This window comes from Pleurodeles waltl, chromosome 11, assembly GCF_031143425.1.
Source record: "Pleurodeles waltl isolate 20211129_DDA chromosome 11, aPleWal1.hap1.20221129, whole genome shotgun sequence".
NCBI classification, from domain to species: domain Eukaryota; kingdom Metazoa; phylum Chordata; class Amphibia; order Caudata; family Salamandridae; genus Pleurodeles; species Pleurodeles waltl.
Genome location: NC_090450.1, coordinates 93,625,496 through 93,884,859, shown reverse-complemented (window position 1 = coordinate 93,884,859; position 259,364 = coordinate 93,625,496). Strand labels below are relative to the sequence as shown.

At 44.4% G+C, this 259,364-nt stretch overlaps 1 protein-coding gene across 1 annotated transcript; it reads left to right on the top strand.

Annotated features, from left to right (window-relative positions):
* Positions 1-26,950: 26,950 nt before the first annotated feature.
* SEC62 (SEC62 homolog, preprotein translocation factor) lies at positions 26,951-248,677 on the top strand. Its single transcript, XM_069213191.1, has 8 exons — positions 26,951-27,139; positions 55,678-55,786; positions 76,344-76,449; positions 84,881-85,103; positions 92,601-92,693; positions 174,195-174,255; positions 182,821-182,940; positions 245,303-248,677. The coding sequence occupies exons 1-8, from the start codon at positions 27,104-27,106 to the stop codon at positions 245,785-245,787; spliced, it is 1,233 nt and encodes a 410-aa protein (XP_069069292.1). The 5' UTR covers positions 26,951-27,103; the 3' UTR covers positions 245,788-248,677.
* The last annotated feature ends 10,687 nt before the right edge of the window (positions 248,678-259,364 follow it).

Here is a 259,364-nt window from a genome sequence, read left to right as displayed (position 1 = left end):
CAGAATCAGGGACAGCAAATAGGACGATCTTTAAGAGCCCTGTGTACTTTTTACATTTTCTTCTCCTTGCCATAATCTGGACCATCAGCAGCAAACAGGAGGCTGTTGAAAGGCAAAGGGTGGGCAAAAGATCACACTTCTTATGTCAAAGGGAGTTAAATTGTGGGTGATGTCATTTCCACTACTCCTGACAATTTGATAAATTAACATCCATGAGCACGAGTCAGACATTTAGCCTGAGCCAGTCTTGGGCCTACATTGGCTTACCTGGAGCACTATTTTAAAACACCACTTAAACAGAAAAGATAAGTACTTTTCTAATGGAAGAGTTAGTAAAGAAGGTTTTCAACTTTGTGTGTTAAATAAACATTAAAGGTTTTGGAAAATGAGAAGGGTCTATTGGATTTTGCACTGGATAGGTTTCTTAAAAACAATGACAGAACTACACTGCAAATGGTGATTGCCATGAAATACCATGGGGTGATCCAAGAAGTTAGTCCATCTCTAACAACCCAATCATCACTGCATGAAAGTTCTGTAGTGTTCAAAATCTAATAAAGGCAAACCAACTTTGAAACATCTTTTCAACTTGAAAAACCCTAAATAGATAGCGGCTTCATCAGGTCACGCTCAAAATTCATATTCCTAATCCTTCTTAAAAAAAACTGTGAGTCATAAAACAACATTTCAAACAATGGTTAGACCAGTTTGAGCCTAATCTCCTCTACCATCCAAAGAGTTCCTCAATCACATATAGGTTGTGCCCCCCCCCACCCAAATGCTGGTTGCCCACAACCATATAATTTAAAACAACACAAACCAGGGAGGCACAACAAAAGTGATTTCAGGTAATTTCATCTGTGATTGCCAAATATGTAATTCAAGAAAGATACTCCTTCCCAAATAGATTTTTATCTATACCAACCTAATTTGCTTGTTCAATACAAAATATTCAACAGGACATTACCGCCAACACATTTTGTTCTTCAACTGAGAACTTACAATCTAAATTAAAGACACAAAATATGTGTAATAATTTTATTATAAAATGGTGTGACTAGCCAGTGTGATTACACTGAATGAAAGAATACCACAAATGATAGTACATTAAGTAAGCTTCTCTAATTATCAACATATGACTCCAAATGTAAAAAGACACATCACCTAGCTATCACAAGTAAGAAAAGAGGAAATAAGTGGCAAGAATCAAAAATAGAGAACATAAAAAACCATTGGACATTGGACAAAAAAATCCATTAATCATGTGCACTTTGTAACATGTATAGTCTATTATTTAAATTATAGCAGCAAAACCTCCTAAATCACTTAATTCAAATTTTCTCGTACATAATTTTAATGGCACTGTATCAAATGATATCAGTATAGCAACATACTTGACCAATTATATGGGGATAGCTGGTTAGTTATCTAGGGCGCAGGAGACAGGTGATATTTAATCAATTCATATGGAGTATGCTAATAAAAAACTCAGCGATAACAATTGTAAAACATGATATTCATATCCATTATCAGTAAGTACTGATATATTAATATCCAAGAGTCCCATATTCAGAGTATGCAGCATCTAGGCTTTGTCAATGTTGTTACTTGTTGCACAGTGGCTTAAAGAAAAAAAAAAGTACTGTAACCAGAATTGACGGTGTCATAGTGCTTTTTTTTCAGACACATCTGCATTAGGTAGCCTTTTCCTTGCTGATGGCCTTTGATCTTTCTGTCAGGCCGGTTCTCGGGGGATCATGGACCAGGATACAACTGGGCAGTCCTAATAGCAGCTACAAAGGAACCACTATGCATATCTCTTACGTTAACCTGCGACTTTCAAGGTGGAGCAAAGTTGTGATTTTCTCTTGAAGGATGATGGGGGATAGAACATCAGATAAACGCAGCAGACATACTCCCCAATGACTATTGTTAATTAAGTGTTTAAATATAAAAGAGGCAAGCCTTACTCCTGCTTGGTTTGATTTGCGCAAATAACGTTCAATCTAGTCGTACAGCTGTAATGTTACATTTCATTTCAGAGAAAGGTAAAGAAACAGAGAATACTCCATGAGCATCATATGAGATGGAGCTTCACCTAGGTTTTATAGCTTAAGCACGACCAGGTCTTAGTGTTCAGTCTGTGTTTGACACGGCCTGTTCTCGGCCATGGCTAACTGATGTAGTCCCTAACAGAACATGTGCATGCAGGCCTACACTTCTGTGCTTAAATGCGGAAGTTCTCAGCATGCCAGCTGGTCTGCCTCCTACTCTTTCAGGTCTCAGCAACAGCGGGTATGTTCCGGATTCCTGAATTATGGGCCTGATTACAACTTTGGAGGAGGTGTTAATCCGTCCCAAAAGTGACGGTAAAGTGACGGATATACCATCAGCCGTATTACGAGTTCCATAGGATATAATGGACTCGTAATACGGCTGGTGGTATATCCGTCACTTTACCGTCACTTTTGGGACAGATTAACACCTCCTCCAAAGTTGTAATAACCCCCTATGTTTCTTACACTGTGCTGGTACCTCAAAGTAAAAAGGTGACATTTCAACCCGGACACATGATCAAGGGTTTCTGCAGAAATAATGGCAGTTGTGGACTGACCAGCTAACCCCTCCCATTCAAAGTTGTACTGAAACATTCAGGGCATCCAACCAGCACCTTTCCTTTTACACTCCAAAGCAAGGAGGGGAACCAAGTCATGATTTACTACATCGGTTTTATCTGGTAGAACCAGTAGGCTTTCTCTGAGATATTGGCCAGGGTGGGGGTGGGAATAAAATTACCTTTTTCCAAACTATACATCAGCTGCTACCACCTGCTGGTCTATCATGAGCTCTTGATTTAGGTGGTAGTTCCACATGTGCAAAAGGATTACCACTGCGGGTACACCTTTAATGTCACAGAGAATCAAAACATTTACTGGTGGAGCAACCACAAAATACATATAGAGCACCTACCGTGGACTAATGTCGCAGGTCACGTCTGCATAAATACCTAGCACAGGAGCATGGGGTATGGAGCGGACAGTGCGGGCCTCCATGAGCCACCGTGACGAGTTCTCTGAGTACTCCAACGCCTGCAAGCCGCCTCCCTCCTGCTCCCCCGAGCACCCATGACGACTGTGGACTGTGGAACAGAGCAGTTGAGGAGGGGCAATGAGGAGGCCGTTGAGGCTATTGAGGCCACTGAGAACTGTGAATTCTCCAGAGAGGCGTCGGCTGCCTCTCTGATAATCAGGGTTGTGGCTAGTTGCTCTTTCAATCAGCCCACCTGCTGCCTCTCGCCTGCTCCAGTGACCCTGGTGACTATGGTGGTTCTGCTCCACTCCTTGGTTCATTTTATTATCGGGCAGCACAGTGCAGTTAGGTGCAGCTGAGACTTAGGGCCATATGTACGAACACTTTTTCCCATAGACACAGAATGGGTAAAAACCATTGCTACATCTGGCCCTTAGTGCGCAGTCCCTGCCTTTGCTTCTGCTTCTATTTCTTTTACCTGTTGCCCTCAGTGAGCCTCAAACTGCGCAATCGAGTGCAGAGGCGGTAGCTGACCTCTGCTGAGAGCGTGCCCGGGCCTCCAGCGGAAGCAGCCCGGTCAGTCTGGGTGCGGCTTGCAAGAGGCCTGTAGTGTCCCGTTCGCTACTCATTTTCAGCTTAACTATCATTCAGGTGCCACCTGCAATGTTTTATGAGACATGCTTGTGCCCCACATCTCAGGTGAAAGGTGGGGAGAGGCGGCCCCCGTAACAACATCCGTGGCACACTGCCCCCCCCACCAAAGGCCCAGTTGGAACGTGGTGGCGCTTCCATCTGACTACTTGCGATAGTATTACTCTGTCACCCAGCAAACCGGAGTGGCTGGAGGATCAAGATCAAGTTACTTCAATCATCTAACGCTTATAGTCTATCTGCTAATTCTCTGAGCGGTCAGAGAGTAAAGTTGCATCACTTTCCCAGTCATCCATCAGTATAATAACAAGGCCTTGAGTGCCAGACTAAATTATTCTGCTGTTGCCCTTTTTTTTTTACTGCCTGCTATTCTGCTCAATGAGGTCTGGCAAGGTGCACAGTGCATCGAAAATTGCTAAGAACGAGGGCCAAAGGTAAAGGTTACTCCCACACTCACTAATGGCCCTAGCAAGTGTACATCAGTCACTTCAAGACCAATCTTTAAAAGACTGAGGAAGGAAAAGATTACTGACTTCCCTAAAGCTTCTACAGCAACCCCTGCTCCTGCACCCAGCAGTTTGTCAGTCAGCACTTTGGCATCAGAAATGGTACCTTCAAATTAAAATAGGCCAAAGCAACTGGAAATCTTAGCTGATGTGCATGTATCTGACAAAGACCTTTGCTCAATGGGGTCACCCTCTAGCGTCATCAAGGAAAATAATATCATCCTCCAGCATGTCTCCCCACAGAGATCCCTTATCCTCCTGTGTGAACCATGTCAAGCGAACTCCTCTACAAGAAAATCTCTGGACTCTTCTGACTTATGGCAAGAGCTCCTATTGAGCCCATTCCAGGGCAGCCAAGAAGGCCCCATTGAACAGCAGGATGCAACCACAGCTTCAGGCCCCAAACACAATTACAATGTCCTGCTCTGTCCAATAAAGATTCAACCGCCAAATTAACCTGCCCAATCGGATTTCTGTTTGCCAGGGAGGGTATATCTTAGGGACAGCCTAGATGTTATCACAGACTCATCTCCCTACAAGGGCCACAGCAATGAGGCAACTCTCTTTGAACTTAGCAGTAAGCTGGGGACCACTCACAAATGTTATCACTGCAGCAGGCCTCGGTCAAGCGTGCTGGTCTGAAGCCTAATGAACAGGGGGCCTCACACGACATGGGGCACAACGCATTGGTGCCGCCGCTTTTATGGGCCCCTTTGTTAAATTCAGTGGAGGTGATCTCCTCTGCCCTTTCATTTTACTCATAAAAACTTCACCTACAAGTCGATATTCTCAACTCCCTGGCCACTCATGTCGTAGGCATTGACCAAATGTTGCAAGATCTTAACAACCTTATTAGACGAGTGCAGAAAGATCCCGACACAGTTTATCACTCTTGCTAATGCTCCTTTTTTTTAGATCACCTAAAAACAATACCGTCCATCCTGGCAGAAATATTGGCAGCCATTAAGCTTTCAAAATCTTCATTTGCACCTAAGCCTGCTTCAAAATCTGATAGTGAGAATCTTCAGCAGGTAAATCATGAAGTAAGCCAGTTTATGAGGGTGCGGGACATCTTCGATCAGAAACCAAGTTTTGAGCCCTGCCATGGTGATGTGGTGGATGCAGAAAAAGACGCTGATGGGTCCTCTAAGCAAAGAAACAGTGAGATTCCATTAGTCTCTGAACTATAGTCTTTCACAGAGTTGTGCCACGAGGTCTCGGGACTGAGCCCTCAAAAAAGCAAAAACACCTATGACTAAGAGAGAGCATAAACGCCTCAGGAAGGCCAGGAATAACAAGCACAACAAAGAAACAGTTCCTACATCAATGCCCCCAGGTTGTTCACAACCTTCAAAGGAGGACAATTGTCTACCGAAATCATGGCCATTTAACCCACTCTTCCAACAAAAAGAACCACACAACCTCTTGCAATCTAAAGAGCTAATATTTCCAGAGCCTATTCAATAAGAAAGGACAGACATGGTTCAAGCACCCGCAGACAGCATAGACCGGCCATTAGACATAGTTCCACCGATACCCAATGATTTAAATTTAGAGGACCAAAGTAAGGTACCTCCTCACAACATCCCAAAGGACCTCCAGGCTAACCAACAAATTGGCCTCAACCCAAGGCAGGACTCCTTTGCTTAGGGTCAATCAATAGACCAGCACTCCGGCCCGGCTATTTAGCAGCCCTGTAATCTCAGTCAAGTCCAGCATCAGTCTAATGCCCCACGACATATAGCTTTGGTAGGCCACTCAACCCAGGTAGTCACTCCTGAATACACACGAGACTGGCTAGTGAACAACGGCACGGAACAGCTATCTCAACACTCACGTCAGTTTCCATAGAACTTCCCGTAGGCTCAAGATAAAGCTCTGTCCTCCGCTTTGGCCAATGATCAGCTTTTTAACCAGAGTCAGCCATACAGTTTTGGCAGGCCGCTTAATCCAGGCAGCCATTTCTGAATACCCTCACAACTTTCTAGAGAACAACCGCTCGGAACAGCTATCTCACCGCCTATGTCACCCCCTATGGAATCCTGCATACAACCACCAGGAGGATTATCAACGGTATGGAGGCAGTTTGGAAGCAGAATCAGTAAGGACCAAGATGATTCCTCATTATAAGTCTAGAGGAAGGCACAATATTTTAAATAGGGCGGCCATTTTAAAGCTAGTCTGGGCCAACAACAACCTTAAAAATCTTCAATCAGACCACATTGAGCTTATTCAATTCAAGGCTAATCCAGCTTCACCAAGAAGTGAAACAACAGTGGTTACCTGGTCTGACAGCAGGACTGCCGCACTAGTATGGCAAAACAGCTTCATTAGATGGAGCATTGAACTGCCAAGGACTGCATTAGAGCTCTAGCCTAGCCCCCTTCGTCCAAAACAGAGCCTATTATTGAGGAGTAACATTCGGAGCACTGGGATGCAAAGGGGTTCAATTGGCCCTCCTGAACCGCCTCTTCATACTCCTTTGAATTTTAAGATTCAACAAACAGCGGCTCCTGGTGCAACCAGTTGTATGAGACAAGAATCTCTTGCTAACGAATCATGTGCCTCGCGAGGGGACAAGATGGCAGCATGAATCTCAAGCAGCCATAGCTCCAGCATATTAGCCCTGTGCTCTTGGAATGTAAACGGTCGAAGCAGCAAGGCTGGAGAGGAAGATTTCATCAACCATCTGTCAAAATACAACATTGTGCTGTTGCAGGAAACATGGTCGGAGAAGCCGACTTCAATCACAGGGTTTAATCACAGGCCACCTAACTGCCAAGAAATCAACAAAGGCAGGCAGAGCAGCAGGTGGAATGTCAACATATGTTGGATCACATTTATTGTGGCAACATGCTCCGATTGACTTGGCCCTCTCATGAGCCCAATGTGTTAAATTTTCAGTTCCAACTGCTTCACATTCAGTCCATGTGCCCTGCCTCTTAGTGTGCAAAGTCTATATACATCCGAACAAAAAACGCAAAGCGGGGAAACTTGAAGTTTTGTATGAACTAGTTAAATCCTTACAATACACTTTCCCCCACGCAAGGCTGGTTCTAACGGGGGATTTTAACATGAACCTATTAGGAAGCAACATTAATTACAATCAATTTCTATTGCTAAGTGCGGATAACAACATCCCCCCGGTAATAACATCATTCCATAAAAATAACAGACTTGGGATAGAATGTGTTATGGCTTTGCAATGCAGGGGTGTGTAGACACTCAACGGCCGTCTACCTCAGGATCAACCAGCAGCTTTTACCAGAGTCATGAACAAGTCCTCTACCACCCTGGATTATAAGTTTGTCGACTTGGAGTTACTCCCAATAGTCACGCACTACAGTATCCTTGACAGAGTAGACAGCGACCACTTTGTCCAACACTGTAGGAAGTTGGCTCTGTATGTGCTATTTCAAAGTAAGGAATAGCATGCACAGAGTCCAAGGGTTCCCCTTAGAGGTAAAATAGTGGTAAAAAGAGATAATACTAATGCTCTATTTTGTGGTAGTGTGGTCGAGCAGTAGGCTTATCCAAGGAGTAGTGTTAAGCATTTGTTGTACATACACATAGACAATAAATGAGGTACACACACTCAGAGACAAATCCAGCCAATAGGTTTTGTTATAGAAAAATATCTTTTCTTAGTTTATTTTAAGAACCACAGGTTCAAATTTAACATGTAATATCTTGTTTGAAAGGTATTGCAGGTAAGTACATTAGGAACTTTGAATCATTTCAATTGCATGTATACTTTTCAAGTTATTCACAAATAGCTACTTTAAAAGTGGACACTGCAATTTTCACAGTTCCTGGGGGAGGTAAGTTTTTGTTAGTTTTACCAGGTAAGTAAGACACTTACAGGGTTCAGTTCTTGGTCCAAGGTAGCCCACCGTTGGGGGTTCAGAGCAACCCCAAAGTTACCACACCAGCAGCTCAGGGCCGGTCAGGTGCAGAGTTCAAAGTGGTGCCCAAAACGCATAGGCTTCAATGGAGAGAAGGGGGTGCCCCGGTTCCAGTCTGCCAGCAGGTAAGTACCCGCGTCTTCGGAGGGCAGGCCAGGGGGGTTTTGTAGGGCACCGGGGGGGACACAAGCCCACAGAGAAATTTCACCCTCAGCGGCGCGGGGGCGGCCGGGTGCAGTGTTAGAACAAGCGTCGGGTTCGCAATGGAAGTCAATGAGAGATCAAGGGATCTCTTCAGCGCTGCAGGCAGGCAAGGGGGGGCTTCCTCGGGGAAACCTCCACTTGGGCAAGGGAGAGGGACTCCTGGGGGTCACTTCTGCAGTGAAAGTCCGGTCCTTCAGGTCCTGGGGGCTGCGGGTGCAGGGTCTTTTCCAGGCGTCGGGACTTAGGTTTCAGAGAGTCGCGGTCAGGGGAAGCCTCGGGATTCCCTCTGCAGGCGGCGCTGTGGGGGCTCAGGGGGGACAGGTTTTGGTACTCACAGTCGTAGAGTAGTCCGGGGGTCCTCCCTGAGGTGTTGGTTCTCCACCAGCCGAGTCGGGGTCGCCGGGTGCAGTGTTGCAAGTCTCACGCTTCTTGCGGGGAGATTGCAGGGGTCTTTAAAGCTGCTCCTTTGGATAAAGTTGCAGTCTTTTTGGAGCAGGTCCGCTGTCCTCAGGAGTTTCTTGTCGTCGTCGAAGCAGGGCAGTCCTCAGAGGATGCAGAGGTCGCTGGTCCCTTTGGAAGGCGTCGCTGGAGCAGAGTTCTTTGGAAGGCAGGAGACAGGCCGGTGAGTTTCTGGAGCCAAGGCAGTTGTTGTCTTCTGGTCTTCCTCTGCAGGGGTTTTCAGCTAGGCAGTCCTTCTTCTTGTTGTTGCAGGAATCTAATTTTCTAGGGTTCAAGGTAGCCCTTAAATACTAAATTTAAGGGCGTGTTTAGGTCTGGGGGGTTAGTAGCCAATGGCTACTAGCCCTGAGGGTGGGTACACCCTCTTTGTGCCTCCTCCCAAGGGGAGGGGGTCACAATCCTAACCCTATTGGGGGAATCCTCCATCTGCAAGATGGAGGATTTCTAAAAGTTAGAGTCACCTCAGCTCAGGACACCTTAGGGGCTGTCCTGACTGGCCAGTGACTCCTCCTTGTTATTCTCATTATTTCCTCCGGCCTTGCCGCCAAAAGTGGGGGCCGGGGCCGGAGGGGGTGGGCAACTCCACTAGCTGGAGTGTCCTGCGGTGCTGTGACAAAGGGGTGAGCCTTTGAGGCTCACCGCCAGGTGTTACAGCTCCTGCCTGGGGGAGGTGTTAGCATCTCCACCCAGTGCAGGCTTTGTTACTGGCCTCAGAGTGACAAAGGCACTCTCCCCATGGGGCCAGCAACATGTCTCTAGTGTGGCAGGCTGCTGGAACTAGTCAGCCTACACAGACAGTCGGTTAAGTTTCAGGGGGCACCTCTAAGGTGCCCTCTGGGGTGTATTTTGCAATAAAATGTACACTGGCATCAGTGTGCATTTATTGTGCTGAGAAGTTTGATACCAAACTTCTCAGTTTTCAGTGTAGTCATTATGGTGCTGTGGAGTTCGTGCAAAACAGACTCCCAGACCATATACTCTTATGGCTACCCTGCACTTACAATGTCTAAGGTTTTGCTTAGACACTGTAGGGGCACAGTGCTCATGCACTGGTACCCTCACCTATGGTATAGTGCACCCTGCCTTAGGGCTGTAAGGCCTGCTAGAGGGGTGTCTTACCTATACTGCATAGGCAGTGAGAGGCTGGCATGGCACCCTGAGGGGAGTGCCATGTCGACTTACTCATTTTGTTCTCACCAGCACACACAAGCTGGTAAGCAGTGTGTCTGTGCTGGGTGAGGGGTCTCTAGGGTGGCATAATACATGCTGCAGCCCTTAGAGACCTTCCCTGGCATCAGGGCCCTTGGTACCAGAGGTACCAGTTACAAGGGACTTATCTGGGTGCCAGGGTGTGCCAATTGTGGAATCAAAAGTACAGGTTAGGGAAAGAACACTGGTGCTGGGGCCTGGTTAGCAGGCCTCAGCACACTTTCAATTCAAAACATAGCATCAGCAAAGGCAAAAAGTCAGGGGGTAACCATGCCAAGGAGGCATTTCCTTACAAACACCTTGAATTGCTGTTAAACCCTCCAAGAGTGCCTCATGCAAACAATCTGTTGATCAGTCCAAGAGCTTACATTCTAAGTCGTTTGACATGGAAAGGAGCAGAACCCGAGCCCTTAATTTGTTTTATATTTAACTTTGCACGACAGTATTACCCTGTATATTAGAAATGGCCTCTCTGTAGGGTCACCCCCAAACTTTTTGCCTTCCTTCTCTTCTTTTTCTGACCTCATTTTTGCTGGCTTTAGGACTCTGGGCACTTTAACACTGCTAACCAGTGCTAAAGTGCATATGCTCGCTCCCTAAAACAAAGTAATATTGGCTCATATCCAATTGGCATATCTGATTTACTTGTGAGTCCCTAGTAAAGTGCACTACATGTGCCCAGGGCGTGTAAACTGAATGCTACTAGTGGAACAGCAGCACTTTTTGTGCCACCCACATAAGTATCCCCCTAACCATGTCTCAGGCCTGCATTTGCAAGGCCTGTGTGTGCAGTTTCACTGCCACTTCGACTTGGCATTTAAAAGTACGTGCCAACTCCCCTTTTCCTACATATAAGTCATCCCAAAGGTAGGCCCTAGGTAACCGGTAGGGCAGGGTGCTATGCAGGTAAAAGGCAGGACATATACATGTGTGTTTTACATGTTCTGGTAGTGGAAAATTCCTTAATTCATTTTCCACTACATTGAGGCCTGCTCCTTTCATAGGAGAGCATTAGGGCTACCCTCATATACTGTTTGAGTAGTAGATTCTGATCAGAAAGGAGTAACAAGGTCATATTTAGTATGCCCAGAATGGTAATAAAAAAGCCTGTTTATTGGTGAGGTTGGATTTTATATTACTATTTTAGAAATGCCACTTTTAGAAAGTGGTCTAAGATAATGAGGCAATACCCTCTAACCCTTTTGACCAGGGTAATGAACAAAAGTAAATAATGTATGGTCAATGCAAGGGGGAAGTACTCCTAGACTTCCACAGTAAGATAATGATTAGACAATTACGTATATCTAATCTATGTTACGTTAATTATGCTTTATTACTTTAAACTTCTTTATAGCGATTTAGCAGCATGTATTGTACATTTTTAAGACAAGAGAAGATTATACTTGTGGTGATTGGTGCTCCTAATTGTAAAAACACAGTGAAAGTGAATATTGTGAAAGAAAGTGATGGTGTTAAATACAGTATATATACATATCATCTTCACGATGATTAATCTAACACTATACATTGAAAAACAGGTTACAATTATATATATTATGTCCCCACTAGGAAGACGTCTCTGATCAGAAGCCCATAATCCTTCACTGAAATCCCTAGGTGAGTGCTTATCTCTAGCCCCACCGCCAAAATTATTTGGACTGATTAATTACGCCCTTTACTAATATAGATATTTACATTATCCTTAGGTGCTACCGAACAGAAAATATCCCCAGTCCTTATGATGACCCACTATTGATTTATGTCTACATATAGGGTCAAAACGTCAACATGATATTGAATGTGGATTAAAATTGTAAAGAAATTCTATGTGACATCAAGGCTTCCTGGATTGACGGAGCCTTTAGAAGTCCATATTGTTCTTAAACCACCTTCTGTATATATTGTATATAACACCATCACTTTCTTTCACAATATTCACTTCCACTGAGTTTTTACAACTAGGAGCACCTATCACCACAAGTATAATATTCTCTTCTCTTAAAAAATGTACAATACATGCTGGAAAATCGCTCAAAAGAAGTCTAAAGTAATAAAGCATAATTAATGTAACATAGATTAGATATACGTAATTGCCTAATCATTAGCCTACCGTGGAAGTCTAGGAGTACTTCCCCCTTGCATTGACAGTACATTATTTACTTTTAGAAAGTGAGCATTTCTCTGCACTTAAAATCCATCTGTGCCTTACAGCCTGTCTCCCATCAGCGTCGGGGCTGGGCTAGTTGACAGCTTCCTTATGCATTTCACCCAGACAAACACAGGATACTCAGTCACGCCTGCACTCATCTGCATACTGAATGGGTCTTCCTGGGCTGGAAGGGTGGAGGGTCTGACACTTTTATTTCAAAGGCTAGTGGCCTGCCCTCACACAATAGACTGCCAAGCCCCCTACTGGGACCCTGGCAGACAAACCTGTACTGAAAGGGGACCTTGTGCATTTTAAAACCACGCTTTGAAGTCGCTCCCACTTCAAATGCATTTTTGGGTACATAAACTGACCCCACCAAATCAGACATTTCTGGACCTGAACCTGCAACCGGTCAAGAGGAACTGCCTGGCTGCCCAAAGGACTCATCTGACTGCTTTGCTGAGAAGGACTGATGCCCTGCTGTTGCCCTGCAGCCTTGCTGCTCTCTGACGTTGCTGAGAAGTGCTCTCCAAGGGCTTGGATTGAGCTTGCCTCCTGTTTTCTGAAGACTCAGGGCCAAAAAGACTTCATCTCTTGAGGAACTCCTTGTGCTCCAAATATCTATGCTCAGCCTGCTGGGAAATGACGCACAGCCTGCCTTGAGATGAGAAAATCGCAGCACAGCCATACCCGGAACGATGCAGCCTGACTTCCAGAGTGAAGATTCGATGCAGCGCCTGCCTTGAGGCCAGAAATCAGATGCACAGCCTACCAGATCGATGCACAGCTGAACCAGAAGGACGCAGCCCGACTTCCCGAGTGAAGAATTGATGCAGCGGCTGCCGTGCGACAGAAAATTTGACGCATCGCCTACCGGTTCGACGCAAACCCTGTGACTTCTTCCTGCATGCCCAGGATTTACCCTGCATCATCCCTGGGTGTCAAAAGATCCCCACATCCCAGTGAGAAACCAAGACTGCGCGCCTGAAATCGACGCAAAACCCCTTGCAGTGTGGAAAGAAACAACGCATTGTTTGTGCTGCACCAGAAATTCCAAAGTACACCGTACATGGTATTCATCTGACACACTTCTGGGAGACCTTGACCACGATGCTCCAGGGTCACTTTGTAGCAACCGTCGCAAAAAAAATTATAACCACAATGGGAGGAGCCACATGGTTTGCCAATGCCCTTCGGGTGGAAAACAGAAAACTAAATAAGTTCGTTGGAAAGCTTTGGTTGTATGTCCCAACTGCCGGCCTTGATACAAGACAACAAATCGTAGCCTTAAGACAATATAAGAATAACATTTGGTCCACTAAGCGGTCTTACCAGACTCAAGTTTGGTTGAAGCTTCTACACGCATGCAAAATGAAAAATAGCCACCGCTTTTGGGCTGAAATTAATTCCCTTGCAAATGGGAGAACCAGCCACCATAATGCAGGAATTTCAGAAGCAGAATGGTCAACCTTCATTATGGCAGCATTTTCCAGGGGCCAGGAAGCGAGGAACACGCTGCCCACTCTGCCGAGAGTGGAACATTCTTCTTCAACTTTTCAAATCAAGTTCCCTGCAGAAACACACTGGTTGTCCAATGCACAACTGTGGGTAACCCTTAAGAAGCTGAGATCCAACGGGGCTCTCGGTCCAACCTTTCTGGGCATTGATCCTTACTCCATTGTTCAATCATGCTTTTACCGCCAATGTTATACCACCGTCATTGAGAGGCAGCATCTTTCACCCCATACATAACGCTGGTTCGAGATCAGACCCAACAAACTATTGTTTAGATCTTTGTCTCTAATCCACTATTGGACTTGGAAGCGTGGATTTCCGCTTCCAACAGAATCCACAGGAGCTGCGATTGATTCAGAAAGAGCCTACATCGATATTATTACCACAAATGCAGAAGATGGGAATAATGCAGTATCAGAATATAGACCCCAGAAGGCCAGATGAGTTTTCAGAACCAATTACATTTGGTCCACCTATGCCTTTATATGTTCAGAACAACAGAGGTGTAGGGAATCAAGGAGTTCAAAATCAGAATGGAAACATTGGGTTAATGTCACCTGTAAGACAGACTCTGAATAATCTTTACAATATTTGACTCCTATTAGAAGTTCGGAAATAACTGGATCATGCAGTGGCCAGGAGATGAGAATGTTAACTCCTCAATTTGTGAGCACAATGCAGCATCTGTTGCAGAGTGTTCAGCCTGATAATATTTTATTAAAGAGTCTGACTGCACAGGAAATTATGAAATGGATAGAAAATTTGAGTGTTTCAAAAGTCCCAGAGAATCAAAGTAAGGGAAACAAACTTATAAACAAAACGAGATTGTCAATGGAAGCAGGTGAGCTTCTTGAAGGGACAATGGAAGTAAATAGACTTGAATCATATACTGAAGCTCAGTTGAGATATTTATGTTGATTAATTACAGACGGAGCAGCTGAGGTGCATCAGCAATTACAAGAATTAGCAGATAAATACAAAATAGCTCTTACAAAAACAAAGAACCTGAAGAGAAGTTATAGATTTAATTTTGAGACTGAAGATTTTGAACACATGAGATCTGCAGGGATGAAAACACATCTTAGAGTTACTTGAAAGAGTACAAATCTGGAGAGCACTAGAAAAATGGGAAGGCAGATGGGTCAAGAAGAGAGAAAGGCCGAGGAAAGGTTCAGATACTTCACCTGTAGATGTAAAGCAAACAAAAGAACTAGTAAAAATGTTGGCAATGAGGGAGGGAATTTTGTACATGTACCTTTGTACCTTGGAGCAGAAGGGACATTTTGTCATTTACAAAAGATTACTCCAGGTTAAGGGAGAAACCAGTGTAATGGTATCAGCAGACAGATAGGTTTGTAAAGCTTGTGAAATGCCTGTGGGAGGACTTGAATACTCTTTTTGAGATTGTTGTTCCAGCAGATTTGTGGGTTGAGTGTAGACTGCCCTACGAGTAAACCGCAAAGAGATCAGAAAACAGGTGCACCATCTCCTGAAGTAATGAAATAGTACTATAAGGTCATTAAGTTCCTGAAGACAAGGATTTTGCAGAAAAACTTTGATTGGCAATGCAAAGATAGAACAGCTCAAGAAGGGAAAGAATCAATTCATGCGTACTATGAAATGAGGTTAAAAGCATTTAAACATTATAGTGGTACAGAAACAATCGAGCCGAAAGACATTATTAATTTTGTGTTCAGGTTTGTCGAAGGATTGAGTCCAGAGATTAGCCAGATGATTAAGAGTCATTTGATTTGTTGGCAAGCAAAACTGATTGATGAAGTGTTGCAGTATGAAAAATACTGTAGTGATGAGATTGAATTGAAACAAAGAAAGTTGAAAGAGAAAGCAATGGTGATGCAGATTAAAGCTGCACAGACAGGGATTCAAGGACATTTTCTGCAGCAGCTGCGGGGAAATGGTATGTTTCATAATCAAGGCAAAGGTAGAGGACATGGTGGAATGACACTTCTGGTTGTTAATCAAAGTGTGGATTTGAATTCTGTGATGATGCAAGGAGAGCAGCAGGGAAAAACAATATTACATTGTCATGTTTGTGGGGCAATTGGACATTGGAAACGGCAGTGCCCAATGCTAAATCAGGGAGGTATTGTTCAACTGACATCATTTGTCAATACTTTTCAGTGCATGAAAGTACCAAAAATGAGAGGTTAAATTCAAAATTTTCAGAATGATGTAAATCTGATGCAAGGTTTCCAACTCTTACAACCAATGCAGCATGTGCAAAATGTACAACTGCAGGTACAACAAGTGCAAATGCCCCAAGTGCAGATGGTGCCTGCACAACAAATTCAAATGTCTAGACAATTGCAAATACCACAGAGCCCTATGGATCAGCAGCAGGTGATGCTTTCTCAGTTGGTCACAAATCAGAGATTAAACCAGTGACAATGCAGTACATCAATTTCCTTTACATAGTGAGAATTAAATAAACGATGTATGGCTGTCGGATAGTTCAGATGAGGAGGAGTGTGTGATGGCTGCACCATTTGAATTGGATTAGAAAGGTCCTTATGTTGAAGGAAAGGTGCATGGTCATAAAGTTTCTTTTCTGGTCGATACTGCAGCTACACGCCCAACAGTGAGATCTGCAGAAGTTCCAGATTTACCCTTGTCAGGGAAGACAGTTCAGATTGTGGGAGTTGCAAACAAACATTTGATGAATCCTATTACAGAACCAGTTATATTTAAGATTAATAATTTTAAGGGTTTGCACAAGTTTGTGGTTTGTGACTCAAGTCCAGTGTCACTCCTGGGTAGAGATCGACTGTGCAAAACAAGATGTTCAATTACTTGCACAGATGAGGGAATTGAGATTCAGACAAACAGTGATGATGACGATCCGACACTGTCAACAATGAGTCGGTGTCTGAGGAATTTCCTTTGATTAGTTACTTTCCAGTTTTTAAATAAAAGATCTTCCGGTTGACTTGCAGAAGACTAATAAGTCTAAAATTTGGGATCTTTCAGGAAAGGATATTGGGTTGATCAAAGGAGTAGAACCAGTCAGAGTTGCAGTGAAGTCTAATGTGGTTTTCCCTCAGACTCCACAATATCCAATGACAATCGAAGCAATCGAGGGTGTAAGACCTTTGATAGAGCAGTTTGTGGAGAAAGGAATTTTGAAGAAGGTGTTGAGTAGCCCATGTAATTCACCAATTATGGGTTTGAGAAAACCATGAGGGCAAAATCATCGTGTACAGGATCTGAGAAAATAAATGACATTGTGATTCAGGATTGTCCGGCTGTGCCAAATTCAGCTGTGATTATGTTTCAGATCCCATGTGATGCTGAATGGTTTACTGTGTTAGACCTGTGTCAAGCATTTTTCTCTGTACCTCTTCATGAGGATAGATGATATCTCTTTTGTTTTAAATTCTTGATCAAAGTCTACTGTTGGTGTAGAATTCCACAGGAGTTTTCAGAGTCGACATCTATTTTCAATCACATCTTGAAAAAGAATCTAGGGTCTTTGGTAATGCCTTACCAATCGACATTGGTGCAATACATTGATGATGTGCTGATCGCATTAAAGACAAAGGAAGGGTTTAAACATGATACAATTGCTTTATTGAATTTCCTGGGAGACAATAGTCATAAAGTGTCCCCTGCTAAACTGCAGTATTGTCAGAGAGAGGTGAAACATTTGGGTCATCTAATTGAGAAAAGAACTAGGAGAATTTCGAGAGAGAAAGTTGCAACAATTCTGCAGATGAAAGTATCAAGTACACAAAAGGATGTGAGGATGTTTTGGGGAATGGCTGGTTATTGTTGCCAGTGGATTCCCAATTGTTCAGTTCTTTTAAAGCCCTTACAGAGACTGACTCATAAAGCTGTTTCCGGTCCTATAATCATGGATGCAACTTATATGAAAGCGTTCACTGATCTGAAAGACAGTTTGTGTCAAGCTCCAGCTTTAGGTATGCCTGTTTACACAAAGAGTTTTCTGTTGTTTTGCCATGAACGTGATGCATGTTCTTTTTCTGCTTTGACTCAGACACATGGTGGTGTCAATCGTCCATTAGCATATTTGTCAGCTACTTTGAATCCGGTCGCAGCAGCTTCACCAGAATGCTTGCAGTCCGTTGCAGCAGTAGAGCAGAGCATTGCTCAAAGTAAAAGCATTGTGATGGGTTACCATCTTTCTGTGATGGTTTCCCATTCAATAGAAATATTGCTCACTCATTCAAAAACTCAGTATCTGACCAGTTCTAGACTGACCAGATATGAGACTGTAATCTTGGGGTCTCCAAACGTGACAATAAAGAGATGTACAGTGCTTAACCAAGCAACTTTACTTTCAGTTGAAAATGTTTTTCTTAGATAAATTGGATGATACTGAACATGGCATGTTTGGAAATTACAGAGGTATGCACAAAACCCAGAGCAGATATTAGCGACACCTGCCTGGAAGACAATGATCAAATTATTTTTGTTGATGGTTCCTGCTTGAGAGATAATTTGGGCATTTTGAAAGCAGGAAATGCAGTATGTACAATCACTGGCATACTGGAAGCTTCATGGCTTCGGGGAGTGTTTTCTGCGCAAGCAGCAGAATTGATAGCTCTTACTAGAGCATGTCATATTTCGAGCCAGATGAAAGTGACGTTCTACACAGATAGTCAATATGGATTCTGCATTGTGCATGACTGTGGCCAAATATGGTCACAGAGAGGTTTTTTAACTTCTTCTGGTTTACCAGTAAGAAATGGTGAGAAAATGCATGAGTTGTTACATGCTGTTCAAAAGCCTGAAAAAAATGCAGTGCACATCAGAGATCACAAGATTACGTGTCATTGGGAAATGCATATGCAGATCAAGTCGCAACGGTTTGTGCCTTGAATGGCATATCTTTCAAAGGAAACTGGGAATTGTTACCTGAAAATGATGAAGTGTATAGGAATTTTACTATACAAAGTAGTGGCTCTACAAAATAAAGTTTCAAAAGAAGAACACAGGAATTGGATCAATATTAAATCTGTCCAGAGGGATGACGATGTCTGGGTGACAGGTGAAGGGAAGGCAGTTCTGCCAAGTAGTCTACTGACTCAAATGGCCAGATAGGGAGAGATGCGATGGTTCGATGTTTTAACCAACACTGGTTCAATCCAAAGTTTAGACAGGTTGCCGCAGCAGTATGCCAGAGATGCATAATTTGTCAACAAATGAATGTTGGCAAAGGAACAGTGGTATATATGGAACATACTGGCATGGCAGGAGGACCATTTAGCAGAATGCAAATGGATTTCAGTGAATGCCTGCATGTGCTGGTTTGAAGTATGCGTTGGTGATTGTGTGCATTTTCAGCCACTGGATTGAGGCTTCCCCTACAAGGAGAAAGGATAGTCTCACAGTAGCAAAATTACTACTTAGAGAGTTAATTCCACATTTCAGTTTCCCGGTCTCTTTGGAATCAGATAGAGGAAGCCACTTCAACAATGAAGTGATAAAGTTGATATGTTCAGCCTTAAACATTGAGCAGAAACTCTATTGTAGTTACCGCCCAGAAACTTCGAAACTCGTAGAGCAGATGAATGGAACTCTAAAGTCCAGACTGGCAAAGATGTGTGCATCTACAAACCTGAAATGGCCAGATGCTTTGCAGTTGGTCCTAATGTCAATGAGAAATACCCCTGACAAGAAAACATGATTGTCACCCCATGAAATCCTCATGGGTAGAGCTATGAGACTACCAGCAGTACCTGCAAACGCTCTTATAAATATAACAGATGACCTGGTGTTAGACTACTGCAAAGGTCTAGTTGATGTGGTTTGATCTTTTTCTCATCAGGTAGAAGCAACCACACTTCAACAATCTCAAGGCCAAGGACATAATCTGAAGGCTGGTGATTGGGTCATCATTCGTAAGCACGTGTGGAAGTTGTTCTTAGAGCCAAGGCGGAAAGGACCCTACCAGGTGATATTAATCACAAGTACAACTGTAAAGTGTGCAGGACTTGCGAACTGGCTACATGCAAACCACACTCTGAAAGTGAACAATCCAACAGAGCAGGAAGAAGAGCTTTTGAGATTACCTGCAGCTAAACATATTCCAGGCCAATAGAGAGAAAAAGAAGAACTGGAGACCATACCTGGAAACGTTTCAATTGATTTACCCACTCCTGTATCAGACGAAGTGGAGAGTATCCTGGAAGAGGCAGGTGAATTATCATCGAATGAAGTAGTAAAAGAACCGGTCGAGAGAAACACTGCTCAGAAGAGGGCGTTCTCGGAAGCAGATGGTCTGACAAACCAGACTGAACAAGTGACTGACCCCAATGGAAAGGGATTTGCGACAGATCCAAGCCAAGAGGGTTTGGCTCCTCCTGAACCAGTTGCGGGAACCTCAAAGGAGAAGAGTTTGAGTTCAATTCTGGAAAGTGAATTAACAAGAAGACCTTTGAAAGGTGACAACTGGCCAGTGAAAAGCTCAGAAGCAGGGAAGATAAACGTGGTTCCCCCAATTCAGGATGAAAACGAGTTAAACGAAGGAGAAGATTTCAGTGAGGAAGCTGGTAGCAGTCAAAAAGTGAAAAGAAAGAGAGTTGCTAATCGAAGATACTCTAGTCCTGAATGAGCATACGTAACTACAAATGAACGGCAAGAATTTTTGATTTTTTGTTTTGATAGACACATTCTGAGTTTCGAATTTGGTACGTGAAAAGAAAAAGACTGATGAATATTTTTTTTTTAAATAAATGAGAAGACTTTGATTAAGTCGTACCTAAAGAGACTTTCATAAACTGATTTTGAAAAGCTGCTAAACTGATTTGACAATTTGTACCGAATGTTTGTCCGAAAATTCTGATAGTGTGAATGAACTTTTGAAAAAAATAACACAAAATAAGAAGGGATTGAAGATTGAAAGTCAAAGATTGAAAGTTGATGATTTTTTTTTATTTTTTGTCTTTTGTTTTGTTTTTGATTTTGCTGTGTAGCCATAATTTTGTTTTACTTCTACTTTTTGATTCTTTACAGACCGTGGGAAACTTTAGTAATCAACAATCTAAGAATAGTTGTTGTAAATGTATAGCTATTGGTTTGGGCATTGTTTGTGCAATAGTATGTTTGGTATTAATTGTGAGTATGATTGTCTTTTAGATGAATGGAGACAACCATACTGTAGAAATAATCACAACTGTTAGTCCTTTAGACTCAACTACTACTCTTTTAGCAATAGACAGGTTTAAAATAGATGATAAATACTTGCATGAAGAGATAGAACTTTCTTCTAATGTCTTCTATCACTTATTGCATGAGTATATTAATGTAATGGATGTGAAAGATTTTTATGTCTGTACGCAGATTCCAGCCTCTGTTGAGGAGGGAATTGCTTGTCATAGTTTACTGCTTACTTATGCTAAGTTGTAGTCTTTTACTAACACGATTCTATAACCAGGAATATATTCAATATTTATTTTCAAACTATGCTGTAGAATTTTCTTCGGTACTTATAATTAGATATTTAAGTAGAATATCCAAGGATAATGACACAGTTTTAGTAACAGGTTTCTTTGAACCTACATTAACTTTTGGAGCTGCGTTCGCACACCACAGTGATCTTACCTGTTTACTTACACCTGTAGAAAAGAAGTTTATAGATAACACAGAAGGCAGGAGAAAAGCAATTAAAGCTAAGATAGATAAGGGAGTACTTACGTAGACCTGGGATTGATCATGCTTACACTGACATCACTAAACAAGGGAAGTTAGCATTAGCTGCACAACATGTAGGAAATCTTTGTATATATAGACAACAGAGTTACTTTGATAGAATATATGTAGGAATGCGTGAATGTAGACAAGTGTTTTTGTTTCAGAGTAAATGGAATTTCATGTTAGGTAGTCAGGATCCTCCAGTGCCTGGAGTATATTATATTTGCGGAAGAATGCTTATTACCGTCTTAATAGAGGATGGTATGGCACATGTTATTTGGGAATAGTCTTTCCGAAAATGTACCAGTTGAAGACTTAAGTAAGTTTCCTAAATTTACTGAAATTCAAACAAGACAAAAGTGAGAATCAGTTTCAAGCATTGTGGGAGACATATTTGGAGCAATAATTCTTTCAGTGGGAGTTGTTCTGAATTCAATAAACTTACAAACATTGTCTACAGTTGTGGATAACGAATTATTCGGGAGCTATTCTTCTCTTAGATACTGAAATGGCTCTTCAGAACTGCCTTGCGTTAGACATTCTTTCAGCGAAAGAGGGTAGAGTTTGCAAATTACTTGGTTTGTGTCACTGTTGTTAATACATACCGGACAGTTGTAAATTAGTTAGAGGTTTGATTAACAATTTATGGAAGGATAAAACAGAACTAAAAGATTAACTGAAACTACTATTTGGGAAAAAGCTAGCAAGGGAATTGCTTCAGTGGGAAATTGGATTGACAACCTGGGAGATGGTATTATATTAGAATTAGTCAAATTAATTTTGATTATTTTGTTTTGTCTAATTGGAATTGGAGGAATATATAAAATATTTCAAATAATTAAAAGAAGAGGATTTGAAAAGAAACATAGGACAGGAGATGTTCAAATGGAAAGATTTTATGAGAAAAATTCAAAGAGAATTTTTTTTATAAAAAGGTGAATGAATCAAGATTCTGAATTATGAAGTGAGATAAATAAATGTATTTGGGGTTTTGTGTAATGACATATATAGTCATTAGAGGAGGGATTGTGAGAGTTGAGATTTTCTTGATAAATGATTAATCTTTACGTAATTATATTTACAGATTAATGTGTGAATTAATCTAATTATAAGATGGTGTTTACGACAATCGTGTCTGACTAAATGGCCACTATCATATGTAATTAATTTGAAAAAATGGGGCAACCCAGTACCCTGGGACCTGGGTAAGTGAATAATATATCAAAAAATGTTTTGGTCCCTCTGGGGGAAGGATATGAATTAAGTTCCATGACAGTGGATGTACGATAAAGAACTTTCTGTACCGATGAGGTTTGTGAGTAATATATCACATTTATTGGAAACTTAAATTCAACAATTTAAAGTAAAGTACTTGAGGTGCTCCTGTATAACGGCGCAGTGTGAGTGAATTATGTGTTAGTATAAGTGTTGCAGTGCTATTTACATGAAAACTAAAACCAAACTGTGGTTAAAAGTGTCAGGTCTCAAATAAGCACCTATAACCATAGGTACTGTGAGCCTGCTGAATTTTTCAAAGTCAATCCACAATTTCTAATACAATGTCGACGTTTCGACCCCAATCAAAGAAATTAAATCAGGTGGGTCATCATCAGGACAGAATATTGAAATAGGATGCACCTACTGGCTTCAGAAAGGTCGTAGATTGTTCCATGAAAATGAGCCAAGTGTTTAAAGTCCTTTTTGAATCCATTGGATTCACTGTGCCGCTGAACTATTACCCAAAGCATTTAACCCGAATAAATCAGTGCTGCAGACCCTTAACTTTAACATAGGACCATGCCAACAAGTTTTAAAACGCACTTTAAACCTCATTGGTACAGAAAGTTCTTTATGGTACAACCACTCGTTGTGGAGGTTAAATGATATCCTTCCCCCAGACAGACCAACACATTTTTTTATATATAATTCACCTATATTTTGTTTTCCATGCTAACTTAAGCTGATTAAAAAATTATTTTGTCTTTACAAAAGAGTGTGTTTCTTAACTAAAATAAATGTCAGAATTAAACATGTATTTGGTGGCCTCTGCTGACTGAAGTAGAGGCAGATGCAAGGTCACTGTACAATGCAAGCTGTATAAAATGTTTCTAGTGTGTTCTGTTTCCTGATTACGTTTTGCACAGTCTGACTGACTTCATTGTTTGTAGTTATCTTTCTAACTTGTATGTCTTTCCTCGAGGGAAAAGAAATGGTGCGGTAATGTATTTTGTAATCGTTTTCTTGTGACTTTGTATTCCGGTGAAGTGAAACAAAGGATCCACAGATGAAGCTGGAGAAGAGGAAACAAAGGATATACCGTTTTGATATCTGTTAATGTTCTGATTGGTCATAACTTTCTCATCTCATGCTTTAACCAATCATTTTCATTTAACAAGTTTAATTTAATGTTCAGTCACCATTGATTGTTGCTCATTTTTCTTCTTTGGGATTTCCATGTATCCGGAGTTCTAGAGATTCTATTCTGTTTGGTGTATCTTATAGTCCAAATTCTAAAACATCACCCCTACTCTTATTCCTGATCCTACCTGTTCTGATGTTAGTGCCTGAAGTTGCTGTCCCCCTGCCGAAGTAGACTTTGTTGCTGATTACCGTAGTGATTTGGTAATTGTATGAGCTGTGAATTGTTATTTGTCTTTTGTGTTTCAGGTACCAACTGCAAATGTTTATTTACTGGGGATTATTTTTGATAGCACCATAGTTATATGTTTTCTAAATTTATGTTACTAAAACTTTTACATGAAGTCCAACATGCTGATGCTCATTAGTGGTTAGTGAGGCGATACTTTAATGCCCATGAATAGTCATTGATATTTTTGTCTTATCATTGTCAGATGTATTCAATTTCTCTTGCTCAGATTCTGTTGCTTTGGTTTTATGTGACAACCATTGCGATAATTTGTCTTTTTGCGTTGATTAAACTTAGATATATCCGCCGTCCGAATCAGCCTTTATTGTTTCTCTACATGTATCATTTGTGTTTGAGAATTATTATTATTGTGATGTTTATGACATATTTCAGATGACACTTCAAAGCAGATTTGGTTTGGTTCATTGACCTGGTATGTGAATTCCACAATCTAGCTAGTCTTTGGTGACTATGATATAGCTAGGGTTTCTCCGTGTCAACACTAATTTACAACAAATGGGATCAACTGTCACCTATATAGCACTGGCGGTGTCATAATGTATATAGTATTAAGACTGGCAACAAAAGAATAGGTAATTTAGCTAACAACGCAGGTGATACCCTCTAAGTTAGGGCCAAATGACCTTCACGACGCTACTCTCCTTTTATCTTAACTGTTTAATTATCAAATGCCTCTGTCTCCGAGTTGACCCTACAAAGTAACATTACAATTCGATCCATTTTAAATCTTAGCGGATCCTGATGGCAACCACGTAAGATACTCTGGGCTAGGGAGTCATTCATCCAGTAGAATTAGATGGGCTCGCACTGGAAGTTCCTGCCGCGGCCCTCTAAAAGCCCTTGGTGTGGGTAAGATCCGGTGCTTCACTAGGGTGACCACCCGTCCGTAAATTTCACGGACTGCCCGTAATTTAGCCCTGCTGTCCGTTGTCCGTGATGAAAGCCTTAACAGACGGCATTTGACCATTATTTTCGCCTTTCACCAAAAGGACACCGAAGGTAGGGCGAAATAACGGGTAGATTAGTTTCCCCAGCTGGATTGAAAGGCAGGGAGTTTCCTGTGCTCGGAGGGAGGGGCAGACAGATAAGAAAAGGCCTTCTTGCCAGGGTGTCTCCCCTAAAGAAATGCAAATGTGCAAACTAGTAAATCTGCAAATGTAAAGGGCCTTGACAACCTGCACTGACTTTAAACAAAGGAGTCATTTAAAGCTTTCAGATGGCAAAGATTTTTTCTTTTAGAGAGGTACCTTAAGGGTGTTCCAAAGTGAGCTGTGGAGTGTGTGTTTTTAATGGAGTGTTATAAAAAAAAAGTTAGTACTAGGTATAAACTGTATATTATTCAAATCTGTATTTGAGAAGCACTTTTTAATATTTAACCGAAATGTATTTGCGCATTTGGTAGCAGCCTATATTATGATGTAATTGTATTTATATAGCGCTTACTATCCCCGACGAAGCATTGAATACATGTTTAAAATAAGGACTTACACATTCACAGTTCTTCCAGGGGCCTCAGTACCTCATAGTACTAACAAACGCTGGCAAAGCCAATAGGTCTCTTTTGCGCAAGAGTTATTGGCTTTGGCAATGTATTTTAGCCATATTATACATCAGAGTGGCTGCTGTTCATGGCTAAAAGTTAATGGCATAGTGGTATGGAGTGGAGTAGAGCGGCATAGGAGCAGTGGCGCAGAGCCCATTGTTGCAGGGTACAGTGCAGTTTTTTAGAGTGCATTGGCGTAGAGTGTATTGGTTTATAGTGCAGTGGCATGGAGTGGCGTGGGACAGAGTAGAGTGGCATAGAGTTCAGTGGATTACAGTGGCATACAATAGAGTGGCAGAGAGTGCAGTAGTGTAGAGTGGTGCAGTGGCATAGAGTGCAGAGTAGACTCATGTGGCAAAGAGTGCAATGGCGTAATGTAGAGTGGTGCAGTGCAGAGTAGAGTATAGTGCTGTAGAGTGCAGTCACGTAGAGTGGAGTGAAGCAGAGAAGAGTAGCATAGAGTGCAGTGGCATTGAGTGCAGTAGTACAGAGTAGAATTGGTGTACAGTACAGTGGTGGAGAGTGCAATGTTGCAGAGTAGAATCAGTGCAGTGATGTAGAGTGGAGTAGAGTGGCACAGAGAGCAATGGCGTAGAGTACAGTGGTGCAGAGTAGAGGGCAGTGGCGTACAGTGCAGTTGTTTAGAGTGTATTGGCACAGAGTGCAGTGGCATAGAGTGGCATGGGGTAGTGTAGCATAGAGTGCAGTGGAATGGCATACAATAGAGGGGCAGAGAGTGTAGTAATGCAGAGTGGTGCAGTGTCAGAGTGCAGAGTAGACTTATGAGATAAATGTAGAGTTCCAGGCATATGCTCTAGTGCTGTGAGACTACAGACAAGTTGTGGCTTCCTCACATCCTGACATTAGGTGTGAGACTGTCTGCCACACCATCTGTCCTGCCTCTTTATATACTTTTTTAAATTGAAAGTCCAAGGGTGGTTGGGGTAAGCCAGATGTTTTTGTTCAATGTGTTTAAACTTACATAAGGTTAATTACCTTAATGTTTCCCAAACTGTTTGCCAGGGGTTTTAAAACGTTCAGAAACATTATAAAAAAATTAGCTGTTACTTTCTCCTCAAGAAAGATTGGGTAGATTTGGGTAGGGGTGATGGCCTTGCCGCAGTACTGAAGGGCATTAATATACTACTGAACAAGGACATAATGTGACACCTGAATGTAGCATACCAGGAGGCAATCACAAAAAGACCACAGTGAATAAATAGTGCTATGTTAAAAAGTAAATAAATTCACTGACAAGATAGGCGTGGCCTCCCTTGCGTGTGTCTGTAAAACTGACATTTGTTCTTGAATTTGTGTCCTGAATTTTGACCCTTTGTCCTGAATTTTTAACAGTCCTGTCCAGAATTTGCATCAATGCCAGGTGGTCACCCTATGCTTCACTGGGGCGACGGGAAGATCCTGGAAAGCACCGCCGTGGTTATCACCATCGTCCTGGATGACGTCACACACCCACTTTTCCGAAGCCTTTTCGGCTACCCACGATTGTTGCGGCAGAAGTCTCGCGAGACTTGTGGCAGCCCTGCCCTGCGTGTCGGCTCCACGTCACGCTCCAGACAAACGTTGAGAAAGATGGCGGAGCGGCGAAGGCAGAAGAAACGGAGCCAGGTAAACAGAGGCCACTCCTCCCCTCCTGTATGTTCACTGGCGGAGGGATGAAAGAGAGGGCCCTCTTAGCGCGAGGGAGAGTGAATCTTTGAATATTAGCGACAACTGCTTTACGAGTGATGACCACCTACCCATATCCCATATGGGGTCTTCCCTCTGGAATTCCCCTCCAAGCTGCCCGCCGCAGTGTGACTCCGGGGGATGGAGGGTTCCGTGCAGACCCACACATCCCACCAGTTTACCGCAGCAGCCCCCCTCCTCTTTGGTTTGTTTAACCTCCCTCCTGACTCTTATGCCTCCAGCTCAGCCCAGGCTGCAGTAATAGTTGCATTGCTTGGATGGGCGATGGAGATGACGCCGTTATCCTCTCATATGGACATCCAGTGTGCAATGCTGCCTTTCGAGAACACTGTTTTTAGTTCATATCACCGGCATTTCATGTTACCAGCATTTCTGCCACATCACCAGTTTTTGAAGTGCAGACAGATGCCGACTGGAGTCCAAACGTTGCCCAGTATTTATGTGACACATACTCTGGCTTCTTTAAACCACTTTGGAGTTATTTACCAAACGAGACACTTAAAAAGGGGCGTGGTGACACAAGTTTAAATGGAAAGAACTTGTCAGTTCTGCAGTTGAGGCTTAGCACTGAATACGTGTCACTGTACTGTCCCTTTTCGTGACTAGAAGCTCAGCTGAAAAGTGCCGTTACTGTTAGATGCTATCTCTTTTGAAAAGTACGGAGATCTGCTATAATATGACTCGCACCTCTCCGACAACGCTGTAATCAAGCGCAGGCACTTTCATTACGGTATCCACGCCGATCAGTCAACTTGTCTCCTCACGTGCAATAGGTGTGTAATAAAATCCACGACGATATGTTAGCAAGTAGGTGTCCTGTTGGATGATGTCAGTAGTTGTGTTTTTGACCCCCAGTAAGGACGCAATTAGTTTCTGTCACGCAATTGAACGTCATTTTTCATTTTGTGTAGTTTCGGCTTTTGTAGTTGAGTCAACTCCACGAGGTGGTTTTGAAGCAAAGGTGCTATGGTGGTAGATATTTTTAAAAATAAACCTTAGGTCTATTTGAAATCTTCCATTGCATTTCATGCGTCTAGCTATATTATATTTACTTATTTGTCCGTGGTGCCGTGAAGATATTCTCGCCTTGCTTTTTCATCTCCTTATCAAAGGATGCCATTTGTCTGCTATGCATATCTAATAAAATTGTCATATACTTTTCCTTTTAGTTATTTGTCTTCTCTTATAATCATGTATGAACATTTCTTCGAAGTACAATTTTAATCTTTGTCGGACCCTGTTCCGTTATGCAGTTATTTTGTCTTTTTTTTATTTATTTTTTTATTAAAGGCTACTCTGTGCATTTTGACTAGAGTAGTGATGGCCGTCCGCTTTAGAAGGGGTTGCACGTCTCCTCTTGTGAGGACGACTGGCAACTGTCCTCTTTTTTTTTTTTTGGGGGGGGGGGGCGGTATTTAGACTCTCATCTTTACGGATTGCCTCCTCTTTTCAGCTTGCCCTTTATGTGAACGTGATAAAAACGTCCTTTGACAGAGTCTTTGCTCGCCCGAGTGGTGCTTGGTACATGACGGCCTTGCCGTCCAGTAAGGTGTACCCCTTCAACATGCCTAGGATCGCTTTACTTTATATAATCATTCTCACCATGGTGGAATCTGGGATTTCTTTGCCCTATTGCCTCTTGTATGCAGATTGCTATCGCAGGGCCGTGGGAGGACTCATCACATCCAGGCTGTCACTTTGTCACCAACGGATTGTTTGGATCAGCAAACTGTACGGACCCCCATGTGAGCCATTGTATAATGATGACATACAGTTTGTGGCCGTAAAGTTTTTTTTTTTTTTTTTTTTAATGTGTTTACCTCTGCTTGCAGAGTTAGTGAGTTGCAGACAGTTTGGTTCATGGTGTTAAGCCGTTTTTAATAACCAGGCCTAGCATTTGTTCCTTTCTAAGTTCCTCTTGGATGTAAGTGTCTCTGAAAGATAGTGCTTCCTTGTTATGTCTTGAATTACGTTTCTGAGTATGAGTGGATTCATAACATTCCCTATGTTAGTTGTTGCTTTTAATTTACCCCAAGAGGTCTAAAAGCTTCAGGGTCTAACACTGCTGTATACATCTTGGAACCAGGTAGGTGATGTGGTATCCTCATTTCTAGGCCATGCATTTTTCTCTCTAGTTATATGTCCCCTGCAGCTCAGTCAGTGTGGCTGTGAGGTAATAGAATGTTATTCTGTGCATGATTTGAGTGTCAGTTGGTATGTGTTGGCTGAGCAGCAAGGATGCTGCTTCCGGTGGGGCCCTCTCTGCTACATTTTTTTACATCTTCTACCTGTAACCTGAGACTCCTACCTTGTGAATAAATCTTATCTTGTTTCACCTATACTACTGTTTACCATGCATCATCATTTACCACAGGTGGCCTTCTTTGTAGGAATCTTCAAAATGAAAGATATGTTGATAATTTATTGAGAATTACCACACTTTTAGATGAGAAAGAGAGGCTTTTTCAGTAAAGGGGGCACTCAAGATTGACCAGTGGTGTGTCCTGTAGATCCTGGACAGCACTCCAGGATAATATAGCGTTAATAAAGTCACAACAATGGTGGTCTGGGTCTCAGTGCTTCTTTTTACTCTTGTACTAGATCTGTGATATTTGGCTATTGGTAGATTTTGGACCTGGCTCTTTTTGCAGGGTCATCCCCAAACCTTTTACCTCCTTCCTCCTACTTTTTCTGAGCTGTTTTTGTTGGCTTTAGGACTCTGGGCACTTTACACTGCTGACCAGTGCTAAAATGCAAGTGCTCCCCATCTAAATTGTATTGGTGATTGGCTTGTCCTTGATTGGCATATTCGATTTACTAGTAAGTCCCTAGTAAAGTGCACCAGTGGTGCCCAGGGCCTGTAGATCAAATGCTACTAGTAGACATGCAGCACTGGTTGTGCCATCACATGAGTAGCCCTGTAAACATGTCTCAGACCTACCACCTCAGTGTCTGTGTGCATTTTCAAACTGCCAGTTCGACCTAGAAAGTGTACCCACTTGCCAGAGCCAAACTTTCCCTTTTTTTCTACATGTAAGCCACCGTAAGGTAGGCCCAAGACAGCCTCTTGGGGAGGGTGCAGTGTATGTCAAAGGTAGGATGTGTACTGCTGTGTTTTACATGTCCTAATAGTGAAATACTGCTAAATTCGGTTTCACTATTGCAAGGCCTATGCTTGAAATATTGTTTAAATGCAGTTTCCTATTGGGAGCAGATAGAGATATGGAGTTTGGGGTCACTGAGCTCACAATTTAAAAATACGTCTTTTGTCAAAGTTGGTGTTTAGGTTGTAAGTTTGAAAATGCCACTTTTAGAATGTTGGCATTTTCTTGCTCAGCCATTCTGTTCCTCTGCCTGTCCGCTGGAATACATGTCTGGGTCAGTATGACAGTTAGGCTGTTTGTGAATTCAGTTTTCAGGTTGTCAACTTTAATCGGCCAATACAAAATAGCCATAAAAGCACATAAATATAAATACATAATCCACCTGATCCTATCCTAATTCATAATACGGATACTAGCTAACCATAAAAATAACACATAAATATATGTCAAATGCCATTAATATTGACCCCCAAATTTACAATAAGTTATTGTAGAAATAAAAAGAACTAGTTTGCACTTATCGTGTTTCACCAGGAATAGAAACAAGACATTTCCTGATTTGTATGGCGTTTAGAATATATAATGCCACCCTATAACATACATATGTATTGTTAAGTGTTAACAAATATTCCAGTGCCACCAGATGTGTTCTTATGCTGTTTTTTTTAAAAGTGGTTTAAGATAAATAATTCTAAGATGTTCATAAAACCTGCAAAATAACAAAGTGCAGAGTGCTTTGTTTACTTATCCCATCACAGGTGCAACTAAATGCCTCAAGGGGAGAAGGCACTATCCTGGGCAATGCTACCAAGTGATGCACTATACCCAGTCTTAGTCTTGTCAGAATGAATTGATGCTGCATATTAGTAACACCAAGTTGGTATCCTTCTCTACTTTTCTCCAATGAGAGGGACATATATATGGCAGCAGTGGATTTCACGGATTCCTTTATTTTCCTACTGTCAGCCCTATGTTGTAAAGGGTATCCTTTATATGTTTATTTGATAATGTCAACACTTTCTCTGGGTCTAGTTTTATATTTATCTTGAATACAGATTTGAAAGAAGAATTAATAAAGGTGAGCCATGGAATACGCGTAGCATTATCCAATTTTAAACATTCGAGTATATTTTTCTAGGTAAAAAGTTTCCTCCTTAGATCAAATACTACGCCATAGGAGCAGAGGGGCTCACCTGCAGCATGTCCTCCAAGAATTGGTGGCCCACCTCCTGATGTACAATCCAATTAGATGCTGATGTAGGTACACATAACAAACGTTTTAGAAAACAATTTTCCTCTGGTTGTAAAGGGGTGCTGTTTGTGTACCCCCATACACTACCTCCATGTACTACCACGGATAGTGCTCTAGGCCTATAGATCTTTGTCATAATAGGGATGGGGCGACTCTTTACTGGCAAATCTAAAAATGGCACTGGAATTCCTTCTTAAGTTATCCTTTCCCAAGTGAATATGTTGTTCCCATTGCCCATTACTCGAGAACAATACACCCAGGAAACTAAAAGACTTTACAGAGGTAATCTTCGTGTTATGAATATAAAAACTCTTACATTTCTTTATCCTTTGGCCACAGGCCATAGTAAAGTTTTTAGATTTATTAATCACCATACCCCTCGTGGTCATGAACTTTTCTAGACCATCCATTCGTTTTTGGAGCCCCACTGTGGTCCTAGAAATCAGGACAACATCATCAGTATAGAGTAATACGGGTACTCGGCACCCAGCCACATCAGGGGGGTGGGTCCACCTAGATTTCCTGCATTAACTTATCCACCCCATCAATATATAATGAAAACAAACACAGGGCCAATATAGCTCCTTGGCGAATGCCTCTACCAATAATTAAAAAGGGGAGTGCATTCTCCTAGTTCCCTGTAGCGGACTTAGCATGTTAAATCTGCATAAAGGTGGGCAATAAAATCAATAATGTATCTTGGGGCACCCATATCCAGTAATGTGGCCCAAAGAAGGGCACGCTCAACTAAATCAAAGGCACTACTAAGATCTGCAAAAGACTAAGATGGCCTTTGTGTACTTCCCTATGATCAGTTCTAAATTAAGATATTGTTCTATAGTGCCTAGACCTGTCCTAAATCCAAACTGGGCAGAAGAAAGAATATTATTATCCACTGTCCAGTCATTAAGTCTTGCCAAGATTACCCTAATAAAATCTTCATAGATGAATCCAGCAATGATATTGGGCAATAGTTTTTGGGATCAGCCTTGTCACCTTTCTTGTATATAACAATAATGATGGACGTGGTCCAGGACCTTGCGATTACTCCGTTCATGGCTATATTAAACATCCTTGTCAGAATAGGTACCCAAAAGTCACTTTGATATTTAAAAACGTCCACAAGTACCCTTTCTGGGCCTGGGGCTTTATTCCCAACACTGACTGATAAAACCTGATCTATGGTGATATGTCAATAGTTTGGGTGCTCCAACCCCATTTGCCTCGGTATATGTACTGTCCCACCCATTTTCTTAAATCCTCTGAGAAATGCTCCACCAAAGCTGCGCAGGATACACTAGTACCCAATTCAGGAGGCACCCATTTGGCCAGAAAAGGGGCATTTACTGTTTCCTAGACCAATTTAGTATTATTTGTATCTGTCACCAGTGCCAAATTTGTCCATGCCTCTTCCCTCAACTCTTTCTTTCTTCGCTCCAGGTCTTCCCTGTATTTTACCTGTAGTGAAATGAGTACTACTGAGTCTCTGGGAGATTTATGAAAGGCTAATTCAAGTTCCCCCTAGCTTTAGTGCATGCATGGTCAAACCACCCTTTATTCTTCTTAGACTGTCTATATTCGGGGTAGTATGGCAGAAGGCCCGTAGTATGTGACATGATTTTACTAAAACTACTGAGCAACTGTGAGGATACTATTTCCTCTTGTAAACAATAATTAATTTCAGATGAACATCCCTGTACAATATTCTGTAATAAATGTGCTGAGTCCTCTACCTGGTTTACAATAGTATGGAACTCTTCCTTTTGGTCCCAAAATACTGTAGGTAGAATGATTGGGTCATGATTGCTCAGTAATGACTGGGCGATATATCGGGTATCACATACATTATTGGCAAATGAAGACATTAAAATATGATCACTTAGAGATTAAGGTTTAGTGCCTCTAAATTATGGTATAACCTCCCTGTTAACACCTCGTTTACATTCTTCTAACATCAGGTCATATTTTGATCGGATCATGTTGAGCACCTCTCCATAATCATGATAAAAATGATTGTACTCTCCCCCCTCTGACTGGTTAACCCACATGGTCGGGATATTGGTAGGGAACATGGTTGGATGTTAAAATCACCAACCCACAAAATAAAAGTTTGACCGACTAGAACGTAGAAATTTGTGCAGGTTCTGATATAGTGCATAAACTACTCTGCAACGGGTAGAATCAAAAACATTATTATAATAGTTAGTTAATACCACATCGATCATACTCATGCTTCAGCCATAACAATTGAAAATTTGGGGTCTCCCAGGAAGTCTTTTTAACCACTAAAGGGAGTTTATTTGAAATAATTCATTCTAGAGCAGTGGTTCCCAATGTGTGTTCTGGAAAGCCTCCTCAGGGGATCCACAACTGCAGTGAAAATTAAATATTAGCAGATTAGGTCCCCAGCTTTCGGAAATGACTCAGTGGGGGGGGGGGTCCCCGGTTTTCCAACAATGATTCACTGGGGGGGGTCGCCGGTCTCCAGTAATGATAAAGTGGGGTCCACAGAATTCAAAAGGTTGTGAACTACTGCTCTAGACAATCACACAAAGGTTGCTGAGATGAGTCCTGCATTTCCTTATGGGTCTTACTGGTCTAGAGTGGAGGGAGGAGCTGACACTTGCACCTGATAAAGCAGTCTCCAACCCCCTGGAGTGTGTCTGGGGCCAGGACAGGAAGAGACAGGGTCTTGTGCGCTACAAAGACTTACCTTTAAAGTTTGTCTGCTTCAAAAGCAGAAATGAGCATAAGTATTGTACCGCTGACCCTACAAATTCAGAACACTTCTGGACTGAGGACATTCTGCATGGGAGAAGAGCTGGATTCTTGAGGAGGACCTGCCACTCTGTCTGTTGCTTGGCTGTCCCTGGCTGCTGCTTCTGATTCCCCCCTGGGAGTGAAAGGGCTGGACTTTGCTTTCTACATCCTGCTTTCCAAGGTTCTCCAAGGGCTTGAACTGAGCTTGCATCCTGTTAGAAGTCTCAGGGACATCAAAGACTTCATCTGCGAGCACCTGGACTTTCTTGCTGAGATTCCTGACTTACCAAGTGGTGCCAGATCCAGTACCTAGGCCCTTGGAAGTGAATTCTGGTTAAAAACAAGAAGAATCAGGCACATTGACTCCAGACGACTCCAGAACTGTTGCCCCTGCTTGACCCCGTGTTGCTACCTGCATCCGAAGTTGCAGTGCCCGCTCGAGTGCAACCACTGCGACTGATGCCGCATCCCTGGCCCGCTGGCCCAAAGCCACAGCAGCACCTCTGAAGTCCTGCGACAATGTGAGTCCGGAGTGCTGTGTCATAGACCATGACATCTGACTCTGCCGCGGCGCCTGTGGTATGACCGCAACCCCAAGAGGTAACACTGTCGTGTCTTGAAATGCCAATTCATCGACACTTCTGGATTAAAAGGTACCAGTGCTTCCCCACCAACGTTCCATCACCTCCCCTGCAATGGTAGGGAACTGATGCCTCACCTTCCGTGCCTCGCAGTAAGGAACTGACGCTGCACCTCCCTGGTAGCAGTAAGGAACCAACGCCGCACCAGCTACACCTCACCTCCCTGACTCCATGCAACATCTTTTTTCATCTTTTTCAAAGGCACTGGACCTGGGGGTCCGTGCGACTCCGTGAGCGGCGCAGCACTCCATTGTGAGTGGCATTGGGTCGTTGGGAACGACTCTATCAACGTCGTTGTGATAGCCCCAGTTAGAGCTATTTTGTTTCTAAGCACTTTATTGGGATTTAATCTTCAAAAATTGGTATCTTTGCTTGTGTCTGTCGGATTTTTGTTGTTTTGGTCTTGTTTTACTTAGGTAAATATTGACTATTTTTCTAACGTGTGTGAGAGCAAATACTTAATACATTGCCTCTGAGATAAGCCTGACTGTTTGTGCCAGGCTTCCATGGGAGTGAGCAGGGGTTATATTAGGTGTGTGGCTCCCTTACCCTGACTAGAGTGAGGTTCCCAAATTGGACAGGGTGTAAACTGACTGCTAACTGAAGACCCCATTTCTAACAGTAGAGTTCATGAAGATCAAGGGGTTTTAGTCAGTTCTTTACAGCTCGAATAACTCTTGGTGGCTATAATTTCTCTTGAATTCTAAAACTACTGCTTGCTTAGAAGCACATATATTGAACAGTTAAATTACCTGTATGGAAATGTTTTCTTTAAATGTAACTGTTTTAGTGCAGGTTTATTATCAGCCACTTTAGCCTTTTCTTTCTCTTTTTATTTTTGTGACATGTATTTACAGTAAAAAATAAAAATATGGAACAATAGCACCAGCTTGGAAATTCTATGGGTAATGGCTTTGCCAATGATTTATCTTGGGCTCGTTCTGATATTGGACTCTAGAGAAAACGATAGATACGATTTGTTTATGTTTACATCCTGTGCTTTACATCACTGGAGACTGAGATTCTCCTGTACCCGAAAATATATTTTCGCTCTTAGCTGGCTGAACTGTTAATACGAACTCCCCCCCCCCCCCCCCCCTCCCCTGAGTACCATAGAAATATGAAAAAGTATAGGTGTTCTTCAAGACTCTGCCAACTAGTCTTAATATGTGCTACAGCTGACCTACTAGGTTATTGAGACCACGTTCTGGGTATGTTAGGTGTTTTCTTAATGAAGCAAACTGCATTTATAACATTCTGTCTAAAGCCCATAACCCAAAGACGTGCCTAATTTTCTAATACTAGTTGAAGTTACAGTGCAAAGAATATTATCCTTCATTTTCCAGTCTTTATTCCTGTGGTAGTGTGAAAAGAGCTCATTAATATTGGCCAACATGTCCACAGCTAGTAGGTCACAAAGTTGGTAATTGCTACAAGGGCTCCTTAGAGCAGACCCAATTTTCTTTTCTTGAGTACTAGTCATAATTTTTTATGGGCGAGCACAAAGTGCTCCGTCCATTCTGTAATCTCTCTTTGGTCTTTAAACCACGCCCATGCCACGTCAGTCACTTAAATACGTTTGTGGGCTTGCCTTTTAAAATCCGCTTGCTTTCATTTGTGAAAGGCATGCTTACGTCATGACTTTTCCGGTGTTTAACCCACCTACACAGCACCGGTAAAGTAGCAAAAACATACGAGGGTCGATGTTTTCAGCCTGGAGTCCGGACTACTTTATCTGTTTGTTTTACACACAGCGCGATCGCGCTGCATTTTACATAACGCGATCGCGCTGCGTTATTTTTTTTTGCTTTACAACGCTAATAGCTCGAACTTGAACAACTGCGAGACCCGTTGCATTGAAAATGCTTGTTTTAACATTCTTTGGATTGGCCATGCTGGATAAGGGTTCAATATCATTTTGTTTCCAATTCTGGCATTCATTGGGAAAAGATCGGGGCATCTGTTTGCCTACAAGAGCTATAAATTGATCTAAATTATTCTTGCCACCCTTATCAACTCAAGTTTTGGGAATGAGCGGCAAGTCCAAAACTTGGAAATTTCTTCCTGATCTCTTTACAAACGGAGATAACAGAACCTAAATAAACAAGCAGAGGAATGAAAATGGTCCATGTTTATGTATAAAATGGGTTTTCACCATCAAACAAGTCAGTGAAGTATTTCTGCTGCTGATGATCTTATGTTTTTCACTGCTACCTTATTTTGCACAAACCTTCATAGTTTAAACAAGACCATCAACTGGATTAAAACATTGGTACAGTGGGGGTAATCAGTTTACGCTAGTTGAAAACAAATTCACAAGAGATGTTTGAGAAGAAAAAAAATAATAATAATAAATTTTAAGGCGCAAGACACAAAGCCAAGACATCACCCTTTTCGTTAAGTGAGAGAATTTTCAGAGTTATTGAAATTACATTCTGAATTGTTGGAGGCAGTATTTAAATTGTAAAAGCTTAAGCTTGCAGGTTAAACGTATGGTATTGTAATACTGTTACAAGCTTCTGTGAACCAAGGTCCTTATTCTGCAGCAGGCCTTCGAGGTTGATGTGTGAAGTGGTGGTAAGCATGTTCAGTTGGCAGCCCTCTAACCTGTCTAGGCTAGTGTGTCGAAGTCCAGTCACTGGTCCTATGTAGTAGAACTTGGCTGGCTACACTAAAGCTAAGTTAACCTGATTGTACTGGGTATTTGAACAAGAATGTCTCTTGCATGTTATACAGGAGTGTTTCCCTGCCCAGAGTGCCCGACTGTATGTGTATATGGTATCTAGTGTCGCATTAGTCTAGCACGTGCGTATACACCTGCCACTGTCTGTGCGAGGTCCAGCACCTGTCCCGTGACCTGGTGGGGCACATCCAACACATCCTGATAGTGAACAGTGGACTACTGTCCCTGGCTTTGGTAACACACTGACTGATGGTGGCAACATAGTGATTTAAGATTAATAGCATAACTGGAACTTTTTCATTTGAATTAGTGAGAGAGTGGCCCACTTGTGTAAAGTTCTACTTTTATGTGAATATGCAGATCCTTGTGCTGACATCCTGTATCCATGTTGAATACATGTAGCATGTGTGCATTAGTAGGATTTTGTGTGCGTATGAGTCTGAGTTCCGAAACCAGTCATATCCATTTTGGATGCCCCTAATTTAGCACGGCACGCAATCAGGGCAGTTACTTCTGACAGTGGAAGAGTATGGTCTACATTTCTGTTACTGGAGGGTGGAGATCCAGACACCAAAGTGATGTGAAGAACACTTGACTACATTTAGAAATTCCGCAAATACTTTGTTAGCAAGGGGTGCTGATTATTCTTCCTGAACCCAGCCATACGGTGGTTGAATTTTGAGACTACAGCTTTTGCTATTCAGGGTTAAGAGGTTTCTGGGTCATGTCGGGCCTTTTGTCTACCCCTCATTATTGCTTCAGAGAGGCTGTTGACAGTCAGGTGTAGAAACGTCACACTTCATTGTGCCCACAGTTTGGAGACAACCCCAGTGGTACTAACTCTGAGAAGCTTCACTCTACACAAAAGCTGTGTCTGTTGAGCCCCCTGATAAAGTCATTTGAAAGTGAACTACCTCAAACCGGTTCTGCAGTTTGAGACTGTTGATTCTCATCCCGTCTAGAAAAACGGTGTAAAATGGCATCCAGATACTCCACTTTGTTTCAGTTCAAAGTTCTCCATGACCAAGGAAGGAAGTGTTCTGCAGAGTACTCGAAAGACTGCTGTGTTACCATGGCTGGTGTCTGTGTGACAGTCATTCTCCCAAGGTCAGAGGACCTCACGTGAAGTGTTGATTTTCTGCATACTTCCACATATTGGCCCAGTCTTGGCTACAACTGCTATGGTGATCGCGTTTGCCCAATCAGTACTGCAGCTACAGTGATGTTTACCTTGACCCAGTTGGGGCTGTAACTGCTGTGGTGTGCATATCAGCCTGGTCAGTGGCTGCACTTACCTCTACAGTTTCTCTGGCTAGGACGGGGCCACAGCTTCTTGAATCAATGGTTGTACGCTGGTGCTAGGATTCCCGACTGTCACCAGCCTACTCTGGGCAGTTGTGAACAGACAGATGTGAGCTGTGCCCAGCCTCTTGGCAGCTGCTAAGTGACTGCACCCAAATGTTAGTTATTTATTTTCCTTTTGGAATGCAGCCTCATACTTTTATTTTTATACTTTTGTTTGTTTTTATTGCCATTAACAGATGCAGTCAGGAAGCATATATCCGAATGCACACACCTTCTTAAATATCGAAACAGAACTGCAAGAGCATAAGGAAACAAGAACTCAACCAGTTACAACTTGTGAAGGTCAAATTAGACAATATTGGTCCCATATGTTACAATTTCAATTTCTCAAGTTTCTACAGCATTTCCACATGGCACACCAGTCCTGACCTTTCTGTCTGCTACAGCCAGGGAATACGCTCAACAGCTCCTGTGCCCCTTGGTACCCATCCACCAGTCCCCATTCAAGGAAGCTTTTGGTGCAAAAAAAATTGTTTACTTGCTAGTATGCTCCCAGGTTTTAGCTCAGACTTCACAGTGCTTCTCCCGTTCAGGGATGTCTAGTATCAGACAGGTCCGTCAGGGCCTGTATCAAGTCTGCCCACTCAGTTATATCAGCTGCTAATCCCGCATCGCTTCAGACTTTTCACTTGGGTACTTCTTCTGCTGCTGCCCACTCCAGGAAATCCCTACCCGGGCTTCGTTTTAAGGCACCAGTGGCTAGTACGATGGATTGCAGTGTGTCACTTCGCTAATATTGCACCCACCTGAAGAATTTCGGTTTCATTTGTTTGTCTCCCTGCCATCGGTATTTAAGGGTAGGTGTCACCACCCTCCCCCAGCAGTATGTGCCAGTTCACCTCGTCCTAGAAAGCACGTATAATGGGGCAGTGCCAAACCATGTGTGGAAAGTCAGCCTTCTAGGATCTGCCCTTGCCACAGTTTGTGGAGACAGTGGGGTAAATTCTGTGCAGAACAACCGGGTGCAATAGGATCTTTGACTATAGTTTTTTATTTTATTTTTAATCTTTTTTTTCAATTGTTTCAACTAGTAAGAAAATACAATTGTATTCCAAAATATACATAATTACACAGTTATTTTTTTATGCTCCGATTCTAATTACTCTTGCATGTCTTTTGCATTCTTGGCTGTGTAATTGCCATTTATACATTCAACCAAAATTATTTAGAAACATTGTAAACATGAAAGAGATGTGATAGAAAGAAGGATAGAGATAGAAAGAGAGAGGAGGGGACGCGACTGAAGGAGTCGCTTGGGGGGGGCACCTGCGTCTCTCACCGCAAGAACCCCGCGCCAGGGGTGGGTGTAGCGCACTGCGCGCTCACACAGTAAATTCGGGCGCGAAGCGCACGTGGGTGGCATGCCGGCCACGAAGGAGAAGGGAGGACGGGGGGAGGAGGAGGAGAAAAAGGAAGCATGGGCTGGTCCCTGGTGTACTGTACGGATTGTTCCCCACCTTAGGTTTTGATTTAATTTGATCTAGTTTATCTGCATCTTGTTGTTCACTGCATCCCGCTGCCTTTATATCACTGCTGCGTTCATTAATTGCAGCGTATCCCGTAATATATTATCAGTGCCAACTTTTACGTGTGTGTTCCTATAAGCTGTCTGTTATTGCTTGTCGGACCTATGTGCTCAAGGAGGTCGCTTGTCGTCTTTACTTTCCAAGGTGGTCACAAAAGACTTCCAGGTTTCTACGCCCTTGACTTGGACCCCTCTGTCCTGGAGTGACTACAGTGTGTGTGCGTGCTTCTGCTTTTGCCCAGCGTAGCAGCTCTGCTTGCCACTGATGGATGCTCGGCGCACTAGGTTCCTTCCAATGCATTGCTATCTGACGCCTATATAGCACAAGCGCTAGGTCTATGCATCTGTGTGTCTGCTTCCGCCCTTTGGGTCTATCCCTGATTCCCAATAGGCATAGCTCCGTTTTAGGGGACAAGGGAGTATCCATCCACTCAGCTAACAAAGATATTATATCATTCCATGCATTCATGATTGGGGGGCATTCCCATGTTATGTGGATAAAGGTGGCTTCAGCGACTCCGCATCTGGGACACTTCTGCGGCGTCTGGGGAAACATGCGTGCGAGTCGGTGTGGTGATAAATATGTTTGATGTAGATAATTGAACTGTGTGTATCGAAGCCGGGGATTGCGTGACACTGCATAAGTCAATGTCATAGCTTGGCTCCATGCATGCTGTGATATTGGTATAGCAAGGACCTGGTCCCATCTGTTTTTTGCTTGTTCTTGCCCGTGTTCGGTGCGTGCAGTCAGGATTCTATATAGTCCCAATACATTTATTGGGGTGTCTGAGTTATCTAGTAAATCATGTAGGATAGGGGCCGCTTTCGGTTCATCGTTTCCACTTTTCCATGCGGATTGTACTAATTGTCGCAATGCGGCAAACGCTATAAAGCCCCCCTGTCCCAGGTTATGGGCGCTGGCCAATGCCTCATTTGTAAGGAGGTGACCGTCGCTGTATATGTCACCCACTGTTTGTATGCCTTTCTCAGGCCATGTTGTCAGGCCTAGCTTTGCTGCTATCTTTTCAATTTTTGGAATGGGCAACAGTGGGATCTTGGGGGAGTATTGTTGGTTCTTATTCTCAGTTAATGCAAATCGGTTCCAAACCCAGCAGGCAGTACTTAATAGAATGTTTTGTGTGTGTGGTGGGCCATCACAGGCCAGCAGACAGCGTAGTATGTTGGTATGACCTAAGTCAGTGTGCACCGTCTGTGCCTCTTCACTCGTAGGGTTACAAAGCCATTTAATCACCCATTGCAATTGAGCGGATGCGTAATACAGTTCAAATCGTGGTGAGTGAGTGGTTGGTGTATTTTCGCTAGAGCGACACGTCGGCGACCGTTGCCCCATACCAAATCTATCAGTATACTGGTCAGGATCTTGAAAAAGGAGGTAGGGAGTTCCAATGGAAGCGCCATGAAGAAGTACAATAGACGCAGTAATACAATCATCTTTGATATAGCCACTCTTCCCATGGGAGAGAGTGGAAGTGAACACCAGAAAGGCAGTGAGCCCCTAAAAGATCTGGTCGCCTGTCCGAGGTTGCCCTCTTTGAGGTCTTGAGGATCGTGATACACGTTTATCCCTAAATATTTGAAAGTGGTGTAACACCATTTCAGGTCCCCCGGCGTGGGGGTTAAACTGTGTATCTCTGGCACCGCTCACATTGGGAATAGGCAGGATTGTGACCAATTCACTTTTAACCCGGACACTGTCCCAGACTGATCCAGCAGCCCGAGCAGGTCAGGGAGGGAATCTGTGTGATTTCATAGGAATATTAGTGCATCATCCGTGTACAATGACACAGTGCGATGTGCGCGCCCATCCAAAATGCCCCATTCTGGAGAAAGTGCACGTGGCCGGGCAGCTAGTGGTTCAATAGCAAGAGCGAACAGTGATGGGGATAATGGGCTGCCCTGTCTGGTGCCTCTTTTTTTTAATACTGAACTTCTCAGATATGGTGTCGCCTGTCTTGACCCTCGCTGTCGGCTTCGAGTACAAGACCCTGACTCAGCTAATATATGTCTTGCCGAATCCCATTCGGTTAAGTGTTTCCATCAGAAAGTGCCATCCTAACATATCGAACGCTTTTTCGATATCCAGTGACACTGCCACGTGTTTGTATTCGCCCTCTGAGGTGTTTGCCATCAGGCGCAGGAGGTTACGTATGTTGATAAAAGTATTGTGGCCAGGTATAAATCCGGACTTGTCCTGGTGCACTAGGTCTGGCAGCAAAGGAAGCAGGCAATTTGCTAATATTTTGCAGAGCAATTTGCAATCTGAGTTCAGCAAAGATAACGGTCTATATGAGCGAACATCCAGTGGATCTCGGCATGGCTTAGGTAGAACTGCTATCATCGCCTCACATTGGGATCCTGGCAATTGACCTTGCTCTAGGGCCTCAGCCAACATTTCTAAGTATGGCGCTAGTGTTTGTGTCGAGAAAGTGCTGTAGTACTCTATAGGAATGCCATCACTACCCGGTGCTTTGCCATGCGCCAATTGCTGCAAGGCCTGTTGTATCTCTGCGAGGTCTATCGGGTTCTCCAGATCTCCTATCTGTGTGGCAGTGAGGTGATTTAATTGTGTCTCCCTGAAGAACTCTCTTAACTGTTCTGATGAGGGGGGGGGCTGAGCCTTGTAAACCGTGCTATAATATTCTCTAAAAGCATCGTTTATTTCCACTTGGGTGTTGATTATTATCCCTGTGTCGAGGCGGATGGCCCCTATAGGGGTATTCTGTCGTTCATTCTTTAGTAGCCATGCCACAAGTCTCCCTGGTCTATCCCCCTCTGCATGTGTGTGAGCCAGGTGATGACGGTAATCGTATTGCCTAATTGGATGATCTGCCTCGTTCCACTGTGTTCGCAGTCTAGCGAGTTCTGCGTCTGCTATTGTGCCTTCTGCTAGTATACACTCCGCATTGCGTATGTCTTGTTCATACTTGCGGAGCTCTTGAGTCAGTGTTTGTCGTACACCCCCTGCCACTGATATACATGTGCCTCTTATTACCACCTTGTGTGCATCCCATTAATTTGCCCTAGAACTCGTTGTCCTTATTTCACACTAAAAAACAGAAGTAATATGGGTGGCGAGTTCTTTTCTGAATGGGGGATCGTGCAGTAAGCTTGGTTGGAGGTGCCATGTTGGGATGCAAGCGTGTGGTCTGCCCCCTTTAATGTGCACTATGAGTGGACAGTGATCTGAGATTACCCTTGCGGTGTATACAGCGCCTGTGAACCTGTGCATCAAGTTTTGCGAGCTGAGTATTAAATCTATACAGGTGTGTAGAAGATGCACGGGGGAGTGGTAAGAGTACTCCCTATCTAGTGGATGTAGGTGCCTCCACACGTCTATAACACGGCGTTCTGTTATCCAGGATTGCAATATTTGTGAGTTTTTCCTTACTGGGGCAACTACTAACAGGGGTGTGACCTATCCATATCTACCTGTGGAACACAGTTCATGTCCCCTCCCCAGATACTAGGTATAGTTAGGACGTTTGATAGGCGTGGGATAACATTCTGTAGGAATTCGCCCTGTTTAACATTTGGGGCATACAGCCCATTAATCGCCAGCGGTTCCCCGTCGAGCGAGCCTTCCAGTTGAATAAACCTGCCTTCTTTGTCCGTTATGGTGCGCGTCACTGTGTAGGGGACCCCCGGGGCTATCCAGATCAAGACTCCCCTTGCAAAAGTCGATGTCCCAGAGCCGTACACCAATCCCGCCCATTTCTTTTCTATTGTTTTGATATCTTCTGGAGTGATATGCGTTTCTTGCAGTATAGCTATGTGTATGTGATGGCGTTTTAAATATGCGTATATCCTATTTCGCTTAGTCATAACCGCCATGCCCTTCACATTCCAAGTTAGTATGTTATATGTGGGCACCTTGTGTGATATATTTTGTTACAACATCTCTTCCCCTCCGGTCCTGCACGGGGGACCGGAGTTTTGTTCTCCCCCCACCACCCAGCCCCCCACCCCCCAATCGCGCGCCCTCACACGCCCCGTCATCTCACCTCGATCGTTTGTGTAGGATGATAGTGACCAAAGAAAAGCGAAGTGAGCTCCTCCGGTGGAAAGAAGAAGAAAGAAGATCATCTTAAGATAATAAAAGGGACGTACTTTAAACACTGTGGCACAACTGGTGCCTAAACTAGTGTCTGTACAGGTCTGTTCCATTCGGGTACCGTTCAGGTGGCAGAGGGGCGTAGGTTAGTGGAGGTCGGGCACGTTCGTGTGACCCACCTCCATGATGCTTTTGCCTTGCACAGCCATAAATGAAGTTGCGCTGAGCCGGTCCACGCTGGGCGGTGTTCATATTTGTCACCGCGACCGGTGGGGGTTGCTCCCGGCCGTTTTGGGGCGGGCGATCTCTCAATCATGTTCTTTTTAGGCACTTGAGTTTTTTTTATTTTTGAATCCTTAACAAGTGTCTCGATCTCGGGGTGTCATGAGGGGGGCCTCATATGTCGTCTGCCATACGTGGGGTAAGGTCAGGGCCACCCACCAATGGAGATAGGGAGGAGCTGGATCCGCTGCGTAGTGAGCTGTTGTCGTTGAGGTCTGCTTTGCATCTAGTGTCCGATTGCGAGCGTACGAATGTGGTGGCTTCTTTTAAGGCTTGCGCCTGGTCGACCGCCATCTGTGATTTTGTTGGACGTGCTGATGAGCTTTTCTTTTTCTTTCTGCGGGAGCTGGGTGACCCCGGCGCTCACCTCGTCCCGAATGCGTGGATTCTGGCCGGCGAGGGACAGGGCCGCCCAGGCTTAGGAGGCCGGCCGCGCCGTACTGCCGGAGCCGTGCTCGCCTCGATCTCGGGCTGCCCTTTTTTCCTACTTGTCAGGCCGCAGGTGCCCCCCTGACATAAGAGGGGGCTCCGCTCGCCATCGTCTTGTCAGCAGGGCCGTGCAGGGGACAGGATATTTGCCGATTATGGTGGGCTGTGAGCAGAGCTCTTTGCTCAAGCGTCCGCTCCGGCTGCCATCTTGGTCACACCCCCACTTCATTCTCTTTGACTATAGTTATACTGCACCAACTTAAACCGTTCATTACTCAGCTCTATCTTCACCCCTTCACAGGCACTTGTCCAGTGTCTTTCAGTGATCTCTCCCCCTAGATGTGTACGCCACCTATCCTGCACTGCCAGTGTTTGTGTTTATCTACTAGCAGTGAGCGAACTATATGGGAGATCAGGCGGCAACATCCGACTAAGGGCAGTTGCATTGTTAATGTCTTTGAGTATATGAGCGCCTCTGCAAAGGAAGGACACTCTTTTCACCATGTGTGCTAACTTGCTGTACTGGAGGAACTGCCCCAGATTCACCCCAAATTCTCCCGGCTTCTTCAAATGTCAGGAACCTATTCTTGGGGTACAGCCGTGTTAACCACTAACAACCCCCTTTCTTCAAGTGGTCCATCAACATAACTGCAGAAATTATCTTGAAGTGCAGAAAAAGCCACAGGCATCTCCGTCACTGCTGACGCTCACTTAAGATTGGACCCAGTCACTCTACCCCACACCAGGCACACATGACAATTCATGAAAGGCTGATGCTCTATGAGGCCTTTGTTCCGCATCAACAAGGCTGTGAATCACTGTGACTAGTCTGGAGGAGATACTTCTCCTAATTATCCCTCTCATCCAGCCAGTGGACTCTACTGCAGCTGAGCTGCCATATAGTATATTTCACAATCTTGTACCTCCAGCACCCCCTCACCCCCCAAGCTATTTCATGTTCTTTTTAGTGGGTCCAATTTGACCCTGCTCTTCCTGTCCACCCATATTGGTTCCCATACGAGTCTCTCCAAGGTCACGAACATCAGTCATGGGATAACAAAAGTTGCCCCCTGCAACACATATAAGCGTCTGGGCAGTTCCAGAACTCTATGGATGGCTGGAGCCCTTACTCTATCCTACCCGTATCAGGAATCTGACTTTTCCCAGGGAATCCCCAGCCTAAGTAGCGAGTCGTATGTCAAGCACCTGACGCATCCCACCGTAAATTGATGTGCTTTGATTGATTTGAAGGCCTCACACTTAGCCATATTTTCTCAGTGCCATTAGTAGGATCAGACTGAATAGTTCGGGTGTTTCAGATATATTAATACATCATCCACATACATGGGCACCACATGCATATTATCCCCAACCTTTACACCCCACTGGCGGAGCACCTCCCTAAGCCTGCACACTAAGGATTCCATTGTGAGTGCAAAGAGTAGAGGCAATAGTGGGCAGTCCTATCTCATTCCATGCTCCATCCTGAACTGCTTGGAAACCGTTTTACCAGTCCAAACCTTGGTCACTGGCTGGGTATACAGCAGCATGTTCTATTTAACGCACTACCCCTCCTGAGAAGCCTGTGACTGCAAGCCATTGCAACCCTGAGAGTCAAGTGCACAAAGGTTTGTACTTGGCCTAATTTGCAGAGCTGTGGTAAACTGGAGCCAAGAACTCGAATGGCAGACAACCACAACTGCCATGGTTGGGCCCAGAAGCCCTTGTTTTTCCTATTGCCCATTAAACGGGACCTGACAGTGGGTAATTGATGTCTGTTAGGAGGCTTGGACTGTAGCTGGAGTATTGGAATATCTCCTTCCTTCATTTTCCATTTTACCTTCTGGGTGATGACCTCTACTTAAGCGCAGTTCACACTGACCAGTAGCACTAGCAAGAGTGATGATGCCTTGTATCCACTTTTATTACAGTAGTTTATTTATTATTTAGTTTCTTCTGAACCAAAATATTAACGATTACCGGGCTAACATTCTGGGAATATTTTATGATTGGTTTCCAGATTTACAACTTAAAATGCATGAATTTCGGTTGATGGGTGCATTTACTCCCATATTACTATAAATTATGAACCTATTTGTCTTCTGCACAGTGGTTTCTTTAGAATGTGCTCTTACTTATGGTGACATGTATTGACTTTGCTATAAATGCTTGTGCCTTTTTCATACTGACTCCAAACCGAGAATAGTATTGCAAACTCTAAAATTAAACTAATTATCCTGTATGATTGCTTATCAGTGTAACACGTAACTGTCATGTTCTCTTACTAACTCTGTTAACCAGTTGTTCCCGTCTCCGTGTCGAGATATGAGATGCCCCATCAGTTGAGGTGAGGTTTTTAGGCTTTGTTTGTTCAGCTAAACAACACAGTGGGTTGATTGAAGCTCTTCTCAGGAGCTGCTAAAATGATAACTTGTACCACATTAAGTACACCTGCTAAATATGACATACAGTCTCCCGTCCTATAATGGAGCATCAAATAGACTGAAGCAACATACTGGGTTCTCGCTTCACCAAAGGGCAACATGTCACGGATATAAACAGCTTCTGTAATGTATTCTTTAGCATTCAGCAGTTGACGTTTATTAGCAAGATGTGAATGGCAAACAATTTACACAAACTTAACAGAGGCTAAACATATATCAGACCTTGAACAAGCTAAAAGTCTGTCATTTCTCTGTATGTGTGCCACTTTGTATTTTCAAAAGATCTCACCCCTTAACTTTAGTATGAAGGTGTTTGAGGATAGTTATATAGTGGAGGCAGAGTATCAAAAGTTATTACATTTATTGTAATGCTACATGTGTGTTGTAGCTGGGTTATTTGAAGCGTGGTGCCGAAGCATGTCATGGACCTTCCTCCTCTTGGCTTTTGGAAGTACAAGTTTTGCCATCTTTGAAGAAGCCCATCTTTTTACTCAAGAATAGTCAGAATTGACATTTACTGTAGTTAAATTGAAACACTTTCTTGAAATTAGGTGGCTTTTTAATACTGTATCTCATAAAACATAGCTGGATATGTAGACAATGTCCTGAAATAGAATGGGATTAAACAGAGGTGATATCATGATGTTATAGTATTGCCACCACTACCACAAATGAAGTTCTTGATACCGATGAGCCTTCCTTCAACACATTTGTTCAACAGACCCAGGAAGGACCTTGTCGTGGTTCTGTTGCTCATAGCAGAAATGCTATGCTAACGCTTCCTGTGAATACACTATTTCTTTTATGAACAGTGTGCTAAATTCCCCACAAAATCAAAGCTCTGACATCAGATATGTAGATTTACAATCTTCTTTTCCCTTAAAATATATGATGTTTGCTTTCTATTGGGGTGGTTGCTGAGAGAACACATCAAACTGTTCTAAGGACCCTGTACACACCAGCTACTGATAACTCCTCTCCTCTTTCTCTCCTGTTTGTTCTTTCTCTGTTTCCCTTCCCTTTCTTCCTTTAGTTCTGCAGTAGTTGATTCCATTTTTTCATAGGCTACATAGAGACTTCATAATTGAGAACAATACAGTAGACAACATTTCTGTAAATTATTTTTTCCATCCTACTCACTCTACACAATATTGCACTGGTACTAACTACCTTCCTTGCTTGCCTTCTTATGGAATTGGCTCCAGGTATGTGTTGGAAAAACGTAATAGCTCGTCAAAAACCACACACTTCACTTAAACATTAGCTTGAAAAGTTTGGATCACATCACCTAAGCCATGATAAGGTTACATTGTCTGCTGAATTCAAGACCAATGGCTGTCCCACAGAGCTCAATGTGGCCTGGTGTCCTTTTGTATCTTCAAATTGCCCTTGTCCTGCTAGCTGACCAGCCAGGTTGTTCCTTCGCTACCAGCTTCTGCTGAGATACATTTGTTTGGAGGGTATAGCCTGCTCTCGAAAAAAAATAAAAAAATCTCTTCCATCTGCTTAAACGCAGCATTCTCGAATTCAGTAGGGCGCTCAATACCCATCTGTTTGACTGTTAATAGGACATCCGGAACTATGAACAGGTTGTTCTTTAGAATACCTTTAACCCTATTTATCCACTGCTTCACTGTGACACATTGAAGCAGCCATATGGCTGACTGATATCTAAATAAAAACAAAAAATAATGATATAGTGTAGAATGTTTGACTGGGTTTGTGACTATATCTAGTACTATTCCACTTTGACTACATTTGATTTGTAGAGGTACTGCATGCAGGAATAAAGGAATTCTTGCTGTTTACAGAGGTCAAGGAGCAAATGCATCAGTATTGTTTGTTCCTTAACACAACAGAGAAATTTCTGTTTAATCCCTAGATCTCTGATTCTTCTTAGAGCACAAAATACACCCTTTGTCGTCTTCATTTTTGTTTAAGTACCTGTGTTTCTAACAGCGGGTGAGTGAGTTAGGTTTGTTTTCTACTATAATTTTTTTTTTTTTTATTCAGCCCAGTCCCATAAGGCAATTTATTAAGAACATCTTGCTGAGTTCTGTGTCATCTCTGATTATTTACACCAAAGCAATTGTGCTATGTTCGGCCTGGATCTTTCAAATCCTCTATGTGATGTTTTATGATTAGGGCTCTTGGTTTTATGGTATTTCTTTTTTGACTTTTCCATCTGTATTTATCCATAATTATGTTTTGCTAATTTTTTCTGTGTACCCATATCTTTTTTTTTTCTTTGTATAAAAATGATTCTGGGTATATTTCCACATGTATTTAGCCAACATGTACTCCTGTTTGAATGTCCAATTAGACTTAGCCACTTACAATAACGCCTGAAATCACTACATTGTGGAACATCTTAAACAAGTTTACTATTGCAGGTACTTATGATTTGTTTTCTTTTTAACTCCAGTCACTCCACACTGCTATTAACCTAGCACACATTATTGTCATAATTGACAATTGTCCAAAAGAAAACATTGTTTTGTATTTTTCCATATTAAAAAATGAATAGAGAAATAGATTGCTTTCTGCCTGTATCTGTGAAAATATGTAAACATAGACAACATACCACAGAAACATACCACAGCTCTTTAATGTTATTCTAGTACAAAAGTACTTTTTGTTCATTGTATTGACAAGGCAAAATATTCAGTTACTTTACATGTGCAGATAGTTTGTGGAAAGTAGTTTTAAGGTAGTAATATATATTGGGTACACTGCTGCTAAGGCAGGCTCTGTGTTGAATTTCACCGTCCTGCTTTTGGTATTTCTCCAAGCATAAAACAGTAGCATAGTCTTGGTATCCCATGTTCATCAGCAAATAGTTTGTTTTTCCTAGTTAATGATTAAATTTGTGTAGCTTGCTCTATCAATACACATTCATCAAATGTCTCAATAAATTAGCTTCACTGCAATATTTATCTTCTTGATATAATTGTACTTTGTGCTTTTCAACTTCAGTCATTCTCATTGACTGTCTCTAGCATAACATTAAAGGTCCTCTTTAGAGACATCTGTTCATCTTTCATGAAATGTATGATCAGTTGTATTTTTATGCACCTATGGTGTGGACCATCATGAGGTATCACAGTGATTAATACCCTGAAACAAGCATTAGCATCTTTCTATTTTATGTACAAAACATGAAAGGTTTGCTTTTTGTACATGAACTCACACAATATATTGGTTCCATGACTTGGTTACAGAACGCTAAAGGTGTTGGTCAGACTTATTGATTAGACTGGTTTTAGTGCCTGCCCCAGCTCATGATTGCATGACCTTTTTGTCTACTTTACTTATCTCCTTGTCAAGGACTTCCTTCCTTATTTGTCTTTGTCCTACTCTGAGACATTTTGGTCTCTGTTGTGTTCCAGTTGCTTAACTTAAAATATTTCCACTGCTGGTGTTAATGCCACTTAGGGAACTACTGTTTTATTTTCCTAAAGGCAGTCTGTGGTAGCACATGTGTTCTTGCTTAGTGTGTTACCTCCTCTTCCTCGTGTCCCAGCCTGTCTGTTGCTTCTCCCTCTCCACCCCATCCCCCAGATGTTTCTGAATACCCTCATGACTCCTGATCCTTGGGTTTTCCTCACCCTTCCTTCCTTGATGCCCCATTCCCCTCTCCAAATTCCTTTTCCTTTTATTTTCAAACATTTTCATGCCTGCTGTGCAGTATGCCAGTTCTAAAATACGTTTATACCCATTTCAAGATGGCCACCCGTGAGTGCTCATGCCCAGCGAGCACCGACAACTGGGGTTGTTATAAGTTGAACAATTCTTTGGGTGTGCCTAGCAGTGCAGCTGTCAGCAAACATTATATGAACAACCTAAAAGGGAGCTTGCAGGAGAAGGGCCTTTGCTCTTCCCAAATGTTGGTAGCCAGGAATACGCATTTTAATTGGGCAGAAATTGTGTTCTTCCGCAAAAAAATATGCCTGCCCTCAGATGTGATTACTTTACTTTATTTGAGCCAGTAGCAGTATGGCTCCCTTTACTTGAACTTTCAGTGCACCCACATGGCATTGTAATGCTGTTAAACTGTCTTTGAAAACCAGATAATTTACAGTGTTTTCTTCTCTGGTGGCGCAGGGATGGTAGGAGGATGGTCATAAGGAATGTATTAAAGTCCCAGCACACTTCTCTCCCATCATTAACTTTAGACTTCAGGTGGCACTGTTTGTGTGATTGAGCAGTATGAGATACCCAGGACTACACTGCTCTTCTTGAATTTTCAGGTCTGGTTGACCTGGCTGCTGTCGCTGATCTTGCATGATCACAAAAAAAGAGCTTTCCAAGTATTACTGAGAGAGGGGCTTAGGCTCCAACCACCAATTGTTTTCTCTATGTATAGGATTCGTTTGGGCCAAATTTGTGTGCTTCCACTAAAAGGACTGCTTGCATTGCACATTTTGGCTTGTGGCAAAAAGTGTACTGAATACCGAAGGAATTGGTTATGGTGGCAAGCTAATGGTCATGGTTTTAAGCGTGATCTATTTATTATGAATCGCTATGAAGAAAGCACTAGGCATGACGTAATTATTGTGAAAAACATTTGTTAAAGTCAATAGGCATGTAAATGTGGATTGTTATTATTCTATATCAAAACCTGCAGATAAGTATATTGCTACATGGACTCTCAATACTGTAGGCCTGAGTTGGTTATGGTGACAAGTTGTAGTGATCATTGAAGCACTGGAAAATGTTATGTCTTATACAATATGGCTGATCGGCTTATTATGAAACATTATGACAAAGGCAGTTGGTCTAGCTTGTTTATTGTGAAAAGCATTTGTAAAAGCTGGTTGGTTGTTATCACACTATGTCACAGGCTACAGACAGATCATTTTTCTCGCAGATTAATGTAGTAGGCAAGGGTTTTGGCACTGGCCACTCACTCTTGACCCTGAATATTTTCAATGCAGCAATTTCTTCTTAGACCCCGTGGAGTGGGATTGTACATTATTTTGTAAGCGATTGTATACCTATGTGCATGATGGTTGCCAGTTTGTGAACTTTGATTGGCTTGTTTTGGGCAAGGTGTAAGGTCAATGGCAAGTGGCATAGGCTTCATTGGTTCCTTGTGATAGGTCATACCATTTTACAAGTTTGATCAGTTTATTATGAAACATGACAATGCTGTTACGACTGATTAACTTATTGTGAAAGCATGTGTTAAAGACAAACTTTAAGGATGGGTTGTTATTACTCTGTGCTAATGCCTTTAGGTAGATATTTTATTACAGGGAATTTTACAGATTACTGTAGTGGGCAAGGGTTTTGGTGTTGGAGACCTACCTGAACACACCGTGAGGTTGGAAGATTTGCACTACAATAATCCTTGTTATGCTTTCTTAGGCGAGAATGGTATTTTACTTTGCTAGCTGTAAATGTGTATACATTTGTATTTTTATGACTGTATGCTTACGTAGAATCTCAGCAATTACTGTAGTAGATAAGGTTTTGGTGCTTGTTACCCCCTCTGACAAACCAGTGCTATATAAGATTGGCACTGTGAGAATCCTTGTTAAACCTTTTAGGATAGAATAGTATTTTGCATTGCAAACTGCAATCTAACTATGTTACAGGCTGTAGAGAATCATTTTGTAATATGTAATCTCAGATTACCATAGCAAGCAAGGCTTTTGCTGTTGGTCACCCACTCGGACAAACCCTGGGAGTAGAATTTCATAGAAATTATTCTTGTCAATAGAGTTGTTGTGTATAGTGTTAACCTTTTGTAAATGGCAAGAGGCCTTATCAGTTCAATGGAAAAAGTTACATCGGATTCCTCTAGTGTGATATGTTCATAATGCTAAGTAAGTAGGCCTTGCATATTGTGAAAAGCATGTATTATAGGCAGTAGGCTTTAAGTGTGATTTGTTATTATACTGTGCTAAAGCCTGTAGACCAGTGGTACGTTACATAGAATCTTGCAGATTACCATAGTAAGCAAGAACTTTGGTGTTGGTGACTCCTCCAAGCAAACCACAAGGATTGTCATTTTGCACAACGGTAATCCTTACTAGGCTGTTTTGTACATATTTGTAATGTTTGTTTTACGGTACACGGCATGACTGCTTTGTCAGAAGGCTTAAGACCAACACAATAGGTCTAACTTGGTTATGCTGACAAAATAATGAAGATTATAGATCTGATTGTTAATAATTAAATGTTAATATAAAAACAGTAACCCTAACAGGTTGATTGCGAAAAACATATGATAAAGTCAATAGACATTTAAGAGTAGAATTTTAGTACTCTATATCAAAGCCAGCAGGAAGGTATTTTGTTACGTGGAATCTCTCACAGCACCGTAGTAGGTAAGGGTTTTAGTGTTTGTTACCTCCTTTGACAAACCGTGGGTATAGATGATTTTCACTGTCAGAATCATTGTTAGGCCCCCCGCTTTTCTTTGTCAATTGTAAATTTTGTATACTTTGTAATTTTATGCCTCTATGTCTGATAGCTTCCTTGTGGAAAGGCTTAGATGTAGTATTGGAGGACTCTGTTAGTTATGGTGACATGCCAATCGTAATAGCTATAAGACTGGTTGAGTCACTAGAAATAATATTTCTTACGCCATAGGACTGATCTGTTATGAAAAGTTATCATAAATGGAAGTAGGTCTGGAATATTGATTGTGAAAATCATAAATTAAAGTTAATAAGCATTTAAGGCTGGATTATTTTCTATATTAAATTCTACAGCTGGGTATTTTGTTACATGATATGCCAGACTAACTTTATAGGTAACACGTTTAGTGTTGTTTACCACCTCTGACAAAACCTAAGGGTATAAAATTTGCACTGTAATGATTCTTTCCTGAATCTCCGTCTTAGCTATCTACCAGGATCTTTAAATAATATGTACATAAATATATATCCATGTAGCTATACAGAGGGTGTTTAGGTCAGCTGTGTTGATCCATTGTTCTGTCTCTGTGTCATTTACACACTACATCCACCCATGGTACTGCATTGCATAGGGTAAGGGTTCAGGCAACATTAGTCATTGGCTCTCTTGCCCTGTGAATGATGGCATTTTCTGATGAGGTGTGCATCCACCTGAAAATGAGTGCACTTCAGAGTTGTCTCGTAAGCTGATGCTTTAGTTTTCAATTTCTCCTAATATAGCCCCCTTTTATTTCTTTGATTTTTCATCTTTTTTAAATTGTAATATTTACTAAGAGGATACATACCATTCTTCAGGCAATACTAAAGGGTTACTTGCTTTCCTCTCATTTTATTTGCAGTGCGCCTCATCCTTTGTGACCACTTCCTCTAAACCAGATGACAGTTATGGAATATTGTCCCTAGTATATCTGTGTTTTTACTTTCCAAGATAGCCAACAAGTTGATTGTAAATGTGGTGGATGTGCTGGAACTTTAAAATGACAATAGACTATTTACAATACCTCTGCAAGACGACACCTGCTGCTGTGGTTAGCATATGTCCATAGTGTTTGCTAGGCAGCATGTTTTCTTTTTTTACTTGTATTCTCTAAATTTAACTTGCATATTTTTGATTTATTGTGGCGTCAGAATGTGAATACAGTTATGAGTCAGTGGATGGATGGGTAAATGGATGCATGAGTACAAAGATGAGTAGCAGAGTGTGCATGTATGATGACTTAATGAGTGCTGTAATCCACCAATTACATAAAAGGCACAATTATTCGTAAACCAGACCTATTTCATGACAAATTCGTTGCTATTAAATCCCTGATTTATGGGGAGTGGAATAGGTCAGTACTCTAGTTATTTGCCTTTCTGTTTAGGACTTATTTAAACACAGAGCATGTGGTATTATATTTTGATTGTATTAAATCTGACAGTATGGTTTGCACATGTGAAACTAATTGGTTCCTTACCTTTTTATGTTATAGGAAGTTGGTGAACCAACCAAAGATGAGAAAGCTGTAGCTAAGTACCTGCGATTCAACTGCCCAACAAAGTCTACCAACATGATGGGCCACAGAGTGGATTATTTCATAGGTACAATTACTTTTAATCAGTTGGTGTTGGATATATCCCCTGTGAATGTGCACATTTACTCCGTAGGTCCCAATTGATAGGGCCAGACTTTCTATTTAGATTTATTTTGAAAGGTCATTCAATACGAACTATTTCTGTAATGTTTGTACTTCAACAGTATTGACACTGAAGGAGATATTGGCTTAATGCCTGCTTCTTATGTTATGGTTTATGTTAGTACATTGTCTCTAATTTACCCTGCTTTGTGCTTCCATTGATGGTGGAGAGTGTCTCGGATAGTGTCTGCTTCTGTTATTTGCAGTTATTCATACCAATATCTCTGTCTTGCTATATATCCTTAAGGCACAAACTGGTAACTGTTGGTTAGCAATGGACCACCATAGAGCAAGGGGCCATCCCACTCAGCAAGGAAACTAACAAATAGAAAACACATTAGACAGATGCAGAAACAACAAACAAAATAAAGTGTTTACTTCTCTCCAGAATATTCTGCGGTAGGTTGTAAGTGAAAGTGACAATGGTAGCTAACTCAAAAGTTTACCCTCTGAAATATAGAAGTGACTGCCACCACTTGGTGTCCTCTTGGCATGGCTTTTGGAGAAGGGCCTGCAAGTTCATTAGAGACCTGGCAGAAGCATTAACAACAAGGATTTCTGACAGACATGCTGCATCAGTATTTATAGAAATAGGTGTGAATCAGGGAAGCTCCTAGAACTAGAGGCTCTGTTTAGCAGGGAACCATGGCAGAGCATTTTGCACCACAAACACATGATCGGATTTGCAGAATATTCAAGCCAGTCTGACTCTGAACTCATTGAAGCATCTGATTCTTGTCCTCTGGCAGCTGAAATTTGTGGCATTCAGTAGCCCAGGTGAAAAAGTTATGCTCACCCTACCTTTTGCTGAACCACATTAAACGGCAATACTTTCTGTGGGAGACGAAGTTTCAAGAAGCATGCATACAGATATTTTGAATCTGGGCTTCGAAAGAGAGTTCCTAATCGTAAGTAGTGGCAAGATTTTTTTTTTTCCCAGTAGATGAAGGCATAGGTATCAGTTGGGCGAGCCGCAACCCAATACTCCAGTGAGGGTTATCTTCTCTAAAGATCAGACGTTCTCCCCATTCATCTTGACAGTGTTGGGTTGGCCGCAATTCAGTTCTGAATGGCCGAAGAATAGTTCTGTCAGCGACTGTAATCGCTTGTGTGGACACCTTAAAATCAGAACACCCTGTCCTATTCTAAAATCAGTTGTGATCTGTAAAATACCACATCCAACAGCTTAAGTGCATGTTTTGTTTAATTATTATTATTATTGCCAATGCATTTTTCAAGATACGTTATTAGTATTTTAATCTGTACTTTGGTTTTTAGCACAGGACAGCTAGACCTGCCACAGTGCAATAGATTTTTGGGCCTGGTCACTATGTGGTAACAATCATTTTCTGCTTGTCCCACTTTTAAATACCATGCACCCTGCCTTGTAGGCTGCAAACTCTACATATGGGTGACTTAATAATATTTAAAAGGAAGGTTTTCTCCTGTCAGAAACTGTTATTTTTGCTGGTCGTACTGCATTCTTTACACTGCAACAGGCAGGCTACACAGATTAGGCCTGAAGCCATGCTTTCTTTTGTCAAATTAGCGGATGGCACAATAAGTGCTGCGGTCCATAGGTGACAGTTAACATTTCATGGCGGGGGTGTATTATAGAATTGTTAAATTCACCAAGCAGGGGTTAGCCAATTTCTCCATGTGCAGGATCAAAAAGTCTGCAATACGGTATGGTCCAGCAACAGTTTAAAAATCTGAGGAGACCTTGCAGAAAAGGCAGATTTCTTACATATATTAGAACAAAATGCACAATTGTGCTCTTTTTTTTTAGTTCCTGTAAAAATCCCCTGTAGCTTGCTTCTATTAAAAAAAATTACAAACTTGGCAAACTGACAAACAGCACAACTTGCGCAAGTGATGTGAATGTCAAACAATTTCCTATACATATTTGTCAGATAAATCCTTTGAACAGCCATCAAAGATAGTGGGATAACTCCTACTAGCTAATGACTATAGGCAGAGTCTGGTTAAAATCAATCGATAGGAACACAGCTAGTAATATATACTTTGAAATTCAGGAGCCCAATAAATCAGTGGTGACTTGTAAACTATTCAGTACCGTTGAGCTGTAAAATTCTATTGAATCTTGACAAGTGGTTATCAGTCATGAATTGCCTTTGTGCTGTGTAGAATCTAGCGAGAGTGGGGAAAAATAATTAAAAACAGGGCCTGGTGCTGTTTTAAATAAAGTGGGATCAAAAGGACCATAAGGTCTTCTCTGGACACAACTGCGCAGTTAAATGGCAAAACATATGAGCTTGAAGGAAAAATAGAAGTGTTCATTTCACACCATGAGATGCATCAGAGATGCCTCTACATTCTTGCAAGTGGTAGTGGGCAGAGGAAATTGGCAACAGAGTTACCAAGTGGTTTACCAAAAATTATAAGTAATGGCAAGTGTGGGCATAGGCTGGCAGCATGAGCTGCATACATGCACGTTTTGTAAATTTGTACATGTAACAACCCTAGATTGGCGAGGATGGGCTGACGGTTACAACCCTATTTGTATAAGTAACAATGTAGGTAATTTTGTGGCCATGTAGCAATACCTGGCAAGGCAGTTACTTGAAGAATTAAAAACTGCTTGGTTAAAACAGATGCTATTGCAGTCATAAGACAAATACACTTGCAGCCTAAGAAGAAATATTGTGAGAGGTTGCATAGCTACCTCAATAGAGTAACTGCCGTAAAGGAGAACACGGAGTGCCACATGCCAACTGGTAGCTATCCAAAAAACCCATTAGGTATGCAGTCACGTGGCCCTGGGTGCCCCAAAAGTAGGTGGAAAGCTACTACAAGGGGGCAATATATTGATGGGCAACCTGAGGGAGGAATCACAGAATGGACACAAGGTAGTTGGGGGGCTGGAATCTGAGCCTAATGCTGAACCACTCCACTGCAGTTGAGGATATTGTAATGGAAGGTGTGATTGGTGAGCCACAACACAAGGGTTAACTGTAGTGTGCTGATGTTTGCCAAGTTATTACATGGTTTCTAAAACAAAACTATTAATCACTTACTACAAATACTTAGTGTTCCTGATTAAAGCCTTGTATGAGTCGAGAGAAAAACAATTGAAACTGGAGTATTCTTGGTCAAACTAATCCAATAAATTTCCTGACATGACTTCTATCTCTTTCCAAACCCTTCTGAAAAGTGTGTCAGAGGGTCACAATAACTCTCATTAAGGCTGAAAGCATCTTGAATAATATTTTTAAGTCCACTTTTTAACCGGACTTTATAATTTATTTTTCTCATCCAGTGTCATCATTTGTCTTAGACATAACAGCAGCCAGATCAGCTTCAATCATTCAGTCACTTGGGTATCCTCAATGTAGGTGTTATGTAGTGAACAGAATTCAGGAGCCAATATGTTAATGAATATTCTGGAAAAAATGCTGTGAAACCTTCTGAGCCCAGAGTTTTGTCAGCAGACACAACATTAATAGCAAATCAAACATCCTGTACTTTATCAATCATTTCAAAAATGGCCACTTAGACTATTTGCAAATTTAGGATGTGTAACCAATGCAAAAAAAAAATTGTTGGACTGCTTATTTCCAGGCAAAATGTCCTCACAGAGCAGAAGTCTTCGGACTGTGAATTTCACCCCTCTCTGTTGGCCACAGCGTGGCTTTGCTTAGTCTCTCCAAAGGGGTGTGATTCTATAAACAACATTGATAACTTTGCACCATAATCTCTGGATAGTCACCCTGCACCAGTGCTTGAAAATTAAAAAAATAAAATACCTTGATGCATGCCCACATTCGGCTTGATCAGAGGCGGTCTGTCTTCCTGGGAACCTGTCACATCGGGGAGAGGAGTTCGATGGTGGGGAAGGGGTATGTTCAAGGTGTCCACCAGGTCAGAATGACAGCAAGGTACATGTGTAGATCTGCCCAGTATCCTGACTCTTTTCGGGCCTCTGAGTCATAGCCCGGAAAGTGGGCGAGGTGTAGGGAATCAGGCATATACATATTTTTTTGTAATTGTATTTATTGCGTTTTTACATTAAAGAAAGAAAACAAAGCAGCAACATAATTTTACGCATATGGATAAGCAAGAGAAAATAGACCAAGGAATAGCAAGAGTTACATTTAGTACAAACAGTAGCCTGTGTCCAATCAAAGCAATACAACAAAGAACAATAACATGGGGTTTGGGAAGGACTGAATCAGGTTTGGGGCATGGGGTGGGTATGGAGGCATATAGTGCAGGAAATGCGCAGATTCATATATGGATGTAGCTAAGGAATGGTGCAACGCTGTGAAGTTGCGAGGCAGGTACATATTGGAATAGTCAACGGGTGATAAGATGGTGCGTTTCTGAAGAAAAGGAGAGGAGTGATGTCTCATAAGTCTGAAGGGGGCAAGAGGAAGTGGGAGGTAATATGATCAATGAAGTCTCAAGCTGAGAGCATCGACGTGGTAGAATCTGGGAGGGTCTCACCTGAGGCTGTGAGATGTACAAACTGACAACAGGGTTTCCCATTCAGGTGAAATGGGATGCCAACAAATCTGACGTGCCTCTTCATAGCGGAGAGCAATTTCCTCATTGCGCCCTGCCACGCTTTCAAGGACAAAAAAAGTGCAGGCCTTCCAATGTAATGTGGATGTTCTTTTGGCCTATAACAGGACTAGACTAGCAAAGCAGGATTGGACGATATGTTGTTTCCTGCATTTAAAAAGGCAGAGGGTGCAGGCCTCTCAAAAGTTTAGGTGTCAGAGCTCGATAAGCTCCAGCAGAGTGGTTTGTATGCCTTACCATAGGCGTGGAGAGCAGGGTGAGATGACACCATGTCTTGAAGATCACCGTTGTTTGACTGACATCTAGGGCATGCTGATTCGCCGTCTGGAAATGCCTGTTGAGTTGCGTGGGAGTTCGATATGCCGAGTAAAAAGTATGACACTATATGTTCTTAAACCTTGCGTTTCTCAAAACTGTGTGTAAAGGCCAGCAACGAAGCACATTCCTTATCATTCAACACCCTCCCAATGTTGCCCTCCCATTTGGTGCAAGAGGACTCAGTGAGGTACCTGTGTGACCACTAATTGCCTTATACAGTCATGTGGTCAGGCGTCGTCCCTACCACATAGTGAGCATAGTTTGTAACACAAATGGACAAGGGGGTTCCTTGTCCCTAGTCTCCTACAACTTGAAGCAGGTATTGTGGATTTGGCGTCAAGTAAGGAACTGTATGGCTGGGAGACCAAAGTCTGTCTGCAGTTGTGCGAAAGAGAGGTGACTCTTGTATAATACGTCCCTGGTTGTGGTAATAGAGCATTCCTGCCATCTTTGTAAAGCTGCGGCTAGATTATCATGCTGTGAGTAAACAGAGTACTTGCTCCAGTTGTCCTTCAAGCCAGTATTCTAGTGAATAATTGCAGTGTGGTTTGGATATTAATAGGGTCTAACCGGGCATCGTGTAGAAAAAGGAGTACATAATCCACGTAAAGTGATACCGTGTGTGTCATCGGTGAGGCGGATACCCCAGTATGCACCATTCCGGTGGAGATTAATAGCCAGGGGCCCCATGGACATAGTGAAAAGTAGAGGTGGAAGCGGTCACCCCTGTCGCGTTCTGTGCTTCACTGGCAAAGCCTCTAAAATAAGTCTGCCCACTTGGACCTGTGAGAGAGGGTTTCTGTACAAATGTCAAGTGTAAATCAGAAGCCGGTTGCCAATAACTATTCATTTAAACATACAGAAGAGGTGAGTCCAGTCTAGGGAGTCGAACTCCTTATCCAAGTCCAACACCAGGCAAACCGAAAAGGGATAGCAAGCCCGCACCTGGTCCTGAACATGGAAAAGGTGTAGAAGATTTTGATTTGGGTGTCGAAGACCCGGCAGAATCCGGGCATATCGAATGGACAGTATCTTTTCCAGAATTTTATAATCCGTTCCCAGCGTGACAATGGGGTGCATCTGCAGAGTCAAGTGAGGTTTAGAGATAGAAATCAGTAAAGGCTCCTGTATGAGAGGGTGGTATTTCGCCCAGCCAAAGGGCCTCATTGTAAATGGCAGCTAAATGAGGTTTAAGAACCTCGGCATATATTCTGTGATATTCTATAGGTAGTACACCAAGGCCAGAGTTTTTATTCCTGGTTAAGTCTTGAATGGCCTGCTTAACGTCTGCTGATGTTATGACCATGTCCAGTGTGGTTGTGTCAATTCTCTGTATGGGGAGGTGATCAAGGAAAGGCTAAGTAGTGCCCCCATGGTCTCTACGGGGCTTTCTGTACATGTGGAAATAATAGTTGAATCGTGGAATTCTGTGAGGCTGCCACGTTGCGTGTGAAATACTGCTCCAGAAGGGGAGCGTAATTTGAGAATGGGTTGCTTGTGGTCGATCAGCAAAGTGAGAAGACGACTCGATTTAGTAACTTCCATATTGGTTTTTTAGCCACATATGCGGTAGGGAGTCAATCTCATCATAAAGATCCAAAGGAGGCTCCATTGTTCCTTAAAGATCAAAAAGCGGCGGACTGCTTGGGCCTCTGTACAACTGTTGGCGTCTGGACTGGTGGGGTGGCGGGCTTTTTTTCCCTCTTTAATAACCAAGAGTGGACAGACTCATGGAGTCATAATCTCAAGTTTGCCTGGTTCATTCATGAGTAGTTTATCCAGACCAGGTATTTTCGTTTCATTCTAGCATTTGTAGCCTCGTTTATTACATTATTAGATCAGGACCACAAGCTCCAGAATCCAAAGAAAAAACTGCACTGGATGTGAGCCATTTTTGCAGGTACCTGTTATACCTGATAACATTGTGGGGGTCTTGAAGCCATAGCCTAGGACAAAGGTTTTTAACATGTCTACTTATGTGGACTCACTGATTACCAAAAAACGGGGACCCTCACCAATATTTTTTTTAATCTGGTGAACCCCATAGAGTCATTAATCAAAGCCAGGGACTCCAGCTTAAGAAGTTCTGAAGATCTGAACCACAAAACAAAAAATACATAAAAATACGAAAACAAGCATTTGTCAAATAAACAAGTTTACAAATTATTAAGTACCTATCAAAATCAAATTTTCATTTTAATTGGAAAGTTGGGGCTTTTATAAATTCAACAGAGGCCAACCATTGTCCACATTGTATTCTATTTTGATGCGTTTGCTCTGCTCCACAAATCAGTCTGAGTGCACCAAATTAATTTACAGCCTCCAGTTTCACATTCCTTCATATTTACGAAAAGTTTTAAAATATCCAATTTTACATTTTACTCCTTTATATACACTTTCTCAATATGTTAATATTATTTAATTTTCTATGCAATCACGGGCCTCCTAAGTAGGTTCTGAGGGCCCACAGGGGGTCCCCAGACTACAGGTTAAGAACCTCTCTCCTCGATTGAGGTTCAGTAGCTCAATTTCCTCTCAGAGTTGCAGAGCGATTGATCGTCTAATGGCCTCAGAGCCATCGGATGAGAGGAAGGGAGGGAAAGCTCCTTAATTTTAGGAATCTGTAATGGGCTAACTCCAAGGAACCTCTGTCATTTTCAAAAACCAAACGGGAAGCACGAAGCTGGGGTAGGTGTCTACTGATGGAGCAGTCGCTCTAGAAAATATCTAGACCAGTTTGGACCACTGAAGCTTGTTGCTATCCCGATGGGGCCCATCCTTTAATACGAGGAGGGTTCCTGTGAGATACCCTACTATAGGCTATATGAAGTATGAGGATTAGGTAGGTTTATTGGTCCTGATGAATCACATTTGATCCTTGTTGACTTTAGAAGCGAGAAACATGTTGACCCTTTTTCTGAGGCCGTATAGGGATTTCCTTACTTGCACTCTACACATTGTCAGACTATAGGGACTGAATCTGTCAGACACTCCATTTGATTAGGGTCGATTAGGCATTAAACAAATTCCTTCCCCTAACCATTATTTTTAATCATGACAGAGGTTTAACTTCCAATAAAATACTCTATTCTTTATACCGCTAGTCATTTTTAACAGCACATTTTTTTTTACCAATCCCACATTCTAGCACTCACCAACCGGCCAATATCTATATGAAAAGATCTCTGGCAAAGAGCCCCCATGAGGGGCCCGTCAGGCATTTCAGCGCCAGCCTGACGAGGAGCAAAAGCCCAATGATAAAGCCTGTCACCAATGGTGAGTGAGGGCTCTTGTTCCAGCTTGATCAGACCCACAGGGACCGTTCTTTTTATGCTTTATTTGGGGATTTATTCTTCTATCCCTTAGTAGAACTGTGTATTCTTTATGTTGTGTACCTTTGTCATTGCCGAGGGGAGAGGAACTGAGTTGAAATACATGTGGCTTAACCCAGGGTGATCCTTTCCTTTTGCGTGGTCTCTAGCTGTGGCTTGGAATATTTTAAACAGCTTGCCAGCTCCTGTTTCCTCTGTAGATGGTAAACATCCTGGATGTCTGGTGTGGTCCTTGAACAGGAATTTCTGTAAACACATAATGTCTTTTATGTTTTGCCTACAGCCAGTTAAAAGCAATTGTTGAATACCTACGGTCAGCATTATCAATACTTGCAGTTGTCTTTGCGTCAGTCTTCTGCCCATCAGTGGTTGGCTTTCTTTTCTATCTCATGTGCCTCCTTCATATTCAGTGACTTTCATCGTTGTGTTTGTACCTACCCTGGAGCAAAGGTTTTTTTGCCACCCTTTCAAGTGGATAAATTGTATCCTTCCACAGCTCTACATCAGATAACTTTTTATGTCTGTGATAGACAGACTTAGCGCTCTCTCCCGATTTATTAGCAATAAAAAATAAACACATACGTAAGCAGGAGCTTGGTTTCCGCCTCCATATTGCCTGTTTTTTGAGTTATTCACATTTTGAATCTGCTCAGAAGGCAGCATTAGTACCACGTATTTAGTGAGAAACCTTCAGCCTTTGAAACTTCTGCTTGTGTTGATCATGTTTTAAGACAGCCGACAAGGATAGCCTGACACAGAGTATCAGTCTGCCAGTAACCTCACACCTGACTGGTTTGGTGTTTCTTCGATCTTTTCAAAACACAAACACTGCGTATTTTTAATATAATCCTCACTCACTCTAATAGTGACATGCTTCATCATCGGGTTCATCCTGGCTGCTAAAAGCCTTGATGCGCTCAACCGTATTCCAGATAGCACTTTATAGATAAACAAGGTTACCGGGCTAACTCATGACTCATCCACTTCAAGGTGTCCCTTTATTTGCATAATTTATAATAATTATTGTAGTAGGGTGCTCAAGGAAAATTGGTCCTATGACCCTCAGGATCTCGTTGTCAACATGTTTGTGCCCTACGCTATCTGCCACAAATTGTCCCAGACATACATCAGGACATCAAACCACATTTGCCCCAGAATTTTATTCATAAGGACTGTGCCTATGGAGTAAACATGTAACAATTATTATTTGCATGCTTTAAAGGCGACTTGCCTGTCTGGGTGTGGAAGCCCATGTTACAGGGCCATGTTACAAGCAGGGCCATGTTACACGGGCATGCTTGTAAAGCTCCTCAGGGTGCGTAACAGGTTCAGCCCTGTAGCCACACTTACTCCAAGGGTGTGAAACCGCTGTGACATCTACTCTGTGCTGCATTCCTGCCTGCTGCATTGTATTTGTGTTGAGTGCCGAGACACTGAGGACTTCTTCTCGGTGTCAGTGTGCCCCCCTCCTGGAGGAGCTGCAGGATAACTGACCCATTCTTACAGGCAAAGGCCAGAGGGAACATTTGGACCTCTCAGTCAGGACGTTATACATAGTAATAAAGTTGTTTTCCACTGGCAGTTAATTTAACATATCCGTTCGCCAGGCTGGCAGTAGGACAAATAAGCTGTTGAAGATGCTTTAGCTCTCGTTTTTAACCACAGCCCGTGTAATTCTGGGCAACCTGAGTGTCAAGATTTAAAAAAAATAATTAGAAAATTACCCATTAAAATGAGGGAGACATACTTTATGCTAAATCTATCTAGCGTTCTTATCTACTGTCAGCTCTTGCAGAGAAATTAGATGAATTTTGACACTAGGGACTGTGCTTCTGTGTTTGGCATCTACCCTAAAGATGGGACCACTATCACACTTGGACCTAAGCAGTCCTATCATTTTGATATCTATGGCGATCCTGAAGCATGCACCAAACAGAGAACAAGCATTGGCAAAGCCAGTAGGCTTCGCCTACCTGAAATCTATTGGCTTTGTCAATTCTTTTTTTTACATGTTGCATAGCTGTTGAGCTGCTGTGGAACAAGGCTTAAAAAAACAATAAAAAAGCTATGATGCGGTCAATGCTGGCGGCATCATAATGCTCTTTTGTGTTTTTAGTTTGAGCCATGTTGCACAGCAGCTCAACTGCTGTACAACATGTAAAAAATCATTGACAAAGCCAATAGATTTAGTATAGGCAAAACCTGTTGGCTTTGTAAATGATTGTTGTTTACAAGCAACCCTGTTCTCTTGGGAGAGGATGTAGAGTAACTGCCAGAGCTGCCGACTGTGGGCCACGTTCAGTACTCGGCATTGCTCAGCATCTTGCGACTCTGGACAAAGCACTATATCTCCTTGTTCCTAATTCACAAAAATGAATATATAATGTAAATGGCGCTCATGTAAAGGCTCCAGTCCCTTTAGGTGGATTTTGCCCTATATAAATCTGCAAGTAAAAACAAATAGGTTAAAAATGTATATATGTCTATATAGCAAGCTATTTTAGTTCCCATTGCAAGATTTGGAGGTGGTTAGCTTTTTTTTAGTATTTTATTTTATCGTCCACAAAAGTCTGTTGTTGTTTCCGGGATCGTGGATGCTCCTTTTGACATTTTTACAAATTGAAAATTGTTAACTCAGTGTTGCTTTAAAGGGACTATTTAAAACATTTTTGTTTTAAAAATAGGCCCAAATGTAGTTTTTTGCAGATTTCCTACTTTGTTTCTAAGCTTTTTAGTAAAAAAATAATAATAATAACACCTACTTATATTTCCTTGTTTTCCTTTTCTGTGGCTTTGATTCGTGAAAAAGCCATACATTAATTTTGGTTTAGATGCACTTTGGTTAGCTGACGATTAGTCTTTCCCCCAATGGAGAGGTGCCTGAGATAGTGGTGGAGCGCCCCTGCTATGTGTGGAGCTAGGATTCTTTTCTGGGAATTGCGTAAAAAAATAAAGAAACAGTATACGTCTGAGTAAAAGAGTGAAAACCAATGAAAACACGCTTTCTTCTAAGTAGAGAGAAAAAGGGCCGTTTAAAAGAGTGCAATAGGTGAATTTAACTCATGATTACAGGAGGCCTCAAAGCGGGTAGTCAGCATGTAGACACGCACACGAATGGGCTGGCCAAGACAAAACGTAGTTTAAAAGAGAGTGGAACAGTGCCTAGTTGGACACAAACACGCACAAGCACAACACACAGTTGAGTTTTTATTTCCTGCACTGCTCTGTAGTTTTTGATCACGCCAATGCCACCTGGGGGGGGGGGGGCTACAGGCAGAAACACAGAGAAAACAATCAGAAGGCATATCCGGTGTAAGAAAAAGCATGGAGGAAGGAAAGAGGCTGCAGAGACATGAGCTCAATAAGAGTGCTTGTCAAAAGGTAATAAACAAGTGCCTGCATTGACGGACACTTGCCACCAGAAGCAGTACTTGTTTCAGGCTCCACAGCAGGACGCAGATTTGGAGCCTGAGAGGAATACCGAGGAAGGAGGAGGCGCTGACCAATAGGGAGCAAGGAAACTAGAGTGACGCTGTAATCAGCCAATTCTAATAAAAGGTATATATATATGAGATTTTGAAAGCGTTGTGCAGACGAAACCTAAAGACAGTGGTTTCCTCCACCAGCTGTCCCATATGGCTTTGTGGCGTCGATAGAGGCATGCAGAATTTTTGTGATTTAAGGTAGGTACTGCCGGTGGTACAGCAGGATGTAGGTTTTCCTACTGCAAGCACTCATGATTTGAAAATCATGCAGTATCAAATTTATTGCGTCCTAAGCCTGCTTGGTTACATTTTCTCTGACGATCTAAAATTCAGGGCAGTGCAAATTATCAGGTGTCTTCCCTGATAAGTCTCCACTGACTGATTCAGGAAGAGGTTATTCTATGAACTCCTAGGTGACTAATGAATCTCAAAGCAAATGAGAATCCTTACAGCAGCAGAACATCGGGATACAGTCACAAATCATTTCTCAAATTTCAAATACAATTTTGGACCTCACAATCATTTTTATATATAAATTTAAAACTGTAAATAATATATTGAAGCACAGGTATCCCGCTGTGGATTATGTGCAGTGTAGAACTCTCTTTTCATCTCTGTCATGCTGTCTGATTAACTCTCCTTCTACTATTGTACTTGATCTTTCTGTTTCTGTCTCTTTGCACCTCTCGCTTCTCTGCCTCTCCAGCACTGCACTCCTCTTTTATTGTGTTGAGGTTATCTATGGTTTGCCTAATCCCAGAACAAGATGTACACATATTAATTCATTACATTACGTCTTGCATTTCATTTAGCCAGTGTGTGGATCATAAGCTATTTTGAGGTGTTGTCAGACGAGTAATTACAGATTTAGTTAGTAATTCTTGTTTTCAATAGGTTTTTTAAAAAATTTACTTTGTGCCTGTGCGGTGGGGCTCTATGTCCACCTGACCCTTTGAGTTCTCTGCCATGGCTTGTGTCCAGCACTTTTTTTTTTGCCACACGTGCACCTGAAATTTCTCACACGTAGTCAGCTGACAGACAGTAACAGAACTGGTGCTCAAAAACTCAAACGCACACATACCACATTCTGTTTAATCATGCACGAAATCCTCTGCATGCTTTTTTAATTTGATTATCCTACCACTAGCCAAATCATTACCTCTGGTGATGCCTGCACACCAACACTACCTCTTCCAGCACCACTGCAACATACTCCATACTCGGACACACTGATACCACAAGATATAGTTCTTACAACAAAGAACACATACACCTGAAATAGCTTTGTCAGCTCTTATTTCTTTTGCTTCGAGCACTCAGTGGGAGTGCATGCATGATTTTTTGGTCTTTCCTCTCCATCTTCTGCTTGCCCATTCACATCCCTGCCACCCCGCTTTCTTTATGTTGCTCTTCCAACTAAAACTTGGCAATTGCTTTCCCTACTTCTTGTGTGTTTTTGTATATATTTTTTGTTTACCTCCCCAACCCCCTGTTCCTCCATTCAGGATCTGCTTCTCTGGTGCCAGGGGCTCCCCTAAATACTAAATTTAGGGGCGTTAGGGTGTGTGTAGGATAGTAGCCAATGGGCTACTGACCCTTGGGATCATTACACCCCCTATATGACCACTTTCTGTAGGAAGTGGGCATAACCCTGTACCAGAATTCCTAAGAATGGCATCTCAAAGATGGCTTCCTCTGAAAAATTATGTTTACCTCCTCTTAGCCCACCTTACGGGTGCTACTAGCCTGAGGGTGGCACGCCTACCAGACTAGCTATTTTTCCCACCTGTCCTGGTGCTAAGGGGCTCTGGACAAGGAGGTTGGCTTCCTCTCCTGTGAGGGGAGAGCCTAGATTCGCGTTTCCTAGGCGGCAACCCTTTACAGCTTACCCCATTAGGAAGTCCAATCAACACATCGTTCTGTGGGAGGAGGTGTTACATCCTCTTCCCGGTCAGACTTTTGTTCTGGGCCTCCTGGGAGCAGAAGGCTCTCACCCTTGGGGACAGAACAGTGTCTCTGGTGGCAGGCTGGCAGAAACCAGTCAGCAAGCACACCAGTGGCTGGTAGATTTTCCAGGGGCACCTCTAAGGTGCCCTCTAGGTGCATGTATTAATAAATTGATAAATCCATTACTGGAATTAGTGTGGGTTTATAAATACAAGATGTTGATACCAAACATCCCATCATCTAGCTGCGGAACTCGTATTGACCATTGCCCAGCACATATATTAACAAGCATTTGCAATGCAGTAGGTCTCACATTGTCTTGAGTTAGAGCTATTGGCATTGTAAATTCATAACTGGACTTTACTTGCCATATAAATTGGTCAACCCTGACTCATTATTTCGTCTTTTCCTGCCATATAATTCCAGTGGCCCAGCATTTAAAGCACTTCCATTTACCATCTTCCTCTATCTTAAAATATATACACCTTTATCAGAAATAAACTTTTGACTTTAGAGTGTAATGCCAAAACACCATAAAAAAATTATCGTTTGGGGGTGGATTGAAAGGTGAAATGAAGTAGGGAGTCTGGAGTAAAGATGGAGAGGACAAGTGGCATAGTAACGGTGTCATGGGCCCTGGAGTAAGAAAGGAAAATGGTTGACTGGAATTCAGGTAGGAAAATACAGCAATAATTATAGTTGAATGAGGTCTGTCGGTCTCTTGGCTGCGGTGCCACTGCACCTCTTGCTCCATTGAGAAACTAAGTCTCAGGAGAGAAAATGGATAGGGCAGAAAAAGAGGAGTGAAAGGAATACAACAGACAATAGGAAGAAGGAGAATGGGTTGCAAAGAAATAAAAGAAAGCAGGGGAAAATAAACGAGAAAATGAAAACATAACTAAGAAGAAATAGAGTAAATGTGCGAGACAAAAGAAAAAAGGGAAGGAAGCTAGTGAACAAAAGATAAAGGTGAAAAAATAATGAAAAGTGTGAAAAGAAAGCAAAAAATTAACATGAGAGAAAAAAAGATAAAAGGCAAGAGAAACGAGCAGTGAAAGAACCAGGGCATGGATATAGTGACACATTTCCCACAGAATGGGAAAACAACTTAGACAGTTCGGATCCGGACAAGTAACTTGTTGCTTCCACATACAGACGGGAAAAAGAGGGATTTATAGTAAAATGTGAATTGACAGATAAAGATTAAAACAAAAAGCACAAGGGAAAGGAAGGAAGGAAGAAAGAAAGATAAAAAAAATAAGTGAAAGAACACACACTGAGTCAAAGGAAAGAGCAAATAAAGACAAAGAAAGAATGAAGGGAAGGGAAAAAATTGTGAAAGTATGATTGCATGATGAAGAAAAAAGAGGAACGAAACAAGGAAAGAAATATAAAAAAAGTTTTTACGAGTTTGAAAGAAGTAGTAGGAAGAGGGAGATAAAAAAGGAGAGGAGTAGGAATAAACAGCTGAAAGAAAGAGCAAAACTGCTAACGTGGATTTTAAGAGGTGGAAAGAGAAAAATGCACGGACAAAGACAACATTGAGAGTAAACAGAGTAAAGGAAAGAACGGACTGGGATAGGTGAAACAGACCCTCTCAAATAAAGATGACAGCTAAGAACAGATTTGATTGGCTCCCCCACGTCCTCAAACAGAAGTCAAAGTGTGGAACAGCAGGGGGTGCATTAGCAGAGTTGAATGCAAACCCCAGTACAGCAATATTAGGGTGCTTCAGATCAGGACTGGGGGTATAGACAGAGCTGTGTCCCGGCCCAGTGCTGGAATAATAGAAAGGCAGCGGGTGAGGAATGAGAAACAGAGTGCTGTGTAATTCCTGGGCTTTGAATAATGGGGCGCTGCAGGTTAGGGTTGAGGTCCACTGACAGAGTTGTATGTGGGCTGCAGTACTTGAATAGTAACTGGCACACAAGGTCAGAAGTGAGGTATGTTAATGGAGCTATTTGTGGAACCTAGTAATGGCATGACAATGTAGTTGAGTGTTAGTCTGGAGGTTCCCTGGTGAAGCTGCAAGTGTTCCCCAGCACAGGAGTGGCATTGCCTCTGAACCACAGAACTGAGGAGTCCAGAAGGGCATGTGTGTGAGCCTTAGTACTTAAAAGAAATGTGCATTGAATTCTAGAATTGATGGATTCTGATGGAGCTGTGGTGCTTCCCGTCAATTTTGGAGTTGGATGTTAGACTTAAGGTGCACTGGCAGAGCTGTTTTTTGCTCTTTTGGGTCCAGTATTGGCTTGGCAGTGGGACTGAATATTAGAATTGTGCTGCTTCAATGGAACTGTATTTGAGTGGGTTCCCAGTACAAGAAAGGAAGTATCCTTGCCTGGGTAGAACTGAGGTGCACTGTTGGAGCTGTGCTCGAGGTCCCAGTACTGGAACAGCAGAGTGTACTGACTGCAAGAACTGAGGTACTCTGTCATACAGTGCACATGGGGTTCCTGCCATTGGCACAGCTGTGGGCTTGGAGTGTGTGAACGGAGGTGCACTGATGGAGCTGAGCCTATGGTCCCAGTACTGGAGGAGCAAAGTGTACTGACTAGAAGAACTGAGGTGCTCTGGCAGACAGCATGCGTGGGGTTCCTGGCACTGGCACGGCTGAGAGCTTGGAGTGTGTGAAGGGAGGTGCACTGATGGAGCTGCGTCCGAGGTCCCAGTACCGGAGCAGCAGAGTGTACTGACTGCAAGAACTGAGGTGCTCTGTCATACAGCGTACGTTGGGTTCCTGGCATTGGCATGTCTGAGGGCTTGGAATGTGTGAACGAGGTGCACTGATGGAGCTGCGCCCGAGGTCCCAGTACTGGAGCAGCAGAGTGTACTGACTGCAAAAACTGAGACTGTCTGGCAGACAGCGTGTGTGTGGTTCTTGCCACTGGTCCAAGGAAGGGCGGGAGCCAGGCAGCTGAGTGAGGGTTCAGAGAGCCCACAAAGACCAAATGTGACCAAGATAACAGCATGATTTATAGTCTTGTTTACAGCTAAGCTCAGAGCAAGAATGCTTTGCAAATGAAAAGAGAAGTTTCCCTGGACAGGAGCAGGAAACAAAATTTTTAAAAAAGTCCACTACAGACCGGATAAACAGGACAAAGTGTAATTATCCAGTAATCAGTCCCTGCTCCCCCACAGAAGGAGGAGGGACAAAGAGGCATGACTGACCACTAGCAAGCAAGGATTTTTAAATGACACTGAAATTAACAAATGAAATAGCGGAAGCCCACCGAAGAAGTATACTTAAAAGTATACAAGAGGTAGTACGCTTACACTCAACCTAAAACGCTTGACATAAAAATGGGTTCCCTGGTCACTTACTATGTATAAGAATTGACAAAGACATAGCAGGGGCATATCTGCTCGTGCAGATATGTCCTCACATGTCATATGATGCACCTGCCCTAGGGCTGTAAGGGCTGCTGTAGGGGTGACTTACAAATATTACTTGCAGTGTTTAGGGGACATGGTACACAGTGTGTGTACCATGTTGTGTTTTCACTTTTAAGGAGCACCTTGTCACGTAGCCTGCAGTGGGCAGTACTCATGAGTTTGGTGCTGGGTACCTTAGAGTGGCCCAAGTTGTGCTTCAGCTCTTTGGGCCCCTCTTCAGTACCCATGCCCTAGGTTCCTTGGGTACCATTTACTAGGGGGGGTTATAGAGGTGCTAGAGCACCTGGACACTTGGGCACCAAGTGACCTGGTGTCTTGTTTTAAGGGAGTAACACTGGCACTGGAAACCTTGTTAGCTTGAACTCAGTGCACTTCAGTCAACGTTGCCTCAAAAACCCAAGCAAAAGGTGTGTGTAGGGGGTACTACAACCAGAACCCAACTTCCTACAGGAGGGAAGAAACAAAGGAGGGAAATGAAATCCTTATAGTTCTACTGTATTTGGGCATGCGCTAATATATCACTCGAGAAATGTTTTCTTAATTACAGAAATATCCAAATTTGACCATACATACTCACCATCTTATCCATTTAAACTACTTTCAGGCACATGTGCCTAGTAGTTTCATAGAAGTATCCTCTTATATGTACATGATATGCCATTTAGGCGATGGAGTGTGACTATTCTCGTTACTTTCAAATTAAATAGTTTGGATATTATGATAGATGGCCATATTATGTTCTGTTCGGTCACCACTAGCATTTGACACATCCGGAAGTTCTCCAATCCTCCGTAATTCTGCCTAGTCTGTATCCAAGTTGAATATCCTGAAGATGAGTTTAACCTGTTAACACACACCTGTAATGGGTGGACAAATGCAGACTAAATGAGGCATGTTTCATTTCTATATCCAGACAGTGATAGCACAATCTAGATACTGAAGAGCTTCCATGAGTTCTAAAGTTTCCAGGTGACAATTAGAAACGGAGTTGAATGAATATGTGCCCTGTGTTGGTATGTATGGCTTTATAAAGATAGCCCTGGTGTTCTCTTTGTGCATATGGGTGGAGAACAGTGTTAGAAAACCTGTTTGATTGAAGGTACAGATTGGAAAAGAAAGTTCCTGCAAATCCTGTCTTGTCAGTGTTTTTGTTTTTTGATGGAACAGTTTGTAAAATCACTTTCTCAGATTGAGGCTAATCCTAAATTCTTTGGCACCTGGCATGTATTAGCCCATGAAATTCTCTGCTGTCCACCTTCACCCTTTATGTCTTGCCAAAACAGGGTTTTAAGTAAGGGTGCCTAATTGCTACGCCTGCTTTGGACCATATACTTAAAAAAAAAAAAAAAAAAATCCTAGAATGGGCACCCAGTTCAGTAACGTGCTAATTAGAACATAGCAGAAATATTATGAAGGAAACTGCAGAGCTGCTTAAAACTCCTAGTTAACTAAAAACCATAAACTGTGTGCCTGGTGCCTGTCTCTCTCGCTTAATCTGTTACACTTCTGAGCTCTACTTCTCATAACACGATAACCTCGGGCAAGTTGAGGAAGAGAGAGAGAGTGTAAATGCAACTGTTGTGGTTAAGTTGTTGAGACAAACACACTTATTCTGGTGTACTGAAATCAAGAAGGCAGAGGCATGGATGATAGGACAGTAAGACTAATATAGGTGGTGTGGTTGCTGTGGAGCACCAAAGTTGTGAAAGGCTTTGCAGTTGTTTTTGGTCGATCTGAATATTGGAATCTTATTACATAACATATATTTGTAAAGCGCACATACCCGTAGGTATCTAGGTGCTGAATAACAGATGTTTATTGTTACCCAACTCAATGGTACTCATTTTAACAACCTCAGAATTTTGGATGAAAGGCTCAGTGGACCCGCCGGGATTTGAACCTATGACCATGAGGTCGAACACAGGTTCCTAAAGTGGATGCCTTAGTCCACTAAGCCACCAGGCCCGGCATACAGTTTGCTTCCCACTATTCTGTACCCTTTAGAAGGCTCACAGATGTGATGGCGAGGGGGCTTGAAGCAGATAGTTCGGCCCCTGCTTTCTCACTTGAATGTGTTGATGGAATAAGTTCCCTGTTTCATCCTTTCATCCTTCTCAATTTTATGGGGGTGGAGGGGAGGTCAGACTAGAATAAGGGAGGTAGGAAAGATAGTGTGAGGGAGAGGTACCTCATTCAATGCCATGAGGCCTGTTCTGTGCTGATGTGTGGATACTGTCAGTTGATAAGAGATGACAAAGGCAGAACAAAGCAGTGACTGTTCCTAATGGGACCAGTTTTTTTTCTAACATGTTACTTCAGTTGTAAAAAAAAAAAAAATTAGCCTTTTCAAAGCAACTCATGCTGCGTTCTATATACACTCTCTTCTGACAGCTCTATCTTTTATACCATCCTCCTCTCAATGTATTAATTGCCTCTGTCTAGTTCTGTGAATCTCTGAGTCACAAACGTGTCCCCGGAAGATCCCCAATGGGGTTTGCTGAATAGGGAATTTCTTGTCTTGCCATTTCCCTCCAGACCCGACTTCTGATTTATGGTACCTTGCTTCTCCACTTGAAGAATTCTCACAGCGGCATTCTTTATCTCCTTGTTGAACAGATTTTTATTCCACTCTCAGCCTAACTTTACAGCTGTTTGGCAAGGACTTACATTTATGCACTGATGTCAAGGCAACTCGAAGAAAGTTTACTAACAATAGCTTGGCTCTGTTACTGTTACGCAGAATAGTACTTCCCGAACACTTCGGTGGGGGTACCAAATACATTTTTTGCCCAGATAAAAGCTTATTTTTTATTTAAATACCAAGTTTTCACAGAAGGAACCTGCTACATTTCTGAGAGGAGGATGCCTTAAGTGTCCAAAGTCAGAATTTTCTTTTTATTCTTCTTCTTATTAGCCAAGAGGTGCCTCCTACACTAAAACATTCCTTACACGGGAGAACTTCACTAAACGAAAGAAGTGTTGTTTGCCCCTCCAAGACCTTAGTTGTAACTTTTTTTTCTAGATCTCAGAAAGCTGTCTGCTGTCACGTCTTGTACTCTTCTTCCCTGTTGCCTACTCACATCTAATAGATAGGACTACTTGTTAATCATTTTCCTTGTCTTAAAATAATTAATTTACTTGTTATTTTATGATTGTTGTAAAGCAGCTTGGAGGGTTGCGGGTATACTGCTGAGTTATGAATGAGCCCCTATGCATACACGTTTAAAGTATTTAAGAGCAGTAGAGAGAGTACTCATGGAATTTTCTGTTGCTGCCTTGTCCAATAGATCCTAAAATATTATCCTGGAATTCTTAGCCCTCTAACAGGAACCTGCAATTCAGTTTGCGGGCATGGAAACAAAATGTCTTGGTTTGTGCAAACAGTGAGATAAACACAATATTTTAAGTGTTTAATAAAAAGTGATTTTTATATTTTCAGCCTCGAAAGCTGTGGAATGCCTCATGGACTCCAAATGGGCAAAAGCTAAAAAAGGAGAAGACGCCTTATTTACGACAAGGGAGTCAGTGGTCGATTATTGCAACAGGTACGGCCTTGGTTGTCTTTTCTTGTAAACCCTTCCCAATGAATAGCAGTAGAAATGGAAGGTATTCGATGATTCCTTCAAATTCCCAACTTATTTAAATCCTCCGGTTTGCTGCCTCTAAAGTACACTTTTACAGTCTTACGGGTCTGAAGGGTAAATACTATGGCAAAAAAATTCCCTCTTTTCACCATAAAAAAATCTCCAGTGTTCATGTTCCTGAGGTGCTTGAGGTCAGTGACAAGCCTCTGGAAATGCTGGTGACCCTGGCTGCTAGGTGGCAGTATCCATAGTTCACTGGGGCAATTTTTGATTGACTCGCATTATGCTGAATAGGGGCTTGGCTGACTAGGTTGGGACAGGCTGAGTGGTGTAATGAATCCTCTCAGCTTCTCCTACCCCATGCCTAATCAGGGACATTTGTGTTTTTTGTCAATCGTGCGAGATGAAACATGTGCTGGTGTTTTGGTTGCTGTGTGACTAAGCAGTTTATTTCTCAGCCCATATAGTTTGGGGAACTATACAACACAAACACACACACACACACACTCTCTCTCTCCTTTTTTTTTTTTTGCCTCTGGTACTGATGTCTTTCAACTGGTGTGCACTCGGCCCCTGCTAGACAGTGCTCTTTCACCAAAAACAAGGTAAAATGGTCTAACTTTGTGATAATTGGCATATACATTAGCACCCCTGTACATCTCTAGTAGATGGTACCTAGGGCATGGGCACTAAAACGAGTCGCTAAGGGATGCAGCATGGATTTTGCCACCTTAAGTGACCCCCCCCCAATACATGTTACTTGCAGACTGCCATTGCATGATGCGGCCATGGTGCAAATCATGTGTGAAAACACAACGGTACAAACTGTGCCATGCCCAAGTCATTGCATCTAATATATATGTAAGCCACCCCTACAGCAGGCCTTATAGCCCTAAGGCAGGGTGCATTACCTTACATGTGGGGGCATATCAGCATGAGCAGAAATGCCCAGTGCTGTCTAGTTCAAATACTAGATAGCAAAGTGAACAGAGAAGCCATCTTAAGTATATATGTACTGGGCCCTGGTCATCACAAGTTCCATTGCTACGTGATGGCTTTGCGGAAATCAATGGTGTTTGGGATCGAACACCTTGTCTTAATAAATCCATACTGATGCAGGGATTGGATTTATTATGACATGCACCATAGAGGTTCCCCTCTGAAACCCTGACTATTCTTTTAGTGTGCTGGCTAACTGGCCTCAACCAGCCTGGCACTACAGACAAGTTTTTGACCCCCCCTATAGTTGAGAACCAGCGCCCTCTAAGGTCAAGAAGCAATGTCTACTCCGTAGAAGGTGTTATCACCCTCTTCCAGCAGGATGGCTAGTAAATCTGCATACCAAAGCCAGGGACATTAAAGCCTATGACGCCTTTGATATGCTACCCTGGCTTCCTCCAGACCTGGCGAATGCCACCCCCTGAGGACTATTTGGCACCAGGACAGGTGGGAAATTAGCAATGCAGTAGGTGTGTTGCAGTCCCATGTTAGTCTCACCCCTAAGGTGGGCTGCAAGATGCCCTTCATGAAAGAAGGGTTCCACCATCTTGTTTTTGGTGGAACTAGGAAGTCTGGGTCAGGGAAATGCCCACTCCCCACACGAATTGGTCATCTAAGGGGGTGTAGTGGTCCAGTGGTAAGTAGCCCATTGGCTACTAACCTACACTCCCCTTAATGCCCCTAAATTCCATATTTAGGAGGCCACCTGGCACCAGGAACTTTGATTCATCTGACTACAAGAAGAAAAAGAACAAAGAAGAGCCCACAAATGCAAGAACTCTGGACTAACTGTAGACTTCGGCGCCAAAGCCTGCCTACCTGCTCCTGTCTCAACAATTGCAAAGACCCAACTCGCCCTGCAGCTGTGCGTCCTCCCAAAGACTCGGAGGCCTGCCATCACTTTGCCAACCAGGCAGCATCTATCTTGGAGAGGAAGAGCCACTTCCATGCACCAGCAGACAACAGCTGCGCCTGCTCAGTTCCCTGTTTTGCTTACCTTCGGGTCCACCGAGGAAGCAACTTGAAAGGAAGAGGATCTCCAGTGTCCAGGAGTGCAGCCCTCTCGACCCATCCTGCTTGGAGACAGTGAGCCTGTCCGGAGCCTCCCTGCATCAATGCCTGGTGTACCACCGCCAATTGCAAGTACCAATGCTTGTTTGTGTTCAGTTTGAACACCACCTCCTTAAAAACCTACCTGCACAACGTGAGACTTAGAGAGGCCAGCTCCACGTCAGAAGTCTGCTTGCTGTGCTTCTTTTCCCCTCTTCTGCAAGTTCCTCGAGAACTGAGAGAGCCTCAAACTTGTCTACCCCCTGGACAAAACACCTATGCACTCTAGCCCCACCAGCCCGAATCCATTGAAACTGACAGTGTCTCTGTGGTCCTGAGACCCACAAGAGCCGAGCACCCCTTTGAGTTCTGCAGGGCTGGTCTCCCAGTCTCTACTTGCAGCCTTTTTCTGTTACAGGTGTTCTCCATTGACTTCAGCTGTAGCGTCTGAGGCTAACCTTGCGACCAGCACCTCCGCACCCAGGCACACTAGGGCAGGTAACACAAAACTGCTGGTTCTATGGACCTTGGACCCTACTTACCTTAATCCAGAAGATCAGACCTGCGAGTCATTTGCAAGTGACCCTAAGCAGTGTATGTTTCCCCCCCAAGGAATAACATTACTGTGTTCGAGGCTCATGCCTCAAATCTAACAGCTGTATTTACTGTATCTTTAAATATCGCTAACTCGAAAAGTACTTACCTGATCTTGAAGATCCTGGTGTCTAAATTAATATAAAAATGTATGTTATTTTTATAAATTGATCTTGAGTTTCTTCTTGAGTGTGTCTCATTTATTGACTGTGTTCAACTAATGCTTAACACTACCCTCTGATATAGCTAAACTGCTTGCCGACACTACCACAAAGAAAGCATTTTGGATTATTAATTTAAGCCCTGTAAGCCAATAAGGGTCGTCTGGACTACCTGCATGGTGTACCCCTACATTGGCACACAACATAGTCAGCCTCCTGTCTTATGCTGTTTTGCTTGTCTGTTTTTTCTTATTTACCTTCCCCACCCCCCTCCTCTATACTCAACAATATCCAATGGAGGTGTTCCATCCTTCTGCTTTTCTGTTTGTCATCAGAGCCAAGCCCTGATGAGTGGATTTTTATCCTAACTGTACCCCTGTTTTGAGTGACGTATGTGATGCCCCTTCGCTCCATGTTGCGGTGCCTTTCGGTGATGGCAGCAAATTAATATCCAGAGGCTTTTCTTTTAACTTATGCCACTATGGGGTGCCTGCCCACTGGCTGCAATGGTTAATGTTCCTTGTAAGTCTCTTTCCTTTATGATGTGTGTACAGATGCAAAGGGTGTCTCCTTGTCCTTCAGTTTAATCGAGTAAGTAGAGGTCTGTTTGAGACCCATGTCCATGTAGCATTATATCGCGATCTTCCTTTGGGAGGGCTGCCATCCTGCGTGCACTCCTCCTGAGGTTTCACTGGCCAAATTCTGATATATCTTGTAGGGGATGGGAATCCGTCTCCAATCATTTTGTTTGACTGGACAGTAACATCCTCTTGTGTATTAAAGAAAGTACGATACACATGGTAGGTATAGAAACGTGTTTATACGCATATAATACAATAATAATTTTTAAGGCAGATATATATTTTAGCCGTGTAGTCTTTATTTTTCCCTTTGTGTTTATGTAAATGCTGTTTTGCATGTACCAATTTTGTAATTTTGGACTGTCAAATTGTAATGAATGGTCTACTGGCCGTGCGGCAGAAAAACATTTACAAGTTGCTCTGTATTGATTATTTTGGTAGATATTTTTAACAGTTGACTGTATCAGATTGTAATATTTGAATAAGGAGATTTATTGTGGCATTTTGATTTTTAAAATGATGTGCCGATGTCTTACAGATCTCTTATCTGGAATAAGCTGCTCTTGTCTGACTGATCCTGTTTAGAATAGATTTCTTCATGCCTGACTAAAAATTCCTATGAGGTTGCTGGCCTGCAAGGCGACAAGAGCAAATGTGGCAAAACTACATTGACTAATGTGTGTGTCTCTTGGCTGCCTTCACTCCTCCTTTAATGGACTATGTGAAAGTTGAGTGTTATCTAGCATTCCGAAATTAGGTTTGAAGCAACAGGTTCAGACAGACCTCTGTTGGTATTGAGTCTCTGTGATTAATTTGAAATTGAATTTTGCTAATGCATTATTCAGAGAGCTTCCCTTATGTTAAAACACCAGTCTTCAGTGTGTTCTAAATTCTGGTGCATGTTTACTGCTTTAAAAAAGATCATAGTATATCTTGAGGCCTCTGCTCTATGCATTGGCTCCTGTGCCTAAGCGTGTTGAATTTAAGCTGCTATGTTTGGCATTCTGGTTTGTTTGAAATTTGGTGTCCCTTATAGCTCATTTAAACATTCTATATCTGTACTCCCTCATGTGCTTTGTGATCCAGGGCTCTAGGGCTTCTTTCATCCTAAACCTTTCTGTTGGAGACACAAGTGGGGATTTTTCGTTGATGGTCATGTTCTGATCCTCTTTTCTTTACAATTTCATGAAAAATAAATTTTCATACCAGATGTGAAGCTGACCCACCGCAAACACTTTCCTGGTTTCGCATTCTGGTCTTTGGTCAAATGTGTGGTGAATCTAGAAGGGGGATCGAGTGAAGGGCCTTTCAGTAATATGTGCAGAGGTGTGTCTTTGACATTAGGAGTTACTATTTTGCATCCAATAAGCAAGCAGTACCTTCAGGTAATCTCCATTTTATTTGACTACTATTCAAAGTAATCTGGTAAATTAGAACATAAGTTTTATAATAATTTAGGGAAATTGTAATTGTAAAATGCTTCTGTTCAAGCCATTGCGGGGTGAAACAAATTCTCAGTAAGTTGTTGGAAGTGACATTTAAGTGAAATCGCCAAAAAAGAAATATTTGGTGGAGGAGGCTAGGATTGATTTTGAGCTTAACCCCCTCGCTGCCAGGCCTTTTCCCCCTCAGGTGCCTTTTTTTGGCTATTTAGGGCAGTCCGTGCTTAGGCCCTCATAACTTTTTGTCCACATAGGCTACCCAGACCAAATTTGCGTCCTTTTTTTCCAACATCCTAGGGATTCCAGAGGTACCCAGACTTTGTGGGTTTCCCTGAAGGAGGCCAAGAAATTAGCCAAAATACAGCGAACATTTAATTAAAAAAAAAAAAAAATAGGAAAAAAGGGCTGCATTAGAAGGCTTGTGGTTTTTTCCCCGAAAATGGCATCAACAAAGGGTTTGCGGTGCTAACATCACCATCTTCCCAGCTTTCAGGAACAGACAGACTTGAATCAGAAAACCCCATTTTCCAACACAATTTTGGCATTTTACTGAGACATATCCCATTTTTACTATTTTTTTGTGCTTTTAGCCGCCTTCCACTTAGTGACAGAAATGGGTGTGAAACCAATGATCCCAGAAAGCTAAACATTTCTGAAAAGTAGACAAAATTCTGAATTCAGCAATGGGTCATTTGTGTAGATCCTACAAGGGTTTCCTACAGAAAATAACAGCTGAAATAAAAAATATTGAAATTGAGGTTAAAAAAACGGCCATTTTTCTCAATGTTTTACTCTGTAACTTTTTCCTGCGATGTCAGTATACGTCTGCTGGACTCTTCCGGTTGCGGGGATATATAGGGCTTGTAGGTTCATCAAGAACCCTAGGTGCCTAGAGCCAATAAATTAGCTGCACCTTGCAATGGGTTTTCATTCTATACCGGGTATACAGCAATTTATTTGCTGAATTATAAAGAGTGAAAAATAGGTATCAAGAAAACCTTTGTATTTCCAAAATGGGCACAAGATAAGGTGTTGAGAAGCAGTGGTTATTTGCACATCTCTAAATTCCGTGGTGCCCATACTAGCATGTGAATTACAGGGCAGTTCTCAATTAGACGTCTTTTTTTACACACTGCCTTACATTTGGAAGGGAAAAAAGGAAGAGAAAGACAAGGGGCAATAACACTTGTTTTGCTATTCCGTGTTCCCCCAAGTCTCCCGATAAAAATGGTACCTCACTTGCGTGGGTAGGCCTGATGCTCGCGACAGGAAACGCAACATGGACACATCACATTTTTACATTGAAATCTGATGGGTTTTTTTTTTTGCAAAGTGCCTAGCTGTAGATTTTGGCCTCCAGCGCAGCTGGCACCTAGGGAAACCTAGCAAACCTGCACATTTTTGAAAACTAAACAACTGGGGGAATCCAAGATGGGGTGACTTCTGGGGCTCTGACCAGGTTCTGTTACCCAGAATCCTTTGCAAACCTCAAACTATAGCCAAAAAAACACTTTCTCCTCGCATTTCGGTGACAGAACGTTCTGGAATCTGAAAGGAGCCACAAATTTCCTTCCACCCAGCGTTCCCCCAAGTCTCCTGATAAAAATGATACCTCACTTGTGTAGGTAGGCCTAGTGCCCGCAATAGAAAATGCCCCAAAACACAACATGGACATATCAAAATTATCAAATACAAAACTACCTGTTTATTGGGGAGTTGGTGGGGGGGTGTTGGAGACACCTGTGTTTTTGGTCCTGGGCTCAGCAGCCATCTAGGGAAACCTACCAAACCCAGACATTTCTGAAAACTAGACACCTGAGGGAGTACAGGGAGGTGTGACTTGCGTGGATCTCCCAATGATTTCTTACCCAGAATCCTCAGCAAACCTCAAATTTGGCTAAAAAATCACTCTTTCCCACTTTCCTGTGTGGGATCACCGCACCGGGACAAATGTCCTACCACCCAACGTTCCCCTCAGTTTCCCAGTAAAAATGATACCTCACTTGTGTAGGTCTGCCAAGTGCCTGTGACAGGGAAGAGCAAAAAATCACTTTTTTCCACTTTCCTGTGTGGGATCACCGCACTGGGACAAATATCCTACCACCCAACGTTCCCCTCAGTCTCCCAGTAAAAATGATACCTCATTTGTGTAGGTCGGCCAAGTGCCTGTGACAGGGAAGAGCCAAAAACATGTCGAAATTGAGTGGGAACCAAAGCGGCCCAAAAGGGCAGTTTAAAAAAAAAAAAACATTTTTAGGCTGACAGGTGCAGCAGAATTTTTATCGTATAGATGAGACAATGTTGGGTGGTAGGAATTTTGCGGATTCCTGCAGATTCTGGAAGGTTCCATCACAAACATGTGGGAAAAATGTGTGATTTCCAGCAAAGTTGGAGGTTTGCAGGGCATTGTGGGTATGAAAATGGTGTGGGGTGCATGTGAAGCACACCACCCTGGAATCAACCAGATGTTTAGTTTTCAGATGTGTCTGGGTGTTGTCGATTTATCTACGTGGCAGCGTCCAAAAGTCAAAAAAGTGCAGCCCTCACCATTCGAAGCGGGACGATTTTGAGAGTTACCAAGCTCTCATGGCCCAAATGTAAAACCAAAAACCCAAAATAATCAAATGTCTTCTTGCTTGCTACGGGATAAGATGTTTTAGTGTGCGGGGGGAGAGCTGAAAGACTGTTACCCCCTTCAGTTGGGGTGGGGGCATAACCAGGCCCATACTGGTTGGTAGCCACCACCCCACAATTTTTTAATTTGTTTTTGTTCCATGCCATCTAGTAGACTTTCGGCCCTCTTCACCCCCCCCCAGGATGTGGATCGGGGGGTAATTGCCTCATCTGCCCACTGGTGGGCAGAACAACTTTGGCCCCATTTATTTGGGGTGGGGTTATGGCCATAACACCACCCTCTTATTTAAAAAAAAAAAATCTTCTCTGGTGGGCTTTCTGAAATGGCCTAGAAACAATTTGGCCCCCCAGGGAGCAACCCTCGCTGAAGGGGTTGCTCTCTAAACATAAAAGAAAAAAAAAAAGATCCCTGGTGTCTAGGGGTTTTCTGCCCTCCCCCCTGGTGGCAGAAATGGCCTAAAAATTATTTGTCCCCCTGGGGAGCAGCCCTTGCCCAAGGGGCCGCTCCCCTTATGTCTATTTAAACAAACAAAAAAAAAAACACTTGTGTCTACATTTCTGCTGCCCGATCGCATCACGATCGGGCAGCAGAAATGCTTGCAGAGACGAGAAAGGAAAGGCCTTTCCTTTCCTTTCATGTCTCTGCTGCCCCCCTCCTCCCGAGCGGAAGAGAAAAGCTGAGCATTTGGGATGGGAGTTGACCAGACATCACTTGGGGGGTTGGGGGTAGAAGGGGAAGCAATTGGTCCATGGCGAGCAAGGGGTTAAAGTAAGCTTAGTATTCTTTCTCACTGAAGTGAGGGATGTATGAGTTTAGTGATATTTGCAGCTCTGGACTTTGTATCATATTCTAATTTGAGTAACACTGTGTTACAAAATACCTCTCAAGCAGTGGCACTTTGATTTGACTTATGCTGTTTTCTCCTGTAAGACTTTTGAAGAAGCAGTTCTTTCACCGTGCTCTGAAAGTGATGAAGACGAAGCCTGAAAAGGATACAAAGAAGGAAAAGGAGAAGGAGAAGGAGAAAGAGAAAGGAAAGAATGACAGTGGCAAAGAAGATGAAAAGAAAAGTAAAAAAGAAGTTGTGAAGGATGACAAGCCAAAGAAGGAGAAAGAGAAGAAAAAGGACACTGAAAAAGAAGAGAGTAAAAAGGTAATTTAATTGTCCATTGCGCTTGCATAGTGTTGATTTGCACACCAAACTGACAAATGCTTTTAAGCTTATTAGTAAAATTGATAATGACGCTTCCAGCTAGCACTTTTAAATTAGCCATTGAGTTATCAATACCTTAATCATTTTAGATATACAGGGCGTAAGAAATGGTCACAGCTGCTTGTGGGCAATATAAGTAATGTTTTCTGTACATGTAACATCAACCTTTGTGTAACAATTGGGCTCAGCATTATGCATAGTATCTTCAAGCCTGTATAGAGGACTGCAACATAATTAGGATCTTGGACCACCTTCAAACATAAGAGCATACCCAGTATTCTAAAAGCTCATTATTCTTGCCATTCACTAAAGCCATGTACAATCAAAACAGTAAATTCACATGAATAATAGCATAGATGGGTACACAATTAATGCTGTTAAGTTTTTAAATGTCCGAAGATGCACAAATCTGTCCTTTTTCCCCCTATGAAAACAGGAAGAATCTAAGTGAGTCATGAAAATGGAATAAAGCATATTTTGCACATGTTGGTGTTTGAATGCACCTACCATGTTCAGTTCTTCTTGTTTTGCCTTTAGGAGTTTCTCAGACAGCTAAGCAGATCCTGCAAGGTGGAGGGCTGTTCACAATTCAGAAGACTTCCAGATGTAGGCATCATGAATATTTGAACAAATAAAAAATCACTCCTTCCTCCCACACCCCAAACCATAGAAACCGTGTTAAAATCTGTTCTCGCACGCCTGCCTCCCAAAATTACAACAATCTCCTAATCTCTTCTAGACATGTAGTTGTAATGTAGAGGGTAATCTGAGAAGAAACAGACGTATAAATTACATCGTAATAACAGTTGGTAAGTGTTCATGAAAGTCCAATGAAGAGCTCAGCACAACTGTACACTGTGATTGTGTTTGCCTCTAGAAATGGCAGGAGTAGAGTAAGCTTTGCTTGTCAGCACTCCTCTAGTAAACCTCTTTTCTGATGGATACAACTAGCTGTGTATTCCTCACCTTATGAATTCTCCCAATGCGCCAGCATTCAATGGAATTTTTTTCTTCCCAACTCTCTATGTCAACGAGGACATCACAATTGCCGACTCCCACACGACTCCGTCTGACGTCATCGTGGCAATAAGAGGTCCTCGTCGGCGTACTGACGTCAGTTCCCTTTTTTCGTGCCTTCGAAGCATAACGTTTTTTTTCCTTGCTCTTTGGAGTTACTGTTACCAAAGGTGTTTAATTGTAGGTTACAATGTCTCCTCCTCGGAAATCCGGATTCAAGCCTTGTCTGGAGAGCAGGTGGCGCATGTCGGTGACGGACCTGCACATTGACTGCCTGTGGTGCTTGAGTTCTGAGCACAATGTGTGGGAGTATGGTTCATGCCAGAGGATGAACCAAAAGGAGCGGGAGGCCAAACTCTTTTTGGCCAAATCGAAGAAGAAGGAGAAGCATAGGAGTCACTGCAGGTCTTCTTCCAGAAAATCCTCGAGGTCGCACAAGAAATGGCATCAGCATGATTCCCGGCGTCGTTCAGATAGAGGTCGGTCCCGATCGAGGTCTCCATCAAGTCCGCGACGAGGGAGGTTAGTTCAGCGGCGACTCCATCACCTCGTAGTCCTCAAGCTTCTCCGGCTCCTTCAGTCTTCGAGGTGGTTGTGCCTCAGGAGAGTCCTCGCTTTTCGCCTGGAGCACAATCGGACAGGGGTATCCAGCCTTCCCGGATCCGGCGGCATTTTTAAATGCCATGTTCAACATCTTCAATTCTTTGGCTCCTGGTGGTACACTGGCTGGTCCCACATGTCCTTTGGCCTTTTCAATAGGTGCTCCGGCTCCATATAGACCGGCGCTGTTTATGCCCTTTTGTCCTGCGGAGGGTGTTGGTCCATGCTCATTCGACACCGGTGAAGCGGGCCCGTGAGCCCTCGGCGCCAATGGATTCGGTTCCGGCATCGGATGGATCCGTAGAGAGGGGTATGTCTCCTGGTCCACGTCAGCCGAGATCTTCGACGTCAGTGAATTCCATGTCGACGCCGAGAATAGAGGCCAGGTTGAGGTCAAGGAGAAAGGCTCTCAGACTTTTAGAGGAGCGAGAGTATCTGAGGCAACTCTGGAGGAAGGAGAAATTGCTGAGCCCCTCGGTGGGACTATGAGGGTTTGGACTCGGCAAGGGGACTAGATACTCCCCCTGAGTGGGATCTAGCCTCTCCTGGGGAATTTACAGAGGAGGCAGCCTCTTTTCAGTCTGTGGTAAGGAAGGCAGCACATTTTCTGGACCTCCCATTACTATCTGCAGAGGTCAAAACTAATATCTTAACTGAGGTCCTCCATCCTGACTCAGCTGCTGCGGAGCCACTTCGGCCTTTTAACAATGCTCTTATGGAGCCTATTCTGGAAGTCTGGAAGAAGCCTGTGACTTCGTATGCTGTTAGCAGATCGGTTGCAAGGAGATATAGAATGGCTCCGGGGGACCCGGGTTTCCTGCCGAAAACATCCAACTCCGGAGAGCTTGGTGGTACAAGCTTAATGCTCGTCTCATTCGGCTCCTGGTTCCTTCCCTGGCACGCCTTCAGACAGGGAATCCAAGAGGATGGAGCAGTCTGCCAAAACGACCTTTTCTTCTTGTAGCATGGACGTCAAATCTGCCAATAGAATGTGTTTTGGGCAGATGCATACATGCTCTGATGGACGCGACCAAGGCTGTGCTGCCGGATCTGCCTGTTGAATGCTCAGGCTGCTGCTACGCAAGTTATTCAGTCGGGTCTGGACACTACAGACTCTGTGGCCAGAGCGATGGGCACTTATATTGTCACCAGAAGACATGTGTGGTTGAGGTCTTCTGGGTTCTTGACGGATGTCCAGACGACCCACTTGGACCTGCCCTTTGATGAGGACAAATTGTTTGGGGCTAACGCTGACTCTGCATTAGAGTACTTTAAAGAGAGAAGGGCTACTGCTAAGTCCTTGGGCCTGCAGGCTTCCACTGCCACCCCATTCAGATCCTTTAGGAGGTTTAGGGGGTTCAGACGAGGAGCTTCCTTTCGTGGGAGACCCCAACCAGCAGGCCAGCAACCTTCAAGTCTGCCATATAGACCCTATAGAGGGCGGGGTAGAGTTAGAACAAGAGGGGCCACCCAGCAGCACCCTTCCTCTTCCCCTTCCTCGGGGGGGGCGCAGCAATGAAAGCAGCCTTAGTTCTCCGCCCATTACGTCTCATGTTTCTCCTGTAGGGGGAAGGTTATTTCATTTTCTCCGCGGGTGGGAATTTATCACATCGGACTCCTGGGTCCTCAATATTGTGGAGAAAGGTTATTCCCTTCCTTTTCAGGAGTTTTCCCCTCCCATCCTTTTGCACAGAAGATCATCTCCTGTTGTGACAGCAGGAAGTTCTAGTCCTTTTATCAAAAGGTGCAGTGGAGTTGGTTCCAGAGCAGGAAAGGGGTCAGGGTTGTTATTCAAGATATTTCCTGATCCCCAAGAAGGATGGTCATTTGAGGCCTATCCTGGACCTGAAGGTTTTGAATTGGTTCCTCAAACAAGAGAAATTCAAAATGCTGACCCTAGCGCAGGTGCTTCAGGCATTGAACAAAGAGGATTGGATGGTGTCAGTCGACTTGCCGGATGCTTACTTTCATATCCCTATTCTCAAGTCGCACAGGAAGTATCTCCGGTTTCTGGTGGGCTCGCAACACTACTGGTTTGCGGTCCTTCCATTTGGTCTTACTTCCACACCTCAAGACTTCACAAAGGTGATGGCGTTGGTTGCAGCAAGTCTCAGGAGGAAAGGAATAGCGGTATTACCTTACCTGGACGATTAGTTGATCAGTTGATCAAAGCCAAGTGACCAGAGGTCGTGTTGCATCACCTGCGGATGACAACCCAGTTGTTGTTCGATCTGGGCCAAAATCTCACCTGGAGCCCTCTCAGTGCCTCCTGTTCTTAGGGACACAACTTTGGATCGGGCCTTTCCTCCGCCTCAGCGGATTCAGGACATTCAGGCATTGATTTCACTGTTTCGAAAGGAAGTGGTTGTTCCAGTCCTCAAGGTCCTTCGTCTGCTAGGTCTGTTCACTTCTTGCATTCTGTTGGTCACTCATGCACGCTGGCATATGAGGGCTCTCCAGTGATGCCTCCGCAGGCAGTGGTTTCAGCACAGAGGGGATCTCGAGGAGTTGATAACGATCTCCAGAGACACTGCAGCGGACCTGCAATGGTGGGCTGTGGACGGCAACCTTTCCCAAGGAAGGCCGTTTTCACTACTGCCTCCAGTGGCCACGGTTATAACGGAAGCCTCCACTCTGGGGTGGGGAGCTCATCTGGGGGTACCTGGAGGTCAAAGGTCGTTGATCTCAAGTGGAACAGATGTTTCATATCAATCTGTTGGAATTGCCGGTGACACGTCTGGCTCTCAAGGCCTTCCTCCCTTCCCTTTGCGGTCAATCGGTCCAAGTCGTGACCGACAACACTACTGCGATGTGGTATATAAACAAGCGGGGAGGAGTAGTGTTGTACCTTCTCTGTAGAGAGGCTCTGCGGCTATGGTCCTGGGCTCAGGACCATCGGATTTGCTTAGTAGCAAACCATCTGGCCCGAGTTCTAAACGCGTGTGCGGACAGTCTCAGTCAGCATTTCTCGGCTGATCACAAGTGGCGGCTCCATCCAGAACTGATCCGTTACATCTTCCAGATGTGGGGGTTTCCTCAGGTAGACCTGTTTGCCACTTTGGAGAACGCGCACTGCCTGTCGTTCTGCAGCCTCCAGTATCTGGGTCAAGGGGCATTGGGGGGACGAGTTTCAGATGTCCTGGCACTGTCAGCCTTTCTGTGTCTTCCTGACCAACCTTCCTTGTCTAAGTCCCCTATAGTTGTAAGGTTCTTAAAAGGACTAACTAATAGGTTTCCTCCCACTCCTTTTGTTATGCCTCAGTGGGATTTGAATTTGGTTCTCATTTTTCTGATGGGTTCACTGTTTGAAACTTTGCATTCTTGCCCGTTACGGCTTTTGGTTTTAAACACCATGTTCCTCACAGCCATCACGTCTGCTAGGCGTGTGAGTGAGCTTCAAGCTCTTAGTGTTAAACCCCCTGTCAATTCTTTTCATGCAGACAAGGTGGTGCTGGGAACCAGGGCGGCTTTCCTACCAAAGCTAGTTACTCCCTTTCATTTGGGGCAATCCATCACACTCTCGTCCTTTTACGGAGGGTATCCATCCATCCAAAGAGGAGGAGAGACTGCATCAGCTTGACCCAAGGAGGGCTTTAAGCTTTTATATTGAAAGGACCAGAGAATGTCGAGTGGTCGATCAACTCTTCATTGGCTATGTGGGGAAGAGGAAAGGCGAGGCCGTCCATAAGAGAACGCTGTCCAGGTGGGTCATTCTTTGTATTAAAATATGTTATTCTTTAGCTAAGAAGGATCCTCCTGATGAAATCAGGGCCCATTCCACAAGGGCGAAGTCTGCCACTTCAGCCTTGTCTAGGGGTGTTCCAGTGGCTGACATTTGTAAGGCCGCAACTTGGGCTTCCCTCCACACTTTCGCTAAGCATTATTGCTTGGACGCGAAGGTTAGGAGGGATGGCCATTTTGCACGCTCAGTGCTGCAGGATTTCTTGGTGTGACCACTCAGGCACCCACCTCAGAGTGTGGTGCTGCTTTGGGACTCTATTCATATGGTGAGGAATCCACAGGTAGTTGTATCCATCAGAAGAACAAGTTACTTACCTTCAGTAACGCTTTTTCTTGTGGATACACTAGTTACCTGTGGATTCCTCACGGTCCCACCTGCCTCTCCGTTGCCTGTCTGGTCATACCAAGTTTTCTTTGGGTGAATATGTGTATATACCGAAGAAGATTCAGTAGCTCGAAGGGTATATCCTAAAATCAGAGTTACATGCTAAACAGTGATCTCTACAAGTGCCCTCTCACATATGAAATGTGTGTGGGAACGATTTATGTGTTTTTTGGTGGCAGAGAAAGAAGTAGATCCTATTGATAGCTGGATAGCATCTTCTTATGTTGCAACTTCTATTTTGTGCATTTTCAGCCATCCCGTCTATTTTTCAAGTACACTTACAATCCCATCTTCTCCTTTAAGTAAAGGTAAAAAATATAGGTTGAACCGTATTGAGAACAAATTTTCAAGGTTGAATCAGCCTCTAAAATGTATGAAATTCTCCAAAAAATTCGGATTGTAAACAAGTGGCTGCTTATGTTGGCAGCTGCTTTTCCAGAACAATTCATTTGCACACCTAGTTTGCAAACCAAACCTGGTGACCAAATCTCAGAGTCATCTTTTCTACCTTAATCTGACATCCTTGAATTTTGTAGCGTTGCTCCTGATATCAGACAATACAGACATCTAGGTCTCCCAACGTAGTATGCATGAGTAATCCCAAGGAGGCTAAACATCCTGCAACTGGGGCTTGCTATTCATTCAGATGGAAGAGTTTTTGTTAATTGTGCCAACAGAGAAACTACAGTCCTATCAGGAGGATGTCATTCTTTTACACCTCTTAATCTGATTAAAAACTGCAGTTTTCTTCCATTAAATTTCAACTTTCAATAATCATAGTTTACCAGTTGTTTATTAACTACAGTCATATTTGCCAAGGTCTGGAGACCTCAGAACACTCCATAGCCTGTGTTATCACTTAGCTAATTGCCCCGTACCAGGGAGACAAAGAGCACATTCCGCTAGAGAGAAGGCTGCCACTACAATCTGGTGGAGAAACATTCCCAGTTCCGACATTTGTAAAGCAGCTACTTAAAAAGCTGTCCACATTATATTGCCTCGATTCTAATGCTAAAGCTGACTCTAGTGTTGGTAAAGTTGCTCTGAAAGTCATTTTTGGTTGACACTATATCCTTGGTTCCCCCCTTTTTTTTTATTCAGCATGCCGTTATTCCATGTGCTCAAAGATCATGAGGACTATGACATTGTTTAGCTTGCTACTCTGTTCTAGCATTTATGACTAACAATGAAGATCCCAGGAAGCCAGAAGAAATTGTTACCTGTAGCCATGGCTCTACTACATATGAATCTTCAATAATTCCTAAGAATTCGTGCATAATGCAGAACCGTGATTACAAGCATGTTACTATTTATTTGCATGGCTGCATGAAAAGAATGGGTAACTCTATAGGCCAATAAAATAACACACAGTATTTGTTCTTCTATGATATGATCTGCATCTGCAGGTTTATTCATTTTTCTTCACTACCTTAATTATAGCATTCAGGTAAGCAGTACAATTAATGTGCACTTGTGGCTGTTGAGAATGACTCGTTTTGAGTTACTTTCCATTTTGTGTACAGATGATTGGTCCCTGGTTTCCAGTTTCTCTAACATTATACTTTATTTTTCTCAATAGAGCACTCTGCATCATATATATTGGCTGGTTGTTTGATTGGATAGAACAATTATGAGCTATATATATATTTTTTTTAATTGAGTTTTACTCCATTCATCTTTGTTTTTGGTCTCAGGATGAAACCCCTGGAACTCCCAAGAAAAAGGAGACTAAGCGAAAATTTAAACTGGAACCACATGAAGAACAGGTTTTTTTGGATGGCAATGAGGTGAGGTATCTATCTCGTATGTAAACACCTTGCATTTTAGACAAATTAAGCTGTTTTCAGGGCAAATCATATTTTTCTAATGATGTATTATCAATAGCTTATCATTTGGCTATCGCAAAAAGTTGCGGTTAAATGATGCTGCATTAAGTGCTTTCTTCTGTCACTGAGCGTTAAGTTTCACCCATATTTGAGAAACTGTTGTTTGTGCCTGCAGATGTTCAGTGTGTTCCTATCTGTAGATTTGACAAGTTTGTGATCTAATCATAGTGTGAAACGAACCTGCCCAATACATTTAATTGTGGATAATCACAAAAACTGGACATGTAATACAAAGTAGACGATTATGCCCGTTACAGAAGTAGTCCTAATGCCCCTGTAGGCATCGCTGAGAGCATTAGTCAATAGAAGGTGGGTTTTGGAATCTCAGACCCATTTATTTAATAAATACATGAGTACCAAATATTTCAGATGTTTTTTTCCTTTTGTAATTCTAGATTGGTTTAAGGAGGTAAGTGCTACAGGAGGGTATAAGGACTTAGGTGTGCATGGAAACCGCAATGTAATTTTGTTTTCTCTACTGCAGTAAAATAGCTGTACGAGGCAGCTTCAAAGTCAATTTTGATTCAGAATACATCCTTTTTGTGGTTTAGTGTAAATCATTAAGTAGGTTTTCTAAGAATACAAAAAATGGTGAGTTATTAAAAAGATAAGCATTCTGTTAATGGGGATTCCTCACCTACCCAAGTGCTAGACTGCATCTGAAAATGATGCAATAGCTCTCCAGCACTAGTAATTGGGAAATATAGCTCCCAGACAACCCACACACCTTTCCGATGTGATGTTACAGAGCTGTAGTTGGTGCTACATGGAACAGTGACATCAGACCCTTTGTTCTGCACTCTTTGATGCAGATCAGACTTTCTGATGGTTTGTTTGGATTTTCAAGAGTTACAGTGATACTGTTCCTTTTGCTGATTCCCGTGGTTGGCAGTGTCTCTGTTTTCCTCTGGTGTTATGTGCCTCCTTGACCATGTATACTCAAGTATTAATCCAAAGGACGCTGGAGGCCAGTGTAAGAACTGTTGATCCTGATCTTGGTCTGGATCCTGGCCCCAAGATTACCTTGAGGATTTGTCATCTTAGTCGAGATAACCTTCTCTTGGACCCTTTACTTCCATCCAGCAGAGAGATATTCCTCTTGCCTGACGTCACACTCAACTTTTGAGTAGGTGGTCTGTTTAGGCACACCTTTCAACTCCCGACATTTTTCGATTCAACTGCTTCTTGGCTCGGAAGAACCTGGGCACCAGTGCCCAGCTCTGTGCTGGCATTATGCCAGTACTGCCAGATCTATGCCTGGTGCTAACTTCTGAAGTGCAGCATCCAGCGCAGGCTTTCCCTGACCCCACCTGTGCTTGAATGCCCTAAGGAGTTTTCAGGCCAGTTGTATGTCCCTTCGCTGGAAGCCACTGGCCCCATTTGGCTTAAACCAGTAAGTAGGTCAGCTTCAACCCGTTTGGGGCTTCTGCGCGCTTCCAGTGGCTTCTGCCTCCTTGCAGATTGACTTTTATTATCTAGTCGACTTCATCCTGGCCCAAAGTGCTTCAGTGTATCTCCTATGGCCTAGCCAGCTTTTTCATCACTGGTGTTGATGATGGAGCTCGTGCTGGGCCCACAACTGGCCCCTCTTGTGTTGCTGTCCTGTCTGCCAGAATCAAGCAGAGCGTTGGAGTTTATAATTGGGCCTTTTATGACACCTGTTGCTGGGAGTTGGAGGCTCAAGTTGAACTTGAATGGTCTCCTATCGGATGCCATTTCTTCTTTGCATTACATCCTGTGCAAGGCTGTAGAGGTCTTGAATTTTCTCCTATCCCTGACAGAGGTCACAACCATTTTGTTAACTGAGGTTCTCAAGACAACACTTTCGTCTTTTTGCTGCCCTTTAACTTGGCACCGAAGGAGCGCATTTGGAGTCAGCCATTCACTACAACGGCCAGACTGCGCTGTTACTGTGAACTCTCTGGTTTCTGTCTTCTAATCTGATGCCGGACTATTTTTTATGGGGATTCCCCTTAGATCACACAGTTGCTATCATCTCCCCACTTTTGTCAAAATCTGCTCCATCTAATGAGGCAGGACAGCGACTTGATGCGATGGCATTGAAAATGTTTGATTGGTTGTAGTGGCTTAATTCTTTTTTAATGGTACTCGCTTGTTGGCCTGCTACAGCTGTGCTCTTTCAGAGATGGTACAGATGGTTTCTTTACTTCCAGGTCATGTCAGTAGTTACTTGCTGAGGTGACTTGTGATGGCTGCTGACTAGCTTCTTTGGTCTGGTCTCAATACAGTATACTCTATTCCAACCCCCAAGCGCCCTGAGACCCTAACGGGTGAGTAGCGCACTTATCAAGTGATTGATTGTAGCTCCATCCATGGGTTCCTCTTTGTCACTGGAGTGCTTGCAAGGGTCCCTCCAGTTTTCCCAAGGCTGTTGACGCAGACTTTCATGACTTGTCTTTTGAGGACTCTTATTGGAGCTGAGACTAAGCAGCTCCTACTGAGGTGCAGGCAGGAACATACTCATTTGCATTCTGGGCAGCTGGTTTCTTTTGAGTAGAGATTTCAGATGTTGTACAGGCATCCTGATGGTTGTTCATGGCTTCTGCTGGATGCTGAGGCTTTATTGCCTTCCTCCACCACCCTTCTATGTTCCTTTGTGCTAGAGGGGTCTGGTCTGCCTTTCGGGTTTCTTAATATTTTGTTGGGGGGGGGGTGTGACTTTCTACTGAGCTTTGCTGTCCAGTTTACACCGATTTAGTGCTTACGCAGCCTTGCATGTTCTGAAGTGAGATTTCTTTGTGTATGTGGCCATATTTCTGCCATTCTTTTTCATAATGGTGTTTGGGGCTGTCCCTTAGTTTCGGTGAGAGTCCATTCTATAGATTCAGCAAGTTGGGGCTAGTATATTATGACATATTGTGGCTTCTTCCTTCTCATTGATCCTTTCTGAGATGTTTACTTCTGCACTTTTAATGGTATATCTCAATACTTGTGTTCTTTGGGTTAGCCTTCTTTGGGCTTTGCTTCAGACTTAAGGGTCTTTTGTACTTCCGCCATTGGCTGCTGTGGTCTATGAATGAGGCTTTTATCTAGCTGGGCGATTCTGTTGCGAGCCATTGGTTCGCACCTCTGATGCTACTGTGTGCCCTACCGCTAAATGTAATAGTAGAGTGCACCATGCTCATACCAATCAGTGTGTAGCATGCTGCTTAACATTTTGAACTGCCTCACTGCTTTTCCAACCTCTTTTTGCTGATAGTCTTTAGTTTAGTATAGACATTTGTTTTTTCTCTGCAGGAGGTTTGAGTGATTCTACCCGAAGGGCCTTGCCGTGCATTGTGGTACATTAGGACAGGCAGTTTTGAGTTCTGCTCCTGGTTATCAGTACGTTTATGAGGTTTGGGTTTATATCTGTTTTCGTTCTTGGTTCATGCCTTTAGACTAAGGGCAGTTGACCACTTATCGTTTTGTGCCTTGTGTATCAACCATTTTTGCTCCTGGTGGGTGGTGTTGGACCTACAAGGCTTTCTCTCTTCTAGCTATTGGCCAGGGGATACTGCTGCTGGCTTGTGTAAAAGTGCAGATGTTTGCACATTTTTTATGGGGATTCCCCTTAGATCACACAGTTGCTATCATCTCCCCACTTTTGTCAAAATCTGCTCCATCTAATGAGGCATGACAGCGACTTGATGCGATGGCATTGAAAATGTTTGATTGGTTGTAGTGGCTTAATTCTTTTTTAATGGTACTCGCTTGTTGGCCTGCTACAGCTGTGCTCTTTCAGAGATGGTACAGATGGTTTCTTTACTTCCAGGTCATGTTAGTTTGCTAGTTCCATTCTTTTTCGTTTTACCTGTGCTGTTACATTTTTAGGTCGTAGCCTACCAGACAGCGCAGCTGTCTGTTATGTGAAAGACATCTGGTGGAGTTTCAGAAAGTTGACCTGGGTATGCACTCTGCCAGTCGCTGTCCATTGGCTTTGTGGTTTGTAACTCACATTTTCTTGCATTAAATTTGCTTACTTTATTTGCTTTAGGCTCCCCAGCTTGAGTTCGTCCCACCTTCCCATGCAAAAGCCGTGTTTCCAGTATTTTTCCACTAACTCGTTTTCTGAAAAGAAAAAAAAAACAGGACTGTAAATCTTGTTCTTATCTTGTCACATTTGCTAGGCATTCAAAGACCGAGGTGAACGTCAGACACTGTCTTCCAGTGCACTTGTTTTTATTGTTGCTGAAACCTACCCTCCTCCTCTTGTTGCTAAGTTAACCCCGTTTCTGCTCTGCTACGTCTCAGTTCTGATATTCACATCTGACAAAACATGCCCTCTCCAGGAATGTCTGTAATGATGCAGCAACACGTAATGTGTGACCGATCATCTATGCAAAATGGTGCTACGAAAACATGCAAATCCTGTCACTTTTCACATCACAAGGAAGCTGTCACAGAACGAGTATCTTGTTTTCGGGGGGAAATGCTATGATACGTACCAATAACTACAAATCCCCATTGTTAAACCTGCCTTTTGGCACCCCTATAGTCGTCAAGTTTTTCCACTGCTCTTTTAGGATACTCTCTTAAGTAACATCCCCTTTCACTGGCTATGACCATTCACAACTCTCCTCCGAGGCTCCTACCTCTGCTTGCAAACAGGACTACCCCCTCCATCTGTTATTCGCACCCATTATCACTCACTGGCTGCTGGCGTCTCCCAGAGCTCTGCGTAGCTGGTGCTGCCCACCTCTGTGCTTATCTAACCGGCCCATTCTCGCCCATGGATGCCGCAGGCCCGGAGTGTAAACGTGGACTGGGAGATCCAGGTTTATTCACTCCAGGTTGTTAGGGCACCACTGTGGTTGCTGTATTGCTACCCCGCCCTTTGGCTGGATGCAGAAAGAACTTTATCCAGTGGTCAGTTTCATAAATGGCACACACAGTTTTTTTGTAGAAAATGTGTTACATGTTTATTGACTCCACATATTTGGTTTATGTGAAGCGCATCCTGGTGCCAGCTGTGCGGTAAAGTAAAACTACTGACGCCCATCCCAATACAGCATAAACCATTTTACTGGTAACCAATATTTGTTATTCAATGTTTTTTTAAAGCATCGTAAAAAGTAAAGGACCCCCCACCTTTCCAACAGTTTGATTTACAGCCCATTAAATGTAAAAGGGCTCCAACCTTTCTAACTTATAATTTAATTCAGTCTCTGACTATTTTGACCGAACAAGGCTAGTCAGTCTTCACAACTATCTTGCAGGCACTAGGGTCATGATTTGAATAGTGCAGCACGTGCAGTGGCACAGGGACCAAAAGCTTGAGGAAACCCACTGAACACTGATTATTGCTACATTTTAATACCAAACAAACAGTCACAATTGCAGTTACCTTGCAGGCACTCGGGTCATGATTTGAATGGTGTAGCAGGTGCATCTGGCACAGTGGCCAAAAAGGTCTAGGAAACCCACTGAACATTGATTATTGCTATATTTTTCTAGTAAGCAAGCAGTCACAAGAAAAATAAACGCTTCAACGCAGTCAAACCTCTCTGTGTCATAAAGGTTTTTAGATTTACTTACAGCCGTCTGCAACATGGCTAAAAGCATTGGCAAAGCCAATACATCCCACATAGGTAAGACTTCTTGGCTCTACCAATGCTTATTCTCTAGATTGGGATCTGGATTTGGTTTGCATCAAATTGTTGAGGTTTTACATGGGCGGAGGAATGACATCTCTGTGGTTGCCATTATGTCTACTTTCTTCCCTATGGATCACCATCCTTCGTGGCTTTTGCTCTCCACGGGTCCTGTGGCTTTCTGTTTATAGGATGTTGTGGAATGTTTCTGCTATTTTTTGCGGATGTCATAATTTTGAATGTAGTGCATCCTACTTAACCTTTTCTACAGTCATGTTAAACAATCTTGGGCAGGGATTTATCTTGTTCGTGCTCCCAACGGTAGGTTTATTTGTGCTGGTCTTACAGGCTGTGCCCACATGTCCTGATTCCCCTGGTTCAAACCAGCTTCTACTGGGTAGTGCAGTTTCTGGTGCCAAATACTTTTACCTGGCAATTCTGTTTTTGGCCATTCCTACTTTTACGGGTTTGTATCCCTTTGTCTTTACATTGTTGGTAGTTCTTTTTCTCTGGGTTTTGAGTAATTTGGACATTGTGGTCGATATTTGATGTCTTCCACTGGTAAATAAAAGCACCAAAAAGCCCCTCCTACACCTCCCCCTCCCCAGCCTGGTTTCCATCATATCTGGAGGAAGTGTTCGTGATAAGTGCATTTCTCTGTCCTCCCTCTTTATGGTTTGGATCACTGGGGCCTGTAATGCACCCCTTTTCCTTACCTCCCTTTTTGTCTTTGGATGGCTTTTGCCTTGGTTGCTACTTTGTGGACAGTTCCCATTTGTAGTCTTTTGGACCAGTACGTTCTGAAGTTTTGTAGTTATAATTCCTCTTATGTTTGTCAGCTAGTGTCAGGTGAATTGAGGGGTATGTTCCTTGGGTTCTGATCCTCCCTCTTTAGGTGCTGCTGCCAGTTTTTCAGGATCCTTATGGTGGGATTCAGGTTATTGTTCCTGTCTGCAGGCACCTAGGTCTAGATGATTTTGTTAACATGTTGTTCAACTGGTCTTTTGGCTGTTTTTGTCATCAGACATTTCTCCATTGTGTACTTAAGAAAAAAGGCTCACCCATTTAATCCCTCTGGATTTTTCAGTTTTAGACCAGTCTCACTGCGTAATTTCTGCGGAAATGCTAGCCACCAGTCTTATCCTTTTAATATAAGGCTGCTGCGCAGATAGGGTAAGAGGCTTTAGGCTGTGTGCACGCGAACTCGCATGCTCGCATGTGTGTGGGATGAGTGTGCTGGACCAAGTTTAGCTTATACTCTTAATGGTGCACAGATAGCCTGACGCAGAAGAGACCTTTCAGGGACTGGTGCTGACCTGCCGTAAGCTTATATTGTGACAAAGCTTCATAGTGGAGGCCTGTAGTACACTAGATGCCTTATTGTTTGTGGCCGAAATCTGTTTCACTGCACAGTTTCACCCTACATAGGTCTAGAGTTACGGGTTGAGTATGAAGCTTAAGGTAAACATGCAATGAGTGGATAACCACTGTCAGATTTGTGATATCTCTACTCCTTTTTGCACTTGTCATAGTTCCCTGGCTCTGCCACAATCCGATTCCAGGCCTCTGTTCCCTCCCACTGAGCCAAGTTAATTACTCTTTTTTTGGTCAGCAGGAGGATCACAGGCCTCCCTATACAGGAGAGCCATTATCTATGCTTGGCCAGCTGCATGTGAAAGCAAGTGGTGGGGAGGAAATCTGCATGTGTTAATTAGCCATTCACACTAAACCCTGGCCAAGGTGAAGCCAAGCCCACTGAAACAGAGGTGGAAGGCAAGACCTCTGGAGCCAGAACCAGGAGGGGCTCCTCTTTGAAGCTTTGGTGGGAAGGGTTAAGGCAGCTGTGTGAGTAGATGGTTGGACTGAGGCTCCCAGGGAAAGTCGTTTCATAGACCAGTTGGCATTCCTATTTTTATGTCCCAGAATGCTGTGCAGGAGGTTGAGTGGAATGGAGTAATGTGGCCTGTGTTTAACAACTTCCCACCCCTACCTAAAAACCCCTTCACAAGGGAGAGACCTTTGAAAAGATACCAGACCTGCAGGCTTTAATGCCTGAATAATGCCCAGCTGGAAAGTAGAATACAGCTAACCTATGCAAGAATGCATTTTTGGACTCTGAGACTTCAGCTTTCAGCCAGGACTAGTAAGAATCACTCCCAGGCCAGTGGCGCCTGACCCTTATGTCCCTTAAGGAACAGTAGGGGTAATTGATCTACTGGGGGACCCTGGGACTTCTGTGGGCTGGCCCGGACTCCGCTGGCATACAGGTGCCCTGTCTGTAGCTAAGAGGCTGTGAGAGCTGGGTAGTGCTGCAAGGAAGTATGTTCTGTTTGCTTGTTGTTGAGGGCCTGTTGAAGATAGCACCATCCTGACACCCCAAGCAAGCGAGCATCAGGGGCCCAGAGAAAGGACAGACTTGGTGAAGGGTGCAGCACCTTTCCCATGAAATCTGACTGCACTGTGCTGGAGGAAACTAAGGAAGAACCTGGTCCTGAAGGGGGATTGGGTGGAAAACAAAGTGCTGTGCCGTAATATTCAAAAAATTTCCCAGGGTGGGCCAGAGCCCGGAGGCTAGTGTATCTCTTTTTTCTTTTTTGAAAGGGAGTGAGTGAGTGTGCATGAGGCCCATACCCTGAGATCTCCTATGTCCATTGGAACCCCATCTGCCCAGGGCCCACTCAACATTAAGTATTTGACTGGGGGACCCATCCCCAAGGGGCAGAAAGTACCTCAAAGTCTGCAGGGTGCTCCATCTGTGTCCATGCCAGGTGGGGCGCATCCTGCACCAGTCTTCCCACCCACAGCTTGGGAGGGACCTTTGATCTTGCTTCCTCCCTCTGGTATTGGCATGGGCAGTAGCACAGAAGGAACCAGCTCCCATATGGCACCCAGAAGCTTGGTGCCACATAATGGGTTAGCTGGCCAGTGCCATGGGTGCCCTATGGCACCTCCAGCAGCCCCAACCATTACTGCACCAGGTGCCCAAATGTGCATGGGCACTTGGGTTTCACAAGGAAAATAGGAAGTGGTGTGAAGCTACGTGTTAAACAAAGAGAAAGCCTCCCGCAGCATGGCAGAGCCACTAATCTATCATTCAAAGCTTTGAGCCTTGAGGCGCTCCATAAGCCCTCTGCTAGAGTTTTGAATTTGCATATTGGTTCTTTTGTGGTGCCCAAGAGTGGTTGATGATTGACTATGCAAGGATTTATATTATGATGAATAGTATTGAACATTGGTACTATCTCTGTTTATTTCATTGGTGCTATATTGGTGGATTACAACATACTTTTTGCTTTTACTAATGTGGTGAGATCCCCGACAACACCAGTAGTCCTGCCTTATTGATAACCACATGCTCTGCATACTCCTGTCACACGTTTGAGGCATGTGTGGATGTAGATACACATGCTCTGCATATTCCTGTCATCTAGTGTTGGGAGCTGTGCAAGTTGTTTTTCTTTGAAGAAGTCTTTCGAGTCACAAGCTAGTGACTCCTCCTCTTGGTGATAATGCGCATCGACAGCACCTCCAATGTTATATTGTTTTCTTTCCACCGTCAGATTCGGGCCTGTGTGCCTTTGCTCCGTTTTCAACTTCGTCACAGTTTGATCTTCAGTTTCACATTCAATCCCTTCCATCAGTATTTTATCCAATCACGTTTTTCCCATCTGTGCATGGACGGCAATCCTCGCTGGTTCGATTGCCTTCGACCGCAGTGCAGCCCCTTTAGGACCATGCCCTTCAGGGGCCACATTCAACCTCTATCTCAGTTCTCAACAATGCCTTGCTGGTGATGGAACACAAGCCTTTCAGGTCCTGCCCGCATTGCCATGCAAAGCCCCCCGCACTGACCAACACTCGTTTTGTAACTTGAGTTTGTCCCCCGAGCATAAAAAAGCAGACTGTGAAAAGTGCAAGTCATTCCGCTCCAAAAAGACCCTTTAGGATTGTAGAGCGAGTCGCCTTGAGAGGTCGTACAGCGGAGCTGACAACACTCCTGACATATTTGATCAGGAGCATGCCCAGGAACAGCCATCGGTCGAAGGGGTGGAGGCCTTCTCCCTCAACGAAAGTTCAGGCTCTGAGATCGACTTTGAAATGGAGGACAGGCTAAGAGCTCGAGATTGACTTTGAAATGGCAGATATTACGCTAGCTCAGCAGCCTTGTAAGTAGGGCACTCCTAGCCCCTGTCTACCAGACTAATCCGTCCAAAAAACATTCAGCACATCTGGTCTCAAAATCCAAGGTCCCTGGTCCATCACTGCAGTCTAGCCATGGTCAGCACCGAAAAAACGCTTCGGGTGCCCCGCCCTCGGGCTATGTGCCGAAAGAATATTCCAGCCCGAAACCCTCTCTATCTAGTTTATCGGGCTAGGACTAGCAATCGGAACTGTCTCCAACTTTGATGCTGAGCCGGTCATCATCAGTAACCACCTCGAAGCAAGAGCACCTTCCACCTCGAAACCTCAAGCTTCAGAGCCGAAAACATAGAAACTGACCTCCATGCCCAGTCCTGAACCACAGGGGAAACCAGTTGTGCACAAATTACAGGTAAAATAGGGCACACGCCTGTAGAAATTTCATTTCCTGACCAAGGCTGCTTCTCCACCACCTAAAAGGAAGCTTACCTTTGAAAAGTCTTAGGAGGCTAATTCCTCCTAAAAGGAAGACTATGGACCAGGCTACCAGCCCTCCATTCCTTCCGCTTTTCACACCACCTCCTCCGCGTTCACCCCCACTTGTACCACACCCTCTTTCACCACCTCCTCATACAGGAGAGCCACTGGATATCTCACCACAAGGGTCTCCACAGTCAGGTGCTGCTGGATTGGGGGGGGGGCACGTGGAGATGACCCCCTGGGATGTGTATGACACTGTTCCCCATGCTAACACAGATCCGATCTTTATCCTACACGCCCTTCTCCTCCTGAAGATGCTACCTCATACCAGGAGGTTATAGCTAGGGTTGCTGCGTTCCATAACGTGGAGCTACATAAAGAGCCCCAAGAGGATGACTTTCTGTTCAACACACTTTCTACCACGGATAGGGCTTCCCAATACCTGCGCATGTTAAAAGGCATGCTCAGCCATACTGAGGACAGAGTTAAAGACCCTATTAGGACTAGCGTTGTAACACCTTGGGTAGAACAAAAAAATATATATAAGCCTTCACCATCAACTCACAAGCTACTGGAGATACCCCGCCTCCTGACAAGGAGAGCAAAGGAATAGATGCTGCAGGGAAAAAGTTTCAGCTCAGACTGCCAACCGTTGGTGTATTGCCAACTTGCAAGCTCTCCTAACAAGATATGACAGTGCCCACTGGGGCGAAATGGAAGATCTCTGAGGCAAAACTCATAACAAACACCTCCATATGTCGCACACTCAACGCTGCTGGCACCGCAGCACGAGGAGTCAACACCAGCAGCTTACTTAGGCATCAAGCTTGGCTCAGAGTGTCTGGGTTTAAACCTGAGGTTCAACAAGCTGTGTTAAAAAAGCCCGTCGATTAAAAAAAAAAAAAAAATAATAATAATAAAAAAAATATATATATATATATATATATATTTTTGGTCCTCAGGTAGACACCATATTAGAAATAATTAAAAAGAAGACGGTGAAAGATATGGGAGTCCTCCAAACACCTGCTCCCTGTGGGACTTTTCGTCACCTCAGTTACCAATGAGCCTCAAAACCCACTGCTTTTTAGGCTTCCACCTCCCACCAAAAACAAAGTCAGGTCTCCTACTTAAAGAGTTACTATTGTGGGTCCTATATAGTTAACACCGGAGAAAGAGGTAAGGGAGCTTTCTCCCATGGAGCAACACCCTCCACCGAACAGTGACTCCCCCCTCCCCCTCCCCCGGGTCATATAACACCTATCGGGGGCAGACTACAGAATTTCCTACCCACATGGCAATCCATCACATCAGACAGGTAGGTATTAGCCATTATCCAACATAGCTATTTCCTCATGCTCATTACCGCGCCTCCTAATATTCCACCTCGCGTTCACAGGCTAACCCAGGGACATTAAACATTACTCAAACTAGAAGTTCAAGCTCTCCTCCTTAAAGGAACTATAGAACCTGTCCGTCCTCAACATCAGGGCTCAGGGTATACTCTCTGTACCTCCTTATTACCAAAAAGGACGGATCCTTACGGACAAATCTAAGATCTCAGGCCATTAAACAAATACGTTTTATGAGAGCACTTCCACATGGTCACCTTACAAGATGTTATTCCACTTATTCAGCAGGCTGACTTTATGGCAACACTAGAAGTAAAGGATGCCTACCTCCATATAGCAATACACCCAGCTCAACTCAAATACTTATAATTTGTCACAAGAGGCAAACATTACCAATTCAAAGTTCTCCCCTTTGGGGTTACCAACGTAAATAACTAGCAGCTCATCTATGCCAACAAAATGTCTACGTATTTCCATTTCTGGACAACTGACTTAACAAAGCCAACACTCACCACTAGTGTCAACAACACACTCAGATGACAATAGATTTACTCCCCCGCTTAGGCTTCACTTTCAACCTTCCCAAGTCTCACCTACAGCCATTGCATGTTCAGCCATACTTAAGGGCAATTCTAAATACACAAATAGGATTAGCCTACCCCAATCCCGGAGTCTTTCCAGAACTTTCAGGCACACTTCTCCCATTTTCAAACAAACCAACAACTCACAGTGAAGATAGTCATGCATCTTTCAGGAATGATGGCCTTCTCCATCGCCATAGTACCCCATGCACGGCTACACATGCATCCATTCCAGGAATGTTTAGCTCGACAATGGTATCAGTCACAGGGTTAGGTATTGGATCTTGTGTGGATAGACAACACCAACCTGTCAAAAGGGGCAGCCTTTTCTTGACCCTGTTTCCCAAATCCCTCTCACAACGGACACATCACAGACTGGATGGGGTGCACACCTACAAGACCTCATAGTACAGCATCACTGAGGTATGAAGCACCGCATTCTCCACATTAACTACCTAGAGCTTCAAGCTGTTCACCTAGCACTGAAAGCATTCCTACCTCACCTGACTTACAAGGTGTCCTAGTCTGGATTGACAGTACGACAGCCACGTATTACCTACAGAAACAAGAGAGGACACGGTCTCCACAATTGTCTCACCTGTCTCAGGTCGTCTGCAAATGGGTACAACATCACAGCATTCACCTGTTAGAACAGACAACAACTTTGCAGATCTGCTCCGCAGGATTCAGCAACAAGTCAGCGATTGGGAACTCCACCCACAAGTCCCCTTCCTATACTTCCAGAGGTGGGTGTTCCCTCAAATAGATCTTTTCTTCATCACAGAAAGAACAAAATGACCAGACTTCGCCCCCAGGTTCCCACACCCATTATCCAAGGGCAACGCACTATATGGATGATTTGGTCAGGGATACTTGCCTACACTTTTCCACCTCTTCTTCTACTTCCATTCCAGGTTCAGAACCTCAGGCATATATCTTTTGCAATGATCATAGAAGCTTCCACCTGGGCTTGTCAACCTGGGTTCACAACACTATTAGACCTCTCTGTAGTTCCCCAAGAGAAGCTCCCCAACAGGCCGGACCATCTCACCCAGAACCATGGAGGAATAAGGCACCCAGATTCAAAAACTTTTAAACTAACAGTTTGGCTCCTGAGGTCATAGAGTTTGGTTATCTTAACTTGCCACCAGAATGTATGGACATTCTTAAGAATCCTGTAGACCCACTACTACAACTTGCTATATAGCGAAGTGGAAATGTTTTGTTTGCTACTGTCACTCAAAACAACTTGACCCTTTCAAAGCCATTGTACAAGACATTTTCTGCCTCCTACTTCACTTTCAAAAGGCTGCTTTAGCATTCACATCTATAATATTACATCTTGCTGCAATGACTGCCTCCAAAATAGACAACACGTTTCTTTGTTCACGGTCGCAGTGATTAAAGCCTTCACTGAGGGACTCAAACAAGTTATTCCACCACGGGTTCCACCTTGAACTTTTATGGAACCTCAATGTCATCCTCACAAGACTCTTGGCCCCCCAATTTGAAACCCCTGCACCCATGCCCCCTTCAATTTCTTTCCTGGCATTTTTAGTCGACATCACTTCAATTAGACATTTTAGTGAACTCCAGGCTTTAACCTTGGAAGAACCTTTCTTCCAACTACATAGAAACAGAGTTGTACTCCACACCATACCTACATTTCTTGCTAAAGTTATTTCTCAGTTTCACCCCAGCCAGTAAATAGAATTGCTAGTTTTTCCCCTGCAATCCGATTCTGATGCGAAAAGAGCTCTTCATGCATTGTTAAAAGAGCACTTATGTTCTATATTGATAGAACTAAAGTTTTCAGAAAGACTAAACAACTTTTTGTTGCTATTTCACCTCCATATAATGGCCACCCTATAGCCAGATGGCTAGTAAAATGCGTTCAGACTTAAGACAGAGATAAAGGTGGTTATGCTGCAGCATATGCACATCCACTGCATTACCAATATTAAGGCAATTGTAACATAAGATTCAGTCCCAAATAAGGCTGGTGCTATCACGGTATGACACCCTGCCACCTAGGGTGAAACAATCAATCATAGAGCTGGGTCTAGACCCTTGTGATAATAAATCAAAATACCAGGGCACACATAGGTAGTTCAATCAGTCTAAAATAAACTGTTGTATGTATGTAGTTATTTGTAATTGCGTTATATTCTTCACACTTCTTGCCGCACAAGTCACAATCCAAATGAATGGGCAGCTGACACGTGTTTCGTCACAATTACTTTTTCAAGGCTGCAAATGATATACAACAACTGGTATACAACCAAATAGATGACAGTAGGGGTAGATAGTGTGACTTCCCAAATAATCATCACCAAACACACTTGGTGAGATGAAAGAAGTAGCCCACAGTGAAAAAATGACGAGACCGTCAGTATATAGATACGGGTGATGTGACTCTGATATGAAACTGTGCAGTGGCACGTGTGTATATAGGAAAGTTAATTAGTAGAATGAACACAGAATCCAGAACCGGATTGCAGAAAGTAATAAAGAACCAAATCGCAGAAAGTAATTGTGGCAAGTGCCAAGAGGAAGCATAAAGGCCATGAAGATGCATAGGACCAGAGATTGCATTGTGTGTTATTCAGAGCACAACATTGTCCATACCTGTAGATTAGAAACTGGAAAATATATGTTACATAAAGTGGCACCACATGTGGATCCTTAATATTAGTAGAACCTCATAGTTTAAATGAATTTGAAAAATTACTTGGAGTACGCTGTGCGGAAACAGATAGTGTCAGACAAGAAGCGTAGAAATAACTGTAGAACAGAAATATGGTCTGGGGATCTGAACAATAGCATTACGCCAGAAAAACAACCTTAAATGCTGCAATACCATGAACAGACCACATTACAAGGTCTAGCAGATGTAAAGTGTGGGTGAGTCTATGTTTTATATAATGTGTTCAGAAATATGAGAGAGAAAAGTTGGTAATGACTAGACATACAGGCAAAGGAAAAGTCCAAGCACTAGCTTAAATCAGAGACTTTCCCATAATGGTACCTACCCAGTCAGCAACATGTGTAGAGTAGCAACGGGCTTCTCAAGAAATGCTAAGTAGCTAGTCGTAAACAGGGTAGTCGGCGAGGCAAAAGTTACTTGCCCCAAACCATCTCCTAGCTGCATCAAACTCAATTAAGCGAAGGCCATGGTAAGCCTAACAAACTAAAAACCAAAGTTGCTCTCAATGTAAAAAACGCCTCTCCGTATTGGAACAGGAGCCGTAAAAACAACATACATGCATCGCATATATAGACACGGACGCACAGTGGAAAGAGAAAGCAGACTTCCGTTAAGAGTAACAGAGTTGGCCCTGCCAAAGACAGTCGCCATCTTAGCATGGTGTGGTGCAAATAAAGACTGAATAACTGTGCTCAGTTAAGAGTAAGTGTAAGGTATGTATGTATGAGAATAAATTGAATCAGAGGTAAAACTAGGCGTACCACTGTCCAGTAGTTAGAAAAATACAAAGAAAACAATATGTTGAAAATTGCACGCATGTGTAGATCGAGAATGAGATGGTTAAATAGTGAATACCACATGAGAAAAAGTGTGTATAAAAATATATATGAATGGAGATATTCAGTTGTGGACTACAAGGTCACTAGATAGTGCTAGAGTCCATCAGTATTCAGTGATGTAGGATTATCCCTTGTCTGGAATAGACAATATTTGGCCGAATGACCAATCCATAACGATGTATGTAATACGCAAATGTGCAAACATCCGTTTCAAAGAATACCACATCACCATTGCCCTCCTGTATAGCATGTTACAATCTAGGGGATACTGTTCTAACAATTCACATCAACTATAAGTGTCAGACATACTGTGTAATCATGGGTTCTTAAAAAGACATGTAGGTCCCTATCCACACTGAGGCCTTAATCAACTGCTCAGAGCTGGATAATCCACCTACTCTCCAAGTGCCTTGTCACCCCCACCCCGCCATGTTCCCCACTATATCAATACCGTGGAATTTAATCATTCACATATCTTTGCGGCCATTTACCAAGTTAGAATGTACAGCAAAGGGATTGCCTTCATTTGCGATGGTGAATGGGAACTTGTTGCATGCAGTTTGGCGTTGCAAGCAGGGAGTTTTCTCAAAAGTTTGGACCATATCCAACTACCCTTAATGTACAATGTGATGGGACTTTATTGATTTGTGAACCTCATGTTAAACACGTTGTTGAGATAATGTATAAAAAGAGTCAGTGCATGTGTGTCACTAGATGAGAATATGAGCACATTATCTATATATCTCCACCAATATAGTAAATTACCTATCAATTCCAGGGGACCCTGTTCTCCAATATGATATTTAAAAAATAAAACATAAAGGTTAGTGAAATATTGAGAAAATTTCGCCCCCATGGCAACTCCTTGAACCTGACGATACCAATCATCATTGTGGGAATTTTTTTTATTGTCCAAGACAATCTGAATTAGATCCAATAACATTTCAGAATGTTCACATAAGGTAGCATCCCTATTGTCTAGAAAGTGTTGTATGCCGGAAATACCCTCTGTTCTGGAGATACTATTATATAACAAGCAGATGTGTAGTGCAACTAAGTGATGACCTTGGGTCCATTCACAATCTGGTAATTTGCACAATAAATCCTTTGTGTCTCTAATGTAAGATTGTAGGTTATGTACAAAGGGTTGTAAATGGAGGTCAGTGTACTTAGACAGCCTCTCTGTGGTGGACCCGATACCTGAAGTTATGGGTCTGCCTGGTGTCATGGTGCCTGGATTGTGTATCGTTGGAAGGATATATATGCAAAGTGCCCTCGACGTTGGGTTGTAGATGTAACGGTAGTCCATAAGAAGGCATAGATCCTTCCAATGTTGTAACCTCTTCTGAATTGTGATATTAAGTGGATTGTGTAATAGCTTCTGATATGCTGTATCATCTGCAAGTTGCGGATCAATCTTTTTTTTGTAGTCCAGTCGATTCATGATGACCACAATGCCGCCTTTATCGGCCTTCTTGATTACAGTTTATGTTGCTTCAGAGAGAGAGACCTAAGTGCTTGTCTCTCATCCTTGGTTATGTTGTGCTGAACGTGTTTCTGCCCAACAGCACATGTATTTTCTAGCTTGAATATGCCATAAGTAACCTTTTCATAAAATATATCAATAACATTATGAGGGGGGGTGGTGAGGGTGACCTCCCAAATAATCATCACCATACACACTTGGTGAGATGATAGAAGTAGCCCACAGTGCAAAAGTAGAGACCGTCCGTATATAGTTAAAGGTGATGTGATTCTATTGGAAACTGTGCAATGGCCTGTGTGTATATAGGAAAGTTAATTAGTAGTATAATAAACATAGAATTCAGAACATAATCACAGAAAGTAATAAAGAACCAGATCGCAAAAAGTAACTGTTTCAAGTGGAAGCATAAAGGATAGGTAAAGACCACGAAGACCCATAGCTGGGCCAGAGATAGCGTTGTGTGTTTTTCAGAGCACAAAGTTGTCCATACCTGTAGATTAAAACTGGAAAATATCTTGATATCCTGTTTTCTTCTTTTCAAGTGTGCCCCAGGTGTTACATGTAAACCGCAGTAGACCTATCAAGCATGATTTAATACTGCAGCAGACAAATGGGAACAACAAAACACAATAGGTCACTGTTACTGACAGTTCGGACCTGAATGGACAAATGATTCATGTAAACCTGCACATCCAGTGTGGGGGTTATGGCCATCCTTTTCAGCATTGCATTGCAGGATTAATTTCTGTCCATTCAGGTCTGACCTGTCAGTAACAATGATCTATTGTGTAGCTCCAGGAAGGAATTTCACACCTCATTCACGTCTATCCAATTGCTAATCACTGGCTGGGATTTGGACAACAAGTATTCTCTAGGACCATCAGAGAGGGACAAGGTGCATTTCTACAATATACTTTTCCTTAATACTAATAACCTAATTTCTTGCAGGTACTGCTGCGGTATTCTATTTTTGAGGTGAGGAGTATACAGGTAGAGGAATCCATCAGAGGAATGTTAATTACTTTCTTTAATAATCTTTCTGGTAGATATTCTGCCTGCAGATTCCTCACCAACCCCTCCCCCACCCCTTTCTGAGGGGATATTTAGAAAATACAGAAAAAACATTTTCACGTAGATCCATTCATGTGAAGACAGGGGCACCTTAAAAAATACTGTACTTTCCATTTTAACTCCATTAGAAATGTTTATTGTCCAATGTAGCTAAAACGCTGAATGCAATTACACAAAATGTGCCATGAAATAAGAACTTTACTCATACCAGTCCCCATCTTTTGGATTGATGTAAAGCCTCTCAGTAGGTTAGAGATATTCCGGTTAAACAAGGCTGTTGGGGTGTGTTAAATGATGTACTTTTTTTTATGTCTCAACTAAGAATTTGCGGCTCTGGATCAGTGGAGGATTTCGTAATCCAGAGTTTGTTTTTACAAAAGTGGTCCCTTCATCCATTGTAGGCTCTGCAGATCCTAAAAGCATCTTGATACTCTGATTGGCTTACAGCAGCTGAAACTGTTGTTGCAGTGGCCATTACAGGATACCAGACACTGAAGACTGTTCCTTAAAGAAAAATTGAAGCAGGGAAAGTATATTGTGATTTCAGGAAGATGGTGGAGATCCCAGAAAGGATGATAAAGCTACTATTGTTTTTTAATTATTTTTCGTCTCTGTGGTTGATCCGTAGATTAAAAAAGCGGGACATTTTGCTTAGAATTTGCAGATCCTATTCAGTAACAGTCACAAGAGTATGCACAAATAGTTTTTTCTAAAAAATCTTTTTTTTCTCTTGAAATAATTTTTCAATTCACTCAAAAACACACGGTTGGGACTTTGAGATTGTGTACAGAGCCCGCAGCGCAAAGCTTAGGGCAGTTCCATCACCCAGACTCGCTTTACAAGATAGCTGGTTAGGGTATTGAGGATGCTGACGAAGGGCTTGAGACAGCTATCTCTTCATGCAGATGTAGGCCATGTGCTCTAGGGGGTGGGGGACGGTTGGGCCAAAAGAAAGTTGGCCACAGTTTCCAGCCACATGCCAGGTCCTGCGGCAAACTTTAATACACATGGCCCAAGGTCATGTGCAGTAGGGTGGGGCATAATATTTAGTACACACTGCCAAAGAACATTTACAGTTGGGGTTTGGCACGAGGTATGTTGGGTCCAGCAACAGGCCAGCAGTTGTTTCTAACCCTGGGGTTTGGATACAAGGTGGGGTCATGATGAGCACCACGTCTGGGATAGATAATGTGTTGCACATTTAACATAGCTGGTCAGTTTCACTGGACTATTACAAATAGTTGTGCTATCAAGTAGGTATTGGTTGGAAATTACACAGTAATCTCTGGTAGTACTAAAAAATATCTGACACAGCTTTATCTAGTGTCCTATAGATAATGTTTTTTATTAAAGAGACTTCCATTTTTTAAACTTTTTTCCACTATTATTTCCATACCCTTTTCATCAAGAATGATTTAGTGATAACTACTATATTTTGAGGTCCTACTACCTCCAGTTCAAGTTTACTGGCATTTAACTCCAGGCAGTTCTTGTTGACCCCACTTCTTTATTACTGCATAGAGTTTGTAGAATCTACACATCTTTTCTGTGATCCTGTGACAACCCAAAAGTTTAATTGGTTCTCCAGCATTGGATCTTTAATACATTAATGTGGTTGAGCCATTCCCTTTAATCAGTCTGTGAGTCAGTCTGTGAGTCCTACTGGAACTTTTAAGTAGCAGTATAATGTGGAAAAGGGGCATGAAACACTGGGTATATTTGTTACCCTTTATAGCACAATCACCTCATTGGAAAATCTAAACTACAATCAGTGAATTGAGAACAGATTGAACACCCACTCCACCAGAGGCCACCATACCCCCGTTATCTACTGCATGTCATGCGTGAAGGCAGTCTCCCTAAGTTCTACTTTATCTACTTCACATGAGTTTCATTTTTCAGTATTCTGTTTGGGGTTTTGACTTTTTCAAACCAGTTGGCCTTCTTGTTTTGTTGACCAGAAAAAGAGCTGAATGTTGCAATCCCTCTCCAGAGATAATCTTCAAAACCAAACGCTTTCAGCCACAACCTCATTTGACTGGCTCTCCAGTACCCACAACATCCACTATAGCTTATATTCTAATGGGTCCGCTATGTCTCAATGTCCCCTTTGGAAGCCACTTGCCTTTGTTATGAAAAGGTGTGCCTCCGTGCTACTACTATCTGCTTCTGTAGCAGGCACAGAGAGAACACTGCTGACCTATAATCTTTGTCAACACCAGACACTGTATCCACCATTCAGAATTCTTGATCCTGAGATTTCACAGGATGAAGGACCAATTTGCCCAGCCTACGCCTGAAAAAGCTGCAAGTTAAATACCAGAAATCTGATGAAAATGACAAGAATAATATTCCTATAGGCACTGAAGAGGAAATTGAAAGCTCCAACATTCCTCATGCATAGAACCGTTATCATGAACTCCAGACGAGGGCGACTGCTGTAGGCTGTCAAAGCTTCAAGTTCCTCTGTTGTGACACTTTCAATCAGGTCTTGTAACTCTTTTTTGCCTTTTGGAATGTACCATGGTCAAATGTGGTCAGACATTGCACTGTACATGAAGATAATTGCGGAGCAGAAGCAATATGAGGCCATGGGGATCCTGCAGTTAGGGGTAATAGTAGACCCGACCATAAGTGTCGCCACCATAGGATTCAGCTGGTTGTCAGGAGCGACTGCTTTGCGCTAGTACAATTGGTGCATAATTTAGGGTGGTGGTCCAGAGCAGAAACCTTGGATTGCTATTTGTGTGATGAATCCATATTCAGCAGGCCGATATGAGGTCCTCTATAATATCAAAACCTGACGATACAGTTCCTCAGCAGTAGCACCAACAGTCGTTTTGTGAACCCAAAGACAGAGGTCAACTTTCCTATCAAGCTAAGTATACATCTTATCGCTACCAACACTATCAAGCGTTACTACAGCCCTAGTGTAAGGAAATGCCTCCTTGGCATGGTTGCCCCCTGACTTTTTGCCTTTGCTGATGCTATGTTTACAATTGAAAGTGTGCTGAGGCCTGCTAACCAGGCCCCAGCACCAGTGTTCTTTCCCTAACCTGTACTTTTGTATCCACAATTGGCAGACCCTGGCATCCAGATAAGTCCCTTGTAACTGGTACTTCTAGTACCCAGGGCCCTGATGCCAAGGAAGGTCTCTAAGGGCTGCAGCATGTCTTATGCCACCCTGGAGACCTCTCACTCAGCACAGACACCCTGCTTGCCAGCTTGTGTGTGCTAGTGAGAACAAAACGAGTAAGTCGACGTGGCACTCCCCTCAGGGTGCCATGCCAGCCTCTCACTGCCTATGCAAGTATAGGTCAGTCACCCCTCTAGCAGGCCTTACAGCCCTAAGGCAGGGTGCACTATACCATAGGTGAGGGTACCAGTGCATGAGCATGGTACCCCTACAGTGTCTAAACAAAACCTTAGACATTGTAAGTGCAGGGTAGCCATAAGAGTATATGGTCTGAGAGTTTGTCAAACACGAACTCCACAGCACCATAATGGCTACACTGAAAACTGGGAAGTTTGGTATCAAACTTCTCAGCACAATAAATGCACACTGATGCCAGTGTACATTTTATTGCAAAATACACCCCAGAGGGCACCTTAGAGGTGCCCCCTGAAACTTAACCGACTGTCTGTGTAGGCTGACTAGTTCCAGCAGCCTGCCACACTAGAGACATGTTGCTGGCCCCATGGGGAGAGTGCCTTTGTCACTCTGAGGCCAGTAACAAAGCCTGCACTGGGTGGAGATGCTAACACCTCCCCCAGGCAGGAGCTGTAACACCTGGCGGTGAGCCTCAAAGGCTCACCCCTTTGTCACAGCACCGCAGGACACTCCAGCTAGTGGAGTTGCCCGCCCCCTCCGGCCCCGGCCCCCACTTTTGGCGGCAAGGCCGGAGAAAATAATGAGAATAACAAGGAGGAGTCACTGGCCAGTCAGGACAGCCCCTAAGGTGTCCTGAGCTGAGGTGACTCTAACTTTTAGAAATCCTCCATCTTGCAGATGGAGGATTCCCCCAATAGGGTTAGGATTGTGACCCCCTCCCCTTGGGAGGAGGCACAAAGAGGGTGTACCCACCCTCAGGGCTAGTAGCCATTGGCTACTAACCCCCCAGACCTAAACACGCCCTTAAATTTAGTATTTAAGGGCTCTCCCTGAACCTAGAAAATTAGATTCCTGCAACAACAAGAAGAAGGACTGCCTAGCTGAAAACCCCTGCAGAGGAAGACCAGAAGACAACAACTGCCTTGGCTCCAGAAACTCACCGGCCTGTCTCCTGCCTTCCAAAGAACTCTGCTCCAGCGATGCCTTCCAAAGGGACCAGCGACCTCTGCATCCTCTGAGGACTGCCCTGCTTCGACGACGACAAGAAACTCCCGAGGACAGCGGACCTGCTCCAAAAAGACTGCAACTTTGTTTCAAGAAGCAGCTTTAAAGAACCCTGCAACTCCCCGCAAGAAGCGTGAGACTTGCAACACTGCACCCGGCGACCCCGACTCGGCTGGTGGAGAACCAACACCTCAGGGAGGACCCCCGGACTACTCTACGACTGTGAGTACCAAAACCTGTCCCCCCTGAGCCCCCACAGCGCCGCCTGCAGAGGGAATCCCGAGGCTTCCCCTGACCGCGACTCTCTGAAACCTAAGTCCCGACGCCTGGAAAAGACCCTGCACCCGCAGCCCCCAGGACCTGAAGGACCGGACTTTCACTGCAGAAGTGACCCCCAGGAGTCCCTCTCCCTTGCCCAAGTGGAGGTTTCCCCGAGGAAGCCCCCCCTTGCCTGCCTGCAGCGCTGAAGAGATCCCTTGATCTCTCATTGACTTCCATTGCGAACCCAACGCTTGTTCTAACACTGCACCCGGCCGCCCCCGCGCCGCTGAGGGTGAAATTTCTGTGTGGGCTTGTGTCCCCCCTGGTGCCCTACAAAACCCCCCTGGTCTGCCCTCCGAAGACGCGGGTACTTACCTGCAAGCAGACCGGAACCGGGGCACCCCCTTCTCTCCATTATAGCCTATGCGTTTTGGGCACCACTTTGAACTCTGCACCTGACCGGCCCTGAGCTGCTGGTGTGGTGACTTTGGGGTTGCTCTGAACCCCCAACGGTGGGCTACCTTGGACCAAGAACTGAACCCTGTAAGTGTCTTACTTACCTGGTAAAACTAACAAAAACTTACCTCCCCCAGGAACTGTGAAAATTGCACTGTGTCCACTTTTGAAACAGCTATTTGTGAATAACTTGAAAAGTATACATGCAATTGAAATGATTCAAAGTTCCTAATGTACTTACCTGCAATACCTTTCAAACAAGATATTACATGTTAAATTTGAACCTGTGGTTCTTAAAATAAACTAAGAAAAGATATTTTTCTATAACAAAACCTATTGGCTGGATTTGTCTCTGAGTGTGTGTACCTCATTTATTGTCTATGTGTATGTACAACAAATGCTTAACACTACTCCTTGGATAAGCCTACTGCTCGACCACACTACCACAAAATAGAGCATTAGTATTATCTCTTTTTACCACTATTCTACCTCTAAGGGGAACCCTTGGACTCTGTGCATGCTATTCCTTACTTTGAAATAGCACATACAGAGCCAACTTCCTACATTGGTGGATCAGCGGTGGGGTACAAGACTTTGCATTTGCTGGACTACTCAGCCAATACCTGATCACACGACAAATTCCAAAATTGTCATTAGAAATTGATTTTTGCAATTTGAAAAGTTTTCTAAATTCTTAAAAGACCTGCTAGGGCCTTGTGTTAGATCCTGTTTAGCATTTCTTTTAAAGTTTGTAAAAGTTTGAATTAGATTCTAGAACCAGTTTTAGATTCTTAAAAAGTATTCCAACTTTTAGAAGCAAAATGTCTAGCTCAGATGTGACTGTGGTGGAACTCGACACCACACCTTACCTCCATCTACAGATGAGAGAGCTAAGGTCACTCTGTAAACTAAAGAAAATAGCAATGGGCCCCAAACCTACCAAAGTACAGCTCCAGGAGCTTTTGGCAGAGTTTGAAAAGGCCAACCCCTCTGAGGATGGCAACTCAGAGGATGAAGATAGTGACTTGGAGGGAAATTCCCCCCCTCCAGTCCTACTTAGGGAGAGCAGGGCTTCTCAAGCCCTGACTCCACAAATAATAGTCAGAGATGCTGGTTCCCTCACAGGAGGGACCAACAACTCTGAAATCACTGAGGATAACTCCAGTGAAGAGGACATCCAGTTAGCCAGGATGGCCAAAAGATTGGCTTTGGAAAGACAGATCCTAGCCATAGAGAGGGAAAGACAAGAGATGGGCCTAGGACCCATCAATGGTGGCAGCAACATAAATAGGGTCAGAGATTCTCCTGACATGTTGAAAATCCCTAAAGGGATTGTAACTAAATATGAAGATGGTGATGACATCACCAAATGGTTCACAGCTTTTGAGAGGGCTTGTGTAACCAGAAAAGTGAACAGATCTCACTGGGGTGCTCTCCTTTGGGAAATGTTCACAGGAAAGTGTAGGGATAGACTCCTCACACTCTCTGGAAAAGATGCAGAATCTTATGACCTCACGAAGGGTACCCTGATTGAGGGCTTTGGATTCTCCACTGAGGAGTATAGGATTAGATTCAGGGGGGCTCAAAAATCCTCGAGCCTGCCTGGGTTGACTTTGTAGACTACTCAGTAAAAACACTAGATGGTTGGATTCAAGGCAGTGGTGTAAGTAATTATGATGGGCTGTACAATTTATTTGTGAAAGAACACCTGTTAAGTAATTGTTTCAATGATAAACTGCATCAGCATCTGGTAGACCTAGGACCAATTTCTCCCCAAGAATTGGGAAAGAAGGCGGACCATTGGGTCAAGACAAGGGTGTCCAAAACTTCCACAGGGGGTGACCAAAAGAAAGGGGTCACAAAACCTCCCCAGGGGAAAGGTGGTGAGACAGCCAAAAATAAAAATAGTAAAGAGTCTTCTACAGGCCCCCAAAAACCTGCACAGGAGGGTGGGCCCAGAGCCTCTTCACAAAACAATCCTGGGTACAAGGGTAAAAACTTTGATCCCAAAAAGGCCTGGTGTCGAAACTGTAGTCAGTCTGGACACCAAACTGGAGACAAGGCCTGTCCCAAGAAAAGTTCCACTCCAAACTCCAATCCAGGTAACACTGGAATGGCTAGTCTCCAAGTGGGATCAACAGTGTGCCCAGAGCAAATCAGGGTCCACACTGAAGCTACTCTAGTCTCTGAGGGTGGGGTGGATTTAGCCACACTAGCTGCCTGGCCGCCTAACATGCAAAAATACAGGCAGCAGCTCTTTATTAATAGGACAAGTGTAGAGGGCCTGAGGGATACAGGTGCCAGTGTCACCATGGTGACAGAGAAACTGGTTTCCCCTGGCCAATACCTGACTGGAAAAACGTATACAGTCACCAACGCTGACAATCAGACTAAAGCACATCCCATGGCAATGGTAACTTTAGAATGGGGAGGGGTCAATGGCCTGAAACAGGTGGTGGTCTCCTCAAACATCCCAGTAGACTGTCTGCTTGGAAATGACCTGGAGTCCTCAGCATGGGCTGAGGTAGAACTAAAAACCCATGCAGCCATGCTGGGTATCCCTGAACTGGTGTGTGTAAAAACAAGAGCACAATGCAAGGCACAGGGTGAAAAAGTAGAGCTGGAGTCTGGAAAAATGGCCCAGCCTACCAAGAGAAAAGGAAAGTCAGTTGGGAAACCAACTGCAACACAGTCAGAAAAAGAGAACCTCTCTTCTCGGGAAGAAGTTCTGCCCTCTGAGGGAACTGAGCCTTTGGAGCTCGAACCTTATCAGGTTGAGCTCTTAGGCCCAGGGGGACCCTCAAGGGAGGAGCTGTGTAAGGGACAAGAAACCTGTCCCTCTCTTGAAGGCCTTAGGCAGCAAGCTGCTGAAGAGTCCAAGGGCAAGAAAAATGGAACACATAGGGTCTATTGGGAAGATGGACTCCTGTACACTGAGGCCAGAGACCCCAAACCTGGTGCCACTAGGAGAGTGGTAGTGCCTCAGTCGTTCAGAGAGTTTATTCTGACCTTAGCCCATGATATTCCCCTTGCTGGGCATTTGGGACAAACCAAGACGTGGGAGAGGTTAGTCAACCACTTCTACTGGCCCAATATGTCCCAGAAGGTTAAGGAGTTTTGCCTCTCCTGCCCCACCTGTCAATCCAGTGGTAAGACAGGTGGGCACCCAAAGGCCCCCCTCATTCCACTTCCAGTGGTGGGGGTCCCCTTTGAAAGAGTGGGTGTGGACATAGTTGGTCCACTGGAACCTCCCACAGCCTCAGGAAATATGTACATCCTAGTAGTAGTGGATCATGCTACTAGGTATCCTGAAGCTATTCCCCTTAGGTCGACTACTGCCCCTGCAGTAGCCAAGGCCCTCATTGGTATCTTTACCAGAGTGGGTTTCCCTAAGGAGGTGGTGTCTGACAGAGGTACCAACTTCATGTCAGCATACCTAAAACACATGTGGAATGAGTGTGGAGTGACTTACAAATTCACTACACCATACCATCCACAAACTAATGGCTTAGTTGAGAGATTCAACAAGACATTAAAAGGCATGATCATGGGGCTCCCAGAAAAGCTCAAAAGGAGATGGGATGTCCTCTTGCCATGTCTGCTTTTCGCTTACAGAGAGGTGCCACAGAAGGGAGTAGGATTCTCACCCTTTGAACTTCTGTTTGGTCACCCTGTAAGGGGACCACTTGCTCTTGTTAAAGAAGGCTGGGAGAGACCTCTTCATGAGCCTAAACAAGACATAGTGGACTATGTACTTGGCCTTCGCTCTAGAATGGCAGAGTACATGGAAAAGGCAACCAAAAACCTTGAGGCCAGCCAACAGCTCCAGAAGTTTTGGTATGACCAAAAGGCTGCAATGGTTGAGTTCCAACCAGGGCAGAAAGTCTGGGTTCTGGAGCCTGTGGCTCCCAGGGCACTCCAGGACAAATGGAGTGGCCCTTACCCTGTGCTAGAAAGGAAGAGTCAGGTCACCTACCTGGTGGACCTGGGCACAAGCAGGAGCCCCAAGAGGGTGATCCATGTGAACCGCCTTAAGCTCTTCCATGACAGGGCTGATGTAAATCTGTTGATGGTAACAGGTGAGGATCAGGAGGCAGAGAGTGAACCCCTCCCTGATCTTCTGTCATCAGACCCAAAAGATGGCTCAGTAGATGGAGTGATCTACTCAGACACCCTCTCTGGCCAACAGCAAGCTGATTGTAGGAGAGTCCTACAACAGTTTCCTGAACTCTTCTCCCTAACCCCTGGTCAGACACACCTGTGTACCCATGATGTGGACACAGGAGACAGCATGCCTGTCAAAAACAAAATTTTTAGACAGTCTGACCATGTTAAGGAAAGCATCAAGGTGGAAGTCCACAAGATGCTGGAATTGGGAGTAATTGAGCGCTCTGACAGCCCCTGGGCTAGCCCAGTGGTCTTAGTCCCCAAACCTCACACCAAAGATGGAAAGAAAGAGATGAGGTTTTGTGTGGACTACAGAGGGCTCAACTCTGTCACCAAGACAGATGCTCATCCAATTCCTAGAGCTGATGAGCTCATAGATAAATTAGGTGCTGCCAAATTCTTAAGTACCTTTGACTTGACAGCAGGGTACTGGCAAATAAAAATGGCACCTGGAGCAAAAGAGAAAACCGCATTCTCCACACCTGATGGGCATTATCAGTTTACTGTTATGCCCTTTGGTTTAAAGAATGCCCCTGCCACCTTCCAAAGGTTGGTGAATCAAGTCCTTGCTGGTTTGGAGTCTTTTAGCACAGCTTATCTTGATGATATTGCTGTCTTTAGCTCCACCTGGCAGGATCACCTGGTCCACCTGAAGAAGGTTTTGAAGGCTCTGCAATCTGCAGGCCTCTCTATCAAGGCATCCAAATGCCAGATAGGGCAGGGAACTGTGGTTTACTTGGGCCACCTTGTAGGTGGAGGCCAAGTTCAGCCACTCCAACCCAAGATCCAGACTATTCTGGACTGGGTAGCTCCAAAAACCCAGACTCAAGTCAGGGCATTCCTTGGCTTGACTGGGTATTACAGGAGGTTTGTGAAGGGATATGGATCCATTGTGACAGCCCTCACTGAACTCACCTCCAAGAAAATGCCCAAGAAAGTGAACTGGACTGTGGAATGCCAACAGGCCTTTGACACCCTGAAACAAGCAATGTGCTCAGCACCAGTTCTAAAAGCTCCAGATTATTCTAAGCAGTTCATTGTGCAGACAGATGCCTCTGAACATGGGATAGGGGCAGTTTTGTCCCAAACAAATGATGATGGCCTTGACCAGCCTGTTGCTTTCATTAGCAGGAGGTTACTCCCCAGGGAGCAGCGTTGGAGTGCCATTGAGAGGGAGGCCTTTGCTGTGGTTTGGTCCCTGAAGAAGCTGAGACCATACCTCTTTGGGACTCACTTCCTAGTTCAAACTGACCACAGACCTCTCAAATGGCTGATGCAAATGAAAGGTGAAAATCCTAAACTGTTGAGGTGGTCCATCTCCCTACAGGGAATGGACTTTATAGTGGAACACAGACCTGGGACTGCCCATGCCAATGCAGATGGCCTTTCCAGGTTCTTCCACTTAGAAAATGAAGACTCTCTTGGGAAAGGTTAGTCTCATCCTCTTTCGTTTGGGGGGGGGTTGTGTAAGGAAATGCCTCCTTGGCATGGTTGCCCCCTGACTTTTTGCCTTTGCTGATGCTATGTTTTGAATTGAAAGTGTGCTGAGGCCTGCTAACCAGGCCCCAGCACCAGTGTTCTTTCCCTAACCTGTACTTTTGTATCCACAATTGGCAGACCCTGGCATCCAGATAAGTCCCTTGTAACTGGTACTTCTAGTACCCAGGGCCCTGATGCCAAGGAAGGTCTCTAAGGGCTGCAGCATGTCTTATGCCACCCTGGAGACCTCTCACTCAGCACAGACACCCTGCTTGCCAGCTTGTGTGTGCTAGTGAGAACAAAACGAGTAAGTCGACGTGGCACTCCCCTCAGGTTGCCATGCCAGCCTCTCACTGCCTATGCAAGTATAGGTCAGTCACCCCTCTAGCAGGCCTTACAGCCCTAAGGCAGGGTGCACTATACCATAGGTGAGGGTACCAGTGCATGAGCATGGTACCCCTACAGTGTCTAAACAAAACCTTAGACATTGTAAGTGCAGGGTAGCCATAAGAGTATATGGTCTGGGAGTTTGTCAAACACGAACTCGACAGCACCATAATGGCTACACTGAAAACTGGGAAGTTTGGTATCAAACTTCTCAGCACAATAAATGCACACTGATGCCAGTGTACATTTTATTGCAAAATACACCCCAGAGGGCACCTTAGAGGTGCCCCCTGAAACTTAACCGACTGTCTGTGTAGGCTGACTAGTTCCAGCAGCCTGCCACACTAGAGACATATTGCTGGCCCCATGGGGAGAGTGCCTTTGTCACTCTGAGGCCAGTAACAAAGCCTGCACTGGGTGGAGATGCTAACACCTCCCCCAGGCAGGAGCTGTAACACCTGGCGGTGAGCCTCAAAGGCTCACCCCTTTGTCACAGCACCGCAGGACACTCCAGCTAGTGGAGTTGCCCGCCCCCTCCGGCCCCGGCCCCCACTTTTGGCGGCAAGGCCGGAGAAAATAATGAGAATAACAAGGAGTCGTCACTGGCCAGTCAGGACAGCCCCTAAGGTGTCCTGAGCTGAGGTGACTCTAACTTTTAGAAATCCTCCATCTTGCAGATGGAGGATTCCCCCAATAGGGTTAGGATTGTGACCCCCTCCCCTTGGGAGGAGGCACAAAGAGGGTGTACCCACCCTCAGGGCTAGTAGCCATTGGCTACTAACCCCCCAGACCTAAACACGCCCTTAAATTTAGTATTTAAGGGCTCTCCCTGAACCTAGAAAATTAGATTCCTGCAACAACAAGAAGAAGGACTGCCTAGCTGAAAACCCCTGCAGAGGAAGACCAGAAGACAACAACTGCCTTGGCTCCAGAAACTCACCGGCCTGTCTCCTGCCTTCCAAAGAACTCTGCTCCAGCGACGCCTTCCAAAGGGACCAGCGACCTCTGCATCCTCTGAGGACTGCCCTGCTTCGACGACGACAAGAAACTCCCGAGGACAGCGGACCTGCTCCAAAAAGACTGCAACTTTGTTTCAAGAAGCAGCTTTAAAGAACCCTGCAACTCCCCGCAAGAAGCGTGAGACTTGCAACACTGCACCCGGCGACCCCGACTCGGCTGGTGGAGAACCAACACCTCAGGGAGGACCCCCGGACTACTCTACGACTGTGAGTACCAAAACCTGTCCCCCCCTGAGCCCCCACAGCGCCGCCTGCAGAGGGAATCCCGAGGCTTCCCCTGACCGCGACTCTCTGAAACCTAAGTCCCGACGCCTGGAAAAGACCCTGCACCCGCAGCCCCCAGGACCTGAAGGACCGGACTTTCACTGCAGAAGTGACCCCCAGGAGTCCCTCTCCCTTGCCCAAGTGGAGGTTTCCCCGAGGAAGCCCCCCCTTGCCTGCCTGCAGCGCTGAAGAGATCCCTTGATCTCTCATTGACTTCCATTGCGAACCCGACGCTTGTTCTAACACTGCACCCGGCCGCCCCCGCGCCGCTGAGGGTGAAATTTCTGTGTGGGCTTGTGTCCCCCCCGGTGCCCTACAAAACCCCCCTGGTCTGCCCTCCGAAGACGCGGGTACTTACCTGCAAGCAGACCGGAACCGGGGCACCCCCTTCTCTCCATTATAGCCTATGCGTTTTGGGCACCACTTTGAACTCTGCACCTGACCGGCCCTGAGCTGCTGGTGTGGTGACTTTGGGGTTGCTCTGAACCCCCAACGGTGGGCTACCTTGGACCAAGAACTGAACCCTGTAAGTGTCTTACTTACCTGGTAAAACTAACAAAAACTTACCTCCCCCAGGAACTGTGAAAATTGCACTAAGTGTCCACTTTTGAAATAGCTATTTGTGAATAACTTGAAAAGTATACATGCAATTGAAATGATTCAAAGTTCCTAATGTACTTACCTGCAATACCTTTCAAACAAGATATTACATGTTAAATTTGAACCTGTGGTTCTTAAAATAAACTAAGAAAAGATATTTTTCTATAACAAAACCTATTGGCTGGATTTGTCTCTGAGTGTGTGTACCTCATTTATTGTCTATGTGTATGTACAACAAATGCTTAACACTACTCCTTGGATAAGCCTACTGCTCGACCACACTACCACAAAATAGAGCATTAGTATTATCTCTTTTTACCACTATTCTACCTCTAAGGGGAACCCTTGGACTCTGTGCATGCTATTCCTTACTTTGAAATAGCACATACAGAGCCAACTTCCTACACCTAGCGCCAGTACTATTTGCAGCATCAGCTTAGGGCATCACCTCCATCATCCTAAGCAAAGCAGACACTGCTTCAAAAACGGGGCAATCTTCTGAAGTCGTAAGAGGCCAAAACGACTTCTTTCAGGTGCCAGGCCACATTTCCTCCATTTCGTCTTTGGTGGATTATGGCAGGGGTGGGAAATCTCTTTATTCCTTGAAGAATGGAGTACCATTACAATTGGCTGATGGTTCTTCACCCTGGTTCGATTTTAACATTAATTTGAATTCACCAGAGATCTCCTCAAACCCCACTATGGAAAAACCCCTCCATGACAAAGAAAGGGCACTCTAACTTGTCCCAATTCACAGCAAAACAAGGGCATTTTTCCTCACCTACAAGGAATCAAGTGGTGACTTATCATTGACTCATGCCAGCTGAAAGGGTATTTTAAATAAGTTGCTAAACATACCTATGCTGCAGAATTTTATGAAATCTCTGCACCTACGAGATTCTTACTTATACAGCCCGATCCCCAAGGAGCATCACCATTAACTATAGTTTTGCAGCATGAATACTTTTCTGTATGGAAACTTGTCAATGACTTTCCACTGGTTGTGCCTCGACGCAGACAGGTTCTCACTTAACCCAGATACGCACATTCCTAGACGACTTCAAAGGAATGGATTTTTCGACTGCACACTTTGGTACAACAAATATGAAAATTCAACTGGTTTTCAGTAAATGGTCTCTGGAATGATGTGGTTCTGCATCCCCATCCATTCCTTTTTACCACCTCAGGATACAGCCACTTCATGAGCTAGAAAAGTAGTGACTCCAAATACCATACCCCTCTATTTTTTCTACACTTACTAGAGCTGGCTTATAATGGATTAAAATACTTTTCTGTTACATGGAAACTTTTGGCTCTCTCTTGCTTCAGATAAACCTCTGATGAGCAATTGTTATGGACTTGGAGAGTCACTAAAGATTCTTTTAAATGGCTGTTTAGGACTGTTCATCCAGTTCACTGTCTTCCACTAAGTTGGCAGCTGAGCATTGTTCTTAAGCAACCTACGAGGAGACAATTTGAACAAATGCAGAGAACTGACATCTTATCCAAAGTTACTCACTCATCTGCCGGAATAGTCTATGAAATACAAGCATGCACAATCAAGTATCCGTTCCTACATTGTCATAACAGGGTCATTTAGCGGATAAACCAATTATTAATCCCTAAAGAAGAGGCCTACTCATACTTCAATAAGAAAGGGGTTGTAAAAACTTTTTCCTGACTTAGAACAGTGTAGTGGAGAGAGAATTAACATGCTGAATGTCTGTAGATGTCCTACATTTTACATTGACAGGCCAAAACACTAGAAAAATTGGCCAGCTTTTTGTTGGCTTTGGGAATATGCAGAATGGTCAGCCCGTCTCCAAACAAGGGGATTCCAAGAAGGACACTGTCACTTTGTCTTGCAAAAGTAAGTTAGCTTTTTAAGGGCACTGTGACGGATTAATTTGACAAGAGATTTGGCAACATTGAAGGCCTACTGTGCTGGAGTGCCGCTAGCAGCAGCACTGCGGGTACCTGAAAATTCACATTGCTTTCTCGCAAAACACCACTTCCTGGAAGCAGCAGCGATGCTTCATGGGAATCTTCAGCATTAATTAAAGTAAGATAAGGTTTTTTGTTGTTCTCACTGTCCACTGACTTGCATATTCATCTTTACATGCTTGCGTACTCAAGCGTGTAAATCTAGTCAGGATCAAATGGTGGAGAACAGTCTTGCTATTAAGGTTCTTTAACTTCATTTTTATAGTGCTCTTATGTGGACCCTCTTACTCTCTCTGAGGCCCACCTGCCCGACAGATCCTTTTCCTGTATGAAATCTGAGATATGCCGGCCTCCAGGGGTGTGGGGGAGCATGGTGTTTCAACTCACTGGTTGACGCTTTGGTCTATTCCTCTGAGGCAATTTTGCTAGTAAAGTGACAATGTGTTCAACCTTTCACACTCTGTTTAGCATTATACTGCTTTTTTCCCTTCTTCTTTAACAAATTGTAGCAGGACACAGCATTGAAGAACTGTAGTTCCAGGTAAGTGATATGCTTTGTCAACAGCATGTTTGTGGAAATACAACTTTAGTAGAGACAGTAATTGATGACGTTTTTACGTAAAGTTTAATCATAAGTAGTAACAGTGAAGAGGCCAGAGGTACACCACAGAAAAGGTCAACAGGTGTCTCAGTGGGATTATACAAATATGAATGGTATGCCATGGTAGAGAGGGTCTCTTGTGTCAGCTATTGGTGGCGAATAAAGCATCACAGTATGAGAAGCTTAGTCTTTAAGAGTCATTATTACAAACTGTTCTCTGACATTAAGTAAATCCATTTTACTCACTTTAGTAGGACAAAAACCTGATTGGTTGCCTCAGTGTGCTCCTAGCTTAAAGGCTACTACTAGCTCTGATTTTTTTTTTTTTTGATTTTTTTTTTTTTTACTATGGATGGATTCTGAACAATTAACTGGGCTCCATGGTACCAAAGAGTGTTTTACCATGTTAGTTAATCTAATAGTGCTTGCCCTTTTGGGTTTTGATCAGACCAGTTTCATTTGTTTCTGTTTACGTTTTATGCAATATTATTACAATATGAGGCTGGCTTACCCAACTAGCATTCCTCAAACCTGAACTATTGTCCCTCTTCCCCCCCTTTCAAAAGAAAAGCATACCCGCTCCATAGCACTCCTACAAAACCATGTTTCCTCCTACTGAGTTTCATTTTCACCTTATTCTTCTGGATCTCCCCATCACCCCACTTCCCTCTTCTAACATGTCTGTCCTTCCAGGCCTTGTAAAATCTACTTGGCCACTCACTGTGGTAGGTTATATTTTATCAGAGCAAGCTGTTTTTAGGACCTGCTCACCCCTTCTGGCGAGTTTACAGACAACAGGTGTTCTGTTCAGACAGAACATGAAAAAGACATCTTTAAATCTTGTTCTTGTCACATTTGGTCTGTGTTCAGAGACAGAGGTCAGAAGTCAGTGTGTCTTTTTTCGTTCTGACTGCAGAGTTCTAAGATTTTGTAAGGTGACCTGTCTGACCTGCTGTAAAAAGTGTGAAATGAACGGCTGTGTGGGTTTTTCCTAACACATTTAAATAACTAAGTCAACTGTACAAACATTTCAAAATACGTGTCAGTAGCTGTGAAAGACAATTTGTTGTTCTGCACTGTTATGAAACAAATATTTTAATAGGATGAAAACAAACAATAACACTTTACTTGGTGATGTGCAAATGATAAATATGTTTTCTGAAACCTAATTTACACCGATTATTAATACACTGCATAGATTTATCGGTAGAGCTGCAAGTTAGTGCGAAGGTTGTGGACATTTCTTGGACATTTACTGTCTTTAAATGACAGTGTGCCACCATATCAAGCTTTAGTAACATATTTATTAAAAGTGAGTGTTTAAACATCAACTGGGAAATACTTCTGCCCTGATGGCAATGCTATTGATAAACTAATAGACAAGTCACGGATCATGTGTACAGTATATATGTGGGCCAAATTCTTAATATACATGGAGCAAACGTTTAGTCTATTTAATCAAACAAAAGAGATTTTTTGTACAGCAGAAATGCTGAACTCACATTTGAAGGGGCACTCATATATGAGAATGAAGGAAAAGGCGACTCTAACATTAAATGTTTGCCTTGGATCACACAATTTGAGACCTGTTCTACGGATCAAGTACATTACATTTAGATTGAGTAGATTATTCAAGTTACTCGACCTGCAGGTCTAGTAACTACTTTGTGATTTTTTTTTAGGCCTGCCTTATCCAAGAGTACTCTCAATCTGTTTGAGCACTCAAGGCATCTTGGTTGAGCTAAATGAGCACTGTATCCCTCAGTTTAGTGAACATTTGCTCCTTATCTAATATTCTATATTGTCGCTTTTCTTGGCTCAGCAACATCCACGCCCTCTGTAGTCACAGATCTGCTTTTTGGATTCGTTCTTCCCCCCTCAAGGACAGGATCCCCTGTTTGACTGCTAACAGACGATGTGCAACCTTCCTTCCACCTAGTTGAGTATAGCAACTACATATCTTTGGAGGACCAACGCAGGATTGTAATTTCAGGACACCATTCTGTTTCCTTCATCTTCACTTGTGCAATACTGTGTGGGGCTAGGCCCAGACCTTTTACTGTCTAGGGCAGCTCCTCAGGATGTGTATTATCGCACCTCTTCTCCCACAGTTACCCAACATTTATCAGATTTTGTAGGGTTCCATTGTGTGCACTTTAGCTGGTGTGTAATGCTACATATATATGTATGTGTGTATATATATGTTCGATGGCATGTGTAGCTGCAGAAACACATGCTGTGCACTATTCCTGCAATCTAGTGTTGGGCTCGGAGTGTTACAAGTTGTTTTTCTTCGAAGAAGTCTTTTCGAGTCACAGGCCGAGTGACTCCTCCCTTTCGGCTCCATTGCTCATGGGTGTCGATTCCATCTCAGATTGTTTTCCTTCTGCCATCGGGTTCGGACGTGTTCTTCTTCGCTCCGTAATTTCAAATCGGGGAAACTTAGAAAATCGAAATCCGTCGGTATTGTTTGCGTTCGGGACCGGTTTAGTATAAAAACATCGGCACCGACAACAAGACCGCTTCGGCGGCCCTTCGGGGCTTCCGCACTTAACCAAGGCCTGGTTGGCCCGACCACGACCGTCATCGAAGACTCATGGACCGGACCCCCTTCCGTTTCTGTCCGACGTGTCACGCCAAGTATCCTTATACAGACCAGCATATGGTCTGTAACCTGTGTTTATCGCCCGAACACAGAGAGGATACTTGTGAGGCCTGCAAAGCTTTTTCGATCCAAGAAGACCCTAAGAGAGCGACGCACAAGATGTTTACACATGGCGTTGAATCCGACACAACACCTCGACATCGAGGAAGAAGAAACGAGAATATCCATTCAGGGTTCGGACTCGGATGATTCCGACGGGGATCGGCCATCGACGGCGGCGCAAAAAGTGAGTACACCTGCCCCGTCCCAGACCCAAGGTCAAATAAAAAACACAAGGCCTCAGGGGCGCCACTGCCGGAAGGCCATGGCTCAACCCACAGAAAAGGCTGTGACCAAATACCATCATCGGCACCGAAAAAGTCCAAAATATTGCCGAAGACTTCTGACTCTGGTTGAGAAACCCGCACCGAAAAGAGTAGACATCGAGGGGTCGAGTTGAGCACACCTCAGAAAAGCCTCTCGGAGCTGAGACCAACAGTTTCCATCAGGGTTTCGGTACCGAAAAAACTGGCTTTGGAACCGAAAAAGACTTCCTGTACGGAAGAGCAGGGGCTCTCTCAACAGCTCAAGGAAATGCACAGATTCGAGCAGGAACTGGATTCGGAAGAGCTTGACCAAACTCAACCAAGGCTCCAAATCCAAAAAGACACAGGGAAAATACAAACCATCCCTCCACTCAAGTTCAAGAGAAAACTGGCTTTTCATGAGACTGAAATGCAACCAAAGGCCAAGGTGGTTAGAGAAAAGTCACCACCCCCACATTTCTCACCACAAACGTCCCCACTTCAATCACTGCAACTATCACCAGTGGGTACACCAATGGCACAGTCACCCACACATACCAGGATGACGCAGGACGATGCTGACCCCTGGGATCTATACGACCCACCAGTTTTGGACAACAGTCCAGAGTGTTATCCTACAAAACCTTCACCTCCAGAGGATAGCACGTCCTACACGCAGGTACTGGCCAGAGCAGCAACATTTCACAGTGTTACAATGCATTCAGAACCACTGGAGGATGACTTTCTATTTAACACTCTGGCATCCACGCATGCTTCGTACCAAAGCCTGCCAATGGTACCGGGCATGCTTAAACATGCACCACAGGTTTTACTAGAACCTGTAAAAGGGAGAGCCTTCACCCCAAGGGTCGAGAAAAAACATAAACCGCCCGTCAGACCCTGTGTTTATTACACAACAGCTCCCTCCGGACTCAGTTGTAGTGGAGGCTGCAAGCAAGCGGGCAAATTCAGTCATCTGGCGATGCGCCACCCCCTGATAAGGAAAGCTGTAACTTAGATGCGGTAGGGAAAAGAGTGGCATCGCAAGCGGCCAATCAGTGGCGTGTTGCCAACTCACAAGCCCTCCTTGGCCGCTACGACAGAGCACATTGGGACAAGATGCAGGATATTATCCAACATCTACCAAAAGAGCATCAAAAATGTGCCCAACAAATGGTGGAGGAGGAACAGGCCATATCAAACAACCAGATCCGCTCTGCACTAGACTCTGCTGATACAGCGGCACGGACTGTCAATACAGCAGTCACCATTAGAAGGCATGCATGGCTGCGAAGTTCTGGTTTTAAACCAGAGATACAGCAGGCGGTATTGAATATGCCGTTCAATTAACACCAGCTATTCGGGCCAGAGGTGGACACCGCAATAGAAAAAATGAAAAAGGACACGGACACAGCCAAAGCCATGGGCGCACTCTACTCCTCTCAGTACAGGGGAACATTTAGTAAACCACAGTTTAGGGGAGGGTTCAGACACCAACCCGCAGAACCATCCACCTCCCAAACAAAACCCACTTACCAGTCTCAGTACCAGAGAGGGGGGTTTCGTGGTTCCTACAGAGGACAGTTCCCAAGAGGAAGAGGGAAATTTCAGCCTGCTAAGCAAACCCCTAGTAGCAAGCAGTGACTTCAATGTCACACTTCCCCAACACACATCACCAGTGGGGGGGGGGGAGAGATTAACAAAATACCACAACAATTGGGGACACATTACCACAGACACATGGGTTCTATCAATTATCCAACATGGTTACTGCATAGAGTTCACAAAATTCCCTCCAGGTGTTCCCCCAAGAATGCACAAGATGTCAATACAACACCTAGACCTATTACAAATAGAGGTCCAAGCACTACTAGCAAAACAGGCCATAGAACTAGTACCTTATCACCAGAAAGGAACAGGGGTTTACTCCCTATATTTCCTTATTCCAAAGAAAGACAAAACATTAAGACCTATTCTAGATCTCAGAACGTTAAATCTCTTCATCAAATCAGATCATTTCCACATGGTAACACTACAGGACGTAGTGCCCTTACTAAGACAAGGGGAAAAAAATGGCAACACTGGATCTAAAAGATGCGTATTTTCACATACCCATTCATCCATCTCACAGGAAATACCTCAGGCTTGTAATACAAGGCAAACATTACCAATTCAAAGTGTTAACCTTCGGAATAACAACGGCACCCAGGGTACTTACAAAATGCCTAGCTGTAGTAGCAGCTCATTTAAGGAGACATCACATGCACGTATTCCTGTATCTAGATGATTGGCTAATAAAAGCCAACACTCAACAACAATGTCAAAGTCACACGCAATATGTAATAGATACTCTACACAAACTAGAGTTTTCTATAAATTACCAAAAATCTCATTTACAACCATCCCAAATACAACAATACTTGGGAGCGACACTCAACACACAAAAAGCAATTGCCACTCCAAGTCCACAAAGAGTTCAATTGTTTCAAAATATGAGATCAAGCATGCAGCTAAACCAACAATACACGGTCAGGTTTGTGAAGGAACTACTAGGCATGATGTCCTCATGCATAGCTATTGTCCCAAACGCGAGACTACACATGCGTCCCTTACAACAGTGCCTAGCAAAACAATGGACGCAGGCACAGAGTCAACTCCAAAATCTAGTGTTGATAGACCGCCAAACACACTCTTCTCTTTAATGGTGGAACCCTGTTAATTTAAACAAAGGGCGGCCTTTTCAAGACCCAGTGCCTCACGCCCTTATCACAACAGACGCCTCCATAATTGGGTGGGGAGCACACCTCAACAATCACAGCATACAAGGTCAGTGGGACAATCAACAAAAAGAACTTCACATAAATCGCTTAGAACTGCTAGCAGTAAGTACTCCCCCCGCCCAGCCCCGCGCTACTCACCTCTCTTTCCCTGAACTTCTGTCCTCTGCCTCCCGCTCTCTCCTCCAACCTTTCTCCGCACCTCTGCTGTCCATTTCCCTTCACTCTCTGCTGCTCCTTCTGGTAGCCATCTTCCTCCGCTCTCTGCTCCTCCTCTGCGTGTTCTGCTCTTCCTCTGTGCCCCGCTCCTCTTCCTCACCGTGTTCTCTTCCTGCTTTGCCCTTCATCTGTGTTCTTCTTTTCTCCTCTTCCTCACCGCGTTCTCTTCCTGCTCTGCTCTTCATCTGTGTTCTTCTTTTCTCCTCTTCCTCACCGCGTTCTCTTCCTGCTTTGCTCTTCATCTGTGTTCTTCTTTTCTCCTCTTCCTCACCGCGTTCTCTTCCTGCTTTGCTTTTCATCTGTGTTCTTCTTTTCTCCTCTTCCTCACCGCGTTCTCTTCCTGCTTTGCTCTTCATCTGTGTTCTTCTTTTCTCCTCTGCACCCCGTCCTGCGTGTTCCCTTCTTCTTTTTCTCCATCTGTGTTCTTTTGTGCTCTTCTCCTCCTCTGCACCCCATCCTGCGTGTTCTTTCTTCTTTTTCTTCATCTGTGTTCTTCCGTGCTCTTCTCAGCCTCTGCACCCCGTCCTGCGTGTTCTTTTCTTCCTTTTCTTCATCTGTGTTCTTCTGTGCTCTTCTCCTCCTCTGCACCCCGTCCTGCGTGTTCTTTTCTTCTTTTTCTTCATCTGTGTTCTTCTGTGCTCTTCTCCTCTGCACCCCATCCTGCGTGTTCTTTCTTACTTTTCTTCATCTGTGCTCTTCTGCTCTTCTCCTCCTCTACACTCCGTCCTGCGTGTTCTTTTCTTCTTCATCTGTGGCCTTCTCCTCTTCTTCTTGACTCTTCCTCGTGACTCTTCTTCTTGACTCTTCCTCTTGACTATTCTCTCTTGACTCTTCCTCTTGACTATTCTCTCTTGACTCTTCTCCCCTGACTCTTCTACCCCTCTCTTCTGTTCTTCCCGACTCCTCTCCTCCTCTGTAATCCCCCCTTCCCTATCTTTTTTTCCCTCCCCCTCTACCTGTCCCCTCCGCTTTCCCGCCGCCACCTCCTGCTCGGCCCCGCCCCCCCTGCTCCCATTCGTCGCCCGCCTCCCGCTGACCCCTCCTCTTGCCCCTTATGGCGGTCGCTGCACGGCCGCGCCGCTCCCCTGGCCCCCAGCACTCCCAAACCCTGCAGCACCGCTATGACCCCACCTCCCTCAACCCGGGGCGCTCCAGAACCTGCTTCCAAGACAACCCTAAACGCACCCATGGACCCTTCGCATGCCTTACCTGCAAGCACACCTTCCACCGCGACGGCACCCCGCCCGCCAGCCCTCACGCCAATGACCACCTCAAATGCATCCTGATCAACGCACGCTCCATCCACAAGCACGCCATTGAACTTTGGGACCTCCTGGACTCCACTGGACGTCGTCTTCATCACTAAGACCTGGATGAACGCCTCCTCGGCCCCGACATCGCCATAGCCATCCCCGACGGCTACAAGATCACCAGGAGAGACAGCACCAACCAAGTCGGTGGAGGAATCGCCATAGTTTTCAAGGACTCCATCAACATCACCACCTCCACTGAAGACACCCCCCTCGCCGCCGAACACATGCACTTCCAGATCCACACCGACCCCAGGACCACCCTCAGAGGAACTCTCATCTACAGACCCCCTGGTCCACGCGCCCTCTTCAGCGAAGCCATCGCAGACTTCATCTCCCCACATGCCCTTCCCTCGCCGGACTACATCCTCCTCGGTGACCTCAACTTCCACCTGGAGCAGAACAACGACCCCAACACCACCACCCTGCTCGACAACCTCGCCAACCTCAGTCTCAAGCAACTGGTGAACACCCCCACCCACATCGCCGGACAAACGCTGGACCCCATCTTCTCCGCCAGCAACCACGTATCCTTCAGCCACTCCTCCGTAATACACTGGACTGACCACAGATGCTTCCACTTCACCTTCAGACGCAAGACTCTCCACCTCTGCACACAACCCATCCCACGCAGACTTTGGAACAAAATACCCACGGAGCAGCTTCGCTCCACTCGCAGCGACAACCAACCCACCTTCTCCACCGACACCAACGACGCAGCCCTCAGCCTCACTCATTGGATCACCAACTGCGCGGACAACCTCGCACCTCTCAGACGCCTCCCAAGACAGACCAGCACCAGGAAACCTCAATGGTTCAGACACCCTCAAGGAATCCAAAAAAACCTGCTGTACCCTCGAGAAAGCCTGGCGCAAAGACCACACCGCAGAAAACATGTCTGCCCTCAAAAACGCCACCCGCGAACACCACCAGCTGATCCGCGCCACCAAAAGAACTTCCTTCACAGACAGACTGGACAAGAACACTCACAACAGCAAAGAACTCTTTAACATCGTCAAAGAGCTCTCCAATCCTAACGCCAACTCCATCACGCCCTCACAAGACCTCTGCAACTCCCTTGCTACCTTCTTCCATCGTAAGATCACCGACCTACACGACAGCTTCGGACACCAGACCCAGCCAACCACCACAGAACCTACTACCCCAGCCATCACCCTCAATGCCTGGACCCACATCAGCATGGAGGAGACCAAAGCTACCATGAACTCCATCCACTCCGGTGCCCCCTCGGACCCATGCCCACACTTCATCTTCAACAAAGCCAACAACATAATCGCCCGCATCGCCAGACCATCATCAACAGCTCGTTTGACTCTGCCGCCTTCACCAAGAGCTGGAAACACGCGGAAGTCAACGCCCTCCTGAAGAAACCTACGGCGGACCCCAGCGACCTGAAGAACTTCCGCCCCATCTCGCTCCTCCCCTTCCCTGCCAAAGTCATAGAGAAGACTGTCAACAAGCAACTGACCAATTTCCTTGAAGACAACAACCTACTCGACCCCTCGCAGTCCGGATTCTGAGCCAATCACAGCACAGAAACCGCCCTCATCTCAGTCACAGACGACATCAGAACTCTGATGGACAACGGAGAAACAGTCGCCCTCATCCTCCTCGACCTCTCGGCTGCCTTCGACACCGTCTGCCACCGAACCCTAACATCCCGCCTGCGCTCCACCGGTATCCAAGGACTGGCCCTGGACTGGATCACCTCTTTCCTCTCTAACCGCTCCCAAAGAGTCTACCTCCCTCCGTTCCGCTCAGACCCCACCGAGATCATCTGCGGCGTCCCACAAGGCTCCTCGCTCAGCCCGACTCTCTTCATTGTCTACATGAGCCCCCTTGCCGACATCGTACGCAAACACAACATCAACATCACCTCATACGCCGACGACACTCAGCTGATACTTTCCCTCACCAAGGACCCCACTGGCGCCAAGACCAACCTCCAAGATGGAATGAAAGACGTTGCAGAATGGATGAAACTCAGCCGTCTGAAACTGAACTCAGAAAAAACTGAAGTCCTCATCCTCGGAAACACCCCGTCCGCTTGGGACGACTCTTGGTGGCCAACGGCCCTAGGCACCGCACCAACCCCCTCAGACCACGCACGCAACCTCGGATTCATCCTGGCCCCGCTTCTCACCATGACCAAACAAGTCAACGCCGTATCATCCTCCTGCTTCCTCACTCCGCATGCTCCGAAAGATCTTCCGCTGGATCCCCGCCAACACCAGAAAAACTGTGACCCACGCCCTTGCCACAAGCCGCCTGGACTACGAAACACCCTATACGCAGGAACCACCGCTAAACTCCAGAAACGCCTGCAGCGAATACAAAACGCCTCTGCCCGCCTCGTCCTCGACATACCCCGCAACAGCCACATCTCCGCCCACCTGAGACACCTGCACTGGCTTCCCGTCAGCAAAAGAATCACCTTCCGGCTCCTCACCCACGCACACAAAGCCCTCCACAACAAGGGACCCGAATACCTCAACCGTCGCCTCAGTTTCTACACGCCCACCCGTCAACTTCGCTCCACCAACCTCGCACTCGCCGGCGTCCCTCGCATCCGCCGCACCACGGCAGGTGGGAAATCCTTCTCCTACCCGGCGGCCAAGACATGGAACTTCCTCCCCGCGAACCTCAGGACCACCCTGCATTCCGGAGGCAGCTCAAAACCTGGCTCTTCGAGCAGCAGTAACCCCCTTCCCCTAGCGCCTTGAGACCCTCACGGGTGAGTAGCGCGCTTTATAAATGTTTTTTGATTTGATTTGATTAGCAGTCTTTCTAGCACTAAAAGCCTTTCAGCTCCTTCTAGTCCACAAACACATTCTTGTCAAAACAGAAAATATGACAACAATGTATTATCTAAACAACCGGGGGGGGGGGACACTCGTCACAACTGTGTCTCCTAGCACAAACAATTTGGCATTGGGCAATTCAAAACAACATTCGCCCGATAGCACAATATATACCAGGTATTCACAATCAGTTAGCCGACGATCTCAGTCGAGATCACCAGCAAACTCACTAGTGGGAAACACATCCCCAGATTCTGCAAGATTACTTCTACCGCTGGGGGACACCAAACATAGACCTGTTTGCAACAAAACGCAAAATGCCAAAACTTCGCATCCAGGTACCCACACCCTCAGTCCAAGGGTAATGCTCTATGGATCAGCTGGTCAGAGATATTTGCTTACGCTTTTCCCCCTCTCCCACTCATTCCTTTCCTGGTCAACAAACTGAGTCAAAACAAACTCAAACTAATACTCATAGCACCAATGTGGGCTCGCCAACCGTGGTACACCACACTGTTGGACTTCTCGGTAGTACCGAACATCAAACTACCAAACAGACCAGATCTGTTAACATAACACAAACAACAGATCAGACACCCTAATCCAGCATCGCTCAACCTAGCAATCTGGCTCCTGAAGTCTTAGAATTTGGATATCTAAACCTTTCTAATGAGTGTATGGAGGTCATTAAACAAGCAAGGAAACCGACAACAAGGCATTGTTATGCTAATAAATGGAAAAGGTTTGTTTTCTACTGCCACGCAAATCAAATCACACCGCTGGAGGCCTCCATACAAAACATTGTAAGTTATTTACTACACTTACAAAAAGCAAATCTCGCTTTTTCTTCCATAAAAACCAATCTCACTGTAATATCTGCTTATCTACAGATTAAACATACAAAGTCGCTTTTTAGAATCCCAGTTATTGAAGCCTTTATGGAAGGACTAAAAAGAATCATACCTCCAAGAAGACTACCAGTACCTTCGTGGAATCTTAATATCATACTTACACGACTCATGGGTCCACCATTTGAACCCATGCATTCTTGTCAAATCCAATTCTTGACTTGGAAAGTAGCCTTTCTAATAGCCATCACTTCACTACGAAGAGTTAGCGAAATACAGGTGTTTACTATACAAGAACCCTTTATACAAATACACAAACATAAAGTGGTTCTCCGTACAAATCCACAATTTTTACCAAAAGTCATATCACCGTTTCATCTAATTCAAACAGTTGAACTCTGTATTCTTTCCAAAACCAGACTCAGTAGCAGAAAGGGAACTGCATACATTAGATATAAAAAGAGCACTAATGTATTACATAGACAGAACAAAAGCATTTCGTAAAACTAAACAATTGTTCGTAGCTTTCCAAAAAACCCATGCCGGTAACCCTATATCCAAACAGGGCATAGCCAGATGGATAGTCAAATGTATTGAGACCTGTTACCTTAAAGCTAAAAGAGAATTACCCATTACACCAAGGGCACACTCCACTAGAAAGAAAGGTGCCACAATGGCTTTTCTAGGTAATATACCAATGACAGAGATTTGTAAGGCAGCCACTTGGTCTACACCCCATACATATACTAAGCATTACTGTGTAGATGTGTTAGCAACACAAAAAGCCACAGTAGGACAGGCTGTATTAAGAACATTATTTCAAACCACTTCAACTCCTACAGGCTGACCACCGCTTTTGGGAGGATTTCTGCTTTGTAGTCTATGCACAGCATGTGTATCTGCAGCTACACATGCCATTGAATGGAAAATGTCACTTACCCAGTGTACATCTGTTACTGGCATGTTGCGCTGCAGATTCACATGTGCCCTCCCACCTCCCCAGGAGCCTGTAGCCGTTTTAGCTGCATGTAATAATATTGTATATATGTAAATAAATATTCCTTTACTACAAACTATGTACATACGTATCTACTCCATTGCATGGGCATCTTTAGTATCCTTATTTTACCAACTCCTACCTCACCCTATGCGGGAAAACAATCTAAGATGGAGTCAACACCTGTGCGCAATGGAGCCGAAAGGGAGGAGTCACTCGGTCTTGTGACTCGAAAAGACTTCTTAGAAGAAAAAACAACTTGTAACACTCTGAACCCAACACTAGATGGCAGGAACAGTGCACAGCATGTGAACCTGCAGCGCAACATGCCACGAACAGATGTACACTGGGTAAGTTACATTTGATATATATATATATATCTTTATCTTTTTCACTGAACAAACAAATGTTACAGGGACGTTACGGTGAGGAAATAGAATTAAAAAAACATGGAAATTCACTAAAAAACACAGGTTACAGGGACGTAATAGTTAGGCTCACATTTTGAACGTACAAAACCATAGAAATTCACCTGTTAGAGATATCTCAAGTAACTATAACTCGCACCCACACCATGCAGTTTTTTGTCAAAGATTTTACTGCAAATATTACATTGATATTATCAATGATGTTATCAAAGATGTCATTAGTGCCGTAATTTGTGGGGTCATTAGCAGTGCATGGCGAGGGCGCGAGTTATAAGTACCTTAGGACGTTTTCCATAATCTTTTTGAAAATGATTACACAGATTTTCCATTTTGAATATTTTTTGTAAGTATTAGCATGCATTTACGCATTTTACTAAATGATGCTTCAAAGAAATAGTACCTAATATTTCACAGTAATTTCGAAAACTGTTTTTTTCCTACTTGAATTGTTTTCTCAACATTTTGTTTTATTAAAGCAAAGTATCATCGATCTTGCTTACAAGTGTCTGCAAACGTGCTTCTGATCAGAGATTATTCTGGGAGCATTATATGTAGCCTCATATTAAACTATTCAAATGTGTGGGTACGCATTTTTTTACTGAAACTATCAGTAGTGCTGTGTGACCTTACGTTTATTTAGAGTGCTCACCCTAATAATTAAGGCATTGCATTAATTATTAACCATATATACAATTTCGAAAAGCATTAACATAGGGGCACAAACGTTACCTCAAGTGCAGACATTACCCTTCCCTATAAACTGGCAGCCAAAGAGTTTGTCCTGCACAGGGTTGTGCTTACTTGTCCTAAGGACAAAATAAACATGAAAACTTGTTGTCCTTGACCCCAAACAATATGTCCTGGGTATAGGGCGATAGGAATTCCACACCCCTGGCTTGTAACTCCCAGATGAAACATCTATATTTTCACTAAATATTATTTCTGCAACCTGCGCCTGATTAAATCCAAGGTGGATAGATGAATTTCATTTTCTTCTAACCTCTCTTCTATACTGCTTCTCTTGATCACTTCTATCTATCCACTGTGTTGATGACTTCTCTTACCTCTCCTCCCCATATTTGTACCTACTTTTGGAGTACTATGAAAATTATTTCCACCTCCTCTTTTGTCTCTGTTGGTTTTGCTATTTTGCCATCTGTCACTGCTTTTGCTTCTTCCTCAGTGACATCTTTGCCAGATTATTTTGCTCCACCTAAGACTTTCCAGAGTACTTGTTCACGGCCTCAGCTTTAGTTCACCCTAAGCTCTGTGCCTGATTCTGCTTTATTTGTCTCTGTCAGTGCTTTTGCCCCAAGCACTGCACAGCCGCTATGTTCTTTCTCTTATTTGTTGACACAAACTGCCTGCGCACTTCAGCCGGAGAAACATTTTTCCAATAACTTATTAAAGAGCAGGCACGAGACTCACTGATTGAGATTTGAAAACCATTGTCGACTTTCCACTCCTACCCCTAACCCAACTCTTCTTCCCACACACACCTTGGAGAATTTTTCTTCCTTCTGTACCTCTAAGATCCATGCCTCTTTTTCTCCCACTACAGCTTTCTTCTCGTCCTCGAGTGTACTTGCACCGGTCAAACCTGTCTTCTCCTTACTTGTTCATTAATTAGTCTCCTTGTTCAACCTTTCCTTGTCTTGGAATGTTCCCTTCCTCCAAGTCAACAACTATTCTGCTGCTTCTTAAAAACTATTCCTTGACCCAAGTGACCTCTCTAACGTCAGATATATTTTTCTACTTACATTTCTCTTCAAAGTTCTTAAGCACCTCATTCCTTCCTATGTTTCTACTATTCTTCACTCTCACAGCTTTCCCTAGTTCATTCTGGATTCCACCCTACTGAGTAGGTCACCAAAACAGTGCTCCATTAAGTCTCCAACTTCCTTCTCTATTCTAGACACAATAATTAGTCTTCAATCCTAATCCTTCTCATTCTTTCTACAAATGTGGATGTTATGAATCATTCTGTTCTCGGATACTTCTTGTACTCTTAAGGTATTTCTGGTTCCATACAGTTATTCTCTTCTTTCATTTCTTCTCTCTGAAACTTACTCTCGCTTTGTCCTGCTTTAACTATTACTTATCTTTGCATGTAGGACGGGCTACATACCCAACCTCTCCCTCATACTATACCTTTATCTAGAACAAGTGCCCTTTCCTCCTTTCCCATTACACTTAAAAACAAATATTTCTGTTTGTCATCCTAAAATGATATCAGGCTCTCACTGTACTTCAGCTAGCCTCCTTAATCTCTTTTCATGTTCCTAACTATCCTCTGTGGTTCTCCTCTGGTTTTCTGCTTTCCTTCCTCTTTGTGCTTCCACTTTTTGAATAATTGGCCCCTCTGCTGTGGAACCGGCTTTCCTTACCCTAATCTCGTTTAAAGCTCTGCTAAAAGAACTCCTCTTGTTTCCTACCCATTCCTCTTCTTGATCAGGGGTGTTGCTGATTTGTAGAGTAATAGATTAATTCTTCATTTATTTTGTGCGAACGTGTTTTGTTGAGAACTTTAGGTAAAAGTGCTGTTTCATATTCCATATCTAATGTATCTATCTATAAATATGTCCTACAAATGTAAATCAAAGCAATTGTCACAGTGATCTGTGTTTTACCTATTTCAGTCCTAGTCTCTACCACATAGTATTTTAAGTCTGGGCTGCAGACGGCTTTGTTGACTTATCTTTTTTTTTTTTTTTTAAGAATATATATATATATATATATATATATATATATATATATATATATATATATATATATATATATATATATATATATATTTAAAGCCGTTCTAGCGAGGTTCAGATTTTACATGCATAAAACCTTAGAAATTCAGCTTTTATAGTTAGTTATGCCCAGTTTTCTCTTCAACAATTTGACTGCTAATGTTTTATTGATATTTTTAATGATGATATAAAAGTTGTCATGAGTGTTGCAATATCTGGGGTATTAGTGCATGGAGAGGGTGTGAGTCGAGTTATAGTTACTTGAAATAACTCTAACTGCTGATTTTCTATGGTTTGTGTGAGTAAATGGAGAACCTAACTATAACTTCCTTGTAACCTTTGTTTTTTTTTTTAAGTGAATTTCTGTGTTTTTTTAATGTACGGTAATTTTAATTACTATATGTTAATCCAGCCACCACTGCGCATGGCCTTCAATTGTGCACGGCAAAGGTTTGCTGCAGGGCGTGTGGCCAACTCCCTATAACCACCCAATTCTGTGTTGGCCGCAGGGCCCGGCCTGCGCCCAACCCCTAGAGCCACCCAACCATGCGCCACTTACAATCAGAAATGTTCTGACAAATTGAACAAAAAATGTATTTAACAAGTTAAGTGAGATCACCTTTCTGTATGTACCTTAAATATCTGAAGTTGAAAAGAATTTAAAGCTGAGAAATGGCAACTGACACACCTAGACAGGAACCCTCAACCTTCTGTGGGAGGGTCTGCTACCTTAACCACTAGGCGGCAGGTGACTTCTTGCTGTACATTGTCCAGACCTATCTATGACATTTAAACCCAAAGATTTTAATGGCAAAAAGACGTAAATGTTCCATCACTAGCAATGTCTTACATTAAAAACATAAGTAAATAAATGGACACACTGCCATGAGATACCAGAATTTGAACCATCAAGCCACTGAGTGACAGTCCAAGAGCTTTACCAGTAGACCAGATAGACCAGACGCGACTCTGTTCTGCTGTGCATTAAACATGGTAACTATAACATCCCAACCAAACATCTTGCTTGTGTGCCACTTTGAAGACATTCTATGGAGAGACCATTGCAATAACAATCTTTGTCTTCCATCCTGTTATGGGGTGAAGGAGAGAGAGAGCAAGTAAGTGACACAACCAAAGACTGAGCTTCCAGGCTCCTGTGGTCCTAGTCGGCTCCCTGCGTCTTGCGGGAACTGGAATTCACAGCACCAGGAGCTGCTGCTGCAAATAGCAGCTCCCTACGTGTGTGACAAATGTTTTCATCTCTTACCTGGAGATGAAAACTAAGCTTTCAGCAAGCGCCAAGCAAAAGCAAACAGCTACCTCCCGAAGGTGGGCACCTCGTCAGGGAGCAAGAGGTGGCCCTGGGGGTGGTGGTCCCCAGGGCAATGTAGGACTCCACAAGGAAGTCTGCACGGCCCCCCATCCATTTGTTCAATTTTGCCCGGGAAGGTGGTTCTCCAAGGGGCAGGGGGTTGTAGTGCTTTCCTCTTATTTAGTTTCTAAGCACTAACATAACACAACAGAAATGCACTTCTGAGGTCAAAGAAGACTTTTATTGTTATTTTATTCTTCCCCAACCACAATGTTTATGAATGAATGACGAATTAGTAGCTTTCCAGTCCGCGTTAATCAAACAAAATATATCAGTTTGCAATATACACAGCAGGTTATATTTATAAGATATTGAATGCAAAGCAAAACAAATACTTCACCGTGTAGGAACTATTTACAGCTACATCTTTCTAAGGTCTGCAAGCTGATGACCCCTGTCAGCCGTGAGAAAGAGTGTCATCTACCCACACGGGATGCTGGCAGCTGGCGCCAAGCTCCAGCACGAGGTCCGGCAGATTCGAATCTGACTCTCTGCAGCCTGTTACATTCGTTACAAAGGTGTGCCCCCTCCTCTCAGACCTGGGAAACTGAGCAAGCCTTTTGGAGACTGGCCAGGTCTCCAAGACTACTCCTGTTCCCAAGCTCAAGGGAAGAGAAACAACGCCCATGTACTCTCTCTTATCAGGTCTAGTCTACTGTGAGAGCAAAACATCTTGGTTCATCTGGTGCAAAAACACAGCTTGGAAAAATACAGCTTGGATTCTCAACTGCAATGTCTAACTCCACGTTAAAGGCAATGGGCAGCTAACCTAAATATCAAATGCAATGTCATGTTAAAGGCAATAGGCAGCTAACCTAAATATCAAATGCAATGTCTAGTGTCATGTCAAAGCCAATAGGCATCTAAGCTGAATACAAAATGCAATGTCTTATATCATGTCAAAGCCCATAGGCAGCTGAGCTGAATATAAAATGCAATGTATAATATCATGTCAAAGCCAATAGGCAGCGGAGCTGAATACAAAATGCAATGTCTAATATCATGTCAAAGCCAATAGGCAGTTAAGCTGAATACAAAATGCAATATATGATATCATGTCAAAGCCAATAGGCAGCGGAGCTGAATACAAAATGTAATATATGATATCATGTCAAAGCCAATAGGCAGAATATCTAATAGCATGTCAAAGTCAATAGGCAGCTAAACTGAATACATCATGTCAAAGTCAATAGGCATGCAATGTCAAAGCCAATAGGCGGCTAGACTGGATACAGCATGTCAAAGCCAATAGGCAGAATACAGAATGTAATGGCTAATGCAATGTCAAAGCCCATAGGCGGCTAAACTGAATACAGAAAGTAATGGCTAATGCCATGTCAAAGCCAATAGGCGGCTCAACTGAACAAAACATACCATGTGCTACTGGTGAACATTGAGCAACTAATATGCGCAGTGGTGAAACACAAAGTCATTGGTCAAAACAAAACTTATCAAATGGCAGGACAGGGGTCCATGCAGATCCGCTCTTCATTACATTTTGTAGCCCCAGAGGGGTGGCGATCTCCAGGGCCCAGGGGGCCCTGAAGGACCCCCCTAATATCTTTATAATATCTTGCCTCAGAGAGGTGGTTGTCCCTAGGGTATGGGGGGGGCGCACAGCCCCAGTGAGGTGGTAATCCCCTGGGCTTCTGAAAGCCCTAGGAGGAAGAGGGGGCCCTGTGTGCTCCCCCTCATTTTTTTACCCAAAATGCCCCTGGACCTGGTCCACCTGGGGGCTACATAACAGAGAAATGCGGGAGACTGCATTTTTTTGTAAATCACAGCAAAATCTGCAGATCCACCACAACTTTTGCTGTGATTTTAAAAGACAAAATTACTTTTAAGGGTGGGGGTACCCTTGGACCAATGCTAGGGGCTTGGGGTAAACGTACCCTGCCCCTTTTTCTTTTATTTTAACGTTTGTTTTTGAGACTTGGCTGAAGCAAAGTTTCAAAATGGCTGGCAACCATTCCTGGTTTAAATGATGGCAGCCAATCAGATCTCTGTACAAGATTGGGAGTTATTTGCAAAGGCTTTGCATCTCTAGATATACATATTTGGTTTTCTCTTAATATTTCAAAAACTAGTAAACATATTTACACCAAATAACAAACAGCAGTCCTCCTCGACCAAGAGCTACCTTCCTGCAAATTTTGTGTAATTCCGTCCAGCAGTTCGGGCTGTAGTTGTGTTCAGAATCCCTATGGAAAGTAAAATAGGAAACACCCTTTTTAAGACCCTTACTTTTTGTCTGCCCCAGCTTAACGGATCACCCCGAAACTTCCCATGCACTACAAGACCCTTGAACACACTTTTTTTAAAATTTCGTGAAATGGTGCCTAATTAACAGCCAAGTCAAAAAAACGCTTTTTCAGTGGCAAACAGGTCCTAACTATAACTACCTACTGGTGTCCTTGTGTTGTCCCACCCTGGAGAATTTCGTATTGCAGAGCATTCAGACTGAATGAATTGTATCTTTCAACTGCAGACATAGAGGTACCCGTTTTTTAGGTTTCGTCTGCACAGCTGCCCGCCCATTACTTACCATTGGTTGGTTTCTACATCACTCTACACCGGGAACACCACCACCTGATCCGCGCCGCCAAAAGGAACTTTTTCACCGACAGACTGGACAAAAACAGACACAACAGCAGAGAACTCTTCAGCATCGTCAAGGAGTTCTCCAACCCCAGCGCCAACGCCAACGCCGTCACACCCTCACAGGATCTGTGCGAATCCCTCGCCACTTTCTTCCATCGCAAGATTAGCGACCTCCACGACAGCTTCGGACACCAGACCCAACCAAACACCACCGAACCGGCATCCACGGCCATCACCCTCAACAACTGGTCCCACATCAACAGGGAAGAAACCAAATCCATCATGAACTCTATCCACTCCGGCGCCCCTTCGGACCCCTGCCCGCACTTCATCTTTAACAAAGCCGACGACATCATCGCCCCGCACCTCCAGACCGTCATCAACTCTTCTTTTTCTTCTGCTACCTTCCCCGAATGCTGGAAACACGCCGAAGTCAACGCCCTACTAAAGAAACCTACGGCTGACCCGAGCGACCTGAAAAACTTCCGCCCCATCTCTCTTCTGCCTTTCCCAGCCAAAGTAATAGAGAAGACCGTCAACAAACAGCTGACCACCTTCCTGGAAGACAACAACCTGCTCGACCCCTCACAAACCGGATTCCGAACCAACCACAGCACTGAAACCGCCCTCATCTCAGTCACTGACGACATCAGAACCCTGATGGACAACGGTGAAACAGTCACCCTCATTCTGCTCGACCTCTCGGCTGCCTTTGACACCGTCTGTCACCGCACCCTAATCACCTGCCCCCGCTCCACCGGAATCCAAGGCCAGGCCCTGGACTGGATCGCCTCCTTCCTCTCAAACCGTTCCCAAAGAGTTTACCTCCCTCTGTTTCGCTCAGAACCCACCGAGATCATCTGCGGCGTACTCCAAGGCTCATCACTCAGCCCGACACTCTTCAATGTCTACATGAGCCCCCTCGCCAACATCGTACGCAAGCACGACATCATCATCACCTCCTACGCCGACGACACGCAACTTATACTCTCCCTCACCAAGGACCCCGCCAGCGCCAAGACCAACCTACAAGAGGGTATGAAGGATGTCGCAGATTGGATGAGGCTCAGCCGCCTTAAGCTGAACTCTGAAAAAACGGAAGTCCTCATCCTCGGCAACACCCCGTCCGCCTGGGACGACTCCTGGTGGCCCACAGCCCTCGGCACCGCACCGACCCCCACAGACCACGCCCGCAACCTCGGCTTCATCTTGGACCCTCTTCTCACCATGACCAAGCAAGTCAACGCCGTGTCCTCCGCCTGCTTCCTCACCCTCCGCATGCTCCGCAAGATCTGCCGCTGGATCCCCGCCGACACCAGAAAAACCGTGACCCACGCCCTCGTCACGAGCCACCTGGACTACGGCAACACCCTCTACGCCGGGACCACAGCCAAACTCCAAAATCGCCTGGAACGCATTCAAAACGCCTCGGCCCGCCTCATCCTCGACATACCCCGCAGCAGCCACATCTCCGCACACCTGAGACACCTGCACTGGCTCCCAGTCAGCAAAAGGATCACCTTCCGACTTCTCACCCACGCACACAAAGCCCTCCACGACAAGGGACCGGAATACCTCAACAGACGCCTCAGCTTCTACGTCCCCACCCGCCTCCTCCGCTCCTCTGGCCTCGCACTCGCTGCTGTCCCTCGCATCCGCCGCTCCACGGCGGGTGGGAGATCTTTCTCCTTCCTGGCGGCCAAGACCTGGAACTCCCTCCCCACCAACCTCAGGACCACCCAGGACCACTCCGCTTTCCGGAGACTCCTAAAGACCTGGCTGTTCGAGCAGCGATAACCCCCCCTTTTTCCCCTAGCGCCTTGAGACCCGCACGGGTGAGTAGCGCGCTTTATAAATGTTAATGATTTGATTTGATCTTGTTCATTTGCTTCTTATTGGGCAGTAGCTCCTCCTCGCCTCTGGCTTCCTTCTGGGGCTTCATGTTTGTTCCAGCTGTGGAGCATGGACCAAGTACATCTTTTAATCTGCAGCGAATGGAAGGACACTGGCGCTAGTGCATGCACTCTTGCTTGCAAGACTCTTGTGTTTGGTAATGGGTTTGGAACCTGCTAATTGCTTACCGATCAGTGCCATTGTCACTTATTTGCTGTCTTCAAATCGGTCAGCACTTGCAATACGTCACTTCATTTTCTTTCTGTGGTGTGTGGGCCTAACACAGATTAATTATAGTTGATGAGTATCCATCAGCTGCTCGTGCAGTGACTCAGGCACTATTTCTGGGGGGAAAAACTGCTTTAACGCAGTCAGTGCTGGCCTTGTCATATCGCTTTTTTTTTTTACCTTCTCCCCACCCCATCTATGTTTCTTCTCTCCCACGCGCCACTGTCTCTGTTTATTCTCCCAACAGAAGGAAAAAAGTAATATGAAGGATATGAAACAGGCAGTGCCGCGTGCCTTATATTGCTTTTTTTAACCCCTTCGCTGTCAGGCCTTTTCCCCCCCTCAGGTGCGAGGCCTTTTTTTGGCTATTTGGGGCAGTTCGCACTTAGACCCTCATAACTGTTTGCCCACATAAGCTACCCACACCAAATTTGCTTCCTTTTTTTCCAATATCCTAGGGATTCTAGATGTACCCAGAGTTTGTGGGTTTCACTGAAGGAGACCAAGAAATTAGCCAAAATACAGCGAACATTTTTTTTTTTTTTTTTTTTAAAAAGGGAAAAGGGCTGCACAAGAAGGCTTGTGTTTTTTCCCCCCTGAAAATGCCATCCACAAAGGGTTTTCGTTGCTAAAATCACCAGCTTCCCAGCTTTCAGGAACAGGCAAGCTTGAATCCGAAAACCCAGTTTTACAACACAATTTTGGCATTTTGCTGAGACCCCATTTTTTTAATTCTTTTTTTTTTGTGCTTCCACCCTCCTTCCAGTTAGTGATAGAAATGGGTGTGAAGCCAATGCTGGATACCAGAAAGCAAAACAGTTCTGAAAAGTAGACACAATTCTGAATTCAGCAATGGGTAATTGTGTACATCCTACAAGGGTTTGCTATAGAAAATAACAGTTGAAATAACATACCCCATTTTTACTATTTTTTGTGCTTTTAGCCTCTTGTCAGATAGTGACAGAAATGGGTGTGAAACCAATGCTGGATCTCGGAAAGCTAAAAAAAAAAAAAAAAAGTAGACAAAATTCTGAATTCACCAAGGGGTCATTTTTGTAGATCCTACAAGGTTTTCCTCCATAAATTAAAAGCTGAAATAAAAAAATATTGAAATTGAGGTGAAAAAACCCAGCAATTTTCTCTACGTTTTACTCTGTAACTTTTTCCTGCAATGTCAGATGTTTGAAAGCAATATACCGTTACGTCTACTGGAGTCTTCTGGCTGCGAGGATATACAGGGCTTGTAGGTTCATCAAGAACCCTAGGTACCCAGAGCCAGTAAATGAGCTGCACCTCGCAGTGGGTTTTCATTCTATACCGGGTACACAGCAGTTCATTTGCTAAAATATAAAGAGTGAAAAATAGGTATCAAGAAAACCTTTGTGTTTCCAAAATGGGCACATAAGGTGTTGAGAAGCAGTGGTTATTTGCACATCTCTGAATTCCAGAGTGCCCATACTAGCATTTGAATTACAGGGCATTTCTCAAATAGACATCTTTTTTACACACTGTCTTACATTTGGAAGGAAAAAATGTAGAGAAAGACAAGGGGCTATAACACTTGTTTTGCTATTCTGTGTTCCCCCAAGTCTCCCGATAAAAATGGTACCTCACTTGTGTGGGTAGGCCTAGCGCCTGCGACAGGTAATGCCCCAAAACACAACGTGGACACATCACATTTTCCCAAAGAAAACAGAGGTGTTTTTTTTGCAAAGTGCCTACCTGTGGATTTTGGCCTCTAGCTCAGCCCGCACCTAGGGAAAGCTACCAAACCTGTGCATTTTTTAAAACTAGACACTTAGGGGAATCCAAGATGGGGTGACTTGCGGGGCTCTCACCAAGTTCTATTACCCAGAATCTTTTGCAAACCTCATAATTTGGGTAAAAAAAACACTTTTTCTTCACATTTCGGTGACACAAATTTCCTTCCATCCAGCGCTCCTCCAAGTCTCCAGATAAAAATGATACCTCACTTGTGTGGGTGCTTGTTACAGAAAAAGGCCAAAAACCTGTAGAGATTGAGGGGATAGAACAGCAAGTTCATAAGCACATATCCTTCTTTTATACTTCTTTAGGCTGACTCTGCTTTGGGGACCCACACAAGTGAGGTGTAATTTTACTTGGGGGACTGAGGGGAACGCTGGGGAGTAGGAATTTTGTACCGGAGCGGTGATCCTACAAAGAAAAGTCAGGAAAATATATGCTTTTTTTAAGCAATTTTTTTAGGATTGCAGAGGACTCTGGGTAAGAAAATGTTGGGGGATCCACGCAAGCCACAACTCCCTGGACTCCTTGGGGTGTCTAGTTTAAAAAATGTCTGGATTTTGTTGGTTTCCCTAGATGAAGGCCGCACCCAAGACCAAAAACATAGATGCCCCCTCCCCCCAAAACACAGGTAGTTTTGTAATATATCATTTTGATGTGTCCACATATGTCTGTGATGTGCCAAACACTTAAATTGTGAAAAGAAACGTACTTAGGTTATGTGAAAAAGACCCCTCACCCACCAACCAAGTTGGTGGCATGCTTCATCATCGGGGTCCCACCTGAGACACCTTGCATGTCACAAGTGTGCTGCGACGCCTGATTACAGCAGAGCAGGTTTTGTCATTTTTGCCACACATACTGGTTGGATTTGGCATGCGGGTGAGTGATGGTTCAGTAAATCAAATTTTATTAACAAGAGATTTCACATAAGTGAAATGCACTGTTAATAACTGAAAGGCCAAAAAACTGAACCTATGACTTACAGCTCGTGAGCTGTAAAGCTACGTCAAGGCACCAACCGTTTTACAGTCCATTCACACACCTTTTATACATCACATGCACCAAACCATTCACGCCGCCAGCCACGGGCCCAGCACATTAAAACACTCGCATCGACAGACAGCGCCACTCAACGGCCCATCACTTACATACGCCCACATGCCTGATACAGCAATCTCACTAGCTGATGGGAGTGTACCGCACGCACACCGCCAGCCAAGCGCCACTCCACGCACACCGCCAGCCAAGCGCCACTCCACACACACCGCCAGCCAAGCGCCACTCCACACACACAATCAGCCAAGCGCCACCCAACACACACACCATCAGCCAAGCGCCACCCAACACACACACCGCCAGCCAAGCGCCACCCCACGCACACCGCCAGCCAAGCGCCACCCCACGCACACCGTCAGCCAAGCGCCACCCCATGCACACCGTCAGCCAAGCGACACACCGCCATCACTTTTTTGTTGTTTATAAACAACAAAGAAGCCACTAACTAATTATAAATTAAGTTCAAAACTGCAAACACAAAAGCTCTAACTAAATACATGACAGTAATGCCAACCGTGAAACTGAACATATGAAAATATAAAATAGGCAGTTTACGCTCAAGGTATTTCCCAAAAATGTTTTTAGGTGTGGTAACTCTTGAAACAGCCGGCCACACACATCCCAGGCTTTGAAGGGCAATTGGGGCAGTATATCCGGCTATCCCTCTGGATACCTCTTCGGGCACATACTCTACATTTCTTAGTGGGCAAGTCTTTTTTAAGAATGGGAGGAATGTGATCTGGAAAGTGGCGATCTTTCAGTCTAGCCACATCCTCCACCACTGCTACTCTAGTTTCTCTTGCCTGTTCCACCACAATAAGGCTCTCTATCACTGACTCCTGAAATTTAACAAATTACATCCGTGACTCAGGTGAACATCCTTGAACACAATAAAAGCATTAAAAGTTGTCAAATTAAATAAATGTAGGGCCAACTTTTTATACCACACGTAAGACTTAAGAAGAGCAGTGTAAGGTTCCAACCTCTGATCTACTCTATCAACAACACCCATGTGCCTATTGTAGTCCAAAATGCACGCAGGTTTGCGCACTTCGGCAGCCTGACCCCAAACAGTCACAGGGGAAGTACTTTCATCATGGATGGTAGATAGCTTGTACACATCCCTCCTGTCTGAAAATTTCAGAGCTTGCAGCTCGTTATTCCGCAAGGCACTGCACTGTCCCCTCGCATTATTTATTTATTTAATTTATTTTTTTACACAGACAAGCTCCCTTGGATAGCCTTTCAAGTTAGTACGGGTTGTGCCACAAGCAACAGTGTCCACTCTAAACAACTCCTTGAACAAGTGCACTCCAGCGTAGAAATTATCTACGTACAAATGGTGACCTTTTTTTAAACAGTCGTCTACCAAGTTACCACACAATTTTCTCGCTAACTCAAAAGTGGGCTGACAACTAGGTGGGGGGGCCGGGGGGGGAATACTGGAATTCCTTTCACTGTAGACCCAGAAATAAAACACGTATCCTGTACTACTTTCTGACAGCATATACAATTTAATTCCATACCATGCCCTCTTACTAGGAATGTACTGCTTAAAAACTAAACGCCCCTTGAACAGGACCAAAGACTCTTCCACACTTATCACTTTGCCTGGAACATAGACCTCTGAAAACCGATCTACAAAATGATCAAGGACAGGCCTAATCTTAAAAAGACGGGTCACAATCGGGGTGATCTTGTGTCAAGGCTAAAGCATTGTCTACAAAATGCAGCATACAAAGAAGAAGCAAATAGCGATTACGAGTCATAGTTGCAGGAAATACAGCTGTTACCATCAAGGGACTAGTAGACCAATAAGAAGCCAGTGACGTCTTCCTTATCAACCCCGTCTAAAAAGTCAAACCTAAAAACGTTTTCATCTCTTCCAGATATGTGGGAACCCACTGAGTAGCTTTAGACTGAGGCCTAAGTCTGGCAGCATTGCCCCTCAAATATTGCTCCCGATACAAATTAGTCTGCTCAACAATCTCTTCCAAAAATACATCATCCATAAGCAAGTGAAAGAAATTGACAGGCAAAACGTTTTCTGTATTGACTCTGCACCCTGGGAGACAAGTAAATGCAGGTAACTGTGGCTGCTCCATGTTAGGGCCAATCAAGGCGTCAGGTCTTCTAATGGGAAACCATTCAGCCCCAGGCTGCTGCACTCTTGGCACATCAATGTCCTCCTCTAAATCAGGCCCTTCACCTGCACTGAGAGTGACTTCCTCATCAGAAGGATCCTCTCGGACAGAAAACTCACTGCCAGAATCTCTCACTTCCTCCTCTGCCTCAGATGCAGAGTCAGTCTCATAATCATGGTCAGAGGACGACTCAAAAAGCATTCCAACAACCTGCTGAGCGGTCACTCTTACGGCTAGCCATGATCCTTCCTCACAACAAATGGATTGCCAACAACAACCAGGACTAAAATAAGTAATAAACAAAGTGTAACTTTATCACAAAAACTATACCACTCACTTGCCTGAAAAAGCTACTCACCAGCAACTACTCTGCACAGACCCAGCAATCACCAATGATATCACACCAAAAAAAAAGCAAATTAAACATATGACAACACAAATATCATGCTCAAATCTAAGGACAATTTCACACACAATCCTGCATTTAGGACACCCCCTCAAACATGCATGTCATGCATGTCAACAATACTCCTTTGGAGTAAATTGTTTTTACTTACCTAAAACATGCAACTATGCAAACTGCAGGACAACTACTGCCAAAACCTCAAGGATCCACAGCAAAGGAAGCAAAATCTTTGAACAAGAACAAAAAGAAGAAATAAACTGTTATAATCACAAATACAAATACTTTGCCAGTTGACAAACACCCCACCACCAAGAACTTAGAAAATGTCCCTGGTGCCTGAGTGGCTTCTGCCCCCTTGGGGGCAGATGGGCCTAAAACAATTAGGCCGATCTACCCCCAACAGGAGTAGAAATGGCCATCAGTAATGTGCCCTTGCCAAAGGGGCCGCCCCCTAAAAAACAAAACACACACACGATCCCTGGTGCCTAAGTGGATTCTGCCCCCGCTTGGGGGAGGATGAGCCTTAACAAATTAGGCCGATCTGCCCCCAACAGGAACAGAAATGGCCATCAGTAATGTGCCCCCCCCTTTGGGGGGGTGACCCTTGCTAAAGGGGCTGCTCCCCCCAAAAAAACACACACACAAGATCCCTGGTGCCTAAGTGGATTCTCCCCCCCTTTGGGGTAGATGGGCCTAAAATAAATAGGCTGATTCTCTGTACCCTGTTTGGGGGGGTGACCCTTGCCAGAAGGGGCGCCCTAAACACAAAAAAACTAAGGGGAACCCCAAAAAAAATAATAATAATTCTCTCACGTCTTGGTGGCTTAGGCCTAAACAAAAATGTGCCTGATCTGCCCTGAAGGGGAGCAGAAATGGCCATCAGTAATGTGCCAAAGCCCCCCCTCCCCCACACACACACACAAACACACACAGGATCCCTGGTGCCTAAGTGGATTCTGCCTCCCTTGGGGGCAGGTGGGCCTAAAATAAATAGGCCAATAAAATGGCCAACAGCTCTGTGCCCCCCTCGGGGGGGGGCGACCCTTGTCTAAGGGGGCGCCCCCAGCACACAAAAGCAAAAGGGAACCAAAAACAAAACAAAACTCTGACATCTTGTTGCCTTGGCAGAAATGGCCATCAGTAACATGCCTCCTTTTGGGGGCGACCCTTGCCAAAGATGCCACCCCCTCCCACCTTCCCCAAAACACACACAGGATCCCTGGTGCCTAAGTGTATTCTGCCACCCTTGCGGGCAGATGGGCGTAAAGAAAATAGCCTGATCTGCCCCAAGGGGGGCAGAAATGGCCAATAGCTCTCTGCCCCTTGCCTAAGGGGGCGAAAGTTCGCACCCCCAGCACAAAACAAAAAAAGGGGAACAAAAAAATAATCCCTGGCTTATAGTTGGTTTCTGCCCCCAAGGAGATGGGCCTAAAAGAAATAGGCCCACACTAATTTCCCCCCTTGGGGCTGGGGGGGGGGGGTGACCCTTGCCCAAGGGGTGCCCTCAAGACACATACACACACACACAATTCCTGGGGCCTAGTGGGTTTCGACCCCCCGGGGGCATGATCGCTAGCCTCGGGGGGGGGGGGGACATATAAAAACAAATATTGCCCCAAGGCTCCCCCCCCTTCACCCCTCCCCGCCGCCCCCCCTCCCCCCTCAGTCGAAAAAACGGCTGGTCTGCCCCCCAGGGAGTACCAAAACAGGGTTTATTTATGGCCTCCCAGGGGAGCAACCCTTGCCCATGAGGTCGCTCCCCAAAATAAACTGCACACGAAATCCCTGGTGCCTAGTGGGGATTCCTCAGCTGTGGCAGAGTCAATAGTCTCAAATGCATGAAGTATTGACTTTGCCTATGCTTGGTTACTTTTTTACATGTAGTGCATATGCCTGCATTCACCTCCTCTGCCCTCCTGCAGTTACCGTTCCCTTCCCCGTGTTGCTTTCCCCGCCCTCCTCCCGCTCTGTTGTTTGTTCATCCCCCACTGTCTTTGTTCATCTTCCCGCTGTCTGTTGTTTATTCCCCACCCTTCTCCCGCTGTCCGTTTGTTCCACATCCTCGCCTTCACCCTGCTGTCCATTTGTTTGTTCTTCACTCCCTACCCTCTCCTGCTGTCTGTTGTGTGTCCACTCTGCCCCTCTTGCTGTCTGTTGTTTGTTCCCCAACCTCCCCCGCCCTTCTCCCACTCTCTGTTCCCTACCACCTCCACACTCCGCCCGCTGTCTGTTTGGTTGTCCCCCCTCCTCCTACTGTTTTTTCCCATTCCTCTGCCTGCTGTCCACTGTTTGTTCCCCGCCTTGCTCCCACTCTCTGTTATTTGTTCCCCACCCACACGTCGTAGTCCTGCTATCTGTTGTTTGTTCTCCACCCCTGCCCTTCTCCCGCTGTCCATTTTGTTCTGCACCCACCTCCTCCCATTGCCCATTGTTTGTTCCCAATCCCCCACTCTCCTGCCACTGTCCTTGTTTGTTCAAAATCCTCTGTCCTCCTCTCACTGTCTGTTGTTTGTTCACCACCTCTGCCTCCCTCCTGCAGTCTGTTCCCCTCCCCGACCATCTGTTGTTTGTGCCCCACTCCCACCCTCCTCTCGCTGTCTGTTGTTTGTGCCCTACTCCACCACCCCCCCACCCTCCTCCTGCTGTCTTTGGTTTGTTCCACACACCCGCCCTCCTCCCACTGTCTGTTGTTTGCTGCCCAACCCCACTGCCCTCTTTCCATTGTCCATTGTTTGTTCCTCACCCCCTGCCCTCCTCCTGCTTCCGTTTGTTCCCAACTCCCGCCTTTCTCCCGCTATCCATTATTTTTCCCACCTCACCGCCATCAGTTTTTTGGTCCTCACGTCCCTAGCTCTCCTCATGCTGTCTATTTTTTGTTTACCTGCCCTCCTCCCACGGTCTGTTGTTTGTTCCTCACCTTCCTCTCACTGTCTGTTGTTTGTTCCTCACCTTCCTCTCACTGTCTGTTGTTTGTACCTTACCCTCCTCCCACTGTCTGTTGTTTGTTCCCCACTCCCCGCCCTCCTCCCACGTCTGTTATTTGTTCTCTACCCTCGTCCTGCGTCCATTGTTTGTTCCCCACCCCTGCCCTTTTTCTGCTGTCCATTGTTTTTCTCCCTTCCCTGCGTCCATTGTTTGTTCCCCACCCTCACCGTCCTCCTTCCGCTGTACGTTGTGTGTTCCCCACCTTCAACGCCCTCCTCCCGCTGTCCGTTGTTTGGACCCCTCCTGCTGGCACTTGTTTGTGCCCCACCCCTCTGCTTTCCTCCCGCTGACCAATTTGTGTCTCACCCCCGCCATCCTCCTACTGTCCATTTTGTGCCCTGCCCTCCTCCTGCTGTCCGTTTGTTCTCCACCTCTATGCCCTCCTCCCGAAATCCATTATTCTGATGGATACACCTACCTGTGGATTCCTCACCAAAAGAATTCTCCCCTCGCGCCAGCCTTCGACGGAAATTTCTTCTAGCTCTGCACGTCGACGATGACGTCACAATCGCCTGACTCCACGCGACGCCACATGACGTCATCTAGGCAATAAGAAGTCGACGTGCAGACGTCAGTTCCCTTTTTTCCGTGCCCGAATAACGGTTGTTTCTTCGAGGCTCACAGGGAGCTACTGTTACCAACGGACGGTTACGATGTCGCAGCCTAGAAAATCTGGCTTTAAACCTTGTAACCAATGCGGGGGGCGGATGTCGGCTACCGACCCCCACGAAAACTGCCTCTGGTGCCTTAGTTCCGATCATGAGGTCGAGGCATGCGGTTCGTGCCAGCGCATGAACCCTAAGGCACTCAAAGAAAGAGAGGCGAAGTTATTCTTGGCCCGGTCCAAGAAGAAGAAAGAGAGGCATCATAGGAGGGAGTCTTCGTCGAGATCCTCTAGGTCTCGTCATCACCATAGTGGCTCTCGGCGCAGTCATGGATCTCGGCACCGATCGAGCAAAGGACGGTCCAGATCTAGATCGGCTTCTCCGTCGACTCGGCGTCGTCCGACGTGGGAGATAAGCCCGACCGTCACCCCTCCACCTCCGGCGACCCCGACGTCACCTAAGTCGGTCTTTGAGGTTGAGCCTCCCCAGAGGCCTGAAGGTTCTCCTGGCCAGGAGTTACCAGGACCCTCTTCGGCAGCTTTGCCGGCGCCGGTGCAGCAGCAACAGTACCCGGCTTTCCCGACTCCGGGATCGAGTCCTGCAGCATTTTTGAATGCTATGTTTAACATCTTTGCTTCCATGGCGCCGGGTGGAAGTCATGCAGGTCCGTCTGGTCCTTTGGCCTACGACTTGGGTGTTCCGGCGTCTTTCAAGTCGGCGCCATTCACCCCGTTTATGTCTGCTGCGTCTGAACCGGCGCCGATACCTACGACGTCGATCAGGATGGCTACACCTGTTACGGCGCCGTCTGATTCGCCTCGGATCCCATCGACGTCCAAGAACGCTGTGGAGCTGGAGCCTCCGGCTTCGGACGAATCCAAGGTTCGGCACCGACGGAGATCTTCGGCGTCGGCTGATGCCTTGTCGACTCCAGGCTTGGAGTCCAGACTTAGATCAAGGCGCCTGGCCCTTCGTCTCTTGGAAGAGGATGAGTACGCGAGGCAACACCTGGAGGAAGGAGAAGTTGTAGAGCCCTCAGGTGACTTCCAGGGTCTGGACTCGGCTAGTGGCCTTGACACTACCCCGGAATGGGATCTAGCTTCTCCTGGAGAGATCACAGAGGAAGCAGCTTCTTTCCATAAGGTCATTCGTAAGGCTGCGGACTTTTTGGATATTACTCTTCCTACCGCGGAGGTTAAGAGAAATTTATTGACAGAGGTCCTCCATCCGACATCTGCTTCTGCGAAGCCTCTTCTTCCATTCAATGAGGCTCTGCTGGACCCTATTAAGGATATTTGGATGAAACCTGTATCCACCGCTGCGGTCAACAGAGCGGTGGCTCAGCGTTACAGGACGGCGCCTGGGTATCAGGTGTTTCTTTCCAGGCAACCAACTCCGGAGAGCCTTGTGGTCCAAGCTTCATGTTCCTCCAGATCCTCGCCTGGCTCGTTTCCTGGGGTTCCTGCTGATAGAGAATCGAAAAAGATGGACCATACTGCTAAAAAGACATTTTCATCGTGCAGTATGGCCCTGAAATCTTCCAATGCCACATGCGTACTGGGACGTTACATACATGCCCTTATGGAAGAGGCAAAGAGCCATCCTAATGTGTCACAGGAGATGCTGCAACTCTTTTCGGATGCTCAAGTGGCTGCGACGCAAGTAATCCTGTCTGATTTGGACACTTCGGACTCGGTGGCTAGGGCTATGGGCACGACCATAGTCTCTAGGAGGCAGTCTTGGCTTAGATCATCGGGCTTCTCGACGGACGTGCAGGCTACGCTCCTTGATCTTCCATTTGATGGGGAAAAGCTCTTCGGTTCTGAGGCTGACTCAGCCTTAGAACGTTTTAAAGAGAGCAGAGCGACAGCTAGATCCTTGGGACTCCAGTCGTCGGCCTCATCCACCTTTAGAGGCTTTCGGAGATTTAAAGGATTTGGTCGTGGTTCCTTTCAATGAAGACTGCAAGGACCACAACAAACTGCTTCTACCCTGCCTTACAGATCCTTCAGGGGCAGAGTCCGTACGAGAGGAGCCACCTTGCAGCACTCTGCCTCTTCCTCGGGAGGGGTGCAGCAAGGAAAGCAGCCGTAGTCCTCCACCATTCCCAGTCCATTTGTCTCCAGTAGTGGGGAGACTTACCCTTTTTCTTCCAAGGTCATCGCCATTGTAAAGAGGGGGTACGCTCTTCCCTTTCGGAAATTTCCTCTCACCCTCCCTCCCCACCCATCCTTCTGTTAGGAAGACCATTTTCTCCTGTTACAGCAGGAGGTATTATTCCTATTACAAAAAGGTGCAATAGAGTTGGTTCCCGAGCAAGAGAGGGGTCAGGGGTGCTATTCAAGATACTTTCTGATTCCCAAGAAGGATGGTCGGCTGAGACCGATTTTGGACTTGAGGATTTTTAATTGGTTCCTCAAACAGGAAAAGTTCAAAATGCTGACCCTCTCACAGGTTCTTTTGGTGTTGAACGAAGGAGACTGGATGGTGTCGGTCGATTTGCAGGACGCGTATTTTCATATTCCGATCCTCAGATCGCACAGGAAGTATCTCCGTTTTGTGGTGCGATCACAAGATTATCAGTTTGCAGTCCTCCCGTTTGGTCTTACTTCAGCACCTCGAGTCTTCACGAAGGTGATGGCGGTGGTAGCGGCAGAGCTCAGAAGAAAAGGGATCGCTGTGTTTCCCTGTCTGGACGATTGGTTGATCAAAGCCAGTACTCCAGAGCTCGTGCGGTGCCATCTCCAGTCGACGACTCAATTGTTGTACGACCTGGGGTTTTCAGTCAATGTACCCAAGTCTCACCTGGAGCCCTCTCAACGCCTCCTGTTCATAGGGGCAGTATTGGACACGACATTGAATCGGGCCTTTCCTCCGCCACAGCGGATTCAGGACATACAGGCTTTGGTTCCAATGTTTCGAAATGGAGCGGTAGTTCCAATCCTCAAAGTCCTTCGTCTGCTCGGTCTCTTTGCTTCTTGCATACTGTTGGTCACTCATGCACGCTGGCACATGAGGCCTCTCCAGTGGTGCGTCCACAGGCTGTGGTTTCAGCACAAAGGGGATCTCGAGGACTCGATAAAGATCTCCAGAGACACTGCAGTGGATCTTCAATGGTGGGCAGCGGTCGACAACCTGTCTCAAGGAAGGCCGTTTTCGCTACCCCCTCCGGTGGCCTCAGTGGTAACGGATGCTTCCACTCTAGGGTGGGGAGCTCATCTGGGGGACCTGGAGATCAAAGGCCTTTGGTCTCCAGTAGAACAGAAATTACACATCAATCTGTTAGAATTGCGGGCAGTACGGCTGGCACTCAAGGCCTTCCTCCCTTCCATTCGCGGTCAGTCAGTCCAGGTTCTAACGGACAACACGACCGCAATGTGGTATATAAACAAACAGGGAGGAGTGGGGTCGTATCTTCTCTGCAGAGAAACTCTTCGACTCTGGTCCTGGCTTCAGGACCACAAGATCTGCTTGATTGCACATCATTTGGCCGGAGTCCTGAATGTGCGAGCAGACATTCTCAGTCGACGCATCTCGGTCGACCATGAGTAGCGTCTTCATCCAGATCTAGTTCTGTATATCTTCCAGATGTTAGGATATACACAAATAGATCTGTTTGCAACTCGAGAGAATGCGCAGTGCCCACTGTTTTGCAGCCTCCAGTATCCGGTGTAAGGAGCTCTGGGGGACGCGTTTCAGATGTCCTGGAAGGGTCAGTTGCTTTACGCGTTTCCCCCCATACCCTTGATTCCTCGAGTTCTCTGGAAAATCCGCCAGGACCGAGCTCAAGTCATCTTAATAGCTCCGGATTGGCCGAGAAGGGTGTGGTATTCGGACCTACTCCAACTCTCTCAGTGCCCTCCGCTCCGTCTCCCTTGCAGGGTGGACCTCCTCTTGCAGTTGCAGGGGCAGATTCTACACCCCCACCTCCAGAGCCTGCATCTTCATGCCTAGAGATTGAACGGGGCAATCTGAGTTCCTTTTCTCTCCATCCAGATGTGGTGGAAGTTATTCTATCGGTAACACTCCACCAAGTCAATCTATGCAAATCGTTGGGCTAAGTTTACAAGCTGGTGTGAAGAGAATAGTTTACATCCTTTAAGAGCTGGTTTATCTGACATTTTGTCATTTGCGCTCTATTTGGCACAGAAAGGTTTTTCAGTTGCCACTGTTAAGGGTTATCTGTCTGCACTATCTGCTTTTCTGTGCCTTCCTGATCAACCATCCTTCTTTAAATCACCAATTATTTTAAAGTTTCTAAAGGGACTCACTAATAAGTATCCGCCCACGCCATTCGTTATGCCTCAGTGGGACCTTAACTTGGTTTTAACTTTTCTTATGGGGGCCCCGTTTGAACCCATGCATTCTTGTTCTTTACGGTTCCTAGTATTTAAAACTGTTTTCCTGGTGGCAATAACATCTGCCAGAAGGGTTAGTGAGCTTCAGGCTCTAACTGTAGAAACCCCATTCCTTTCCTTCTTCAAGGACAAAGTGGTGTTGAGGACCAAGACGGCTTTCCTACCGAAGGTTGTTACACCCTTTCACCTGGGGCAGTCAATTACTCTCTCTTCCTTTTACCCTCCACCTCACCCATCCAAGGAGGAAGAGAGGCTCCACCGGCTGGATCCGCGAAGAGCACTGAGCTTCTACTTCGCCAGGACGAAAGAGTTCAGACAGGATGAACAGCTCTTCGTTGGCTACGTGGGGAAGAGGAAAGGTAGAGCGGTCCACAAGAGAACGCTATCCAGGTGGGTCATTCTATGTATTAAGATCTGCTATTCTTTGGCGAAGAGAGATCCACCTGTGGGGCTTCGTGCCCATTCCACCAGGGCCAAAGCAGCTTCATCGGCTTTGGCTAGAGGTGTTCCTGTGGCTGACATCTGCAGGGCTGCGACCTGGGCATCCCTCCATACTTTTGCCAAGCATTACTGTTTGGACTCTGAGGTCAGGAGGGATGGCCATTTTGCTTGCTCAGTGGTGCAAGATTTCTTGGTTTGACCATTCGGGCGCCCACCACCGGAGGTTATTCTGCTTGGGGACTCTATTCTTTTGGTGAGGAATCCACAGGTAGGTGTATCTATCAGAAGAATAAGTTACTTACCTTCGGTAACGCTTTTTCTGGTGGATACAGTAACTACCTGTGGACTCCTCACGGTCCCACCCACCTCCCCGTTGCCTGACTGGTCAAACCAGGATCTCTTTGGGTGCGCATCCTTGGACTTGTATATATATGTATATAGCTTTCACATGCATATGGTTGTATTCATTGTATATACTTTTCCTTTGCAATCTAAGATAGTGAAAAGGACATTTTGGACTGGAATTGTACATATATAGTTCGATGGCATCTGTCGCTGTAGATACGCATGTTCTGCATAGCTCGCCATCTGGTGTTGGGCCGGAGTGTTACAAGTTGTTTTTCTTCGAAGAAGTCTTTCGAATCACGGGACCGAGTGACTCCTCCTTTTGTCTCCATTGCGCATGGGCGTCGACTCCATCTTCGATTGTTTTTTTTTTCCGCCATCGGGTTCGGACGTGTTCCTGTTGCTCCGAGTTTCGGAACGGAAAGATAGCTAATTTCGGAAGATTTTCGTCGGTATTGTTGCGTTCGGGATCGGCGTAGTTAGATTCAACACCGCGTCGAAGGATCGAAGAGCTCCGGTGCCCTTCGGGGTAGTTTTTCGATCCCCCGTCGGGGCCTGGTCGGCCCGACCGCGTGCTGAAGAACGCCGATGGAACGGACCCCGTTCTGTTTCTGCCCCAAATGCCACAATAAATACCCCTACACAGACCAACACTTGGTCTGTAACCTGTGCCTGTCACCTGAGCACAGTGAAGACACCTGCGAGGCCTGTCGTGCGTTCCGGTCCCGAAAAACACTCCGAGACCGTCGAGCCAGAAGACTTCAGATGGCGTCCGCGCCGACAGCCCACCGAGAGTTCGAGGAACAAGAGGAGGAAGGTGCCTTCTCGATCCAAGACTCGGACTCCGAAGGATTCGACGATACACAAACCGTGAGTAAGACGTCGAAAACCACTCAAAAGAAGATTTACAAGGCCCAGGAGACGCCACTGCCACCAGGCCATGGCTCGACCCATAAATTCGGTGACCGACCGTTGGCACCGAAAAAGGCCCAAACAGTGCCGAGATCGTCCGACTCCGGTCGAGACACCGGCGCGCAGCCTTCTCGGGACCGAGAAAGTGCTGGAGACAAGCATCGACACCGAGATGCCGGTGTAGACACGGCTCGACGCCGAGACAGCGGCCCCGAAGAAGATCGGCGCCGAGAGGTTTCGGCCCCGAAAAAGAAAAAAGTCACTCCGGAGCCGAAAAAAGACGCAGACAGGGTTTCGGTCCCGAAACAAACTGCAACCGACCCAGCTTCAGGCTCTTATACAGAAGAGCACTCGCTAACCTCCCAAATGCAAAAGCATAGGTTTGACGAAGAGCTACAATCAACTGATGTGGACCATACGCAAAAGCGTATTTTCATACAGCAGGGGACAGGAAAAATAAGCACCCTTCCCCCTATTAGAAGAAAGAGAAGGTTGGAGTTCCAAACTTAACAGACACCACAACCAAAAGTGGTTAAAAAAGTTACCCCACCACCCTCTCCTCCGCCCGTGATTAACGTCTCACCAGCACAAACTCCATCACACTCCCCAGCTCACACCACCATGAGCCAGGGTGACCAAGATCAAGACGCATGGGAACTATACGACGCCCCAGTGTCAATTAACAGTCCGGAGGCATACCCTACGAAGCCATCTCCACCAGAGGACAGCACCGCGTATTCTCAAGTGGTGGCTAGAGCAGCACAATTTCATAATGTAAGCCTCCACTCTGAACAGGTCGAGGATGATTTTTTGTTCAATACACTCTCCTCCACCCACAGCTCATACCAAAGCCTGCCTATGCTCCCTGGTATGCTCCGGCACGCAAAAGACATCTTTAAGGAGTCGGTCAAAAGTAGGGCAATCACACCAAGGGTGGAAAAGAAGTATAAGGCGCCTCCTACAGTCCCGGCTTTCATCACTACACAGCTGCCACCAGACTCTGTCGTTGTAGGTGCAGCTAGGAAAAGGGCCAACTCCCACACATCTGGAGATGCACCACCCCCAGATAAAGAAAGCCGCAAGTTCGATGCAGCTGGTAAGAGAGTCGCAGCACAAGCTGCAAACCAGTGGCGCATCGCGAACTCCCAGGCACTACTTGCGCGCTATGACAGAGCCCATTGGGATGAGATGCAACATCTCATTGAACATCTGCCCAAGGACCTACAAAATAGGGCAAGACAAGTGGTTGAGGAGGGACAGACCATTTCCAACAACCAGATCCGCTCCTCCATGGACGCTGCAGATACAGCTGCACGGACAATTAATACATCTGTAACTATTAGAAGGCATGCATGGCTCAGAACGTCTGGATTTAAGCCAGAGATTCAGCAAGCAGTTCTCAATATGCCTTTTAACGAAAGAGAACTGTTCGGTCCAGAAGTGGACACAGCCATTGAGAAACTTAAAAAAGACACGGACACTGCCAAAGCCATGGGCGCGCTCTACTCCCCGCAGAGCAGAGGGAATTACAGCACATTCCGTAAAACACCCTTTAGAGGAGGGTTTCGGGGTCAGAGCACACAAGCCAGCACCTCACAAGCAACACCGTCCAGTTACCAGGGACAGTATAGAGGAAATTTTCGGGGACAATATAGAGGAGGGCAATTCCCTAGGAATAGAGGAAGATTTCAAAGCCCCAAAACCACTACTACTAAACAGTGACTCACATGTCACTCACCCCCTCCACACAACACCAGTGGGGGGAAGAATAAGTCATTATTACAAAGCATGGGAGGAAATCACTACAGACACTTGGGTTCTAGCAATTATCCAACATGGTTATTGCATAGAATTTCTACAATTCCCTCCAAACATACCACCAAAAGCACAAAATTTGACAAAACATCATTCCAATCTCCTGGAGATAGAAGTGCAGGCACTATTGCAAAAGAATGCAATCGAATTAGTGCCAAACACACAAATAAACACAGGAGTTTACTCACTGTACTTTCTGATACCAAAGAAGGACAAAACGCTGAGACCAATCCTAGACCTCAGAGTAGTGAACACTTTCATCAAATCAGACCACTTTCACATGGTCACACTACAAGAGGTATTACCATTGCTAAAACTACACGACTATATGGCAACTTTAGACCTCAAGGATGCTTATTTCCATATACCAATACACCCATCGCACAGGAAATACCTAAGGTTTGTATTCAAAGGAATACATTACCAATTCAAGGTACTGCCTTTCGGATTAACAACCGCACCAAGAGTCTTTACCAAATGTCTAGCGGTAGTCGCTGCACACATAAGAAGGCAGCAAATACATGTGTTCCCATATCTAGACGACTGGCTAATCAAGGCCCATTCGTTAATAAAGTGCTCAAATCACACAAATCAGATCATACAAACCCTCTTCAAACTAGGGTTCTCCGTCAACTTCACAAAATCCAACATTCTGCCGCGCAAGGTACAACAATACCTAGGAGCCATAATAGACACATCAAAGGGAGTAGCCACTCCAAGTCCCCAAAGAATTCAAAATTTCAACACCATCATACAACGCATGTATCCAACACAAAGGATACAAGCAAAGATGGTATTACAACTCCTAGGCATGATGTCTTCATGCATAGCCATTGTCCCAAACGCAAGACTGCACATGAGGCCCTTACAACAGTGCCTAGCATCACAGTGGTCTCAAGCACAGGGTCATCTTCTAGATCTGGTGTTAATAGACCGCCAAACTTACCTCTCGCTTCTGTGGTGGAACAACATAAATTTAAACAAAGGGCGGCCTTTCCAAGACCCAGTGCCACAATACGTAATAACAACAGATGCTTCCATGACAGGGTGGGGAGCACACCTCGATCAACACAGCATACAAGGACAATGGAACGTACATCAAACAAAACTGCATATAAATCACCTAGAACTTCTAGCAGTTTTTCAAGCACTAAAAGCTTTCCAACCAATAATAGTTCACAAATACATTCTCGTCAAAACAGACAACATGACAACAATGTATTATCTAAACAAGCAAGGGGGGACGCACTCCACGCAGTTAAGCCTGCTAGCACAAAAAATTTGGCGTTGGGCAATTCACAACCAAATTCGCCTAATAGCACAATTTATACCAGGGATCCAAAATCAACTCGCAGACAATCTCTCTCGAGATCACCAACAGGTCCACGAATGGGAAATTCACCCCCAAATTCTGAACACTTATTTCAAACTCTGGGGAACACCTCAGATAGACTTGTTTGCGACGAAGGAGAACGCAAAATGCCAAAACTTCGCATCCAGATACCCACACAAACATTCCCAAGGCAATGCCCTATGGATGAACTGGTCAGGGATATTTGCTTACGCTTTTCCTCCTCTCCCTCTCCTTCCTTACCTGGTAAACAAACTCAGTCAAAACAAACTCAAACTCATATTAATAGCACCAACTTGGGCAAGGCAACCCTGGTACACAACGCTGCTAGACCTATCAGTAGTACCCTGCATCAAATTGCCCAACAGGCCAGATCTGTTGACACAACACAACCAAAAGATCAGACACCCAGATCCAGCATCGCTGAATCTAGCAATCTGGCTCCTGAAATCCTAGAATTCGGGCACTTACAACTTACCCAAGAATGTATGGAAGTCATAAAGCAAGCCAGAAGGCCATCCACCAGGCACTGCTATGCAAGTAAATGGAAGAGGTTTGTTTGCTACTGCCATATTAATCAAATACAACCATTACACACAACTCCAGAACATGTAGTGGGTTACTTGCTTCACCTTGCAGCAATATCTGCATACCTGCAGACTACCTATTCAACTTCCCTATATAAGATACCAGTCATTAAAGCATTCATGGAGGGACTTAGGAGAATTATACCACCAAGAACACCACCTGTTCCTTCATGGAACCTAAATGTGGTCCTAACTAGACTTATGGGTCCACCTTTTGAACCCATGCACTCCTGCGAAATACAGTTCCTAACCTGGAAGGTGGCATTTCTCATCGCCATTACTTCCCTAAGAAGAGTAAGCGAGATTCAGGCGTTTACAATACAAGAACCTTTTATACAACTTCACAAAAATAAGGTCGTCCTAAGGACCAATCCTAAATTTTTGCCAAAGGTTATTTCACCGTTCCATCTAAATCAAACAGTGGAACTTCCAGTGTTCTTTCCACAGCCAGATACCGTAGCGGAAAGGGCACTACATACGCTAGATGTCAAAAGAGCATTGATGTATTACATTGACAGAACAAAGAACATCAGAAAGACTAAACAACTATTTATTGCATTTCAAAAACCTCATGCAGGAAACCCAATATCAAAACAAGGAATAGCCATATGGATAGTTAAATGCATCCAAATCTGCTACCTTAAAGCTAAACGACAGCTGCCCATTACACCAAGGGCACACTCAACCAGGAAAAAAGGTGCTACCATGGCCTTTCTAGGAAACATCCCAATGCAAGAAATATGTAAGGCAGCCACATGATCTACGCCTCACACATTCACCAAGCACTACTAGACGTGTAGACGTGTTATCCGCACAACAAGCCACAGTAGGTCAAGCCGTATTAAGAACATTATGTCAAACTACTTCCACTCCTACAGGCTGATCCACCGCTTTTGGGGAGATAACTGCTTACTAGTCTATGCAGAACATGCGTATCTACAGCGACAGATGCCATCGAACTGAAAATGTCACTTACCCAGAGTACATCTGTTCGTGGCATCAGTCGCAGTAGATTCGCATGTGCCCACCCGCCTCCCCGGGAGCCTGTAGCAGTTTGGAAGTTACCTTCAAATATTTGTATATGTATCATCTCAACCTTAAATAGGTACATACTTAGTCACTCCATTGCATGGGCACTATTACTACAATTCAACTCCTACCTCACCCTCTGCGGGGAAAAACAATCGAAGATGGAGTCGACGCCCATGCGCAATGGAGACAAAAGGAGGAGTCACTCGGTCCCGTGACTCGAAAGACTTCTTCGAAGAAAAACAACTTGTAACACTCCGGCCCAACACCAGATGGCGAGCTATGCAGAACATGCGAATCTACTGCGACTGATGCCACAAACAGATGTACACTGGGTAAGTGACATTTTCATTTATTTATTTCTATCTCGAATTGAGCATTCATAACTGTGATATATATTTTATTATATTAAATGTTTTATTTTGGTCTATTCTGGATTAGTGTGTGCTATTTAGGTTTAACCTGTTCGCCTCTATGGCACGTAAAAAATGGTGATAACTGACGTCTGCACGTCGACGACGACTTCTTATTGCCTAGATGACGTCATGTGGTGTCACGTGGAGTCGGGCGATTGTGACGTCATCGTCGACGTGCAGAGCTAGAAGAAATTTCCATCGAAGGCTTGCGTGAGGGGAGAATTCTTTTGGTGAGGAATCCACAGGTATTTACAGTATCCACCAGAAAAAGCGTTACCGAAGGTAAGTAACTTATTCTTTGTTCCCAACCCCTGCCCTCCTCCTGCTGTCTGTTGTTTGTTCACCAGCCCTACTCCTTCGGTCTGTTGTTTAGGCCCAACCCGCCTGTTATGTTTAAACCATGTGAGCGGTGCTGACAGGGGTGTTACTGTGTCAGCTCCAGCACAATGGTGAAAGGCATACATACCCCCTTGGACCTGGGTTGGTGTGGTTGAGTCCTGACGTCAGGAGCTGAGAGAATAAAGTTGCCTGCGAGTTGGCGCGAAGGCAGTTGTTAACCGGACAAAGTGTGTGGTGTGCTTATTATTTAAAACCCCCAAAGTTGAACAAATCTGCTGTCCGTTATTTCCACGTAAATAACAAATTGGCGACAAGGGTATGAAACGGACCCCACACGTACCTGCCCTGGTGACCGGTATGCAGTGGCTGATGCCTGCGAGCGCATGCTGAGTCGAGCGGGCGGCTCCAGCGGGTCGTGATTCCGGCAAAGGCTGGGCTGGAGAGTCGCACGTCGGCATTCTTCTTCCTTCCGCCTTGTGTTCACCGAAGGCGGCGTGGGCGGCTGGTGCGTTTATCGCCGCAGGAGGCAAGCGGACCAGAGAGGATGGCGCGCGCACAGAGGCGCCGGCACTATCAAGCGGTGAGTCGGCGATCCAGAGTGGGGAACAGGCCACGCCCAGAACATTTTATTTACGGCGTCCTGTCTGCAACCAGCTGGTTGGAGTCAAAGTAACAGACTCCCATTTCACGTGACACAACGGCAAGGGAACATTATTCCAATTCTGCAAGGAAAAAAAAAGTGTGAGCCTTATAAGTTTCATTTCCTACGCTGCACTGACATTAAAGGGAACACTCAGTTGTTGGTGTCACCACAATTACCTAGTCTTTTTGGCAGACGTTAAAGCACATCACAATGGCCACATTTCCGGTGCTTAAGCCTTTTCTGGTGGAAGGGCCCCCATCAGCGCAGGCAGCAAAATGGAAGTCGTGGGTAGAGCGCCTAGAAAATTACTTTGCAGCAATATCGCTGGACCCCGACCGGCGACGACCCATGCTCTTACACGTGGGCTGGGCGGCGATCCACAAGATTAGCAAGTCAGTGGTTGGAGAGGGACCTCTGTTCACATATCTGACTCTCAAAAACACAATCACAGCTCATTTTGAACCTCTGGCCAATCCAGACTATGAGCGTTTTCTGCTCCGGCAAGCTAGGCAACTACCGTAGGAATCAGTGGACATCTTCTATGCGCGATTGAGAGACCTGGCCAGCATGTGCACTTTGCCTGACCCTGCGGATGAAATAAGAGCACAATTCATTCAAAGGTGCCACTCCACCAAATTAAGGGAACACATACTACAAATTCCAGGCATGACAATGGCAGACATGTTGACTATGGGTCGGTCAAAGGAGCTATCCAAAGTACGGGCGGCGCACATGGAATCTGCACTTGCACAGTCCATCAAAGTAAAACCAGTAAATGCCATCACATCTGCTGCCACAGTAAGAAAAAAAGACAAAATGAAGCCTACCTGCACGAGTCGCTCCTGCTACATGTGCGGAGGGTCTTACCCACACCAAGGCAAATGTTCAGCGATAGGAAAACAATGCACTAACTGTCAGAAGCTCAATCATTTTGCCAAGGTGTGCCATTTCACAGCAAGGCCCAAGGGAGAAAGACCCAAAACCATGCATGCCACGAAAACAATTCAACAAGAGGACACCAAAGACATGGATGATGATGATGATGAGCCAGAAGGAACGGTATACATTATTCATGCAACTGAACCAGACAGTCTGATTAGGAAGAAAATTCCCAAGTGCGAGAAAAGGGTGGCAGGTCATCAGGTGACTGCACTCATTGATACGGGGGCCTCAATAAACATACTGGCTCAATCTGCATTCAGCCAACTACCTAATCGCCCCCAACTTCGTCATACCTCAGTGCAAGTGTTTGCATTTGGATCTGCCGCGCCAATCCCACTGGCCGGGGTGTTCACCACAGACGTCACGCATGATGACATAACCACCCGGACTAAAATATATGTAACAAAAATAGGCACTGGAATGCTACTCAGTTGCCGCACAGCGAAAGAGTTAAAATTGGTGGTGTTTGCTTTCAGTATACATCTGGGGGCGCTGGAGGGCCTGGAAGAAGAGTACGCTGATCTGTTCAAAGGGATTGAATGTCTGAAAGGTCGTCAGATAAAACTGCACATTGATAAAACTATCGTACCAGTGGCCCTCAAACACAGACGCATAGCATTTCACCTTCGACCCCAGGTGGAACCGGAGCTACGGCAGCTAGAAGAGGCTAACATTATTGAGAAAGTTGAAGGGCCAACTCCGTGGGTGTCACCGATTGTTGTCACGTGCAATCCAAAACAACCTGGCGAAGTGCGTATCTGTGTTGATATGAGAATATCATATGTGGCTATTAGGAGGGAACGTCATCTCACCCCCACGGTGGATGATATGGTAGCGGAGGTCAGTAGCTCAAGGTGGTTTTCAAAAATGGACCTCCGTGCAGGCTATCATCAGCTGATGTTGGCACTGGAATCCAGAGCCATAACAACATTCTCTACCCACGTCGGGCTAAGAAGGTACTGACGTTTGAGTTTCAGAATCGCCAGCGCTGCAGAAGAATTTCTAGACACTATACGAGGGGTGCTGGCTGGTCTGGAGGGTGTCATCAGTGTGAGCGACGACATCCTAGCGCACGCTGCCACGTTTGAAGTGCACCTAAAGAGACACTGTGCTGTGTTCCACAGGCTGCACCTAAATGGGTTAACGCTAAACAGAGAAAAATGTGAATTCTTGAGACAAGACATTGCATTCTTTGGGTATCACTTTTCGGAAAAAGGAGTTCGGCCTGATCCTCAGAAAGTGGCTGATATAAAATCGGCACCCGCACCCACATCCGTCACAGGAGTCTGCAGTGTTTTGGGTATGGTAACGTACTGTGGAAGGTTTATTCCAAATCTGACCTCCCTCACGGCTCCTCTGACGGAGCTCACGAAGACCCACACCACGTGGGAATGGAGTTCGATACAAGAGACTGCATTTCAAGCAACTAAGAAAGCGCTATCGGCAGACACCACGTTGGTTTATTTTGACCCTTCCAAAGACACAGAACAGTCTGTCGATGCCAGTCCCCTGGGGCTGGGGGCTGTCCTGTCACAAAAGGGTGATGATGGCGAATGGGCACCGGTGGCGTATGCTAGCAGAGCATTAACAGTGACAGAGAGACGCTATTCCCACATTGAAAAAGAAGCGTTAGCTGTACACTGGGGTTGTCATTTTCATCTGTACATATATGGTCATCCTTTTGTTGTATCCACGGACCACAAGCCACTTATACCTTTATTCAGTAAAACGGGGTCTCAACCTCCACCCGCATAGAAAAATAGATTCTCCAGCTGCAGGGATACCAACTCTCTGTGGTGTACAGACTGGGGACCCAAAATTCAGCTGAGTACCTCTCAAGGCATGCCAGACCAGCCAAGGCTTCGAAGGAAGATGAGGCGGAGGTAGTTGAGGAATACGTGAGGCTGATGGTGGAGAGATCCAGGCCACTGCCAATGTCACTGAAAGAAATACGAGAGGCCACCAGGATGGATGAGGCCTTACAACTGGCAATGTCGTGTGTTCGTGATGGTAGGTGGCATCTGTTGAAACAAAACTTGTCTCTCAGAACGGCAGAAGCCAGTGCAACATTGCAGCCTCTGTTCTGTGTTCGATACGAACTGGCAGTCTTCTCCGAGGATTGTCTCTTGCGGGGCAGTCATTTGGTTATTCCTGAGAGTTTGCAACAGAAGACAATTGACCTAGCACATGCCGCCCATCAGGGGATGGTAAAGACAAAGGCAAGGTTGCAAAGTAAGGTATGGTTTCTTGATTTGGATGCCCGTGTGGAACAGACCATACAACACTGTCATGTTTGTCAAACCCTTAGGCCAGCGGAACCTCCATTGCCTATCATCACAGAGCCGATTCCCTTCACTCCGTGGCAAAGGGCCAGTGCAGATCTAGGCAGTTTGTCCGATGGACGACACATGGCAGTTGTCATAGACGACTTTTCAAAATATCCCGAGGTGGAAGTTCTGGAATCCACCATCACACAGAGAGTGATACCATGTCTGGAGAAAATAATGGCTACCCATGGGATCCTGCAAGAATTGAGAACAGACAATGGTCCCCCTTTCTCAAATCACGAGTTTGCCTCCTACTTGGCTTTGCATGCCATTCATCACAGAAAGATCACTCCTTGGTAGCCTCAAGCCAACGGGGAAGTGGAACGATTTATGAGGACATTAAACAAGGTGCTGAGGATTGCAGTAGCCCAGGATAGGAACATGGAGTGTGCCATATTTGAATTTTTAAGGGAATACCGTCTGACGCCACACTGCACTACGGGAGTGGCCCCTAGTGCGGTTTGTATGCGCAGGGAAGTGAGACACACGATTCATCATGTGAGCCTCCCCACTCCGCCCCAAGATCACGTGGCTATCCGGTTACGCTATCGCAAAATACAGAATGATCGAATGTCTCAGAAGAGACGAGCTCGCATCAGAGACCTGCAAGTTGGGGAATCTGTGCTGATGAAGAATTGACATTCGGGGGCAAGTTCAGACTTTAGTTTGAGCCCACTCCATGGACTGTTGTCCGAGTAAAGGGCACATTGGTGACAGTGAACTGAGGTGCTGAAGTGGTAACGAGAAATGTTTCCTGGTTTAAGCGATACCATCGAAATGGGCAGGATCAGGGGCCAACCAAACTTTCTGAATGTTGTGTTGGTGATGAGGAGGAGGGTCAAATGCCTTTTCCTGACAATGATGAATCCTTATCGGGTCCTGACAGATCCTCCAGGGAGGCCCAGGATGTGCCTCGGGCAATTCCGAACCGTGACCATGATTCTGATGCTAGTGGAATGAACTCAGATGTTTCCCCTACTGATTCTACAACAGATGCAGCACTTCGAAAAGGCATGGGCCGATATGACCTATGTCCCCGGCCTTCTGCCTCTGTAAAGCTCAAGGACTATGTATGTTCATAACGGTGGGTTTTTGATAGAACTCATACAGGTCAAGTGGTAATAAGAGTGTTTTGTTTCCATTGTTGGAGAAGTGATACCAGCGTATGTGTTCGATAACTAGTTCTGTTTTGCGTTTGTTTATTTTATTTTGAGTTAAGGAGGAATGTTATGTTTAAACCATGTGAGCGGTGCTGACAGTGGTGTTTCTGTGTCAGCTCCAGCACGAGGGTGAAAGGCATACCCCCTTGGACCTGGGTTGGTGTGGTTGAGTCCTGACGTCAGGAGCCGAGAGAATAAAGTTGCCTGCGCGTTGGCGCCAAGTCAGTTGTTAACCGGACAAAGTGTGTGGTGTGTTTATTATTTCAAACCCCCAAAGTTGAACAATTCTGCTGTCCGTTATTTCCTCGTATATAACACCGCCCTCCTCCCATACCCACTGTTTTTCCCACCCCCCCTGTTACTTTTCTAACGTGTATACCGTGTTAGAATGATTACTTGAAAATTCTTCCCATGCACAGCATTACCAGGGCATGTATCACTTGCAGCACATCATGATTCATGCGTGCAGTAACACACATTTGTGTGCATCAGCAGCCATTTTGAAATGGGGTTTTGTTAACTACGAGACCCACTGAAAGATTGCCACGCATCCATGTGCATGCATCTTGATTCTTACATTCATCATTTATTATTTATTGGCAAAAAAGAATATCAAAGCAAATAGCTCAGCCTTTTATAGCATAGTCCTGTTGGCCTTAACAATGCTTGTTTTGCTCTTGTTGGTGACATTTCGTATCATTTGCGATAGAAAAGATATAAGCATTACAGAATTCACCTAAATGTTACTTTGTTTGATGGTAAGTTTTTGAACTCCCCCCACCCCCCAAGTTGTTGATTGAATTTTATGTTTTTAAATGATTTCAGGTATATGTATGGATTTATGACCCAGTCCATTTCAAGACATTTGCGATGGGACTTATACTTGGTAAGTGGTAGCAATATGAACATCTTAAAGACTTAAATAGAAGGGTAATCCTATATGTGTTACTAGCACCATTACCCTAGTGATGCTTACCTCATTAATAATTTAAAAAAGCTAATTGTAGGGGCACCTTTAATTTATCCTAATAATAAACATTTTTGCAATATGAGTCAACTCCAAAAAAAGATTCCTCATAAATGTGTACGATTTTTCTTAAATGACTTTGGGCGTTGATATACAAAGATTACATGTCAAAATTTAGTTGAAATTTTACACTGCCTTTTTGGAAATACAATCTGATTTTGCGAACCAGCCTATTTACTTATAGGTCCGTATACAAGGTACCAAATTACAGGGGGGTGGACAACGACCAACCTAATTCATCTACATTGGCAGGTCACAGATTGTGACACCCAGTAATTGACTGCAATCTAAGGGATGTTGACCTGCAAGAGACAGCAAATAACCAACACTATGATTCTTTTTTTCAAAACTGAAAACATTTCATTTTAATTCAGGCCCTTGGACCAGTGCCACACCAATTCACAAAGGGGAACAGGTTCAAAGCAGACACCTTCCACTTTGCAAATCGATTACCACGCCAGCCTTGGAAGCGGTAGCTGGTCCATTGTTTGCAACCAGAATTAGTTGAACACCATTGATAATTCAAGATCTGAATCATTTTTTGGAAGAGATGCCTAAAACACTCATTTGAAACAGTGATTCTCAAACTTTTACTAAACCCATTTAGCAATCTGGAAAAACATTTCTGAATTGCCCAATGGGTTTAGTACTTTAGAAAAGGCGTTTTACTGATTGTAAACAGGATCATTTAGCAAATTGGAAAATTTACGATCTTTAAAAGCTTTGTACATCAGGCTTTTTATTCTTGTTGTAATTGAGGATTATCAGTCCATTGCTTACTCTTTATCAAAGAACCGTTACATATCCACTTCCCCTATGCCCATGCTAACATTTTTCAACAGTTGTTGCTTTTTTCCAATTTGTTAAAGGCAAATAAATAGTGAAAAAGTACTTTTTTTCTAATTCAAGCACAAAACATGGAATAGACCAGACCTAATACAAATTCACAAAACACCATTTAACTGTTTAATTATAAACGGTTTCTGATAAGGGTTCATAAGAGGTAGTGTGGATTTGAGTTGGTTTTAAATCTACAAGCATTATTTCCATTTATCAATTTTACTCAAAATTGTACATTTTTCTATGAATTTCATATATTGAATATACAGTATTAAAAAGTACATATTGTTGATTAATTAGAATTCTACATTGTTGTAGGATTTTGAATTTAAAGGACTGTATAAAATCGTGAGACCATAAATTCATCAGCTTGAACAAGAGTGAAATATCTACACAAGATTTAAAGGAAGTACCAAACAAAAAATTCCCAAATCCTTGAGGATATAAAAAAAAAGGTTTAACTTGAATTTGTCTTCCTAGAGGTAGTGGGGCCATATCAGGGGTTAGGTATATTCCAGCAAATGCTCAGACTGAACAGGTTCTTGGGCTTTCATCCATCAGCATTCGACTTCTCTCAAACTGGCCATGATTTATTCTTCTGATAAGCACCAAATAGAGTGAAATTGCTTTGAATAAAAATGTTAGCAGATAAATTGCCACATGAATAAGTACAATGACAGTTGGACTTTTCCTAGTCAGGTTATGGATGTAATTGCTGTGTTGGAAGAAGTGAACTGAAAAAAAGTACCTACATGGCCCATAATTCAGTGGAAAACTAGAAAGCGGCACAGTCTAATAAACCTTAGCAACACACCCAACATTAGTAATGCTGTTTTTTGGATTGCCCCCACACTACTTTTATGTCAAAGATCTTTCCTACTCTTAGCTTGTCATTTAATGGTGGGGTGAGAAACAGCTTCTCTAGTTACTAATTCATGTGTTGCCACACTTGTGTCACCACCCCTACTCTGTGCATGTGCACACTCTTGGCAGTTACCATTTTTCCCACTGAACGTTGTGAGGGAGAGGGGCAACCTGTCTTTCTTGTTCCCCAATTCTTTTTCATCTGGGGAGCTTAGCGGCAAGACACCGGTTTTAGGCCATGCTTGCATTACAGCAACTGTTTGCAGCGAGCTGACCCCCCCCCCCCCCCCTTAACTTCTGTGCCTCTTGCTTTTGGAACAGCCACCTGATGCATTCCTGCAATATTTTTTGCTGAAGTCAAATTTAAGTCTTGGGAACCTGCTAGCTTGACTGCAGAGAACAGGTTTACTGCTTGCTCAGGAGACACTGGATTTTGTTATTAAGAAGAGTCTGGAAGTGAATACAGGGTTTCATCCAGCAGACATGGTTCAAAATACCCTTTCAGTAAGCTCTAGGCAAGTGATGAAAGTACCACCAGGGAAGCCGAAAGTGACTACTCGCAATACTTTTTTTTCCCCTCTCACTACCTGACAGTCTTATTGAGCTCAATCCCATTGCTATGATCCCAGGAATAGGAGTTCTGGGGTTGTGTTGGGAGGCACAGCGCTTAAACACCTAATCCCAAGAAGACCCCATTTTCCATACCAGATGGATTGTATCAATTTAAGGTTATGAACCTAGGATGAAGAATGCTCCTGCCACTTTCCAGAATCATATTTTTTTTTTAGGTTTAGAAGAGTTCTTTGTGGCCCACCTGGACAATATTTTAGTCCTTAGCAGTTCGTGAGTGGGCCACCTGAAACATCTAGAACAGGTGTTTGGCAGGATCCAGGGAGCAAAACTGACCATCTAGGCTAACAAGTGTCAGGTGGTTCAGTGTTTGTAAATCTCCCTTGGGCATCAGGTGGGCAACGAGAAGATCAACCAACTGGATGCCACGATCCAGTCTGTGTGGAAGTAGGAGCTACTTACCACCCAGGTCCAAATAAGAGACTTTTTAGGACTAATGTACAACATTTGGAACTCTGCGGCCAGCTATGGATCAATATTTTGCTTAGCTGGCAGCCTTGACTTCCAGGAAACAGCCCAAAAAGATGATATGGGCTGAGAAGTGCCAGGAAGCTTGATAGCTTTGAAGGGCCTGAAGAGAACACTGGGCATTGTTCTTGTACTGAACCTACAGACATCCCTTCCTTGTACCGACTTGTGCCTCAGGTGAATGACTTGGAAAAGTGTTGGTTCAGCTTGATGACTAGGGTAGAGAGCATCTAGTGGCCTTTCTCAGATGCAGACTAATGCCTATACAGCAGAACCGATATCCATTGAGAAAAATGCTTTGCAATAGTGTGGGCTTGTAGAAGGTTCCAGCAGTATCTGTTTGGTACCATGTTTGTGGGCTAGATAGCTTACATGGTGGACTTCAGAGTGAAGCCCAGCATTCTGAGATGGTCTGTCTCACAACAAGGCCTTGAACAAAGCTGGAATGAATTGTGGCAGTGCAGGTGGAATTTCCTCACTGGTTTTGCTGATCCAATAACTAGACATCTCCAGTACTGGAGTAAGGAGTTGCACAGTCAGACCTGGGTGTCTATTGGGATAGGAATGTCACCAGGATCGCATGTGTGCGTGTTCCACCACCCTGCATGCTCAACTCCAGTTAAATCTAGGTATCCTTAAGTATATTTTGGTCATGGCATCAGGCACATCTAGTGTGTGCACAATGGTATAGGCTATCATTGGTTGTGAGAGGTCCTTGACCTTTCCTATGACATCTGTGGGCACTCTTGACCTTTCCTGTGACATCTATGGGCATACCAAGCATGCCCTCACTGTGAATAGTAGATTAATTTTCCTGTCCTGGATGTAGCAAGGCAGTGAATCTTGCTTTTAGAGGAAATATTACTTTGATCTGATTCTTTTACCTGTGTAACTGGGAGTAGAGGCCTACTGGTAGGCCTGTGTAAGGCTCCACTATTATGTGTATGCCCACGACCTTGCACAGATCCTATATGTGTCACACGTGTGTAAATCTCTACTGTGTGTAACATTCTTGCTCATAGATTGCATCTATGTGTGAGCCTGAGTAATGGAGGCCAGTGGAGTCCATTTTGGATGCTTCTGACCTGGTCCAGCATAAAAAGAAGGGTGAGGACTGTGCTCCAAAGCAATGCAAGTGTATTGTCTGAGCTCTTATAGCTGGAAGGAGGAGATTCAGACACTGAAGTGATGAGGAAGGGGACTGAGTTACCTTTAGGAATTCCATGGGGTCTTTTGTTGGCAAGAAGCTGCTTATTAGGCTTCCTTAGCACTGGATGGTGGGGGTAAAAAGGGTAAAACTGCAGAATTTTGTGAGAAGTGAAAGTATCTAGGTGCATAAATAAATGCTTTGTCGAGAGAGCAGCCTCTGAAAGACCCTTAAGTTAAGATCCACTCTAAACAGGTTTTGGGGTTTGAGGGGGTGGATCCACATCCTCTGTCTAGAAGTTGTGTATAAACGTAGTAACCAAACCATCCCACTGTGCTTGATTTCCAAATCCTTTGTGAACAAAGGAGTGCTTCATAGAGTACCCAAAGAACTCCGTGCCCAGGGCTGGTGTCTGCCTGACAGCTAGATTCCCCAGAGGTGAAGGAATATCACCTGAAGTCTGCACTTTCTACTGGATTAGTTGTTTATCTGCCATAAAGCACCTAAAAGCTTGTCTGCCTACTAAGAGATGGAACAAAGAGTGCCTTGCTCTGCAGGATGTGAGAGGCTCAGCACGTCCCCTGCGGTTGTGGGACAGCCAGTAAGAGCTGCCTGCACAAGAGCGAACTAGGGAGGACCCATGTGTCCTCTGGGCCTCCACTAGTCTCTCATCTCAGATCCTGCCAGGTACCACAAAACTGTGCTCATAATTGGTCCAGTCAATGCTGAACTGCGCTATTGCTGCAACTGCATGTTGGCCAAATGCCTGTACTAGGGCTGCAGCATCATGTTGGCTGTGGACCCAGATAAGGGCGTCACCTGCCACTGCTGCGCTAGAAAATGCTTTGACATTGACCAACCTCAGCTTGGCCCAGACGGTATTGGTACTCTGCCCATGTGGGGACTCATCAGTACAGCATCTAACGATCACTTTAGCTGTGCCCTTGTCTGCAATAGTGCTGCGGCTAAATAGAAAAAGGCTGGGTAGGTGCACTGAAGGAGGCGGCCTGCAACAGGTATTCCCCACACTCCAGTAGACTTTTCAGTTTCATCATGCAGGACTGCTACTGATAACAGGCACTCTAACGGTGCCATCTACCTTGGAAAACGGTTAAGACTAAAAAAATAAAATAAAAAAAAAGCCTGACCGCATTTGACTGTGAGGGAATGCTGCATCGGAGCATGATTCATTCTAACTCTGAGCTCTTACAAAGGTAGAGGGCTGCGGAGTCCACTGGAAGAAAATAGCAGAGGGAGCATGGTGGATGCAGATCCTACCTACAATCATTGTCAGAGACACAGGCTTATCTGATCACTTTATTTTTTTTTTTTTTCCTGAAATGAGGAGCACTGGGCTACATATTGAGATTGTGTGTGTGGGTTGGTTGTTGAATTTGATCACCCCAACTCTGCCACCATGAGAAGAGTGACTGCTCTCCCTCGCTACCCTGAGAGTTAAGTGCAGAAGGGGTTGCATTGGCCCAATTTGCAGAGCCATAGTACAACGGGCCCTGGGGCATTAGTGTCAAAGGACATCAACCCCCAAGGTTGAGGCCTAGTAGTCCCTGCCTGCGCTGTGGCCTCTCGAACATGGTCTGACACCATCACTTTTCCCACTTTTTCTTACTCATAATACATTTGTGTAATGGAGAGTGTGATTGGAGGGAATTACCATGTTTTGATGAACAAAATACTAAAACAAGCTTTGGCATAGCCAGTAGGTTTAACTTTTTGGACCTTATAAATGTTAAGCCAAGCAGGACTTTATCTTGGGAGCTGTGTCGCCAGGGCTTAAAGAGCAATACAATTAATGCACACTGGGTGTGAAAGAAAGAGTGAATAATGTCCCTATTGTTTTTATATTTTGGGAAAAAGCCGGACTACGTTTTATCCTGTTCAATGTAGGTAAGCCCAGAGGTACACCTAACGCTCGAAAGGGCGGATTTGGTGCAGAAAGATCACGCATGTGCATAGCACCTAGCTAGTTGCTGTAACTAGGGTTTGAGCAGGCACAGGATCTTACTGGAAATAAAAAGAGGACCAACAGAGTGTCAATTGCACCACTAAATTATATTCATGTAAGAACCTCAATTTGAAAAAGCTTTAGAATAAAGTGTGGCATCAAGAAAAAAATAGAACAAGCCTCATGCAGCGAAAATGGTCGTGACCAAGAGAGCAGTATGATTAGTTAACTTGCATGGAGTATCCTTAAAAACATCTAATTGGAATACATGAACCAAATTTGCATTTTTTTTGGACGAACATATATCAAACATATAAATTTATGTTATATATTAAGGAGTAATGTTTGACAACACAAATAGCAATAAAACCAAACATTATTACAACCATAAAGTCATCAAGCCAAAGCACCGGCACCGTAAAATTTTAAACTTAAAAACTGAAGAGGAGGATTAAAGCTGTAGAAGATGCTGTCCAGAATAGAATGTAATGGATAGTCTTGTAGACTACAGGCAGCGGAATGGAAGACTGCTGTGAACAAAATATCAGAAGATAAGAAAATTAATACTAGATTTAATTGAGTGAACGCACTTGAAACAAATGAAGGCTGGTTAAGAGTAAGTGATTCCACGGACTGGTGTTATGTACTAAATGGTAATTGGCTTGACTATTCCTTCCAGGCCTATTGTTAACACTGAATCTAGACTTATATCGAGATTTATCACATGCTATCCCTTTTCCAGGTACCCAGAAGGTACAGAGTAAATTAAATGCAAGCAATTGGATGCAGGTTCTATCAGCACAGTGTTCTCGATGTATGTAGTTTGGTACGTGTTAAATTAATCTGTCGCCGTGAATTACGAGCTGGTCCTAGCTGCTAAATAAATAATGTGCAGTGATTTTACCACGTCATTCCCCATTTTAACCACCTGAAATCCAAATCTGCAGGTAATACCACATCTTTAGTTAGCTTGGCCATTACCCATGGATCTCACATTAGATGAAAGCCAGGAAGCCGAACATGAGGCCACAGACATTTACATGTGTGTCCCCAGACATGCTGCAAATGAGGAACCTCGGTGCTTTTGTGTTCTCTGCCATTAGTTACTGCAGTTTGGTACGTGTTTGGTAAATAATCTGTTACCCTGAATTACGAGCTGGCCCTGGCTGCCAAATAAATGAAGACCTAAAAATCTGGCGAACATTATGTTAGTGTCTTGTATGACCAGATAGTTAGGTCAAGGGAGGTCTGGCTTGCAGCAATCGATTCCTTAGGTTGTATAAAGTTAGTAAAACGTTATTTTTATACTTCCCACTTAGTCGTGAATTGGGTATGTCAGTGCACCATTAGCAGTGATTCTGTCACAATTTAGGGATCTTTGCTAACATTCCATAATTGTGCAGACTGCACACTAGGCAAACCAAAACATATTTGATATTTCTATACTCTAGATCAGTGGTTCCCAACCTGTGGTCCGGGGACCCCTGGGGGTCCGCGAAGCCTTCTCAGGGGGTCCGCGAGAGCCTAGAAAATTAACAAATATGAACAAATATTGACAAATGAGGTCCCCAGCTTCCAGTAATGACACAGGCGGGGGTCCCTGGATTCCGATGATGATTCAGTGGCGGTCCCTGGGTTCCATCAATGTTAAAGTGGGGGTCCACAGAAGTCAAAAGGTTGGGAACCACTGCTCTAGATTTTCAGTGTAACATTTCTTTCAGCACAGTATTTGCTTTGTTATAATTTAGGGATTTATGTTTGTCCATTTGAGAGATACAGCAAAATACTATATACATTTGTTAAAAAATGAAGGTATTTTGATATTTTCCATTATATCTTCAGTTTTAATGGGATATTGATGCAAATGTTGAACGTTGCATTGCCCTAGATTTATTGAAACTGCCCCATATATAGTTTCTGTAGAAAACCAAAAGAGGTACTTGAACACCACAAGCTGCACCGCATAGCTGCACAAAACACCCCGGCAAGGAAAGGTTTAACCTTATCGTTTTGACAGAACAACATGCTATCTGCCTGAACAAATGTAGATCATTTTGGTTCTCGGTTAGCTTGCAAAAAAATTAAGTACGTGGATGCCAACTCTTTCAGGCCGATGTCTTCCCTTAAAATAGTTCTTATGAGGAGATGAAATGCATAGCACTATTTAGGGACTGCTAGTTCAACATCCTGCTGGGCTAAGTGGGCTCAATGTTCCCTACAGACTACAGGTCACACTATCGAATCCTGGCAGGGTTTTTCCAGCCCTTCACCAATCTCACTACAATACATTGAGCCCCATTAAATTGGGTAATAGGAATGTCTATGATTTACATCCCAATTACGATGCAAAACCCCAGTAGAAAGTGCATTGTCCAAAACATTTTTAGTCTATTTTTTTAAGTTCTGCATTTAGTTGAGAAAACAGGATGTTACTTAAAGAGGAGTAAACATGAAGGGAATATGTCGTGCACATTTTTACCCCATACTAATATTTCCTGGGTCTGTATTTTAGTGATTGCTGTAATAGCTGCAACGCTCTTCCCACTCTGGCCTCCGGAAATGCGAGTCGGTGTTTACTACCTTAGTGTTGGTGCTGGATGTTTTGTGGCCAGTATTCTCCTCCTCGCTGTTGGTAAGCATTTGTTCTTTTCAACATTATGTTTACTAAGCTAGACGGCAGTGCTTGTAGCATTAACTGGTTAATTTGCGCTGCTTACTGTGAATACATTATTCGCTTTTTATTGGGGTGTAGAGCTGTTTCAGGTTGTAGCTGATATGATGGTACAAGAAAATCCAATTCCATGTTAATGTATTAATCTAATACTATAAATGCGTCATTCCAGTTCAAGCGTATCCACTTAACTATGTCTTATTTCACCTTCATCCAGTGAGTGGACAGGCTTTAAGCTCTGTCTACGATTCTTGATCTGCATGTCAGTAGAGGCAGTTGTCGCCTTATGGCATCTTTATTTACTGCTCTACTGACGTGTCCCATGCCCTGTTCTGACTGCTTTAGTAGCCCTGTGCTTCTGGTGCTGTGAAGTGCTCACGTCTTCCAAGGACGATGACTGTGAACAAGAAACTCCACAATTGTAATGCCAATATCTGGTCAATGTTAGGAATACACGCAGGAGGAGTGCACACCTATGTGTACCTGGTTGATGTAGTGTATGACTAGTTTGTTTGGTAGTGTCTCCGAACTAAGTTTAACAGAATGAGATGCTTTAATTTATGAGAAAATATGTTCCTGCACCAGATACTGAGCAGATTCAGGAACGATTCACTTGCAAAGGAGCATGCCAGATTTTCTTATTCAGAATGCACTGCTAATGTAAAATTAATGTGAATGTAAAACTGGTGATTAAAAAAAACTCTTTCCTTTCATTTATGAGGTGAAAGCAGCAAAATGAGCTGCCAGTGATCCGAGTTATGCCCTCATGATTTCTCATATTTTTCTTTAAACTGCAGGCCGCACTTGTCGATGTTTGTATTGTGTGGGGAAGGATGGTACAAAATTGCAACCGTTTCAGTTCAGTATTCTTGTGAAATGGTTTTCATAACCACGGCTCGGTCTTGTTCCTCTTGACTGTTATATTTGTATTGGGAGAAATGGGGACAAAGAGACCTTTAGTACATTTGCAGTTGACAGTAAATGTTGGCTAAGACGTGAGGGAACACTATCTGTTTAGCCATCGTACAACATTTGCAGTAAGAGACAAAAAAGCTTGTTTGATCCAAGTAGGAACCTCCTTACATTCGCCAGGGTCTCTAGGTTTCAAAAACGTTTTCCTTTTGGTAGATTTTTCTGTGTGTTTGAAAATCCCAGGGCCGTAGTATATAGGCACCCCTCTAGCTAGATTTCTGTGGAAAGAGGCTCAGACAATATACACCACTAATTGGCCGGTTCCTTTTCTGTATGGTTGACTAATCCACATGTTGGGTACCGTTTTTAACAGGTGGCATGCAGGTATGCATGATGGTAGGACGTGACATTGAAAGCCTGTTCAGCAGTTATGTAAACATAAGGAAATTGTGCTTTTAAACAATATTTGATGGTTAGAAGGCCTTATGGGAAAGGAAACTTGTCAAGTGATGCATGTCTCATCATCTTAGATTCTCCTCGGTACTTAATCTTTGGATACTTGTGAAGTTGATATGTTTCCTTCGTCTGAGCCAAACACTGCAGCCATAACATATAACACATTTCTCAAAAAGGAAGCAACTCCAAAAAGCAGTTGGCGTAGCCACATTTTCAGCTGCTTCTGCAGAGGGTGATATAACCATCCAATATTTGGGATACTGCTTTTGTGAGGAGAAATGTAGGAATACAGGTTGATAGGCCTTGAAAAATCAAACATTTGTTACAAAACCTGTAGGTCGAGTAACTTGAATAATAGACTCTACCTAACTGTAATGTACTTAACCCATAAACTGGTCTCAAATTGTGGGATCCTAGGCAAATATTTTATTTTACAGTCACCTTTTTCTTCATTCTCACATATGAATGCACCTTTGAATATGTGAGTTCAGCATTTCTGCAATCCAAAAAAACGTATGTTTGATAAAGTAGACTAAACGTTCTTCATGTATAATAAGAATCTAGCCCACATATAGTGCACATGATCCATGACTTGGCTTTTTGCTTACTAATAGCATTGCTATCAGTGCAGAAGTGTTTCTCGGTTTATGTTTAAGAACTCACTCTTAATAAATATATTATTAAAACATGATGTGGTAGCACACTGTCATTTACAGACTGCAATTGTCGAAGAAGTGTCCAAATCCCTTCCCACTAACTTGCAGCTTTACTGATAAAACTATATAGTGTATTCACAATAATCTGTAAAAATTGGGTTTCAGAAAATATATTTATCATTTGCACATCACTGGGTTAATTGTTCTGATTTGTTTTCATCCCATTAAAATATTTCTTTGATCACCCAGAAGTCCAAAATTGGCTTTCACAACTACCGATGTATATTTTGAAATGTTTGTACAGTTGACTTAGTTATTTAAATGATGTGTGTTAGGAAAAACCTGACACCCTGCAGCCTTTCATTTGACACTTTTTAAAACCGTTCAGACAGTTCACCTTACAAAATCCTGGAACTCTGCAGAAAGGAACAAGCATTGGGCAAAGCCAATAGGTCTCGCAATGCAAGAGCTATTGGCTTTGCCAATATGTTTTAGCCATGTTGTACACCAGCGTGGCTGCTGTTCAGCAAGGCTAAAAGTTAGTGCCATTCCACTTTCCTACACTATTCCACTCTATGCCACTAGACTCTACAACAATGTACTCCACCCTACTCTACAACACTCTCCTCTACTCAATACCCTCTGCACCACACCATTCTGCTCTACAGCACTTCACAACACTCTATGCTACTCCAGTCTGACTCACTACTCCACTCTACGCCGTTCCTCTCTGACATTCTACTCCCTCGCGCCACTCTACAACACTCTACACTAGTGTTTCCTAATCTTTTGACTCCTGACAACACATGATACATGTTCTTGCAGCAGGCATATTAATCATCTGCGCTACCTTAGATGAGTCAAAACTGCCACTATACAAACCTCCCATTTCGCTCCAGCATGTACATTAATCGCCAGAGTTATCTTGACATTACTTTTGCCCTAAAACTGGTGGATATACAAGGAATGTGCAGTGCTTTTAAAACTGCAGCACAAATGAAGTAACAAATATAAAAACACTCATGTGTTTCTGTTGAGAGGCCCCAGCTGGAGAAGTGCCTTCCTGTCGGCCAGACCTTGAGATGCCTGCAGACCCCCTGGGAATGTGTTGCACACCAGTGGGGGTCCACGTACCACAGTTTGAGGAACCGCTGGCATAGAGCGTTGGAGTGGCATGGTGTGTTGAGTGGCAGAGTAGAGTGGAGTAGTGTGTGGTAGACTAGAGTGGAGTACTTTGGCATGGAATGGCATAGAGGGAGTTGCATAGAGTGCCACATAGTTGAGTAGAATGTTGGGGAGTGGCATAGAGCTCAGTATAGTTTAATAGAGTGGAGCATTATAGAGTGGAATGAAGTGGCGTTACATACAGTGCTACAGAGTAGAATTGCATAGAGTGCATTGGGTGAAGGGGTGTAGAGTCCACTGGCATAGAGTGCAGTTACATATAGTGGTAGAGTAGAGTGCAGTGGAGGAGAGTAGATTGTTTCAGGGTAGAATTAAGTGTTGTAGAGGGGAGTGGTGCAATGTAGAGTGTAGTGGTACAGGTAGAATGCAGAGGTGTAGAGTAGAATGGCTTAGAGTGCAGTGGCATAGAGAAGAGCAGTATAGAGTTCAGGGGTGTGGAGTGCAGTGTTGCAGGATAGATTAGAGTGGCATAGAGTTGAGTGATGTAGAGTGGAGTACAATGCAGTGGAGTGGCATAGAGTTGAGCAGTGTATAGTAGAATGCAGTGCCATAGAGTGGCATTGAGTTCAGTGGCAGAGTATGCAGTCTAGCAGAGCAGAGTATCATAGAGTGCATTGGCATAGAGTAGAGTGATGCAGAGTACAGCATAGTGGTGTAGAGTGCAGAAGAGTACATTGATGCAGAACAGAATGCTGCGGCGCAGGGTGGAGTGTCATAGAATGCAGTGGTGTAGATTGGAGTGGCATAAAATGCATTGGTTTAGAGTGCAGTGGTGTAGAGTGGTGCTGAGTAAAGTGACAGTGCAATGGTGTAGAGTAGCGTAGAGTGTATTGGTGTAGCGTGCAGTGGTGTAGAACGGTGCAGTTTAAAGTGGCATACAGTGCAGTGGTGCAGATTAGATTGGCGTTGAGTGCAATGGCATAGATTGTATTGGCTTTGAACAAAGTGGTGTAGAGTGCATTGGCATAGAGTGAAGTGGTGAAGGGTAGACTGCAGTGGCATGGAGTCACATAAATTTTCATGGCGAAGAGTGGAATAGAATGTCAGTAGATTTTCTAAGAATAGAGTGAAGTGTCATGGAGTACAGTGTTGTAGAGTGCAGTGGCAGAGTCCAGTGGTGCATAGTAGTGTAGTATGGGGTAGAGTGCACTGGCATACAGTAGAGTGGTGTAGGGTGGAGCGAGGTCTAGTGAAATGGGATAGAGTGAAGTGATGCAGAGTAGAGTGCAGTGACGCAATGTGGAGTTGAGTGGCATTGTGTTGCAGTGAAGCAGAGTATAGTGCGGTGACGTAGTGTAGACTGGTGCAGAGTAAAGTGCAGTGTTGTGGAGTGGGGTAAAGCAAGGCATGCATTATGTGGTAGCGCACTGCCATTACAAACAAATGTTCATTTGAAATAACCATTACATTTGCACAGGCACACAGTTTTACTGTTAAAAGTATACAGTGCACTAGTGATAATGTGTGAAGTGTGTTTCCACTACACTTCAGAATTACCAAAAATGTGCTTCAGATCTGCTTTTTCATTTTCTGTAATATCTGCACTGTTCACTCACAGACATTTAAATTTTGTTTTGTGCTAGAAAATAAATAACATCATACAGCACACCCCGAGTAGCTAGCATGATTGTTACAAAAATCTTCTCACCTTGACGGCATATAAAAAAAAGTAAACACCAAGCTTCCTGGAAGATGGAGCCTGATATTTGACGTCGGTCTTTGAATGCACAGGAAATGTGACAAGAGCAAGAATTAAAGACCTGTTTACAGATTCAGTACTGGTGAAAGAATACAGTAAATAGGGATTGGGCACGAAAAGAGACAAACTCAAGTTAGACAGCCTAAAACAAATAAAGTCAGCAAATAAAAAGCAAGCAAATGTGAGTTACAATACACAAAGCCAATGATAAGCAATGGATGGAATGCATTCTTTGCGAAGCTTTCCGAATGTGCCCAAGATGTTGTCAGCAAACCAGAAGGCTGTGCTGTCTGATAGGCTTAGGCCTAAAAAAGACCCTTACGTAAATAGCTTTCAGCCTGATTTTTACTGCTTCAACATGTAGGAAAGTGCCCTCCTTTTGGCATGGTTACCCCCCACTTTTTGCCTGCTGTCAATATGCTTTCACTGGGATCCCCGGTGATTGTGCTCTCTCCCTCTAAATTCTGTTGCGTAAGACTTTGCATACCTCACAATTGGCATAGTGGTGCCCCAATATAAGTCCCTAGTATATGGTACCCAGGTACCAGGGTATTGGGGCACCAGTGGTTCCCCATGGGCTGCAGTATGAATTGTGCCAACCATAGGAGCCCAAGCAAAATGTGTCTGCAGGCCTTCCATTGCAGCCTACGTGAAAAGGTGAATGCACTCTTTCACTACAGGTCACTGCATTAGGTCATTGTAAGTCATTCCTATTGTTGGCCTTCCTATACCAGAGGGAGGAGTGCAGGCACCTATGTGTGAGGGCACCCCTACATGAGCAGAGGTGCCCCTATGACCTCCAGCTTCATTATACTGGACTTCGTAAGTGCGGGGAAGCCATTTTACCCGTTTACTGGACACAGGTCACTACCTGTGTCCAGCTACATAATGGTAACTCCAAACCTGGGCATGTTTGGTATCAAACATGTTGGAATCATGTCCCAATACTGATGCCAGAATTGGTTATATGACTCCATGCACTCTGGGGGCTCCATAGACTACCTCCAGCTTTGCTTCTACCAGTCTTCTGGGGTTTTCCTGACAGTCTGCGCTGCTGCCACCCCTCAAACAGGTTTCTGCCTTCCTGCTTCTTGACCAGTCAGGCAGAGGGAGGCAGAGCAAAGAATTTCCTAAGGGAGAAGGAGGTAACACCCTCTCCCTTGGAAATAGGTGTTACATGGCTTGGCAGGGGTATCCTCCCCAAGCCACCTCTATTCCACGTGTTACATGGCTTGGGAGGGGTAGCCTCCCCAAGCCACCTATATTCCTTGAAGGGCATATTTGGTGCCCTCCTTGCATAAACCAGTTTGCTCCAGTCCAGGGACTCCCGGTCTCTGCTCTGGCATGAAACAAGACAAAGGAAAGGGGAGTGACCACTCTCCTGTCCATCACCACCCCATGGATGCTGCCCAGAGCTCATCTAGGTGGCCACGTCATTCTGCCATTTTGAATCCAAGGTGGGCATAGGTCCCTGGGAGCATCTGAGTGGCCAGGTCAGATAGGTGACATCACAGCCTCCTTCTGATAGGTGGTCACCCCGCTAGGTCTCCAGTCCCCCTTCCTGGGTTATTTAGGGTCTCCCTCTTTATTGGGTCCTCAGATTCGACGTGCAGGATTCCAGCAGGACTCCTCTGCATCGTTGACTTTCTCTTCTGGCCTCTGGAACTGCAACTGGACTCTAGACCAACAATCTGCAACTCCAGCGACGACTTCGATTTGCAACATTGTTTCTCCGGCTCCTGCCAGCAACTGCAGCGTTTCCCCGGCGGTGCATCCTCTGAGGTCGGAGTAAAGGAGTCACTCCCCTGCATCTCCAGGCACCAACTATAACAACTACCAGCTGCGTGGATCTGCTCTCCTCCGGAACTGCGTGAACCCTGCATCTCAAGTGGTGGTCTGGGGTGGTCCCCTTTGTCCGCTCTGCCAGCTGTCCTCCTTGGAAGATGGTAAGCCCTTGCCGCTCCTTGAAGGACAGTACCCTTGTGCATCGCGACTCTTGCAGCTACCAAGGCTGGTTTGCTCCTGCGCTAAGGGATCTTCAGGCTTCAGGTAGCCCTGGCCCCCAGCACTTCTTCCTGCAAAGCACAGTCTCCTCTGTGCTGCTCCAGCAATGAGGGGCTCCCCTACAGATGTGCTGGGTGGGCCTCACCGTGACTGCGGTGCCTGCTTCCAATGGGTTACCTGTGGGGGCTGCCCCCGCTTCTTGTGGCTCTCCCGACTTCTGAGGGTCACCTTGGACTTCCCTCCTTGGGTCAAGTCCCCTGGCCCTTGCTGGTCCTCTTCAGCCTTGCAACTCGTCTTCCTCTCTTGCATTTGCCAAGGTTTTTTGGTAATCTTACTGCACCACTGACCGACTGCAACCAGAAAGCTGAGGTGGGATATCACCTGCATCACTTCAGTGACTCCTCTTCAGCTCCTGTGCTGCACAGCTGGTCTTCTTCGTCCCCTGTAGATCGGGTCCTGCATTCATAGAAGGCTGCAAAATGGCTCCTGCCTCAAACGGACATTCCATCACAAACTGGACTTGGTCCCCCTTCCTTTGCAGGTCATCCTGTGGCAAAATCCACCTGTGCGTTCTTTCACTCTTGTTTGGGTCTTGCACAATCCTTTTCCTAAGTCCTCCTTGTAGTTTTGGAGAAAACCAGGTACTTAACCTCTGCTCTCCTGGTCGCTGGGGATCACTCTGGCACTCACCTATTGGGGTTCCTAGTTCCTCCAGCTCCCCTTTATTGATTCCACATCCTGGGGTGGGGGACTGTATCTCTCTTTCCACTTATTTAGTATATGGTTTGGCCCGCCCCTATGGCCTACACTGTTTTCTAATACATTTGCCAATGCTTTTTGCTTCTTATGCTCTTTCCTGATTGCTATTGTGTATATACTTAGTGTGTTTATTTACCTCCAGTTGGGAAGACTGTCTAATAATATTCTAGTATGTGTGTTGCCCTTATAAAGTACCTTTTTTTGTAACACTGTGGTTCTTTCATGTGGGATAGTGCTGTGTGACTATAGTGGTATTGCATAAGCTTTGCATGTCTCCTAGATGAGTCTTGGTTGCTCAAGAGAGCCCTGGCTTCCTAGATACTGCCTATACTCCACTAATAGGGGTTACCTGGACCTGGTATAAGGTGATAAAAACCATATGTGCTCACCACACACCAGGTCAGATTCTTACACAACATGTCTTATAGTTCTTCCAATTAAGCACAAAATGCTTAACTGAAAGCAATGTTTTGCCCTTGCTAATACAATTGGTTTAAGCATTTAATTATTTTGTATCTGGTTACTCCTAGTACTAGGGGTTTATGCCTAATCAAGAAATTCAACCACTTATGATGGAACACTAGAATGTTACAGCTCCTACCTTTTGAATTAGGAAGTACCAATATCTCAGTAGGTTTTGCAATGTGGGCAACAAAATAAAGTGTCCAAGAGAGGCAGGCACAGCGTCATTAAAAGTGCATGCACTAGATGCTTCCCAAGAGCGAAGCAATTTTTTTTGCATTGTTCCCCAAGTACTCTGAGCTTTCAGTGGACTTGCCATAAAGTGAAAGGCAGTGAACTAGGAACATTTCATCAACATGTTTCTTTCTCCTTATGGTCAGTTTATTGTTAAACTGTACAGAAGTGATAGTCCTGGGTTGGCTTGAGTCATATCAAAATTTGCAACCCATTCGCTGTAAGAGCTTATAAATATTGCTTCATTATTTTTGGTGATCTTTATTCAATTTTACCATGGAGGGAGACCACATTCTAGCCTATCAATGCATCAGCTCTAATTTTGCTTTCCAGCTGCTGGATTGTACTCCCATTTCTGCAAAGCAACATAGAAGGAATGGAGTTTGTGAGTTTTAACAGGGACTTTAGGAACCTATTCGCCGAAGGAGCGAAAACAGAAAAGTTCAAATGTCCCCTCGGTTCCGCGTCGGAAAGGACTGAAGAAAGATTCCGCATAAAGAGACTGTCATGGTTTAATTGCATAGCCTCCAGAAGACATGGACAGTACAAGAGCTAATTCAGTCTTGCATTTAGTCATAGGTAGGAACCACCTCCACTTGTAGGCAACGGAAATGCTTAGGTGATCCAAGTGTGGTGCAAGTTCAAGCCTGTCCCCTTCCCCTCTGTTTATGATTTTACACAACCTTAGCTCCGTAACAGATTGTTTGAATTGCAAAATATGTGAAAAACTGCTAATATGGATGCGAGACTATTTTCAACGTTTAAAGAAAAATGGAGAAGGGAAGATTTACTGTTTGTATCGTTGGCTATAAAAGCACCCCAAATTTGTAGCCTCTCAACTTCACCTTCTTCCTACCTATCGATGTTTTGATACCCACAGTTTACTGACTCTGTGTCTGTATTCATGAGTACCCCAGAGTTTACTGGGTCTGTATTCAATATCCCAAGATCAACACTGTCTGTATCATCCTGGTAAGAGCTGGTGCTCTGACTATAAGTATGCTCCTTGTCAGTGCTTAATTGGATCTGGCGATTTTAGGTGAGGCCCACCAGGACCCATGTTTGGAGACCAGTACTTTTTCTCATCACAATTTGACCCATAGCAAGAGAGTGAGCAACACAAAAGGATAAGAGGAAGACATAAATACAGTGACAAAGGGAGAGGATGGGCACTGGGGAAAAAGAATGTGAAGAGTGAAATAAATGGACAAGGAGGTATAGTAGTGAAAATCAATGAGCGTGAGGTGGAATCAGACCTACGCACTCCTGGTATTTAGCAACCTGGCATCCATCAGTGCCAGCTGGGGGCTTCTCAGAAAAACTAGGGACTCCAGCCACTTATTATTTTACAAATTAAGCCTTGTTTTATCATGTAAGTAATACATCAATTCTGCTTGGAAGAGAGACATCACTGGTCATTTTTCCAGTATTATATAGTGCATACTTGACCCTCTTTGCAAGAGAACCAGGCACTACCCATTTTTTTAGGCACCGAGAAATTAACTTATTTGCTCGCTCACAGGATGTTGAGCCAAGGCTGGGATTCAAACCTGAGTCTAGAAGTTAGCAGTGCTAGCCACTGTACCACATATCCTCTCCAACGTAGTATACTGGCCAAGCATCCAGACTGCCACTGTTTTGGGAGTCAGGGCTCTTTAACCCCTTTGCTGCCAGGCCTTTTCCCCCTTAGGTGCCAGGCCTATTTTTGGCTATTTGGGGCAGTTCGCGCTTAGGCCCTCATAACCTATTGTCCACATAAGCTACCCACTCCAAATTTGTGTCCTTTTTATCCAACATCCTAGGGATTGTAGAGGTACCCAGAGTTTGTGAGTTCCCCTGGAAGAGACCAAGAAATTAGCCAAAATACAGCAAAAATTCAATTTTCTTAATGAAAATGGGAAAAGAGGGCTGCAGAAGAAGGCTTGTGTCTTTTTCCCTGAAAATGGCATCAACAAAGCGTTTACGGTGCTAAAATCACAATCTTCCCAGCTTTCAGGAACATGCAGACTTGAATCAGAAAACCACATTTTCAGCACAATTTTGGCATTTTACTGGGACACACCCCATTTTTACTATTTTTTTGTGCTTTTAGCCTCCTTCCAGATAGTGACAGAAATGGGTGTGAAACCAATGCTGGATCTCGGAAAGCTAAAAAAAAAAAATAGACAAAATTCTGAATTCACCAAGTGGTCATTTTTGTAGATCCTACAAGGTTTTCCTCCAGAAAATAACAGCTGAAATAAAAAAATATTGAAATTGAGGTGGCAAAAAAACAAAACATTTTTCTCCTCGTTTTACTCTGTAACTTTTTCCTGCAATGTCATATTTTCAAAAGTAATATTCTGTTACGTATGCTGGACTCTTCTGGTTGCGGAGATATATTGGGCTTGTAGGTTCATCAAGAACCCTAGGTGCCCAGAGCCAATAAACAAACTGCACCTTGCAGTGGGTTATCCTTGTATACCTGGTATACAGCAGTTCATTTGCTGAAATATAAAGACTGAAAAATAGTTATCAAGGAAACCTTTGTATTTCCAAAATGGGCACAATATAAGGTGTTGAGAAGCAGTGGTTATTTGCACATCTCTGAATTCTGGGGTGCCCATACTAGCATGGGAATTACAGGGCATTCCGCAAATAGACGTCTTTTTTACACACTGTCTTACATTTGAGAGGAAAAAATTTAAAGAAAGACAATGGGCAATAACACTTGTTCTTCCATTCTGTGTCCCCCCAAGCCTCCCGATACAAATGGTACCTCACTTGTGTGGGTAGGCCTAATGCCTGCGACAGGAAACGCAATATCAGCACATCACATTTTTACATTGAAATCGAACTTATTTTTTGGAAAGTGCCTAGCTGTGGATTTTGATCTCTAGCTCAGCCGGCACCTAGGGAAACCTACCAAATCTGCATTTTTTAAAACTAGACACCTAGGGGAATCCAAGATAGGGTTACTTGTGGGACTCTCACCAAGTTCCGTTACCCAGAATCCTTTGCAAACCTCACAATTTGGTCAAAAAACACTTTTCCTCACATTTCAGTGACAGAAAGTTCTGGAATCTGAGAGGGGACACAAATTTCCTTCCACCCAGTGTTCCTCCAAGTCTCCCGATAAAAATGGTATCTCACTTGTGTGGGTAGGCCTAGTACCTGCAACAGGAAATGCCAAAAACACTATGTGGGCACATCAAAATTGTCAGATACAAAACTACCTGTTTTTGTGTGTGGGAGCGGGCACCTGCGTTTTTGGTCCTGGGCTTAGCAGCCATAAAGGGAAACCTACCAAACCCAAACATTTCTGAAAACTAGACACCCGAGCGAGTCCAGGGAGGTGTGACTAGCATGGATCCCCCAGTGTTTTCTTACGGAGAATCATCAACAAACCTCAAACTTAGCTAAAAAAAAAAATCAAATTTTTCCCACATTTCTGTGTGGGATCACCGCACCAGGACAAATTTCCTTCCACCCAACGTTCCCCTCAGTCTCCCTGTAAAAATAATACCTCACCTGTGTAGGTGGGCCAAGTGCCTGTGACAGGGAAGAGCCGCAAACATGTCGAAATTGAGGGGAATCCGAGCGTTTCCAAAAGGGCAGTTTGAAAAACTTGCACTGTGCCTTTAAGACCTCCAGGACCTCTTGTAGCCCATCAGGCCTCCGAAACATCTAGGTGACAATTAGGTCTGTTTTTTCCCCCCGGCTCCTTCAGTGAGGATTCAGCTTTTCTTGACTTTTGTCACAAAAATACCTTAGAAAGTTCAGGATTCAACCTTCAGCAGTTTTAAGCACCCTGTGTGCTTTCAACATTTTTTTTTAGACTGAACATGTTTTAATTTCTGTCACAAAATGCCATCTTTATTCAACAAGTGCTCTTCTTGTGACAGAAAAGTGGCATTAAATGATCCACAATCTGTGTATTGTCTGCTTACCTTTCTCGCACTGTCCTGATGTGCTACCTTTGCAAGAACGTTTCTAAAATGACTTTAAAGGACAGAGAAAAGAGCAGACTACATGCTAGACAAGAAAGAAGAAAGGTAAAACCTTCAAGTGGCCTCCGGGGGTCAAATACCTCCTTAAAAGAGCCTTCCTCTCATCAGCACAGAGGGAGAACAGACAAATCTCACCAAAAACATTGTTCTCCATCGCTGTTGACAAGTAGAAGTTCAGCAATAAGGGAGATGCTGGTATGCTTACCTTATGTGTCAATGCTGTCGTCGAGGGGCCAGGTATCACTTCCTTTGACATCAAAGAGGTTGACGAAGCAACAGTCGCAGTTGAGACACTTGCCGAAGATGCCTACAACGAAGAAACACTCAACATCGAGACACAACGCCTTAGAGTCATGACAGTCGCCATCGAGGCACCTGACGTCACAAGGAAGTTCGCCGTCGCAACAAGCTGTCCAACGCTTGGCAGTGAGTCTCTCGCCGTCGCATCAACACTCGCGGTCGACTTTGGCTCTAGTCACTGGTGTTTCAATGTCAAAACATCCACCGAGGTGGAGACGATAGTCACTATACAGTAGAGAGACAATGTCACTCAGGCACTCACTCGACGTCGAGGTCAAGGATATCAACGTTGAGAAGCCGATCCCTGTCTCCAGAAGTGAGTACTCATTTACCAATAGATCCTGGACCTCAGGACTGTCTCCAAAATCAGACTGAAACTCACCACAGTCCAAGGTCTGATTATTTACTTGCTCACCATCCAGAGACATCGTACATACACCTTCACCTTGAAGTACTCCTCCTTGTACATTTTCTCCTGATTCACCTGCTTCAAGAACTCAGGCGTAAACAGCGTCACCACAGCGACCTAGAAGGTTGCACACCAGAAGATCACTGGCCATATCTCCTTGAACGCATAGAACGATGTTGAGGTCTCCACATAACACAACGTGAACCAGGTCAAGACATTCTCACCAGTCCACTGCTCACAGAAGACATAGGACCCCTTCCTGGTCCACAACATCTTGTTCATAGATTAGAGACTATTCGCTCACACTATCTAAGTCAGCTCCGACGACAGTCTCTCCGGTGGATGATCTTATTTTATTTAATGACGTTTTTATAAGAGGAGCAACAAAGTTGAACCTGGATATTGCTTCTCTGCAGGCGTCTTCATCCGTCATCTTCAAAACCCTCCACCATAGAGTGGCCTCAAGGCCTCTCCTTCCTCTGGTTCCGGGTCTTTTGTGCTAACGTTCCTAACTCCTGCATCAGCACGAGTGGTTCCATCATGCATACTTAAGAAATACAAAGCCCCTGAGCAGGATCTCTTTTCTTACAAGTGGATCCTCCTCCAGATTCAGTCATAGTTGCAGCAGCAAGGAAGACTCATGCAAATATTTCCTCGTCAACAGTGCCTCCAGACAAGGGCAGCAAACATTACCATTCTGTGGGCAAAAAGATATGTAACACTTCTGCTTTATCTATGAAAGTTGCTAGTGCTTCTGCCTTATTAGGGAGGTATAACAGAGCCCTTTGGGAGTCTCTGTCTAGATCCAATGAGAAACTACCACAACAGGACAGGCAAGATTTCCAAGAAATTTGTGTGGAGGGCGGTCTGGTCGCAGTCAAATCATCAGTGCCGCTGCTGATGCGTCAGGTCTTGCACCTCATGGATACGCTTTTGGCAATTGTGCAAGACACTTATCATGGCTCCGACTCACAAGTCTTAAGCTTGAGGCCCAACAGAGAATTCTAAATCTTCCATTTATAAGAACATCTCTATTTAGAACACATGCAGATGATGAAATGGCTGAAATGAAGACAGAATCAGACACTGAAAGATGTGGGCCTTGAAAAGCACAAGGAGTTTAAACGTAAATTCAGACCCTACGGTCGCAGGCCTTACCAACAAAGGGTTCAAACCCCTCATTGGTTCCAACACTCAATCCAAGCCAGGTCTCACTACCATCCTCGATGACGAGCAATAGGAAAAGGTTCTTCTCAACCATCAGGTGCCTCTGTTAAACCATAAACAAAGCAACGTTTTAGCTTCCCCAGGCTCTGTCTACCACTCCAGTGTGGGGGAGGGGAGGAGTATTCTTTTGCTACTTTCTGATCCAAAAAAGAGGCACAACTTTGAGAGTACAAACCAATTTTAGATGTAAGGCTTCTTAACAAGTACATCCTCAGAAGGAAATTCTGCATACTTCCTTATACCAAATCTACCCACAGCTCCATAAGGGGGACTGGATGTGCGCCATTGATCTTCAGGATGCATATTTCCACATTCTGATAACCAGAAAACATCAGAAGTTTCTCCTATTCAGAGTATTCAGCATTCAAGTTCTACAAAGTGCTACCCTTCGGGCTCAAATCGGAGCCTTGCACATTTTCCAAGTGCCTAGCAGTAGTAGCTGCGGAGACAGACAATATTCGTCTGCCTATATCTGGACGACTGGTTAGACAAGAGCTCCTCCCCAGCACTTAGACATGAACACTATCAGATCTGTCTTATGATCCTGAGATCCCTGGAGAGAGGCATGTCATTTTCAAAAGGTCCACCAAGGTACCAACTCGGAAAATAATTTTTGAGAGATTGCACTGGACACAAACCAAGTAAGTGTGTATCATTTGGAGGAAAGGTAATCCTCAATCAACACGAAGTGTTGCAACCTCCTCCAGACTCCTTGCCCAGGTGATGTCATTATGGGGGGCGATGGCTTCTTGCCTTTTCATTGTCCCCAATGCCGGGCTTCACATGAGGCCACTACAACAAAATCTGGAAGATCAGTGGTCTCCGTGTTTCAATCTCTGGCACCACACACTGGTCCTGCCTCAAGAAGCCAAACAATCGCTAACATGGTGAATGCAACATCAGCCTCTTTTGATAGACGTGCCTTTCCTGCAGGATCCGCCTACTCACAGTATTGTCATGGATGCTTCTAGGCAGGGCTGGGTCCTCACATGGGCCACTTACAAGTTCAACACTTGTGGTCGGCCAAGGAGAAGCTATATCACATAAACATGCTGGAACTCCGAGCCATCCACCTCTCCCTGAAGTCTTTTTACCCATCCATAAATGCAGATGGTGTCCTCATACAGACAGACAACACAATGCATTACCTGAACAAACAGGTAAGAATTTGCTCACGTGCAATGTCTCTGGAAGCACAAGCCATCTGGAAGTGGCTACTGGCCAGAGAGAGGTCTAACAATCCCCACTATTTATCTACCAGGAGAATCAAACACCCAAGCAGATTTCCTAAGTCGCAACTTCACAGAAGCTCACAACTGGATCTTAAAAGAAGAAGTTGTTGAAGACATTTTTCACGAATGGAGTCAGCCTCAAATCAACCTCTTTGCGGACAAGAACAACAAAAAATGCCCAGACTTTGCATCCAGGTTTTACTGACTAGTGACAAAGGGGAATGCTCTTTTGATAGACTAGTCCAAAATATTTCTCTACCGTTTTCTTCTAATTCCTTTAATACCAGAAAACCATAAACAGTTCGGAGCCAGATCCAGGAGGATCCTGATAGCCCCAGAATGGCCCCGACAGTGGTGGTGCCCAGATATACTACATCTGTCGGAAAGACCACACAAAAAACTGCTATGCAGACCAGATCACCTTCACAAGCTTGGAGGGACGATCTACCATCCCAACCTTCCTTCGATGAGCTTGACAGCATGACTCCTGAATTCCTGCAATACGGACACTTAGGTCTCTCTCAGGAGTGCATGAACATTCTCAAGGAGTCAAAAAGACCTTCGATGAGACAATCTTTTTCCTTCAAATGGAAAAGGTTTCACATGTGGTGTATTCAAAATAATAATTGTCCAATTCTGGGTCAGGAGGATGTCATTTTACCCTTCCTCTTCTTACATTTAGCAGTATCAGGTTTGCAGATATCTTCCTTTAAGGCACATCTTGCAGCAGTTACTACTTACAGAAAATCTCCTTCTCAAAGACCATTCTTCCAAATGCCTGTTGTCAAAGATTTCCTTGAAGGTGTTCACTCCTGTTTGTTCCCCTTCCCCTCCGTGGGAATTGAATGTGGTACTATCAAAATGTATGGGTCCACCTTATGAACCTATTCAAAAGCTTCTCTAAAGTACCTTACATGGAAACTGCCTTTCTGGTTGCTATCACTTCGGCACACAGAGTTAGTGAGATTCAGTCCCTCTGTGCCACAGAGCCGTACAAAGTGCTCCATGCCAATATGATTGTAATGAGAACTCACCCCAGTTACCTTCCCAAAGTAGTATCCGATTTCCACATTAACCAGACAATCCCACTTCCTGCATTCTTTCCTAACCTGATCACACCAGCAGAAAGATGTTTTGCTCTCTCTAGATCTAAAGAGAGTACTGAAGTTCCATTTGGACAAAACCAAAGACATTAGAAAGTCTGGCCACCTATTTGTGAACTATGGTGCTATGAGGGCGGGCATTGATTTCTACAAATGAACCCTTTCCAGATGGATATTTTCTTGTATTCTGTATACTTATCAGACGGCCAAGGAACAATTCTTCGCCAAACCCATAGCCTACTCAAACAAGGGGCAAAGTGGCAAAGGCTGCCCTACTAAAGAATGTTCTCATCTTCAAGATTTGCATAGTGGCAACTTGGAAATCGTACATACTTTCACAAGACATTACTGTCTGGATTCAGACACCAAGATAGACACCCAAGTAGGGCAAGCTTCATATTGCTGTTCATTCTCGATTCGTCTGCAGGAATGTGGGATGGGCTTGCTATTCTATTCATTGCTTATGACTATTGATGAGGATCCTCTAGAAGAGAAGAATAAGTTACTTACCTATAATCCTGGTTCTCTTTCAGGGAAATCCTCATCAAAGTGATAAGCAACCCACCCTCCTCCCGGGACGACTCTTGCATGCAGTTCTTCATATTACTGTAAAAAAGTACTGACCTAACTGTCACCTCACAGTCACCTCTGAGAGGGGGTCCTGGATGTCTTAAAGACTCTGTGCCAGTTTTTCTCGATTATGCTTTAAAATGCAGCCTATTAGCTAATAATGCCTGTTTATTCAGTTTTCGCTTAAATAAAATCTGTGAATGTGCATGCTATTCTCTCTCTCTTATGTTTTTACAGAGATTTTGAGCTGGTAAGATAGTTATTAAAGAAAAAGGCAATGTAAGTGGCATTTTTAGCCTGTATTTTAGGCTACATAGATGTATATAAAAAAATAATGCTTTACATATATTTATGTATGTGTGTGTACATTACTATATAAAAAAATAAATATATATATTTGAAATATGCTCCGGGTTCCCCGCGCATACACAGGAATATTCAGTGTTTATGACTCTGATGAGGATTCCCTTGAAAGAGAACCTGGATTACTGGTAAGTTATTTATCCTTCTTTGTCAACTCGCCAGAAGGAACGAATAGGTCCTAAAAATAGCTTGTCATGATAAAATATGACTCACCAGTGTGGACAAGTAGATTTTTCGAGGCATGGATAGAACTTTCACTGTGGACAGTAAATTCAAGCATTTACCAAAACTAAAATAAGAAGACATATATTTAACAAATTTGATGTTTGCATGGCATTTCATATATGGAGGGCTGGTACAGTCTGTTCTAAGACAACACTAGAAAAACACAAAAATGTTTAGGGTTGGCAGGTGTCTCCATGTTTTGTGCGACCTCGGGCCAAATGGAAGGCAACATATCTATCTATATTGTTAATTTCTTCCTCTGCTAGGCAGTATACCCATCCACATATTCAGAGTACGGATGTTATGTGGATGCACGTGGAATGGATGGTGGTAGGATAGTTGCCAATGATAGCAAATTCCAATGGATTCTGAAACCTACTTTTGAGAAATGTGTTTTTGAACAATTTGTTATCTTTGTATGCCACTGTGCATAAGGAAAGCTTGTATGGCCCAAGCAAGCCACAACTACTTGCACTCTGTCTAAAGTTTATGAAAATGACTGGGGTTGGTACTTTACCCTATGTGCAGGGATCCTTAAATTTAAAGATCTACACTTGAATAGAGTTCTGATGTATTGCTAACTTTTGCCATACAATCACCCACTTATATGGGATAGTTTTTGTTAGGGGCAGAAGAGTGATAGACAGTATGCCATGGTAGTCATCTCCTGCACAGTCCTTTGTATAAAAATATATATATATTGTAGTTAGGGAGCAGGATGGAAGGTAAACTCTTCAGTCTGCTCTGAAAGGAAGCTGCAAGGGGTATGGTGTCAGACCGTGAGAGACAGGAACCTCTTCTGTCAGAAGGTCATGCATTCTTTTCTGTTTATTTGTTCCCTTAAAATAAAATGTATCCCTGGAGTTAGATACTATTTCAGGTGCCTTAAGGTGGGCCACACTAGAGATAATCACCTGCTGTGCTTCATTAGAGGAGACTCACTCCATTTGGTTTATTTCAGTGGAAAAAATATTGTCCCTCGATAAAACCATAAGCCTGCTTCCTAAATGAATCCGAAATGCAGACGAGTTGACGCTAGTCACACTTTTAGCTACAAGACCCCTTTCCCCATGTGTTCTGTATTCCCTGTGAAAAGAAGTTTCACCCTGAGTCCCGAGGGGTATTGTCCATCTGGTATGGCATCAGTGGGATTAACACTCTGGGTCTGCTACCGCATATGTGCTGTACTGTGCATGTTGGATAGAGTTAGAGAGCTAGCCCTTGCACAAGGAAGCCTGACTCTACTCCATTTTTATTTTATAATTTGTGAAAAAAAATTCCTAAGAGTAGTTGAGGCATTTCAGATGCCCTGAAGGTAGAGTTGGTGAAGTCAATAACACACATGATCCATTTCCAAGGTGGAGCTGAAATGCAGACAGTGGGTGGAGGTAGAAGGTCTCGTTCTGTGAGGTGGTCTGGCACACCATTATTAAATTTTTGCTGGTGTGAAAAAATGGCTGCTGGTGCAGGTAGATTCTCATGTTGCCTTGAAGTAGACCAATCTGGGTTAACACCACCCATCTGCTATCCTGGGGCGAGCTTAAATGCAGGTGTTGGTGAATTCAGAAAACAGCACATCTTTTGCCAAGAGGCTCCACATTTATATTTTTCCACTGAGTACAAAATTGCCACTGAAGTGTAAGCCACAAACTGGAAGTTGTCTGACGGTAGATCAGGAGATTAGGATGGGGAGATAAAACCACTCTGCTCACCTGGGGGATGTTAAATGAAGATGGTAAGTGGAGGTCTGAGGGAGCACTTCCACCAGCTCTCCAAAATTATCTTTGGAAGACAAGAGGGGCTTTTCATATTAGGTTGTATTACACTTGATGGTCCTTCCTGAGAATGAGTCATATTGGATAATGCACCCAAATATGAAGATGGTGAGTCCAGAACATTTGAGCTATGATCCTCATATTTCAACCTCTATTCTAGGTCTCACTGAGTATGGCTCTGAGGCTTCTGGGCCTTTTAGCCCCCTTCTGCATTGATCATGCTAGATGACGTATGAGCATTGCAGCAGGACCGGAAGTCCCATTGGGCGCAACTCAATGGGAACCTATCAGATTCCAACTATGTGTGGGTGAAAACTGCAAAGGATATACAGTGGTGGCTGCTCTACCTCAATTGGACCAGTGGAGGACCCCTCTTTCTACCCCAGCCAGAGCTGACCGTGGTGGCAGATGTGTTACTACTGGGATGGGTGGACAGTCTAAAGAGGTGGTGATCAGACGATTCTGGTCTCTGGCAGGGTGCTGCCACATCAACTTTCTGTTGATTAGCTTCAAGTTAAAGACTAACATGCCCCCAGACAATACCACTGCAATGTGGTACTGCAACAAGCAGGGTGGGATGGAGTTCACAGTCCAGTAACCAGAGGCTCTACTCCCCTGGAGCTGACTAGATCACAATGGAATTTTCAGATGGCGACTACGTCTGTATGTGGTAGAGGGCATTGTTCAACAGTAGGGAGAACCCTGGCTAGATCTATTTGCCACCACTGAGAATGTGGTGTCGACACACTTGCGTGCTGAAGTTCCTCAGAATGCTGTCTCTTGGAGACACATTCAACAGCTTGGGACTCCAGTATGCCTTGCTGCCACTAACTCTCCTGCCTATAGTTCAAAAGGAAGTCAGGAACAACTAGGTCCAAGTCATTCTAGTGGTATTGGATTGACCCAAAGGGTGTGTGGTATAGGGAACTTATGAGCCTGAGCATCTATACTCTGATCAGGCTTCTGATGCTGAAGGATTTCCTGCTGTAGCAGCAGGACAGGGTCTTAAGCCAGCCTGGCTCAATCTGCACCTCCATAAATTGAGATTAGGTGGCAGCATTTGAGCTCTTTTGATCTCCCACTCTCCCACCTGAAGCATTTATGTTATCCCAGTGGCTCTGCATCCTTTCAAGCAATTGGCATATCCAATGCACTGGATTAAGATTGTGGTGTGGGTTCCTTCAGTTAAAGCAGCTGAAAACTGTTAGGTCTGTTATTGTGTGCTGGGTTTTTGGCCGTGCTCCTAGGCACAGTTAAAGGTTATCTGTCACCTCATTCAACCTTTTTACATTTGCCAGGCCAACTGTCATATTTCAATCACCGGTTGTGATGTATTTTTGGAAAGGTTTGCAACATAGGTTTCCGACAAATCCTTTTGTAATGCCACAATTGGACTTCAATTTAGTCCTTACCTTTCTGATGTGTACCCCTTTTGTGTCAATACCCATTTGTTTATTGCATCTACTCATATTAAAAAGGTCTTTGTAGTATGCCAGGTAATGATATTCAGCCCCTTTGGTACACCCTCCTTTTACCACCCTTTTTCAGGACAAACTAGTGCTAAGTATTTTGACTGTGTTCCTATCGCAGGTGGTGACACCTTTTTACTTAGGACAAACTATCACTATGCCAATCCTCTTTGCTCTCTCCCATCCCTTGAAAGAGGAAGTGAGACTCCATTTTCTGGACCCCAAGAGAGTGCTCAGGTATACACTGATCACACAAAGAAACATTGGGTCCATGATTAGCTGTTAGTGGGATTCTCTGGGTCAAAGATGAGCAAGGTGGTGAAGAAACAGCCCAACTCGGTTTTAAAATCCGCTACGCATTGGTGAAGAAGCAGTCTCCAGAAGTCTTATGGGCTCATTCCACCAGAGCCTAATCTGCTACCTCTGTATTGGTGTGCGGACTGCCTGTCCCGGATGTTTGCCACGCAGCTACCTGAGCATCATTGCACATGTTTGTGAACTACTACTGCCTCACCAGTCAGGTCGCTCAGTATGGGCATTTTGCCCACTTGGTTCTGCATGACAATTTAATTTGAATCTTTCCAAAGACTCACTACTTCGGTCTCTATTCGCAAGTTGAAGAATCTGTGGTTAGAAGTGTCCATAAGAAGAACAAGTTAATTAGATTTTTGGGTGGATACACAATTCAACTGCACATTCCTCATCTTCCTTCCACCTTTATATTCTATGGTATGGGGTTTTCTATCTAAAAGGTTTCCAATCTAGGAATCTGAACACTGGTCCATTCAACCTGCTTATTGGCCCAGTGTCTGAGGCCATGGAAGAGTTCATCGAAAAAACTGACAGCGCGCATGGGTGAGGCTTCTATGCTGCTCTGTTCACTTCAGGAGCAGAATGGCTTTGACGTGAAGTCGCTCTGCGCCATATGCCGGTGCAGAAGAGCACTGCTTTGAATTTTCCAGATCCACCTCATCAGGCCATTCCAGTCTCATAAGCTGGCATTGCCCAGTGGACTGTATGATCTGTCAACTGTACTTTGCCCACACCTAGAATATACATACCTTGTGCTCAATCCATTCAGAAACCAAGTCCCAGTGGCATTTTAGACAATATTTCAGTAGCAAACATTTACAAAGCTGCCGAATAAGTTTCCCTCCAGGTGTTCACAAAACATTACTTTCACTGTGGATAATCATGCAACGAAAGAAACGGAAGTAGATGGTACTGCCTTACGGATATTATTTGCAAGGTCTGCTTCTACTTCACGTTCACCAATGCTTTTGAGATCGAGGGCTACTGCTTTACAGTATATGCACACCCTGTGTTTTCAGCTTGTAGTTTTGTAGAGTCTCATGCAACCTTCCTACTTCCCTACGTTCATGGAAGCACCTAAAATTAACTATCGCAGATTTACACACATTCACAATTACTAGCACCAAGCTCAAACATGGCTCCTGATGAAATGTTAGAGCTGTGTAGGAATGTTGTCAAACTCCGAAGAAAACCCCATTTTAATGGTGATGCCCAACACTAGGTGGCAGGAGAGTGCACAGCGTGTGATCTACAGCAATATAAGCTGCAAACAGTGTTACATATATTCATCTTTTTACTTACTTTCCTACCCAACCACTAATAGCATTACATTTGTTAGGTGAATTTAATAGGGCTGCGATCTTGGTATGGAAAAAAAATAGGGAATAGTTTCCTATACTTTGCCATAGGGAGTTCGCCTTACTAGAATAAAGTAAAAAATATATATATATATATTAAACTTGTAAAAATATTTGTTAAATGTTTGGAGTAAATTAATGTTATATATTAATTTACATATATTGTATATGTTCATTTTTCGTACAGAATAAAAGAAAAATAAATGCTACAGCATTACTCAAACTTTCTATTAAATTAAAGTAATTTAAATATTTTACATTTTTTTTTCTGAAGTTTCTTTTAAAAACAATGCCCTTCTAAAGGAAAAATAGAAATTTTTGTATTAAGCATTAATAAGTACAAACAATGATATATAGAATTAACACTAATTTAACATTTTGATAACTTTAAATTTTATCTATTTATATTTTAACTATTTTAAATATTTACGTTAACATTATTTCCTGTGGGGGTTTAAGTCCCTACCCCTATTGTTCACTTTTAGAGAGTGTTACAGTGGTTGGCCATTTATGGTGCTGGACTTACTATAGCTAATTTGGCAGTGTTAACTTTACATTTGTAAATGTTACTCTTTTGCCGCGTGAATCTGTTCTGGATTCACATGCTGTGCCTTACTCCGTCATCCACTGGTTGGGTCTGGAACTGTCCAACTTTTGTAGTCATTCTATTTTTTGTTTTTTTGTTGGGTGTTGATGGATCCCCTATTTGCTTCCTAGGACATCGTACAGCTTTCCCCGGAACCTTCAACCCTTTGGTTGCCATCTTCAGGTTCTTTTTTTCCGCCAGTGGGTCTGGATGTGTAGCTTAAGGCTCTCCAACACGAGGATAATTACAAAGTTTGTGAGGAGATTGTCGAAGTTCTTCATCAAATTTGGAGAAGGACAATAACACAGAGGTACCGGAGGAGAAGACGAGAGGACTAGCAGTGTTTTTTCTCGACTTCTTGTCCATAAATGCCCAGACGGGTATCCCCCTGTACGGCTTAAATGGAGAAGACTCTGTTCCACTTCTGCTGGAATTGCCACCACAAATTTTTGCAGAAGTATCATCACCCGGTTTGCAACCTCTGTCTGCCCGTGGAGCATTGAAGCAACGGTCCACAACGTCTGCTCCGTGTTCACGTCAAAGATACTGAGGGGGTGAGAGATGCATAGGAGAGTCCATCACACCATACAGGTACAAGGAGGAACTCCATCCATGTTGGACCTGGGCCTGACTAGCAGTGAGGAATAGAATGTCGCCGAAGAGGCAAAGGGAGAAATATCGGACTCAGACTTGAGGATCGTCAATGTCATACCTCAGTCAAAAAAAAAACAAAAGAGGTAAAAGACACACCAAAGAAAGAGGGCAAATCCCAAAAATGGGACTTGAGGGCATCGAAGGGAGCCTCGGCATCAAAGCACTCACCAACTGAAGGCATGCCCCAAGACAAAGATCCCCCCGGATTCCTCGAAAGGGACACCACAGAAGGAAAATCTCCAGAAATACCCAAGTCATTGAATGATGGATGAGGAAAAGACGCTTTCCCCAAAAAGGTGGGGTCTCAAGAGGAACCCAGGGGCTTGACCACCAATACATTTTTGAAGGATTTTACAATGTCAAAAAGGAAGTCTGACGAGCCGAGACACTGAAGAGAATTCAGTGGAGATAGAAACGTAGAAGGGGTGCCTCAAAGCCGAAATGGTCGCCCTGCTTCAAAAGAAGGATTTTGAATAATCCTTAAATTGGTTTAGAATGTCACCAAAGACTTCAACACCAAAAGAACTGAATGACAAGATTGTCAAGGATATCAAACCTCCCTTGACAACAGACAGAGAGGCACTTTTGTATGAAGGTGAGGTTTTACAACTTGAGAGGTTGTACGAAGGCGAATCTGAATATGCTGAGTCATAGTGGAAGACTTGGTGACAGACTCCCCGGAGGAGGGGTTAGACACCTATCTGTCGAGGCCTTTGCCTCCAGGATAGCATAGGCATGTACAACCAAGTTATAAAGAAGGCTGCAGATAAATAAGGTGTTCAGCTGGAGGAAGAAAGACCACAGTCCTGCTTCCTATTGGAAACCCTGTTACCATAACAAGCCAGGAACAAATGTCTTCCCATGCTCATTAGTGTCCTCGATCAAGGAAGGGAGGCTTTCAAAGAACCTGCTACTTGTAGAGTCATAACTCCAAGGGCTAAGAAGAAATACAAGCATTCTTCAAAGGACCCCCCATAATTCAAGGGTACTGTGCCAGCTGATTCGATCATCACCTCAACAGCATGGAAGAGAGCCAACATACCCACAATATCTGGACCACCTCTGACAAGTAGTGTAAGAGGATGGAACTTATAGGCCGAAAATTCGAGCAAAGTGCAGCAAACCAGTTGTGCATTGTAAACTCAAATGCTTTCCTAAACAGACATGCTTACCGACAGTGGGAGGAGACGGCTGAACAGGTGAATCATCTGCATGACCAGTACAAGGCGAGAGATGCACACCTGGCAGAAGAAGGCAAAAACATAGCCAGCACTTTCCTGAAATCCACATTGGACACAGCAGACACCTCAAGCTGGCAGATGATGATGGGGGTTACCCTAATCCGCCAAACATGGCTCCGAATAGCGAGGTTCAAGCGGTGGTTCACACAAATATTCTGGATACCCCTTTCAATGTGGAACATTTCTTCTGGAGCACTGTTGATGACACCTTAAATCAGCTGAAGAAGGATAAAGAGACTGCAAAGTTTATGGGGCCTTTTCAGTTTAGAGGATGGATGCAAAGAGGGACAGTGACATCATGCAGGGCCACACGAAGAGGATACTTCCAAGCAGGAGCTCCACAACAGTCATTCCAAGGGAGCAGCCAAACACCAGCACCCAGACAAATCTGGAAATACCAACAACCTCACAGGGGAGGCACAACTCCTACCAACACGTGACTTCACGCGAAGATGAGGTGTTTCTCTAACAACACCAGTGAGAGGTAGAATAAAAACCTTCCTCAAGGAGTGGAGGAAGATAACCTCAGATGAATGGATCCTAAACGTCATTCAATAGGGATAGTTCATAAAATTAGACAAGATATCTCCAAAGAGCTGGCCAAAAAAGAAGGTCCATTCAAAGGAAGAAACATCTCACCTGCTCAAGGAGGTCGCCGAATTGCTAGAAATTAGAGCAACAGAAAGAGTACCAAGAGAAGAGCTCAACAAGGGAAATTGCTCAAAATATTTTCTGTTGCCAGAGGTAGATGGATCTCTGAGGCCAATTTAATACTCAAGGTTTATAAACACGTTCATAAAAAACACAAAAGTTCAAGATGACAACTTAACAGGAAGTCTTCCAGCAATTGCAAAAGGGTGAGTATATGGCTACAATAGACCTAAAGGACGCATATTTTCACATAGCCCAATTAATGCAGTGCACAAAAAATATCTCAGGTTTGTGATGAACAAAAATTACTACTAGTTCAGAGTACTAGCATTCAGGATAAAATATTTTTTACAGAGTGCCTAGCAGTAGTAGCTGCTCACCTAAGGAGACAAGGCATATATTTCTATCCTTACCTAAACGACTGGCTAGTAAGAGCAAACTTGCACAACAAGTGCAAAGAACACATTCAACTTGTGGTATACTCCAGAGAACAGCTACTGAAGCTACAATGGCAGGCTAAGCTCAATTCATACACGCCATTTGGCTTTGATAAAATGTCTGACTTTAGGTCTAGCCTGTGTAACACCTATGATTTCAAGGAGTGTCACTTTTTCTCAAGCTCTCTGGAGAACTTTGGTAACACCATAGAAACCGATATATCTAAGGAAACAGGGAGGTCTGAGCTTAAACTTAAAGGGTTTCTAATTAACGATGGGTCAATGTAAAACACAAAGCTGAATTAGGAGAATTCCTGTTGGCCCACGACTTTGACTGGGTCTTCATAACGGAATCCTGGGCCAACAATGCCTCAGGCCCTGATTTAGTGAATACAACTTTCCAAGATTTCCTAATCCATAGATTAGATAGAGTAGGCATATCAGGAGGTTTGGTGGTGGTTTAAAAAGCACAGTATCATTGCCACCTTGAGACAAACATTTGCAGCAGTTCATATGGATCTTTCTATTTTGAGATTAAAACATCTCCTACCAGCTTCTTTTCTGGAATGCTAATCAACAGGCCACCTGGACCTCATACTTCTTTCCTGACTGAAATAGCAAACCTTATAGAGCTCCACGTGGGAAGGGGCAGTACTACTATCCCGGGGGACTTTATTTTTCATCTTGAGGACTGCTAATAGAGATAGATTAGCTCTTAAGGAGACTCTGGCCTACATTGGGCTGTCACAGCTGGTCACGGTTTCCACTCATGTGGCAGGACATACACTTGATGGTATCTTCTCCAACGACCCTTGGTTGTCCTCTCAGTCTTTCCTTCCCCTTAACTGGTCAGACCACATGGCAGTCTCCATCTCTCTTTGGAGGGACACACTTTTCCACTCCAAGACCTACTGGAGGGATTGGAAGTGGTTTTTAGCGGAGTCCTTCACAATTGCATTAGGGGCAATTGCTCTTTGTTGTTCAGGAGGACGTTGGATGAAAGAGCAGAGGATCTCTCAGCCTGGTTGTGTGGCCACGGAAAAGGTAGCTCTCATATGGGAAGTCAGGCTAAGGAGACAATTGCCTTTGGCCCCCTGGTTCACAGGCAGACTGAGGTTGCTCAGGCAGGCCTGCCGCCGCCAGGAACATGCCTGTAGAAAAAATTGTGAGGTGCCGGAAAGATCGGCCTACAAGGCCATGATTAAAGAATATAAAGTAGCTCTTAAAGAAGAAAAATATAAATACTCTGCCTACAAAACTGAGGCAACTAATTCCTCTAAAGAACTTTTTAAATTGGTCCAGCAGCTATCCACACCCCCGGCCTCTCCTGAAACTGTGGGCTCACAAGAGCTATATAATCAGCTAGCTGAGTTCTTTCAATCAGAAATTGCTAATATTTACAAAGCGCTCAAAACATCAGTAGCTGAAAGTTTGTTGCCCTTAAGCAGAGAGCTGGAGTCAGAATTCATGGAAGAAACCATAAATAGGCTGACGGTGTTACCTTTCCTACACCAGACTTGTGGAATTGCACCTTCTTAACATTGTCTGGTTCCCCCCTTGAACCATGTGCATGGTAGCACACACCCTTACATTCATGATGAATTAAGCTTTCTCCTCCGGGAGTCCCTCAGTTGTGAAAGGAAGCTCTAGTGAAGCCTCTTCTCAAGAAGCCCAACCTGGACCCCAATGATCTTAAAAACCTCCGACCTATCTCTTTGCTGCCAGTTCCAGCCAAGATCTTGGAACAACATCTCAATAGCTAATAGATAGCGTATGCGAAGGAGCAGAACTGGATGGACCTGTCTCAGTTCGGGTTCTGGAACAATCACAGAACCGAAACAGCATTGGCGTCGACTACGGAACGTATTAGGCAGGTAGTGGATGCAGGGCGCATGGTGCTGATCCTGTTGGAGCTTTTCAGCGTCTTTGACACTATCACTCCTTCCCTGTTGGTCGAACTTCTTCTCAAATTGGGTGTCACAGGTAGGCACTTGAAGCAACTCTCTTCCTTCCTTAACCCCTTATGTGCCTTGGACGAGGTGATCTTGTCGGGCCCCCCACCCACACCCCCCAGTCGTGGATGGAAGGGGAATCCCTGTGATGTCTGGGCGCGATAGCGCGCTAATTGACACAGAGGCATCCTCCTTTTGTTCACATGGAGGAGGCCGAAGAGGCTTCAAAGGGAAGGAAATGAATTTCCTTCCCTTTGAAGTCTCTCTGAGCGTTTCAAAAGCCGGATTATAAACAATCCAGCTTTTGAAACGCCCACTAGACACCAGGGATTTATTTTGAAAGTGGAAATTGGCATAAGGGAGCGACCCCGTGGGCAAAGGTCGCTCCCGGGGGGGCATTTTTTTTTAAGGCCTTTGGTCAGAAACCTCTAGGCACCAGGGATCATCATTTTATTTTTTTTATTTTTTTTTATTTTTGAGGTGGGGAGCGACCTCTTAGGCAAGGGTTGCTCCCCTAGGGGGCAAATTATATTTAAAATTATAATGGCCTATTTTAATGAGGCCAATCTGCCCCCAAGGGGGACAGAACCCACTAGACACCAGGTTTTTTTTTCTTTTTTTTTTTCGTGAATTTCACGCAAGGGGAGCGACCCCTTAGGCAAGGGGTCGCTCCCCACCTCAAAAAAAACAAACAAAAAAAAAAAATGATGAACCCTGGTGCCTAGAGGTTTCTGCCCAAAGGCCTTAAAAAAAATGCCCCCTGGGGTGCAAATTTATTTTAGGCCATTTCTGCCCCCCTGGGGGGCAGATCAGCCTATTTTAATTAGTCCTATCTGCCCCCAAGGGGGGCAGAAACCACTAGGCACCAGGGATTTTTTTTGTTGTTGTTTTACAGATAGGGAGCAACCCCTTAGGCAAGGGTCGCTCCCCTGGAGGGGAAAATTGTATTTAGGCCATTTCTGCCCCCTTTGGGGGCAGATCGGCCGATTTTAGGTCAATCTGCCTCCAAGGGGGGCAGAAACCACTAGCCACCGGGGATCTTTTTTTTTTGCGCCAACGTCACGCAAGGGGAGCGACCCCATAGGCAAGGGTCGCTCCCCAGGGAGTGCGGGGGCAAATTTATTTTTGGCTATTTCGCTTCCCCTGGGGGCAGATCGGCCTATTGTTATTAGGCTGATCTGCCCCCCGGGGGGGGGCAGAAACCTCTAGGCGCCAGGGCAAATTTTTTTTAATGTTTTTTTTTTTTTTTTTTTTTTTTTTAGAGATGTGGAGCGACCCATTAGGCAAGGGTCGCTCCCCTGGGGGGCAAATTGTATTTAGACCATTTCACCAACATCACGCAAGGGGAGCGACCCCGTAGGCAAGGGTCGCTCCCCGGGGGGGTGGGGGAGGCAAATTTATTTTAGCCCAGTTCTGCCCCCTCGGGGGCAGATCGGCCTATTGTTATTAGGCCGAATTGCTCCCAGGGAGGGCAGAAACCTCTAGGCGCCAGGGCAAATTTTTTTGTGTTTTTTATTTGTTTGCTTGTGTTTTTTAGAGATGGGGAGCGACCCATTAGGCAAGGGTCGCTCCCCTGGGGGCAAATTGTATTTAGACCATTTCTGCCCCCCCCCCCCCCCCTTGAGGGCAGATCAGTGGATTTTAGGTCAATCTGCCCCCAAGGGGGGCAGAAACAACTAGGCACCGGGGATTTTGTTTTGCGCCAATGTCTCGCAAGGGGAGCGACCCCGTAGGCAGGGGTCGCTCCCCGGGAGGGGTTGGGGGGGCAAATAAATTTTTAGGCCATTTCTGCCCTCGGGGTGCAGATCAGCCTATTGTTATTAGGCCGATCTGGCCCCGGGGGGGGCAGAAACCTCTAGGCGCCAGGGGTAAAAACATTTTTTAGAGATGGGGAGCGACCCATTAGGCAAGGGTCTCTCCCCTGGGGGGAAAATTATATTTAGATCATTTCTGCCCCCCTTGGGGGCAGATCGGCCATTTTTTGTTAGGCCCATCTGCCCCCATGGGGTCAGAAACCACTTAGGCACCAGGGATTGGTGTGTGTGTTTTCTTTAGGGAGGCAGCCCCTTGGGTAAGGGTCGCTCCCCATGGGAGCACATTACTGTTGGCCATATCTCCCCCCCATTGGGGGCAAATGGGCCTATTTTTAGAAGGCCCATCTGCCCCAAGGGGGGGAGGAGGGGGGGCAGAAAGCCCACCAGAGGCCAGGGAAGTTTTTTTTCCAAAAATAAGAGGGTGGGGGTATGGCCATACCCCCACCCCAAATAAATGGGGCCAAAGTTGTTCTGCCCACTAGTGGGCAGATGGGGCAATTACCCCTGATCCCCACCCCGGGGGGCAGAAAGTCTACTAGATGCCAGGAAATAAAAAAATATATATATATATATTGGGGTGGTGGCTACCAACCAGTATGGGCCTGGTTACGCCCCCACCTCAACTGAAGGGGGTAACAGTCTTTCAGCTCTCCCCCACACTCTAAAACATTTTATCCCACAGCAAGCAAGAAGACATTTGATTATTTTGGGTTTTAGTTTTACATTTGGGCCATGAGAACTTGGCTTACTCTCAAAATCGTCCCACTTGGATTGGTGAGGGCTGCACTTTATGGGCTTTGGGACGCTGCCATGTAGAAAAATCCACAAGACCTAGACACATCTGAAAACTAAACATCTGGGTGATTCCAGACTGGTGTGTTTCACATGCGCCCTGCACCATTTTTGTACCCACAATCCCCTGCAAACCTCCAACTTTGCTGGAAATCACACATTTTTCCCACGTTTTTGTGATGGAACCTTCCGTAATCTGCAGAAATCCACAAAATTCCTACCACCCAGCATTGTCTCATCTATACCGATAAAACTTCTGCTGCACTTGTCAGCCTAAAAATGTTTTTTTGCAAACTGCCCTTTTGGACCCCCTTTGATTCCCCTCAATATCGACATGTTTTTGGCTCTTCCCTTTCACAAGCACTTGGCCCACCTACACGGGTGTCTAGTTTTCAGAAATGTCTGGGTTTGGTAGGTTTCCCTAGAAGGCTGCTGAGCCCAGGACCAAAAACGCAGGCGCCCCTCTGCAAAAATAGGTAGTTTTGTATTTGATAATTTTGATGTGTCCACGTTGTGTTTTGAGCCATTTCCTTTCGTGGGCGCTAGGCCTACCCACACAAATGAGGTATCATTTTTACCGGGAGACTTGGGGGAACGCTGGGTGGAAGGAAATATGTGGCTCCTCTCAGATTCCAGAACTTTGTGTCACCGAAATGTGAGGAAAATGTGTTTTTTTTTTTAGCCAAATTTTGAGGTTTGCAAAGGATTCTGGGTAACAGAACCTGGTCAGAGCCCCACAAGTCACCCCATCTTGGATTCCCCTAGGTCTCTAGGTTTAAAAAATGCACAGATTTGGTAGGTTTCCCTAGGTTTTCACACCTGTTTCCACTATAACTGCAAGTAGGTAGAAATCACAAAAAAATGGGAAAAGAGGTGCCACTTAGAAAAATGCATAATGTGTGTGTGTGTGTGTGTGATATATGTTCAATGGCATGTGTAGGTGCAGATACATATGCTTTGCATAAGTTTGCAATCTATTGTTGGGCTCAGAGTGTTACAAGTTGTTTTTGAAGAAGCTTTTTTGAGTCGCAAGATCGAGTGACTCCACCCCTCGGTGATAGTGCGCATGGGCATCAAGTCTTTTGTTAGATTGTTTTCTTTCTGCCGTCTGGTTCGGACATGTTCCCTCTCGCTCCGGTAGATCTCAGATCAGTACTATCTGAACTTCTCTATATTTCCTTTAAACGTCAGTATTGTTTTCTAACGCGTTTTCCATACTACCCTTGATTCGATTGTAGCGTCAGGATTGATTAAACACCCATTTGGGCACCCGCGCCCTTCTTGGGCCTACTTTGTCACAGGCTCATGGATCGGATTCCGTTTTGGTTCTGCCCTCTGTGCCATGCTAAGTTTCCCTACACCGACCAGCACTCGGTGTGTAACCTCTGCCTCTCTCCGGACCACAAGGAAGAAACCTGTGAGGCGTGCCGATCCTTCCGCTCCAAGAAGACTCTGCGGGATCGGCTGAAGATGGCATCGAAGTCGACCGAATAAACGCTCAACATTTTCGTCATGGAACAGGCACAGATTGCGGTTACCATCGCAGACTCTGATTCCAACCGTGACTTAGATGGGGACAGCCAAGTTATTCCTGCGGCATTGTATGTGAGTACGCCAGACCCCTCCCATCACCACACAAATGGTCTTGGTTCCACCACTGTTTACCGGCAATGGTCGGCCCTGAAAATTACATCTCGAATGACCGGCCCTCGGGTTCGTTGTAGAAGTAGACCAAAATACGTTTGACCAAACAGACTGCCTCGCCTGTTTTGGGATCGAGTCACAAGATGGAGGCTTCCACTTTGGAACCGAAACGTTTGCATACTACGTCGGAGCTGAAGCAGGAAAGCTGCTCTTCGAAGATGAAAAAAGTCTGATCTGCTTCAGAATCCACATTTTCAGCCTGATTAAAGTAGACAATCACCACGTATTTGGGGCACACAACTATGGGAAGCAAATATGTTCCATCTACAGAGGAATCAGCAGACATTAGACCCATTCTTGAAGTAATGGACCATAAATAACAAAAAATACAGACAGTACACCAGTGTTCTCCACCGCATTCTCCTTTGCTTCCCACTTCACCACCACCTCCTACTCCACCACCTTCACCTATACAGTATTCTATGCAATCTCCTGTCTTTTCACATGGGGATTCTATGGGTGACACTACTTACAATGAAGAACCATGGGATGTACAAGATTCCAACCCCTTCCCATCTAATGACCCTGATCTGTATCCCACTAGGCCATCTTCACCAGAAGACACCACAATCTATAATCAGGTGATGCTAGAGCAGCCACATACTACAATGTGCAGCTGCACTCTGAACCCATAGAGGATGACTTTCTATTCAACACCGTATTCTCTACACATAAACAGTACCAATGTTTGCCAATGCTACCAGGCATGCTAAAACATGCTGCTGACATTTTTAAAGAACCAGCAAAGGCTAGAGTACTCACACCGAGCGTGGACAAAAAATATAAAGCTACACCATAAGATCCACTATTCATAACACAATTGCCTCCTGATTCCATTGTTGTCAGTGCAGCGAGAAAGAGAGCAAACAGTCATTCCCCAAGGGATGTTCCTCCCCCTGATAAAGAAAGATGCAAATTCGATGCAGCAGGCAAAAGAGTGCCATCTCAAGCTGCAAATCAGTGGAGAATTGCCAACTCCCAAGCTCTTTTAGCCAGGTATGACAGGGCCCATTGGGACGAGATGCAGGCGTTCTTCCAATATCTTCCTCCAGAACACCAAAAGAGGGCACAGGAGGTAGTGGCAGAAGGACAAGCTATTGCCAACAATCAAATTAGATCAGCCTTAGATGCAGCAGACACCACAGCTAGGGGTATAACTACTAACGTTATGATAAGGAGACATGCTTGGTTGCAGTCCTCAGGATTCCAACCTGAGATACAGCAAGCGGTCTTTAATATGCTGTTCAACAAACAGCAGCTATTTGGACCAGAGGTGCATACCACCATCAAAAAATTAAAAAAGGACTCGGATACAGCAAAGGCCATGGGCTCCCTTTACACCACCTTTTCGGGGTACTTTTCCTAAGCCCCAATTCAGAGGGAGTTTTAAACCCCAAACATCAGAAGCCTCTACGTCCAAAAGCAGGGAGAACAGCATTACTCTAGGGCAGAGGTCTTCAAACTGTGGGGCGGGCCCCCATAGGGGGGCTACAAGTGATCCCAGGGGGGCCCCAGACTCTGGCCAAAAGAAATATTATTCAGATAACAGGCCTTTGTTTTAAGCAGAAGCATGTTATTGCAGTTTTAAAAAGGTAACAGTACTTAACTGCAATGTTTAAATAGGTTTAGACATATTTAAACATTGCCATGCTTATAAAATAATTGTGAAAAATTCTGAGGGGGGCCCAATGATTTTTATTTTTCAACTGGGGGGGTGCGGCATTAAAATGTTTGGAGACCTCTGCTCTAGGGGGTCTTTCAGAGGATCCTATAGAAGACACAGCTTTAGAAGTAGGGGTAGATCTGCTGTCAAAATGTGCTTCCACCTCATCATAACAGTGTCTTTTTCTGCATCCCCACACAGCACACATTTCCTGTGGGAGGAAGACAGCAACATTTCTACCATCAGTGGCACAACATTACATCAGATTAATGGGTACTGTCAATTATCCACAATGGTTATTGCCTAGAACTCATCTCCACTCCACCAAATATTCCCCCTCGCTCACAAAGGTTTTCTCCAGAACACCTCGTTCTGCTAAAACAAGAGGTACAATCACTTCTTCTCAAAGGTGCAATAAAAATAGTACCTATAACTCAACAAGGGACAGGAGTATATTCTCTGTACATCCTCATACCAAAGAAGGATGGCACTCTCAGACCAATCCTCGATCTCAGACCCCTCAGTCAATACATTCTTTCACAGCATTTCCACATGGTCACTCTTCAGGATGTCATTCCTCTACTACAAAAACAAGACTATATGACAGCATTAGATCTAAAAAGATACTTACTTCCATATTCTCATACATCCAGCACACCGCAAATACCTAAGGTTTTTAATGGCAGGAAAGCACTACAAAATTCAAAGTGCTAACCTTTGGAGTATCAACAGCACCAAGGGTATTTACCAATTGCCTAGCAGTGGTTGCAGCATACCTCAGAAAACACATACATGTCTTTCCCTATCTGGACGACTGTCTCATAAAAGCCAGCACATTCAATCCTGTCAACAACACACACAATACACAATAGATACCCTACGCAGTCAGGGTTCACAATTAATTAACAGAAATCTCACCTTCAGCCAGTGCAAATACAACCATATCAGGGAACAATTCTGAACACTTAGTCAGCAGTAACTTACCCAAACCCACAAAGAATTCAAGCGCTCCACAGTCTCATATCTCGGCTACAATAAAATCAAACATACACAATAAGGTTTATTATGAAACTATTGGGAACAATGGCATTGTGCAAATCAATAGTGCCTAGTGCACGTCTAAACATGATACCCCTACAACAATGTCTTTCACAACAATGGTCTCAGGCACAGGGTCAACTTCACGATCTAGCGTTGTTGGACCGCCAGACTCTGCAATGGTGGAATCACAACAATCTGTCAAAAGGGCAGCCATTTCAGGACCGTGTGCCACAGACCATAATCACCACAGATGCATCAATGACAGGTTGGAGAGTCCATCTCAACAAAATCTTACTATACAGGGAGAATGGGACTCAGTCCAGCAGACTTACCACATAACCCACTTGGAATTGCTGGCAGTGTTCTTAGCACTCCAAGAATCCCTGCCACAGATCACACACCCAACAGTGTTAATAAGGACAGAAAACATGACAACAATGTGTTATCTGCAAAAACAGGGGGGACACACTCATCCCAATTGTCCCTTTTAGCACAGACAATGTGGAAGTGGGCAACTCACAATCGCGTTCACCTACTAGCAGAGAATATCCCAGGGATACACAACCAACTAGCAGACCTCTTAAGCAGGATGCAGCAACAAATACACAAATGGGAGATTCACCCACAAGTAATACAAGAGTCCTTTCACATGTACGGAACACCAAACATAGACCTTTTCGCAACAAGCGAAAATGCAACATGCCCAAACTTTGCATCTAGGTACCCCCAGCCTCGAACCAAGGACAATGCTCTGGATCAATTGGCCAGGGATATTTGCTTACGCCTTTCCCCCCTCTCCCAATAATTCAGTTTCTGGTCAACAAGAACTGTCACACTTCCCTCACTATGATACTTATAGCTCCCACATGCGCATGTCAACACTGATACACAACACTATTGGACCTATCTGTAGTACCATATCACATGCTCCCAAACAGACCAGATATATTGACTCAAAACAAAGGTCAAATCAGGCATCCCAATCCCAGTATGCCCAATCTGGCGATTTGGCTCCTGAGGTCCTAGAGTTTGGCTATCTACAGCTTCCATCAGAATGTATGGACATTCTAAAGGAAGCACATAAACCTACAACCAGGCAGTGCTATGCAGCTAAATGGACACGTTTTGTATATTACTGTCAACCCAAAAACATTGATCCACTTAAAGCATCAGTACAAGATATTGTATGTTATTTGCATTACTTACAAAAAGCTAATCTTGCATATTCATCTATTAAAATTCATTTAACAGCAGTACCAGCCTACCTCCAAAATAGACAACATACCTCTCCGTTTGGAATTCCTGTCATAAAAGCTTTTATGGAAGGCCTTAAAGGAATTATTCCACCTAGAACTCCAACAGCTCCAGCCTGGAATCTTAACATTGTGCTCACAAGTTTTATGGTCTACCATTTGAACTCCTGCATTCTTGCACTCTTCAATTTCTCTCATGGAAAGTTGCTTTCCTGGTAGCAATTACTTCCTTAAGGAGAGTTAGTGAAATTCAAGCATTCACTTCAGAAGAGCTCTTCTTCCAAATTCGCAAACACAAAATAGTACTTAGGACAAATCCAAAATTTGTACCCAAAGTGGTTTCTCCATTTCACATCAGTCAGTCAGTGGAATTGCCAGTCTTCTTTCCACAGCCAGATTCAGTCGCTGAAAGATCTCTTCACACTCTTGATCTCAAAGGAGCTCCTGTGTGTTATAAAGACAGAACAACAGATTTTAGAAAATCTTTTCAACAACCTCCTATTTCATAACAAGGATTGGCTAGATGGATAGTAAAGTGTATTCAAACTTGCTACCTTAAAGCTAAAAGACAATTATTAGTAACTCCTAAAGCAAATTCTACTAGAAAGAAATGAGCTTCAATGGCAATCTTAGGAAATATACCAATGGCAGACATATGCAAAGCAGCCACATGGTCCACACCACACACATTTACTAAACACTACTGTGTGGATGTGCTATCTCGCCAACAAGCAAATGTTGGTCAAGCAGTGCTTAAAACACTATTTCAAACAACTTCAACTCCTACAGGCTAGCCACCGCTTATTTTAGGAGGGGATTGGTTTTCAGTCTATGCAAAGTATGTGTATCTGCAACTACACATGCCATTGAACGGAAAATGTCACTTACCCAGTGTACATCTGTTTGTGGCATGTAGTGCTGAAGATTCACTTGCGCCCTCCTTCTCCCCTGAAGCCTGTAGCCGTTGTAGTACTTTCTTCATGTAAATATGTATATACGTATATACTTTGCATGGGCATCTTCTTTTCTTACTATATATATATTTACAAATACATTTCTTCACTCCTTACTTCACCCTCCTGCGGGAAAACAATCTTAACAAAGGACTCAATGCCCATGCGCACTATCACTGAGAGGAGGGGTTACTCGATCTCGTGACTCGAAATAGCGTCTTCTAAGAAAAACAACTTATAATACTCCGAGCCCAACACTAGTTGGCGAACTTATGCAAAGCATGTGAATCTGCAGCACTACAAGCCACGAACAGATGTACACTGCGTAAGTGACATTTTCCATATATATTATATATGTGTGAGTCTGCCTATATATAGTATACCTGTTCATATACCATGTTTTATTCTAGGTACATGTATCCAGTTATTTTGCTCAAATAACTTGTATCTTATCTTCATTTTCATAGCCACCATAGATGACCTTTCTTGGCTGCCACGCCCCCCTCAAATCTCATGTGCTGGCAAACTTTACTTAATCAAGACAGGCCGCGGATGCGCAGTGGACAAGAATGCTGACGTGAATCTATTTTTAAACTGCTCGTAATCCTTCACGTTTTACAAATACTAAATGCTGGAAACTTTAACGTGCGCATAACGCGAGTGTGATTCTCTTAAACGCACCAATTTTAAACGCTTTATCAGCACCACCTTTGTGGTGGGGGAAGAAGAGGAAAACAACATTTTATTCTTCACTAAGGCAACTTTGTGTTTTTATTTTTAATGAACTAAAAGGCCAGTAAGAGCTTTTAGTTCCAAAGGGTGTCGGCCATATTGCTTTTCTTGGTTGGGTGAGGGTGTCGATCAAGTCATTTTTTCTTGGCTGCCACGCCCCCGTCCACTCTCATGTGCCGGCAAACTTTACTTAATCAAGACAGGCTGCGGACGCGCAAGCCTGTCCGTGCCCGAACGGGCCCAGGAGCCCGAAATGCTGCCGCTTTCACTATAAATTCTACCCAGACACAATATACAGGGGCCTAACTTAGACGTGATATGCCTACATGTAGTAGGAGGGAGAAGGAGACCCCTTTCCCTCCAACTGAAGGAGGGATCCGCAGGTATTAGCAGCTGCAAACTCAGATTGTTCCAGGATAGAACACCCAGATGAACCCATAGGATCCCCTATGACTGACCCTCTCAGAAAGGCGGATAAATCCATTCACAATATATTGAGATGTGAGTTGATTAATGTCAGATCCCTAATAAAACATTGTCTGGCGATAAGGGATGTTATTGGGGAATCTAATTTTGACTGCCAATTCTTGACAGAGACCTGAGCTAGAGCTGACTCTGACCCGAACTTTGTCACAGCACTGCCTACAGGATATGGTGTAGAAAGAATAGACAGGTAAGGCAGGAGAGGAGGCGGGGTAGCAATCATTTTCAAATCATCGGCCCTCTCACTACTATGAACCATAGTATAGTTCTTGGAGACTTCAACTTCCAAATAGAAAATAGAGAAGATGGTGACTTGATTCCATGGCCTGCTTTGATTGGAAACAAGGGGTTACCAATAGTAAACATACTGGGGGCCACACACTAAATGGTATTTTCTCTACACATGAGTTCACCACAATAGGAAAGTGCAGGCAGCTCGAGTGGATGGACCATTGTCTGATTCCCTTTCAGGAGAAATACAAAAGAGGGAAGGACCTTAAGCAGACCACTACCATATCCAGTAGAAATTGGAACCACATACAAAAAGAGGATCTTACCCTAGCCCCATAGAAGCCAAGAAAAATTAAAGGACAGCACAAGTTTGAGTGTGGCAATCTTTGACTCATGGGTCAAAGAGGCAATCAACACTGTAGCACCTTTGAGGGAGATCAAACCCAAAATTTGTTTAAAAAAAAGTTCAGCCCCCTGGTACTCCAGAGATCGTGCAGACAGCAGGAAAGGAAATGGAAACTCAATCAGAGTCTGGTCGCAAGAAGAAAACTTAGGGGCACTTATAAAAGTGCCATAGAACCTGCCAAAACATGCAACTTCTCTCAGAAAATTAGAAATGCAGGCAACGCTCCCAAAAAACTGTTTAATCAAGACATTTGCAGCCCCCACCCCCCATCAAGAGGTAGAAAATTCACAAAATTTCTGCAACAGTGTAGCTACTTTTTTCGAAGATAAAGTCCTGAAATTATTTGATGAATTCTCAACCTCCCAACTGGTTCCAGGAGTGCGTGATCTGGAACTTAATAATACACCAGGGAGTAGAACGACTCTGTCAAACTTCTCCCCCTAACTCCTACGAAAATTATCTCCTATCTTTCCAAAATTCACTCGGTTTCTCCCAACGACCCCTGTTCCTTTAGGATACTACAAATGATTAGTGAATGTATAGCAGCACCACTAGAAAAGATCTATACAGAAATACTAGTTTCCCATCACTTGGAAAGAGACTGTCATTATGCCTATTAAAAAAAAAAGCTGGGGGGAGACCTTAAAAATCTACGCCTATTGCTATCCTTCCAATGCTGGCTAAAATATTAAAGGAGCATATAAATGAAGAACTTGCTACCTTTCTGCTGCCACATGATCAACTGGACATCTCCCAACATGGATTCCGTAAACACCATAGTACTGAGTCCGCACTATTGGTCACCACTGATATAGTAAGATAACAGGTTGACCAAAAAGGATGCGCCATTCTGATTCTATTAGATCTGTCAGCTGCATTTGATACCGTATCGCCCCAAATTCTGATCTACCGCCTCTTCAAGGCAGGTTTGAGAGGCTCAGCTTTGAGCTTTTTGGGGACCTTTCTCCAGGAGAGAATTTTGGGGATTTCTTCTCACCCATCTTTTGTAAACTTCCTTGTGGGGTCCCTCAGGGATCATCTTTGAGTCCAACCCTTTTTAATCTTTACGTCGCACCCCCTGGCCAGTTTGATTTGTTCCTTTGACTTCCAGGTGTCCTCATATACGGATGACACCCAAATCATTGTTACCTTGCAAGACAGCGTAGACATTACAGCTGGCAGATTTCAATCTTGTATGAGAGAAGTCAATAAAGGGATGAACCAGAACTGGTTTCAAATGAATGAGGACAAAACCGTAGTAATGGTCTTTGGTGCGAACCCCACCATTTGGAACCACAGCTGTTGGCCTGAGAACTGTGGAATCTTAACTACCCCAATAACTGGTGTCAGAAATCTTGGAGTCAATTGTGACCCAGAACCTAAACTTTGAAACCCACGTAAATAAAGTCACAAACACATGTATTTGGCTACTCAAAACTCTTAAGAAAATCTTGCCTTATATCCCACATTATCTTGGAGTTACGGTAGTCCTAGGCCTTATTGTGTCTAGGCTAGACTATTGTAATGCCCTTCACCTGAACATCAATCAACTTACCCTGAACTAGCTACAACTTGTTCAGAATTCGGCAGCCAGACTAGTACTCAGGATACCCAGGTCTGCTTCCATTAAGGGAGGTCCTTAGGAGTTTGTACTGGCTTCCAATTAGGAAACATATCACCTTCAAGACACTGTGCTTGGCACACAAAGCTCTACACTCCCAAGGCTCCAACTATTTGCAAACTGCAATTATCTGGCACACACCTAATCGTTCATTAAGATCAGAAAACCTTAGATTAGCAAAGATTCCTAGAACCCACAAAGTAAAATGGGGAGATAGGGCCTTCTCAACAGCAGCCGCCAAACTAAGAAATTCTCTTCTAAATTAGATCAGAGCTATCCCCTCTCTGCTACCATTTCGTAAGCATCTCAAGACATGGCTTTTTTCCCTCTAGATCTAGGATCGCTTTGGCTCTATTATCCGCATAGCGATTCGATACCTCCGGTCTGAATGTCCTTTACAAGAATCATAAATTACAAATTACCACCTACCCCTTCCCTGCATTAAATTCTTGAAAACAAGAATAAATTAATTACTGCATTATGTGACCTGTGACGATATCTATTTACTTACATGACAACGCATCAATTGATTTGTATGCATTATACATGAGTTCACGATTTATGTAATGAAGTCACAGTTACATAAATCATGAGTATAAATCATAAAATTCTTCATCACAATATCATGGAGGCATTTACATGTAAAAGTGTCTAATGCCTCATGAAATCAATCTATTAGTCCGTTTGAAAAATTAGTGGCTTCCCTTGTTAAACTGAAGGAATCAATAGGCCATTATGGGTTGGGGCATTCATTTGCAGTTTTGTCCCTTCATTGCTTTAGAGCACTCAAAAAAAGCGACTTGTCCGCATCAGCTCACTGCCAGTGTGAGTCTCAACCCACTTATCTACGCTGATGTGTTTCAACCTTTGAAAGGAGTTTTTTTTTTTAAGAAGATCTTTCTCAGGACTAGAACTAGGATGTTCTCCAATAAGACTGTTTTGAGGTTCATATTAGCACTCCATTTTGTCCTTTCACATTTCTAAATGTGTGATGTAAATGGGGTGGAACCCCGTTAGAATCATACCCGATTGTGAACTAAGAAACTTAGGAGAATTTGAAAGTTGGGACTCCTGGGAATTTCATAGCCTTTGCCTTCTGCCTATTTGCCGCATGTCTAGGCAAAGAAACTGCCAAGCGTTCACCATGTGTTGGCACGCACTCTTGCGAGGGATTCAGTCCTCCTCTGTTGCACCGGGGATTGACCTCCCACTGCTCTCCGGGTAAAGACGTACAATGCCATTGCAATAAAAAAAAAATCTTGATGGCATTTAAAATTCACGGCATGGGGAAAGAAAGACACCGATTTGTGGAAAAAGTGATGAAGGCTTCAGCACAAACTGTCCCAAACCTCAGCACTTTGCCTGGCATACACAGGCCTCAGCAGCTAAGGAGTTAAAGCAGTTCTCTTCACGTGCAGCTTATGATGAGCACTGATGTAATGAGAATTTTTAGGGTATTTGTTGCCTATCAGGACCAAATTGTTAATAAATTAATGGCAAGAGGTCAGAACCAGTAGCACTATGCAATTATGTGACTGTGGCATTTACTGCGTAAATATATGTTCACCGTATTTGTCGTGCTGCATAATTTACAGATAGCAGCTAAATGTTGCTTATAGCTCAGATGGATCAAAATAATACTGCCAGAGAAAGTGATGCATATTAGTGCAGAATTTGCCTTCTCTTGATGCATAATTTAAATACTGTGCCACATGATTTGGTGCTTCATTGCTGCGTCAAGTGCTAACGCAGAGTGATTTGGTGCTGTCGTTATGATGATGAAACTCATATTTCACAAGGACTTGTAAAACATTTTCCATATTTCGTAAGGCTAGTGGATTTTTTTTTATTTCTCTGTTTTGTGCAATAAATGCATTGGGCCCTTAAACTATTAGGCAAAGTTGAACACATTATGCTGCTAAGCATGCAAATTATACTACGCGTTCTCTGGCAGTTTTATGTGCATTCATTGTAGTTAGAAACTTCTTTGTAAAATAGGCAAATTATGTGGAACTTCAGTAATTTCCTAATTGTGCAGTAAATACAACTGCTACAGAATCACATAATCCCACTGTCCATCACCATTGGCCATTTTTATCAACAGTTTAAAGGTAAACAAAAACGAAATATTCTAATTCTAACCAGTGCAAATGGCTAGCTACACTTCAATAAAAACTAGCTAATTTCAAGCTATCTCAAAGTAAACATTCAATATAAAAAATACATAACAGAAATTCCCTGGTGGTCCACACTTGCGTGTAAACCCCAAGACCACATGAGATGCTCCCCTCCAGAAAGGGAAATCAAAAAGATCAATGCAGCTGGGGTTATACACTGAAGGATTGGTAATTCTGTTGGCTTGTTCTCCTGGTGTGATAGAATGCACTGAGATGGACGGCCTTCATAAGCACCTCCCTAGGGAGCATCAGCAGAGAAGTGAAGTGGTGGTCGAAAAGGTTAAAACTGTTTCCAAAGCCATCCTCACTAGAGCCCGGAAGTCATTAATACTGTGGTCTGTTAAATTAGCACCAGCATCTTGTTGGGACCCACCGCTTGGCTCCATGTCTCTGGTGTTAAACCAGAAGTGCAGCAGCATTTGCTCTACCTGCTATTTCATGGCAAACACCTCTTTGGTCCGCAGATTGACAGGATGATAGAGAAGCTGGAGATAGACACAAACACCCCCATGTCTATGGGTGCCATCTAAACATCCACTTGGAGGGATTGCTTTCGTATGCAGCAGAATAGAGTAGGCAGCAAGACCATCTCCACAGACACCCCTTCTTTTTATCAGAGACAGCAGCAGGCCTGCCACCAGCAATCTCTACTGAGCTACTTTAGAGGTCATACAGGATTAACGATTATGCTGGTAAGGGAAACTCTGGCAAAGGGGCCTCCATCTATCAACAGTGCCCCCTTCCCCCAGTCACACAATACCCGTCGGGAGAATATTTCAGGATTTTCTTCCCCGCCGGTAGGAAATCATGTCACACAAATGGGTATTGGGTGTAGTTCAGCATAGCAATATTGTCTACAACTTCTCACCACCACCACCACCCAACATTCCTTCCCCTGCAAGCACTTTCTCAGTAGTAAACATCTGCACCTATTATAGGAAGCAGTCCATTTGCTCCTTTAAATGGGCTCCATCGAGCCAGTGCTTTTGTTCAATGCGGCACAGAGGTTTACTCACTTAATTTCCTTTTCTGCAAAGACAAAAAAGGGCGGTGATTGCAGACCCATTCTGGACCTCTGGCGCATCAACTGATCTGTTCTTTCTGAACATTTCCACATGGTGAACCTGCAGGTTGTGATACTTCTATGCTAGAAAGATGAATACATGGAGACATTAGACCTCAAGGATTCCTACTGCAACATCTCCATCCAGCTCACCCACCGACGCTGCCTGCGTTTCATGATAAGTGGCTGCCATTATAAGATCAAGGTACTGCCCTTCGGAGTCACCAGTGCCTCAGGAGTCTTCACCAAGTGCCTAGAAGTAGTAGCTGCCCACCTTGGGAGAGAGGACATCCATGTTTTCCCATATCTCAACGATTGGCTGATCAAGGATGAAGCAGCCAACAATGCCTACAGCACACACACATTCCACTATCTCACTTATCCATAATGTTTTGTTTACCATAAATGTAGTCCGGATTCACCTCCAACCCCTCCAGATCCACCCCTTCCTGAGAGCGGACCTAATTCCATTCACCGTCAAAGCCTTTGCAAGCCTTCTAGGGTCGCAGCCTTTGGTTAGCTTGTACCTCTTTTTCAGCCAGAGTATCACCTCACAGTAAAAACTAATGCTGCTAAGGGGCATGATGGCCAAGTGCATCGCCATCATACGCCATGCATCATTTGCAACAGTGCCCATCAAGCGGAAGGTCTTAAGGAAGAACTAGTGTTGGTAACAGCTGCAGTACATCACTCTCTGCAGCTGTGGAACAGCAACAACCTGTTCCAGGGCAGTTTTTTCCTGACCCCTATACTGCATGTCACCATTACCGTGAATGCCCCCCAAGGAGGGTGGGGAAATCTCCTTGCTCACAACACAGTACAAGGCGTGTGGACTCTTCACAGCAGAGCCACCACATCAATTACCTAAAGCTTCTGGCAGTTTGCCTTGTCCTCAATGCCTTCCTACTGCTTATTTGAGGCAGAGTAGTCTTTTTCAGGATGCACAACATGACCACCATGTACTGTGTTCAGAAGCAGGAGCTCATTCTCCCTGCTAGCTCAGACAATCCAGCATTGGGCCGTTTACCACTGCATTTACCTGATGGCTGAGTACCTTCCTGTTAAGCAGGACGCATCAACAAGTTCAAGAGTTGGAACTCCACCCGAAGGTCCTTCACCAATACTTCCAGGTTTGAGGCACTCCCGAAGTAGACCTGTTCGCCACCCCAAGAACCCAAAATGCCTATACTTCACTTCCAGGTATCCACACCCTCGGACCATGTGCAATGCAGTATAGATCAGTTGGTTAAGGACATTTGTCTGCGCTTTTCCACCATGCCCACTCTTTCCACTGGTGATGCGGAAGATATGGAAAATATGGTAGATCCCCATCCTGGTGGTCCCCACCTTCTCCAGGCAGCCCTTGCATTCAGCCTTGCTACAGATGTTTATCAGCTCCACAACATACTTCCTAACCGGCTGGGCCTACTCAACAGGAACCAAGGCCAGATCAGGCATCCAGATCCCAAGTAACTAAATTTTGCGATCTGGCACCAGAGGTCATAGAATTTGGTTATTTTCACCTTTCTCAGAAATGCATAGTCATCCTGTGTGTGTTCGGTAGATGTGCCATGAAGGCATGCAGTGCTGCAAAGTGGAATCAATTTGTCCACTACTGCATAACAAAGAAGATGGGCTTTCTAAAACGTTCTGTCTAAGATATCATCAGCTACCTGACCACCTCCCGAAGCCAGGCCTAGTTTACACTTCAGCATGCATTCACTAGGTCGCTGTGATGACATACATGGGAGCATTCCTCCTTTTCCGCATCCCTGTAATCAAGGCGTTTATGGAAGACCTCAAGAGTCATTCCTCTTAGTATTCCACCAGTGTTAGAACCTTGAAATTGTGATATTCAGACTTTTAAAACAATTATTTTTACTAAACCATTTATTGTTTACAATAGCTGAAAAAAATCTAACTGACACATTGGAATGACACTAAGCACCTCCAAACCCAACTCCACCCCTTCCATTTAAACCCTTACATTCTTGCCCGCTGCAGTACATTTCCTTGAACGTTGTTGAGGGAACCTCTTCATGCTGCATTAGTGAGCCACAGCCCCTCCTGCTGCAGGAAGCCTTCATGCAAGATGAGGACCGGCTAGTGCTCAACACCCTAACTTCCTTCATAAGGTTGTTTCTCCATTCCACCTTAACCAGACCATAGAGCTCACATTTTTTCCCCAACCCGACTCAGTAGCAGAAAGAGTGCTTCATACCCTAGATTTAGAACACGCTCTTGTGTACTATATTGGAAGAACTAAACCTTTTCTCAAGGCAGACCAACTGTTTGTGCCCTTTGCAATGCCTCATAAGGGACAACCGATACCTAAAACAGGAAGTGGTAGATAAATAGGTTTGGGTACTCAGACTTGCTTTCGCCAAGCCAAGAGAGTCCTCCACGTAACCCTAAGGATTACTAATATATTTTGGAAAAAAAAAAAAGGCTGTAGCCATAGCCTACTCAGGGAATGGTCCCCTAGCTGCAAGGGTCGATACCATACACACTAGCTAAGCACTGTTGTGTGGACATTCTGGCTAGACGCAAGCAGTGGATGGCCAGACGGGCCTAAGGACCTTATTCCCGATATCTCCTTCTTCCACATAGTATATTCCGCTTATATTAGGGTACTGCTTTACAGTCAATGTAGAACATATGTGTGAAATGGGGTCTCTAGTTGGCAGTCGGTTTGCATCCTGTCCAAGTAGGGACCCTCTCTCTAGTCAGGATAAGGGAGACACCCGCTCAGATAACCCCTGCTCTTACCACCTTGGTATCTTGGCACGAGCAGTCAGGCTTATCTCAGAAGCGATATGCAAAACATTTGCACATAACACACAGTAATAAGTGAAAACGCCACAAAAGGACACCACACCAGTTTTAGAAAAATAGCTAATATTTATCTATATAAAACAAGACCAAATACAATAAATATCCAACATACAGTAAGAAAAATATGGATTCTGCAAGATTTACTCAAAACTACTGTTCCTTGAAGTCAATAGCTCCACCTGGGGCTATCACAGCGTCTTGATCAACAAAACCAACAGTTCAGGCCGGCTGTGGCGTTGTGGGCCAGCTACGGTGTCAGGAAGACCCGCAAACAGTACCTTGGTTTTGCAGGGAGCGTCGTGATCCTCGTGGTGAGCTCCGGAGAGCCGCGTCACTGACGTTGCGGTGTCAGTTCTGGAGTCGGTGCAGGAGTCGTTGGGCCCTTGAGGTCACACGCATTGCAGATCGAACTCCAGGCTGATGAAGTCAGGTGCACCGGCGCGGATGGCGTCGAGGCTGCGGTGCGAAGCAGGACGCTGCGATGTGTGGTGCCCACAGGTCACGGTGCAGGCAGCGGCGTCGGTGAGACCAGGGCTGCGGTGTGAAGCAGGGCGGTGCGACGTGCGGTGTCCACAGGTCATGGTGTAGGCAGCGGTGTCGTCGTTGCTGAAGCGCTGTCGTCAGTAGGCCCAAGCCAGCGGTGTGGGATGGGACGGTGCTTCGTGACCCTCATGAGCGGTGTCCACAGGCCACAGTGCAGGCAGGATGCCTGGTGACGACACAGGAGTCGATGGTGCTGGCGTCGGTGGACCGGGGCTGCGGTGCTGGATGGGACGATGCTTTGTGTACCTCACGAGCAGTGTCCACAGGCCACGGTGCAGGCAGCGGCGCCGATGTCAGCAGGAGCGTTGTCGTGGGGGATGCCCAGGCTGCGGTGTGAGCAGGCGATGCCGGAGTGCGGGCCCACAGGTCGCAGTGCGACCAGCGGCTCAGTGAAGTCGTCCGATGACGGCGTCAGTGAGACCAGGGTCCCGGTGCGAAGCAGGGCAATGCAACTCCGTGTGGCGTCGGCAGGTCACGGTGCAGGCCGGCGGCGTCGTTGGCGGTGTCACTGTGGTTTCTCCTCTTGAATAGCACAAAACACACAGTTCCCAGTGCTGCAAGTCGAGGAAACTGAAGTCTTTGGTGTCCCTGAGACTTCCAACAGGAGGCAAGATCTTCTCCAAGCATTTGGAGAATTTTCTCAACCAGGACACACAGCAAAGTTCACACTTTGCACTCTTTTCAGGCAGAAGCAGCAAATGCAGGCCAGTCCAGCAAAGCAACACAGCAAAGGGACAGTACTCCTCATTCAGCTCTTCTCCCGGGCAGCGGTTCCTCTTGATTCCAGAAAGATTCTAAAAGTCTGGGGTTGTGGTGGTTCTTCTTATACCCAGTTCTGCCTTTGAAGTTTGCAAACTTCAAAGCAAAGTCTCAAGTGTTTGCAAGATCCTTCCTTGTCCAGGCCAGGCCCCAGACACTCACCAGGGGGTCGGAGACTGTATTGTGTGAGCGCAGGCACAGTCCTTTCAGGTGTGAGTGACCACTCCTTCCCTCTAGCACAGATGGCTAATCAAGATATGCAGGCTACACCCCAGCCCCCTTTGTGCCACTGTCTAGAGGAGAGGTGGGAACAGCCCAACTGTCAAACTGACCCAGACGGGGAATCCACAAACAGGCAGAGTCACAGAATGGATTAAGCAAGAAAATGCCTACTTTCTAAAAGTGGCATTTTCAAACTAACAATCTAAAAACCAACTTCACTAAAATATGTATTTTTAAATTATGAGCTCATAGACCCTAAACTCCATCTTTTTATCTGCTCTCAAAGAGAACCTGCACTTTAAGGATATTTAAAGGCAGCCCCCATGTTAACATATGAGAGAGATAGGCCTTGCTTAGTGAAAACCGAATTTGGCAGTTTTTCACTGTTCTGACATATAAAACACACTAATATATGTCCTACCTTAAACATACACTGCACCCTGCCCATGGAGCTACCTAGGGCCCAACGTAGGGGTGCCTTACATGTAGTAAAAGGGAAGGTTGAGGCCTGGGAAGTTGGTATACTTGCCAAGTCGAATTGGCAGTTTAAAACTACACACACAGACACTGCAATGGCAGGTCTGAGTCATGTTTACGGGGCTACTAATGTGCTGCAGCCCACTAGTAGCATTTGATTTACAGGCCCTGGGCACCTCTAGTGCCCTTTACTAGTAAATCAATTATGCCAATCATGGATAAACCAATCAGCAGTACCATTTCTATAGGGAGCCCTTTCACTTTAGCACTGGTTAGCAGTGGTAAAGTGCGCAGAGACAATAAACCAGCAAAAACAGACCTAAAAAAATAGGAGGAAGGCGGCAAAAAGTATGGGGATAACCCTGCAAAATGGGCCATTTCCAACACTATGTACCTACATCAATACATGCTATGAATTGAAAATGTTACCTACCTTGTAAGCATCTGTTTAAAGCGTGTAGTACTTTAGATCCACTGTGCCACCCTCCTCCCCGGATGCTTGTGGCTAAGTTCACAGATCTCTTTTGTCCTTAACTTATTACCTCTTCATGCAGTACACATGTGCATCATGTAGTGTTCACATACCAATTCATACTACACTCACCTGCAATGCAGAAAACAATCTAACATGGAGTTAATGCATTGCCAAATAAGGGAGTAGTCACTACACCTTGAGACTTGAAAGGCTTCTTCAAAAGAAACAGCTTTTAAAGGTCCAAGCCCACTATTAGATGGCATGAGGATGTAGAGCATGTGAATCTACTGCATTACATACACAGACAGATGCGTCCCACTTCCACAATAGTGCCGCAAAGATAGAATTGGAGATCTAGATGTAAAATATTGTATTTTTCAGAATACTATGAAAATAATACAGGCACAGTCAGTGTAACAGTTATTGTGACAACGGGATCCTAGAGGGACAGGAAGATTTTATAAACATCCTCCCAGAGTTAAATCAAGCTAAATAAGGTACACTGTTCCACATGGAAGACCGCAGGTCGAAACAACACGCTTAAAAGTAGAAGATAGAGCCCTCACACACCCAATGGGTGTCATGCTTCATCATTATGGCCTGCTCCTCGCTGCAATGTCTGACGTGCCCCACAAGGGGGTTCTTTGCCAGAAATCTTTAGCTTGACTTATAGTGACAAGCCAATGATGAAGATTATCGGCCTGATTGGTTCTTCATGAAAAGGTTTAACACATGCCATTGTTGCGATCTGTTTGTTATGAAAAATGATGACAGTGATCTGACATTCGTAATATGAAAATTATATGTTCAATCCAATAGGTCTTTGAGTGAATAATTAGGGTTTGAATACACTAGGCACAATACCATTCCAAGATGGCCCCTTGCTGGGATGTTTAATTCTTTTTTTTTTTTTTTTTTTTTTTTTTTTAATCACAAGCATATGCCCCCTCTTCTTGGTTGATGTTTTCTATTATTCTTTAAGTTATCTAGTTTATGTACGTTGAGTTTGTGCATTTTATTGTAAATAAGTGAATGTAAGATTGCATTGTGGGTGGACTAAAGGATTTGTGAGTACAAGGATCATTAACAGACTGGATGTACAATGAGTTATTGTTTGCTTGAACTCCCCAAAGGAACACTTTCAATTAGAACCCTAATCTATTGAAATTGACAATACTTGCTTTTATTTTTGATGTAACCTCATCTGAAAAAAGTATCTACTTCCCTACAGCCTCTGCAGATGTTTAGAAAGCTGACACATTCATAAATAAGTGTTTAGGATTTTGTTAGATGTTTTTAATTGAATACTGGTGTGAATGAACACTTGAGGTCTTTTTGGATTCTGACCTTTATTAACCAGTAAGTAAACTGGGAGCTTGCCTTCTCAATTTCATTATAGATAGCGGGCTTCTTACTTTTATAAACTTGCTAACAGCACTTTTGAAAGCAGCCTAAAATGTATCCACCAAGGGTCTCCCCATTGCTATCTTTAGGCTGGTCCCTGCAGAAGATTCCATCTGTTTAGACGTCCAGGTATTTCACTCGCAAACCTGGCAAGTGTAACAACTTTAGTCACTCATGGGTTTTAGACATCCAAATCAAATGTATTGCGACTCACTCACAAATCTGTCAAGTGTAACAACTTTATCCACTATGTGCTAATAAGACAATCGAAGTATAGAAAAAATGATAGCTTATGTTTCTTCTGTTATGTTAATCATTATTGTGATCTGTGCCACATAATACAATGTCAATTCATTTCTCATTTATTCTTTTTCTGAATCCTTCATAACAATGTATTTACATCTCCATTCATGGCATAATTTCATCCTTATAATTGATTAGCAAAATACTTTTGATAAAGCCTTATCAAAACTAATTTCCAGATTTAGTATACAAGAACATGCTCTTACATACATACATACATACATGCATTCACGCACTCATATCCTTTCATACTACTAGATAGAAATCATTGGTTCACGACCAACAACAGCAATTCGAGGAGATCAGCATGACGCATTTAATTTCAGCTTACTGCACACTTCTAGTAACAGTCCAGTCAACCTAAACTAAGTGTTAACAACTTTATGCACTCCTCTCTTGGAATCAGTGTTTTACTACGTTCAGAGGCTTGTACCTTCTTTCCTCAGTTGTGTATGTCCTTCGGGCTTTCAACTTGTGAAGGGCTGTGTCTAAGATACCGAGATTGATCAATGGTGTTGCAAATGGCATGAGTTATCTTGTCAGTCAGTGTTCTTCATCTTAAAACACAGGAGATGTGAGTTTTCTGAACCAAGAACTTCTCAGTTGGCCCCACAAAATTTTGTATTACAAACCTAGTATCTCCAGCCATGGAGCATACTCTTCAACTGACAGTCTGTTTTTGTCTCTTCAAGACCTGTTACTGCTGAATGAAAGACTGTTGCAGTGTCCCCAAACCTCATCTTCTTATCCACTCAGAACATTTAGGAATCTGCCTCTGGAATGAAAACCTCCAACCTTCCTTCAACCAACCACCAATTTCCCCCCTGCCCCAAACACACACACATACACAATGGTTGCCCTAATTCAAGAGCACCTGTCCAGTTTGTTACTTTTCGGGAAGACAGCATGAGCAAGACTAAAAGGAAATGCTTTGGAAGTCAACCATACATGCCCTTGGATGTAAAGTGTCGATGAACTTCCCACTTTGAGTCTCCGATGAGCATTCGCTATATGAGGGGGGCTAAATGCAAAAGCCAGGTCATGAGGATTCCTTAGTCTTTATGATGCCATGGCCATTCAATCAAAAGGAAATGACTACCTTCATCACCTTTTTAAATCTGTGAACTTGTTCCTGCATCATTAGATTATGTGCCTTCAGATTCTCCTTTCCTGGCTCCCAATGCTGCAAAAGCCTACACTGGTTATGTATGCATCAGAGCTCTTCTTGTGTACCCATTTTAAGACCATAAACTGCTGGGCCACCTCTTTCCTATTCCCCCTCCAAAGAACGATCTGAGTGAGGAGAGTGATAAATTATTCTCTCGTATTCCTCATTCAACTGAAACTTTTTTATTGCCTGATCTCAGAATATAATCTGAGGCTAAAAGAGGTAAAGCCTTCTTCATTCATAAGAGAAGTGCTGTCCTCTATACTCCCAACGAGAATATATATAAATCATCGATCCCTATTCATGATTATGTGCTTGGATTAATAGCTGCCCCTTGAATTAAAACTAGGATTTTTTAGTGTTATTGCTTGAAATAAGTAATATATGTAGTGCTGCTTTCGATATGGGAATATCAATTTTCCAGCTCAGTCTAGTGTGATTTCTGCTGCCCGAAGCAAGTAGTCCATTTCAAGATGCAATTTACAGATGCATAGTAAGTTTATAGATGTTTGTGGAATCTCTGCCATTTCTTAAAAGGGAGTTTGTTGGAACATTGAAGGAGAGCTTCACTTGATTATTGATAAGCTAATCTTCCCCAATATTGGATCTTTCATATATTCACATGCTTGAATCATTCCCGGTTGTCAAAGTGGGATTCCCACGGTATTACAGAAAGCAGTAGAGGAAAAAACTACATAGAAGTTAATGTTAAATGACGTTCACTTTATTAGCTTATTAACCTTGTTTAAAAAGTCCAGACAGTCAGACAACGGCACGCTTTAGATCCCTCACCACAGAGGCCCCAGTCTCAGATTTTCTACTGCACGTCATGTGAAGGGAGTCTTCCTGAGCTCCGCTCAGTTTACTGCTTTTTTCTCAACCTTCAGGAAGATTTACTTCAGGATATCATCTCTACATATATTTACATCAGTATTCTGACTAACCATGTCAGAACCCGCCACAAAAAAGGATTATTTAGACCTTGTGGAACATGTGGGAACATGAGGCTTCATTCTGAGGAACCACATCAAGACTGCATCTGCTGCTTGCATCCACATCACAAGGTGAGAGACTGCAAAATTCAACATACTTTTTCGCAAAAGACACTATAAGACCGAGAGGGCAGACTTCTGATCTTGCTGCAGAAGGTAAAATCCAAAGATGACCCTTTATCTGAAGAGGACATTGGCAAATTCTCACAGTCTGTAAAATCTAGAAAAAGGGGTAGATCTCCTCATAAATTACCTCCAAAAACACCAAAAAAAGATCTTTAAGAAGACCCACCACAGATCTTCATCGCACTCCAAATAATCTGAGGAATCTGAATTTAAAAAGAGATTTTCCTCTGAAAAGGTTCATCCTGACCATACCACTCCTTCAGTCAAATACATTCAACTGAAGAAATCATCTTCAGTCTAAGACAAAGCCACCTAAATTGACTTCTATCTAAAAATCAGGTTTCTCGTGTGAGACTGCAGCCAACGACCTTTCCGTTGACAGCAGCGTCGACTGTGACTACTTCTACGAAAACTTTCACCATAGCGTCTTTGCCCATGATCCTCTTTGCATCACAGATGGCATCGACTACGATTATTACATCAAAAATCAAGTCCGTCAAGAAAGCAAAGTTGCACTCGACGACGAGCCTGTCGACAACTCCACTGTCAACATCCTGACCAAGTTCGTCGGCAAAGACACCGCTGACAACAGCACAGTCGACTGATGAGGACATCGCCGATGAAAGTGCAGACAACGACACTGATGGCAAGAGAGCCATTGATGCGGAACACATTAAGGAAATAGAACCGTAGATAGCAATAACAGCAAAACTGTCAACGAGACCATAATTTCTTCCTTTATCAAAGATCTCAGTAAAGCTTTTAGCTACTCATACATCGCTGAGCAAAGTCTTCCCCTGCCCACCTGCTCATTTACTGGACTATGATGAATCAGTGGAGGAGGGCCTATTTGGCATAGCCCATAGCCCAGCTGAATTTCATGTGGAAGTGCCAAGATGAGGAAGAGTCTTATGAACACCGAACTTATACAGCAGAACCACCAACAAGGCATTATAAGGAGAAGTACGTAGGTTATCGACACCAGGAGCATGAGTGGTCTATGCATATGCCTTCATCCCTCGTCATCAATTTACAATCTATGCTGCAGGACTACAGTAAAAGATTCCTGGGCTCTGTTCCTGCTGCCCCCGCATCACCAATCCATTCTCCTCGCATCTCCACACTGATTCCATGTTCATTGTGTGTTGTAACCACACCAGTTTTTCCATTGCACACACTCGCTGATATTTTAGTGGATCCTCGAGCGGGTGATGTACCTTTCACAGATGATGACAAGGTGGAAGGTGAGATAAGGGACACAGCTTCCAACACAAATGAATGGGGCTTGATACTAACTCCATCCCCTCCACTACTTCCACCTGTGGATTCCCCATCATAGGGGGGCTTTCATAATCTTATGGAGAGGGCAGCAACGAGATTCCAACTTCCCTTGTCCTCACAACAGTTGAATTGCTTCCGCTATGATTTTAAAGAACCTATGAAGAAAACAATCAGAGCCATCCCTAGAGTATATTTTATCTGCGATGAAGGTATCAAAGTAACGAAGAATCCAGTAACAGTTTCACTTTCAGCAGTGCCACCGTGGCTGCATAAAAAATACAAAGCGTCAGAGGATTTCTCCCGCCTGTTTAATTGGTCAGCCTAAGCCGGACTCTGTGATCTTGCAGGTGGCTCAGCGTCGATCTAGAAATCCTGCTACACCTATCTCCACACCACCAGAGAGAGATGGACGTTGTCTCGACTATATTGCGAAGCGCTTCTCATCCCTGGCTGCTACCACAGTTAAAGCTGCAAACTCATTGGCAATCCTAGGCCGCCACTATCGCCAAATGTGGTCAGACATCGCACCATATATTGACCTATTATCAGACGATGCCAAGGAGGAAGGAGAAAGAATATCTTCGGAAATTATCAACTGTGGCATTACTATTTCATCGACCTGCCAGTTGTCTAAAGCTGGAGCAGCTGTCCTCAGAATACAGGGCTGGCTTAAAGCCACATCCTTCTGGCCAGAAATACAAAGCAAGATACTTGATATGCCCTTTAATGGGGAAGCACTCTTTAGGTAGGCACGTAGATGACGCCATTTGGACCATGAAAGCTGACAGAGACACTGTAAAGTAGCTTGGCACACTGCAAATGAAGAAACATCCCTTTTAGGGAGCCAGGGGCAGAGGTTTCTTCTCCTATAGAAGGGTCTACCAACCTTACAGGCTACAAAACAACAATTCCAGAACCAATATCATCCCCAGTATTCTCAACAACAGTAGATACCACCACCATCACTGCCTACAAGCATACACCTAGAGGAAAACAATCCTCCAGAGGAGGAGACACTGCCAGGAAGCAGTGACCTTTTAAGGTTGCAGCCTCCCCCCACCCCTCAACACACATAAACACACACACACTCCACAACATCACCTCGGGTCGAATTTCCAATTATCTTCCACAATGGTCCCTCATTATATAACATAAAATGTGTGCTAAGCATCGTCCCTCATAGACACACGCTAGAATTAATACAGAGCCAAACAAATGTTTTGCCAAAAAGAACACCAGCATCCCACCTCAAGCAACTACTACTCAAGTGTTAACAATGTTAAAAAAAAAAAAAAAGGGAGCACTAAAGGAAATCCCGAAGACTCAGAGGGGAATCGGTTTCTATTCTCGCTTCTTCCTCATCAAGAAGACTGGCACCCCATTTTAGACTTAACAAATATTTACAAAAAAACAGGCCATCCGCGTGACTACCCGCTGGATGTGCTGCATCTTCTCAATCAAGGCAATCAGATGACTGCTATCGATCTCCAGGATGCGTGCTTCCACGTTCCAGAAACCCTGAAACCGGTCCCAGGATGCCTGTTTCTGATCCGGGGAGGACCTGGCTTGGCATTTCGGGCTGAACTGTTCCCATGAGGAACAGGGTCAAGACTTATTTGCATATGGCTGGGTCCAACTGGAGTGGCATGGTGAGCAAAAGAACGATGGATCAAACCCAGATCTTTGACTGCATTGCATTGTTCAGTACTCCGTCCATCATCCTTTTGTGTTGCGCAAGTGGAATCTTCTCCAAAAAAAGACGCACAGCATTCTTCTGCATTTCAAAGCAGTAGCTCTTGCCTTTGTTTCTCCCCAGAATTGCAAACTTATCTGTGCTGGTACGAGCGGACAATTACTAACTGAAATGGAAACACATCTGTCTCTGGTGTATAGAATATAACGTTCACCCTCTTTCGACTCTGCCCAGAACACCTTCTTCCATATCTGCTTCAGTTGGCTAAATCAGGCTTGTCCCACTCTTCCATCAGAGTGCATCTAGCTGCAATCTCTTGTTTCCAAAGAACAAGTAACACACCGTCATTATGGTCTAACCGAATAATAAAATAATTTCTCAAAGGACTCTTTAGGACGGGCCCTCTTTTATAGTTGCCTCATCTTTCTTGTACCTCAATGTGGTACTGGCACAGTAATGAGGGCCACGTTTGAGCCTATTCATAAATCAGACCTAAAACACCTTACTTGGAAAACAGCAACTCTTGTAGCGCTCAAATCAGCTAGGAGAGTCAAGGAAATTCAAGCCTTCATGATAAAAGAGCTATACCTTCATTTTAAACAAGACAGTATGGTGCTTCGGACCAGCTCAACATTTATACCTAAAGTTCCTTCAGATTTCCACCTGAATTAACACATTGTATTAGGAACTTGTTTTGCCAATCCACAAACTGTAGCAAAGCAAGCTTCACATACATTAGATGTCAGAAGAGGCATATTTTTTTTTTTACACAGAATTAGTCAGATATGCAAAGCAGATTAGCTCTTTGTTGGCTATGGAAGCTTATGAAACGGGTTACCAGTTTCCAAACAATATAGCACACTGGGTTGCAGGAACTATACAGTTCTGTCACAATCAAGCTGGGAACCCATTGATGAGCAAAGTTAAAGCTCATTTAACTCCACCTCTACAGCCCTCTTTGCTGGTGTGCCTATTCAACAAATATGCTTTGCAGCTACATGGTCAAAAAGACACACCTTCACTCACTACTATTGTCTGGATTTGCGGGCAAGAATGATGTGGGAGTGGGACAGGCAGTGTTGCACCATTTGTTTAAAAAAAAAAAAGAGCTATCTCTACTTATCTTTCCCACCATCCACTATGTTGTATAATATTGTCTATAAATGTTAACTGCTAGTTATTCTGACGACCAGCCACTAGAGGAATAGTGATTTCGATCCTTTTTTGTGACCTGTATTTCCTTCATAGTATAGCTGGATAGGTTTGATTCAGCACGAGTAAATGAAGTTTGTGGTTCCACTAAGATGGCCGCCTGGACGCCCCGATATTTTCATAGGTAGGCGCGAGCTAGTGCAGGCGCCTACAGAAGCCTTTTAACAACGTGCACGACAGGCATACCGTCTCTGCTTTTGGACACACGCGAGTGGCAGATAGTCAGCTGCTCGCCGACGGGAATAAAAAAACCTCGTACTGCCCATACGCGGCATGCGATTCTGAGTAAATTTAAGATCTGAGCTATAGGCATATATCCTTGTCCTGATAATCCTGTGCGAACGAGTAACGGCTTCCTCTTTGTTTTAGACTTTGATCTACACTTTCGATAGCGGTACCGGTTCAGCTATTAGGAGCACTCCCCAGGCTTGATTATTGAATGATCCTACTTGCTTTAAATTACAAAGTAAGGCTTGAGCACAATATTTGTGGTGCTAATAGAGGGCACAGGGATATTTTGACACGAATGCTCTTTATTTAAATATATTAATGTGCTATTGTCTTTCTGGGCTGGCTAGGTACCCATGTGATAGTAGATGCGGCAATTTGCAAGTATCACTAAGCCTAACAGAAAAAGGTATGACTAACAGTTCTTTACCCGTAGTTGGCGCATTATATATAAAAAATGCATGCTCATTAACAACATAGAGCACGCTAACTGTGTTTGACTTTGTGTACTTCTTCAACTTAAGTTTTGGCTATCACCCTTTCCACACAGTGGTGTAAGTGGGGATTTCTTAAAATGTATTTATAAGAAGCGACAGTGACGGGACATAGATGGGTTTGGGTGACTGACGCACATTTTGATGGTATACTTGCTGCTTTGATACCGTATGGAATGGTACGATTTTATGGTTTTTGTTCATTTTTGCAGAGGCGTCTTTGCCCTCCGATAGTCCTGATGAGGCCCTCACTGAAAAGGCTGAAACGCGTTGACACATCTTTTGCGAGATTGAAGGCTTTTAAGTTAATTAACTCTAATAAAGAAATTTAATATGCACTACATAATACCTTTGAAAATAAATATATAGGTATTTGACAGCTGGGTGCAGCTAAGACCTTCAATCATTGCATTTTCAGTGGATTACAACTACAATTTTGCAATAGTGACCACAATGTAAAGGAATGATGTTGGGCATAACCCTCCTTTGGCACACTGCCAATATTCGAGATTTGCTTTTTTGTCATAAATGTTTGTGATGTTATGTTTATATTTATGTTATGTATATATCTATGTTATAGAATGTTCACCGATGAGCCACCGCTGACCTTTTATTAAAATGATTTAATTAAATAAGGGAAAGAAATTGACCCAAGAAATCAGGATTGAGCACTGGTCTCTTAAAACAATGGTTGTATTTGTCCCTACCTGCTGACCATTTGTGTTTATGACTATTGTATTACCCAGGGCAGGTTAGGGTTACAGGGTTCCCTCTTTTCGAGTATTGTTATTCTGATTTATGAAAGATCCAATACTGGAGAAGAAAATAAATTACTTACTTGTAAACTGTAGTTCTCCAGTATTGCTGTCTTTCATAGATTCACTTGCAAACCACCCTCCTCCCTATATAGGCTCCCCTTATTTTCATTCATATTTTATCACACTTGTCCTGGAAAATCTGAGAGACTGGCACCTCTGTGGTGAGGGTTCTAAAGAGTGCCATTGCCTGATTGGCTGAACTTTGGTTCTTTTTAAATTAGGTTAATATGCTATTAAAGTGAATGTCATTTAACATTAACTTCTATGTAGGTTTTTAGGGTCGAGACTGCGTCGCATGTGCTTGCGCATGCGTTTCGCTAAGCGAGACACTTTATTAATTAAAAAGGGCTCGGAGCCCTGTCCACGTCACGTCAGTGTTTGTCATTGGCTTGTGGGCTTGCCTGTTAGAATCTGCTTGATTTCATTAGTGGAAGGCATGCATACATCATGCCTTTTCCAGTGGATAGCCCTCCTCGAGTGAATCGACCAAGTACAGAAAACATGCGAGGCTCGCTGTTTTCTGTGGGGCTCGTGGACTACTTTTTCTCTATTTTCACAGCGTGATCTCGCTTGTTTCTCTAGTGCTTTCTTTAATACTGTGGGACTCCCACTTCGACAGGGAATGATGATTCAGGCATGTGAATCTATGAAAGATAACAATACTGGAGAACTACAGTTACAGATAAATAACTTATTTTCTTCTTTACTACTTCTCAAATTCTTACATAATATTCATTTTTCCAGTCTTTTAGGTTAACAAGTCTTAACTTTGAGTCCATAATTGTGCCAGGTTTTAGACTTTTCATCATCCTGTCCCTGGTCTTTTTCATCCCATTACCAATTTTCTAACAGAGTTTTTTTAATGGATTGAGAATCTCCTGTGTTCATTGACACACAAAATATACTGCAGAAGCAGATGTTCCAGATACTTCATTTACACTCTCTACAATAGACCAAAAGGGTGTAGGCATTCACACATCTTTGACCTTCACTTCTTGAACCCTTTTTGTCCTGAAATAGACTTTCATAACAATGGCTGTCATTAACCCCTTTTCTCTTCCATCCATATAGGGGAAGACTGACTATGTGCTGTACAGTAGTATTTACAAAACCTATTCCTCCTTATTTGAGCAACCTAAATATTTGTGATTCCTATCCTGGCTTTGTCCAACATATTTTATGAGACATATTGTCATATGTACTCATTTAACGTTAGTATTGGTAGCCCTTTCTTTGCTGAGATGGATCAGGGAGTCTCAGAAATCTTTAGAAGTTTGCTGTTTAATCCAAGTTTGTTTTCTAGCCAAGCATAATTCTCTCTTGTTCTTACTCAGTGAATACATTTATCAATAAGACCTGGATATTTCGCCGGTAATGTCTTCTTCAAGAGGCCTTGGCTCCCTTAATTTTACTGGATTTTCAGTCATTTGTGGAAATCTTGCTTGTACAGTAAGCATTGCCGTTGTTAATACACAGTCACATGTGTTAATAACATCAGATTCATCAGAGTACAGGTGTACCACACTGACACTCAAGTTGGTACTGATTTCCTCAGGGTAAAAACACTATAATGTAACCAACTTTGAAAGTGCTTAACAACTTATATGGGAGCCAGGAATTCACATGATTTGGTAACTTACATAAGGTCTAACATGTTTGTTTTTCTTATGCCTTAAAATTTGATCAGGTGTAGATGGAAGTTAAAGTATATGCACCTGTTGTGACTGTATACGAATCTCCCATCACAGGAAGGGAGCCTAGTGGTTTACATCTGCTGTCAATCACTGAGTTTCACCATCTGGCTCCCAAGACTGGCCTGTTCCCACTAGGGTCTAATTCAGAACCAGCAGTGTACGGTAAACCATGTATAAAAACTAACACACGTTTGTGTTTAGGCTTTGAAAAACACTATCAACCTAGATCACTGCAGAAAGGACTAAGTGTTTTTTTTTATTACATCAAAGAGTTTTATTTTTGGGAGGAATCATGTAGGTCCTATGAGAATTGTGATGAGCGAATTTCACTGCAGGTGCAGTTGTTAAAGCTTTTTTCAGTGATTCCCTTTAATGGTGTACCCAGGTTGTTGGGGCTCCATCCTGATTGAGGTGAAAATGGTTCTGCTTGTCAACATTTGAGAACTTAAGAATCGGTGACGTTAAATGATCACACATGTGAACAGCTTTTTTATGTTTTTGGTGTCACTTCAGAAAGAGTGGATTACTTTAGTTCTGTCATGCAGAGCCTTAGTTCGTATTTTATAAAGACATTGTTCTTCAAATTCTCCCTTCCGGCTCTGTCACTATACCATATGAACCTGCTGAGTCTCACTTCAGATGCTGAAAGAATACTCACATTCACCCTTAACCCTGAATTCAGAAGGGCATTCTGTTTATACTTGCAATACGAACATATTGTTGTTGCACCTGGAACTTTACCCTTGAAAGCACCCATAGCTGCTATAACTCTTTGGGAGGTTCTTTTAGAATGCTATTCTGTTCTGCAGCTTCACTCTTCATGAACATTCATGCTTAGTCTGTTAATACCAATTAAGTGTGAGTGGATTTTCTATGGATGCTCTATGCAAAGCTGCCACGTCTACAAAAAAACACAAACTCTAGTTTTTCTTCAATGGCTATGCACTGTAAGTTGTAAAGCCAGTGGTGGGATTTGCCAAATAGTGCTACGGTAAGGAAAATCGGACTAGAAGGTTCTTCCTCCTTGTGATCTGTTTTTGCAGAACGTGCATCAATCTAAAGAAAGGGGACTCTGAATGAAGAAGTATATTGAAGCTACTCAATGTAGTGACTACAATTCCCTTTGTTCAAAGCCCCCTTCTTCTGGACAACCTTCAAGATTGGTGTATAGGTAGGGGAAGATGAGATGGAGGCTTGATGTCACCTAGCCAACCTTTTTTCTTTGCTGTTAAAAATGTGACCCACTTCCTTGATGTATACGCCCCGTTTATCAGGCAAAAGGGACGGAGAAGATGAACTTGGAGCACAAAAGACAGTGTAATGAGTAAATCTTGTTTGTTTTCAAAGTATATTGGCCTTTAATATGCTTGATTATGTTAGTAGTTTCACTTAAAAATTCTTGGATTTCATGTTTACCATTTTTTTTTTGGATTTCATTCTTTTTAGCTCGATGCATACTTTTCCTCCTAATTTGGCTCATAACTGGAGGACGGCATCACTTCTGGTTCCTGCCAAACCTAACTGCAGATGTGGGATTCATTGACTCATTCAGACCCCTGTACACACATGAATACAAGGGACCAAAAACAGACCTGAAGAAAGAAGAGAAATCAGAGACCAAAAATCAACAGAAACCTGATGGGGAAGAAAAGTCTGACACTGAGAAAAAAGAGGAGGAGAAAAGCCTAGAAGCAGCAGAAGGAGAGGGATCTGGGACAGATGTCTCTGGTGGAGAGAGGCAGTCAGACACGGATAGTGACAGGCGGGAGGATGAGGGTTCCCAGCACAGTAGCGGAAATGGAAATGATTTTGAAATGATAACAAAAGAGGAACTTGATCAGCCAACAGACGAGGAGGACTGTGATGATGATGAGGAGGAGGAGGATGATGAACAAGAAACAAAAGCTCCTGAAGAAAATCCTACACTATAGGTTCGGGACTGTAATATGTGCAATGGTTGGATTTTCTAAGTTGGCTGATATTGGAAATGTACTTGTAAACACAACATTTGTGGATTGTTATGTTTCTTTAAAATTCAGTAAATTTAAGAAGTATAAACATTTTCATTGTCATCCAAGCTCCCAATAACTTATGCAAGTTTACACGCATTTTAAAACGGGCAGCATAGTAACATAAAATATATTTTCAGTGTTATCAAGACGGTCCACATATATTTTTACTGGTCACCTAATATACCCTTTCTATGCTAATGATTATTTTGAGAGTTCTGATTGGCCTGTTTTCTCTGAGTCATAATTAACTAAAAATTCAGATAGGCTCACTTAACAGAATTATACAGAAAGATAGTGTTGCTTTTTTTTTTTTATTATTCTTACCATCGACGTTGTGAAGGTCCTTAGCTTTGTGGTCATAAGGAACCTTTTTTCTATTCTTGTTAAAATATCTGTGGATTAGGATAAGATGATTGGCCTTTGTATTTAAGTGTATACATTCGAGCTGTCACCTAATTTTTAAGTTGCTAATTACTGTTGTTGCTTTGTAACCCTAGTGTTTGTAGATCTCACTTCTTAACCTAATTTAGAACGATTATTTTCTACCATTTGGCATTCAGTAAAAGCACACCTTAAAAATTAGTGATGATTGTTACATCTACTTTAAAAGCAGATAGTATTTTGCAATCTTAAAATACTGGTATAGTTTTGATGGTGGGCTTGTAAAAACATCTAAGTTAGAATGTTTGACCAAAACTATAATTTTGAAATTAAGCACTTTTCGCTCAGTTTTATGTTGCAACATTTATGTATGAATAAAATTCCATTAGCAGTGTTTTAAGCCTATATTGTGAGATGTTCCAGAAAATAACATCTTTTGCTGAAGACATTCATGGTGGTGACAAGTTGACTTTGACAGTTCAACTGATGTAAGCCCATTGATACCAACCTATTCAATCCCTACTAGTTTGCACATCATGGGCAAAGACAATTTGTCATCCACAGAATCTATAGTCAACAGCCTGTGTTTCAAATGATGGCTGTTTCACCATTTTACAGATGTATTGTGTACATAATTTACAAATAAAACAAACATTTTATTTTATTAGTTAATATTTAGAATCCTGTTTATCAAAATCTAAATTTGTGTAATTGAAGACATGCCTGGGTGTGTCTGATCCCAAACCCCCCCCAAAAATCTGTGTGTAACATGAAAATGTTTTCACCTTAGCTGTTGTTTTGTGCCAACATTCCATATAGTTAAGTAAAATGTAAATGAGTGGCAGGAAAAAGTTACCCTCATGTACTTCTTACAGACTTTGAAGCAATTTGTGTGTTTGTGACACCCAATTCTCAAACACGAATAACATAACAATCTGTTTCCTTGGAAGGTGGCCACTGACACATTTTAAAAAATGTTTTTGTGATTTAAAATGAGTTTTTAAACTATGAATACATTTCCTCTGTTACAGATAAATATAATGTAATTTGAAAAAAAACTCACTGTAAAGGCAGTGTGTGGTTCATATCGAATTCCATCGATTTTTTTTTCTTCTAATTGGGAACTTTATAATCAGGTGTTCTCAACTGGAAGCAGAAATCAATAACAAGCGTTCTTACGGATAGTTCATAACAGAAACTTTATTTTACTTAATCTGCCACAAATATTTTCTAAGAAGACGTTTGTTTTCTTAACTTTGTGGCCTTGTATGTTTTATGTGTGGTTGATAACATTTCATAAAAGCTATAAAATAGAAAATTATTTGCCTGAGCTTTTCAAAATATTTATTGTATGCTGGATAGAAATGACAGTTCTGTTTTGCACATTTTTAAGTAGTTGTAAGAATCTGTTTCGGATTCTTAAATTCTTTGTTAAACCTCAAAATTGGGCTCTTTCGGGTACACGTGCTGGCTGTTACTGATGTTCACTGTTGTGGTCGGACATCTGAACGATGGGCACCATTTTTTAAAGCAAATATTTCCTTAAAGGCAAAACGCCATTGTAAGGGACCTATCATGTATAGCCCCGTTCCCTTTGCCTCTTTACCACACTGAATAGAAATAAGAGAAATGCATGTCATCTGCTTTAGAGGTCATGGTCTCACCATCATTATTTGTGCGTTAAGCAGCAAATAGAAATGCTTTGAAAGCACAAAATCCTCAATTTACTCTTTCCACTTTGAATTTGAATGCCTAAATATAAAACTATGTGTCACTGTTCTCTTTAAATTTGAAAATGCCTAGGATTTATAAACCCTCTCCTTGTTTGGCCTCCTACAAAAGACTTAGAAAAAAACCCATAACATTAAAGCTCGATTGTTCTTGTATTTGATAATCTATAATATTATATTAGCTAATGATTCCTTATCTGGTACATGAATTACTCCTAGAAATAGCCAAAGTTTATTATTTTGATACAGGAAATATATATATAAGTTCACATGTTTAAGCAATGAAAGTGCCCACAATGTAGCAACTCATTCTTGTTTGTTAGTGTGATGTAGAGAGTCTAATATACACTGCTTTTGTCATGTCTGGCAAATGTAGAAATGTAGCAAGGATCTATATTTGGGCTGCCACAGTAAATAAAGAAAGAATGTCTCTTGTTTTTATTATAAAATATATATGTACAGTCCGAAATGTGTGTGATCTTTGTAACACTGGCGCATTGGGATTAGTGATCGAGATGCAGTAAACAGCCTTCAGCAAGAAATGAAAATATGGGGAAAGTGTCCTTTCTTCGCAGGGGTACTTGATGTTGGTGGGGATTTGGTATATGTGTGCTACCGAAAATCATGATTGTTGGTTGTTTTCCTGCAACATATCCAAATGATGCCTGTAATATGAGAATATAATGGTTGCAAATTCATTTGACCATTGTTTCCTATTTCCCACATCCATGCCACTTGTTATTATACAGTGCAATAGTTTGTAAAATGTTTGAGGCCAACATACCCATCCATTCATGTTGCCTGTGTGTGGCCTAAATCCCATTCATGGTGACCTTTCTGTCTAACGTTTATTTATTCTTTTTTTCCAGCCTATGTGAATTGTCAAGTGCCCCTCTGGTCTGTTCCTTGACCACTCCAGTGGTGGGCAGCATGTCATTCTCACACAGTGCACCTCTATGCAAACGAAAAAAAGTGTATCATCCAAAAAATGAATAATATATCATTTGTGTTAAACAAGCACCTTCCTTCTTTGAAACGATGCTTGGTATTTTTATTATGGAGAATTTTACTGCCAGCCTTTATACAGAGATGTTACAAACAGGTTTTCATAGAGTCCAACCTCTTCTACTGTTGTGGACACCTAGGAACTCAAGTATATTGAACCAGATTGCTTCTTCGCTACTCATGGCAATATACTGCATTTTGGAATAACAGGGAACATCACAAAAATATGTCTCCATTGAAAAAATATATATAATCTGGGTAATAAAACATAAATGAATGCAAACAGGCTTCTGTCTGAAGAAGCGGTCTTTCACCACAAAACCAGGTACATGAATATTAGTGAAGTCTCATTGCACTTTACTGTTTTCTTACAAAACAGGTTATCCAGGCAGAGGACAATGTAACAGAACCTGCATCAACAACAGCAGACTCCGCGACTAGCTACAACCATCAATATTAACAATCATCAATCATGATTACTATCTGCCAGGCAACAGGCATACCTGCTGGACGGGAAGCAACATCAAAGACTTGGTACAGCTCACTGGCCTGCTCTTTCAAACTTACAATCCCGTTAGTCAGATATACTTGCCCATCAAGGCCACATTCCTTATTTCTACTGAATGGACAGCTTAACAAAGCAATTCATACTGCAGTCTACAATAACATTGCAATTGTTTGAAAAGTCACCTAGGATTTAATGAAAATCTGTAAAATAGTAATAGTAATTTGCGCTTTGTGTAAGTGCCAAAACAGTGTGGGGGGGAGGTGCTGCTACTGCTCGAACAGCCAGGTCTTGAGAAGTTTCCTGAAGGTAAGGAGGTCTTTGGCTGGCGCAGGTGGCTGTGAAGAGTGTTCCACGTTTTGGCGGCGAGGTTCAAGAACGATCTACTGCCGTTTGTAGTTCTGCGGACAAGTGGGACGGTTGCGAGGTCGGCGGAGCGGAGATGCTGGGTCGGGGTGTAGAAGGAGAGTCATCTGTTGAGGTATTTTGGTCTGGTGTTATGCACTGCTTTGTGAGCGTTGGTGAGGAGTTTGAAGGTGATTCTGTTGTTCACTGGGAGCCAGTGCAGGTTTTTCAGGTGGTCTGTGATGTGGCAGTGGCAGGGGATGTCCAGGATGAGGCGTGCAGAGGCGTTCTTGATGCGTTGCAGCCTCCTCTGGAGTTTGGCCGTGGTTCCTGCATAGAAGGCAATGCCGTAGTCCAGCTTGCTGCTTATGAGGGCTTGGGTGACTGTTCTTCTGGTTTCGGTGGGTATCCATTTGTAGATCTTTCGAAGCACGCGGAGGAGGAGATGGTGTTGACTTGCTGGGTAATGGATAGTGAGGGTTCCAAGATGAATCCTAGGTTGCATGCGTGGTCGGTGGGAGTCGGAGCGGTTCTGAGAGTGGCAGGCCTCCAGGTGTCATCCCATGCGGAAGGTGGAGGAGCCGAAGATGATGACTTCCGTCTCGTCGGAATTGAGTTTGAGGCAGCTGCTCTTCATCCATTCGGCGATGGCCTTCATTCCTTTGTAGAGGTAGGTCTTGTTGGAGTCCTTGGTGAGGGAGAGGATCAGCAGGGTGTTGTTGGCGTATGAGATGATGTTGAGGTTGTGGGATCGGGAGATGTTAGTGAGCGGGGCCATGTAGATGCTGAAGAGGGTCGGGCTGAGGGACGAACCCTGGGGTACGCCACAGATGATTTCAATGGCCTCTGAGCAGAATGGGGGGAGGCGGACTCTGAGTTCTGCCAGTGAGAAAGGAGGTGACCCAGTCCAGGGCTATGTCGCGGATTCCAGCCTTGCTTAGGCGTGAGCCTAGGATGTGGTGGTAGACTGTGTCAAACGCGGCAGCGTGGTCCAGGTGGATGAGGTCCGCGGTTTCGCCGCTGTCCAGTATGGTTCTGATGTCGTCGGTGGCGGCGATGAGAGTGGTTTCGGTGCTGTGGTTGCTGCGGAATCCGGGTTGGGAAGGGTCCAGGGTGCGGTTCTCCTCTAGGAAGTGGGTTAGTTGTCTGTTGACAGTCTTCTTGATTACTTTTGCCGGGAAGGGGCGCAGGGAGATAGGCCGGAAGTTCTTGAGGTCCTTTGAGTCCGGTTTGGGTTTTTTGAGGAGGGCGTTGATCTCCACGTGTCTTCAGCTCTCCAGGAAGGTGGTAGACTCGAAGGAGCTGTTGATGATCTTCCATAGTTGGGGAGCGATGACGGAGCATGCTTTGTTGAGGATGTGGTGAGGGCAGGGGTCAGATTGAGACCCGGAGTGGATGGTGTTCATGATTTTGATGGTGGTGGTGGTGGTGGTGTTGTTGATGGGGGTCCAGGAGAGCAGGAGGTTGGTCGGAGGTGAATTTGTGGTGTTGGTGGTTGCCGGGGGGGATCTGGGTACTGAAGCTGTTGTGGATGTCTGCAGTCGTGCAGTGGAAGTAGGAGGCTAGGGAGTCGCAGAGGTTTTGGGATGGCGGGATGTCGGCATTGGAGCTGGGGTTGTAGAGTTCCTTCACAACGTTGAAGAGCTCCTTCTGGCTGTGTGCGGCGTTGTTGATTTGGTCTTTGAAGGCGGTTCTCTAGGCGGCTCGGATAAGTTGGGGTGTCTGCGGATGGCATTTTTGAAGGCTGTGAGGTTGTCCAGAGTCTGATCTTGGTGCCACTTTCTTTCGACTCTTCAGCAGTTTTGCTTAGATTCGTGGAGGTCGGCGGTAAACCAGAAGGCCTTTCTGTCGGTGCATCCGTTGGAGGGATTCTTGATTGGGGGAGAGTATTACATAGGTGTTGACCCATTGCCTGAAGTTGTTTGCGGGCAGCTGCATCAGTGTCGGTGGTGTGTGTGTGTGTGGGGTTCCTGGCACTGGCACAGCTGATGGCTTACAGTGTGTAAACTGAGGTGCACTGATGGAGCTGCGCCCGAGGTCCCAGTACTGGAGCAGCAGAGTGTACTTCACTGCAAGAACTAAGGTGCCCTGGCAGACAGCATGTGTGGGGTTCCTGGCACCTCTGAGAGCTTTGAGTGTGTGAACTGAGGTGCACTGATGAAGCTGCTGCCGCGGTCCCAATACTGGAACAGCAGAGTGTACTGACTGGAAGAACTGAGGTGCTCTGGCAGACAGTGTGTTTCAGGTTCCTGGCACTGGCATGGCTGAGGGCTTGGAGTGTGTGAACTGAGGTGCTCTGATGGAGCTGCACGCAAGGTCCCAGTACTGAAGCAGAAGAGAGTACTGCCTGAAAGAACTAAGGTGCTCTGGCAGACAGTGTATTTGGTGTTCCTGGCACGGCTGAGGGCTTGAAGTTTGTGAACTGAGGTGCACTTATGGAGATGCGCCTGAGGTCCCAGTACTGGGGCAGCAGAGTGTACTGACGGAAGAACTGAGGTGTTCTGGCAGACAGCGTGTGTTGGGTTCCTGGCACGGCTGAGGGCTTTGAGTGTGTGAACTGAGGTGCACTGATGGAGCTGCGCCTGATGTCCCAGTACTGGAGCAGCAGAGTGTACTGACTGGAAGAACTGAGGTGCTCTAGCAGACAGCGTGGGTGGGGTTCCTGGCACTTGCTCAGCTGAGGGCTATGAACTGACGGAGCTGCGAGTGGGATCCCAGTATGTAGCAGAAGTGGGCACTGTCTCTAACGATTGTGGAGCTCTGGTAGAGTTGATAAAGAAAATCCAAGCAAAGGAGGGGGGGGGGGGGGGGAGCCAGACAGCTGAGAGAGGGTGCAGAGAGTCAACAAAGACCAAATGTGACCAGATAACAGCCTCATTTATAGCCTTGCAAGAATGTTCTGCAAATGAAAAGGGCAGCTTCCCTGGACAGGAGCAGGAAACAAAGTAAAAAAAAAACAAGAAAAAAAAAAAAAAAACCTGCAGACTAGCTAAACAGGACAAAGCGTAATTAGACAGTAGTTGGTCCCTTCTCCCACACAGAACAAGGAGGGACAAAGAGGTGTGACTGACTACTAGTAAGCAAGGATTTTTAAATTAGACAAACTACAAATGATATAGCTGGAAGTCCACAGAAGAAGTATATTTAAAAGTATACAAGAGATTGTATGCTTATGCTCGGCCTAAAAACTGCTGCAACATCCTGTGATTCTGAGCAAAATCGCTTATCTCTCTGTCTACAAAAAAAAAAAAAAACACTACAAAAAAGCGTTATGTAGAGATCATAAGGCAGGGGGTATGGAAGGGGTGAAAAAATAGTACCTCATTCACGCCAGGAGCAGTGGACAGGCACAGATTATCTTAAATCAATCTGTGCTTGGTCCTTGCTCTACAAAAATGACCGGAACCTATATTTTGCCTGCGCTGTCCAATTAAGGACCCTGTAAAGAAGAGTGGCACTGAAGCACACAAATGGTGAGCATGGTCGTGCTCCAAGCCCTTTTCTATATACATCAGTGTCTCCCAAGTGAGGCGCGCACTCGCAGGCTCAACCCCAAAAAGGAGTTTCCTATAAACAACATTGTTTTTCATGTGTTAGCGCATGCACTCGCAAGCTCAACACTAAAACGTTTTTTTGTATCCAACAGTTTCTTGCAAGCAAGATGCATGTGTTAGTGCATGCACTCGCAGGCTCAACCCTAAAAAGGAGTTTGGTGTTACCTGTCTGATGCAGTCTATGGTTTCACTTTGGATTACTAAATGGTGCTGTCTCTTGCCTGGTGGGAGTATGTCAGTAGATCTTGAATCAGCTGTTGGAACTGTACCTGACTACTGCTTTGTCAGTCCAGATGTGTATGCTGAATATTTATAATTTGTCTCTGCTGGGCCATGGGAGGACTTGTACATTATTCATGTCATCATCCCACCATACTCTGGCCACCTCCCTTGCCTCTTTCAGTTCTTTAAGATGCATATAACTTCACAGCTATAGCAACTTCTTCGCCCTCTGAGAGATTGTAGAAAAACCTTACCCTGCCTGTAAAGACTCTAAATGTGCAGTTGCTTTGAAGTGGGTAGCTGCATGGGTTAGTTCTTTATTTCAACATGGAATTTCTAGTGAAAACCTGCTTTGGTCAATTCTGAATGGAAGGATGAATACATTTTATTGCAAGATTAATTAAAACCATTGCAATTCTTCTGCCCGTACGATCGCCATAAAAACTTAAGTAAAATTGCGTAGTGTGTTTTTTTCATACATGTGACTTGGGAATATGCAAATGAGTGAGGAAAAACATACATGTGGATTCAAATTATAAAAACACCTTAATCAACAATATGCGGAAACCATCGAAAACCATGTGCAAGTAAACGTGGCAAGGTGCCCAGATTCCCTCCTGTGGCAGGATAGGTAATCAATAGTCTTCGACAATTCGGATTAAGAACAAAGGTCAGCCAGCAGCTGGAGCAAAGCGCGGGGTCACCCACATGCGGTTTAGCAAAGTGTCACATCGTCCGTTCGTAGATAAAACATCTAAAGCTGACAAAAGTGTGGTGGCGGGCCTTCAATCGTAAGGCCGCAAACAGAGCACGCCGCGTGGATAATACAGACACAGTACGCAGGTTATACTTGACTGTCTGGGAACCTGTACAAACCGTGCGCATTCCCCATCCTTCATTTCCTCGTCTCTCTTCCTCCTCCCACAGGCTCCCCCATAGATACATTGTAGAGAAGATCCCGGGTGGCTCTCTACATCTCTCCAAGGCTTTATTTGCATAAACTAAACAATAACCATAAACATTTTGGCCGGAGGCCACCTGCCCACACATCATTGTCTTACCAGGGCAGCCACAGATCCACCAAGCCCTCAAACATCCAGTTCAAATGTCAGCACACAAAATCCCGGAGTCGGTAGCTAGGAATGGGATTGGGCCGGAGATGATACCTCTGACAGGAACCTCCCTGATCAGGCAATGGCTCTGCGTCAGGTACTGGCTCTGGGCTTTTACCGGTGCAGCGGTCATTTCTTGGAGTCTCGCTGGTTTCCATGCGGTGGTCATCAGCATCATCGGCATCCTCCGCCCCTACGGCAGTGTCCCTCTCATGCCCGCCACTGTCTTGAACCAGGACCCATTCCAGGTGACATGTGGGTTCATATGTAGTTCTGAACTTCCAGCCTGGATATCTGTCTCTGACCACATCAATGTCCCCCATGCACATGTCCGAGCACTGAGTTCTTCGCCAGGCGCTGGCTTTCTGATTGGTCTTTAGCCTCTTCTCTTGAGTTTCCTCTGGATCCAACTCGTCAGGTTTCCAGCTTGACCCCACCGGGATACAGTCCCTGGGTGGTCGCTTAAACATCAACACTGCAGGAGTGCACCCCGTCGTACTATGAGGTGTCTGTCGGTAGGCCCTCAGAAATTGTTGCATGCACCCCTCTAAATCCTCCTCTTGTTCTACCCCTATTCTCAAGGCTCTGTTCAGGGTCCGCATAAAATGTTCTACATCACTGTTGGCCTGCGGCCAATGTGAGGTGATGCATCGATGACTTATCGCGAGGTGGCCCAGGTACTCCTGGAACTCTTTCCATGAAAGGGTGGACCACTGTCTGTCCTTATCTCCACAGGCTGACCAAACAACGCAAAAGTATTTTCCAACATGGGTCGTACATTAACAAAAGGTGTTGACGGAACCAGCTCCACCACAGAGAACTTCGAATGAGAGCCCATGAGCGTCAGTCGCCCGTCCGGGAAACTACCAGAGTCCATGCTCACTTTGGACCAGGGACGAATGCTGGGCGCTTCAGTTATCACCGAAGCTGTAGGCTGTTCGATCGCCGTGATGACACAGGGGTGGCAGCAACCCACTCTCTCGTCAACCAGAGTCCATACCAGGGAACCACACCTTACTGTGAAGGCGCGCCTTTGTCTTGGCGGCCCCCTGGTGACCCTGATGTACCAACTCAATCACACGGTCCCACAAACTGGGGAATTACCAGCGTCTGGCCACATAGAAGCAGTCCAGCTGTTCCTACAGACAGCTCGTCCCTTACTTCCCACACAACCTGCATGGTGACCCCCTCACTTGAGTCCAGATGACTCACCCCTTCCAGGAGCTTCTTTCACTGCCTTCGATCCAGAGCTTTCTTTGCCTTGCTTATGACCACATCTGGCAGGGAAGCCTCAGCTAACTCCTGCAGGGTGGGAGCCACTGGGCACGCAGCCTGTACCACCATCCTCACAAAGCTTTCCATTCCATCCCTTTCCTCTTCTTCCACGAGTGGCAAGGGCAGATGTCGCAACAAGTAGTCTGCCGGGTTATTCACTCCCAGGCAATAGGTAACATGAAACTGGTACGGTTGCAACACAACGGACCATCTTTCAATTCTTTGAGGCGCCAGTCTCACCGATCCTGCAAACATTGATACCAGAGGCTTGTGATCAGTGACAATTTGAAACTCCTGTCCATATAGATACAAATGAAGATGCTGGCATGCCCACCGAATGGCCAACACCTCTCTCAAAGTGGGCATAACGAGTCTCCACTGCAGTCAGCGCCCTGCTGGCATACGCCACAGGAATCCACTCCTGATTCTGGTGTTCCTGCAGCAACATGGCCCCTAATGATCGCATTGAGAGCAACTTCCGCCTCCTAAGTCCACTTCCACTGCACCTTGGCCCTGGTGAGCTGCCGCAATGGTTCTGCCATGGTAGCCAATTGAGGGATGCACTGGCCACAGTACGCGGCCATGCCATGAAAGCTGCATTCTTCTGTGGCACGGGTGTGAAACGGATGGCAACGGCTTTCTTCTGATCCACCTATAACACCGCTCGGGAAAACACATAGCCAAAAAAATCAATCGAGTTCTGGTAGAATGCACACTTTTTCTTGTGCAGCGTGAGACCTGCATCAGAGAGCCGTTGGAGAGTCGCCTGCAGTCTGAGATGATGATCTTCAAAAGTTTCTGAAAAAATTAGGATATCATTGCGGAGGTTGAGTACTCCGACGAGGCCAGACAACGTTTCCTTTATGGCATTTTGAAATACCTCTGCTGCGGAGGACACTCCAAAACTCTGCCTCTTGAACCTCCTTAGCCCAACATGTGTGGAGAAGGTGGTAATGTTTCGGCTTCAGGGTCTAGTTCGAGCTGGTGGTACCTCGAGTTGAGGTCCAATTTTGAAAACCACTGGGCCCCGTTCAGATCCGCCACAATGTCGTCCATGGTGGACGTGATGTGCCTTTCCCTCTTTATAGCTCGGTTGGGCAATCTCATGCCAACACAGAGACGGATGGCACCGGACTGCTTGGGTGCTATGACCAGTGGTTACACCCACGGCGTGGGGCCTGTGACTTTCTCTATGACACCTTGGTCTTCCACCACTTGTAACTCCTTTTCCACGGCCGGGAGTAGGTGAAACAGCACTCTTCGGTGAAGCAGCACCGTGGGCGTCACAGCTGGATCAACATGTAATTTGAATTGTTTCCCTTTGAGCTTCCCGAGCCCTCGAAACAGTTGAGGAAAGCCCTTCAGCATGAGCTTCATGGACTTGTGTGAAAAAGATTAGTTCAACGTCTTCCGCCGTGTGACACCCTAGGAGAGTCCCACGATCTCCTTCAGCAACATGGAACTTGGCTTGGGTCGAACGGCCCTGGCTCGTGATGGCCACTTCGATGGCTCCCCTCAAGGGTAGGGGATCGCGCCCATCATACGTGTATATCTTGGTGGTGCATGGTGTCAGCACCATTGACAGCTGGTCACATAACGTGTTGTCCATTACATTGACAGATGCTCCAGTGTCAATGAGTACCACCACCGAGGTCCCCTGGATGGCCACTGTGTACATGGGGGGGTGGGTGTCACCGTTGGTGTCCTGTACCAGCGAAGGAGATGGCGAACACGTCTTCATCCTCAAGGTACCATGTGGTATCTCCTCTTGCGCCTCCCTCTGCACTTGCCCTTCCCTCTGTCACCAGTTGTCTTACTGCCCCTGTGTTCTCGGTTATTGCAGTCTGTTAGATCGTCCACCTCGACACACTTTAGCAAAGTGGTTCATTCTCCTGCACTTGTTGCAGCTTTTCCCTTTCGCGGGACACATTCCTGGCATCCTGTGTTCTAACCCGCAGTTGCTACAGTCTCCTCTGCTGGCCCTTTCGGGTCATGGCAGACGCTGTGGCTCCGGACGTGTTCGCAGGGCCTCCAATTGTTCCTGTTTGACGGTCATGGAGCGAGACGTTCCCACTGCCATCGTGGAATGACCTCGCACTGCGGCCATGTTGTCAGCCCAACTGGCCAAAAGTTCATGAGACTGGGCCAAGATCAAGATCTCATCTAGTGAGATGCCGGGTTGTTGTTGTATGAGTTTTTGCAGCATGTTGGACCCGCACCCCTGGATGGCCTGCGCTCTTATCTCTTCATGCAGGTTGAGGCCCACACATGTGCTGGCCAGCTTCCGCAGCCTGGCGTAAAACATGTCTATGGATTCAATGTAATTTTGCTGCACCTGTCGCAGTTTGAACCTCTCATAGTCTGGATTCAACTGAGGGTCAAAATAAAGATTGAGGGCAGCTACCGCCGCGTTAAAATCATCCACCGCTCCAGTGTTGGGGAGAGTGCTGGAAAGCCCATATAGTTCGTCCCCTCCCATATGCAACATGAGTGAGCGTCACACCGCTCCATCCGTCTCCCTCGTGGGGCAGAAATTGTTATCCAGCCTGCCGAGCCAGTGACGCTACCTTGGCGCAGCCATGGTAGGGTCCGCCAGTTGACTGAAGGGGGGGTAATGCTGCTACTGCCACATGGGTTCCCCCGCGTGTGGTGGTGCCTGCTGATCGCGGTGTTCCTGTGAGGCAACTCATTGCACCTTGCTCTTGTGTAGGGCATCCCGGCGCCTCTGCCCTCTCCTGCAGGTTTGCGAAACGTGGCCCCTTTACCCTGTTATATTTACACTCAGTTACTGCTTGTCTCTTTTTGATTTGTTTGATTTTTAACGAACAGTGACTGATGACCCCTCTCTGTGATCACGTTTCTGCTTACCTTTCTGCGCTGCAGTTGCAGCAGACCGCCGTGTGGGCCACGTGGCTGGCCGTGTCTGTCAAGCCAACCGTCCCCTGCTCACGCTGTGCACGTGTCTCCTCCCAGCTGAGACCTTCCGCCGGCATGAACCAACGCCTCCACAGACGCTGGGCGGGGCAGGGATCCTTCCCTTCTGCCCTTCCCACCTCTGCTCGGCAGCAGAGGTGCCTGCCACAGATGTGCCCTCTGTCATCAGCTCATGCGACCGTCGGTGAGCCGTCCGCTCCCGGGATCGCCCGGCGACGGAGCCTGTCAGTCGCCGGCTAGATTTCTGCAGTGCGGGTGGGTGGGCCAGACCGTGTCCGAGTGCCACTCACACTCACTCTAGAGCGACAATTCTTTGGGGGGGGGGGGGGGGGGGAATGCACGCTGTACGCCCTTGGCCTGCGCACGGTGTAGGTCCATTCACCCCTCATCGCCAATGTGGTGGCGGGCCTTTAATCGTAAGGCCATACGCAGC

Bases quoted from the DNA above. Each gene is read 5' to 3' on its own strand.
- SEC62 (XM_069213191.1), top strand. From the start codon at position 27,104: ATGGCGGAGCGGCGAAGGCAGAAGAAACGGAGCCAG. The intron at 76,450-84,880 runs GTACGGCCTTGG...TTCTCCTGTAAG, and splicing joins GTGGTCGATTATTGCAACAG to ACTTTTGAAGAAGCAGTTCT. The intron at 85,104-92,600 runs GTAATTTAATTG...TTTTGGTCTCAG, and splicing joins AAAAAGAAGAGAGTAAAAAG to GATGAAACCCCTGGAACTCC.